Source organism: Schistocerca piceifrons, chromosome 8 (genome assembly GCF_021461385.2).
Source record: "Schistocerca piceifrons isolate TAMUIC-IGC-003096 chromosome 8, iqSchPice1.1, whole genome shotgun sequence".
Lineage (NCBI taxonomy): Eukaryota > Metazoa > Arthropoda > Insecta > Orthoptera > Acrididae > Schistocerca > Schistocerca piceifrons.
The window spans coordinates 188,137,956-188,426,313 of record NC_060145.1 but is presented as its reverse complement, the minus strand read 5'-3'; positions in this window follow the sequence as shown (position 1 = coordinate 188,426,313).

Here is a 288,358-nt window from a genome sequence, read left to right as displayed (position 1 = left end):
ATCGTGCCCCCTCTGTATTGCGGCCGTTTGTCTTTTAATGCTCTGCTCAAACGCATTAATTGCACTCGATAACGAGCACCTGCGATTGTTTCTCTTGGTTTTAACACCTCATTGTACACGACGCCGAGCTGGTCCCACCAAATGCAAAGCATGATCTTGGAGCCGTGAATATTCGGTTTGGCCGTCGACGTGGAAGCATGGCCGGGATATCCCCACGATTTTTTGCGTTTAAGGTTATCGTAATGAACCCATTTTTCGTCCCCGGACACAATGCGATGCAGAAATCCCTTCCGTTTTCGCCTCTGAAGCAACTGTTTACAAACACACAAACGTCTCTTGGTTTTAGCTCACTCGGAACCCAAGTTCCTTCTTTCTGAATCATGCCCATAGCCTTGAGACGTTTTGAAATGGCTTGATGTGTCAGTCCTATTAATCGTGCCAATTCTTCTTGAGTCTGACGTGAGCCTTCACTCAGCAATGTCTTCAATCCCTGAACCTTCGAAAACATTCTCTCTTTCACCACAATGCCGGTCTATGATGTTAAAATCACATTTATTGAAGCGTTAAAACTACTCACGACACGATCTTTCACTAATATCGTCCTTACCATACGTACCTGAGAGCATTCGATGAGACTCAGCCGCTGTTGTTTTCATATTGCAACAAAACAGTAACACCTCCCGCAAATGACGAGAATTAAGTTCGTAAACTGACATTTTCAATCAAGAACAACTTTATGATGCAGACACAAATCGATTAATGATTGAATGAGGTTATGTTGACCGAGGTCCAAGGTAACTGCTTGACGTCAACGATGTTTCTTTCAACCGCTACTTACCGTTGTCGTCACCTATCAGCAAACGGCGAAAGCAAAGTTGTACACCTTGTAAATTTAAAGCTTTTCTAAGACTATTTGTCTGGAGCTACTGAATAGAATTTGGGAGAAAAGAAATTTATGACATAACTTGTGTAAGAGAAAGGTTCGGTTGATAGGACTAGTTTCATTAACTGTTGATGCCTCAGGATCTGTCCTATCAGCCGAACCTGAAGCATCAACGATTAGTCAAACTGGTAATGAAAGGAGATGTGGCAGGGTAAAAATTGATTACGGTTTGTATGATCAAATAAATGTAGCTTGCAGCTGTTATGAAGAGGCTTGGACAAAATAAAAATGGGCGGTATGCTGCATCAAACCATTCTGTGCTGAAGATAACAATAACAACAACAACAACTACTACTACTACTATACTTCTTGTATACAAACAGGGATCGACAGACTCCTTACTGACAAATATGACCAGTTTTTGAAAGGAAAGTTTTTCATTGTGTATGAGTTATTTATCATAAACACAAGCCTCGATGTAACCGATGCTAAATAAGTTAGCATTTAAATTGATGTTAATACGATGATTATTACTCTGCTTGAAATTCCATAGAAACACGCAAATGAAATGCATAGAAATACGTAAATTGAATGAAGTAAGTGAATGGCAAGGACGATTTTGTGGTGTAGGGGGTGTTGCAGCATCTCTGGAGGATGTAGGTCTCCGGTTATCGCGGAACAACTGGGCGAGGGTCTTCGGTCGCATGTTGTTCTCTTCGAGCCGCAGTTGCCTAGACTCCAGAGCAGTGGTACACAAACTGTGGCCGCTGTCGCGTGCGGCCTGAATCAAGTATCCGTGCGGCTCGCGGTTCTCAGCCGTATTTTATAATAACAAGCAGATAGCAACTAACCGCTGAACCCAAGAACGTCAACTGAGGTTAGTAGTTAAAATTTTTTTGGAACACTGTTCCACGAAAACAGCAATCTTTATCATATAAGTTATTTCAGTATTATTTCAGTACACACAGTCGTGATCGCATGTAAGTTGCTTATTTTTATTTTTAGATGACCATATTAGATCTTGTAAGAGATCATCTTCAGCTTTTACATTCCTTGATGACCGCAGAGAACGTTGGCGTGGAGTAGGTCCATCAGTGTAGGCGTGGAGAACACTGCTCCACGCCTGCGTAGATATAATATCTGAAGATGATCTTTTAGAAGATCGAAACTGTTCATCTAAATATAAAAATAAGCAACTTAAACGCAATCACGACTGCGCGTACTGAAATAAGTTACTTTAGTAGCTCCTTAAAGAGTGTAGTTTTTCTGGTCAGTTACACACAAAAATACATATAGAAACAGTAATAGTTCAGGATGTGCTTAATGTCTTGGTGGATTCTGCATGTGCAAAGTGAAACTGGAGCTTACCCGAGGGGTGGACGAGCAAGTAGCGGGGCAACTGCAGGGTCAGGGGGTGAGAGAGGGGGAAGTTTTATTGTTTGTCTTCCAGTTCTGACATACAACATATTTAGAAACAATTTTTGATTGCGTCTCAAATTTCATACTGTAATGCGTTTAGATGCGAGTACAGTTACTATTATTAATCAGCTAGTCACCTGCTCACACAAACAACACTTCGTCAGGCAACTACAGTATCACAACTTTGGGATTGATGAGGGTGGCTGCAGCCTGAAACGGAGAACTGTCGACACGGAGTGTTCCCAATGACGCTGATTTTTGGCGATCATTACTGGGGCGTCTGCGGGCCACGTGTCACGCACTTACTCTAGCTAGCGTGTTGGGAGTTCATAACATATCAGTTTATGCAAGTCAAAAATTAAGAATAAGATCGGTAAATATGCGGCCCGAGATGCCGACCAACAACGTCAGTTATTGGCTCTTGAGCAAAAAAGTTTGACGACCACTGAGGTAAGGCATAATTTACCGCCAGGGAACGACATTGCTAAAGACGGCTAACACTTCAAGTTCTTCAGCAATATTGACGTAATTTTAATTTCATTGAGAACTAAATTACAATATAGTTTCCGAAAAAACTATTAATATCTTTTCGATTGTGACTTCTCAGTGACCTGGAGTTTAAGGACGTTTCCGAAGCACTCCGCAAACAGAGCTGCAGTAGGGTTTCTAATCTTTCACAGCAACATAGGCGTGCGCTTGTCGAAAAACTTATCAAGTTCCAGAAAAGTATTGTAGGAAGAATTGGAAAAACTTCAAACCATCTTATCAATTTTTGGATCCCTTCATTTCTCTGCTTCGACTTTGTCACTTTACACCCTGCCCTGCATTTTCCACCATGTACCTATTAACCTAACATTTTGAACGTAGCACTTATAATAAAAAATTATTAAGGAACTTGCGGAAATGTCTAACAAAATTTCTTCATTCTTAATGGCGTGAAACTTTCCTCCTCCTCCGTCGTCTCATAGTTTCTGTAGCGACTGGTGAAGTCCCCTCGCGGCAGTGGCCCGGGGTCCACGAACTCGTAGGTGGCATCCTAAGCGAGCTGTTGCGACTGCACGAAAATACACTCCTGGAAATTGAAATAAGAACACCGTGAATTCATTGTCCCAGGAAGGGGAAACTTTATTGACACATTCCTGGGGTCAGATACATCACATGATCACACTGACAGAACCACAGGCACACAGACACAGGCAACAGAGCATGCACAATGTCGGCACTAGTACAGTGTATATCCACCTTTCGCAGCAATGCAGGCTGCTATTCTCCCATGGAGACGATCGTAGAGATGCTGGATGTAGTCCTGTGGAACGGCTTGCCATGCCATTTCCACCTGGCGCCTCAGTTGGACCAGCGTTCGTGCTGGACGTGCAGACCGCGTGAGACGACGCTTCATCCAGTCCCAAACATGCTCAATGGGGGACAGATCCGGAGATCTTGCTGGCCAGGGTAGTTGACTTACACCTTCTAGAGCACGTTGGGTGGCACGGGATACATGCGGACGTGCATTGTCCTGTTGGAACAGCAAGTTCCCTTGCCGGTCTAGGAATGGTAGAACGATGGGTTCGATGACGGTTTGGATGTACCGTGCACTATTCAGTGTCCCCTCGACGATCACCAGTGGTGTACGGCCAGTGTAGGAGATCGCTCCCCACACCATGATGCCAGGTGTTGACCCTGTGTGCCTCGGTCGTATGCAGTCCTGATTGTGGCGCTCACCTGCACGGCGCCAAACACGCATACGACCATCATTGGCACCAAGGCAGAAGCGACTCTCATCGCTGAAGACGACACGTCTCCATTCGTCCCTCCATTCACGCCTGTCGCGACACCACTGGAGGCGGGCTGCACGATGTTGGGGCGTGAGCGGAAGACGGCCTAACGGTGTGCGGGACCGTAGCCCAGCTTCATGGAGACGGTTGCGAATGGTCCTCGCCGATACCCCAGGAGCAACAGTGTCCCTAATTTGCTGGGAAGTGGCGGTGCGGTCCCCTACGGCACTGCGTAGGATCCTACGGTCTTGGCGTGCATCCGTGCGTCGCTGCGGTCCGGTCCCTGGTCGACGGGCACGTGCACCTTCCGCCGACCACTGGCGACAACATCGATGTACTGTGGAGACCTCACGCCCCACGTGTTGAGCAATTCGGCGGTACGTCCACCCGGCCTCCCGCATGCCCACTATACGCCCTCGCTCAAAGTCCGTCAACTGCACATACGGTTCACGTCCACGCTGTCGCGGCATGCTACCAGTGTTAAAGACTGCGATGGAGCTCCGTATGCCACGGCAAACTGGCTGACACTGGCGGCGGCGGTGCACAAATGCTGCGCAGCTAGCGCCATTCGACGGCCAACACCGCGGTTCCCGTTGTGTCCGCTGTGCCGTGCGTGTGATCATTGCTTGTACAGCCCTCTCGCAGTGTCCGGAGCAAGTATGGTGGGTCTGACACACCGGTGTCAATGTGTTCTTTTTTCCATTTCCAGGAGTGTAATCAGTGGCCAGCGACGAAATTATTCTGCTTGAACGCAAACTCGCAGAGCATCGTGCAAGCTGACGCCACCAGTTGGTTTGATACTTTCCACAAAGTGAATGGGGTTCCAGTCTGTGGTTCAACTTACAATATCTGAAATTTTGATCAGACCTCTTCAAGAACGTTGAGTATTATGCAACAAGAGAGACTAAATTACGATAAATCTAGTGCGGAATTTAATTTACTGACACTTTTCAGTGGATCATCAGAACATATCTGTGTTAAAAAGAAAAGGAGGAATTACAATGAGAAATGCCACAGAACGATTATATGCACAATGATAGCAGTTGCATCAATACTTACAAAGAAATGACAAGAACAAGCTACACAGCCACACGTCAGAGGGCACTAAGACATTGGAAACAGGTCACATATGAAGCCTTGTGCCAAAATGAACGTACATTGAGACCAGTAGTGGTGAGGAAAGCAACTACCATCACCAGATTGCGTTGGCTGCTAACACAACGCATTAATAAGTATCGAAAAATGGAGATAGTATACTGAAAACCATGGAGGAAGCCTGCAGACATATTATTTTTTTAACGTTTATGTGATTCACAGAATAACAATAATTCAACAAAATATACATATTTCTTGTGGGGTGTTAGCTGCTACAATTACTAAACATAAAGCAAGTATCAATACGTCGTAAATTATAACTAGATGATAGATATAAAATACAGAAATAAAATGATTTACGTTCATAAATTATTACAGCGTGAGCGTGTAATATGTCTTCATACGAATTACCTCGTGGTACTTGCTCTATATTTAGTAACTGTAGCAGGTAACAATCCAGATGAAACTATATTTTGGTATATTACTGATAGTTATTCTGTGCATCAAATATTTAAAAAAATACTATGCGTGCATGATTTTTTCCGGTGCTTTCAAATTGTATAGCGCATAGTCGATCTTCAGTGTATGATCCTATGGGTTACATTTTCTGGTAGTCATTTGTGTGCCATATTAGATGCCGACTCAATTTGATGACGACTGTTGTTTTCGTCACCGCTACTGGTCTCTATGTACTTTGCGTTTGGCACTACGTTTCATGCACAGGTGGCCGACTTAAGCGTAAGTGAATATCTATGGAACAACAACAGATACTGGGAAACAACTTTCACGGATATGAATATAAGACGTCTCATGACAGAAAGTACAGCGAGACATTCTACATCGTAAGCAAATATTATTTTGAATAGAACTTACGTTTTTTTTAAATGGGCACCCCGTATTATTTCTTACGCAATCAGTAACACAAAATATCACAAAAAAGAATGGTTTTGTTTGCATCGCAATACATCAATTACAATCCCGAAAAATTGCAAAGCGAAGTTAATGCTTGCAATAGCCGAAACACATCGCTATTGCACATCCCGAGATCAAAGTGCGAACCCCACGTTACTCGTAATCGATCGATCACATCTGTACCTAATGCTATTTATACTTTTATTAAGTGGAATGGAAACATTTGCCCAGTCACATACAACGAGAAATAAGGAACAGGTTTACTCGTTCTCAGAAATACCAAAATGTTCGCCGGTATGCATCGCATTTCTCACAGCAGTAACGTTACAACATATATTTGAAGAGATCGCCATTTACATGCCTACACCGCTGTGCATGCTCCAACGCAGATGGGCTCACCACTGTCAGTGTTTCTGGTGTTCTTGCAGCACGTGCAGCAGTAATATGGGCTTTCATGTTGTCCACTCTTGTTGGAACCCACTGATACTTCATATTTTTCACATGTTCCCGACAATAATTTCACGGGGATGATGCCCATCGGCCGAGCTGGAAATCTCTGAACAGGTCTTGTTTTGTTTGGTTTTAGGGTACAAAAACAACTGAGGTCATACGCGCCCATGTCAGAACCTTAGAACACTAATACGAAAAAGAAGTTAAAAGCGTCTACACGTTAAGCTCAATGGCGGAAAAGAAAGAGAGTTAAGAACAAGGACTTCCCCTTGGAGAAAGGTCCACAAATTACACCGTAGAGACAACGGAAGTTCCGAATTAAACACTGAATGTCCTTCGCCTTATTGCTACGACAGATAAAAAGTAAAACTCGTTTAACAGCCCGCGCGTCGTTCGCTAAAACGGCCGATAATTCAGACGGGAAGCAGACACTAGAGTGCAAGTGGTTAAAAAAAGGGCATTCGTTCAGGCACTGGTGAACCGCCGATGGTTGACGACCGTGACACACATTGGTGGGGGATCATCAACTAACAAGACTGCCCCGCCCCATCCCTCTGATTTGGGATTAGTTGGTTTATGCATTTCTTACCAACATGGCGTTATGAGCAGAGCATCCATCATGCTGATGCCACCTCCTCTGACGCAGCCCAGGTAACGTATACCTCAATAACCGCCCGTACTATCGCCCGTCAAGAGTGCCATGAATGAAATAGGGGTCCTACGGTACCATACCATACATTGATACTTCACGGACGTTGATGTTCTACATGACGAAGCCAATGTAGGTTTTCCAGTGACCAGTAGTACATATTGTAGAAGTTGACGTTCCAGTAGTTTGTCAACGCGGCTTCACCGGTAAACAGTACCCTGCGCATAAGATTATAGCCTTGCTGCAGAACCCACTTACTGTCTTCCAGGCGAATTTGAAAGTAACTGTCATGAAGCTTTTGATGTAGGGAGGTGTGTACGGGTGGTATTTATGCCCGCGAAGAAAGCGGAGCACTTCACTCTTGTTCGAGGGATTCCCACCACTCTCTCCATTTCACGAGAACTGGTATTAGAGGTTTGCTGCAGCGACTATCAGAACAAATACTACTGCTGCTTCATGTGTTATTCTGCTTCGGATATGCTTTCATGGAGATAAGCATCCGGCCACGCAAAGCCTTCTGACAATTTTGTAAAGGTAAGGTGCGTCGGGTGATATCCATTAGGGTAAAGCTCGGCATACGGTTGTGCCACTTGTGTGCTATTTCGGTGACATCTCCGTAAAGTAATTACATGTCATCCATTTCCTTATTTGTGAAAATCATGTCAAATGCGTAGAACGGATGGGCAGGTAAATTAGTATCATGGTTACATCAGTACCGATTACAGTGTACAGTACACCAGCGCCATTTATCAGTACGCACCTCTACACAGAACAGCATGCTTTGTAGTGAGCTGTTCCCACACCACACAACGCCGACTGCGATCTGTCCCAGTACACAACTGCAGAGGCGAGAGGATGGGCTGGGTAGTGTAACGGGAAGGCGTACATTGACCATGCTGGTCCGTGGAGTGTACCTAGATAAAACACGCAAGAGGGAAACTCTTAAGTACATATCAACGTTTATGGCAGGAAACCCTGTTATTACTTTATGCCCTCGTGATAACAGTGATAGTAAGATTACGTACGTCAATCACAACGCCATTACTAGCAGCATGAGGATTAAGCTTGCATCTCGAGATTTGCAATAGCACCGCGTTTAGTTTATTTCGAGAGTAATCTTCGCTTTGCAGTTTCTCAGGATGTAATTGGCTTATTGCGATGCAACCAACGCCATTCTCTTCGTGATTTTTCATGTTATTGATTGAGTGAGAAAAAATACATGGTATCCATTAGAAAACATAGGCTTCTTTTGTAAACAATATTTGGTTACGTTATAAAATGTCTCATTGTGCTTATTTTCATGAGACCCTGTCTCACATTCATACCCGTGAAAGTCGTCGTTCAGTATCCGTTGTTGTTCCAGAGATATTTGCGCTGAAACCTTTGAGTTGTCCACGCTGTATATATATGAGCTGTCCTCAGTACTTTATTTATCCACTGCTGTGTGGCTATGCGGCTCGTTCTTGTATTTCTTTGTAAGTAGTGATGGAATGACTGACCATTGTGCATATAGTTGTTCAACTGCATTTCATATTGTAAATCTTCCTTGTCTTTTTTAACACAGTGTCAATAAATCAAACTGCTACCAAGACTTTCCTCACTTATGTGCCTATTCTGAATGGTCTTCCAAGTCATAAATAGAAGCACTCATCTATCAAGCGAAGACAAGAGAAATAAAATTTGTGATGATCTTTTAATATCAAATGCGAGGGAGCATCCAAAACTATTGCCACCACAATTAAGTACATATAACACAGTATTATATTAAGGAGAGTATTTTATATTCTTCGCACATAAGTTTACTCAAAATACAATTTAAAATTGCCTCTCACTTGCACGGCTGCTCGTGATGAAGTATTAGCTCTCTTTTGTCATTTGTATTGTGCTGTTTTTGGTATATTTAGGTATATATCCTAGAAAAATGCAACCTCCGCCTCATTTATTGATTCCAGATGATATTGTGTAACAAAGTTACATAGTCTTCAGCTTTTCGCACTATGTATTGCATTATATACACCGGTTTCGAAAGGTTTATGTAAATATCTAAACCTGCATGTTATACAGGATGGATGATACCGTGATAATGTTACATCTTTCGGAGATGATGGAGAAGGGTAAATGTATCAATTTCAAGTAAGAGAACTTGCTCTGGAAACGACTGTGTCGAAAGTTATAAGCGAAAATTGCACTGATACCTCTGACAGTGGATCTTTTCTATTACAAGCTCGTTGCTTTCCATATTTTTGTAGGAGTTAATATGGACCAAAACAAAAAGAACTGTCCAATAAGCAAGGACACTGATTCATATCTTAAGAACTATGGGAACTTGTTCATTTTAACTACAGTGAAACATATCTCTTCTACTAAACAGGTGCTCATAGTTCTTAAGGAATGCGTTTTAGAGACAATTTCTCCTTGTTTTGGTCCATACTACCTCCTCCCAAGACAAAGAATTTGCTGTAGAAAAGATCCACTGTCAGAAGTATCAGACCAAATATCGCTTATAATTTCCAACTCGGTCGTTTCCAGACCAGGGTCCTTTAGCTTAAATTGATACATTTTTCCTTCTCTACCATCCATGAAAGCTCGTAACTTCATCACGGAATCACCCTAAATAACCAAAAGAACATTCCGTCACCATTATTGCTCAAAATAACCGATAGCAGTATCTATCTTGAAAGTATCTAATGAAAAATATTTAATGGTGAGAAATTTCATGAAGTATCTTGTAAAACATAATTACTTAATTTGGATATTTCTAATGAAAGGAACATCGAACATTTATAGTACTAAATGAAACGAACCTTGTCACGGAAATGCTCGCTCAATGTGGCTATGTATTACGTGTTGAGAATGTGCTCATGTCTAATTTACTTCACTGCACGCATCAGGGAGGTAATGTGTTTCTTATCTCGCTTTGGAACACTGTATCTTCGAATTCTGTAACGATCATCGCCTTTCTGGTGGAGTCCCACGTTGCAGTTTGCTGAACATTTTAGTGACACTGTGATGTTAACTGAGGGAAACAGTGGCAACTTGTACAAAACTTCCGCACTTCTATCTTTGACGAGGATCACAAAGGGACGGACGACACTCCCATCTGTTCGAACTGGGATTTTAGTGACTTTTTCATGTGTGAGCTACAATTCCTTAGTATCTTACAATAATCTCAGTCTGACCTCTATCTTCGCCAAGGATAGACTTACGTGGTCGTACCACCCTTAAAGGAATGTTCTGGTCGACAGGCACGAAAAATTAGTGAAGTATAAAATTTTCTCACGCAAGGATCGTTTTTATTACAATGAGGATTTTACTACGTTTCTATCTCATAACAAATTAAAACAGGCGACTGCAGTCCTCGTGAAAGTTGAAACGTCCCCTTAGAAAAATTTATGAATGACAGTCCTGATAAACTTCTTACATTATTTGATCTTCAAACAGCTGAGCAAAACTGAACGTACTCAGACATTTCTCTGTTTACTTATTCAGATCATCAATAAACTGACACACAATATTTTTAGCACAACGCGGTCTGACTTTCCATAATCCCTACAAGAGAATGGCCCTGACCAACAATAACCTATACCTTTCATGAATCGTTTATCTCACAAAAATCTTCGTTACTCGAACTACTGCAATACAGCGAGCGCCACTACTGCCAGCTAATAAAAGATTCAAACTACTGAAGGCACTAACTACTGATAGGCATGGTTAGCAAATGAAAGATTTTGATAGAGAACAAACAATGTATTTACCTTAATAGCGTTCAAAAGTCATTATATATATATATATATATATATATATATATATATATATATATATATATATATCAGTTCATGACATCCAGTCTTACAAATTTACTCTCTCTGATGGACACACGTCCAGATCATCCGGTCTCAAAACTCCGCCATCTCACTCCCCACATCCACCACTGCTAGCGGCTCACCTCCAACTGCGCACCGCTACGCGCTGTTCACATCTAACTGCCCAACACTACAATGGCGAATATTCCAATAATGCCAACCAGCCACAGACTGCACACAGCACAGCCAGTGATTTTCATACAGAGCGCTAGGTGACGTTACCAACATAAAAACCTAAACAGCCTACTTACAAAGTATGTGCCTCGGCGTGCACCTGTTTTGCGCGAAGTGTTTTATAGACTTGTCTCTATTTCTAAAACCCATAAAAAAGAAAATTCTTAAAACAAATTTGGGGAAGGGGCATCACGATGAGGTTTTCAAAAACATCTCGAAAAATGGCATCTGTTTGAAAAACAAGTCAATTCCTCGTTATGTTTTTCTATGTTCAAATATTTAAAACAATATTTAAAATTCTAATAAGAAAAAGCTTTAGCTGAAGCCCTCTAAATTCAAATATCTTTCATTAAAAAACATTCCAGTGAATCGTTAATCTGCTACCTCAGGATTATACAAGCATCCTTCTCATTTCTTCTTATTTATTCTGGACTTGGTCCTATCACATTTACGATTTACGATGGTACACAGAAATTGTCTCGCCTTTTCATACGACGGGCTCTAAGCCGACGCTTCTATGGTAATGAGGCGATTACGGCAAGCTCATAAAACGCCTCCTGAGTATAGATAACTTGACTCTGATGCACTTTTCCATGTTTATTCTAGACTTGGACCTATCACATTTACGATGGTACACAGAAGTTGCCTCGCCTTTTCATACAACAGGGTCTAAGCCGACGTTTCTTTGTACTGAGGCGATTACGGTAAGGGAATGAAACATCTCCTGAGTATAATGAACTTGACACCGATGCACTTTTCCATGTTTATTCTAGACTTGGACCTGTCACATTTACGATGGCACACGGAAATTCCTAGACTTTTCATACAACACACATACAAGCATGCTCTGGTTCTGAATCTGGTGCTATATTTTTTCAATTCGGTCTGTTTTAACATTTCTAACACGTTTCAAGTTCTTCAGAATAGATGAATAAGCTTCGCTGAATATATCTTCCGCAATGTATGCTGCTATTTCAACCGTTTTTGCCCCAACAATGAAAATGTTTCGCTAACAGTTTCCTAATGCATGCATTGAAAGCTCTCATTGCCATTTTGCTTTTTGGCACCGGTCCATCAGAAATTCATATAATGGTTGCACACTTTCCTGAACTAATTCATCGTGCACATACAGCTACCTGTATTTCGGTTGGTGCACAGTTCCAATCAACACGCTTTTGAACTACAGTCACAACCGAAATTTTTTTTGGGGAGGCATAATCTATATGCTTTAGGGATGAAAATTACGTAAAAACATGTATTTCTGCGTCGATCTCGACCAAAACCTTCCATTAAATCGCACCAGGAACTTATTTATTTGGTTTGGTTACCGCGTAGAGAAACAACATTGGATGTAAGACTGCAAATTCTCAGGGCGGTAACATTCCATTAAATGTTATCGGGTTTCCAGCCGCGTCAAGTAGTTAAAATGCCGTGTCTAAGGAGATTTCTTCGAGCTTTTCAACAAACAGGTGTAAAACTGCTGGGGATAACGGGATTCCCCTCCCACTGCCGTCCGTCCCATTAAAGTGTAGTTGTCCCTTCGAATTGTTGATGACATACTCATCATCTAGCCTCACAAATCTTGAATAGCTCCTGTAATATTTCAACAGCATTAACAATAGCATCCTGTCAACTGTTAAAGTATGAAAAGATGACGCTGCCACTTCCCGACGGCCTTAGCTACACCGCTTACAGAGAAAACAACGCACACCGATCTGTAATAGCAAGCTCGCAGCCGTTGTTATCCGGTACAGAAACGCACTGAAAAAATGTTCAAATGTGTGTTAAATCTTATGGGACTTAACTGCTAATGTCATCAGTCCCTAAGCTTACACACTGTTGTTGTTGTTGTAGTTGTGGTATTCAGTCCTGAGACTGGTTTGATGCAGCTCTCCATGCTACTCTATCCTGTGCAAGCTTCTTCATCGCCCAGTGCCTACTGCAGCCTACATCCTTCTGAATCTGCTTAGTAAATTCATCTCTTGGCCTCCCTCTTCAATTTTTACCCTCCACGCTGCCCTCCAGTACTAAATTGGTGATCCCTCGATGTCTCAGAACATGTCCTACCAACCGACCCCTTCTTCTGGTCAAGTTGTGCCACAAGCTCCTCTTCTCTCCAATTCTATTCAATACCTCCTCATTAGTTATGTGATCTACCCATCTAATCTTCAGAATTCTTCTGTAGCACCACATTTCGAAAGCTGCAGGGGTTGTAGCCTATCCCCGATGTTATTAAATCTGTATATTGAGCAAGCAGTAAAGGAAACAAAAGAAAAGTTCGGAGTAGGTATTAAAATCCATGGAGAACAAATAAAAACTTTGAGGTTCGCCGATGACATTGTAATTCTGTCAGAGACAGCAAAGGACTTGGAAGAGCAGTTGAACGGAATGGACAGTATCTTGAAAGGAGGGTATAATATGAACATCAACAAAAGCAAATCGAGGATAATGGAATGTAGTCGAGTTAAGTCGGGTGATGCTGAGGGAATTAGATTAGGAAATGAGACACTTAAAGTAGTAAAGGAGTTCTGCTATTTGGGGAGCAAAATAACTAATGATGGTAGAAGTAGAGAGGATGTAAAATGTAGACTGGCAATGGCAAGGAAAGCGTTTCTGAAGAAGAAAAATTTGTTAACATCGAGTATAGATTTAAGTATTTGTATGGAGCTTACACACTACTTAACCGAAATTATCCTAAGGACAAACACACACACCCATGCCCGAGGGAGGACTCGAACCTCCGCCGGGATCAGCCGCACAGTCCATGACTGCAGCGTCCCAGACCGCTCGGCTAATCCCGCGCGGCAAACGCACTGAGATACCAGCCTTGGTACAGCGTGCAAGAACTACATCAGAGAGCGCAGATTGCTACGACCTATTCCGTCGGTTGATCTGCTTATGCAAAGTTTTCAGGTGCAACAGCTACAGCTGTATCACTGCTTTTCTAAAGGCTTCATGTCGTATAAGATAGGCCGTATACAGAGAGACAAAATTAATGCAATCTCCAGGCCCGCTACTGCGACCTGCCTCAGTATACCTGGGCTTTTCAGAATACGTTGTGAGTGCGGGCAGGATTACGTCGGACAAACGCTGCACACTGGAACATTGCGGGAAGGAGTGTGAGAGGTACTATCGACTACCGTATTTACTCGAATCTAAGCCGCACTCGAATCTAAGCCGCACCTGAAAAATGAGACTCGAAATAAAGGAAAAAAAAATTTCCCGAATCTAAGCCGCACCTGAAATTTGAGACTCGAAATTCAAGGGGAGAGAAAAGTTTTAGGCCGCACCTCCAAATCGAAACAAAGTTGGTCCACTGTAATATGAGACACAATTTAGGTGGAATGAATGACGATTCAACCACAGTAGTTTGGTTCGAGTCGTAAGCTTAGCAGTTTTAAAGCTCTACCAGGTAGCCATTGCTATGCGTCAGGCACTCCGTCCGTATTATTACGGGTACCCTTCCTTTTTCACGTGCTTCGTCTGGTTTGAATCGATTGCTTATTTTGCTTTGATCTGATAAGTATCTTTTTTTTTTTAATAGGTGTTTACGTCACTCTAAGCTGAAAATGCATTGCTGTACTGTGTCATGCATTGTTTGTCGCATTCTGATAGTGCGTATTTACGGCCTGTCGCCGCTCGCGGCATGGCTTGCTTTTGTGCGCGCTGCCGCCGCTTACAATTAAAAAAAAAAAAGAGAGGAATCATCTCATTAGTGAAACAATGGCAAGAGACTGCTATTTGTTGTTACTTACACTGCTGCTTTCTTTGATAATGATCAACAAGAACCAAATACTAGACTGCGTATGATAGAACATGTTCTGAACGAGAGTTATGCGGAAATTTTTCTGCGTTTGAAAATCTTTGCGGCCGCTTCTTTAGTGCATCAAATTCTGCACAGAAATTAGAGTCGTCTTAAATTTAAAATTCTAGTCAGTTGCCGTGCTTCATTTCTGACTGTTCCACTATTAGCGTAAGAATAATACGAATATAAACATGACACGATACCTATATTCTTACGCATTTGCTGTTGTCTCACTCTAGTTTCGTAGTTTATTAGGCAGGCAGGATTTAAATGAGATAGCAGCAAACACGAAAGAATACATGGCAAAATGTTTATATTCGTATTATTCTTATGGTGAAGAGAATACTGCATGTGATTCACATTTCATCAGGTTCCTATTAGCAACCATCTCTTCTCACAGGTAGCAAAAAATTCAGAACGTAGAGTTGGCCATATTGACAAACATCCCAAACAGTCTTGCCAGTCGGATTTTCGTAGTACATTGAAATTCTGCTACATTCGAAGATGAACAATACGGAATTTGTATTTACTTCGTTGGATAATGTATGAAAATACAGTGGTAGAAACTGGGGGCGAAGAAACAAAGCTCGTCTTCCACCTTTTTTTTGTTAAAATTTATTAACTGACGCAGAGGTTTTGGCGCCAGTATTTATCTTTGTGCCTACAAAGCATGCCTGTGTACCGCTACATATATTCGACGGCAGAAGTTACACTCCTGGAAATGGAAAAAAGAACACATTGACACCGGTGTGTCAGACCCACCATACTTGCTCCGGACACTGCGAGAGGGCTGTACAAGCAATGATCACACGCACGGCACAGCGGACACACCAGGAACCGCGGTGTTGGCCGTCGAATGGCGCTAGCTGCGCAGCATTTGTGCACCGCCGCCGTCAGTGTCAGCCAGTTTGCCGTGGCATACGGAGCTCCATCGCAGTCATTAACACTGGTAGCATGCCGCGACAGCGTGGACGTGAACCGTATGTGCAGTTGATGGACTTTGAGCGAGGGCGTATAGTGGGCATGCGGGAGGCCGGGTGGACGTACCGCCGAATTGCTCAACACGTGGGGCGTGAGGTCTCCACAGTACATCGATGTTGTCGCCAGTGGTCGGCGGAAGGTGCACGTGCCCGTCGACCTGGGACCGGACCGCAGCGACGCACGGATGCACGCCAAGACCGTAGGATCCTACGCAGTGCCGTAGGGGACCGCACCGCCACTTCCCAGCAAATTAGGGACACTGTTGCTCCTGGGGTATCGGCGAGGACCATTCGCAACCGTCTCCATGAAGCTGGGCTACGGTCCCGCACACCGTTAGGCCGTCTTCCACTCACGCCCCAACATCGTGCAGCCCACCTCCAGTGGTGTCGCGACAGGCGTGAATGGAGGGACGAATGGAGACGTGTCGTCTTCAGCGATGAGAGTCGCTTCTGCCTTGGTGCCAATGATGGTCGTATGCGTGTTTGGCGCCGTGCAGGTGAGCGCCACAATCAGGACTGCATTCGACCGAGGCACACAGGGCCAACACCCGGCATCATGGTGTGGGGAGCGATCTCCTACACTGGCCGTACACCACTGGTGATCGTCGAGGGGACACTGAATAGTGCACGGTACATCCAAACCGTCATCGAACCCATCGTTCTACCATTCCTAGACCGGCAAGGGAACTTGCTGTTCCAACAGGACAATGCACGTCCGCATGTATCCCGTGCCACTCAACGTGCTCTAGAAGGTGTAAGTCAACTACCCTGGCCAGCAAGATCTCCGGATCTGTCCCCCATTGAGCATGTTTGGGACTAGATGAAGCGTCGTCTCACGCGGTCTGCACGTCCAGCACGAACGCTGGTCCAACTGAGGCGCCAGGTGGAAATGGCATGGCAAGCCGTTCCACAGGACTACATCCAGCATCTCTACGATCGTCTTCATGGGAGAATAGCAGCCTGCATTGCTGCGAAAGGTGGATATACACTGTACTAGTGCCGACATTGTGCATGCTCTGTTGCCTGTGTCTATGTGCCTGTGGTTCTGTCAGTGTGATCATGTGATGTATCTGACCCCAGGAATGTGTCAATAAAGTTTCCCCTTCCTGGGACAATGAATTCACGGTGTTCTTATTTCAATTTCCAGGAGTGTAGTTGTGGCGGCACCTACCATGATTTTTCAGAGCTTCCGCTTGCTTTGCACTCGATTCTAGGTTGCAGGCGGTTTTTTTTATTACAAAAACCGGAAAAAAAGTGCGGCTTAGATTCGAGTAAATACGGTACTCGCATACGCCACCCAGAAAAATCAGCTATTGCTCTGGAGAACAGCCACCTGTCTCATGGCTCACACTAACGGGTTTAGGGAACAGTACAGTTAAAGAAGCCATTAAAATAAAAATGATAGACAACGTCCATATTAGAGATGGCAATCTAATGTTTAGCTTTTGGCGGGATCAAGCGATTGAGATGTTGAAGCGTGTCCATCGAACGCAGAGGCAACTTACTTCCATACGCGACTTAGCAGCAGCCCTCAACAGTCATAAGCAATTATCACAGTCCCTTGCAAATATAACCTCGTCGTCTTCAGTGGCTACTACCCTACTACATGGGAACATGCAGTGGTGATGGCCACACTGAATGAAGGAAAAGATTCTCGCCTGCCAAGAAACTTCCGACCCATCAGTCGCGTACCAGCACTTTCAATGACCTTCAGACTATACTGTGCCCATCTAGCACATCACGTTGAGGCTAAGCATTTACATCCCTACGCCCAGTTCAGAATCAAAACAGGTAACAACAGGTGAACTACTATTGAGACTGATGAGAAAGCTGTGGTCGCCTTAAATTGCTAAAAGTACTTAGGCATAGTGTTCCTGGATATTTGAAAAGCGTTCGACTCAATATATTTAGAGTGCCTCCTGATTAAGCTATTAGAAGAGAGAGTCCCTGTGTGATACGTATTGGTCCTAAAATCCTGCAATGGCAGCACAGCATTCCACCTGACGATCCACAAGGAAATTTCAGCAAGAAGGCACAAACTGCTTAGTGTACCTCAGGGATCAGTTCCTGGCCAGTACTTTACACCCTCTTCACAGCAGATGTTCCTACGAGCGGCAGTGTCCATTAGCACGCTGTGCCGATGACATAGCTTCATTCACCAGGAGCATGAACGCTACTCAACGCCGACTCCCTGCTACCCTGAAAAACTTTTGAAACCTGGGCAACAAAATGAAGATTGCAGTTCAGTGTTGCCACGGGCCAAGCTAAGGCCTTTGCGGCAAGGAAAATCGCAGCCAACCTGACGCCACGATTCAAAACTAGTCACAACGCGTGGTTAGTGACAGCAAGATATCTCGGCGTCACGTTGAACAATAGAGTAACGTGGCAACAGCCAATTCACAGTAATCCCACGTTCAGGAATTGAGCTTAGGGGGGCAGATGCAGGAATCTTGCATCGCTGCTCTAATCCTAGTGAAGGTTGTTTGCGGTTGCCTTCCTCCGAACTTTTATGGAGTGTTAGGTGTGTATTTGCGTCGTGTGGATAACTGTTTGTGTAGTGTAGGATTTGTGTTGTCATGGATGAATCGAAGGGTCTGGGTGAAACCTGATGACAGCACATAGCCTACTTCTCTCTAAAGTAACCTAAAGGGCCGCAGAGCTTAACTCCCTCACCCGATGGATGGATCACTATCAACAGTGTCACATCCCCTAACTTCACGAGACACTGCAGACCGGTTATAAATTTAATTCAGGACATAAACGCAAAGACTGGTGAACCGGGAACTTCACACAACCACCCCCCCCCCCCCCTTACATTGCAGGACAAGTACTGGCAGTGACAGTTATTCACCACCAACATCACTAACTTACATTCGAACTGGTTTACCTCTAATTCGAGCGCCACCGCACAGGAGTGTCACTACAACTTAGATGTGTCCTGCAGATTATTTCCAATGCTGCAGAATGTTGGCGTAGCATGGGGAAATTTGTAGACTTTCATATAGTCAAGCTACAGCCTGTACAGCAACTGCCAAGAGATTTCCCATCAAGGCACTTCGCAGAACGCCACCACTTCGCAAGCGATACGAAAAGACTCCAAAGAAATTCTGTAGGAAAGTGATGCAGCCAGATAATACGAGCGGTGTTCTATCGATAATTCAACACATTTTTTCTCTGCCAATTACGGTTCAAAAATGAGAATTTTTCTGTGGGACATCGTGGAATATTCCCGCTTCAGCCCCTACAATTCCATAAAGTTCCAATAGGTGACAGTGCTGTCTGTAGCAGAGGTACGTTCCAAGCACAGAGCTATCATAGAGTTTCCTTTTTGGCGGAAAACCAGGGCATCTCAGATATTCATAGGATCTTGCAGACTGTCTGCAAAAGCCAGGTAGTGAACAAAAGCATGGTGAGTCGTTGGGCGATGCTCCTGTCGTCATCGCAACGCAACAGGGTCTCACAAACCTATCCGATCTCCCACGTGCCGGCCGGCTTCAGACAGCTGTGACTCCTGCAATGTTGGAACGTGCGGACACTCTCATTCACAATCAAACACCTCGCTGCTCAACTGGACATCTCTATTGGTAGTGATGATACACACGTCTTCCAGGTGGGGTGTGTGCCCAACGGGTTCCTCGCCGCCTAACAGAAGACCATAAAGAGCAATCAAGGACCATCTGTGCGGAACTGCCTGCGCACTACAAGGCTCGTCGAGACAGTTTTCTATCGAACATCGAACCGGAAACAAAACGACAATCCATGTAGTGGCGTCATACCATCTCTTCTCCGAAGAGAAAGTTCAAAGGCGCACCCTCAGCTAGTGAAGGCATGGCGACGGTATTGACATACCCTTAAAGGCTTCTTCCATATAATGTCCTCGCTCATGGTGCAACGATCAAATCTGAAATGTATTGAACTAAGCCCAGGAAATTGAAGAAATAACTTCAACTTGTTCGTCGCCACCAAAATGCAAACGAACTTCTTCTTCTCCTTGACAACGCAAGGCCTCAGACAAGTCCACGCACCCGAGGGGACCTCAAAAAAACGTCCTTGGACTTTTCTTCCTCGTCTATTCTACAGCCCGGATCTCGCACATTCGACTTCCATCTGTTTGGCCCAATGCAGGATGCACCCCCTGAGAAGCAGTGCGGGGATGATGGGGAGGTTTTTGATGCAACAAGACGTTGACTCCAACTCTGACCACTAGAGAGGTACCACGCCGGCATGCGCGCCCTCCTTGTGTGGTGGCCGAAGTGCTTCACACTGAACGGAGATTATGTGGAAAAGTATGGTTTTGTAGCCTAAAGATGAAGATGAGATGGGGGATATGGTATTACGTGAAGAATTTGATAGAAAGCTGAAAGACCTAAGTCAAGACTAGGCCCCAAAAGTAGACAACATTCCGTTAGAATTACTGATAGCCTTGGGAGAGCCAGCCATGCCAAAATTCTTTCATCCGGTGAGCAAAATGTATGAGACAGGCGAAATACCCTCAGACTTCAAGAATAATGTAATAAATCCAATTTCAAAGAAAGCAGGTGCTGGCACATATGTGCAATGTACGGGGGTATAATGTTTAAGAAACACACTTGCTTATTTAGTGCTATCTGACCTTGGCTCTGTTTACCTCAGGCGTACCTCATACATAACAGCTACCGCACTCACTTGTTCCTCACATACTTCAGTTATCCTTCTCACACATTCACTTATCTTAACCCAGAAATTTAACTATGCATGATCACTTATTGCCTGTAGCTGTCCTTAAATTTTGTATTTTGATATGGATTGTGACACGAATTTTATATATGCAAAATTATTAAAATAAAATGCAAAGATGAAGCATGATCTCTCTCTAATATTACAATTTCGTTATCTGCTGTTTCTTTCAAAAATTATTTTGATATGAAAACAATGAAAAAAACGAGGGACGCAGCAGTATCATGATTTATCGCTATATAAATTCTTGTGGCCTGCACGTTTACTGTTAATTTCAAAGACATGAAACTTTACAACTAAACTAGCAGGATCATTTGAGTTAACTTAAAATTGATTCTAAGGTGGTCTGCATACGTTTACGCAGCTCTATTAAATCGTAAAACAAGTAACATCACAAACCGCTCAACTTTAACAACTTTACCTGGAATTTTCTTATGTAATGTGCATTTACATTTTATTGAATGATTGAAAAGGTGTAATGTGGACCGAAGCAGTATCACCAGCAAACATCATAAAAACAGAGCATATTCGAGCTACAAGTGTTCTCCACAAGAATATGGACCTTTCGCGGCCAACATTTAAATCTAACATCTGTATCAAAACATTAAAATAAAAATAGTTTACACGAACTGAACAAAAAATAAAACAGAAGTATAAGGAAATATCAAAATACAGACAACAGACTGCACAACACTTGAAATTATATGAAAATGGCAACATGTGAAACAAATGAAACCTGTGATCAGACATTACGAAATTATGTGAAAATGTTACCATGTAAAACAAAATATGTTTCATAAGACATTACAAATACCAACTTGTGTGAAAACTTGAATGAAATCGTACAAAAATTAAAGCTTAAATCCATTTTGAAAGAAGTTAAATGGAACTTGTACCTCGAAAATCTTTGCTAGAATTGGATTTCCCAAATGTGAATGACTTATCCAAAAGCATGCTTAAAAACATTATGGTAACACATCTGGAAATAACCCCACAACACGTAAAATTAATAGTGAATTTCTGCAATAGCAGCTTGTGCCCAAACTTTATAACAGGGTAATGGCAAATATTGTCCAAAACAGAACAAACTTGTGGAAATATGTAATTAGAATGGTAAACTTAAATACAAAAATTCGTTGTGAGAGGTGCTCACTAATGGGGTCTTTTAGTCATTCAGAGGGGTTTACTAGTATTGTCTGTAGCGGGTGTGTTTGGTGACTGTACCACAGCCTCTATTATCCGTGTAAAGTGCCGTGAGCCGCCACCCTGTGCCAATTGTTCGGCTCCGTCAAAGACCTGGGCCACCCAGCTCAGCTGTGCGCCACGTGAAAGCTCTCGCTTTCATTGCGGATACCATCAAAACAAAATTATTCAGTACACAGTTTTCCTTAACAACAACGATATTTACCAAAATTTCTTCCCTGACATGTTTACTCAAACAAAATTATGACTTGCACAGTTGTACTTACATTTCATATTTACTTAGAATTACATGTACCTTACTACTGAAAAACGAAATAACTAACTTATTAACTGCTACAGATTTATTCTTTTCTTTCTACATATATCGTTAAGTTGGTACACCAAGAGATTTTCTGGACTTTCTCGAGCTCAACAGAATTCGCATTTGCGATCCTGCGTACACGCAAAGAATTTATGACACAGTCTTTTCTGGTGGTTAGACAGACGGTGGGATTTCACGAGGACTTTCTGGCCTATCCGAAATTTCCTGACTGTTGCCTTTTTATCTGTTTGTCCTTTGCGTCTCTGCTCTGCTATTTTTATATTCTGGAGCACTTGACGTACGATTTCCTTGTGCCTAAGTCTGGGTCTTTGTGGGAAGTCTACAATGTCACGTATTAATTCCGGAGGGTGCTTGTTGTTTACCACTGTGACTGGAGGGTAATTGATTACGTCTTGGAACTTTCGCAAGTACACATCCCAGGTCGCGTGTTTCTTAGCACAATATACTCTGCAAAGAGCTCCCAGGTCCTACATAACGCGCTCACTTGGATTGGAACTAGGATGGTACTTGCTGATGTATATCGGCCTGATGTTGTACTGTTGCAATGTGTCATGCCACTTCTGTGAACGGTATTGTGGGCCATTATATGGCAGCATTCGTTCGTTGCGCCCCACTTACTGCAAGAAGTCCCGACGCAATGCTTTGCTGACGGATGTACCTGTTGCGTTTTCTTAGAGGGGTCAGCGTCACAAACTTGGACTTCAACTCAGTTACAACCATAATGTATGTATAGCCTCGTGATGTTCTAGGCAGTGGTCCCATGAGATCTGACACTGCTGTTTCCCCCAATTTAGAGGAAACCATCGGGTACATTGGTGCCTGTATGCGTACTGTAAGTGTTTTGGCTCTTTGGCAATGTTGGTCAAACACCGAGTACTTTGCGTATTCTCCTCTCCATGTTTCGAAAATGACACAGGTTCTTTAACTTTAAGAAGCACTTTTTCGGTCCAAAGTGAAGACTACTGAAGTGCGTGTACTAGATTACTTTCTTTACAATGTCATCTGGCACACACACACTACCCAGACAGTGCTATTCATCTTGTAAGATGGCAAGAACTATGCCCCTTACATGAAGTCATTAAAGATCACCTAACTCACGTTGAGCGAATAGTAGGGCTGACAAGGCACAATGCATCTTGTAGAGGGTATAGTATGGATGTATTGGAATAATTAATGTCGGGTGATGGTTTTAAATTCACACGACATGAAAAACTTTGTGGAAACGCGTCGATTTACTGGAGGCTAGTTTATCCCAGGCAAGTATTCGAGTTGACCACCGTGGCCGGTGGGGGAGCGGCGAAGGGAAGTGACAATAAGCAGCTTAGGGCAGCTCAAGCTCTGAGAAAGCGGTAACGGGGCGCGGCCTCTAGCTGCCTTAAGATGAGTGACAGTGAGTGGGTGGTTGACCCCATGCTGGTGTACCGGGAAGCAGACGCAGAACTTGTACGCCTGTTGATAAATGTCCGTCGTCCCGTTTTCAGTGAAACATGCGAGAAAGCCACGCAAAGCTACGGTGGAGCGGTCAACAGAGGTCAAAATATGTGTGTTCGAGATTATAGCAACTTCACGCAGAATTCATGGTCTGAAGCAAATCAGGTGAAGAGCGACAGAATGAAATACGCCGGCCTCCGATGGGAACGTAGGACCGAGGAATGTGAAGTACTCTCCTGGGAGTCAGATTTCCCGAAAAATTGGTGTTTGTGCAGACGCTAACCTTGATGGGTGGCCTGGGAGGAGCTAAATAGCAGAAGTTGAGAGGAAGGGAAATTTTGTGGGAATTTGTTCACTTCCCAGAGCAGGCATTGGTCTGCGCTGGGAAGCGACGCATAATTAACGCGACTTGCGCTGCAATTGGCGTAAGTGATTTTGCTGGAGGGGAAACCGAGGCGAAGAGCGGGCTGGAGAAGTCTCCGTAGTAGTCTTCCATTCCCAGCTTGCCTAGAGTGCGGATGTGGCGTTCTTTACTCAGCTTGCCTGGGAAAGTGTGAGCATCTCTGCAGTTTAGGACCTAGCAAATGGAGCGATTGAGCTTGGAGATAGGAAGTTTTGGTTCAGCTATGTACTGAGCAAGATAGCTAGGAGTGAATAGACGAGCGCAGCCTTGCAGCACCACGAGGTAGGCCGACGTCTGCACAACGACGCAGCTCCACCACGCTGTATTCGGTGATATTGCGCCCTCTCCGGTCACTGATTAATTTGTTGGATCACGTCGGCAAAGTTTCCACTAGGGTTTCATGGGCTGTGTATTGTAGAATTCTTCTCGCACTTCGCATTACGCCATGGTCAGTCGATAGGAATTACTTTTGAGTTATCGCGCTTTACTCCAAACAAACGCAATTTATTACCACTGCCAGTTAGGAGAGTCATGTAATGTGATGATTGAAGATCGTGAGTTAAAAATAAATCTGTACTAATCGACTGCATCTGTTTTCATTCAAGTAGTTGAAATCCCAATCACTTTCTTAAGTTTATGTTCAACATATGCATCTGGTGTTCAATAGCTGAATATAACATCAATGTGCACCCCTTTTAATTAAAAGGGATCAATTCTGAATCAGTTAATGTCAACACTGCCACCGCAGTTCAATCTGGAGTCACAGGGCCTTATTACTTTCTTTGCGTTGTCCGACATTGCGGCAGTTTTGCACTTTCTATTGATCTGTTAGTCAATTACCTGGGGTGAACACACACCAAAACCAGATAAGTGACGGGTGGGGTGTTACAATCTTACGCCTATAGAAAAGCACTCATTTACTGAGAAGGTAATGATGCCTGAGCTGCGTCTGTGTCCTATCTTTATTTTTTTTTTTCACACTGAGGATGTGTGGGTCCTTACCGTCTTCCGCCTGTATATTCTTCACTGATGTTATTATGAAGTTTTCGGATCCACCTTTTTGATATAGTAAATCGAGAAGGGTTAGTCAGCATCTCTACCCTTTCGACTAGTGACTCCAATGGGAGACCAAGACAATGCATCAGCGATGATGTTTGTGGGGCCTGGGATGCAGATTGGTGTGAAGTCATACTCCCGGAGTACGGAAATCCACTGTCCAGCCTCCCTGTTGTCGACTTTGCTGTCATAAGAAACTCAGATGCCTTATAGTCTGCGTACACTCGGGTATTTCGCCCAAATAAGAAATATTTGTAATTCTGATATTCCCAGACCACCGCCAGATCTTCCAATTCTGTTACAGAATAGTTTCGTTCGCACTTCGAGAGCACTCTGCATCCGAAGGCGATGGTTTTGTGTGTCATTCTACCATTCTCCATGTATTCCTGAAATATGACAACACCGAGACCTTTTTGTGAGCTGTCTGTGGCCATGCAGAAGTCTTCCTTCAGGTTTGGGTGTGACGAGATCGGGGCCGTGACCAAAGCTGCCTTTAAACCGTGAAATTCTCGGTCCGCGATCTCGTCCCACACAAATACCGTTATATTGCCGGTCATGGAACACAGTTTTTGGGTGAATAATTGCTCTACATAAGTGAACTTTTTAAAAAATTGTCAACTCCCAAAAATCCACGGAGCTCTTTTCTAGTCTGGGGTATGTCGAATTCGGCTATCGCCGCCAACTTCTCTGGATCTGGTGATATTCCATCACCTGGAATTATATTTCCCAAGAAAAATACCTGATTGGTCCCTATACAGTCACCGCATGTACTCTCATCTTGTCTAGCAGTGCACCAGGTACTTCGTTGTGCCTACTACAATTGCCTTCTCCTATCAAAATGTCATCCACATAGCGTGTTATCCGTTCACGAAGTTTTTGGTCCAAAATCGTTCCCAGACCGCGAATAAATGCCACAGAGGACATATTTAGGCCGAATGGTAGGCGTTTGGGTTGGAAACATAGACCGAACGCAATGAAGGCTGTGTACTTCGACACACTGGCGCCAACTCAATCTGCCAGAAACTGGACCGAAGATTGATGGATGTGAATACTGAAACGCCATGGGAAAGCTGCAGTAGTTCCTCCAATTTCTCTGGCCGGTCAGTTTCCTTTACAATGATTGTGTTTATCTGGCGTGAGTCGAGGACAAGGCGGATACTCCCATCTCCCTTATCCATGACCCGCATCGGACTATTATATGTTGATGTTCAATTATACCATCATCTGTCATTTTCTGCAATTCCAGCTATACTTTTTCTCGATACGCCAGAGGAATAGCTTAGGGCGGTAACCAAAATGGTTGGTGTTCTTTTACCTGGAACTGGTACTGAAATCCTTTGAGAGACCCAGGTTTCGGTAGAAATACCTTGGCGTTGCATCTGAGTATTTCCTCTAATTCTGCCCTATCTCTCACGCCTGTTTCAGTAAATTTATTTAATTTTTCATCAGTGGCATGATGGAATTCACACATTGATGTATAAGCCGGGGTATTGCTAATTAACCCTCGGTTGTAGCGTGAATGTTTGTCAATATGTTCATTATCCTGATTCTCCAATCTTAAACATTGCTACAGAATTTGACCTTTTGCGATTTCCTCATCAAATGGGATACAGATGTCCTCACCTTTTCCTAATACAGTGGTACCACGACTCATGTCCATTATTGCCTTCTGCTCTGTAAGAAAATCCATTTCTAGTAGGCTCCCTGTAGTCAACTTGGGCATGACAAAAAGATTTGTCACGAGAGGGTTACCCTGGCACATGAACTCTAATCTTATCTGAAGCATTATTTCCGCGCTTCTGCCTGAGATCGCTCCATGAATTCTCGTCCTCTGAATTTTTAGCATGGTGCATTTGTACATTCGCCACATGACTTACATAGCTGCTCTGAGATAGTGGACACGTGACTGCCACTATCCAGAATCGTATTAAGTTTAATGTCCCCAATTATTACGTCTACCATGGGGTATAAATCATGTTTTGTTTGATTTCCGCTTCTTCCATCAGTAGGTCCCCTACATGATCATAATCTAGCATTCGAACTTGACTGTTACAGGTTTGGTATCCGGGAGGAGGAGTAGTCGTATCTGCTTCCGGTCTTTGTCAATTATGCGTGCTGTTCGGTTGCTGCGCTCGCCCTGGGTGTGGCGGGCTTATCTCGACAACCTGTCCTTCAAAAAAATGGTTCAAATGGCTCTGAGCACTATGGGACTTAACATCTATGGTCATCAATCCCCTAGAACTTAGAACTACTTAAACCTAACTAACCTAAGGACATCACACACATCCATGACCGAGGCAGGATTCGAACCTGCGACCGTAGCAGTCGCGCGGCTCCGGACTGAGCGCCTAGAACCGCTAGACCACCGCGGCCGGCAGCAACCTGTCCTTCCTCTTGTGCTTGGTGCGGTATGTAATTGTTCTGGAATTGGTTCCCGTATTCACGTTTACTGCTCCAATTTAAGTCCTGTTAATTTTGGCTATTAAACGTATTATCCCGGTATTGGTTTTTGTCTCTATGGCTACCGTTCCCATTGCCGTTTTGCCCACTGAACATTTGCCCATTATACTGTTGTCGATTATCATTACTGCGCCAATTATTTGGCCACTGCCGATTATTTACCGGATTACCGTTACTACTATTCTGCTGATTGTTACTTCGCGACTGCTCGCCGCTATTCTCTTTCTGTTTAAGCTTTGTCTTTGTTTGCTCTTGCGTTATCACGAATTCTACTTCTCGTACTATCGCTCGAAAACCCTCAATGTCATCTCCGCATTTTCCTACAAGGACATGTTGGTATGCTGGCGGCAGCTTCATAAAACGCAGTCGGATTATTTCACTGTCACCGCAAGGCATATCAAAATAGTGATTTTTCTCAACCATTTGGTCAAAGAATTTTATTTCGCTCTTAATGCCTGACCCTTACATGTCTCTATGCATCATTAGTTCTTGCTTGATCTTGTCCTGTGTTACTCTCGACCAGTACCGATTCAGGAAAGCATTACGGAATTCGTTGTCCGTTTTGCATGACTGTGCTGTCTTTCTCATCATCTCTGCGACCATCCCCTCTAGATGTGCGCACACGAAATCCATTTTTTCCCGTTTCGACCAATACGGAGGTATTGCTTCCGTGAACTGTTCCAGGAAACTACGAGAATGGAGCGCATTTCCTTCCTCTTTGAAATGATGGAATTTTCGAACTGCAAGATACTGCTCATGATGGAATGCCGTCTCCAACTCTATCCGTTCTCGGTCGATCGCGTGTGACGAGCTCACATGAGTGACGTGGGAGTCACAACGTCGTCGTGGTATGCACTTGGAAACTGACTGCATCACTGGCTCTCTATTTCTTTCGGTTGTTTGCCTACTTCCCGTACAAGGTCCGGTGTTTTGCGATGCAGATTCTGTCCAGCGCGGTACCGACGTCTGTCGCGTCCTTCCTTCGCACTGCCTTCCGTCTGTGTGCATGTGTACGGGTTCTTGCGTACTTGCTTTCGGCCACACCGGTATTGACATTTTTCTTGAACTTGTTTCGCCACCTAGCTCCATTATTGCGCGTGTTGACTGTTGACCGCTCTCTCTGTTCAGCGAGTCAACGTTAGCATTAGTGTCGCGCCTGTTCCCACTTTGTTCTTGTGTTTCTGCACTCGAGCTGATCGAAGCGTCTTGCCTTTGTAAGAGAAGGCGCAGCCTTTCCTCTAAACTTCTTTCTGTTTCTTTATACCTTGCTTGTTGATTTTCGGTGACAATTTAGAAGACTGTCACTTTTCCTCTTCTAACTTCCTGATAGGTGAATGTATTCTGTTGAGTACCCTTTTGCCTGCTTTGGCAGTCGTGTGTGTTTCCATCCTAGTTTCTTCTGCAATCTGCTTTGCACTTCGCGCTACTATTTTTGCTTCTTGCGCTCGTTTTTGCTCTTTCGCAACCTCCGTTTTCATTTCTTCACGGTAACTTTTCATTTGACTTTCAATACTAATCATCTTTGTTTCCAAGTCCGAACGTGTTTTGGCTAACTCAGTGCGTGTTTTAGTTATCTCATTTCGTTACTGGATGATTTCAGCTTGCAATTCAGTACGTTTTTTGGCTAATTCACTGTGAGTTTTATCTACTTTGTTCCCTAGTTCCGTTTTCATGTCATTTAGACAGTTTAAAATGCGCGCAACTCACCATTCTGATCCGCGTTGCGGCCATTTCTCGTTCCATCTAAATTAAGATGTGAGAAAAGCACCTCCCGCAGATCCCTTCTATCGTTTTCTGATACAGTGCGTCTGTTCATTCTCTTAGGACTAGTACTTTACGCTCTGTACATTGCAGGTCTACTGAAATATCGTCTCTGTAACGGCGGACTATCGGTCTAAAATTCACGCACTAGTATTTCTGGCTCTAATGGTTCGTCGGTCTCCAACGGACACCCGCCCCCCCGTCCCCCCCCCCCCCCCCGATCTCATCGTATTCTGTACTCGCCTATCTCACGTAGTTCGATCTCAATTTCATCACCCATTTCCTTACGCTCTTCCCGCTCTTCCCTATGAACCGTCATGGTAGCAGTAACAGGGTGCACTGTTCCTACTCCCGTGCTATTCTGGCTCACTTTGCTTCGCATAATCATCTAATTCAAAACAATTACCCTATGAAAAAACACATAAAGTCAACCTTAGTCCTAATCACAGTAATACATCTAACGAAATATCCCGAGTCCGCAGCTCGTGGTCGTGCGGTAGCGTTCTCGCTTCCCGCGCCCGGGTTCCCGGGTTCGATTCCCGGCGGGGTCAGGGATTTTCTCTGCCTCGTGATGACTGGGTGTTGTGTGATGTCCTTAGGTTAGTTAGGTTTAAGTAGTTCTAAGTTCTAGGGGACTGATGACCGTAGAAGTTAAGTCCCATAGTGCTCAGCGCCATTTGAACCAAATATGCTGAACACAACAACAAAACCAACGAGTAAGCACAACGTCGTTATGAGCAACCCATATGAGGGCAGAACTCACATTCACTATAAAAATCCTGAAAGAGAAACACAATATTAATGAATACAGGAGCCACTGCCCTATTATTAGGTTTCTAAAGTAACAAGTTCGGTTTCACTTATTTAAATAAGCTCTCTGAGTTCTGTATTGTCCTTACATTTTCTTTATAGTAAAATCAAAAGATCCTATTGTTGTTCTATACTGACAAGGTCGCCATGTGCAACGTATGGGGGTATAATGTTTGAGAAACATCCTTACTTATTTAGTGCCATTCGACTTTGGCTCTGTTTAACTGTGCGAATAACACTCCCAATACTGTTTGCATTAATTCTGAATAATAATTTCTGTTAATAAAACTCTTATGCTCAATAAGCGGTTTGCTACCTACAGAAATAATAATACATTTAATTACGGTATGTAATCAAATCATAAATTTATTAATTAAAAACAGGATGAGCAATGTTTCTAACACCAATCAAATTAACTTCTTAAACTAACTACTCTACCATTGGCACAATGGAAACTCTATTCCTAATCGCGCCCCTTTCTCGAACTTACTTTGGTTGATACTGGTCACGCAAGTCTTGTTCTACTGAAGCTCCACATAGATTGACACAGAATCAGAGATCTGAAGCAAAGAGCTAGTGGAAAACGTACTGATTTATAGTTACAGTGCCCTACTTTGACAGCTGTTTCCGCTAATATCACCGTAATTCAATGTGAAGATCACGACAGTTGTCCCAGGCACCGGCTTGATATCAACTTTCCCCGGACTTTATCTAAAAACGTGGACGTGATTTATGTCCGGAAAACTCCTGACCTTAAGTTGCTCAATTCCAGAGTCCGTCACGGGTCGATACACAATCTACTTGCACAAATGTCAGGAGTAGTTGGTAGACTCAAGTTGCAACAGTTAATGCTGCATTCGAACGCCACAAGTGAGCACAGATCTGTTTTCTTTTCGCAGAGCAACAGATGATTCTGCTTTTGTGGAGGCGTATGCACTAGCTCTGAACAATTGGAGATGGATCACTGGTCGCAATGCCAGCAATATCTCCAAACCTAACTGTCTAGACCTCCACTCACCGACCAGACACTTTGTGTCTCCCCAGCAAAACACCAGACACCAGAGTCCCCTCTTGTTGCCGCCAAACTTTGCAGTTCCTCTCACGTGTATCCTTGCGCGTTTTCGGCCAATCAGGACTTTGAAATTTCGCACGGTTCTCCCACCTTTCATGGGTGCGTCGTATTTGTGTCCGTTCCACCCGTTGTATAGCTGCAACGGCGATAAGCAGTCTCTCTCTGTTTCGCATGCACGCTCTCGCTCTCTCTGCCTCTCCTTCCACCTCTGTGGTCTCATGTTCGCCCGGTGACCCCTGAGGCCACTGGGTACATAACCTACAAAGCACCCGCCTTGTGAAGCTCCGGCCAGCCGCCGGTCACCTCGCTTGTTCTACAGCTGAAAACTGCTCTTTCCTGTGTCCGTCGAAACCAAACCACCTTCCCAATGGTAAAACGCAAAGTTCTCAAAATCTTACGTAGCAGTATGAACCTTGGTTTTGCTATTAGTATTATTCTGCCTAACGGCTATACCTGTTCGCGTGGTATTTGTCATTTATTTTCTGAATAAATCTCATGTAAGGTGCTAAAAACTGCCACCTTACATATGAAAATTATAGAACTATCAGTTTAATAAGTCACGGCTGCAAAATGCTAATCACAATCTTTATAGAAGAATGGATAAACTGGTAGAAGTCGCCCTCGGTGAAGATCAGTTTGGATTCTAGAGGAGTGCAGGAACACGCGAGGCAATTGTGACCACACGACTTCTCATAGAAGATAGGTTAAGGAAATGCAAATCTACGTTAACGGGATTTGTCCACTTAGAGATAGCTGTTGACAATGTTGACTGGAATACTCTCTTTCTAATTCTGAGGGTAGCGGAGGTAACATATAGGGAGCGAAAGGCTATTTGCAGCTTGTACAGAAACAACATGGCAGTTAACAGAGCCGAGAGACACAAAAGGAAGCAGTGGTTGAGAAGGGAGCGAGAGAGTTCTAGCCTAGCCCCAATGTTATTCAATCTGTACACTGAGTAACCGGTAATGGAAACAAAAGGAAATTTGGATTAAGAGTTGAAGTTCAAGGAGAAGAAATAAAAGCTTTGAGGTTTGCCGATGACACTGTAGTTCTATCAGAGACAACAAAGTACTTCGAGGAGCAGTTGAACAGAATGGATAGTGTCTTGGAATAAGATGGACATCAACAAAAGCAAAACGAGTATAATGGAATGTAGTTGAATTAAATCAGGTGATGCTGAGGGAATTAGATTAGGAAATGAGACAAAGTAGTAGATATGTTTTGCTATTAGGGCAGCAAAATGACAAACGACGGCCAAAGCGGAGAGGGCACAACAATGACGATAAACAATTTAGACCAGAAAAGAATAGACACTTTTGAAATGTGGGGCTGTAGAAGTATGATGGAGATTTGATGGGTATTTCATGTAAGTAATGGGGAGGCACTGGACAGAACTGAGGAGAAAAGAAATTTGTGGCACTAGGAGAAGGGACCGGTTGGTAGGACGCATTCTAGGACATGAAGGGATTCCCAATTTAATACTGGAGGGAAAGGTGGATGGTAAAAATCGTAGAATGAGACCAAGAGATGATACAGTAAGCAGATTGACAAGGATGTAGGTTGCAGTAATTACTCGGAGATGGAGAGGCTTGCACGGGGTTGAGTAACGTGGAGAGCTGCATCAAACCACTCTTTGGATTGAAGACAGCAACAACTAAAACAGGAACAGCTACAAGAGTGAGGAACAATATGGTGCACTGGAATCTAGAATAAAATCAACCGACTTTCAGAAGAAGTGTGTTGCATTACTTATTGAACACCAGTCGTACACTAGTAAAGTAGTTGGGTGGAAAGATTAATCACAACTGCAGAATCAGATGGTCTGAGTTAGGACGCAGAAGGTAACTGCAATGAAAATTAATAAATGAAATAACGCTAAACACGTAAGACAGATCAAAACTGAAGATAAGACATACGCACTTATAGATTTTCGGAGGAGAAACCCAAACTTTGGGATCACACTGAAGAAGGGGTCCCATGATGCAATGGAGCGGCCATCAGCAGTCATTCCACTTGATAATTACCAAGGAGTAGTTGGTCGACAAGTCGTGCCATTTTAACAACTGTCACAGCTGGAAGAGATGATTTTGTTGAAGATTGGTCTTTTCCGCTATGTGGGCGCATTAAATTTGATTCGAATTATTTTTTTCTAAAAACGCTTTTTCAGTGTTGTTGTGTTCTCAGTTTTCTGTTTGCAAGACGACATTGGCCTTTGAAAGACTACAGGTGACGGCAAGTTTACACCCTGACAGCAATCGCTTTAATTTATGAACCTCCACTTGATAACCTGACCATGTATCTGTTTAATTGAATCTACCCTCTGACAATGGTTCTTATTCGTAGTTTGCATTGGAGGTTACTACTTATCTTAGAATATTAAATAAAACTTAACTGCTGAGAAAAATTAATAAAATGTTGGCCCTGTCATTGTTGTCTTTGTTGTGGTCTTCATTCCAGAGACTGGTTCGTGCAGCTCTCCACGCTACTCTATCCTGTGCAAGCTTCTTCATTTCGAAGTATCTTCTGCAACCTATAGCCTTATGAATGTGCTTAATGTATCTTGTGGTCTCCCTCTACGATTTTTACCCTCCACGCTTCCCTCCAATTCTCAATTGGTGATCCCTTGATGCCTCAGAACATGTCCTACAAACCGATCCGTTGTTCTAGTCAAGTTGGACCACAAATTTCTCTTCTCCCCAATTCTATTCAGTACTTCCTCATTAGTTACGTGATCTACCCATTTAATCTTCAGCATTGTTCTGTAGCACCACATATCGAAAGGTTCTATTCTCTTCTTGTGTAAACTGTTTATCGTCCATGTTTCACTTCCATACATGGCTACAATCTATACAAATACTTTCAGAAACGATTTCCTGACACTCAGATCTACACTCGATGTTAATAAATTTCTCTTCTTCAGAAACGCTTTCCTTGCCATTGCCAGCCCACATTTTATATCCTCTCTACTTCGACCATCATCTGTTATTTTGCTCCCCAAATAGCAAAACTCCTTTACTACTTTAAGTGACTCATTTCCTAATCTAATTCCCTCAGCATTACCCACTTAATTCGACTACATTCCATTATCCTCGTTTTGATTTAGTTGATGTTCATCTTATATCGTCCTTTCGAGACACTGTCCATTCCGTTCAGCTGTTCTTCCAGGTCCTTTGCTGTCTCTGACAGAATTACAATGTCATCGGCAAATCTCAAAGTGTTTATTTCTCTCTGTGGATTTTAATACCTACTCCGAGTTTTTCTTTTGTTTCCTTGCTGCTTGCTCAATATACAGATTGAACAACATCTGGGATAGGCTACAACGCTGTCTCACTCTCTTCCCAACCACTGCTTCCCTTTCATGTCCCTCGACTTTTATAACTGCCATCTGGTTTTTGTACAAATTCTAAATAGCCTTTCGCTCCATGTAGTTGACCCTTGCCATCTTCAGAATTTGAAAGAGACCATTCCAGTCAATTTTGTCAAAAGCTTTCTCTAAGACTACAAATGCCATAAACGTAGGTTTACCTTTCCTTAATCTATCTTCTAAGATAAGTCGTAGGGTCAGTATTGCCTCATGTGTTCCAACATTTCTACGGAATCCAAACTGATCTCCCCCCGAGGTCAGCTTCTACCAGTTTTTCCATTCGTCTGTAAAGAATCCGTGTTAGTCTTTGCAGCCGTGACTTATTACTCTGATAGTTCGGTAATTTTCTCACCTGTCAACACCTGCTTTCTTTGGGATCGGAATTATTATATTCTTCTTGGAGGCTGAGGGTATTTCGCCTGTGTCATACACCTTGCTCACCAGGTGGTAGAGTTTTGTCAAGGCTGGCCCTCCCGAGGCTGTCAGTAGTTCTAATGGAATTTTGTCTAATCCCGGGGACTTGTTTCGACTTAGGTCTTTCAGCACTCTGTCAGACTCTTCACGCGGTATCATTCTCTCATTTCATCTTCATCAACGTCCTCTTCCATTTCCACAATATTGTTCTCAAGTACATCGCCCTTGTATAGACTCCTTCAACCTTCCTGCTTTCCCTTCTTTGCTTACAACTGGTTTTACATCTGAGCTCTTGATATTGAGACAAGATGTTCTCTTTTGTCTTTAATTTTCTTGTAGGCAGTATCTATCTTACCCCTAGTGATACATGCCTCTACATCCTTCCTTTTGTCCTCTAGCCATCCCTGATTAGCCATTTTGCAATTCCTGTCGATCTCATTTTTGAGGCTTTTGTATACCATTTTCCCCGATTCATTTACTGCATTTTTGAATTCCCTCCTTTCATCAATTAGATTCAATATTTCTTCTGTTACCCAAGAATTTCTACTTGCCCTCGTCTTTTTACCTACTTGATCCTCTGCTGCCTTCACTATTTCGTCTCTCAAAGCTATCCATTCTATTTCTATCGTATTTCTTTCCCCCGTTCTTGCCAATCGTTTCCTAACGCTCTCCCTGAAGCTCTCTACAACCTCTGGTTCTTTCAGTTTATCCAGGTCCCATCTCCTCATTTTCCCACCTTTTTGCAGTTTCTTCAGTTTTAATCTGCAGTTCATAACCAATAAATTGTGGTCAGAGTCCACATCTGCCCCTGGAAATGTCTTACAATTTAAAACCTGGTTCCTAAATCTCTTTCTTACCATTATATAACCTATCTGAAACCTTCCTGTGCCTCCAGGCCTCTTCCACGTATGCAATCTTCTTTCATGATTCTTGAGCGAAGTGTTAGCTATGATTAAGTTATGCTCTGTGCAAATTTCTACCGGGCGGCTTCCCCTTTCTTTCCTTAACCCCATTCCATATTAACCTACCACTTTTTCTTCTCTTCCTTTTCCTACTATCGAATTACAGTCCCCCATGCTTATTAAATTTTCGTCTCCCTTCACTATCTGAATAATTTCTTTTATCTCATCTTATATTTCATCAATCTATTCATTTGCCGAGTTAGTTGTCATAAAAACTTGTATTACTGTGGTAGGCGTGGGCTTCGTGTCTATCTTGGCTACAATAATGCGTCCACTATGCTGTTCGTAGTAGCTTACCCGCACTCTTATTCTTTTGTTCATTATTAAACCTACTCGTGCATTACCCCTACTTGATTTTGTATTTATAACCCCGTATTCAAATGACCGGAAGTCCTGTTCCTCCTGCCACCGAACTTCATTAACTCACACTATATCTAACTTTAACCTATCCACTTCCCTTTTTAAAATTTCTAACCTACCTGCCCGATTAAGGGATTTGGCGTTCCACGCTCCGATCCGTAGGACGCCAGTTTTCATTTTCCTGGTAACGACGTCTTACTGAGTAGTCCCCGCCCGGAGATCCGAATAGGGGTCTATGTTACCTCCGGAATATGTTACCCAAGAGGACACCATCATTATTTAACCATACAGTAAAACTGCATGCCATCGGGAAAAATTACGGTTGTAGTTTCCCCTTGCTTTAAGCCGTTCTCAGTACCAGCACAGCAAGGCCGTTTTGGTTAATGTTACAAGGCCAGATCAGTCAGTCTTCCAGACTATTGCCCCTGCAACTACTAAAAAGGCTGCTGCCCATCTTCAGGAACCAAACATTTGTCTCGTCTCACAGCAGATACCCCTCCGTTGTGGTTGCACCTATGGTACGGCTATCTGTATCGCTGAGGCACGCAAGCCACCCACCAGCGGCAAAGTCCATGGTTCATGGAGGGGGGGGGGATCATTATTGTACTCAATTAGTGATGGGTGATTAATCTTTTATAAAAATGGTAATAGTTTATTAATCATATAGTAGAACAAACAAAGTAAGTGAGATAACAAATAAATCATGAACTGTTGGCAACACAAATAGGAGCAACAAATAATTAGCACTACACTGGATGACATTTGGTTGGCAAGGGCTAAGGTTCACCTGTTTAATCTATTTATTTAATTATGAAAACTCCCCCTCGATTGCACAAACTACCTGGTGTTTACCTAGGTTTCAGCGTGGGTAACCACGCGTTCTTCAGAACAAATATAAAAACAGCTTGCCTAAATAGGCATAGTCAAAGGCTAAAATCAACACCTACAGCGGCAAGACCCCATAAATTTTTTTTTACAAATACACGGTAATATTATTGACTTGGTACATACGTACCGTGTATTAGCAAAAATTGTGTTGCAATATCTACTATGTATTAGTGGCAGCGCTGTAATGCAGACTTGCAGGTGCAGTTTAACCCTAGCAATACCAAGGCATTTTCCATAACGAAATTCGTTAATTGTTGTTGAATTATATTAACGTCAAACTTTTTAAAGAAGTAATGATGTGTGAGTAGGGTCCAGATACTGAAAACATGTTTCAACAAATTCTTAGCAATACCAAGGCACTTTTAGTAGTGGACAATACCGACTACATGAGCTTCACAGAAAAAGTTAAAAACGTAGGTTTCATTCATTGTTGTTTTTGCTGTCAGCATACATGGTGAAAAAATACAGATGTGAAAGTAAGTCCAAGAGCCTGGAAATACTGAATACGACAGTCACTGGGGAATGATTTACACTACTGGCCATTAAAATTGCTACACCACGAAGATGACGTGCTACAGACCCGAAATTTAACCGACAGGAAGAAGATGCTGTGATATGCAAATGATTAGCTTTTCAGAGCATTTACACAAGGTTGGCGCCGGTGGCGACACCTACAACGTGCTGACATGAGGAAAGTTTCCAACCGATTTCTCATACACAAACAGCAGTTGACCGGCGTTGCCTGGTGAAACGTTGTTGTGATGCTTCGTGGAAGGAGGAGAAATGCGTACCATCACGTTTCCGACTTTGATAAAGGTCGGATTGTAGCCTATCGCGATTGCGGTTTATCGTATCGTGACATTGATGTTCGCGTTGGTCGAGATCCAATGACTGATGGCAGAATATGGAATCAGTGGGTTCAGGAGGGTAATACGGAACGCCTTGCTTGATACCAACGGCCTCGTATCACTAGCAGTCGAGATGACAGGTATCTTATCCGAATGGCTGTAACGGATCATGCAGCCACGTCTCGATCCCTGAGTCAACAGATGGGGACGTTTGCAAGACAATAACCATCTCCAAGAACAGTTCGGCAACGTTTGCAGCAGCATGGGCTATCAGCTCGGAGACCATGGCTGCGGTTACCCTTGACGCTGAACCACAGACAGGAGAGCCTGCGATGTTGTACTCAACGACGAACCTGGGTGCACGAATGGCAAAAACGTAATTTTTTCGGATGAATCCTGGTTCTGTTTACAGCATCATGATGGTCGCATCCGTGTTTGGCGACATCGCGGTAAGCGCACATTGGAAGCGTGTATTCGTCATCGCCATACTGGCGTACAACCCGGCGTAATGGTATGGGGTGCCATTCGCTACACGTCTCGGTCACCTCTTGTTCGCATTGACGGCACTTTGAACAGTGGACGTTACATTTCAGATGTGTTACGACCCGTGACTCTACCCTTCATTTGATCCCTGCGAAACCCTACATTTCAGCAGGATAATGCACGACCGCATGTTGCAGGTCCTGTACGGGCCTATCTGGATACAGAAAATGTTCGACTGCTGCCCTGGCCAGCATATTCTCCAGATCGCTCACCAATTGAAAACTTCTGGTCAATGGTGGCCGAGCAACTGGCTCGTCACAGTACGCCAGTCACTACTCTTGATGAAGTGTGGTATCGTGTTGAAGCTGCATGGGCGGCTGTATCTGTACACGCCATCCAAGCTCTGTTTGACTCAATGCCCAGGCGTATCAAGGCCGTTATTACGGCCAGAGGTGGTTGTTCTGGGTACTGATTTCTCAGGATCTGTGCACCCAAATTGCGTGAAATTGTAATCACATTTCAGTTCTAGTATAATATATTTGTCCAATGAAAACCCGTTTATCACCTGCATTTCTTCTTGGTGTAGCAATTTTAATGGCGAGTAGTGTAAATACGCAGTCTGGTAGAAAAATTCATTAAAAATAATAAATTTATATAAAGTATGTTGTTTTCAGAATGTGGGCATAAAGTAACCACCCCGCCCCCCTCCACCCCATCCTCGCTGGGACTGCAAGTATTGCGAGGGTTAATGAGGTGCACAGGAAGCGCAGTGGTGATGGTGGTGGTAGTGATGGTAGGGTCGTCAGCGTGTGCGGCGTGAGTAAAGCCACGAGAGGGGGCGGGGCTGGGCGGGCAGTCCTAAGAGGATGGCGCATGCATTAGCGTTAGTGTCACCGGCGTGAAACAGCGCCGCGCCGCGCCGGCCGCGACAACTTTGCGGCCCGCCAGCCAGTGGGAAGACGGCGCAGGCGGGGTGCGGGTTTTAAAAATACAGCGGCAGCGACTTTTACTGTGCCGCCTGTAAAGTTTCCGGAGGGCTTGTCTTTTAACATAAGCACTCCACTCGGGGCCCTCCGGCCTCCGGTGAGAGGACGCCCGGTGGAGGAGAGTTGCCGTGGCGGCTGCGGGTCGGCAGGCGCCGAAAGAAAAGCAAAGCGACGCGACAGAGGACGCGTGAGGCCGCTGCGGCACCCGCAAGATGTCGCTCCCTCGTACCGCAGCAGCGTCATCGCCGCCCGCTCCTTTTATCCTTTTTTCCCCCACTTCCTTACAGCGTTCCTATTTCCGCTGTCGGGCCCCTTAACCGCCACGACGTCTGGAGCTACATAATTTCGCGTTAAGATACGCCTCTAAACTGTTTTATCGCCCACGCCTCTCCGCAGAGCTGGTGCCGAGCTGTTAAGTATCCGTCTGGGGGGCCCTGACGGTTAGCCGCCAGTGTTGGGGGATCTATTCTTATAAGCATGCCGGTGAAAAAAAAAGTTATCCCCCAAGAGACATCAATCTAATATCGTGTGAGACAGCCTCTACCTCGATTGTGGTGAGCTAGAGAGCTCACGAGTTTCTTCAGATATGCCATATCCTGCCGAAGCCACTCATTAAAGATTGCGAGGATACTGATTGCTAAGTTTCAACAGCTGTTTCAAACGGTCCAGACATTTTTCACTGGATTAAAATTGGGAAATTTAGCAGGAAAGTCGAGGTGCGACAGACTGACCGAGTCTTCATCAACCCAGGAACGTATGCGTGCTGCGCTGTGAACACAATAATCGACTTCTTGCAAGAAGGGATTGTCCTCGATATACTTATCGCAATGATTGTGATGGTACGCTTATTGCGACATCTCGTAATGAACATGAACACGTGTAGTCAGAGCACCGTTGTTGTGTTTATGTTTGTACCAATACTTTTACATCTGACATGCCGAAGTGTAATGATCTGGATTGTCTACGATAATGATGGAAGCAGAAAAAAATGAAATGAAATTTGTTCCGCAGCAGGGACTCGAACCGGGGTCTTCCTGCTTACTAAGGCAGAAGGGCGCTGGACTTGGTAGCTTCTTCAGCAGAGTTGGTCATAGTGCTGCGGTGGAGTAATGGTTAGCACTGCTGCCTAATCAGGAAAAACACCCGGGTTTGAGTCCCAGCCCAGGCACAAACTGTAATTCATTTCTTCTGCTTCTATCATTATCCTGCATAAAGATGATACTTAAATGTCTCAGGTAAAATTTAATTATAAGAACTGTAAGATCTGCTTTGTACATAAGTAGTGTGAAGAGTCTTGTAACTCTGACGGATAATGTTTTGTAAATATTGGTTCAAATGGTTCTGAGCACTATGGGACTTAACATCTGTGGCCACCAGTCCCCTGGAACTTAGAACTACTTAAACCTAACTAACCTAAGGACATCACACACATCCATGCCCGAGGCAGGATTCGAACCTGCGACCGTAGCAGTCGCGCGATTCCGGACTGCGCGCCTAGAACCGCTAGACCACCGCGGCCGGCTTTGTAAATATTCAAAAGCATACTATACTACATTACAACTCTGTTGAAACCGGTCATCCAATGAAATTCTTTCTCAGCAACCTTGACTTGTAAAGTTTATTCAGTTACCATACATAGCAGATCGCCCCCAGGTTGACAATGTCAGAAATATGTAATTTATTTCGCTAGTCAACCATGTGATCCAATTCCGTGGCGATAGTACATAAAAAATGATGGCTGTGAGTACAACAACCGTCCAGCTTGAAGGATATTCTACATATTTACCAACGGGACGAGAGGTGCCGCTACTCTTACGACCGGTGGAGTGAGGAGCAGACCAGGCAGCAGGCGGCGCAGCTACACCGCGCAACACAATTAAAGGGTTACTTTTTCGAAATCATGTAATTCTCTTCCATTGCGGTACATTAGTTATAAATTCGGCTCAAAGATGCCTGCAACCTTCCTATGTAACGGTGCAAATGCTTGGCGCCCTGTGACGTCACCCACGGCTTCGGCGACGCTTCGAACAGCAAGTTGTCGACACCTGCTAAAACAAAACAGGCCAACACTCAGAAGTTCATACGAGATGTAAGGTCAGTTAACGAGATCACATTGTCACCAACTTTTACCACAATTCTGCCCTCAACGTGGACGTGTCACACAGTGGAAAGGCTGTCACATCCCCTAATTCCCCCATTTCACCCCTTCTTTTGACGCCTCCGCGCTGGAGGTCAGAACCACGACCCCCAGCATTGAATTCACGGGGTTTTCTTATGGGTGACCGAGAAAAACAAAAGGACGACGTTCTTGACAATTTTCGACACTGTTGACACCTTCCAGACGCTTCAAATCTTCTCTAAGGAGACCGTGGGGCGGTAACCACACCCAATGTGATTGCACCCTTTTGGACTGCAGTGCGACCGCAATTTTTACTCTGGTGTACAGGGCAGAGCTACTACGGACAGTTCAGTATCATTCGACGAAATCTGAACGTGATCCGAAGACACAAGGGGTCCTTAAGGTTTTATAGTCCTCCTATTTCGCGCCGTCCTGTGGCGTGATCACGGAGGGGTGCAATGGCAAAGCGTCCCTCTATCAACTCCAAGTTCGGCGATGCACATTGAGCCGTGCGTGGTTCATGTTCGTGTCATCTATTATTTAACATCTTGTTTTTACCGCACGGCTGCTTCGTGATTTTAATTTCAATTACTGGTGTCACTGAATTGCTGTCTTGCCTGCCCGTGAGTGGCAGCAACAGCGCGTATCGATATTAGCCCCGCTGTATTATCTTTGCTGGACGGCTATTACTTCCCGGTCGTCGTGTGTCGTGGAGGGAGTTCGGACCTGTAGCGGTTGGAGTTGGAAGGCTGCAGAAGTGCAGTCGGGACGTAGCAGCAGTCGGGGACGGAGCGCTAGGGAGGCGGGGACGGAGCGCTAGGGAGGCGCGGACAGTCAGTACTCGCTGACCGCTAGCGACACTGGGTGAACTGTCCGACGGACAGAGATGGCAGCGGGATCGACCCTTGGTCGGTCGTTCAGTTGGTCGACTCTTAGGGCGACGTGTGTTCGGTCTTTTGACCATTTCTGGGCCTCGTCACTGGTTCATCTTGCTGGACGTGGCTCGGTTCTTCTTGTGCGGAGTCGTCGTGGCCAATGGGTAAGAGTTGCCTCTGCATGATTGAGTCCGAGCCAGTGTGCCCGTGTCTCCAAGTTCCCGTCGGACATCGGGTTGAGTCGGGTTGGAGCTGCAGTGAGTTGCGGATAGTCAAGACTCCCCCGACCGTTGCGGACATACATGGTTTGAGTGCCAAAGACCTTGGTTGGTTGTTGGTCGGTCGTCTGCTCAGACGACGTGTGTTTCGTCACCGACCGTCCTTCGGTTTTGTGTGTGTGTGTCGGCCTGTGATTAGTTCTAGTTGTTCATCAGTGATTTGTTTTACGAGTGTTCGAGTTTCTTGTGGCAGTGTTTCGTGCAGCACCGTGTACCCTGTGTCAGTTCGACTGAGCAATGCTTTAAACGCTGTAATGCTGTCTGCGTACTGCAGAAGCCAGTTGGTCGGTTGCGACATAGCAGCGAGTGTTTTCTTACCGTGTTGATGCTGTAGTTCCACAACCGTTGCAATGTTGATGTATGTCAGTAGTTATTGTGCCCTGGCTTATTAACACACCAATATTTGAAGACGAGTGTTACTGGTCTCTTCGTCTCGCTGGCATTTTGGTTGTAGTATTTTTGGTCTGGTGACCGAAATCAGGTAGTTGGTTGCTTCGTCGGCTGTCTGTCGGTTGGTTTCCCTTCCAATGATTGTTGATCAGGCTGCCTGTCTCGCCTAAATGGGCGTTAGTGTTACAATTCCGGGCCGACCCATGGAAACATCTGAGCGCCGTTCTTTGTGTGTTACATAGCATTTTCCCTGTTTGGGTTTTAGTTATTTGGTTGAAGTGCGGTCGTCAGCCGAGTTTTAATATCTCTTACATTAATGTTCTTGTCTTGCCCTTTTGCATGAAACATTTTGATTGCAACTTTTCTTATTGCTTAATATGGGGCCTCCAGCCAAGTTTCATTAAAATTAAATTGCCAAGGCCTTTAGCCTGTTTAGATTGAAGATTTAGAAAATATTTTTGGGTAAAACCTCCAGAGGAACCTTGTATTTCAATTTCTTGCTGAGGCCTTGTGTCTTGGATTTTGAGTGTGGCCTACAGCCGATCTAAAGTTAATCAAGGGAGGTCGATTGAAGTTTTGAGTGTTTTGCATCCTTGTTATAATATTGTGTGTTGATAAATAAAGTTTGTATGTTGAGTGCAACTGACAGGAACTCATTTTGGCCCCTTTACACAACCTAATCCGCTCTGTCCTGCTAGCGCATGCGTTTCACACATGGCCTCAGAAATCGTAGTATAGTGAAAATTTATAAATGTGAAAAAAGAACTAGTCAGTCGTCTGTTTTGAGAATTAATCGGGTAACATGCAATATATGATTCAAAACACAGATCGCTATGCAGTTAAATGATATCGGTGGATTTTGCATAACTTCATTCTAACAAACGTTCGCCAAGTGTTGCGCAAGAAAATCAGCGCTATAGGGCGCCATTTAGAGTAATTGATGGGACTTTATCACCAAACAGTATGCGGTAAACACTCAACTGAGAAGCACCAGAGAGCTGTTAAACGTTTGGCGTTTGAGGGGTCAAAGTAACCACGCTCGGCGGTCAAAGCATACTGTAAAAATGAATCAGGAACTTTGTTTGAAGCTCTCGGTGACCAAGTGTTGCCCTTTCTTCTACGTCTTGTGGCAGACTTCCTACATCGGTGAGCTGCCTAACATGTACCATATGCCTCTCCAGAACCTTAGTGCAACACAATTACACCCAAGGATGTAGGCATCTTTGGGCCTAATTTCAAATTTATACGTCACAAGGGGAGACAATTCGGGGTTTCGAATAAGTGGTTCTTTAACTGTGTCGCAGCCGTCCGTGATCACCCCACAGAAGGACGCGAAACAGGAGGGCTGAAAAAGCATAAACACCCTTTTCTGCTTCGGGTAAAGTTCAAATTTTGTCAAATGGTTTTGAACGGTCCCAGGTGGTTCCGTCATGTGCACCACACGCATCATTGCGATCACACTTCACTCCAAAAGGGTGCGATGACATTCAATGGGGTTGATAGCCAATGATGTGCTTAAAGAGGTATTGAAGCCTCCGGAGGTGTCTGCAGTACCAACGATTGTCAAGAAAGTCGTCCTGTTGCTCGTCGCGCTGCAAACTATCGCTTTCGACCGCGAAATGTGTGGGAATTAGCGCCCCAAGGGTAGAGCTGGTTTCATTGACGTCCTTAATGCCATTCCTTACGCCGTTTTCGTATCGATTCTCAACGGCGGTGTGTCTGGAATCTTTTTCTCGGCCACACATAAGAAAACAACGTGATTTCAACGCCGGACGTCGCAGAAGCGTTGAAGGAAAGGGGTGAAACGTGGGTAAAAGATATGTGACGACCTTCGCATCATGTGACATTTCCGCGGTGGCGTTGGGCGGAACTGTGGTTAAATGCTGTGCCAATGCGACGTGACTAACCCGCCTCACACCTCTCATGAACTTCTGAGCTCTGGCCTTTTTTGGCATGTATCGACAGCTTATACGGTTCCGCAGATCGTCCAGAGTGGTTCGTAGAGGCGAGACGTAAACAGCTTCCTTCACACAACCCCATAAGAAATAGTCGCAGCGATGAAGAAGGGAGTCATTCAAAAAGCCTCGTACATCACGGTGCCAATGGGGTGCGGCTTCATCCTGTTGGAAAATGAAGTCCTGGGAATTTTCCATAACTAGAGGGAACAGCCATTGTTCCAACATGCCTAGGTACTTGATTCCCGGTACAGTTCTTTCCGCAAAGAAAAATGTTCCATAAACCTTCGTACGGGATACGGCATATAACACGTTACAATGAAATGAATACCCTTAGCTGCATACAGGCGTTGATGTAAGTCATAGGAGACAATTGAATATGTGTGCCCCGACCGGGACTCTAACCCGGGATCACCTGCTCACATGGCAGACGCTCTATCTATCTGAGCCACCGAGTACACAGACTGCAGAGACTTATCACTGGCACGCCTCGCGTGAGACCCACATTCGCAACTTATTGTCCCGCGCTATATTCATAGTTCCTCTGCCCATCATACTCATTACTCGCGGCTGATTCCCGTAAGAGTCCGGGCGCTGTTTGTGCATCCGCACAGAAGAAGATGGTCAAATGGCCGGTGAGCTTTAACTATATATATATATATATATATATATATATATATATATATATATATATATATATATATATATACACTCCTGGAAATTGAAATAAGAACACCGTGAATTCATTGTCCCAGGAAGGGGAAACTTTATTGACACATTCCTGGGGTCAGACACATCACAGGATCACACTGACAGAACCAACGGCACATAGACACAGGCAACAGAGCATGCAAAAAAAATAGTTCAGATGGCTCTGAGCACTATGGGACCCGACATCTATGGTCATCAGTCCCCTAGAACTTAGAACTACTTAAACCTAACTAACCTAAGGACAGCACACAACACCCAGCCATCACGAAACAGAGCATGCACAATGTCGGCACTAGTACAGTGTATATCCACCTTTCGCTGCAATGCAGGCTGCTATTCTCCCATGGAGACGATCGTAGAGATGCTGGATGTAGTCCTGTGGAACGGCTTGCCATGCCATTTCCACCTGGCGCCTCAGTTGGACCAGCGTTCGTGCTGGACGTGCAGACCGCGTGAGACGACGCTTCATCCAGTCCCAAACATGCTCAATGGGGGACAGATCCGGAGATCTTGCTGGCCAGGGTAGTTGACTTACACCTTCTAGAGCACGTTGGGTGGCACGGGATACATGCGGACGTGCATTGTCCTGTTGGAACAGCAAGTTCCCTTGCCGGTCTAGGAATGGTAGAACGATGGGTTCGATGACGGTTTGGATGTACCGTGCACTATTCAGTGTCCCCTCGACGATCACCAGTGGTGTACGGCCAGTGTAGGAGATCGCTCCCCACACCATGATGCCGGGTGTTGGCCCTGTGTGCCTCGGTCGTATGCAGTCCTGATTGTGGCGCTCACCTGCACGGCGACAAACACGCATACGACCATCATTGGCACCAAGGCAGAAGCGACTCTCATCGCTGAAGACGACACGTCTCCATTCGTACCTCCATTCACACCTGTCGCGACACCACTGGAGGCGGGCTGCACGATGTTGGGGCGTGAGCGGAAGACGGCCTAACGGTGTGCGGGACCGTAGCCCAGCTTCATGGAGACGGTTGCGAATGGTCCTCGCCGATACCCCAGGAGCAACAGTGTCCCTAATTTGCTGGGAAGTGGCGGTGCGGTCCCCTACGGCACTGCGTAGGATCCTACGGTCTTGGCGTGCATCCGTGCGTCGCTGCGGTCCGGTCCCAGGTCGACGGGCACGTGCACCTTCCGCCGACCACTGGCGACAACATCGATGTACTGTGGAGACCTCACGCCCCACGTGTTGAGCAATTCGGCGGTACGTCCACCCGGCCTCCCGCATGCCCACTATACGCCCTCGCTCAAAGTCCGTCAACTGCAGATACGGTTCACGTCCACGCTGTCGCGGCATGCTACCAGTGTTAAAGACTGCGATGGAGCTCCGTATGCCACAGCAAACTGGCTGACACTGACGGCGGCGGTGCACAAATACTGCGCAGCTAGCGCCATTCGACGGCCAACACCGCGGTTCCTGGTGTGTCCGCTGTGCCGTGCGTGTGATCATTGCTTGTACAGCCCTCTCGCAGTGTCCGGAGCAAGTATGGTGGGTCTGACACACCGGTGTCAATGTGTTCTTTTTTCCATTTCCAGGAGTGTATATATATATATATGAAGATGGCATCTGTACTTTCGGGCATACATAACACGTTGATCTTCGGTGAGTCTCTCTCGTGTTGCAATGGTGAATGTGGATTTTCCAAACTCCATATGCGAACATAGTGTCTGTTGACTTTTCCACTGAGGCGGAACGTCGCTTCATTGCTAAAAATCACTCGCTGTAGAAATGCGTCATCCTCCATCTTTGCTACCACAATACACGAAATGCGAGACGCTTCTCTTTGTCGTTGGGGTTGAAAGCCGGCACAAGTTGTAATCGGTAGGGCTTGTACAGCAAACGCCGTCTCAGAACTTTCCATACAGTTGGTTGGGGTATTCCAAGTTCTCGACTGGCTCTGTTGGTAGACTTACGGGGACTGCGCACAAGGCTTTCTTTACTCATGCGGACAACATCCTCTGACACACGCGGTCGGCCTGTGCTTTTTCCTTTGCACACACTCCCTGTCTGTTTAAATTTCTTAAACCAACGGCTAATGCTTTTGCGAGTTGACGGTTGAATACCGAGTTTGGTACGAAATGCCCGCTGCACTGCAATTTGGGACTCACTTTTCGCGAACTCAAGAACGCAGAAAACCTTGTGCTCCACAGTCGCCAGCTCACTCACAACTGATGGTGAAGCGGAATGACTGCCATAAAGCTCTGTATAAGGGAAAATATGGCCATCCTATACCCCAGCGTTTGCCGCCGTCCGCAGTTCAGGATTGACGGAACCCGCTCATGTGTCATTCGCAGCCATTGTGGGCCCAAGCGTTACGTGTGAAGCATAGAAAGTGTTGCGTATTTTCGAAGTTTTAAGTAGAATAATGTCTCAGTGCTATGCTTTTGGCTGTTCGTTTCGAGACTAAAAGGGAGGAAAACTGTACAGAATTCCTTCCTAAGGGAGAGATGCAACATAGAGAATATGGCTGATGAAAATCAGCAGAACCAATTGGCAGCCCACAAGAGAATCTCGTTTGTGTGCGGTAAGTACCGTTTTTATTCATTAGTGCAAATCATCCTAAGACTTAAGATTCGCTGAGTAACAAACTTGCTGTATTTTGAGTCACAGCCACTGTTAGCACATAAAACGAAAATAAAACGTGGTACCGTACAAAGTTATCATGACTGGTAAAAAATTTGACCTGATTGACTGTACAGTATGGTTAGATTTATATTTAGTATGCTCATAATAATGAATTGTTCTTTGTTGCACACAATGGAATATACAAAAAGAAAAAAAAATTTTGCACTATGCAAATACCGAACAGACGACCTTTCATTCAGTAACGATTAACGTTACCAGGAGGCAATTATTACTCTTGCAATCTGACTGCTAATATGCAGTATATTAATACGAATACAGTTGTTACTGTTTCCTACAGCCTACTTTTTATCGTAGGTCTATTTTTATTCGAACACATTGTAAAAATATTGTATTCTCTTCTACTTTCGTAACCATTCTCCTAATGTCATAGAACAATTTGCAGACAAAATTTTATGGGATAGATCTGACAAAAATATAAAGCATGCATAAGCGTATAGGCTCGTTTATAAGATATATTTATGAGGTACCGCGCATATATATTTGAATCCACGCTTTATTTCGTATGACAAGATACATTGATCGAATTTTCGAAGTACCGAGTAGCAGGAACAAGAAGTAAGTCGATATAGAGCTTTTAACTAGCGATGGATTTTTCCTTGCACTTGCGAACTAATGATGTAAGACCTTTACTAGTTGCGAAGAATCTCATTCTTGGTTTCGGCAAAGGATGTGATGATTGGCGGCCATATAAAGGGTGGGCCTTGCTTTTCACGTACCTAGCAGCTATCTAGCGTCTAATTTCAGGAGGGGCTAACCAGCAGAACATTGGATTTTATCTACGGGTGTAGGTCTCAAACAATCCGTGATAATCCGACAGGTATCATTAAGCGCCACATCTACGGTTCTGGCACTGGAGTAAAACAGTGCTAGCGCACCAGTTCTCAAGATGCATGGGTGAGATCGCCATGTGGTATCTGTCAGGTTCCGCGCTATGCGGAGTAACACACTGGAAACACATGGCAGGCTGCTCGTGTAGAAGAAAGGAGGGACAGGTAGATAGAGGAAGATAGAGAGAGTGAGTGAGTGAGTGAGTGAGAGAGAGAGAGAGAGAGAGAGAGAGAATGGGAAAGAAAATATATTATTTTTTGCTAAATATCGAGAGGCTGGAAAAGCATACTTGAACGCATCCCCCGTATCGAGATTGGGAAAAAGTGAAAGAGGAAGAAAAAAAAAAAGGAGGAGCTCAGTGGCCGTTTAAGCTGCTATTAATTCTCCTCTTTTGAAGTCGCCGATGCTCGATATTGCAGCTTAACCGGCAAGAAACCTTCGGAATGAAGGAGCGCGTTCCTGTAAGAAGAATACCCCGAGTCGTGCCGCTCGTAACATTTCACGAGTCGCCGTCCCAGAAAAACCTCTATCCGGTCGGCACCGGAGTTTCCGAAAGAGCTGCGCTGTCGGCTTCGCCTTTCGAGGAACCAAACAGCGGCAGTGGAGTGTGGGTGCTTCGTGGACCAGCGTCTGTCGTTCCTGCACTGAGGTGCGCATGCCCAGAAGTTCTGTCACTGCTACTGTGATATAAATTTGTTGAAAACTCCACTTTTTTTGGCAATGTAAGATCGAGCGCTTCACACTGATGGCTCTTTGTTCACCTTAATCTAACTTTTTCCGTAATAAGAGTTGTTTCTGGAACATAACAGATACTTTTGGCTACAACATAAATGTGCTTGAAATGATTCGTCTCTTTGAATATCAGTCTTTTTGACTATATTATTTCATCAGCTCTGATTGTGTGAGTCAAGTTTTCGTATTTGATATTCAGCTTAAGAATTACCCCAAATATGACTAACATTTATTGGAACACAGAAGATCATCTAATTCGTTGTGACATAACAGGTTTTGTGGCGGGTGCCTTCCATGGAGAAATCATACGGCTCTGATACGAGAGCACTGCTTATTTTTTGATATTTTCTTTCAAAAGCTTTCTGAAGCACTTGGGGGTATCATATTCAAAGTACGAGCTCAACATCTCTTGACTCATGTGATTTGTTTTATTTAATAGTCATCGTTTAAATTACTATTAATCAGTTAAAACATCAAGTGAAAGACATCGATAACTTGCGAATTCTTCCTTTGGACCAAATCCGATTTCACTAGGTGAGACAGTGTAATTCTTCCTCTCCTTCATTAATTGTTTAGCCGTTGTTTGTTCCATATGATTAGCAAAACGAGAAGACGGTATTATTTCATTGACGCAACGAATTTATAAATCAACACTACGTATAATTATTCGTCCGCTACTGGTACAATGGTGCCTGATCGTGGAAAGAAATGTAAGTACGAAGGCTATTCGGAAAGTAAGGTCCGATGGGTCGCGAAATGGAAACCACTATGAAAATTAAAAATGTTACATCTGCAAAAGCTAGCTACACCTCCCAGCTAAGTGCCTACATAGTCGCCGCTCCGACGTAGGCATCTGTCGTAGCATTGTACCAACTTTTCAGTACCCTCGTCATAGAAGGCAGCCGACTATGCTCTCCGCCGATTCTTTACACTGGTCTCCTGCTCGTTGTCTGTGCCACAATGTTGTGTTCATAGTCAGCAGGTCATGTGAGCAGAGACGTAACTCAGGAGGAGCCAGTTACTTCCCATCAAAAACGCTACAGGAGCATCCTCATTGCCCAATGTTTTTTTATTCCAGTCTTTGATCAAAGACTGGAATAAAAAAACATTTGACAGTATTGGATTACTGTTCATATTCGCGACTATGTCGCAGCTGATGAATCCTCATTGCCCCTGCAGGGTGTGACAGAGTTGTCATGAATAAGGAGATGCATGACAGTTATGTTATGTGGGCTGCATGACATCAGGCGAAATCTCTCACCAGGCCCTCATGTTTGGTGGGAGACTATTATCTGTGCTCAGAACCGAAAAGAGCGACGTGACGCGATTGACAAGCATACTAGGGACACTGCCCAACACATCTGTGCAAGTCTTCATCAGATTTTCACTGTGCTTTCCATTTCGCCCCTGATCGTAAATTACTTTCCGAATAGCCCACGTATTTCAACGCATGTATTAGCGTTGTAGAGCAATGTTCCTTTAAATGGATCGGAATTCAAAATCCAAATTCTGGAAAAATTGCAGGTTCTTTTTATTGATCATGAAATATGCATTTAAAGCTCTTGCAATGGCGCCAATCAAAAGCATCGCTCTATAAGCAATACCAACGTCGATGTAGCTTCTCGATCTCATTCTGTAAAATACATTCAAAAACAAGGCTAGGAAGGAAATATTGATAACATTAAAAGAAATTAATTCAGCTTTAGATATTATGTAATTAATCCAAATTGTACAATAGCATCACCTTCCGCTAGCCGTGAAGGCAGATAAGGCGCCAAGAGTTAAGTGAAGCAAAAGGAGACAGCGACAACTGACCCTTGTTTTTGAAAAGAAGAAAGTAGCGAAAATATTTCACAGATGTAACAATTTCCACCTCATTTCAGATATCGGGAATCCACGTATTTGACTACTTTTTATAATGTTACATGAACAGGAAAGGTATGTGCTTTGATGGATAACAGTATCAGTGATTCTGACCAAAAAAGTCATTTGAACTTGTATCTTGTTCTTAACAATTTCCGAGGAAACTAACGAAAACGGTGGGGAACAGGGCGAAAGTAGGCAATAGTAAATAAAACATTGTGATCTAATGCTTTGTTTGTGTTGTTTTCCTCATAAAAGATGTTAAATAAGTTCACTGTCAACTAAAATGCATTTTGCAGCTCGTGTAGACAGCTGCTGTGTTGCTGATCTAGCTCATTCGTCGAGGTGAGCCTACCGTGGATAACATCCTTCTTTACTTGAGCACACGGATATGAAATACGAGCGAGAACTTAATTCTTCGTGTCCACCCTGCACTAGTAAACTTCACTCTTCAGCCAACCCCACAAACAGTAATTTAGTGGAATAAGACCAGGTGACCTCAATGGCCAAGAAATCACTCCACGGACTCGTCGCTAATCCATACTCAAGTGAAATGCACATTTAAATGGTCAGTAACGACAACACTACGTAGTTTAATGTATCTTGGTTGTATTCGCAAGTGAATATCGGTGGAGGGCGGTTGACGGCGCCTGTGTCTTTCAAATTGCTGTATGTTGGATACGGTTCTTCTTCAAAATCACCAAGACTGTCACACCTCAAAGTCTGTACCTTTCCTTCTGACTCTCCTACTAGATTTTTAATCTACTATTTAAAGCATTCTGTTGACATAAACCAAGAACATTTGGTTTAATCTTTATTTTGACAGTTTTGTAGAGAGTTTCGTTTCTGTATGTTCCCATCCTGCAAGTCAGGCAACAAATTATAAGCATAACACGCATGAGCATGGAAGCGGTAATCTGTAAGATATTCTCAGTTCCATTTTGGTCCAGTGGATCAAGCTGAAAATTGGTCCCCAGTGTCATTTCAAATTCAGAAGATGATGATTTGAATTTCACGATGTTTCGTAAATCTGGCACAGGGTTTAGGCGGCTTCATAATAATCACAACATAAGCCATGAAAATAAAAGAATCTGCTACGGCTGATGGTGTGCACCGTTTCAGTGAACTCCAGCAGTTACTAGCAGAGTCGATGCAGCAGTAGGTGGTGGTTTGACAGTTTTCGATGACACTGTATATTTTCGTTTCTGAGTAAATGTATTGCGCCAGAGTACCTCAACATGATGTAAGTGGTCGCAGGGCGCTCCAGCGGCAATTGTCCGCTCATCTGGCGTGAAAAGTCCCAGGCATTGTTTACGAAGTGGACGTGCTCTATTAAAACACACATATCCTCCGTCGTTCATGTGCTAGCCATGTTGTTCTAGTTGTAGTATACATAAATAAAAACTTCAATATCGAACATGTTATACTGCAAGAAGGAAAGTTCCATATCCAGTCAGTAAAGACATAGAGGTAAAAAGGTTCCATTAAAAACTGCCAGATCAAAATTTTCTATAGTTTTTCACGTAAGATAAAAATGATTTCATTACTGTCACTCTTTGGTAAAACAGGTCACTGTCTCTATTCACTATCGTAATCTTTAGAACACAAATACAAGACTTTAAACAAGAATGTGCAAAATACCTTACAACAAGCACTGGGAGCTCTCTTGTAGATAAAGACAATCCAAAAAACAATGCTGAGAGAGAGAGAGCGCAGTTATATTTACATAACATTGAGTATTATAAAATATACTATTAAATTAAAAAGAAAACCTCAGAACCTATTAGAAATCGCGAAGGCAAGGAAGAACAATTTGGACGTAGTGAGACACAAACGAGTTACACATATTTTTGACACTCCGTATCTCTATTATTACCCGTACTGGCCTCCTACAACATACACTAACGGAAAAAAACATCGCAACACCAAAAAATGACTTATGTAGAGTAATGAAATTGCGGAGACACATTTGTTTAGGTAACATATGTAAGAGATTAACACTGCAAGATCACAGTGTAATGTAAGCATGAGATAAGCCATTTCTTGCTGATACGCTAATAACCGGTTTAACGGCCAGAATGTTGAATACAAGCGTGCGGATGTGCATGCGTTGTGTTGTACAGGTGCTGAATATCAGTTTGTGTGATGGAGTTCCATGCCTGTTGCACTTGATCCGTCAATACAGGGACGGATAAGGCTGTTTGTAGATGTTGCTGGAGTTGTCGTCCGATGATGTCCCCTGAGTGCTCGTTTTGAGACAGGTCTGATGATCGAGCAGGCCAAGGCAACATGTCGACACTCTGCAGAGCATGTTGGGTACCAACAGTGGTGGACGCGCGTTATCCTGTTGAAAAACATCGCCTGGAATGCTGTTTATGAATGTCAGCAAAGTAGGTCGAATCACCAAACTGACGTACAACTTCGCAGTCAGGGTGTATGGGATAACACCTGCGCCTGTCATATAAAATCTCACCCCCGATCATAACTCTAGGTGTGGGTCCCGTGTATCTAGCGCACAGGCTGGTTGCAGGCCGTCAATGGGCCTCTTTCTAACCAACTCACGCACTTCACTGGCACCGAAGCAGAACCAGCTTTCATCAGAACACACAATACACCTTCACCCTGCCCTCCAATGAGCTCTCGCTTGTCGCTCTTGAAGTTGCAAATGGTGGTATGGGATCAGTGCAATGCACGCTACAGGGCGTTAGGATCGGAGATGTTCTTGAGTTAACCGATTTGTTACAGATCGTTGTGAAAGAGTGGTGGTAACTGCTGCTCGAATTGCCGCTGTCAGTGCAGTATCTTGCGCCAGAGCCATACGCCGAACACGACGGTCTTTCTTTTCGATAATGCCACATGGACGTCCGGCACACGATCTTCTTGTGTCCGTACATTCTCGTCACCACTGCTGCCATTAATTGTGTTCAGTGGCTACATTTCTGCAGAGTCTCTCTGCAATATGGCAGAAGGAACGTCCAGCTTATCGTACCATTATCACACGACCTCGATCAAACTTAGTGTGATGTCGATAATGTGTCCTTTTCGCCCAAAAGGGCGTTCTTGACTGCCATCAACTCACCCATCAAATCTGAATGGTAACTAACTGTCACGACCGTTACAATGTCTATTTAAAGCAAATGTGATTTGCATTCCTCTTAGTGGCGCTACTAGAGCCACACTTATGTGACTGGCGCGGAATTTGAATAGACATCACCTTTCAGATGTAGAAAAACGCCTACCAAATTTCGTTTATGTCGCACAACATCTTGGTTCTGCAATTTATTTCCGCCAGTGTATGACATACGTTAATGTCTCGTGAAGCCTTATTCGCGGATATGTTATTAAATGACATTCAGTTACAGCAGCTCGTACCAAGAAGTATTTTTAATTGATCTTCAATGTGTCTTTGCATTGAAACAGCATACCTTGCGGACCACGCACGTTACACTTAGAAAATTCTTTAACCTGAAATATGATGATTTCCGTCACTTTATTAGAACAAATCGTACCAATAAACGTTTGGTTTTCGAGAGATCCTCAAGCTTCTGGCGCTTTGAAACAGCATACGTTCAAAGGTCGTAATTTATTATTTGAAACCCGCCAAATATGGCCTTCAACTGAAAGCCAATATAGCGTCTCCCTTTTCTGTACTGAAATTGATGGCGTGCATGTGGGGTACGTGGCGTTCTTCCAGTTCACTAGTCTACGTTTAAATGCACGTTCACAACATGTGTGCTCATGCTGGATATTGCTCATGCGTTCGGAAATACTCACCATCGAGCTTTTCCCATGGTATGACAATAGAAACTCGGCTCTTTCAACAATGAATTTCAAATACACTCTTCGTGTGACGGAAGCTTAAGAAGATAAAAGGAGACGGTTCGCGTCACAGACGGTGCTAGATAGAGAGAGTGCAGTTTCTATCCGACGTTCCATCAACAGCTGCCAGCCAAGACGCGATCTCTCTCCCTGGTTCCCTATTAGCTGTTCAAGGTGATGCATTGTGGCTTGCAGGTCAGCACGTTTTTCTGGAACAAACGTTCTCTGCTGAAAAGCTGATCCTACTCGGCAGGTACTCCGCAAGAAACTGTACTCGAACACTGCAGACGAAAATCTAGAAATAAAAAAAAAATCGTACTACCCGCCAGACTGGATGGGAGATCTGTACAGTATAGTGGCAACACTTATGTAGCCCATATTTAAGGTTCAAATGGTTCAAATGGCTCTAAGCACGATAGGACATAACATCTGAGGCCGTCTCCTAGACTAAGAACTACTTAAACCTAACTAACCTACGGACATCACACACATCCATTCCCGAGGCAGGATTCGAACCTGCGACCTAGCGGTCGCGCGGTTCCAGACTGAAGCGCCTAGAACCGCTAGTGCACAGCGGACGGCCCATATTTAAGGAGAGAAGGAGGTGGCTAACAATAATAATAATAAGCAAACAATACGAAAAGATAGTTTGGTAGTGTAACCACTCAGGTCATCTCAGACACTATACGGGGCCGTGAACCCGTATCCCTCAACAAATCAAAAAGATATGGAAGTTCGTGGAATAGGGGGCCAAAAGCTAAAGGTAGGTATATCTCACTCTCTGAGGCAAGAAAATGTCCTTTAAGGTCAGTTTATTGAAATAAACAAAGAATTTACGAGATTCCGTGGTGATACAGACCGTGAGTTATTCGGAGGCTATCCAGAAAGGAATCTCCAAGATGAAGTAAATTCAAATCACACTTCCAATCAACGATATATATATTACTCTGATAATCACAAGTTCACTGATACAAATCATGGGAATGTGAATCACTTAACTGAAAAGTCGATTGATTAGTCAACTTATGCATTGAAATCAATTTTCGTTTGTCACCTGAAACCACCGATTTGTGGGGATGGAGCGGATTTCATTATCACTCATCAGTTAACTCAGAGAACGCTCAAGATGTTGCAAAATCGGTGGAAGTTAGTGGCTGCTACATTCAAATTCAAGCTGCAGCAAGGCTGAAGCAGGACAATATCTCCTCCCGTATTCGGAGAACTAACGCCATCGCAGTCACCAACACGGGCGCCAAGAGGCTGAGCTGCTCCATCGGAGGAAAGCAGCAGCAACCGACGCTCTCTCGGCCCCAATTCGTTGTAGTTGTTCGTCGACTTCCCTTCGTGACTAGCAGGAGTGCAGTAGTTGCTGCCACTACGCGATATGTGTGTTGGCTTCCATCATCTTGGAAGCAACTAGTTGTAGATTCAGTCGGCCTACACGTTTTACACGACAATGCTTGTGGCGACTTAATCTGGGATTAAGACGCAAATTCGGGATTTGCATCGCATTACCGTTCCACCAGTGTTAGAGAGGTAGGCTTTGACGCACAGCCGCTGTCTGTGTACTCGTATACGTGACTCCAAGTGTTTGACTGCTTTCGTTTGTGATTCTGCATTCCCAAAATACATATCTGTTTTCTCTCTCTAGAGACTGTACGAGCAATCGTTGTTTCTAGTTAGATTCTTTATACTGTTCGTGTACTTTTAGCTTGTCCTGCAGCAACCCGGCAGCTCGCATGTAGCCCAAAATAGTAAATTACATTCTTTGTGACAGGACTATTGCACATTTATGTGTTTCTATCAACAATACATTTCCTTTAATTCCAGTTCACTGCTTGTTTCTGATCTGTGGTTTTCCCCTGGTCCCTTCATTACTGAACTAATTTGTTTAGGGATTAGCATTCCCAGCAATGGGTGACATAGAAATATAAAAATATGGCATTTCAGTCTTTTATCACTATTTTTTATTTTAAATGACCGGTTTCAGGCTAGCTGCCTGTAACTTCTCAGTACAGAACTATCGGTTCCCTGTCGTAGCTTAGTTATGACAGTGAACCAATAGTTCTGTACTGACAAGTTACTCTGTAACTGCAATATATGATCTGAAGATGGGCAGCTAGCCTGAAACCGGTCATTGAAAATAAAAAATAGCGATCAAAGACTGAAATGCCATATTTTTATTTAAAGAACAATCGCGGAAATCCCATTAAGACAATCATTTTTGGTTTTGATAAATATAGAAATATGCCTCCACTGTCCAGCGAACAGAAGATTAGTAGATGAGACTGTTTTATCTCCTGATTGAGAAACAATGACAGGTATTCATGTCATTTACATCTCGTGAAGCAGCCAAAGCTTCTACAATGTGGTGGGAGGAGTCACTACAGTACCTCGTCCAGTGGGTCAGTGTACTTAAAGCTGCGAGGACGTCAAAACGACATTCTTTCTCTTTCGCCTACGGTAGCCGTTTAAAATGCGTGTTGCAGTTGGAAACTGTGCAAACTGAGAAATTGTCTGTAATACGGTGAGAAAAAGGGAAAGCTTCCCTGGAGTGTGAAGTATTAATGCTGGAAACAGCGTCCAAGGCTACGGCTGAGCCATTTTCTGCAGTTTCCTTTCATCCACAAGTGCTCCGAGGTACGCCGATGAACTTGCTTCAAGTTTGATATATTGACCGATATAAAACTTTAGGCGTTGTGTGATCTGAAATGTCCTCACTTTTAAGATAAAAAAATACATAGTCACTAAGAAAACCATGCAAATAATTAATGAAACCAAATAATTATCATAAAAATACAACAAGAAAATTTTGATCAATAAAATTCCTCTGGGTATGCGATCGCATTTGCAATATGTAAAACTTTCGACGTTTTGGCCACTTTTATAGTGGTGTTGCAAATTGCTGAATGAGATTTTTTTCTTTATTATTATTTCAATTCCCGACAAAGGTTTCATGAACTGTATTTAAAATCATATAAAAAGATAAAATATATAAAATATCTAAAAGGATGATATATAAAATATATGAAAAGATGACAATAAGAGATGATTTTGTAAAAAACACATTGTTGAACGATATCAACGATTTCTATATAAAAACAAATCACAATAAACGAGATTTTTGTAAAATACATGTAGATTGAAAATATTGACGGATTAAAACTCGTCTGACGGGTTTATATTATAGTTAAAATATAGTCACTAATGAACGTGAATGATGCTGCGGTGTAATGGTGACGCTAGGTAATACATGAAAAAAATTGAGGATGCACACAAGGGATCACCAATTTAGTATTGGAGGGCAGCGTGGAGGGTAAAAATCGTAGAGGGAGACCAAGAGATGAATACGCTAAGTATGCACAGGATAGAGTAGCATGGAGAGCTGCATCAAACCAGTCTTAGGACTGAAGACTACAACAACAACAACAACATGATGAGAATGAGTATGGAGCTCTGTAGAATCGCAAGTAGCGATTAGTAATCAGGAAGTTGGTTGAATGGGAAGGAGAAAATGGAAGGATAGTGTGAAGTGGAGCATTGTGATTAAGACTGGGAGGAGGGGTATATCTTGGGATGTATTTCATTGTTCGGGAGCGGTTGTTAAAATTCCGGAGGGAAAGGATGGATAAGGCATGAAGTTGTATGGCAGGTGGAAAATGGATGTATCGGCGCAGAAAGTTACCGGGTCTGGTTATTAGTGGGTGGGAAATTGGGTGTAGGGAATGGGTTTTGCGATTAAACTATTTCAGCATTCAAGTTCATTTAGATTCTGATAATTGTGATAACATCTAAGGCAGGCTATCAACAACAAGCTCAGTTAAACGGCAAAATCAATTTAGCAGATGCATGGGGCAAGTAGTCAAGTGGAAGGTTTACTAGCTAAAGTGATTGCTGTCAGGATGGTAACTCAGAGTCGCCTGTCACCTTCTAAAACATATCGCAAGTTTAGTGTAGTCGGATCTGAAGATGCTCTAGGAAGAGAAGGTATAGGAAGTGGATGAAGTTGGCACAAAATGCGAGTGGGGGAAGGTAGGTGGATGTGAAAGGCGAAACGTAGTGTATGTCCTTCCAGGATTACAAATCTGCACGACGGAAACGCCAAAGATGTAGGCTGTTTCTCTAAGGATTTATTTGAAGTTTCCATATATTTAGCCACTCTTCCAGGAGATTCAGGTGTCATTGGAGGGAGGCTTGGAAGAGTGGCAGAGTTGAAGGGTGTGGAGAGTGGCTAGGTAGGCGGCCATCAGCACACTGCAGGAGGTACGCTGAGCCTGGCGGTTTTGGAATATCTGCAGTGAACAGAATGTGAAGGAGGGGTGAAAGCACAGAGCCCTGAGGCTTACATGCAGCGTAATGGAAGATGCAGGAGCAAGCGCGATTGATTGTAACATACACCGATGAGCCGAAGCATCATGAGCATCATGAGATGCCCAACGCGAGTTTTTATGCCACCTGGCGGTGTTGCGGGCATGTGAACAATAAGGGAAGAATGTAAGCGGAAGAGAGGCGAATGGGCAGTGACTGTAGCGAAGGTATGGGCCGCAAATGCGGAACTCCACTGATATAATCGGTTTTGACAAAGGGCAGATTATCGTGGCTCTGCGGCTGGAAATGAGAATTTCTAACGGCGAAGCTGGCCGCCTGTTGGCGTACTACGGTCGTGAGCACCTGTGGAAAGTGGCGGAAGGACGGTGAAACAACGAGTAAGCAGTATGGTGTTGTACGACTACGTCTCACCACAAAACGTAGAGGTCAGAGGAACTCCCACTGTCTACGATAGACAGCGATCTGTGGCAGATCTGACGACAATGTTGGTGCAGACACTAGTGTTTTGGAGTAGCCATTGTTTAACTTGGAGCTCCAAATCACACTACCCCTGTGGATTCCTTTGTTGAACCCAACGACATCGTCAGTTATGATTGTCAGTATCACTGACTTCTCAACGTGAATCAATAGAAACTAGTTGCCTGTCGAATGAATCGCATTTCTTGTTACTGCAGGGCTTGCTCCTTCGACGCCGTCATCCAAGAGAATGGTTGCACGATACAACTGCATTGCTCCATGCTTCAAGCCTGACACTACAGCGATGTCTTCCAGCGGGATAACTGTCCAGGAAATGTGCCTGACCTGTACCAATTGGAACACCTATCGGGCGCTAGCAGCATGCGGTTAAACCACCATCCCGCAATTTGCGAGAATTACTTGAGCTGTGCGTAGACAACTGGTATCACATATTTCTGGAATCTGTCAAGGTCTTCTAGAATCCATTCCAAGCAATACTTAGGGTTGATAGCGGTCCTCTGGTTTGGAGCAAAGTGGAAGGTTTAAACCAGAGGCTCAGACGGCTCTGCGACGGTATCGGATGCTAATTTCTCGGCCTTCGCTATCGGGTGCAGAATTGTGAGGTTCGTCTTAATAGGTCAGGCGTGCACTACACGCACGAAGCGACCTCGGAGAATCTTGGTCCTCGCAATCAGAGATATAAAAGATTAATATGTTTTTAGTAAACTGCAGGAGCATCCAAGGAAAGGCCCCAGAATTAGTATCGCTTATTGAAGGTTATAATGCACAGATAGTATTGGGAACAGAAATCTGGTTGAAGCCAGACGACAATGACAACGAAATTCTAAGTTCAGACTGGAATGTTTGTCGTAAGGATAGGTTAGTCACCAATGGTGGCGGTGTGTTTATTGCAATAAAAAATTCGATAAAATCTAGCGAGGTTATCAAGGATTCCGAATGTGAATTAATCTAGGCGAAATTAAGTATCAAAGAACGGTCAAAAATGATGATCGGATGCTTTCATAGACCACCTGGGTCAGTATCTATAGTTGTAGAGCGCTTCATTAGTAATTTTCCCGATCATGCCGTTTATTACAACTTCAACTTTCCAGGTACAGATCGGGAGTCTTATGCCACCAAAACTGGTGCCAGGGACAGGGAATCGTATGGGATTGCTCTGGATGTCTTGTCCCAAATTTACCTTGAGCAGATACAGAACCAGGTCTTAGACCTCCTAGCAACAAACTGACCTGAACTTATCGAATCAGTTAACGTAGAGGAAGGTATTAGTGATAATAAGGCTGTGACAGCATCTATGAAGACAGGTCCTACAAAGAATGTTAAGAAAGATAGGAAGATATATTTGCTCAGCAAGGCGACAGGACACAAATTTCAGAATATCTCAGCACTCAGCATCAAATATTCGGTGATGAGGACGAGGTGTGAAGAACAAATGGAAAAAATTCAAAGGCATCGTTCAATATGCCCTAGACAAGTTTGTTCCGAGTAAGGTTTTAAGGGATGGGAAAGATCCACCATGGTTTAATAGCCTTGTTAAAAAAGCGCTGCGTAAACAAAGAGCACTTCATCTCAGATTCAAGAGAAGTAAAAACCTAGCTGGCAAACAAAAGCTGAACGAAGCGAAAATAAGCGTAAGGAGAGCAATGAGAGAAGCGTTCAATGATTTCGGAAGTAAGACGTTGTCTACCGATCTGAGTAAAAACCCTAAGAGATTTTGGTCGTATGTAAAATCAGTAAGTGGGTCAAAACCATCAATTCAATCTCTCAGCGGCCACACCGCCACCGAAACGGAAGATAACAGAGAGGAGGCCGAAATACTGAATTCGGTCTACCGAAGTTGTTTCACCGCGGAAGATCGTGATACTGTCCCTCCTTTCAGTCGTCGGGCGAACGACGAAATGGCAGATACTGAGATTACCGATAGCGGAACTGAAAAGCAGCTACAATCGATTAGTAGTGGAAAGGCCTCAGGACCATATGAGATACCTATAAGATTCTATAAAGATTATGCGAAAGAACTTCCTCCCTATCTAGAAGTAATTTATCGTTAGATCGCTTTAGCAACGAAAGGTACCTAAAGACTGGAAAAAAGCACAGGTCATTCACGTTTTTAAGAAAGGCCGTAAGACAGATACACACAATTGTTGACCTATATCGTTGATTTCAATCTGTTGTAGAATTATGGAACATGTTTTATGCTAAAGAATTATGACGTTTTTGGAAAATGAACAGCTCCTCTATAAAATTCAACATGGATTCCGCAAACGGAGATCCTGCGAAACTCATCTCGCTCTGTTCCTCAATGAGAACCACAGCGCAGTGGACAAAGGCACTCAGGCTGATGCCGTGTTCCTTGACCTCAGTAGAGCATTTTACACCGTCCCGCATTGCCGTTTAATGAAAAAAAATGCGAACTTACGGACTATCGGAGCAGACGTGCGATTGGATTCAAGACTTTCTTGCAAATAGAACTCAACACGTCGATCTTAACTGAACTAAATCGACAGAGGTAAAGGTAATATTCGAAGTACCACAGGGAAGCGTGATAGGACCGTTGCTGGATCTAGTAGAAAGCGTCGGACACTTTCTAAAGCTATTCGCAGATGATGCAGTTGTTTGTACCAAAGTAGCAACGCCAGAACATAGTAAGAATTTGCAGAACGACTGGCAAGGAATTGATGAATGGTGCAGACTCTGGTAGTTGACTCTGAACGTAAATAAACGTAACATATTACGCATACATAGGAAAAGAAATCCACTACTGTACAACTACATTATTGATGACAAAGAGCTGGATACAGCGTCTGCCCTAAGATATCTAGGCCTAACCATCCAGAGCGACCTTAAGTGAAATGACCATATAAAACAGATAGCGGGAAAAGCAGACAAAAGAGTCAGATTCATCGGTAGAATCTTAAGGAAATGTAACTCATCTACGAAAGAAGTGGCTTATAAGGCGATTTTTCGCCCGGTTCTTGAGTATTTTTTATCTATCTGGGATCCCTATCAGATAGGACTGATAGAGGAGATAAAGAAGATCCAACAAAGAGCGGCGCGTTTCGTCACGGGATCGTTTAGCTGGCGAGAGAGCGTTACGGGGATGCTAAACAAACTCCACTGGCAGACGTTACAAGAGAGACGTTGTGCATCACAGATAGACATACTATTGAAATTTCGGGACAGCACTTTTCAGAAGGAGTCAAACAACATATTACTTCCCCCCCATATACATCTTGCGTATTGACCACGGGGAGAAAATTCGAGAAATTAGAGCCAATACTAAGGCTTACCGACGATCATTCTTCCCACGCACTATTCGCGAGTGGAACAGGGTTGGAGGAATCAGATAGTGGTACCGAAAGAACCCTCGGCCACACATCATTAGGTGGCTTGCGGAGTATGATGTAGATGTAGATCTCTGTTGCACTGTGTTTGAAAAGTGGAACAACACGGTATTAAACATGTGGTTATAATGTTTTCTTTCATTGGTGTATGCAGGGTATTGGTGAAGGAAAGATGCTACAAGGTGGACATAATTAATAGGGAGTGCATAGGTTTGTAGCTTGAAGAGCAACTCACAATGCCACACTCACTCAAAGGCTTTTTGGACATCAAGGGAGACAAATATGGCGGACTTCGCTTTATTCAGCAGATCGGAGATGAGATGGGTTAGGTAAAGAAGTTGGTAATCGATGGAGTGGTTGGGGTGACAGCCACATTAGATACTGGTAATGGGTAGGTGGGCTGCGAGGTGCTGATGGATTCATTGGGTGATAATGGTTTCAAAGACTTTGCTGAAAATCGGCTTGCGGCTAATATGTCGATACAATGAGGTCAGCGAGGATGGTTCACCAAGTTTCTGGAGGAGAAGGACTTTGGATGTTTTCCACTGCTCTGGGTAATAACCTGTGTAGAAGATGGTATTGTAGAGGATGGCGAAGGGTTTTGTGACAGGCTCTGGGACATTCTTTGAGGTGGCATTAGGTAACTGTATTGTGACTGGATCCACTTTTCTACTTTTTAGCGAGTGTTTGTGTAATGCCATCAGCTGTTATTGGCGTCTTTAGTCCTGTTCGTGGAATGCAGTGTAATTACTGGAAATTTGGTATGAAAGGTGGGGTAGTTGCGTATAAATAAAGGTCCATCGTGTAATCAAACTTGAGATCACTGCAGTGGTGAATGTATCTTCCAGGTGGGACATGAAGTGGTTAGTTTTGGTAGAGTCGTCGGGAAATGGTCTGTTGTGATGTAGGATATGATATGTGGGAGTGGGTTTGTCTGCTGGGTGTGAAGGAATGTTTTCCAACACCTTGTAAAGTTTATAGGTATTCCGTCTAGTTTAGTGCATGTCATGTGCCAGCCCCGATGTCTTTGGCTTGTAAGTAACGGCGAACATTTCACAGCAGCTGAAGGTGACATGTGAGCGTGTCCCACTCACGAGTACAAAGGAATTCTATATATGCATGATGGAGTTCCTGGTGTGGGGCAAGAACGCGTGTAGGAAGAGTAGGACGATTGTAGCAGAGAGTTCGGAGTGGGATATAGTTGGAAATTTCATCCGAGATGGTGTGTTGTAGGAAGTTAGCCTCACTTTGGATGTTGTCAGGACTCTGAAGGCTGGAATCATAGCTTTGATTATGGTACGAATTTGGGCACAGTATGCAGTCCAATCTGCACCGGAAAAATCCTAGATATGTCAGGCTGGATGACTAGGAGTGGGGTGGGTTGTGTTTGGTACACGGTATGAGATCTGGAGAAGGACAGGCAGGTTATCACTCTCAGATGGATCTAGGACTCCTGCTGTGGTGCGCTTCAAGCGGTTGGGAGAAACAACAATAGCATCGGTGACGCTACCTGTGTCAATATGGGTCTGGACAGGGACATGGATATCGTGGCCATGGAAGGTGTTGATACACTGACGCCACCTCCCTTTCGCGGTGGGTGTGTGGGCGAGAAGGTTAAAGTCGGTTGTGATTGTATATGCGGTAAAGTTTCAGACAACTTGGGTCGAGCTATAGTGAGGGATGGTATCCGAATAAGAAAATTTTTGATTCTTATATATTGGCTGAAGGGGCTGTTACCGAACCTTTAATGGTTTTTTCATTATTTCTTTTTATTGCTTTAAACTGGTGGATATAGGTGAATGGGAAACGATTGGCTGCAGTGAGGTAGCGCTGTTCGCTTGCTGCATAGCGCCGGTTGAGGCGTGCCGTTACTCTATGTACCTGCAGCCGCTGGGGTCTCTTTGGCTGTGTGTGTGTGTGTTGCTTCCCGTAAGCTGCCTTTCCATAGAGCTGTTATTGCTGGCAGCCAAGCCGCCAGAAATCGGCACGTCTCTCTATTAATGTCGGCGGAACGCCTGGCGATTAATATCGCCTCTCTAATCTTCCTCCTGAAGATAAGAAGCTGTTCAGACAGTACGCGGGCTTCACGAAATTCTGTCTGCCGCACTCATCCTGGTGTCATGCCACCACTGACTTGGTGTGTTGTCCTAATCGGCTCTATGTTTCATGTTCAGATATCCATGTTCTGATGAGTCACTTCGTCCGCCTACATACCCTAGTCCTCACTCCAAGCTGATTTCGTAAACTTCAGCAGCATGCAGCTTGTCAACTGCATCTTTCCTTGAGGCAAGATAATCCTTTACTCTATTTCTGCCTCCAAAAAGTTCCTTGATAGCTGCTCGGCAGTGCATTTATCCCACACTTTCAGTAACCCTTTGAACATATGGTGATAGGGCGATACATTGTGCTTCCTTTTGCACTTCCCTGTTGCCTTCATCCTTTGCCTCCATAGTTCTGTCTTCTTCATCCCATAACCACTGGCTCCAAAAATGGTCCAGTGGTTCGGTAGTTCAGTCTTAAGATGGTCTTCATCGCTGATCATGTTGGCCCTCTTGGTTAAGGCGTGCGGGGCGGATTTCTCCTGCGTAGGGTGATGGTGGGAAGAGGCATGTAGGTACCTGTCTGTGCTGGTAGGCTTTCTATACAGGACGAAGATAAATTCGCGCACTCGGACTTCGTAGCGCGATTACTTAGATACCAGCAACACAAAAATGTCTGTAATAAACTTTCGTCCTGCACATATTCCGGTCAGTAAATGGACGTAAAAGATTGGCAATCCGGCAATACTGTAATCTTGTGTACAGTCAAAAAGTAGAGCCGTGTTGTGCAGTTGGTGCAGTGGATAGCGTTTTGGATTAGCATACAGGAGGTCGAGGGTTCTATTCTGGGCCGAGCCTTATTTGTTTTTATTTGCTAAAAGTAGTCTGCGTGTTACGGTACCTGGCGTCTTAATCGCCATACAGCGATAGTAGTGGGTATTCTACAAAACATTTACAGTTACATACTACGAACAGAGAAATAGAAGTGTAATTGTTTTCTTTGGTCTATCCATAATTACAAAATTTCTTTAAAAGGAGCTACGTTAGTTAGAACTATGTGGTTTATTGCAAATGGTAGCTTAACTCGTAAAGTATTATGGATGCACCTCCATATAGGGTCCGTCTGTTGCTCGTAGAACTTCTAGGCGATGCTCAGTTTCTCTTCGTGTCTTTGTCACAAAACTGTATCAAACTAGTCATTGTCGGCATCGATTCGTTCCAGCATGTACTTAGGAACTCAACCGCTGCCTGCAAAGCTTGCAGAAGTTGCACTTGGTATGCGTGGAAATGCAACCATTTGCGTAATATCTTCACCACAGTGCTCCGAGATACGCCTGTCTCTCTGGAAACAAGAGGCATCGATTTCCGCGAACTGCGTTGAAATGAAGAGTGGATATATCAAACATTCAAAGTGCCATTTTATCACAAACTACATTTGCCGCGCTATTGTTTACCCGGTTCTTTGTTGTATGTCCCTAGACTTGTTCCAGTTACCATATCATGTAGAAAATGTTTGAAATATTCATTTCTAGTTGGAGCATTGTATATGAAAAGTAAACAAGGCCTTCGTTCCGCAAGATTTACACAAAATTGTTCAGCCAACTAAAGCTATGAACCCGTTCTATGTAATTCCAATGGATACAACTGACTTCTTTGATTTTAAAGATCCTACTGAAACGTTGCTGTGAGTGCAGGCGTGTAAGATCTCCAAATAGGGTATGATCAAAGTGTATCATTCTCACGTGCCTCTAACAGCTATTAGAAGCAGAAGAATAGAAAAATGTCAAGACCGTGTCTGATGTATGCCATGCCGTATTTCATCAGGAAGACCAGCCATGTTTGTCAGTTGCAAAACAAAAAGACCTGTTCACGAAGTTGCCATTCTTCCTCAACAGCACAAGGAGCTCTACAGTGAACTCTGGAACGTCTGATCCCAAGAATGGAGTTGAGTGAGAAAAAGAAGTCAAACCTGAAAGACTTTTTGTTGAATTGAAGTTTGTTATTCTGTTTTAAAATATTTGCAAGGTGCAAGTAATGGTTTTTCCTAACTACAATTCTACCAGTTAAAACATAACTGCTGTATTACTGTGTTTGTATTATCACAAATAAAACATACTGGCATTTAGAAACAGTTAGTTTCCTGGTATAGCGCTTAGAACATTCTTATTAAATGATTGATTTTGTAATTTGTTTCATTATTTGTTGCAGTTACTATACGAACTGCGTTATTCTGTAGTATCATGATACATTCTTAATTTTTTTGGATAAAATAAATTACTTACAAGAAGGGACACATTTGTTGTTGATTCCTCTGACAAATGTGAGATTTAACTTCAGACTCTTTGGCATTCGTATTTTTAAAATGTTGTATGTGCGAAATCAACAGTGTGGTGACGATCAGTCCAGGTATACTACATCTTTGCTTCTCACAAACACTGCTAGTCTCCTTAAACTTTTAACAACATCTTTTGATGCTGATCTCGACCATGCCACTTTTTAGCTGTTGCTGACCTGTAATAGTCGATCGTGTTTCATGAAGCTAAAGAAGATGTTGTGCTTTTTCCTGCAAAGACGTTACTGATACGGCAGCACTCCTAAACAACGCCAGCTGTAACAAGAGAGAAAAAGTAATAGGATGCTGTCAGATGACGCATAGAAGTGTATCCTTAAAAATTTCATGAGTTAAGCTAGGCATGTGGAAGTTTCTCCATAACTAACTAATAAGTTAAACTATCATTTGCAACAAAGAAATGTTCATATGTGTTTGAAATCTTATGGGACTTAACTGCTAAGGTCATCAGTCCCTAAGCTTACATACTACTTAACCTAAATTATCCTAAGGACAAACACACTCACCCATGCCCGAGGGAGGACTCGAACCTCCGCCGGGACCAGCCGCACAGTCCATGACTGCAGCGCCTGAGACCGCTCGGCTAATCCCACGCGGCGCATTTGCAACAAACCACATAAAAGTAGCTAGTATAGTTCCTTAGAAACAATGCCTTGTTATTTTTTAAATTACTAATTGATTTGCCGAACGACCATTTCAGAAGAATCCATTAACTTAATACAAGCAAAACTTAAGCTTATTACACAAACAACAGTAGTCAACAATACCACAACACGGAAGCATCAGAACAAGGAATTTCACGATTAGAGAGTTTTCTTTTGAACAGTTTTTCCTTGCTTCTGTTTCTTCTCACATAACTGTAACGATTAACGTGATAGTGCTACTGTAATTTAAGAGACTCTTCTGCCGATGTTCCTTCCAGGTTGTGTCGATCACATAGTGACAGGCGTGATGGAGAGCACTAGGATGGATTCACTGATCATGGTATGCAGCATGTTTAGAGCTGTAAAGCTACCATAGACCGCCGTAAGTACGCGTAAACTACGGTACTTCCCCTAGTAGCCTTGGTGACTTACGATCGTAGCTGAGTTACCTGTACGTTAGGTGTGTTGCATACCTATCGGACGTTACCTCATTCCGATCGCTTAGTGTATGCGATCGTGGTGATATACGACTGTACTGGGCAGTACACATTGAAGTCTGAATAGTTTGGCTCAAGCCCCCTTGTGCTATGGAACGAACTCACACCTATCGTAAACTCAATTTTTAAGCAGAAATAATATATATATAAAGACAATGCAGGCAGGTATTGCGCTGATATTTAAAATATTGAGTCACTCTTGTTGATTTATAAGTTGAACAAGTAGTTTATTTCTAATTTTCAATATATTCACTAAGCACTTAATACGAAGTCTGAGGGGCTATTACGTAAGGGCGGCCGTTACTAACTGATAACACAACACTTCACTATAAAATTGATACGTCGCGATCACGACACTCGACAGTCTGTTCACAGCTCACAAAGTACACAGTTGTCTGCTGTCCTAATCTACTACATTGCGCTCAACTTCGCCGGGCATTGTGGCCGAGCGGTTCTAGGCGGTTCAGTCCGGAACCGCGCTGCTGCTGGGGTCGCAGGTTCGAAACCTGCCTCAGGCATGGATGTACGTGATGTCCATAGGTTAGTTAGGTTTAAGTAGTTGTAAGTCTAGGGGACTGTTGACCTCAGATGTTAAGTCCCATAGTGCTTAGAGCCATTTGAACCATTTGCTCTCAACTTGATCGTTTTCAGACGTCACTACATACATACCTGTCCCCGAACGTGGCTACCAACCCACTACTACCCCAGGATGCGTGGCACGTCCTGCTCTTAGCCTTGCTCGGAACCAACTCCCACTATCCTCAAAGATGCCCCCCCCCCTTATCTACCCTCGAAGCGCCTTACTCAAAACAAGGTTTGACAAAAATTACGAATATTCTAAAACTAAACACAAAAACATATGTGATATATCCAAAAATATGGAGATGTTCCAGGCAATAACAATCTAAGGTCCAATTTTCTGTACCTGTCAGCGTTTTTTCACCAATAATAGCCGGTCGGAGTGGCCGTGCGGTTCTAGGCGCTACAGTCTGGAAACGAGCAACCGCTTCGTTCACAGGTTCGAATCCTGCCTCGGGCATGGATTTGTGTGATGTCCTTAGGATAGTTAGGTTTAATTCGTTCTACGTTCTAGGCGACTGATGACCTCAGAAGATAAGTCGCATAGAGCTCAGAGCCATTTGAACCATCACCAATAATATTCTTGTGGCATGATATTGCTTTTCCCTGAATATTTATACTAAACATAGAGAAACAAAAATATGTACTTAAATAATCATCTACCCCTTTAAACTTTATAATGCTGCCGCTAGTTTCGTCACTTTACAATTACTTATTACAGAAAACACAGTTTCTCTCAGTCGAATCCCATATTCCGAAGTCTCATTCAAAAATGGTACACACTATGCAAAATCGGCCATGATCGCTCGATCCAGCTCTACTAGCCGCATCCGTAAACACTTTGTTCATATTAATGGATTCCGCAAACAGAGATCCTGCGAAACTCATCTCGCTCTGTTCCTCAATGAGAACCACAGCGCAGTGGACAAAGGCACTCAGGCTGATGCCGTGTTCCTTGACCTCAGTAGAGCATTTTACACCGTCCCGCATTGCCGTTTAATGAAAAAAAATGCGAACTTACGGACTATCGGAGCAGACGTGCGATTGGATTCAAGACTTTCTTGCAAATAGAACTCAACACGTCGATCTTAACCGAACTAAATCGACAGAGGTAAAGGTAATATCCGGAGTACTACAGGGAAGCGTAATAGGACCGTTGCTGGATCTAGTAGAAAGCGTCGGACACTTTCTAAAGCTATTCGCAGATGATGCAGTTGTTTGTACCAAAGTAGCAACGCCAGAACATAGTAAGAATTTGCAGAACGACTGGCAAGGAATTGATGAATGGTGCAGACTCTGGTAGTTGACTCTGAACGTAAATAAACGTAACATATTACGCATACATAGGAAAAGAAATCCAGTACTGTACAGCTACATTATTGATGACAAAGAGCTGGATACAGCGTCTGCCCTAAGATATCTAGGCCTAACTATCCAGAGCGACCTTAAGTGGAATGACCATACAAAACAGATAGTGGGAAAAGCAGACAAAAGAGTCAGATTCAATGGAAGAATCTTAAGGAAATGTAACTCATCTACGAAAGAAATGGCTTATAAGGCGATTTTTCGCTCGGTTCTTGAGTATTTTTTATCTATCTGGTATCCCTGTCAGGTAGGACTGATAGAGGAGATCAAGAAGATGCAACGAAGAGCGGCGCGTTTAGTCGCGGGATCGTTTAGCTGGCGAGAGAGCGTTACGGGGATGCTAAACAAACTCCACTGGCAGACGTTACAAGAGAGACGTTGTGCAACACAAATAGACGTACTATTGAAATTTCGGGACAGCACTTTTCAGAAGGAGTCGAACAACGTATTACTTCCCCCCATATACATCTCGCGTATTGACCACGGGGAGAAAATTCGAGAAATTAGAGCCAATACTAAGGCTTACCGACAATCATTCTTCCCACGCATTATTCGCGAGTGGAACAGGGTTGGAGGGATCAGATAGTGGTACCGAAAGTACCCTCGGCCACACACTATTAGGTGGCTTGCGGAGTATGATGTAGATGTAGATCTCTGTTGCACTGTGTTTGAAAAGTGGAACAACACGGTATTAAACATGTGGTTATAATGTTTTCTTTCATTGGTGTATGCAGGGCATTGGTGAAGGAAAGATGCTACAAGGCGGACATAATTAACAGGGAGTGCATAGGTTTGTAGCTTGAAGAGCAACTCACAATGCCACACTCACTCAAAGGCTTTTTGGACATCAAGGGAGACAAATATGGCGGACTTCGCTTTATTCAGCTGATCGGAGATGAGATGGGTTAGGTAAAGAAGTTGGTAATCGATGGAGTGGTTGGGGTAACAGCCACATTACATACTGGTAATGGGTAGGTGGGCTGCGAGGTGCTGATGGATTCATTGGGTAATAATGGTTTCAAAGACTTTGCTGAAAATCGGCTTGCGGCTGATATGTCGATACAATGAGGTCTGTGAGGATGGTTTTTTTTTGTTTTTTTTTAAAAAAAATTCTTTATTCAAATTATTTCATACATTGTAACCCACCACCTAATACATTAGTGGGTCTTACATCTACATTACATTTTATTGATATTAGCAGTATTGTTAACTTCTGTTTCTAGTGTTAGTGAACTTACTTGCTACAGGAAATGAGGACTTAGCTTCTTATCGGGTAAGATCTAGTTCTACACTTAGCTAACTAATCTAGGGTCTACTTCCTGCAGCGTTACAGGCGTGCCAGTTGTTAAATATAAACCTACTGTGTGGCCGTGCCCACTGAGCTAACCCCAGTGAGCATGCCCCTGGCACTAGGCTTGCCTTAAAGAAAATCGCTGCAGGTTCTGTTAGGGGTCTTCTGTCTACTATCTACTTAATGGTTAAATTATTACTAAGTCACAATCGGTGCGCAGTTGTCAAATTCGGGTGTTGGCGCTCCCTCCCCCTTGTTCCAGGGCGTGGCGGATTTCTACCGTCACAGCGATTGGCCAGTCCACGCCCCGGCGGAATGGGATGGGTCGCCTTCAATTATGTCATGTCTGGTGGTTCATATATTTTCCCTGAGATATTCTTGCAGGACTTTTGCCGATACCTCGCTGGCAAGGCGGTTTAATATGGTGAATGTAGTAGGGTCTCTAATTAACTGGTACGTGTTGTTGTGAGGCAGCTGGTTTTATAAGTCACTGGCTACATCATCAAAGACAGGGCACTCATAGATCACGTGATCCGGAGTGCCCCATTCAGCTCCGCAGTCACACGAGGGGGTAGCCCTTTTCCCGAATCGGCAGAGATATGCCGGATACGGTCCATGCCCTGTGAGGAAGTGCACTAGTCCCTTACTTGGTTGAAAATGCGAGAGTTGGAGGCGTTCTTTGATATTTGGGAGCAGCTGGTAAGTCCTTCGGCCTGTTGTCTCTGCGTCCCAGAGTTCTTGCCATAGTTCTTCTCCTCTCCTCTTAATTGCAAACTTGTCCCCTACCCGCACTCCCAAGATGCTCTTGGTCTTTTCTACTTCTCCCCTTTTCACCCAGTACCAGGCTGCCTGTTCCCGGATTTTGATGTCCAGGGGACACACCCCCATGAGTGTTAGTAGTGCCCCTCCTGGAGATGTTCTGTACGCTCCGATGGAGCGCAGAAGCATGTTACGTTGCACCCTCCTCACAGACATAGCGGGCACGACCCTCGTGAGCCTGTGTGCCCACACTCCGGGTCCATAACCCACGATGGAAACAAGAATGGTGTTGTGGTACAACTTTATGAGTTCTGGTGGAAGATGAAATCTGCTGTGTCCTATCATGATCAAGTTGTTTAGGGCTTCTAGTGATCTTTGTGTAACTGTTTCGATGTGTTTGGCAAAGTTCCACCTTTCATCAATTGTTACTCCTAGGTACCGGGCCTCTCGACGCCGAATCACCGGTGAGCCCTCGATTCTTACCGTTGGATTCCTGGCCAATTGGCCTTTCAGTAACAGGTATGTTGACTTGCTAGGCGCAATAGTCATTTTGGCACCACTGTGTAAGAATTGCTAGTGTCCTATTAATTTTAGGTTCGAGGTCTTCGCGACTTCGGCCGCCAACCAGCAGAAGGAGGTCGTCAGCGTAAGCTATCGCCTCTAGCACATCCACACTATTTTCCAAGCTCTCCGGGAGAGGCTCCATATTTATATCCCAAAAGAGTGGCCCCAGGACAGAGCCCTGTGGACACCCCTTCGTGATTTTCTTGCCAATTCGCTCGCTAGGGGACGATAGCCAGACCTCTCTTTCCATACAATGGCTCCTAAGACAGCCGTATAGCGGCCCTGGACACTCCTTCTCCCGCAAGCAGGAGAAGAGCGAAGGTCACCACAGGTTATCAAAGGCGCCACTGATGTCCACCATGACGCCAACTATGTACTTTTGCGGAGACGACCCACAGACCTCGGATGCGAGGGCAATTGCGTCACACGCAGATCGCCCCTGCCGAAAACAGAATTGTCTGTCGCTCATCCCGCACAGCATTCGGTGTGCTGTCTAGTAACCTCTCCAGCAATTTGCCTAACAGGTCCAACAGACAGATAGGTCTATAGGATTTTGCTTCTTTAGGGTCTTTCTCCCGCCCTTTTTTGATAATTACAACATTGGCCTGTTTCCAGATTTTGGGGAATGTTCTGAGGCGCAGGGCCTCATTGTAAATTCTTGCTAAAGGTGTCACCAGTTGAGGAGCGAGGTATTGCACCACCTCCGCGATGATGCCATCTGGTCCTGGGGCCTTTCCTTTCTTTAGTAATTTTATGTGGGCTGCCACTTCCTCTTCTGAGAAAGGGTACACCATGGTGTTATTCTCGTAGTCTGCCTGCATAGCCTGCCTAATTAGGCGTTGTTCTTCTGTGTCCTCTTCCTCTTCATCATCAGGGAGGAGGGAGTGGAGGAGGACCTCAGCAGTTTCCTGCCAAGATCCAGTCATCCGGTTCCCGTCCCTGATAGTGGAGAGCACCATTGGCGACCTGATTTTTTCTCTTACTATTTTGTAAGGAGTGCCCCAGGGATCCATAGCCAGTTGGCTGTGCACATATTTCTTTCAGCTTTCCAACCTGACTGTTCGCAGTTCCTTCTGAAACTGCTCTTTAGCTTCCCTGTATGTTCGTAGCCATCTTTGTTTTTCTTCCCAGACGACACTTCGCTGGTAATACCTCCTCGCCCTCCTGACAGACTGACGCATCTGCCCCAATTCCGCAGACCATGGTGATGGAGAAGCCGCAACGGCTCTCCTCCTGGTTGGCACAGCAGCCTTGACTGCCCTGGTAAGAGCGCCCACCAGATCTTCGGCGTGTTTGTCGATATCTTCGTCATCATCTGGACATGTCGGAGGGTCAAACTCTCTTGCAAGGCGCTCCCAATTGGTCTTGTTATAGTTTAGTTGTACTTCCCACCCTATGTCCCAGTGGCACTCCCGATCTGAAATTGTAAATGTGATCAAGTTGTGATCGCTGGTTGTTTCTCCATCAGTAACAATCCAGTTTTGTATATTGGCAGCGATGTCGATGTTAGTTCTATCTCCTCCCCCTCCTGTGTAGGTGGGGGGGTTTCCTGGTCTATTGGCAATGAGGAGTCGTAGAGACATGAGTCTCTTCCAGCTTGCCTCCTTTTTCATCTCGAGTGCCACTGTACCATAGGGGGGATTTGGCGTTCACGTCCGCCACCACAACTGCCTTTCTACCCCTCAGCACCGTTGCCACCTGCGTGAGTTGGTCAAGGTACACGTCAATATCTGTACCGTATTGAATGTACATATTTATTAAGTATATGACGCCAATTGGTGACTGAAGTTCGATGACATTGCAGTGATCGTCCGAGAGATGTGAGAGCACCGTTACCCGCAGTGCCTTGTTGGTTATTATGATGGTGGCTTTTGGGTCATCTCCGAAGCTTACCACTTGCCAACTCATGGCAGCAAAGGCTACATTCCCCGCAAGAGAGTATGGCTCCTGCAAACAGAGCACATCAAGGCTCCTCTCCTCCACCACTCTTCGAAGCTCCTGCATGACCAGCCTACTATTATGTGCGTTTAGCTGCCCTATCTGTATTTCTGTAATTATGGGAAATATGTGTGTACATATGATTCTGGGAAGGTTTTCGTCCAGTCGTAGGCTATTCTCCCATTGGATAGGACAGACTGATTATATATTTCATCTAAGTTGAAGGTTTCGTTTCTTCTCTCAAACACCTTCTTTACTAGGTCACGCAGGGCGCCAAAGTCGGTGGGGAGATTCATGGTCTTTAGTTGTACCCTGTCAACAGCCTCCATGACCGAGAAGGAGACCTTACGCCCGTACCTATGTCCTACTCGCACTAGATGTCGCAGTGCAGTGGTCAGGACAGCCGGCTCCTTCAGGCGGGATAATTGTAAAGAATGTTCGAGATTAGGGTATATTCTGAACGGATCAACCGCTGTTCTCACAGCTGTTGGTTGTCTCGAGTCAGTACTAGCATTAGTGTTATTTGTTGTATGTGTATTTGAACTTGTAATTGTGTTGACCTGCACCGGCAATTCCAGTACAGGACTCCCTTGAACGAATGCTGGTCGGCCCATCGCTACAGGACGCCTGTCTCGAGTTGCCTGATTTCCTGGCGTTCGCGATCCCCAGCAGTAGGGAGAGGGAGCTGCCGCTTGTTCTTGTGGGTCCGTTTGGACACACGCATCCTTCATTCTCTTCCTGACATCTCTTCCTTCTGCGAGTGTTGCAAGGAACTGTTTGAACTGGGCTGCTCTTGCCGCATCCCTTCTCCTCTTGCATGGGGATTTTCTTTTAGGCATCCTGGGTGCCGTAGTTAACTCAGCCATAGTCGGTTCTTGATATTAGCCTCTGCTCCAGCATCCTGTAAGTTGGGCAGTTGCGACCAGAGGCATTACAAGTCTTTTTGCCTCTTCTCGTGCAGGGGATGCATATTGCAGATTTTGTGCAGTTTTTCCAAATGTGATTTTCTTCTCCACACCTAGAGCAAGCCGACTTCCTTTCACAATATTTATGCTCATGGTCAAGATCGCCGCAATTATGGCAGTGAGGTACCACCAAAAAGTCCCGCACGTTGATGACGTGAAAGCCAATGTAGATCCTACCCATTGAGGTTAGTCTCTTCCACATCTGGCTAGAGACTTCCGCTACATGATGTACAACGTCTTTGTCTCTTGGCCCCGTTTTGAATTTAAGTTTGAATTCATTTTTAAAGTCATCAGTACTTATATCATCAAAATTCTGATTTCGGATTGTTTCCTGGAGTTCATTATTATCAAATGTGACTGATATGTCATACATAATAACAAGAGGATTTCTCTTTTTTGGGGGTTCACATTTTACTGCTTAACACAGTTTCTGATTGTTAAGTATTTTATTCCGGTCATCTTCCATTGCCACATCGACTATTACTACATTCTTTGTAGCTTTCACTTTATTTATTTTGATTTTGTCTTTTGCAGTATTAATCGTTGTTGTAAAAATTTCCTGTACTTTCTTAGTGTCTTGACTGGGCAGTGGTCTCAAAAAGACAGCAGTGTCCGGTCTTTGTGACACTTTTACAATGGTATCTCTTGTAGTCTGGCTCTTAGGTGCCGTTTGAGCGACTACATTAGCCCATGGTTTTGTTGGCTGCTTGCGCAGCCTTTCATTTTCCTTCTGCAGTTCTTCAACTAGCCTCTCGAGCTTCGCATGGGCGATAGCCCAGGACGCGAGTTCATTTTTTAAGGTCAAGATCGCAGCCTGGCTTATCTTTCCATTTTTTACATTGGCTTCCAGGTATTGTGTAATCCTGGCATGCCTCTCACTAATGCTTTCCTCGATCTGCCCCGTGCCCCCTGATGGGGAGGGAACAGTAAGCAAAGAAGCCCTCGAAGGCACGCATGAATCGCTTGTCTCTGTCTCAGCCATATTGTTGACAAACGAAAAAAGGATTGGGGGCCTGTCTCTTGCCCTGGACCGGCTCCTCTGGCATGGGGGGGGGGGGGGGGGGACTGTTGCAGCTCGCCCACCGGCCTCCCCCCAAGGCCAAGGGCACTCTTTGAACTGCGGGGTTCAGCGCGCCGTTGCCAGCGCACTGGTCCTCTTCGGTGGCTCTGTCATCGTCGATTTCACCCGTCGCTTCTCGGCAAGTGCACCCCGCACTCCGGAGAGGCAGATGCACTTCTCGCCCATCGCCGCTTACCAGCCCGAGCTTCCACCTGTCAGCCAAGGACCCACTCCTACTCAGGTGGTGGGTCGGTCACCCAGTCGTTCAGCGGTCTGGACCCATAACCTAGCCCAGGCGATGTCACCACCTCCTGGGTTTGGCAGAACACGTCCCAGTTACCCAGGGGCGCGGCGAAGCACTCTTGCCGAGTCGCGCCGCGATCCCACACTGACAAACGAGGTCTCCGGCATGCAGAGCACCTGATGGTCTGTACCCTGCGAACAGAAAGGGAATGATGTTCGGTCCCTCGACACAGCTCCCCCTGTGCCACGCACCCTTCGCTTTCGCATCGGGCAGGCGGAATGCCGAGCTTAACATCTGGCACCACGGGAAGGCGGAAAGAGCCACTTGGGAAGGAGAGGCTATAAGAGACGCATCACTTCCCCTGTGAGGACTGCCGCGGCACACCCGACTGGAAAGCGATACGCCCCAGTGCAAGCTTCCGTGCCTTACGGCGCGCCGGCAACGGGCAGGCCTGCGCCGTCAGGCGACTGACCTCACACCAGACTGTGAGGATGGTTTTTCTTTTTTTTTTTTTTTTTGTAAATCTTTATTCAATTCGTTACATTATTCATATAACCCACTACCTAACTACATTAGTGGGTCTTAATGCTGATACAGTATAATGCAGCTTTATTATTCTACACTAGAGGTAATTCTATTATTGTTATTATTATTATTATTATTATTCTAGTCTTACCGCTATGGGGTTCTAAGCTACTTAATCTAAGTCTAAGGAACTACATGCTACCTGCAGCGTTACAGGTGTGCCAGTGCTACTATAAACCTACTAGGTGTTGGCCCGGCCCACTGAGCTAATCCCAGTGGGCGTGCCCCTGGCACTGGGCTGGCCTTAACTTTGTGTCGCTGCAGTCTATTCTAGGTGTTATCCTATCTTCTACATCTAATCTAACTTCATATGTCATAGTCGGTGTGCGTTGAATTCTGGTGTTGGTGTGCCCCCCCTCCCTCCTAGTCCAGGGCAAGGCGGATTCCAGCCGTGAGGCGGCTGGCCAAGTCCCTGCCCGGCGGTACAGGAAAGGGTGCACGAAGTCTAGATCGGTGAAGTATTTACCCATTACTGATGATTGTCCATTAAAAAGTTCTTGAGTACTTTCTTTGATATTTCATCAGCAAGTGTATTTAGGGTATTGAAGGTGTTTTTGTGCCTTAATATGTGGTACGTGTCGTTGTTCGGTAGCCGTTGTCGTAAATCACGGGCTACATCATCGAAGAGGCGGCACTCGTACACCACATGTTCTGGGGTACCTTGCGCAGCACCACAGTCACACGCTGGTGTAGCCTGCTTCCCAAACCGACATAGATATGTCGGGTATGGTCCATGTCCAGTAAGGAAGTGCAGCATTCCTCTCGTGGGTGTGAAAAATGTGAATTTTAACCTTTCCTCAATATCCGGTAGCAGTTCATAAGTTCTGCATCCCGTGTCCTCATTGTTCCATTGATCCTGCCAGAGTTCAATCCCTCTCTTTTTGATAGCATACTTATCCCCAGCGTAAACCCCAAGTATTTCCCTGATTTTGTCCCTGTTTTCCTTCCTCGCCCAGTACCAGGGGGCTTGCTCCCGAATTTTTATGTCCAGTGGACAGATCCCCATTAGCACTAAAAGTGCTCCTCCAGGTGTTGTCCTGTAGGCCCCCGCTGAACGTAAAATCATATTCCGCTGCACTCTTCTTACGGCCATGGCAGGCATGACCCTCGTGAGTCTGTGTGACCAGACTCCTGATCCGTACCCTACTATGGAGGTCAGAATACTATTGTGGTATAATTTGATTAGGTTGGGTGGAAGGTGAAACCGCTTATGACCAATTCCTATGAGATTATTTAGTAAAACCAGTGATTTTTGGGATACGGTATCAATGTGTGATGCAAAGTTCCACCTCTCGTCGATGATTACACCCAGGTATCGAGCCTCCAGGTGCCGAAGAACTGGGATGACGTTGATTCTTACCGTGAGATTTCTGACCAGTTGACCTTTAAGAAGTAAGTATGTTGATTTGTTGGGCGCAATCGTCATTTTACTTTTGTGGCACCGTGATGTTAGTACAGTTACTGCTCTTTCCACTTTCGGCTCTAGATCCTCTCGGCTTCGGCCGCCGACCAGCAAGAGGAAGTCGTCCGCGTATGCTATGACCTCCAGCACATCGTCACAGTTCTTTAGATCTTCAAGTAGTGGCTCCATATTAATGTCCCAAAAGAGAGGTCCCAGGACAGAGCCCTGAGGACATCCATTGGTCACAGTCTTCCTGACCATGCCGCTAGGGGCCGATAGCCAGACCTCCCTGTCTGCACAATAGCTCCTCAGACAGCCATATAGTAGCCCTGGACAGTTCTTCTCCCGCAAGCGGGAAAAGAGTGAGGGCCACCACAGGTTGTCGAAGGCGCCACTGATATCAACCATGATGCTGACGACATACTTGTGCGGGGTGGAGCCACAGACCTCGGCAGCCAGGACGATTGCGTCGGACGCAGAACACCCAGACCGAAAACCGAATTGTCTGTCGCTCATCCCACACAGCATGCGGTGTGCTGTCAGTCTGTTTGCCAGTAGCCTCTCAAAAAGTTTGCCCAGTATGTCTAGCAAGCAAATTGGTCTGTAGGACTTAATTTCTGTGGGATCTTTGTCTGGGCCCTTTTTGATAATGATTACGTTTGCTTTCTTCCAAATTGCTGGGAATTTCCCGAGTTTTAGACACTCGTTATATAACTTAGTGAGAGGAGCTACGAGCTGGGGGGCAAGGAATTGCACCACCTCCGTGGTAATGCCGTGCGGGCCAGGAGCTTTTCCCTTTTTAAGGGCCTTAATCTGGGCAGCAACTTCCTCCTCAGAGAAGGGGTAAGTTCTGATGTTGTTATTGTAGTCCCTTCGGTCTTCTCGTCTTATTATTTTCTGTTCGTCTGTCTCATTTTCCTCCACATCGTCAGGTAACAGGACCCGAAGGAGGGCCTCAGCAATTTCCTGCCACGTGCCCGTCATCCAGTCCCCGTCCCTGACAGTGGATAGCACCATGGGTGATCTTATTTTCTCTCGTACCAGTTTATATGGGACTCTCCAAGGGTCAGTAGCCAATTGGCTTTTCACATAGTTTTCCCAGCTTCTAAGTCTGACTGCCCTGAGCTCCTGTTGAAACTGCTCCTTACTTTCTCTGTAAATCTGTAACCATCTTTGTTTTTCTCCCCAGACGACACTCCGCTGGTAGTACCTCCTCGCCCTCCTTACAGCCTGGCGCATCTGTCCTAATTCAGCCGACCATGGTGTGGGGGTGGCCGCAACGGCTCTCCTCCTGGTTGGTACAGCGGCTCGCACCGCCCTGGTGATCGCTTGTACCAGTTCTTCGGCGTACTCTTCCACGTTTTCGTCACCCTCCAGCAATGTCGGAATGTTGCACTCTTCCACGAGGCGGTCCCAACTGGTCTTGTTGTAATTGAGCTGCAGCTCCCACCCCATGTCCCAGTGGCACTCCCTTTCCCCGATAGTGAATGTAATTAGGTTGTGGTCGCTGGTGGTTGCTCTGTCCCACACTTTCCAGTTGTTAATTTTTGTGGTGAGGTTTGGTGTTACTAATGTAACATCTATATTTGTGCCTTCTCCCCCGCCGCCAGTATAGGTGGGGGGGGGGGTTCCCTTGTTGGTTTGCAACCACCAGTTGTAATGCCATTATTGTCTCTTCAGCTTTTAGCCCCCAATCATCGTGTGTGCCACTGAACCATAGGGGGGACTTTGCATTTATATCTGCAGTCACTATCATCCTGCGCCCCCGCAGTGCCGTGGCAACTTGTGTGAGTGTCTCCAAGAACTCGTCTATTTCTCTTCCATATTGGAAATATATGTTGGAGATGTAGATCACTCCCGTAGGTGTTTGCAGTTCCACGACATCGCAGTGTTCACCAGAAAACTGCGCTAGGACCGTAGCCCAGAGTGATCTATTGATAATTACTATTGCAGCTTTTGGTTCTGCTCCAGAGTGTATTATTTGCCAATTGGCAGCCATGAATGGGATCCGCCCCGCTTGGGAGTACGGTTCCTGTAAACAGAGTACATCTAGACTCTTCTCTTCCACCACCCTCCGAAGTTCCTGCAAGACTAGTTTACTACTGTGTGTGTTTATCTGGCCTACGTTTAGTTGGTTCACGTGGGTAGTAAGTATGAATATGTGATTCTGGCCAGTTTTTGGACCAGTCGTGTGCTATTCTACCATTAGTTATTACTGATTGATGATATAGTTCCTCTATGTCGAACTTTTCGTTTCTTCTTTCAAAGACCTTTTTGACTAGATCTCGCAGGGCTCCGAAGTCGGTGGGGAGATTCATTGTCTTAAGCTGGATTCTATCCACAGCCTCCATTACTGGAAAGGTGACATCTCTGCCATATTCATGGCCGACACGTACCACATGTCTTAATGCCGTAGTGAGGATTGCCGGCTCCTCCAATCTGGAAAGTTGCAGTGCGAGCTCCAGGTTGGGGTATATTCGTTGGGGGTCTATTCCCATTCCTCCCATAGTTGGTGAGTCAGGGGATGACTTTGTGCTGCTGACTTCGTTATACTGAACATGTTCTGTGTTTACTGATTCTTTGCTTTGTGGACGTGAACTCCCAAGTACAGGATGCCTGTGTGGCCGAGAAGGTTCTTGGTTCGACCCAGGTCCCCAGCAAGGAGGAGAGGGAACCTCTTCTCCACATGGATCTGTTTGTATGCATACGTCTTTCATTGTTATGACCATAGATGGTTGTGTAATTTTCTGAATAAATTGTTTGAATTTGTTTGCCCTCAGAGCGTCCCTCAACCTCTTGCTAGGGTATTTCCTTTTTGGCTTCCTGAGTTCAAGTATGGCCTCAGCCATAGTCGATTCGCGAAATTAGTCTTTGCTCCAGCATCCTATACGTTGGGCAGTTCCTTCCTGTGGTGTTGCAGGGTTTCCTTCCCCTTTTTATGCATGGGATGCAGGTTACATTCTTGCTACAATTTTTCCTTGTGTGGTCTTCTGCCCCACACCTGGAGCAGTCCGGCTTCCTTTCACAATGTTTGTAGACATGGTCCAGATCGCCACAGTTGTGGCATCGGGGAACTACGAGGTAGTCTCTGAAATTGATTGCGTGGAAACCTATGTATACCTTTCCCATAGCGGTGCGTTTGCGCCACATCTTGCCGGAGACCTCGGCGAAGTGATGGACAACATCCCGCTCCCGAGGTCCCGTTTTAAAATGCAGCTTGAATTCGTTTCTGAAAGTTTCCCATTCGTTATCGTCAAAATTCTGATTACACAAGGTTTCGTATATATCACTTTCAGTCAGGGCTACAGGTACATCGTACAAAATGACCAGAGGATTTCTCTTTTTTGGTGGTTCGCATTTAATAGCCTTCTTTAATTTGGAATTGTTTAATATTTTATCTCTGTCTTCTTCTGCGGCCAAATCTACGACAACTACATTTTTTGTGGCTTTTACTTTATTAATTTTAATTTTGTCTCTTGCCAGGTCTATTGTAGTTGTAAAAATCTCCTGCACTTTTTTGATGGTCTGACCAGGCAGGGGTCTTAAAAAGACTGCCGTATCCGGTTTCTTGGAGACCTTGGCGATCGTTTCTTTGGTTGTTTGAGCCTTCGTGGCAGCTTGCGCCACCACTCCAGCCCATGTCTTAACTGGCTGTTGTCTCAATCTGGCGTTCTCTTTCTCCAGCTCTTCGAGACGCCCTTCGAGCTTTGCATTTGCAATAGCCCAAGCAGCGAGGTCGTTCTTTATTGGCAGGACCGCAGCCTGGCTAATTTTTCCATTTTTGACACTGGAGTCTAAAATTCGACTTATGCGACAGTGTCTCTCATACACGTTTTCGTCGTCGTGTCCCACTTCCTCCTGTGAGGTAGGGACAGTGGACATACTCGCCCTCGAAATCGCACTCGTATCACTCGTCTCTTGTTCAGCCATATTGATTGAGGAGTGAAAGAAGGTTGGGAGCCCGTCTCTTACCCCGGACCGGCTCCTCTGGCATGGGGGGGGGGGGGGGACTGTTGCAGCTCGCCCACCGACCTTGCCCCTAGGTCAAGGGCACTCCAGAGCTGCAGGGTTCAGCGCGCCGTTGCCAGCGCACTGGTCCCCGTCGAAGGCCTCGTCATCGACGATTTCACACGACGCTCCTCGGCAAGTGCACCCCGCACTCCGGAGCGGCTGATGCACCCCTCGCCCTTCGCCGCCTACTAGCCCGAGCTTCCACCTGAAGGCCAAGGACCCATTCCTACTCAGGTGGTGGGTCGGTCCCCCAGTCGTTCGGCGGTCTGGGCCCATCTAACCTGGCCCAGGCGATGTCACCACCTCCTGGGTTTGGCAGAACATGCCCCGGTTATCCAGGGGCCGGGCGAAGCACCCTTGCCGACTCGCGCCGTGATCCCACGCCGACAAACGAAGTCGCCAGCATGCAGAGCACCTGCTGGTCTGTGCCCTGCGAACAGAAAGGGACTGGTGTTTGGTCCCTTGACACAGCTCCCCCTGTGCCACGCACCCTTCGCTTTCGCATCGGGTTATTTCGCAGCTCTCCCTTTTGTCGCAAGGCAGAATGCCAAGCTTAACGTCTGGCACCACGGGAAGGCGGAAAGAGCCACTTGGGAAGGAGAGGCTATAAGAGACGCTTCACTTCCCCTGTGAGGACTGCTGCGGCACACCCGACTGGGAAGCGATACGCCCCAGTGCGAGCCTCCGTGCCTTACGGCGCGCCGGCAACGGGCGGGCCCGCCCCGAAACGCGCCGTCAAGCGACTGACCTCACGCCAGACTGTGAGGATGGTTTACCAAGTTTCTGGAAGAGAAGGACTTTGGATGTTTTCCACTGCTCTGGGTAATAACCTGTGTAGAAGATGGTATTGTAGAGGATGGCGAAGGGTTTTGTGACAGGCTCTGGGACATTCTTTGAGGTGGCATTAGGTAACTGTATTGTGACTGGATCCACTTTTCTACTTTTTAGCGAGTGTTTGTGTAATGCCATCAGCTGTTATTGGCGTCTTTAGTCCTGTTCGTGGAATGCTGTGTAATTACTGGAAATTTGGTATGAGAGGTGGGGTAGTTGCGTTGGCACGTTCGTATACATAAGGGTCCATCGTGTAATCAAACTGGGGATCACTGCAGTGGTGATTGTACCTTCCAGGTGGTACATGAAGTGGTTAGTTTTGGTAGAGTCGTCGGGAAATGATCTGTTGTGATGTAGGATATGATATGTGGGAGTGGGGTTGCCTGCTGGGTGTGAAGGAATGTTTTCCAACGCCTTGTAGAGTTTATAGGTATTCCGTCTAGTTTAGTGCATGTCATGTGCCAGCCCCGATGTAAGTAACGGCGAACATTTCACTGTAGCTGATGGTGACATGTGAGCGTGTCCCACTCATGACTACAAAGGAATTCTATATATGCATGATGGAGTTCCTGGTGTGGGGCAAGAACGCGTGGAGGAAGAGTAGGTCGATTGTAGTAGAGTGTTCGGAGTGAGATATAGTTGGAAATTTCATCCGAGATGGTGTGTTGTAGGAAGTCAGCCTCACTTTGGATGTTGTCAGGATTCTGAAGGCTGGAATCATAGCTTTTGATTATGGTACGAATTTGGGCACAGTATGCAGTCCAATCTGCACCGGCAAAATCCTAGATATGCCAGGCTGGATGACTAGGAGTGGGGTGGGTTGTGTTTGGTACACGGTATGAGATCTGGAGAAGGACAGGCAGGTTATCACTCTCAGATGGATCTAGGACTCCTACTGTGGTGCGCTTCAAGAGGTTGGGAGAAACAACAATAGCATCAGTGACGCTACCTGAGTCAATATGGGTCTGGACAGGGACATGGATATCGTGGCCATGGAAGGTGTTGATACACTGACGCCACCTCCCTTTTGCGGTGGGTGTGTGGGAGAGAAGGTTAAAGTCGGTTGTGATTGTATATGCGGTAAAGTTTCAGACAACTTGGGTCGAGCCATAGTGAGGGATGGTATCCGAATAAGAAAATTTTTGATTCTTATTTATTGGCTGAAGGGGCTGTTACCGAACCTTTAATGGTTTTTTCATTTTTTTATAGGCGAATGGGAAAAGATTGGCTGCAGTGAGGTAGCGCTGTTCGCTTGCTGCGTAGCGCCGGTTGAGGCGTGTCGTTACTCTATGTACCTGCAGCCGCTGGGGTCTCTTTGGCTGTGTGTGTGTGTTGCTTCCCGTAAGCTGCCTTTCCATAGAGCTGTTATTGCTGGCAGCCAAGCCGCCAGAAGTCGGCACGTCTCTCTATTAATGGCGGCGGAATGCCTGGCGATTAATATCGCTTCTTTAATCTTCCTCCTGAAGATAAGAAGCTGTTCAGACAGTACGCGGGCTTCACGAAATTCTGTCTGCCGCACTCATCCTGGTGTCAAGCCAACGCTGACTCGGTGTGTTGTCCTAATCGGCTCCATCCTTCATGTTCGGATATCCATATGGTGCTGAATCAAAAAATGGCTCTGAGCACTATGGGACTCAACATCTTAGGTCATCAGTCCCCTAGACTTAGAGCTACTTAAACCTGACTAACCTAAGGAAAACACACACATCCGTGCCCCAGGCAGGATTCGAACCTGCGACCGTAGCAGCAGCACGGTTCCGGACTCAAGTGCCTAGAACCGCTCGGCCACAATGGCCGGCAGTAAGCAAGGCCTTTGTTCCGCAAGATTTACACAAAATTGTTCAGCCAACTAAAGCTATGAACCCGTTCTATGTACTTCCAATGGATACAACTGACTTCTTTGATTTTAAAGGCCCTACTGAAATATTGCTGTGAGTGCAGGCGTGTAAGATCTCCAAATAGGGTATGATCAAAGTGTCTCACACTCACGTGCCTCTAACAGTTACTAGAAGCAGAAGAATAGAAAAATGTCAAGACCGTGTCTGATGTATACCATGCCGTTTTTCATCAGGAAGATCAGCCATGTTTGTAAGTTGCAAAACAGAAAGACCTGTTCACGAAGTTGACATTCTTCCTCAACAGCACCAGGAGCTCTACAGTGAACTCTGGAACGTCTGTTCCCAAGAATGGAATTGAGTGAGAAACAGAAGTCAAACCTGAAAGACTTTTTGTTCAATTGAAGTTTGTTATTCTCTTTTAAAATATTTACAAGATACAAGTAATGGTTTTTGTTAACTACAATTCTACCAGTTAGAACATAACTGCTGTATTACTGTGTTTGTATTATCACAAATAAAACTTACTGGCATTTAGAAACAGTTAGTTTCCTGGTATGGCGCGTAGAACATTCTTAATAAGTGATTGATTTTGTAATTTGTTGCAGTTACGATATGAACTGCGTTATTCTGTGGTATAAAATAAGTTACTTACAAAAAGAGACACTTTTGTTTTCGATTCTCCTGACAAATTTTTTGGATAAAATAAGTAACGTTCAAAAAGAGAGACATTTGTTTTTGATTCTACTGACAAATGTGTTAATTAACTTTAGACTCTTTGGCATTCGTATTTTTAAAATGTTGTATGTGCGAAATCAACAGTGTAGTGACGATCAGTCCAGGTATACCACATCTTTGCTTGTCACAAACACTGCTAGTCTCCTTAAACATTTCACAACATCATTTGATGCTGATCTCGACCATGCCACTTTGTAATTGTTGCTGACCTGTAATAGTCGATCGCGTTTCATGAAGCAAAAGAATAAGTTGTGCTTTTTCCGGCATAGACGCCACTGATACGGCAACACTCCTCAACAACGCCAGCCGTAACAAGAGAGAAGAAGTAATCGGATGCTGTTAGAGCACGCAGAGAAGTGTATCCTTAAAAATTTCATGAGTTAAGCTAGGCATGTGGAAGTTTCTCCATAATTAACTAATAAGTTAAACTATCATTTGCAACAAAACGAATAAATGTAGCTAGTATAGTTCCTTAGAAATAATGCCTTGCTACTTTTTAAATTAATAATTGATTTGCCGAAGGACCATTTCAGAAGAATGCATTAGCTTAATACAAGGAAAACATAAGCTTATTACACAAACATCAGTAGTCAACAATACCACAACACGGAAGCACCAGAACAAGGAATTTCACGATTACAGAGGAGTTTTCTTTTGAACAGTTTTTCCTTGATTGCTATCTTCTGTTTCATCTCACACAACTGTATCCTTTAACATGATAGTGCAACTGTAATTTAAGAGACTCTTCTGCCGCTATTCCTTCCACGTTGTGTCCGTCACATAGTGACAGGCGTAACGCAGAGCACTAGGATGGATTCATTGATCATGGTATGCAGCATGTTTAGAGCTGTAAAACTACCGTAGACCGTCGCAAGTACGCGTAAACTACGGTAGTTTTCCTAGTAGCCTTGGTGACTTACGACCGTAGCTGAGTTACCTGTGCGTTAGGTGTACATACCTCACTCCGATCGTTTTGCATATGCGATCGTTGTGACATATGATTGTACTGGGCACTACACATTGAAGTCTGAATAGTTTGGCTCGAGCCCCCACGTGCTATGGAACGAAAAAATATATATTTGTTACATTCAGCTTAATTGAGCGGCCAAGAGATATGTCTGGTCTCAATGTTTGGCTACTTTTTTCGTCATAGAGTGCCAGCTCACACCTATCGTAAACAAAGTTTTTAAGCTGAAAAAAAATATATATATAAAAAACAATGCAGGCAGGTATTGCTCTGAAATTTAAAATATTAAGTCACTCTCGTTGATTTATAAGCTGAACAAGTGGTTTATTTCTAATTTTCAATATATTCACTAAGCACTTAATATAACATTCCATTAGAACTACTGACGGCCTTGGGAGAGCCAGTCCTGACAAAACTCTACCATCTGGTGAGCAAGATATATGAGACAGGCGAAATACCCTCAGACTTCAAGAAGAATATAATAATCCCAATCCCAAAGAAAGCAGGTGTTGACAGATGTGAAAATTACCGAACTATCAGTCTAATACGTCGCGCCTGCAAAATACTAACGCGAATTCCTTACAGACGAATGGAAATACTAGTAGAAGCCGACCTTGGGGAAGATCAGTTTGGATTCCGTAGAAATGTTGGAACACGTGAGGCAATACTGACCCTACGGCTTATCTTAGAAGCTAGATTAAGAAAAGGCAAACCTACGTTTCTAGCATTTGTAGACTTAGAGAAAGCGTTTGACAATGTTGACTGGAATACTCTCTTTCAAATTCTGAATGTGGCAGGGGTAAAATATAGGGAGCGAAAGGCTATTTACAAGTTGTATAGAAACCAAATGGCAGTTATAAGAGTCGAGGGACACGAAAGGGAATCAGTGGTTGGGAAGGGAGTGAGACAGGTTTGTAGCCAATCCCCGATGTTATTCAATCTGTATATTGAGCATGCAGTGAAGGAAACAAAAGAAAAATTCGGAGTAGGTATTAAAATCCATGGAGAAGAAATAAAAACTTTGAGGTTCACCGATGACATTGTAATTCTGTCAGAGACAGCAAAGGACTTGGAAGAGCAGTTAAACGGAATGGATGTTGTCTTGAAGGGAGGATATAAGATGAACATCAACAAAAGCAAAACGAGGATAATGGAATGTAGTCGAATTAAGTCGGGTGATGCTGAGGGAATTAGATTAGGAAATGAGACACTTAAAGTAGGAAAGGAGTTTTGTTATTAGGGGAGCAAAATAACTGATGATGGTCGAAGTAGAGAGGATATAAAATGTAGGCTGGCAATGGCAAGGAAAGCGTTTCTGAAGAAGAGAAATTTGTTAACATCAAGTATTGATTTAAGTGTTAGGAAGTCGTTTCTGAAAGTATTTGTTTGGAGTGTAGCCATGTATGGAAGTGAAACATGGACGATAAATAGTTTAGACAAGAAGAGAATAGACGCTTTCGAAATGTGGTGCTACAGAATAATGCTGAAGATTAGATGGGTAGATCACATAACCAATGAGGAGGTGTTGAATAGGATTGGGGAGAAGAGAAGTTTGTGGCACAACTTGACTAGAAGAAGGGATCGGTTGGTAGGACATGTTCTGAGGCATTAAGGGATCACCTATTTAGTATTGGAGGGCAGCGTGCAGGGTAAAAATCGTTGAGGGAGACAAAGAGATGAATACACCAAGCAGTTTCAGAAGGATGTTGGTTGCAGTAGGTACTGGGAGGTGAAGAAGCTTGCACAGTATAGAGTAGCATGGAGAGCTGCAGTAGCTCGGTACGGGCTTTTGTTAAAGTTTCGAGAACATACCTTCACCGAAGAGTCAAGCAGTATATTGCTCCCTCCTACGTATATCTCGCGAAGAGGCCATGAAGATAAAATTAGAGAGTCTAGAGCCCACACAGAAGCATACCGACAATCCTTCTTCCCACGAACAATACGAGACTGGAATAGAAGGGAGAACCGATAGAGGTACTCAGGGTACCCTCCGCCACACACCGTCAGGTGGCTTGCAGAGTATGGGTGTAGATGTAGATGTAGAAACGAGTATCTGGACTGAAGACCACAACAACAACAACAACAACAACACTTAATATGCAGTCTGAGAGGCTTTTACTTAAGGGCGGCCGTAAATAACTGATGCCACAACACTTCACTATAAAATTGATAAGTCGTGATCACGGCAATCGGCAGTCTGTTCACAGTTGACAAAGTACACAGTTGTCTGCTGTCCTAATCTACAATATTGCGCTCAACTTCGCCGGCCATTGTGGCCGAGCGGTTCTAGGCGCTTCAGTCCGGAACCGCCCTGCTACTACGGTCGCAGATTCGAATCCTGCCTCGGGCATGGATGTGTTTGATGTCCTTAGGTTAGTTAGGTTTAAGTAGTTCTAAGCCTAGGGGACTGGTGACCTCAGATGTTAAGTCCCATAGTGCTTAGAGCCATTTGAACCATTTGCGCTCAACTTGATCGTTTTCAGACCTCGCTACATACATACTTGTCCCCGAATGTGGCTACGAACCCACTACTACCCCAGGATGCGTGGCACGTCCGGTTCTTAGCTTTGCTCAGAACCAGCTCCCACTATCCTCAAAGATGGCCCCCCCTATCTACCCTCGAAGTGACTTACTCAAAACAATGTTTGACAAAAATTACGAATATTCTAAAACTAAACACAAAAACATATATGATATATTAAAAAATATGGGGATTTTCTAGGCAATAACAATTTAAGGTCCAATTTTCTGTACCTGTCAGCGTTTTTTCACCAATAACATTCTTGTGGCATGATATTGCTTTTCCCTGAATTTTTATACCAAACATAGATAAACAAATAAAAATACATACTTCATTACTCATCTTGAAACTTTCCCTTAGAAAATTATTGAATTACTGTGCTGATAAATCTCTTACATTATTTGATTTTCAAACATCTGAGCAAAACTGAATGTACTCAGACATTTCGCTCTTTACCTATTCTGATCAACACTAAACAGACACACAATATTTTTTAGCGCAACGCAATCTGACTTTCAATAATCCCTACAAAAGAATGGCCCTGACTAACATTAACCTATACCTTTCACAAATCACTTACCTCACAAAAATCTTTGTTACTCGAACTACTGCAATACAGCGAGCGCCACTACTGCCAGCTAAATAAAAGATTCAAACTACTAAAGGCACTAACTACTGATAGGCATAGTTAGCAAATGAAAGATTTTGATAGAGACAAACAATGTATTTAACTTAATAATGTTCAAAAGTAATTATATATATATATATATATCAGTTCATGACATCCATTCTTACAAATGTACTGTTTCTGATGTACACACGTCCAGATCATCCGCTCTCAAAAATCCGCCATCTCACTTCCCCACATCCACCACTGCTGGCGGCTCACCTCCAACTGCGCAACGCTACGCGCTGTTAACAGCCAACTGCCCAACACTACAATAGCAAATATTACAACAATGCCACCCAGCCACAGACTGCACACAGCACAGCCAGTGATTTTCATACAGAGCGCTACGTGGCGTTACCAATATAAAAACCTAAACAGCCTACTTACAATCTACCTCTTTAAAATTTATAATGCTGCCTCTAGTTTCGTCTTTTTACATTTATTTATTACAAAAAAAAACAGTTTCTCTCAGTCGAATCCCGTATTCCGAAGTCTCATTCAAAAATGTTACACACTATGCAAAATCGGCCATGATCGCTCGATGCAGCTCTACTAGCCGCATCCATAGACACTTTGTTCACATTAATCGACCAAAGCATTGCCGAGGTATTAGCTTTTGAACTTTCATAAACTTACGATTTTTAAGGCTACAACATTTAAACTATTATGTATATTTGTGGCGCGTCTAGATAATAATAACATAATATTCCGTAGCACCTCCGTGTCACTTTTAGTTTTGTTTTTATCAATTTTTCTCTGGCATATAAATTTCTCCAAGCGCTCAAACACGGTCATATGCGCCCCTGCCTAGCGTCCGCTCGGGTTTTTCCAAGGCCGCGTCAAGCTAGCCGCTCGCCACGGCCTTATAGCAACCGCCAGCCACGTGCTCTGTGGCAGGACGCTGCCGCTCTAATCTCACCCCACAGATTGTACACTCACAGTTATAAGATTCCCCTAGAATCCAGAAGCGGTGAACCGTCTAGAAACTGAGGATATGTAAAGGATGGCATAACTCGTAGAACATTATTGTTCAACATGGTTATCGTCTTGTCTTGTCCGGCTGCGATGTTGACGGTTTTACATTTACATTTCGGCCGCTATACTCACGCTCTATGATGTGTACGCCGAAACGCGGTTGGCTTCGTATTATGAAAGCTCTTTTAAATAATTTTCTTGGTTTGCCATAGTTTTTGTTTCCAATTGCTATTGTAGTTATCCTTGACATTTTATTGTAGGTTTCAGGTCCGTTATGCTTTTATGTGCCTTACGACGATAGGATGATGTTTCTTTACAATTTTTATTTTAATGCTATATGCTAGCATCAAGAGCGGATGTTGACTCTTCACATTAATTGTTACGTAAGTTCACAGCTACTGTTAGTCGCAGAAACGGCTACACAGCCTAGAACTTTGCTTCATACTATCCCCATACCCCCATTTTTAATGTTTCTACGCCATGCAGTGTTATTTTACACCTCTAGCGTAACCTGAAGATAACCACAAGTGCGAAACGCGTCATTCCCAATAACTAGATAAAAACAATCTGTAGCCAAGACTGTCTTATTTCAAGAAATCTAATTATTCCTCTTGCCCTCCCTGATTTTACACGATAGTGGTATTTCACATCGCTTGTTAGTATTAAACCTAGATTTTTGTCCGATGCGACATGCCCAAGATGGTCACCACTAATCTTGTATTCAGATACGAGGGCTATTCGGGAAGAAAGGAATGATAGGTTGCGAAATGGAAACCACAGTGAAAATCAAAACTCTTTTATTTGCAACAGTTAGCTACAGCTTCCAGCTACTTATCTCCATAGTCGCCGATCCGACTTAGGCGTTTGTCGTAGCGTTGTACCAAGTTTCCAATACCCTCATTGTAGAAGGCAGCCGCCAGTGCTTTCCGCTAATCTCTACGCTGGCCTACAGCTCGTTGTCTGTGCCAAAATGTTGCCTTCATAGTCAGCGGTTCATGTGAGCAGAGATGAAACTCAGAGGGAGACAATTACGGGCTGTATTGTGGGTAATGAAACGTTTCCAATTGGAAACGATGCAGGAGCATCTTCATTGCCCCTGCAGAATGAGGCTGAGAATTGTCTTCCAGAAGAAAACGCTCGACAGTTATGTAATGTTGGCTGTATAGCTTCAGGCGAAATTTCTCACCAACACCTCGTACTTGGCGGGAGACACTATTGTTCTAGGCATCTTTATGTGCTCCCTGCTCAGAACTAAAACGAACGACGTAATGCGATCGATGGGCATACTAGAGACACTGCCCAACACACCTGTGCAAAACTTCATAGGATTTTCACTGTGGTTTCCATTACACTACCAATCGTTCCGTACTTTCTGAATAGCCGTCGTAGTATACGGTTCTTTCTCTTTGCTATAGGGAAAAAAGTAAGATTTTTTTAAAGGTGTGTATATACTACTTCCCCCCCCCCCCACCCATGAACCATGGACCTTGCCGTTGGTGGGGAGGCTTTCGTGCCTCAGTGATACAGATGGCCGTACCGTAGGTCCAACCACGATGGAGGGGTATCTGATGAGAGGCCAGAACCATGTGTGGTTCCTAAAGAGGGGCAGCGGCCTTTTCAGTAGTTGCAGGGGCAACAGTCTGGATGATTGACTGATCTGGCCTTGTAACACTAACCAAAACGGCCTTGCTGTGCTGGTACTGTGAACGGCTGAAAGCAAGAGGAAACTACAGCCATAACTTTTCCCGAGGGCATGCAGCTTTACTGTATGGTTAAATGATGATGGCGCCCTCTTGGGTAAAATATTGCGGAGGTAAAATAGTCCCCCATTCGGATCTCCGGGCGGGGACTACTCAAGAGGACGTCGTTATCAGGAGAAAAAAACTGGCGTTCTACGGATCGGAGCGTGGAATGTCAGATCCCTTAATCTGGCAAGTCGGTTAGATAATTGGAAAAGGAAAATGGATAGGTTAAAGTTATATATAGTGGGAATTAGTGACTTTCGGTGGCAGGAGGAACAAGACTTTTAGTCAGGTGCATACAGGGTTATAAATACAAAATCAAATAGGGGTAATGCAGGAGTAGGTTTAATAATGAATAGAAAAATAGGAGTGCGGGTAAACTACTACAAACAGCATCGTGAACGCATTATTGTGGCCAAGATAGACACGAAGCCCATGCCTACTACAATAGTACAGGTTTATATACCAACTAGCTTTGCAGATAATGACGAAATTGATGAAATGTGTGATGACATAAAAGAAATTATTCAGGTAGTCAAGGGAGACGAAAATTTAATAGTCATGGGTGACTGGAATTCGAGAGTAGGAAAAGGGAGAGAAGGAAACATAGTAGGTGAATATGGATTGGGGGTAAGAAATGAAAGAGGAAGCCGTCTGGTAGAATTTTGCACAGAGCATAACTTAATCATAGCTAACACTTGGTCCAAGAATCATAAAACAAGGTTGTATACGTGGAGGAATTTTGGAGATACTAGAAGGTATCAGATATATTATATAATGGTAAGACAAAGATTTAGGAACCAGGTTTTAAATTGTAAGACATTTCCAGGGGCAGATGTGGACTCTGACCACGATCTATTGGGTATGAACTGTAGAGTAAAACTGAAGAAACTGCAAAAAGGTGGGAAATTGAGGAGATGGGATCAGGATAAACTGACTAAACAAGAGGTTGTAGAGAGTTTCAGGGAGATGTTCAAATGTGTGTGAAATCTTATGGGACTTAACTGCTAAGGTCATCAGTCCCTAAGCTTACACACTACTTAACCTAAATTATCCTAAGGACAAACATACACACCCATGCCCGAGGGAGGACTCGAACCTCCGCCGGGATCAGCCGCACAAGTTTCAGGGAGAGCCTAAGGGAACAATTGACAGGAATGGGGAAAGAAATACAGTAGAAGAAGAATGGGTAGCTCTGAGGGATGAAGTAGTGAAGGCAGCAGAGGATCAAGTAGGTAAAAAGGCGAGGGCTAGTAGATATCCTTGGGTAACAGAAGAAATACTGAATTTAATTGATGAAAGGAGAAAATATAAAAATGCAGTAAATGAAGCAGGCAAAAAGGAATACAAACGTCTCAAAAATGAGATCGACAGGAAGTGCACAATGGCTAAGCAGGCATGGCTAGAGGACAAATGTAAGGATGTAGAGGCTTATCTCACTAGGTGTAAGATAGATACTGCCTACAGGAAAATTAAAGAGACGTTTGGAGAAAAGAAAGCCACTTGTATGAATATCAAGAGCTCAGATGGAAACCCACTTCAAAGCAAAGAAGGGAAAGCAGAAAGGTGGAGGGAGTATATAGAGGGTCTGTACAAGCACGATGTACTTGAGGACAATATTATGGAAATGGAAGAGGATGTAGATGAAGATGAAATGGGAGATACGATACTGCGTGAAGAGTTTGACAGAGCACTGAAAGGCCTGAGTCGAAACAAGGCCCTGGGAGTAGACAACATTCCATTAGAACTACTGACGGCCTTGGGAGAGCCAGTCCTGACAAAACTTTACCATCTGGTGAGCAAGATGTATGAGAGAGGCGAAATATCCTCAGACTTCAAGAAGAATATAATAATCCCAATCTCAAAGAAAGCAGGTGTTGACAGATGTGAAAATTAGCCAACTATCAATTTAATAAGTCACAGCTGCAAAATACTGACGCGAATTCTTCATAGACGAATGGGAAAACTGGTAAAAGCCGTCGTCGGGAAAATAAGTTTGGATTCCGTAGAAATGTTGGAACACGTGAGGCAATACTGACCCTACGACGTATCTTAGAAGAAAGATTAAGGAAAGGCAAACCTACTTTTCTAGCATTTGTAGACTTAGAGAAAGCTTTTGACAATGTTGACTGGAATACTCTCTTTCAAATTCTAAAGGAGGCAGGGGTAAAATGCAGGGAGCAGAAGGCTATTTACAATTTGTACAGAAACCAGATGGCAGTTATAAGAGTCGAGGGGCATGAAAGTGAAGCAGTGTTTGGGAAGGGATTGAGAGAGGGTTGTAGCCTCTCCCCGATGTTATTCACTCTGTATATTGAGCAAGCAGCAAAGGAAACAAAAGAAAAATTCGGAGTAAGTATTAAAGTACATGGAGAAGAAATAAAAACTTTGAGGTGCGCCGATGACATTGTAATTCTGTCAGAGACAGTAAAGGACTTGGAAGAGCAGTTGAACGGAATGGACAGCGTCTTGAAAGGAGAATATAAGACGAACGTCAACAAAAGCAAAACGAGGATAACGGAATGTAGTGGAATTGAGTAGGGTGATGCTGAGGGAATTAGATTGGGAAATGAGATACTTAAAGTAGTAAAGGAGTTTTGCTATTTGGGAGCAAAATAACTGATGATGGTCGAAGTAGAGAGGATATAAAATGTAGCCTGGCAATGGCAAGGAAAGCGTTTGTGAAGAAGAGAAATTTGTTAACATCGAGTACAGATTTAAGTGTCTTTAAGTCGTTTCTGGAAGTATTTGTGTGGAGTGTAGCCATGTATGGAAATGAAACATGGACGATAAATAGTTTGGACAAGAAGAGAATAGAAGTTTTCGAAATGTGGTGCTACAGAAGAATGCTGAAGATTAGATGGGTAGATCACATAACTAATGAGGAGGTATTGAGTAGAATTGGGGAGAGAAGAGGAGTTTGTGGCACAATTTGACCAGAAGAAGGGACCGGTTGGTAGGACATGTTCTGAGGCATCAAGGGATTACAAATTTAGCATTGGAGGGCAGCATGGAGGGCAAAAATCGTAGAGGGACACCGAGAGATGAATACACTAAGCAGATTCAGAAGGATGTAGGTTGCAGTAGGTACTGGTAGATGAAGAAGCTTGCACAGGATAGAGTAGCATTGAGAGCTGCATCAAACCAGTCTCTGAACTGAAGACCACAACAACAACAACATACTGCTTAATTCGTCTCCGCAGCTGAGTAGTCAGTGTACGTAGATGGCTGCCATGTGTAGAATCCTCTGGGATTTTTCCTTGGTGGAAGGACTGATACGGGGTGGACTCATCCTTATGAAGTCAACTGAGGAGCTACTTGAATGACAAGTAGTGATTCCACGGTCTGGGAAGCCGTCAAAACGGTTGGGAGAGCTATGTACTGACCACAAGCCCCTCCACATGGCATCCGCGTGACGCTGCAATGCAGAGCGCGTCACGGTGGCCAGTCGACATCCCTTGGTCCTTCAAGGAATGGACGAGGAGCTCATACATACAACACGAGAAGAAGTACCACCACAGCTGTATCTTGAGAATGTCTCTAAATGCAAACCGAAGAGGGATCACTGCTATCAGCTGCAACGGTACATTAAGCGGAATCAGTGGCGACGAACGAAAATATGTACCGGACTGGGATTCGAACCTGTGATCTCCTACCTCCTACGTAGGTGCAGTAACCACTGCGCCATCCGGAACACAACGTTATTGCAACTTCATGGACTGTCTCGGCACGCTTCACGGCCAATCAACACTCCACATCCTGTGGGAATCTCTAAATAGCGGAGTATAATGGACCACGACTGCGGGTAGGCGGTGCTCGATGGGAGCGTGTATCAGCCGTGAGACGTACCGAGACAGTGCATGTGTAACACCAATACCGATTGTAAGTAATTTATACTATGTAATTAATTGTATGTGACTATGAAGTGTTTGGTCTTTACTAATGAAGGTCATTGAATTGTCAGAGAGAAAGTTGAAGTTTGTAATATGTGTATTATGGAAACTAAAATAATGTTTAAAAATAATGATACTTTATAAAATATGTTTGTTCAGAAAGAGAAATTGTACTTTGAATGATGGTTCATGCTTAGGGAACTCGTATAGTATAAAAGATGTAAGGAACCTCCTTCGCTACCGAAGTGGCCTGGCGCGCGTTAAAATGTGGTTTTGGCGGTCGATCTGGGCGGCTACTTGGTGAGTACGTTACGCAATCAGTGGCTAGCCGTTGTACGGTTAACATCGAGGGTGTCAAATGAGGCATTTGAAAGCCAATTTATGTTGAGGTTGCCTCGGATGTGGTTACGGCTGTCGTATGGTGCTCTTGTTGTCAAGGAATGGCTCAAAAACGAGGATATTATGTCGCCAAGAAGAATTTATAAAGAGCTTTCAACAACAAGTGTGTGAGACCAGATAGCCGCCACTTGCTTGCCACCACTATTGTGCCACTGCTCCGCCTGCTTCAGGAACTCAGATATGAATCATAGTATGGACCAGTATGTTTGTGTGAGTGGTTTTCAATAATAAATCCAGAGATATAAACATGTGTGTGAAACTTAAAATTGTCCTGATCAGATCATGAATCCAATCCAGGGTCCCATCCTAAACGTGCAGAAGATCGAGTATCCTGTTTCTGAATAACTATTGATTTGTTTCTGCATTAAACGTGCCAAAGTTCAGTGCCAAAGTGTATAAATGTTGCTAGTTATATTACCTGCTTCACAGTTAGTGAGAAAGGCACACAAATTGAACTTATATGAAAGTAATTTTGCTTTGATTATTACTATGAACTATTTTCTGAAGTTAATTGAACTTAATATTTGAATTACTTGCTTTAAAGTATGAACATATAAATTATTTCATGTGGGGTTAGAAACCAATATTGACAAATTGCAGTTTGTTTCTGAAATAGTCAAAGAATTTGTCTCTAAAGACAGTTTCAGTTTATGGGTCCCCACTACATTCTTTTTTATTATAAGAAAGATAAACGGAATATTACACTTGCTAAAGAAATCTGACACATTTCCATAACCGTCAGAGTATAAAAAGTTTTTATGCAGTGTTATTTAACTTTATTTGTTCCGTTTGTATGTTAGTTAAACCAGGACTCTTGTCATGCCTAATTTTAGTCTCGTGATGTATTGAGTAACATCTTAGTGCTGAATTGAATAATGGTTGAGATAGTAACTATTATTACTATGAGTGAAATATCAATTAAGTCCTATGATTACTGATTTGTGAAAATCGTAAGTACTGCTACCCAATAATCAGTTCGTCCAGTAATCGTGTGTATTGATTGCACTATTCAAAGGAGTATTAATGAAAGTCACTTTAGCCACTCAGATTCATTTTTCTTCAAACTTAATGTTTCAAATTATTATGCCTAATTGGGCTGGCACCGTTTGTTGTTTTATTCGAGTGAACTTCACCACTTTCATTACATCCAAATAAAGCCTTTCAATTTTCTATTAATTGCCGTAGATACGAAATTAATGTTCGATAACCTCTATTCATTAGGCAGACACACGGTCAAACCACTATAAATCCTGACAGAGCGTAACGCTAGCTAGCTATATGGTGTTACACGTGGCTGTCAGAACATAAGGTTCAGTTACAAGGTAACTGCGGCTGGCGTTATAAATGCAGTTGCGATAACGTTCTGTCCCCAAGGGCAGTGGTTACCACACCTGCCTAGCAGGTAGGAAATGGTTCAAATGGCTCTGAGCACTATGGGACTTAACAGCTATGGTCATCAGTCCCCTAGAACTTAGAACCACTTAAACCTAACTAACCTAAGGACAGCACACAACACCCAGCCATCACGAGGCAGAGAAAATCCCTGACCCCGCCGGGAATCGAACCCGGGAACCCGGGCGTGGGAAGCGAGAACGCTACCGCATGACCACGAGATGCGCGCTAGCAGGTAGGAGCTCACGGGTTCGAATCCCGGTCCGGTACACATTTTCGTTCGTCGCTACTGATCCCACTTAATGTCTCGCTGCAGCTGATAGCAGTGATCCTCCTTCAGTTTACATATAGTGGTTCACAGCTGCTGGATCTGCATGGTGCCTGTCCTTCGAAGTAACAGATACTTTGCATTAAAAAAATATTTATTCTATCAAACGACCAGTTTCGGCGACACGTTACCGCCATTCTCAGGCCTCACCATTCCCAAAAGAGTATTTGATTTCCTTGGTGCACTTGCTGTGGGATCTTGTTACTAACACACGTGGGCTAGTGACAAGGTTGCGACAGTAAATGCGCCAAGGAAATCAAAATATTCTTTTGGCAGTGGTGGGGCCTGAGCAGGGCGGTAATGTGTTACCTAAACTAGTGGTGTGATAGAGCAAAGATATTCTCAAGATACAGATGTGGTGGTACTTTCCAAAATGATTCAAATGGCTCTAAGCGTTATGGGACTTAACATCTGAGGTCATCAGTCCCTTCGCTTAGAACTACGTAAACCTAACAAAACTAAGGACATCACACACATCCATGCCCGAGGCAGGATTCGAACCTGCGACCGTAGCAGCCGCGCGGTTCCGGACTGAAGCGCGTAGAACCGCTCGACCACAGAGGTCGGCGCTGGTACTTTGTCTCAAGATATCATCAGCTGAAGTCCTTCGTCCATGCAATAAGATGGGCATCCATAAATTGATCATACATACTACTTAGCAGGGATCCAGCAGTTCGTTAGTGCTACAGGCGCCACGTGACATTTAACCTATCCTGCCTGCCGTAAGGCTGAGCTCACGTGAGTTGAAGATGATATAACGAAGTAAACGATTAGTGGCGAGCTGTTATGTCACATTAACAAACAGCAGTCAGTATTTAGTACAGACATACCTAATACAAAATAGAAGTCAAAATAGAAAGCCAGTGGTTGATTGAAGCGAGGCCTGGGTAACAAATGCCGCTTTCTGAGTCGTAGCTAGTATGTTCGTAAACAGAGAAAGTGATTTTCAGAGTGTAGCCTTAGCAATTAGGATGCCGGGCGCACGGCTAAATATATCTCTTGACGTATAATAATGAACTCTTCCGTCGAGATGGCGTGGGAAGGGAAGAGCGAACCTCACTTGCTAAGCGTGTGTCGGCTAATTGGTTTCTTCCTGCTGCCACGATGAGGTATCGGCTCTCCGGTGACAAATGAGCCTCCCGGAATTGGAGAGATTGCGCGTGTTCTAATGGGGTTGCCAGGGCGGGGCTTGGCGGAGGCCGTTTGTCGATCGCAGAGCGCCAGTCAAGGGGGACCGCGAGCTACTGGGTCCGAGAAAGAGCAGGAAGACAAAGGCTTTTCCTGCAGAGGAGATTAAATCTATTACCGGGACGCCTCCAGCGTCTCACTCGCTGCGAGTTTCTTGCAGCCCGACCAGACGATTACAGTAGATTGAGGGCGGGTGGGGGTGTAATTTACAGAAAAATCTCCGGAAACCAGAGCTTCCTTGTGTTCGAGGGCACGGTTCAGGGTTGGTGTTGTGGGTGGGGTGAGTTTGTAGTTGCGTTCTTTCCTCCCTCCCCAAAATGTACACTGATGTCCAAAACCGAAGCAACAAATGGAAATTTTCCAAGATAGCATTTAATTTGCCACAAGAAGTATAATCAGGTGATAGTACCGTTGAAACAAGGTAAAGAATACAGAGCGTAATCAACTGCAAAATGCATAACGGTAGACAGAAATGTTCCTTGTTTTTTTTCCAACTTAACGGATTTGCGCACACACATTCTGACAACTGATTAATGTGCTCAGTATGGTGTGTGACCACCTCTGGCATCAATACAGGCCTGACAACGACGGGACCTGCTGGGAATGAAGTCATAAATCTCATGTCGAGGCAATAACGCCCATTCTTCCTGACATGATCCAAGCCATCTCCCTAACGTATCGCAAACATGCTCTATGGTATTTAATAGGGAGAGCGAGCAGGCCACACCATTCAACACCTTCTGTTTCCAGAAAAACAGCCGGCCGCTGTGGCCGAGTGGTTCTAGGCGCTTCAGTCCAGAACCGCGCTGCTGCTACGGTCGCAGGTTCGAATCCTGCTTCGGGCATGAATGTGTGTGATGTCCTTCGGTTAGTTAGGTTTAAGTAGTTCTAAGTCTAGGGGACTGATGACCTCAGATGTTAAGTTCCAAAGTGCTTAGAGCCATTTGAACCATTTGAACCAGAAAAACATCAATCACACGTGTTCTATGAGGTCGAGCATGATCGTCCATCGACAAGGAATCTGGGTCCATAGAACCTCGCAACAACGGCGCATGAGAACCCAAGATCTCATCACGACACCCGACAACAGTTAAATCTTGCTAATTCACCCACAGAATTTCATGAGATGTTCGAATGGTCAACATAATCCCTGCCCACAACTTTAGGGATCCTTCTCGGTAACGGTATCTTTCTACAATGCTTGGGTCCCGAAATCGTGCTCCACGTTCCCTCCAGATGCGAATCCGTCGAGAATCACTCTTCAGGCCAAATCGGTTTTCATGTGTGAAAAGAAAACTGGCCCACCGCTTGACCGTCCAGGTGGCATGTTAAGTTTCCAATCTAGACGTTCCATTCTACGAAGACACGCCAGATGTAAACAGACGGCAGGTCTCCAACAATAAAGGCCACTCTGGTGAAGCTTTCTCTACATCGTTTGCCTCGATACAACTACTGTGAGGACAGATTCCAGTTGCAGTGCGGTACTAAGGTGGTACCGTCGTGCCGTTACAGCCAAATATCGGTCCATTCTTCTTGATATTACACGTGGTCGGCCCTGTCCTACTCTCAGGGATACAGTTTCTGTCTCTATAAACTGTCGCCTCACCCGAGAAACAACAGAACGATTCACATTAAGCCATCGGGCTACATCAGTTTGCAACTCTCCTGCTTCTATTCTTTCTATGGCCCTCCACAACAGAAAGTCTGTAGGCGTCCTCTCGTGCCGTACTGCGCCGTCTGTGACTGTATACACAGCGATTATGATTGTGGGACTACCCTGCAAACACTACTGCGCTTCGTAGGTGTCCTGACGTCATTGCTGGCACGGTTGTCCGTTGATTGGAATGCAATCTTCTGTGCAGAACACGATCGTAACGACATCTGTTGACAATTTGCATGGTTATATCGTGAATTAGACACAGGTCAGGAAAATAGCAGTTCGTTGCTTTAATTTAGGACAAGAGTGTGTAATTTGTTACCACACGCATTTCTAAGGTATCATAGATTCCAAGGATTTGGTACTAATAACAATAAAATACAGGGTGATTGTTTTCATTGGAGACAACTAGATATCTAGAAAATGACGCACGACACATCGTACGAAAAAAAAAAAACGTTCGAGGTGAAAAATTAAAAATAGTTAAGGAGGCAAATGTCTGTGCTACATCTGTCCACCTCTTAACCAACTCTCCTGCGTAGGCGATATCAGCTTGGTATTTTCAATCTGTGGCCCTTGATTTTAATGCGTGTTCGGACTCCACGCCAAAAAAATACACACGGTTTACTCAAACCGTTGTGTCTCATTCGTGTTACATTGTACTGTGGTCGACAGATGCAAAGTGTGCCTGTTGGAGCAATTAAGAAATAGCGCATTTGGTTCTACATTTCATTTACGATGTAACTGCAAAACATTGCTCATCTAACGGTTGATATTTATGTTCGATAGTGACATCATTGTTGCTTATTTGGTTGCACAGTGCAATATTGTTACCTATTTCAACGTGTGGTCAGAAAATATGTTTAGCTTCCTCTAGGAACAACGACGTGGATGTAATAGTTTTCTGTTTTTGCCGGGATGCTTTATTTCGGTGAGTCCCCTTGCCTCACACCATTGGAGTTGAAACGTCCCCTTTGAACAATTTATACAGGACTGACCTTAAACTGACACACAATATTTTGTTAGCGCAACGCAATCTGACTTTCAAAATTCCCTACAAAAGAATGGCCCTGACTAGCATTAAACTATACCTTTCACAAATCACTTACCTCACAAAATCTTCGCTGCTCAAGCTACTGCAATACAGCGAGCGCCACTACTGCCAGCTAAATAAAAGATTCAAACTACTGAAGGCACTAACTACTGATAGGGATAGTTAGCAAATGAAAGATATTAATAGAGAACAAACAATGTATTTACCTTGATATCATCATATATAAATATACCAGTTCATGAAAAATTACAAAACTCCGCCATCTCTCTCCACACATCCACCACTGCTGGCGGCTCACCTCCAACTGCGCAACGCTACGTGCTGTTCACAGCCAGCTGCCTAACACTACAATGGCGAGTATTACAACAATGCAAAGCAGCCACAGACTGCACACAGCACAGCCAGTGATTTTCATACAGAGGTGGCGTTACCAATAAGAAATCCTAAACAGCCTACTTACATAAGAACCTCAACAGCCTACTTACATAAAGATAACATAAACAGCCTACTTACATAGCCCCCATGCTCCCCACAAAAATTTTACAAATTTTTTTTTTGGGCAGTGGCCAATAATGATTTGATAAAATTTTTCATAATTACAATAACAAAGATATCAAATGCACACACTTATTGATACAATGTTGGTCAAAAGCTAAACTTTCTCACAGTCCATAAAGACAGTCCTGATTCATCACAGTAAAATAGCAGTGTTTTTCTCAAAGTCTGAGCAGTAACAGAAAATGCACACAGAAGTAGTGGATTTCCATGGAGTCTTGAAGAAGCAGTGTTGTCCTTCCAACGGAAAGACAGTGCTGACTCTTGACATGCTGACAGGTAATGGGCCACAATATAGCAAACCCACAGCAGAGTCATTCGACGTTTTGAAGAACATTGGAGGTAGGTCATCACAGAGCAGACCCACCGTAGTCCTGGTAGAGATTACGATACTGGTGGGCCACCAGAGGTGCAGACCCACTGCAGTCCTTGTAGAAATAATGGTATTGATGGATCATCAAAGATGTAGACCCACTGTAGTCCTTGAAGAGATGGCCAGCAGCCATCTGTTGTGACTGTGCAGGTGCACAATCACCACTGAAGAGTCTTGCGGATAATGTAGCAAGTCCATAAACCACCACTTGTGCACTCACAAAGTTTCTGGAATTGTCCTTAGAACCAGCAATGCTGTTATCCAGTCCCTTGCTGAATTATTAATACACTTGCAAACACTGACAGTCCCTACTTCTCACATATTGTCCATATACTATGACCAACAGAAACGTGTGCAGTGAAATGTAACTTACAAGTTAATAATATCATGAACTGGTGACAATTACAATTTTATAACATAAGAATACAATTACAAAGGTACAAAATACATCATTAAAGAACATAATAATACAGATAACATTTGTAGTACAGGCTTTACAAAAGAATCGAACTAATATATACATCAGTGGAATTATGACATGAGTACATACATAAAAGATCACAATAACTTTTGAAACATCAACTTCACACATGAGCATTAGACAGAATGGAATTAATAATGTCTAACATCTTTACAAAGTAAATAACATATTATTAATGCCAATTATATCTGAGGATAACAGTATTCCTCATCATAGTGAATGTAGCTTAATATTAGAAGAGAAAAAAATTCTATGAAACAGTACACAGAGACAGGAAGAAAACAAATACACAAGGGTACACACACATAGTGGGATAACCCCAATGGGAAAGGACAGGGTTCGTTTTCAGTGTAACATTTGGTACTGCAGTCCAACCCAAAACTTCATATATCTTTCCTCTTATTTCATCCTCTGTTTCCACCAAAAAAAATTCTATCTAAGCATGCTTTCTGTATTTATATGTTCACACATTTCTTACCTCAACATTTATTTCCAAGAAAATCCTACCTAAACCTGTTTTATGTACTTTTTTCGTATAGATTCTCAATGCATTTCTTCCAATTCATCGCAACTCATTCTCTTCTATAGTCTACCCCTCTTAAGCTAACTTAAATCTACTGAGCTCAGATGCTAAACTAAGGGACGAGGCAATGCAGCAGCACAAAACAATTAACACAAACATCAATGACGAAAAAAATTCAAATTTGCAAAGCAAGCAGCATTAAACCTGGCTTAGCAGAGTAACACAAATTAAAATTCAGTAGCACTACGCCTGGCAAACAGCAGCAACTTATACATAGACATGACATAGCTCAAGCAGAAAAAATATTACACTAAAATGGCCATGTCTAAAACCTATGTCACATCTTAACACTAGAGTGATGCATCACAATTTATTCTACAAAAGAAATTACCAAGTACTTGAAAAGAAAATTATGTGTTACTGTTATTAGTTCCTTCTTATTGTTCTTTCCTTTCCAAGTGCTCCTTTTTTTTTAAAGAATGTGGATCATAAAATAATTATTTAATAGATCTGTTGACAGAAAGTGTTCACATTAGCAAATGCATTTCATTTTATAAAAGCAATGCTGCAACACAGCTGAAAAACAGGTATCAAATGAAATAAGCAGTTACGCAAACCAAAGCATAAAAATATCATTCAATAGTCATGTGACATTTCATAAGTTAGTAGAAATTCTCTCAACTCTCGTAGAAAGACGCTTGTCGTAATCAGGTGTGCAGATGTACGAATATTTCCCATCAATTCATAAGCATTTCAATAATTAGCACAAAGTGCGAGTAATCATATGTTTTCAAGTAACGAGGGTGTCGCATTAGCGATGAAAGGCACACCCTAATGGCTTGTTCTCCAGGTGTTTGACACGTCCCACGTCCCCTTTTTTTTCTACCTGTGCCGCTGAAAAGGGCTCGCAATAATGGCTTTTTCTCCAGGCGTCTGACACAGCTGGGTGCCCGCGACGCATTACGTGCAGGTGGTCACTTAACTTTCGTACGGAAATATTTACGACAGCAATTTTCGCTAAAGTGACAGTCTCACATAAAAATACTTCACAGGTCAAGAATTAGCGTTGCAAATCTGTAGAAACAAAATCCTATGAATATAACAGTGTCCAAAAAATGTTCAGTGGCATTGTGATACATTCACACATGATTCACACATGTCATAACTCTTAAAGTACGATTCTTGGTTTCCAACATCCTTTTTCACAAGTCAAGAGTCCCTACCCACTATTCATTACTCCTTACCTTATTACACATATACGTATCCATCGACACTCGTCAATATTTCGTCATTATAAATATGAAGCATAATCAAATAACTCATATAGCCTCAGCCTATTAATCGTAAACATACCTCAGCAGCATAATACACATCGTCGTCGTAAAAATAACATCATAACACCTCGGTCAAATCTCAAAATCGTCGTAGCTTCCTCCAATAATTAAAAAAATTCTCTGCTCATGTCAAAAGTGTCATCTGCCTCAAACGTACTTTAAAAATCATGAATCCATACCATATACATCATTCAAAGCTCTCATAGCATCACAATGGTTCCAAAAACATATGAACAGTTTACAAAGTACAGACAAAATACAGTTTCATAAGTGTGAAGTTATCCAACGGTGTAATTACGTAAACATGTGTCACTGATGTAGTAAAAATAAATGTTTATCTCTCAGTTAAATGATCAGATAGCTGTGTAATTTGTGTGTTAGAGAAATATGGTACCGATGTGTAAAGTTGTATAAGCAAATACCATATTAGCTAGGGTTCCTTGTGGTTGCCAAACACATGGTACACAAAGTAAGCGTGTACCCCCCTGAGGATTAATGTAATTGTACCCTCAGGTGTTACAGATTACACCAATGGAATGAAATATATCACGGAAAACTTTCTTTGTAATTCAAAAATCTTTAAAAATAAATGTTTTAAGTATAAAATTGATCACTCAAATACGTGTACTGTAGCGCTAAACTGTGCGTCTTGTAACATAATCTCTGTGGAAGTGTCGTAGTTATCGTCCTCCGAAAGCTAAGTTCTGCAGAAGTCAATGTACTTACCTCATGATAAACAAAAGTGAAATGCTTTGCGTATAGATATCGTAGTTATTATCCTTATTGGCGTGATGAAGAAAGTACTGTACAGTAACGTAATGTTGTGCCACGAACAAGGCTGTCTCATTGTTGCTATACCACAAAAGTTACTACTAAAACATGTTTTTCTTTCCAGAAGAATTCAGAAAACTGTGCAGATATAAAACAGATACACCGCAAAAGCAACATTGTAAATTGTCACTCATTAGTAGCGTCGTGATAAAAACGTGTAGCTGTCACATAAACTAACCACTGTGCCATCTGGTATCTCACTGAAAGCACTTTAAATTCAGAATGTATTTTCAAATAAATCAAAATGTTGCATTAAAATCTCATTAGCAGTACTGGTAAATGTTCTAAGTATGTAAGCCTTATAGTCGTTCCATAATCGTGCAACAAACAAGCAAGAATGTACACACACAATAACACTGTGACGTCTGTTCACTATAACAATGCATTCGTCATTTCTGTTTAAATAAGTTATCTTGGTTCTTGATTGGACATTTAACTTCAAACATTGTTGTATGTTAACAGATTCTAAGTCTGACAAAGCATATTAGTAATGTGAAGCGAAAAGTTTTATGGCAATGACAAAGTTAAAAAGCAGATTATCTTTCAATAAACGGTTTTACATGTGAAATGTGGTGTAAACCTTTACTCTTCCTAGTACGCAGAGTTTCAACTTCAACGCAATTATCATGTGGTATACGTCGGTAAAGAATACTGGAGTTTTTCTCAAGGTTAGCGTCTATGTTATTTTTCTCTGAGCCAGCCGGCGCACGCGGCTGCCTGCGGTGTGAGTCATTGTCTGTTTCTTTGTTGGCGCGCGTCGTTATTGGGATTAGGAGACCTAACTTCTACAAATTCGCCTTGCCGAGAGGGCCCTGCTCTGTTTGAATCCCGCCAGTTCTGATGCAATTGACGTCTGTCGTTATGATCATATCGTCTGTCGTCATTTCGGTAGAATCCGTAGTTTCTTCCTTGTCGGTCACGTGGTGGAGAATTTCTCCCTGAATCGTAACTCCGCGCTGAACTGTTGCGTCTGAAGTTATTCTGTCTCCCCTGGTAATAATTGTTTTGGTTCCCATATTGTCTGTTTCTGTGGTTATCTCTGTCATAGTCATTGCTGCGGAGAGGTGATCTTTCCCTGTAATTATTACTACTCTGCCAACGGTTGTCATACGGGTGGTGTCTATTTTGGTCACGATTTGTGTTGTGAGAATAGCCTTGTCGTGTAAAGTTATTACTTCTTTCATCGTGGAATTGCGACGGATGTGACCTGTAATTGCTGTGTTCCTGGTTTCGCGTTCCGCGATTGTCAGTGTCAATTTCTAATTCTTGTAAGAGTCCCTGAAATGCTTCAATGTCGTCTTTGCAACGTCCTGCCAAAATAATATGTCGTAAATGTTCAGGCAGTTTGATTAAGCAAATGCGGATGAGTTCTGAGGGGCTGTATGGGTTTGAAAGATACTGATTCTTATGCAACATGTCTTCAAAATATTTCACAAGACTGGAAAATTCAGATTGTTCGAAATGTTTCATCATTATGATACCATGTTTTACCCGGTCTTGTGTGGCTTGAGACCAATATGCTGAGAGGAAGGCATGGTAAAATTCTCCTTCACTGTGGCAATCGTGAATGACCGATCGCATTCTTACAGCTGGTTCATTCTCTAAGTAGCCACACATAAATTCTAATCTGTGTTCCAACGACCAGTTGGGAGGAAAACAATGAGAGAATTGATGGAGCCATGCTTGTGGATGAATGTCGTTGGCAGAATTCTTAAACGTTTTGAATTTACGTGTAGTAATGAACAGCTTATAGTCAAAATCATCGTGTCGGCGAGTAGCATCTCGGTCATAGTTACGTCGTTTCGGCGGTTCCATCTCAAAATTCGGCGTACCTTGCCAACTTCTTTCACAACTTCCGAAATGCCCTGTGTTATTATTTTGCGGCTTTTCCGTGTTTCTAAGTCCCTCTTCCCAAGTTGGGGCACGAGTATCCTTTGAAATACGTAATTCTTGTATTAACTGTGTCAGCTGATCTTGTACTTCCCGGATTTCTCTTTGGTGTTGCGTATTAATCTGATTCTGATTTTGTTTGAATTTCCTAATTTGTTCGCACTCTTCAGTGTCAGTGAAGGCTACAGGTCTTGTGTCATTCAGATCATCATCTACCTTTGTAGATAAGTTAGTGACCTGATCCGAAAGTTCGGCTACTTTCTCCGATAGTGAACACATTTCCTCAGTGTGTTTTTCTGAACCAAGTTTCAGAGTATCTACTGTGTCCTTTAAGTTTTCCTGAGTTTTTGCAAGTTGCGTAACCGAATCGGTAGATGCAACTGAGTCAAATTTAGCTTGCAAGGTCTCATGATTTTCATGAACAATGGCTTGCAGTTCTTTTATGGCTGCTTCGTGATTCTGTAATGCATTTTCATGCCGCGAAAAAATAGGTTGAAAATGCTCACAAATTTGTGTTTTTACGTCATTACAGACTTTTTGACATTTCGATTCAATGTTATGTAACTCAGTGGTTAAATCTTCACGTGTTTGTTCAAGTGTAGTGTCTAACTTTTGAAGATTTTGTTCCATTGTGTCTAACTTTTTGAGATTTTGTTCCACTGTGTCTAACTGTTGCTGTGTTTGTCTCTGGTGTTGTTCCATTGTGTCTAACTTTTTAAGATTTTGTTCCACTGTGTCTAACTTTTGAAGCTTTTGCTGTGTCTGTCCCATTTGTTGTATTAATTGTAATAACAATGCATTGGTGTCTGAAACATGTTCCTCAGTGCTTTTCGGCAGTGAATTTACACCGGAAACATTCACATTTTGACAAGCAGAAAATGTGTCTTGACCTATTTGAGAAAACGGTGAGGATCCAAAACCTGAATCTACAGTATTTGCGAGATCGTGTCGTGTCATTTCGGCTTCCTGAGGCGAGCTATTGCCGACCGGTCGATCGATAATACTTCTCTCTTCACTAATTGTTTCACTGTCCACGCCATTGTTTGACGCCCGCTCCATTTCCCTGTGCACAGTTACCAAATTACTACTTTGAACATTAGTAAATTCATTACTCGGCGGCGCTGATAAGCTACGCTCGTCATCACTATTATTTCTCAGTTTAGTTTGGAGCCTAGTGTTACGTTTTTCACACGCCATTATTGTCACAGTATTTCACACGACAACACAGAAAAACACAATTTGAAGATCAAAAATAAAAGAACACATTAACATAGCACTGAAAATAATATCTAGTTAATTGCAATCGCAGCTGCGAAATACTTGGTGCAAATCTACATGCATGCCACAACTGTTTTACTATACAACAATGAAAGACTGCAACTACAAAGGAAATTCTCTCTACAATTACGCGCTAGCAATAAACAAAAGCTACACTAAATACACAAACTACAAGAAAAAATCAGAAGATTCCAGTGAGGTATCCTAGGCTAAGGGTCGACATATGAAACGTCCCCTTTGAACAATTTATATATGGCTGTGCTTAAACTGACACACAATATTTTGTTAGCGCAACGCAATCTGACTTTCAAAATTCCCTACAAAAGAATGGCCCTGACTAGCATTAAACTATACCTTTCACAAATCACTTACCTCACAAAATCTTCGCTGCTCAAGCTACTGCAATACAGCGAGCGCCACTACTGCCAGCTAAATAAAAGATTCAAACTACTGAAGGCACTAACTACTGATAGGGATAGTTAGCAAATGAAAGATATTAATAGAGAACAAACAATGTATTTACCTTGATATCATCATATATAAATATACCAGTTCATGAAAAATTACAAAACTCCGCCATCTCTCTCCACACATCCACCACTGCTGGCGGCTCACCTCCAACTGCGCAACGCTACGCGCTGTTCACAGCCAGCTGCCTAACACTACAATGGCGAGTATTACAACAATGCAAAGCAGCCACAGACTGCACACAGCACAGCCAGTGATTTTCATACAGAGGTGGCGTTACCAATAAGAAATCCTAAACAGCCTACTTACATAAGAACCTCAACAGCCTACTTACATAAAGATAACATAAACAGCCTACTTACAGAGTGCTTGGTTTGCCGGTCGCGGTGGCCGAGCAGTTCTAGGCGCTTCAGTCCGGAACCGCGCGACTGCTACGGTCGCAGGTTCGAATCCTGCTTCGGGCATGGAAGTGTGTGATGTCCTTAGGTTAGTTAGATTTAAGTAGTTTTAGGTTCTAGGGGACTGATGACCTCAGATGTTAAGTCCCATAGTGCTCAGAGCCATTTGAAGCATTTTTTTGTTAAGTGTTTGGTTTCGGCGAGCGTCCATGGCAGGTGCGCCTGTTAGTACCACTTTATGGGCTTTCAATTATTACAGTGGCTATGGTTTGTATTTGGACGATGATCGCGTAGCAAGCCGTGCGACAGGCACGGCGCTTGCATGGAAACACACAACGAAATGTCACACTGATGGCCACTGGCCACCGAAATCAAGCATTCCGATGGTTTGGGGGATTCACCACAACAGGGAAAAGGCAACATGAAACCACATTCCTATATTGGTAGCTTATTTGTCAGAAATGTCAATGTCAACCATATTATTTGTACTATGGAATCACATTTGCACCACTCAAGCAATGTTTGAAGATGAATGTTAACCGTTAGGACACAAAGGTTTACATTTACATTGTAAATAAATGTAGAAAAAAATGCGTTGATTCTTAGTTGCAAACACAGGCACACTGATATTTATCGATTACAGCGCCATCTGCCACGAATGGAAAAAAATGGTTCAAATGGCTCTGAGCACTATGGGACTTAACTTCTGAGGTCATCAGTCCCCTAGACTTAGAACTACTTAAACCTAACTAACCTAAGGACATTACACACATACATGCCCGAGGCAGGATTCGAACCTGCGACCGTAGCGGTCGCGCGGTGCCAGACTGTAGCGCCTAGAACCGCTCGGCCACCCCGGCCGGCACGAATGGAAAACGACGGTTAGAGTAAACTTTTTGGGCGTGGTGTCCGAATATGCAATAAAGAAAAGGGGCTTCCTTTTTGAAAACACAAGGTTGACACCGCCCATGCAGGAGGGGTGGTTAGGAGGTGGCCAGTTATAGCACAGACAGATATCACCATTCCTAATATTAACTCTTCATCTAGAACATTTGCTTCGATCGATATGTCGGTTTTAAGATATTTAGTTGTCTCACGTCAAAACAAACACCCTGTATACAAAATATTACAATAATATTATCATAATTTGCTTGTACGATTGGACAAAAATATGGAAAGACAGCGAGAAATACATAGTTCAACGTACGTACAGATGCTAGCTAAGCCTGCAGGTTGCGCTGTTGTACTTGACTACGAACGGCACCTCTGCAGTTTTCTCAACAGGTTACAAGCGTCAGTCGGGGTCAGAACAGTATGTTGTGTAACTATGAGTGCATTATGTCGCAGCTAAAAGAATTTGAACGAAGGCGAATTATTGGTGCTATTGTGGTAGATACTTCCATAACCAAGTATTCGGTGTTTCAAGAGGCACCGTTTCAAGACCGATATCACGTACAGGGAAGGCAGAAAAACATAATCTACTATCTCACAACGTGGACTAGAGTGTACGTGTGACAGACGGTCATTGAAGAGGATTGTGACGAAAACTATTGCGACAACAGTTGTAAAATTCACTGTCGTACTCGAGAATTCAATCAGCACCGAATTACTACGAAGGGAGATCCATAAGCAGGGAATTGCAGGGTTTGATGGAATTAGGAAACATATCATCAGTCATCAGTGATGCAAATACCAGTAACAGGAAAACGTTGAGCCGAAGCCACTGGACTGTGGAGCAGTGGAAGAAATTCATTTGGCCGTTTCTCGTTTCATACTGTTTAAAACTCCTGGCCGCGTTAACGTCCTAAGAGTGAAACATGACGGGGGTTCTGTGATAAGTTGGGGAGCCATGTCACAGTATTCCACGGACCCCACGGTTACTCCGCAATGTCCCATTACTGCCAAAGATGATGTGGCCAGTTTGCTCGTCAGATCCATCATATGGTGCTCACCAAGGTGACAGGAGCCCTGTCACATAGCTCGCATCGTCCAGGACTGGTTTTGTGTCCACGAGGATAATGTATTACATCTCGCCTCATCACAACAGTCATCTGAACTCAGTACTATTGAGCCTTTGTGGCCTACTTTGGAGAGAAGGGTGCACGAACGCTATCCACCTCCGTCATCGCTAACTGAATTTGCCAGTATACTGCAGCAACAAGGGTATAAGGTTATCTTGAAAACCGTACAGGGCCTGTATTTATTTATTCCGAGAAGACTGGAAGCTGTTTCGAATGCCAACGGGGTTCCTACACCGTAATGTGCCATGTTTTCGGTGTTTCTACATTTTTATCCAGCTCTTGCATCAGTGCTTTATAAGTTACTTTAGCATAATATAGAGTAATACTTCGCACAATATAAAATCAAAGTAGCCGTTCACTTTTCTCAGTGTTTCATTTAACAGTACAAGTGTGAATGCAGGTCTGCAGACTAAGGCCGTGTCCTACGTGGGCGACAGAAGCGAGCAAACAGCGCGCGACAGTTTCACGCGACAAAACAGAACCGCAGGTGTAGTTACGGAGGTGTCCTACGTGAGCGACATCTGTGTCGCTGCCTGTCTCCCGCTGCAACTGGCGACGTTTGAATTCAAACGTGTTTGAATCTTGTCGCTGCAGCACGCGCGACAGATAAATCGATAACGGTCTGAATTTATTTTCGTTATTCGTCAAAGTTACTGTGCTGCACGAAACTGAGTACATGGCTGCACGAAATTTTTAAGAATTTGCAAGGGTAAAATCACATTGTATAGACTTTCTGTATAGTTCATTAAAGGCCATACATTATTGTGTATGAAATGTAACCAATATATCTAAATTGTATTTGAAGTTGAGACCGGAATGATATCTCTTTTCATTCTTGAGATATTGGTTGTTATATCCGCGGATGGGTCGCTCGCGGCGCGTCCTAACCTTTCTGGCGCTTCGGGAATCAAGTGGTCGTAAAAATTGTCGTATCTCACAACAGGTTCAAGGCATCGAATCGACGAATTTTGGAAATGACAGCACGCAGAAAGGACTATTTTATCATGTGATTAGCACTCGATAAGTTTTTGAAAACGCGTGAGCAGAGCGAAAACAAGACTCGCTATAACTTACACCATGAGGTTTTGTCCAGATTCCATAGCCAAACAAAGGGAGAGAAAAAGGTAAATGGGGTATCAAAGTGACCAGCATGAGGTCTAGTTTGGCATGAAAATATTTAACTCCTTGAAAGTAATCAGTGTAATTAACGAAACTTAATTAATAAGCTGAAGAAAAATTGAAATATTTCACGAAAAGCTGCTGCCAAGCTATGTCAAGGCAGTGTCAAAAATTTCATCAGTTCAAGACCTAGCTATTTTGCACATAAAAAGATACATTGGTGTTGTATTTAAATGTCCAAAAGGCTTCCTTCGAATCAAGTACGTTAGGAAGGCAAATGAGGGGCCAGTAAGTTAATGCTTTCTTAATAAAACTAGAAATTAAAAAATGAAAGAAATCAGTCAAATATTTTATGAAATGATTTGTGTAACAGAAATAAGTAGATCCGAGAAACGCTCTACATGCCTTTGAATGATGCTCGAAACAAAAAATGAGGTGCACCAAACGTTTTCTTAATATTTTTTATTTCATTTTCTTAGACAAATCATTACACAAAACGTTTGACTTCCATTTCAAAACTTTTGTAAGCTTCACTTTTACAGAATACTTAGAGTAATTGAAACGCTTGGTCTTAACATTGACTGCTGATGAATTACGTTTGCAACATCAAATATCTGTAAAATTTCATGGCTCATTGTAATTTATTAGGAATTAAATGTGTGTGATAAGTGGGATAGGTGTGAAGATCAAGTTCTTTGGCAAGACCTTAAAAATATACTTATCGACGCAGTATAAACAGTATACATAAAACTTTGTATACAGAATTGTAACTGAGTCAGTAAAAATATAAAAACGCTGTGGAATCGAACCCCAAATCTTTAATCAACATGCAATGAGGAACCGTACACGCTACCTCTACACCACAGCTAGATTTCGTTCATTAGTATCAATCTGCATACTTATGTTTGTATTTAGCGTAGTTAGTCATGTAGTAGTCATTCCTACGCATTTATTGGCTGTTAAAAGTTTTTGACAATGTAAAAAACATTCGTATTTAATTTATTGATGAGATAGTCGAATGCTCCTCTGCTCATTCACGTGTATTCGAAGAATTTGTCTGGTGATATTCGTTGTTGGTGATATTTATGAAATTATGTGTGTGTGTGAAATATTATGGGACTTAACTGCTAAGGACATCAGTCCCTAAGCTTACACACTACTTAACCTAAATTATCCTAAGGACAAACACACACACCCATGCCCAAGGGAGGACTCGAACCTCCGCCGGGACCAGCCGCACAGTCCATGACTGCAGCGCCTTAGACCGCTCGGCTAATCCCGTATGAAACTCTCCAAGGAGATTCCTCCCTTTATAAATTTCATGCACAGCATTCTTTTTCGCTTTATTTTCTTAAGTAAACCTAATTCTGTGGCCTTACTCTCCAGCTGCAGTTTTCCACAGTTTAGGGACGCCGTTTTATAGAAACAGCTGGTTGGCTCTAAACAGCCATCTTGTAGCGTGACATGGTCGCTCGTACGCAGGACGCCCAACCTTTTCGCCCGATGCTGCTGCCCGTCGCTGGAGTGTCGCGTATCCAGAAGTCGCTCACTGTCGGTCGCTTCTGTCGCTCACGTAGGACACGGCCTACGGCTATGAGGTATCATGGGCCTTGCGACTGGTGACGTCAACGTGGTGTTTCTGACCACAAATATTTTAGCTGTAAGTTTCTGGAAGCCGCAAACGTGGGGGATGCTCTGCCAAGCGTTTTTGTAATAAGAATACCCCTTCACGTTTTATCCCGGCTTAGGACTCTCTGCGGATATAGTACTCAGATATGTTTAACTTATTTTAATTTTTTTATTTTTACCTGTTTCTTTTCTACAATATTACTGCAGGAAATGATAAACCTTCTTGTATCATTTTATGAATTTTAATTTCTCACTCAATTTTTTCTAAGAAAGCCAGAGATTTTAAGCGTGTCAAATGCCCCAAGTCGACATGCGTACTTATAAGGTCTTTTAACATTTTGTCAAGATCTACGTTATTTTATTTTTTTTACTTTTTTGAATAGGCGGGTCAATCGAACGTTTTTTTTTAAATTTTAGATATACCATTTACTGCCGGCCGCGGTGGCCGTGCGGTTCTGGCGCTGCAGTCCGGAACCGCGGGACTGCTACGGTCGCAGGTTCGAATCCTGCCTCGGGCATGGATGTGTGTGATGTCCTTAGGTTAGTTAGGTTTAAGTAGTTCTAAGTTCTAGGGGACTGATGACCTAAGATGTTAAGTCCCATAGTGCTCAGAGCCATTTATACCATTTACTGTTTCCGCCTTCACTTTATTATTTTATAAGCAAGTATACAGTCGGATGTTTTTGATTTACTGAGTTTAGCTTCCTACGCCAAATTTCAACACCACTGATGGTCCTGTACTGCTGGTTAAAATCATTTCGCAGTCCAACACTTTTTCACCACCAGCACCATTACAGGATCTAACCACGAGGGGATTGCATCTGATCAGTAACAATGATTCTGTTTGTTTACTTCTCTTTGCGTATAAAAACTAGCTTTGTCACTGAACAACACCTGTTATATGAAGTTTGGATTCCTGTTATAGTGATTCAGAGCCCATGCTGCAAACTGCACCCGCTGATCATGGTCATCCTCTGAGAGGCGATGTTGCAACTGCAACTTGTACCAGTGCCATTAGTTTCCGCAACACACGTGGATTGAAAGGTGACTGACACCGGATATTGCTTATAACCGGCACTTACTGCATTGTGAACTTTCCACAAACGATGCTGCAGTTACTGTTGCAGTCTTCTCATGGGTGATTATACAGGTACTTGGACGACCACTATATGGCTTGTCCACCACAGAACATGTTGCACGAAATTTGTCCAATAACTTGGATACTGTTATGCTGCAGCCACAGTAGCCCCTGAGGGCTGGCAACCCATATTACACCACAGAGGACAGGGTTGTCTATGTCCAAGGCGTACCAAAAGCACCATGGTAAACACCGGCTATTTACATACAAGATAATGGAAACAGATATTCCGAGCACTACTTCCTGCAGAGGGAGCTCGAGCCACGGCCTGCAGGAAGTATCACTACGCCAAAATCTGACTGGCCAGAGACAGCAATTTAGGGGCTAGAACCAGCCCCGAAGTTCAGTTCACTCCGGATGCCGACGTCGTGGACGTCGACCACGGAAGATTACGTCTTCGTTTCTGAATTGGACTTTTACTAGTGTGTGTGTATTACCACGAACCTTTGTGGGAAATTAGAAGTGAACATTTGTTTGCCTCAATTAGGAGACTTTTACTGGCATCGTTATTGTTACCTTTCTTTTGTTGTTCAGTCATCAACTTTATAAACTTACATAAACAAAAGTTGTGTTTGTGAAAAATTGCAAATATTCAGTCACAACAGACACTGTAATAAGATGTCATTTCTCTCAGGATATTGGGCACTGAAATCAGCAGCAATCACTCTGGTACTTCGCACCACTTATTAAGACAATTTCAATACGTTATTGCTGTGTAAGTGCCTTCTGAATCACGTGCATCAATAAACAGAATCGATGACCTCCTTGGAACTGCAAACTTTAACAGGTCAAAAATGCTACACAAACGATTATATCTTAAATCAGATTTCGCATGTGTGTTCTTGAGAAAGAGGCAGCTCAAAATGACGCACCATGTGACGCCCCTCCCCATCTGAAACACGTAACCCCAAAGATGGCGGATTTCAAGATCCGAGCTCCTGTAAGTTGCGCTCCCACCTACATAGATCGTTTGCCAGACGCTGTGGCGAACAAGCGCTGTATGATTGTGAGAGATACAGAGGCGAGCGAGTGTGCCGGGACTTACCCCAGTTCTCTGCTACTAGCACCATGTCATCATAACGTGCCCATCCGTAGCGTAGAAAGTACTGCGGCCTAATCTAAGAATGAAATTAGTAATTAAAATAACTTTTCCAAACCTTGTCAACGTATGTTTCAGTATGTTAATGTTAAGACTGTTAAATGTCAGAATGATGAGATGAATAAGTTTTGCTAAATATATTATTTTAAGAAGAAAATACCTAGCGCTAAATAATGAAGCTAGAAAGCTAGAAATCGTTCAGAATGCGCAAATGTATGTCATAATCAACAATTACAAGTCTCATATTGGTCAGAGCAATATTTTGGTCAAAATCGACGTTTTTACGAAAATTTGAAGGTGCTAGATATTAAACTCAGAAAGATGAAAATTCGTACGTAATCTCAGTTTGATATAAAAATATTAACTATGTGACACCATTAAGCTACGTCTATTAGTTTTCAAGTTATGTACTAAAAACTAAATTTGGAATTAAAACGTCCTTATTCATAATAGATTAAGTATCACTTGTAATTATTATAGAAAGTTCTAATTACAGTACCTGATTGCATTCATTAAATATTATGTCTGTACCAAGTTTCAAGACTTTACTGTAAATAACAATCATTACAATGAATCTTAAAGAGGCAGTTGAGAGCTCATGTTCTTCTGTCGATTCCGTTCTAGCAGGCCATGTTTGAATGCAGTAGAGCTAAAGCATTTTCAGTAACTAAAGCAAACTTAATTTAAATTACATAAAATTATGAGGATTGTAAATTGTTACACAACAATACGTGTCTGAGATAGGGCCCATTTAGATGCTGCTACGTGTGCCAAGAGCGACCGGTAGCAGGTGTTCCGTTCGGCGCTCAGCTGCGCCCATATATATATATATGTATGTATATATACGGTCAGAGAGGCAGCGAGTACAGACAGTTCGCTCCGAGCTATCAACTGTCTTGGCACCTACCAAACGAGTATTTTCGGTAAAAGTAGGAAGTGATTTAGCAAAGACTGTACACCGACGTGGATCGCTGTTTGTGCGCCGCTCGTAATGTTGACAAAACCGTGGGGCAAATTGTGACGTTATTTTCCACATTTGCGGCGAGCAATTAACTTTGATGATGAAACTTCCTGGCAGATTAAAACTGTGTGCCGGACCGTGACTCGAACTCGGGACCTTTGCCTTTCCTCCTTTGCAGGAGATCTTCTGTGAAATTTGGAAGGTTCGAGAAATGTACTGTCAGAAGTGAAGCTGTGGGGACGGGGCGTGAGTCGTGCTTAGGTAGCTCAGATGGTAGAGCACTTTCCTGCGAAAGGCAAAGGTCCTGAGTTCGAATAATAATGTCCCTATCAGAAATAGCACTATTAGCAGTTCAGAGGCGACCTCTACGGGAAGTTCCAAGTATAACGTTCTACCGCCCTGACTTGTAATGATCAAAGTTTCCAGAATGAGATTTTCATTCCTCTGCGGAGTGTAAGCTCATATCAAACTTCCTGGCAGATTAAAACTGTGTGCCGGACCGAGACTCGAACTGGGGACCTTTGCTTTCCTCCTTTGCAGGAGAGCTTCTGTGAAGTTTGGAAGGTAGGACAAGATGTACTGTCAGAAGTGAAGCTGTGGGGACGGGGCGTGAGTCGTGCTTAGGTAGCAAAGATGGTAGAGAAATTGCCCGCGAAAGGCAAAGGTCCCGAGTTCGACTCGGCCTGGCACACAGTTTTAATCTGTCAGGAAGTTTCACATCAGCGTACACTCCGCTGCAGAGTGAAAATCTCATTCTGGAAACTTTGATGATTACAAGTCAGGGCGATAGAACGCTTTACTTGGAACTTCCCGTAGAGGTCGCCTCTGAACTGTTAATAGTGCTATTTCTGATAGGGACATTATCGTTAATATCAGGAATATGTATGTGAACTTTTACTGAATATTTTAATCAGTTGGAACTCAAAACTTTTATTTGTAGTCATAGTTCCTGACCTTGCTAAGAAAATAGCAAGTAGATACACTTTCTTTCAGCGAGCACAAGAATAAGGTGGACCTGCAGACTGAAAATTACGTTCAGTATGTTCTTCATCGCTTTCTGGTTGACAGCAAAAATAGTTTTCAGACTCTTGTAAAAGGCGACGAATCAGTACCAAAACCCACCCGCCACTCCACAACGCCATTATGATTTCTCACACCGTTCGTCTTTGGGCTTATCCAGACTTCTTGCCTCACCCTGTATACTGAAACGAGGGCTCTCAGCGACGGCATTCCATAAATACACACCTACTGTTGATGAACTACTGGCGTAGATTAGCAGTGGGTGTCCCTCTGGTCGGGAATACTGTTTGGTCGGAAGTCGCACAGTCCCTGTGCCACATACAATAGGGTCGGCAAAATCTCATTCGGATAGCCCACGTGGCTGGCTATGCACACGTGTAAATGAGAGAAATGTTGTTTCTTTCAGTCGTTTTCGCCTATGATGAATAAAGTCAGTGTGCTCATTATAATTTCCCTTTCTTGGTTGCCTGAAGCTTCCTGCAGTTGGGCAGTTTCACCTGTGGACCCAAGAACCGTGTCCACTTTGCTGTTGACAGCAGGCAGTATGGGCAACTTGTTGTTAATGGGTGCTGTCATCCGACTTGAATGCTCTATGTAGCCTATCTGTATGGTATAGCCCTCAAGCGAGCAACAGAAAAGTCGAGTATCAAGACAACTTGTGGTTTTCTAGAATTGTTTGCCATTTAGACTGTTTTTGTGCTAGTCTATTTACTGCAAATTATATAAGAAACTTAGAAATTTATTTATGCAATTTTTTTCCTTTATATGGCTGAAAGATGGACAACAACTGAACAGGACCGCAAAAGAACTGATGCTTTTGAGATGTGGACATACAAAAGGTTGCAGAGAATATCGTGGGTGGACAAGAGAACCAAGAAATCATTCACTCAAGAGGGTGTAGAAGAGGTTTTAAGCGAATTCTGAAGTTCTTTGGTCACACAGTCCGACGACAGGAGGATAAGCAGGAGAAGATGATCATCCAAGGCAAAGCTGACAGGAAAAAGTTGCAGGGGAGACGGGCAGCATGATGAATGGAGATAAAGAAAGCAAACCAAACACTGGGCCAGCTAATTCAAGATGCAGAAGACGGAGAATAACGGATGGAGACTCATGTGATGGGTCACCAACAGAGTTGAGCTCTACGAAAATTAAGATTCGGTAGTTTTGGTAGAGTGCACAAATGATGCAGTAAATGGTAGGATTAACGGTAATGTTGGTAGCAATGGTAGGGAAAGATATATGAATGGAAATGTGAGAGAGGACTGGCAACTGAAACTTCTCATTCTATTTTGTTTGTTTATTTTGCACATAATTAGAACATCAAGCCGTTCAGTGTTAGAACATTGCGTACTTTATAGCCTTACAAAATATAACTTGCTTTTTATAAGTAACAAAAATTTTTTTATCGTGTAACTTCTGTGCTGTTATGTTGCCAAAGCAACTACTTTAGATCCAATTACAGTTTACATCCACGAACATAAAAAAATCTTTGTAATTATTGTCGTTTTTTGTGTTTAATAGAACATATTTCACAATGATGAAAGGCAAGAGTTTCCTGTTATTACTGATAAGTGCGAAAGTTGCTTATGAATAACAGAAATATGTTTATATAAGGTTGACGAAGTACTGAAGCGATGTTTGATACGTTTTTGTTTTGCATTTGTTTTGATTTTACCATTTTTTTTAGAAATTTGTGTTTTCTAGCGCTATATGATACATCTGTATTATTATTTATTGTTACAACACCATCCCTATGTTTCACGTTACAAATCAACAATTTTCGAAGAAAACCTGAATTAAACACTGATAATTTTAATTTTCCTCCAAATAGAGTGCTAGGGAAAGAAACATAAATGAAAGTCTAAGAGGGAAACTGGGAACTGAAGATTTCTCTTTGTTTTTTTTATTTGTTTATTTTGTACGTAATTAGAACAGGAAGATAACTACACTCCTGGAAATTGAAATAAGAACACCGTGAATTCATTGTCCCAGGAAGGGGAAACTTTATTGACACATTCCTGGGGTCAGATACATCACATGATGACACTGACAGAACCACAGGCACATAGACACAGGCAACAGAGCATGCACATTGTCGGCACTAGTACAGTGTATATCCACCTTTCGCAGCAATGCAGGCTGCTATTCTCCCATGGAGACGATCGTAGAGATGCTGGATGTAGTCCTGTGGAACGGCTTGCCATGCCATTTCCACCTGGCGCCTCAGTTGGACCAGCGTTCGTGCTGGACGTGCAGACCGCGTGAGACGACGCTTCATCCAGTCCCAAACATGCTCAATGGGAGACAGATCCGGAGATCTTGCTGGCCAGGGTAGTTGACTTACACCTTCTAGAGCACGTTGGGTGGCACGGGATACATGCGGACGTGCATTGTCCTGTTGGAACAGCAAGTTCCCTTGCCGGTCTAGGAATGGTAGAACGATGGGTTCGATGACGGTTTGGATGTACCGTGCACTATTCAGTGTCCCCTCGACGATCACCAGTGGTGTACGGCCAGTGTAGGAGATCGCTCCCCACACCATGATGCCGGGTGTTGGCCCTGTGTGCCTCGGTCGTATGCAGTCCTGATTGTGGCGCTCACCTGCACGGCGCCAAACACGTATACGACCATCATTGGCACCAAGGCAGAAGCGACTCTCATCGCTGAAGACGACACGTCTCCATTCGTCCCTCCATTCACGCCTGTCGCGACACCACTGGAGGCGGGCTGCACGATGTTGGGGCGTGAGCGGAAGACGGCCTAACGGTGTGCGGGACCGTAGCCCAGCTTCATGGAGACGGTTGCGAATGGTCCTCGCCGATACCCCAGGAGCAACAATGTCCCTAATTTGCTGGGAAGTGGCGGTGCGGTCCCCTACGGCACTGCGTAGGATCCTACGGTCTTGGCGTGCATCCGTGCGTCGCTGCGGTCCGGTCCCAGGTCGACGGGCACGTGCACCTTCCGCCGGCCACTGGCGACAACATCGATGCACTGTGGAGACCTCACGCCCCACGTGTTGAGCAATTCGGCGGTACGTCCACCCGGCCTCCCGCATGCCCACTATACACCCTCGCTCAAAGTCCGTCAACTGCACATACGGTTCACGTCCACGCTGTCGCGGCATGCTACCAGTGTTAAAGACTGCGATGGAGCTCCGTATGCCACGGCAAACTGGCTGACACTGACGGCGGCGGTGCACAAATGCTGCGCAGCTAGCGCCATTCGACGGCCAACACCGCGGTTCCTGGTGTGTCCGCTGTGCCGTGCGTGTGATCATTGCTTGTACAGCCCTCTCGCAGTGTCCGAAGCAAGTATGGTGGGTCTGACACACCGGTGTCAATGTGTTCTTTTTTCCATTTCCAGGACTGTATTTAGAACCAAATTTGATGTACATTATGTAGCTATTTATATATCTGTCGAAAATGGGGGATGTGGACAGCAGCAGAGGCGGGTCCTGGTAAGTATACAACACATCTTCATTAGTTCTCAACTACTTCCTACAGTTCATACATTCTTCTGATTGTGCTCCATTGTCTGGCGAGGTCCGGAGTTCCCTCCCAATTCCGGCATCGTAGCTGCATACGTTGACGTATGGCAAGCGGTGTGCACGCGTTGCTCTGAAGACTGAGCTCTGAGCTGTCGTCTCCGGTATGCGAGGTGAGCTGAGACGGCTGGATGCGGCCGCGCTGCGGCACGGAGGCCATCAAGTCTTCTCTAATGCGGAAGGTCGCGTCATTCCACTGGCACGGCCATGGCGGTGCCCGAAGTCAAGTCTGGACCGACGGTGAGGAGCAGAGGCGGACGGACTGTTGACAGCAGAAGTCCCTCCTTCGCGGACCGGTGGCGGCAGAGTTCACAGCTAGGATTCCGGGCCGACACACGCCAGGCACCGGGTGTGACACTACCGTGCCGAACGTGACGTCCTCGGCTGGGCCAGTGTTTAAATGCTGATTCCCGGCGCTGAATTCGCGGAAGGGCTGCGTTTGTTGGGCACTGAGAACTATCTGGAACAGGGCAATGAACGGGGTCTGGCGTAATCGTTGACGACACGGAAGTCAGTCGAGCCGGAGTGGCTTCTCGAAGGGCGGCTCCAGAGCTCTGATGGTGTCACGGAAGTCTCATTGCCACTGAGGGATGCTGATCAAGCAGGAGCGACGGCAGGCTGCGGCCGATGTCCGTGGCTTGTTGAATGATTTTGGCGTTCGTGGTTCGACTGCACGGGAGTCGATCACGCAGTTCAGAGACCTGCATCTCTTATCTGGCTGCGGCCTCGTTGCAGTTCTGGACTCTGGTTTCTGCTCCGAGTTCTCCTATTGTTTTGTCCCGTTGTATATTCTCATTCAGTTTGTACAGGGCTCATTGCTTCAGGTTTCTACGGTGATCTGTTGAGACACTCATCCCATACACATAAAGGGATCAAGGTGAGGTACCGCTCTATAAGTACGAAACACATCTAACGTACAGGTAATATGGTTACGAACTGACGAAAGCTAGTAGGAAAACTAATGTAGTCTACCACTACTTGTGATAGGAAGGCTATTCAGAAAGTGAGGAGAGATCTGTCGAGAAATGGAAACCACTGTGAAAATCAAAAATGTTTTATTTGCAACAGTTTGCCACACCTTCCAGCTAATTCTCTATATAGTCTCCGCTACGTCATAGACATCTGCCGTTGCGTTGTATCAACTTTCCAATACGTTCGTCATAGGAGGCAGCCACCTGTCATTTTCGCCAATTCTTTATGCTGGTCTACAGCTCGTTGTCTGTGCCAAAATGTTGTCTTCATAGCCAAGCGGTCCATGTGAACAAATATGAAATTACGGGCTATATTGTGTGATCAAACACTTCCCATCGAATACGATACAGGAAACTCTTCACTGCGCCTGTTCAATACGGTCGAGAATTGGCACAACGAAGGAAACGCACGACAGTTGTGTCATGTGGGCTGTATGACATCAGGCGAAATCTCTCACCAGGCTCTCATACTTGGCGGGAGACACTATTTTCCAAGCATCTTTACATGTTCACTGTGCTCAGAACTGAAAAGAGAGACGTGATATAATCGTCGGGCATATTAGAGGCACTGCCCAACACATTTGTGCAAAGCTTAATCGGTTTTTCATTCTGGTTTCCATTTCTCGCTCGATCAGACCTTACTTTACGAGTAGCCCTCGTAATCTATGGTAGCCTTTAGTATTTTCACAACTCCAGTCACCAGCCTTCGCCTAGGAAAGACGGAATGCTGATAATGTTTGGTGGGGAGAGTGGTGGAAATCTCGCTACTATGAGCCTCAACAAAACATACATGGATCCACGCCTGAGTGCTTAATGGACTTCTTAACGTCTGCACAATATCCAACAAGGGAAGAAACGTGTATGTCACAGAGGTACAGAATTACTGGGAGATAAGTCAGTTCTGTGAAAATTAGTCTGTCTTTATTCTGTTAAAGGAAAAGGTAACTAATCACTTGTTGAGGTTAGTAGTGCTCAATACAGTCAACGGGAATTACATTTGGTTCTAAATAAACCCCACCTTCTGCAAAAGACTGTGACTTCCCTTTAGTTATTGTTCAACCATAAATGACTCAACACCTATGTGCCACTTTCTGATGGGCTCTTTTATTTCTGAACAAATATCATAGAAACTTCTGGCGGTTTTTTCGTATGTCAGGTTAAAACTATAACTTACGTCAGTTCTCTCCTGTTTCCTCATCCGAAGCTGCTACATTTAAAACTTGAGTCTAACAGGATGGCTTTCTTTTAAGAATTTAAAGACTTGGCAGAATCTCATCTAAGGAGGTCACTACACAACTACAAGCTTGATAAACATGCACAGTAAGGAATCTTGCACAAACGTGCGTGAATGTTCGCAGGTCATTTCTGCGCAAGGTCTCAGACTCTTCAAGCGGCCTGAGTGTTGATCGATTCTCAGTTATGCAAGCCAAAATGCGCATGCTTGAACGTGTGTACTGGTCATGTGCAGTCTTGTACAGGCAATCGCTAGTCCTCCTGACTCAGTCTTCGTAGGGGAACTATGTTGATTAGAGTGAAGCAAATCAATTGCAAATTGTAGGAGAATTTATTCGAATATATGAGAAGGCCAGTGTTGCTCTAAGAGCGTTAAATCGAAAGCTTGTCTCAGTAAGGCGACATATGCGCCAGAGGTGTGAAGATGTACGAGGTTACAATGACATTCGGCCGTATCTTATGGATGCCCCGGTTCTTTTGTTAGGCAGTGTATATTCCATGAAAGACTATGAATCAGAAAGATTAGAGCTCATACAATCGTTATTCTTGTAGAAGATTCGCGACAACAACAGTAAAGGTGTGAAATGGCTGTGGTACACGGAGATAGCTGTAGTATACGTAAGGTGTTTTTTGCAATTTATAGTTGATGTACTGGGTGTTTCACAATGTTTCGGCGATTTCATATTGAACAATGCGCACTATATAAAAAATACAGCGTCAGTGGCACCGTCTGTTAGTAGCGCCGAGTACCAAGTTTCATCCATTACGCAGGCTGGTTGATTGGTTGCTTGAATTCGGCAAGGGGGCCAAACAGCGAGGTCATTAGTACCGTCGGATTTGGGAAGGATAGGGAAGAAAGTTGGCCGTGCCCTTTCAAACGCACAATTCCGTGATTTGCCTGAAGTGATTTCCTCCCGAATGCGAGACCAGCGTGCCATCCGTAGTACCACCTCACTCGGTCCATATTTTTTTTTCGAGTCATCAGTCTTGCCCTCTACAGCTCCCTCTAGTACCATGGAAGTCATTCCCTCATGACTTAGCAGATGTCCTATCATCCTGTCCCTTGTCCTTATCAGTGTTTTCCACATATTCCTTTCCTCTCTATGCTGCGCAGGATCTCCTCATTCCTTACCTCGTCAGTCCACCTAATTTTCACCATTCGTCTGTAGCACATTCTCTAAAATGTTTCGATCCTCTTCTGTTCCGGTTTTCCCACAGTCCATGTTTCACTACCATACAATGCTGTGCTTCCTCAAATTAAGGGCTATGTTTGATACTAGTACACTTTTCTTGGCCAGGTATGCCCTTTTTGCCGGTGCTAGTCTGCTTTCGATGTCCGTCATTGGTTATTTTGCTTTCTACGTAGCAGTATTACTTAGCTTCATCTACTTCACGATCATCAATCTCGATGTTAAATTATCGCTGTTCTCATTTCTGCTACTTCTCATTACTTTCATCTTTCTTCGACTTACTCTCAATCTATATGTTGTACTCATTTGACTGCTCATTCCATTCAGCATATCACGTAATCCTTCACTTTGACTCAGGATAGCAACGTCATCAGCGAATCGTTTCAATGATACATTTCAGCATGAATCTTAATTCCACTCTTGAACCTTTCTTTTATTTCTGTCATTGCTTTTTAGATGTACAGATTGAACAGTAGGGGCAAAAGACAGCATCCCTGTCTTACACCCTTTTTAATCTGGGCTTTTCGATCTTGATTATCCAGTCTTATCATTGACTTTTGGCTTGGCTCTCCCAATAGCTTATCAAAAATGGTTCAAATGGCTCTGAGCACTATGGGACTCAACTTCTGAGGTCATTAGTCCCCTAGAACTTAGAACTAGTTAAACCTAACTAACCTAAGGACATCCATGCCCGAGGCAGGATTCGAACCTGCGACCGTAGCGGTCTCGCGGTTCCAGACTGCAGCGCCTAGAACCGCACGGCCACTTCGGCCGGCAATAGCTTATCCCTATTTTCCTCATAATTTCGAAAATCTTCCACCATTTGACATTGTCGAACGCTTTTTCCAGGTCGAAAAATCCTATGGCTGTATCCTGACTTTTCTTTAGTCTTGCCTCCTTTATCAATCGCAGCATCAGAATCCCCTCTCTAGTGCTTTTACCTTTCTGAAGGCCAAACTGACCGTCATTTTCGATTAATCTGTATATTATTCTTGTAAGCAGCTTGGATATATGAGCTATGAAGCTAATTGTGCGGTAATTCTCGCACTTGTCAGCTCTTGCAGTTTTCGTAACTGTTTGGATGATATTTTTCCGAAAGTCTGTTGCTATGTCACCAGGCTCATACATACTACACACCAACGTGAATAGTCGATTTGTTGCCACTTTCCCCAATGATTTTAGAAGATCTATCCCTTGTGCCTTATATGATCTTAAGTCCTTCAAAGCTCTCTTATATTCTGATTCTAATACTGGATCCCCTACCTCTTCTAAATCGACAATCTGTGACTGCCGTTTTTAGAGATGTCCATTCCTCTTCAACTGCACTGATTACTGAGCTTTTTTTTTATTGCTGTATCTACAGCCTTAGGGAACTTCAAGCGTATCTCGCCTTCCTTAGTACTTCTCTATCCAACTTCTTAGCGTATTGATTCTTCCTGACTAATCTCTTAAAATTCGTCCCACTCTTCACCACTACTACATTGTGATCCGAGTCTATATCTGATCATGGATATACTTTTCAATCCAGCATGTTATTCCGGAATCACTGCCTGACCATGATGTAATCTAACTGAAATCTTCCCGTAATACCCGGCCTTTTCCAAGCATACCTCCTCCTCTTGTGATTATGCTAGTTGAAATGTATTACAGAACTCAATTACTGTATCTCCTCTCTCATTCCTTGGTCCAATCCCATGTTCTCCTGTTACCGTCTCTTCTTCCCCTACAACGCCATTCCAGTCCTCCATGACTATTCGATTTTCGTCTCCGCCTTTCAATATCCTCGCGTACTTCATTTCCATCTTGCGACGTCGGCGTGTATACCTGAACTATCGTTGTCGGTGTTTTGCTGTTGATTCTGATAAGAACAGCCCTATCATGAACCGTTCACAGTAAGACACTCTCTGCGCTACCTTCCTATTCATCTACATCTAGGTGATTGCTATTCACAATAAAGTGTCTGGCAGAGGGTTCAATGAACCACCTTCAAGCTGACGAAGATAACGAATCGTACTCCCGCTATTCGATTTTCTGCTGCTGCTGATATTGCCGTATACTCATATGACCAGAAATCCTTATCTTCTTCCCATTTACTAACTCCTACTATATATAGATTGAGCCTTTGCATTTCCCTTTACAGATTTTCTAGCTTTCCTGCTACATTCAAGCTTCTGACATTCTACGCCCCGTCTCCTAGAATGTTATCCTTTCCTTGGTTATTCAATCTTTTTCTCATGGTAACCTCCCTCTTGGCAGTCCCCTCCCGGAGATCCGAATGGGGACTATTCCGGAATCTTTTGCTAATGGATAGATCATCGTGACACTTCTTCAATTACAGGCCACATGTCCTGTGGATACACGTTACGTGTCTTTAATGCAGTTGTTTCCATTGCCTTCTGCGTCCTCATGCCGTTGATCATTGCTGATTCTTCCGCAGTTTCCCATCCGAAGGACAGAGAGTGCCATGAACATCTGTCCGCTCGTCCGCCTTCTTTGATACGGCCGCTTGCAGAATGAAGTCTTCGGCTGCCAGTGCCGATTATTAATCAAAATTTAAACTTTGGTGGGTTTCGAACACAAGCCGAAGACGTTTTAATTACTATTCAAAGCCATTATCCCGAAACCACTAGTGTCGTCCTGGTCGAAGCAACATAGTGCGTTCTGCGTGGTGTGCTGTTTTCAATATGGCGAAGCTGTCATGCGCGAGAAATGTGCCTTTCGTAAGCATTTCAAGATTCAGCCGCGATATCCAATTCCTGCTCGTGGAACAATATTGAAGAAACTTCAGTGCAACTTCTAATGCATCGAATCGAAAGTCAACCGGCAGTCAGGAAACCATCCGACCTCTCGAGAACTTCGAACGTGTGCGTAGCAAGTCAGAGGCAAGCCCTCGTTGTTCGTTGCCAAAACGTGGTTTCTGTAAGAAGGGGCGACATGCAGTACATCCAACAAGATCTTGCAAGTTCTGCGCCTAGCGTTTGGTAACCACGTAATATCCAAACGTGTTTGTGTCGAATAGCCGCCTCGCTCGCCTGATTTAACAGTGGCAGACTTTACCTACGAGGTACTCCGACGGGTAGAGAAGCTTGAAACAATTAAAAGATCGAATTCGCGATGGAATTTCCTGAATTCCTCCAGCAGATATATAATGAAGGAAAAAAGTAGCAACACCATGAAGGAAGTTGGTAGGCGTGTTTCTACATCTGAAAGATGATGTCAATTCAAATTTAGCGCCAGTCGCATAAGAGCGGCATTTGTAGCGGCGCTTTTAGCGCCGCTATGAGGACGCAAATCACATTTTTTAAATACAAGCTGTAACGGTCATGACTGTTAGTTACCTTCCAAATTTGAAGAGGTGACTTGATGGTACTCAAGAATGCCATTAAGCCGACAAAGACGCTATTACCAACACCTCTCTGAGTTTGAAGGAAATCGTGAAATAGGGCTACGAGAAGCTGGATGTTTCTTGTCCGATATTGCAGAAACACTTGGCAGGAATGTAGCCACTGTACATGATTGCTGTGAGCGGTGGTCACGATCATGTACGGTTGCAAAGAGACCGGGCTCCGAAATACGTGGCACTACCGAGAGGGAAGACCATTGAGTTTGGCATATAGGTACGGCTCATCGTACTGCGTCTGCAGCAGCAATTTGAGCAGCAGTTGGTACCACTGTGATAGAAATCAGTTACTTCAAGGGCAGCTCCGAGCCAGACGCCCTGTAGCGAGCATTCCGCCTCTTGTGAGCCGGCCGCTGTGGACGAGTAGTTCTAGGCGCTTCAGTCAGGAACCGCGCTGCTGCTGCGGTCGCAGGTTCGAATCCTGCCACGGGCATGGATGTGTGTGATGTACTTAGGTTAGCTAGGTTTAAGTAGTTCTAAGTCTAGGGTACTGATGACCTCAGATGTTAAGTTCCATAGTGCTTGAAGCCATTTTGTGAAACCGCCTCTTGTGACTTCAATGGTGTCAAGCCAGAGCTTATGAAAGCTGGTTCAGCGTCGATACCACTGTGTCGTGTGTTAGTTAGAATGAGGCCAGTTGAGGGCGTGTAACCAACATGCCTGTGTGCTAGACACACTGGACCTACGTCACCCACAACCAGCAATAACCGTCCCTGTACTGATCGACCGAGTGCAATAGGTATGCAACTTCATCCCACAAACTGACACGTGTACAATATAAAGCATGCATATTTGCATACTTGCATTCAACATTCTGGTGGTTACAACGGTTATTAGCGTACCAGTACTTGATATATTCAGCGGTTTATCTCGCTCTTACACTAGCATCTGTCATCTTGAAAACCGAGTGAGGTGGCTCAGTGGTTAGCACACTGGACTCGCATTCGGGAGGACGACGGTTCAAAACCGTCTCCGGTCATCCTGATTTAGGTTTTCCGTGATTTGTGATTTCCCTAAATCGTTTCAGCGGACGGCCGATTTCCTTCCCAATCCTTCCCTAATCCGAGTCTGTGCCCCGTCTCTAATGACCTCGTTGTCGACGCGACGTTAAACACTAATCTCCTCCTCCTCCTCCTCATCTTGCAATACGTTATCTAGACAAATTTTATTACCGTATATTAGTTGTTTTTTTTTTTTTTTGCCTTGTGCGTGTGTTCAAAAATTGGGAGAACCGCTTCGAGTATTGTGTATCCGCGATTGGTCGTCATTTATCTGATGTAGTATTTCATAAGTAAACTTAAATAAAGAGCTTTGTGCAAAATTTCAGCTTTGTTTCGCGATTAGTTTGTGTTATTCGAGTTTGAAATCGTCAAAATATTGTGAAAGACCCTACAGATATCGTTACTGAACTCGTATGCAGCCACCTTACATCATCCACGCAGCTCTACAGGTGTGAATTTAATTTGACTTCGTTTGCTCCATGGTTCAGAAAGCGATTTCGCTCCGTCGTTGGAGTGCTGTCGTAGTCCTGCATGCTGTGCCCGCACCAGAATAATCTGCGCCCACGCCGTCCTCGCAAAGGGGCTGGGTGGGGGTGGAGAGCGGTCGTAATCGGGCTAATGAACTGCCCTCGAGCGCTCGCTTTAAAACGGCTGACGCCGCGTGGGGTGGAGGGCGCAGGGCGGAGGGTGGTTAAGTGGCCGCCGGCTGAGCTGGCCAATATATCGCGCACCTGGGCAGTGGCGGCGGTTCAGCCCCGGTCGAAGGCGGGGGAGGCACGCGATTTATGGCTGGGGCTGCGCCCCCCCCCCCCAACCATATCCCCACACCCACATATGTCGAGCTATGCCGGACATTCGCTGCCTGCTGATTTGGACTCGTCTGGTGGTTGAACCTCACAGCTATTCCCTCTGTATTAATGCACAGTGGGCCATTAACATTGCAATAGCATGGGGGAAGCATACAACCAAAGTCACATTAGCTTGAAGTGTCTACATGCTTGGATATGCAGATGTTTACCATTTCGGTACAACAACATGAAGTTGGTGGGAATGAAGCCATCTGCGTAATATTATCTTATATTAAAAATGTAGACCTATAAATACGTAAGCTTCCGCAGTCGATACCAGTGTCACTAGAAGCCTTGCGGGTGTAATGCCACAACATATTATAAAATCTTTAAAATACTAAATCAAAACTTCAAAACACTACTAGAAAAAGAATGGAAATGACGTGGAAACAACTCCAAAAAGACATATTACAAACAGTAGAAGATACCGGTTAGCCAGTACTACGCAACTTGTACCTGCTAGTGGCAGACCAATTGAACATCACTCGGAAACTCCTCCTAAATCTGAACGGTGCAATTGCACGACCTCTGCCACTATTTAGAGCACTCTTAAACAATATCGTAAATTGTGGACCAATGGATAAGATATAAAAGAAAACAAATTATGCATAAAAATAAAGCTTTTATTACTAATTTCCCATAAAAAATATTTCCTGGAAACCAACACATTTCTTTTATCTTATGTACTTCCTCACGACTGCTTTGAATGAAAAGCGCTTTGTAGATTCTAATTTGCCAATTTCATTATTTATGAGTAAATCACTTTAGGTTCACTAATAGCAGATTGTATATAGAGCATGTCATGAACTTACATGAGGTCTTAGGAATTAGGAAAATCGGCACCTTGAAATATGGGATTAAATTTATAGAATTAGAAGGCTTGTGATTCTGTTGTTGGAAATACATCACTCAACATATTAAAATAGTTAGGGCCAGGTAACGAAACAACAGAAATAATTAAAGCAGTTCCAACCAACACAAAAGTAAAACTTGTGGGGAAACAAACGATGAGACAAAAAGGAGGCTTGTCGCCCCTAACTTTTAATTGCACATTACATAAAGTCGTTAGAGAACGGAGGAAGGCCATATATACAAAGAGTATACATAAAGGAAGAAAGCGAAGCAAGATCATGGTAGATTATCTCGTATTTACAGATGGCATGACACTTTTTAAAGCCTCGCTTCAAAGCCAAGAAAAACAAATAACAGAATTATAACGTCAGGGATTACAAATATTATTTTAAAAAAGACACAGCTCATGACAGATATAAGTATAGTATTTCAAAAGATAAAAATAGGTAACAATTCAATATCTAAAGCAGACTGTTTTAAACAAGAATATCTAGAAGAATGTAAATGAGACAAAAAAGGAAAGGAGAGTAATTGAAACTACGGTACATAAAATGCAGAGAGCCATTCAAATATACAGCCACACTAAAAAAAAGAAATCCTGGAAACCAGAGTTGAAACTCTTTGAAAAAGGGGTCAGACCAAAAATATTCTATGTAGCAGAAACTCTTAAGCAAAGAAAGAAGGAAGTGGTCCAAGTGTTAGAAAAAAATCAAAGACGAATCCTAATAAAGCTTCTAGGACCGAAAAACAGCAGTGAATGAGAATACAGGTTAAGACCTAATACGGAACTGTATCAAACAGTTAGAAAGGTAAAGGACGTAACGAGGAAAAGGTTAAAACTCTATGGATGTATACACTCCTGGAAATGGAAAAAAGAACACATTGACACCGGTGTGTCAGACCCACCATACTTGCTCCGGACACTGCGAGAGGGCTGTACAAGCAATGATCACACGCACGGCACAGCGGACACACCAGGAACCGCGGTGTTGGCCGTCGAATGGCGCTAGCTGCGCAGCATTTGTGCACCGCCGCCGTCAGTGTCAGCCAGTTTGCCGTGGCATACGGAGCTCCATCGCAGTCTTTAACACTGGTAGCGACAGCGTGGACGTGAACCGTATGTGCAGTTGACGGACTTTGAGCGAGGGCGTATAGTGGGCATGCGGGAGGCCGGGTGGACGTACCGCCGAATTGGTCAACACGTGGGGCGTGAGGTCTCCACAGTACATCGATGTTGTCGCCAGTGGTCGGCGGAAGGTGCACGTGCCCGTCGACCTGGGACCGGACCGCAGCGACGCACGGATGCACGCCAAGACCGCAGGATCCTACGCAGTGCCGTAGGGGACCGCACCGCCACTTCCCAGCAAATTAGGGACACTGTTGCTCCTGGGGTATCGGCGAGGACCATTCGCAACCGTCTCCATGAAGCTGGGCTACGGTCCCGCACACCGTTAGGCCGTCTTCCGCTCACGCCCCAACATCGTGCAGCCCGCCTCCAGTGGTGTCGCGACAGACGTGAATGGAGGGACGAATGGAGACGTGTCGTCCTCAGCGATGAGAGTCGCTTCTGCCTTGGTGCCAATGATGGTCGTATGCGTGTTTGGCGCCGTGCAGATGAGCGCCACAGTCAGGACTGTATACGACCGAGGCACACAGGGCCAACACCCGGCATCATGGTGTGGGGAGCGATCTCCTACACTGGCCTACCACTGGTGATCGTCGAGGGGACACTGAATAGTGCACGGTACATCCAAACCGTCATCGAACCCATCGTTCTACCATTCCTAGACCGGCAAGGGAACTTGCTGTTCCAACAGGACAATGCACGTCCGCATGTATCCCGTGCCACCCAACGTGCTCTAGAAGGTGTAAGTCAACTACCCTGGCCAGCAAGATCTCCGGATCTGTCTCCCATTGAGCATGTTTGGGACTGGATGAAGCGTCGTCTCACGCGGTCTGCACGTCCAGCACGAACGCTGGTCCAACTGAGGCGCCAGGTGGAAATGGCATGGCAAGCCGTTCCACAGGACTACATCCAGCATCTCTACGATCGTCTCCATGGGAGAATAGCAGCCTGCATTGCTGCGAAAGGTGGATATACACTGTACTAGTGCCGACATTGTGCATGCTCTGTTGCCTGTGTCTACGTGCCTGTGGTTCTGTCAGTGTGATCATGTGATGTATCTGACCCCAGGAATGTGTCAATAAAGTTTCCCCTTCCTGGGACAATGAATTCACGGTGTTCTTATTTCAATTTCCAGGAGTGTATGAAGGATGAAAAATGTCGGGATAACTAAACAAATCTTTGAGTTACCAGACAATTAAAAATCCAAAATCACGTGTCTGAGAGAAGTAGGAAGAGATATCGAGAAAGTTGGAGTCGAATTTGACACGATAAGAAACAGAACGCTTTTCAAAGAAACAATAGAAACTACAGGCTTTCATGGCAGAAAAACAATAAAGAACTGAAAGTAAGAGGGCACAAGGAGAGAATAAAAGAAGAGTGGGCCCAAAGGAAACTGTACTAGAAAACAAAGAAGCAGAAACAGTGTTAATTTCTCGTACCTTACAAAAGGTTTAATCGAAATCAAAAAATTAAAAATAAATAAAAACAAGAAGGTAAGGGCGTGATTCCCTTCCTGGACATGTAGATCTGCAGAACTCCCAAATGCAAAGTAGGACGAAAGGTCCCCGAAAACCTACCCCCATCAGTTGGTAGCTATACTCCGAATCCCATCTTCATCCGGTTCAGAAGTGTTCTATCCGGGTGTATACGAGATACAATGTGACTGCAATGCCGCATACACTGCTGAAAATGGTAAACCTGTCAGCGTCCACACGTAGCAGATCATGAGCCCTATGTTCGGTTGGGGCAACACAACAGATCGGCAGTAGCGGAGCACCAGCGCGATTACGGGCAGGCTATCAGCCTTCAAGAAAGATGAATATTGGCCAACACAGTCGTGGATACACACTGCGGTAACGACGGTGACTTTGTCGACCGCAGCCGGTGAACCGCGTACCGCACACAGCTTCGCAGGAGACGGCATATTTAAACCTCCCGCCAGTGCGCCATGGACGAGCTCGCTCTTCCATCGCTTGCTGGATGGCGCCACGCGTTCACTCCACCGGAGGACACTCATTTGATATCGCACTGCTGCCATTCTGACTGGCTGGCGAATATTATTAAGCAGCCAAACTCAGAGCTTCGCCCAGTTTCAGTGAACTCACAAACTTATCAACATTAGTACAGAAGACTCCAGGGGGGGAAAAAATACTTCAACGTGGCACGACACCACTAAAAAATTACTACGCGTCAGTGTGTATCAGCATTCAAGACTATTTGTTACCATGAGGAAGATTACTCTCATTGTACATGAAGCACCACAGAAGAACCTGAAGCTACACAAAGCTATGTGTATCTCGGTTGTTAAGAGCACATACTGTAAATAAACTTATCACATGTTACCTTCTTGTATATATAGGACTGTCTTGTGAGACGCGGGTCTAGGGGCGCCGGCACGGTAGTTCAGCGTGTTTCGTTCAGAGAGTTATCTGCCCTCTGTCACAAAAAAACAGAGTGAATGAATTAACGATGTACTTGAACGAGTGTCGTGGGAATCCGCCCCGAACAAATGAAACGAATAACGAACAAAATGTGATAAAAGAAGTGAGTAGCGTCTTCGATTAGTAATCGAAACGTCCTCGAACCCTACCACCGCTTAAATTTTAGATAAAAATCATCAGCATTGGCGGCCGGAGACTTCCGGCATAATGAGTCACTCCTCGTTCACACATTTAGTCAACGGCCTTGCCAAACAGGGCAGAGGCGCGGACAGAGGTTCAGTGCATTCTCTTGCCATTGGGGAGGGAAACTGCTCCTAAAGGCGGAAGAATCAGCAGTGATCAAAGGCTTGAGGATGCAAAAGGCAATGGATACCACTGCAATAACGACACATGATGTGTATCTACAGGACATGTGGCCTGTAATTGAAAAAGCGTCATGATGATCTTTCTATTGGCAAAAGATTCCGGTGTAGTCCCCCATTCGGATCTCCGTAAGGGGACTGCCAAGGGGTAGGTGACCATGAAAAAAAAAAAAAAAAGAAAGACCGAATAATCAACGAAAGGATAACGTAGTACGAGCCGGGATACCAGAAGTTTGAATATGGTAGGAAAGCTAGAAAATCGAAAAAGGGAAATACTAAGGCTCAATCTTGTGAAGGGGGTGTCAGTGAAGTGTAAAGGAAAGTAGGCAAAAATTTCTGTTCAGATGAGCGTAGGGTAATATCAACAGCAGCGGAAAATGGTATACTGGAGATAGGCTTCGTTATGAATAGGAAGGTAGAGCAGTTCAGTGATAGGGTTTTTCTCAACAGAAACGACATTAAAGCAACACCAACAACGATAGTTCAGGTACACATGCGACGCCGCAAGCCGAAGATGTAAAGGGAAATATAATGGGTAGTTTAATACGTAAATTGAGACGAAAATCCAGTAGTCATGGGGGGATTAGAATGTTGTTTTAAGGGAAGGGGAAGAAGAAAGAGTTACGGGAGAAAATGGACTTAGTACTAGGAATGAGAGAGGAGAAAGATTCATTGAGTTCTACAATAAATTTCGGCTAATAATACGTTACTAAGCGCCTTGTTAGAGGTTGCTTCCTATCAGCTGAAGGCTATGCTACTTTACTACTTGACGTCGCGAGCATGAGTGGACGAGAGCTCGCTAGAAACTTGATACCAACCGCGGAGCGGCGCTGGTCGCGACTCGCGGGTCCAACGATACTAATACGGACCGCGGTCGATAACTGCAACCCCTAACAAGTGTGGTATCGAACGTTGATACCACAACAAACATGTCCAGAAAGACAAGTCATTTAGGAATGAAATAAATAGGAAATGCAGAGAAGCTAAGGCGAAATGTTTGCATGAAAAATGTGAAGGAATCGAAAAAGAAATGATCGTCGGAACGACTGACTCAGCACAAGGAAAACTGAAACCAACTTTCGGTGAAACTAAAGGCAGTTGGAGCTGTAGGAAGGTCGTCAGCTAAGCTCATAGTATTTTTATTTAGAGAAATAACACCTTAGTTCTTGCACAAACAGATTATTCCTCATTATCGAGCATTGCAGAAGCGTTCGGTATTTTGCTGTTAAGAGGAATTGCAATTTACTAATAAAATTGCCCTAAGCTTAATCAGAAGGATTTTACACATATCACATATGACAGTGCCCCCTCCCCCCATAGCTGAATGGTATCGTTCACGCTATTACGCCGGGGACACGGGTTCAATTACTGGTGATAGCAACAATTTAAACTGACTCGCTTGTCAGTGAAATGAGGTCAAATGAGCATATTTGAACCAAGTTGCAAGTCACCCGAGATTTGTTACCAATTTAGCTACAAAATTTATAGCAAAATTTTTGTTATTATAAAGAGCAAGTCCCTGATGATATTAAAAACTTGCAGGGAATATGGGAAATGGTAAATGTATCAATCTGCGGTAGAGTACCATTGTCCGGAAACGACCGAGTCGAAAGTTGTAAGCGAGAAACATTACCGTGGATACCTATTACAGTGGATTACACGTACCAGTACTGCTGTTGGTAAGAGTGTGAGGTAGACAATTTTCAGAGGTGGTAATATGGACCAATACAAGGAAAAACATATAGTAAACTCGGTCTGTAAAATGTATACCTTAAGAGCTTGAAAAGCGAGCGTTTTGTTTATCCTTACGTGGTCTCTCTCGGACCTGTCTTTAGCACGTCTAAGACGAGCTCATACCAAAACTCCAATTTAGTTCGTACTGTGTGCTGCCGTCGAGCAGAACGGGCGTAAACTTAATTAAAAGTAACCCCAGAACTACGGAGAATACGAAAAGCATAACCAACACGTATAGAAGATGTCACATTAAATGATCAAAATGGGGGCCAGCAATACTGATATTAGTATACATCTACTTGCTACAGCGATAACTTCTTCAACCATCACCTGACGACCACACAACCGAGGTAGATTCTTCCTGCATGTCGGTCGGTGGGCTGAAGAGGGTGTAGTAAAACGCTGAAACTGGTTGCCAAATAAAATAAGGTTGAAAATTTACGGCTGAAAGGTTTTTAATTTGACATCCTCTATCGAACAGAGGAGTTGCGCAACCATTTCTAAAAAGATGGACATACAGAGACTTTTCACGTATAGTTTCTGTGGGGAAGTTCGAAGAGCGTTAGATCATCGTACAAAACCGAATGACGAAAACATTTTTTTAAGTGTTATGTGGGAGTAATAACACATCCGCACTTGTGATGCAATTGTTTCTTCATCCTTATTTCCGATTGTTTATGCTTATTCTGTGAAATTACAAGTGCACTAGCTGCTTCATCACGAGTCGTGTCTGTTCTGTCGCCCGTGTGCGACAGGATACCGCACCTATCTACACAAATGTCCTCCATAAGTTTGCTACTATCAGCTAACGAAGCGAAAGCAAACAGCGAAACGAACGTTGCTACAATCTCCGGAAAGTCTTTTTATATGTCAGGAATATGTTCTCTCATGTAACAATTTCACGCGTAAACAGTTAAAAAAGATTGTCATCTTCCGAGTTTGAATACAGGAAGTCGCCCAGGCGAAATTTGCAAAGCAATCATTTACAGATATACTTTTATTTTTCTCCGTGGCTCTGATGCTGCTTTTAACTACCGTCTACGTATGTTCTACTGGACGACAACACATAGTACGAACTAAACCGGTGTGCTGGTTGATACTCTATCGACAAACAACTGTTGTTACCGACCTAAGTGTCTGACATCTGGAGATCTGGGTGTGTCTAACAATCCTACCACAACAAAGGTCAAAAATTAATTATGATTGTAGTTGTTACTCACGCTGCTAAATATTGCATTTTAGGGCAACAACAAAGTTATATTATGTGGCAGGTATCTTTAGAGCACAGTTAATAAAGTCATATCTTGAAATAATGGATAAACTAGGCACTCATCTTTTCGTGTTTCCCACGCTGGTCTCGTTGTGAACTCATGGCTCAATCGTCGAAAATCTAGGTAGTGATGATTCCAAGCTCGGATGCAAAGAGGCCTAGGTGTTATTCTGCGATATTCAGAAGTTTTATAGATGTGTTTCATAAACCATTCTTGAAAATTAAACTTTTGCAAGTGAGGACAATGGTGATGTAAAAAAGTAATCAGCACTCCGAATTTAAGTTCTTTTTTATTACTTTTGTTGCACCATCACTTCACAATATAAAACATACTTGAAAATATCTTCCTCACTGTTAAAGTTCACATTTCATAAACTGATTACAATTTGCGTCTTTTCAATATGACGACCTATACTTGACTCTCTAAAAACCGCTTACGCGCCCAAAAATCACAGTTACAAGTGCGTCAAAGATCATAGTGACAAAAGAAAGAATACACATAAGAATGATATCATTGCAATATAAACATATCGATGTATCAAAGTACCTCTACATTAATGAAATCAAATCTGAATGTTGTCACAGAAATATTTTAACTGTTTTACAGAAACACAGTAGAATATTGCTGGTATCGAGACGTTGAGGTGAGGTGCCGTAATGGTTACGTAATTCAATTACAAGTGCAATTCTCGTAAATCATAAATCATAATCGCAGACCGAAATACATTCACATTAATGGTTAAACAAAAGAGTTGGCACATGCACTAAACTGGAACACCGCCACAGTGAAGAAAACAAATTAGGAATGCAAGGGCTGGAACATGGTCACAGTGCAGGAAACAAATGCAGAGTGCAAGGATTTATTTCCATAGTGTTGCCTACACAGTATCAGTCGTAGAACAACAATTTGGCACTGAGATTCAGATCCTCTGAATTTAATAAGTCACTTATTTAAAAATTGGATGTATAAAATGAGCGAATGCCAACAAAATGAGCATAATGTCTCGTAACGTGGACTGAGAAATTGCTCCAACAAAACGAGCACATTCGTCTAAAATACTGAAATACGAAATTCTCTAGAAGCCTAATTTAATCATTATTGTGGCGCTAACATTGTGTGAGGTATGCTACCAGCTTTACTAAACTGTGCAGCACGCAAATGCAAAGTAAACCAGCCCAAGACGCACTAAATAATGCAATTACTCAGGCAACTCAATTTGTGTAGCAAATCTCGCAAATTGAGAGCTGCCCAGAAAGTGGACAGCGCTAAAGCGAAATGCGAAACTTACTGAAAACTCGGCAAACGTGCTCCAGAAAGCGCAAGTCATCACCGGGTAGAGACGGCAGAAAAAGGCTGTCACCGAAGTCCTCTGGACTAGGAGTGCCCCACATGGGTTCTCCACGACAAGTCCTCTAAATTCTCCTATTCTAAACCTAACCATTTTTTTTTTCGAAAAACTCTACGTTCATGGGAGGACACATAGTCATTTTCCCAGTGACAGCTATCGCTTCTGTGAGCTGTATTACCATAGGGACTCTCTTCCCCATTCCGGAACCTCTGTGACTGACCTCCTGGGATCGACACCTCGTTTCTTAACAACTTCGAGCTTTCCTCCACAGTTAGCAAGCCTCATATTCACCTCAAAAATAGCCAAGAAAAGTGCAGAAATGTCGTTCAGCAGTACGTGACAGTCACGTCAAAAGCTATGAGCACCTCTTCGTCTCCACTACTGTGAAACAAATCTCTTCTGCTAGGCAAGGGCCCATGGCTCTTAAGGTTTATCTTGTTTGGTCCCTACTACTTCCCAAAAATATGCAAAATCAAAAAGCTTGCAGTAAGAGAGATGTTTCACAGTATCGAAGATGAAAAAGTGCTCAGAGCTCTTGAAGTATGAATTTTTGAGTCCATGTTTACAAGAAATTATCTTGTTTTGGGCCATTCTACCACCTACAGTCTGTACATACCCTACAATCTTAGCAACAACAGAATCGGAACATGTATTCCACTGTCAGATGTATCAGAACGATTTTTTCTTATAACTTTCGACTTGGTCGGTTTCGGGGTAGTCTCGCTTACCTCAAACCGGTACATTGACCATTCTCCATGACCCCTGGAAGTTTGTAATTCCAATCTGTAAATACAGGGTGGATCTCAATGATTAATAGCGAAAACTAACACGGTGAAAGTATGTGATAACAGAAACAAAATTTGCGTCGAATTAGGCGGGGAACTATCCAAAACTTCTATGTTTCAGATATACTTGACGAACTAGGACACCATCATACGAAGTCAGTATCGGCTTGTAACAACACATTCGCAGCGCATCCGTGTTTACTGGAACATTTTTGATTGTATTATCGTATACTTTCAACTTTGTGAGTTTTCGCCACAAACCATAATGCATCCTGTATAGAAATGTTGCCTTTGGACCCCTATGGCGTCCCTCTTAGGTCGGCTTCCCAAACGGCCTCTTGTGTCTCTTGGACCTTACACCGTCTCGAGCAGATGCTCAAAATGGCTCTGAGCACTATGGGACTCAACATCTGAGGTCATCAGTCCCCTAGAACTTAGAACTACTTAAACCTAACTAACCTAAGGACATCACACACATCCATGCCCGAGGCAGAATTCGAACCTGCGACCGTAGCGGTCGTGCGGTTCCAGACTGAAGCGCCTAGAGCCGCTCGTCCACACCGCCCGGCTCGGGCAGCTGTACTGAAGGCATGTAGACCTCTAGGGAAAAGCGATATGGGCTGACATAAGCTAAGCGTGCTGAAAAGAAATGTCTCCGAATGTTTTACTTGAAAACTCTTAAAGCTTTTTAAATAAAACAAAGTTTATAAACATTCTATGTCTTGAAACTTCCTGGCAGATTAAAACTGTGTGCCGGACCAAGACTCGAACGCGGGGCCTTTGCCTTTCACTTGGGTAGCTCAGTTGGCAGAGCACTTGCTCGCTAAAGGCAAAGGTCCTGATTTCGAATCTCGGTCCGGTACACAGTGTTAATCTGCAGGAAGTTTCATATCAGCGCATACTCCGCTGCAGAATGAAAATCTCATTCTACGTCTTTATTCTTCACGTCTACATACACTCCTGGAAATTGAAATAAGAACACCGTGAATTCACTGTCTCAGGAAGGGGAAACTTTATTGACACATTCCTGGGGTCAGATACATCACATGATCACACTGACAGAACCACAGGCACATAGACACAGGCAACAGAGCATGCACAATGTCGGCACTAGTACAGTGTATATCCACCTCTCGCAGCAATGCAGGCTGCTATTCTCCCATGGAGACGATCGTAGAGATGCTGGATGTAGTCCTGTGGAACGGCTTGCCATGCCATTTCCACCTGGCGCCTCAGTTGGACCAGCGTTTGTGCTGGACGTGCAGACCGCGTGAGACGACGCTTCATCCAGTCCCAAACATGCTCAATGGAGGACAGATCCGGAGATCTTGCTAGCCAGGGTAGTTGACTTACACCTTCTAGAGCACGTTGGGTGGCACGGGATACATGCGGACGTGCATTGTCCTGTTGGAACAGCAAGTTCCCTTGCCGGTCTAGGAATGGTAGAACGATGGGTTCGATGACGGTTTGGATGTACCGTGCACTATTCAGTGTCCCCTCGACGATCACCAGTGGTGTACGGCCAGTGTAGGAGATCGCTCCCCACACCATGATGCCGGGTGTTGGCCCTGTGTGCCTCGGTCGTATGCAGTCCTGATTGTGGCGCTCACCTGCACGGCGCCAAACACGCATACGACCATCATTGGCACCAAGGCAGAAGCGACTCTCATCGCTGAAGACGACACGTCTCCATTCGTCCCTCCATTCACGCCTGTCGCGACACCACTGGAGGCGGGCTGCACGATGTTGGGGCGTGAGCGGAAGACGGCCTAACGGTGTGCGGGACCGTAGCCCAGCTTCATGGAGACGGTTGCGAATGGTCCTCGCCGATACCCCCGGAGCAACAGTGTCCCTAATTTGCTGGGAAGTGGCGGTGCGGTCCCCTACGGCACTGCGTAGGATCCTACGGTCTTGGCGTGCATCCGTGCGTCGCTGCGGTCCGGTCCCAGGTCGACGGGCACGTGCACCTTCCGCCGACCACTGGCGACAACATCGATGTACTGTGGAGACCTCACGCCCCACGTGTTGAGCAATTCGGCGGTACGTCCACCCGGCCTCCCGCATGCCCACTATACACCCTCGCTGAAAGTCCGTCAACTGCACATACGGTTCACGTCCACGCTGTCGCGGCATGCTACCAGTGTTAAAGACTGCGATGGAGCTCCGTATGCCATGGCAAACTGGCTGACACTGACGGCGGCGGTGCACAAATGCTGCGCAGCTAGCGCCATTCGACGGCCAACACCGCGGTTCCTGGTGTGTCCGCTGTGCCGTGCGTGTGATCATTGCTTGTACAGCCCTCTCGCAGTGTCCGGAGCAAGTATGGTGGGTCTGACACACCGGTGTCAATGTGTTCTTTTTTCCATTTCCAGGAGTGTATTTATTTCTCAGTATAGTCACCCTTGCAGAGAACCTAGTTCTCCCAAGGTCACACCAGTTTTTTCATACTGTCATGGCAGAATGTTTTATTTTGTTGACGGAACCACAACTTCACCTCTGCTTGCGCCGATTCATCACTTTTAAAGCCGCGAGCCTTTCGCGGACAAGTGCTCTACTGACACAGCTACCCACGCACTACTCACAACCCCTCCTCAAAGCTTCAATTCTGCTAGTACCTCGTCTCCTACCTTTCAAACTTCACAGAAGCTCTTCTGCGAACCTTCGAGAACTAACAAACCTGGAAGAAAGGAGTCGTGAGCAGTGTTTGGGTAGCTCAGTTGGCAAAGCACTTGCCCGCTAAAGGCAAAGGTCCTGATTTCGAATCTCGGTCCGGCACACAGTGTTATTCTGCCAGGAGGTTTCATATCAGCGCATACTCCGCTGCAGAATGAAAATCTCATTCTACGTCTTTATTCTTCACGTCTACATATTTATTTCTCAGTATAGTCACCCTTGCAGAGAACCTAGTTCTCCCAAGCTCACACCAGTTTTTTCATACTGTCGTGGCAGAATGTTTTATTTTGTTGACGGAACCACAACCTCACCCCTGCTTGCACCGATTCATCAGTTTTAAAGCCTCGAGCCGTAACCGCGCGGTCTTAGGCGCCTTTTCACGGTTCGCGCGGCTCCCTGCGTCTTAGGTTCGAGTCCTCCCGCTGGCAGGGTATGCGTGTTGTCTTTAGCGTAAGTTAGTTTAAATTAGATTAAGTAATGTGTAAGTGACTGATGAACTCAGCAGTTTGGTCCCATAGGAGCTTACCACAAAATCACTATCAAAGTGAAGTCCTCGAAGGCTGTCTTTTAAGTTTTGGAAACAAATGAAAATCGGGTGGGACGAATCCGCGACTGAATGGAGGATGATTGATGACAGTGAAACCTAGGCGTCGGATTATTGCAGATGTCGTAGCGCTTGTGTAGGGTTTGGTATTGTCATGCTGAAACAGAGGATGCTCCATATGTGATTGAACTCTTGGAATTCCAAACTCGATTACAGCACGCATGCACTAAGATAGTTACGTTACACCGCCGCCGTGTTACATTCTACAATTCGGAGTCCTCTAGCGACAGAGTTGCAACTTGGACAGCAAATCGGGAAAATCGACCGAGTGAGATGTATGACATACACTCCTGGAAATGGAAAAAAGAACACATTGACACCGGTGTGTCAGACTCACCATACTTGCTCCGGACACTGCGAGAGGGCTGTACAAGCAATGATCACACGCACGGTACAGCGGACACACCAGGAACCGCGGTGTTGGCCGTCGAATGGCGCTAGCTGCGCAGCATTTGTGCACCGCCGCCGTCAGTGTCAGCCAGTTTGCCGTGGCATACGGAGCTCCATCGCAGTTTTTAACACTGGTAGCATGCCGCGACAGCGTGGACGTGAACCGTATGTGCAGTTGACGGACTTTGAGCGAGGGCGTATAGTGGGCATGCGGGAGGCCGGGTGGACGTACCGCCGAATTGGTCAACACGTGGGGCGTGAGGTCTCCACAGTACATCGATGTTGTCGCCAGTGGTCGGCGGAAGGTGCACGTGCCCGTCGACCTGGGACCTGACCGCAGCGACGCACGGATGCACGCCAAGACCGTAGGATCCTACGCAGTGCCGTAGGGGACCGCACCGCCACTTCCAAGCAAATTAGGGACACTGTTGCTCCTGGGGTATCGGCGAGGACCATTCGCAACCGTCTCCATGAAGCTGGGCTACGGTCCCGCACACCGTTAGGCCGTCTTCCGCTCACGCCCCAACATCGTGCAGCCCGCCTCCAGTGGTGTCGCGACAGGCGTGAATGGAGGGACGAATGGAGACGTGTCGTCTTCAGCGATGAGAGTCGCTTCTGCCTTGGTGCCAATGATGGTCGTATACGTGTTTGGCGCCGTGCAGGTGAGCGCCACAATCAGGACTGCATACGACCGAGGCACACAGGGCCAACACCCGGCATCATGGTGTGGGGAGCGATCTCCTACACTGGCCGTACACCACTGGTGATCGTCGAGGGGACACTGAATAGTGCACGGTACATCCAAACCGTCATCGAACCCATCGTTCTACCATTCCTAGACCGGCAAGGGAACTTGCTGTTCCAACAGGACAATGCACGTCCGCATGTATCCCGTGCCACCCAACGTGCTCTAGAAGGTGTAAGTCAACTACCCTGGCCAGCAAGATCTCCGGATCTGTCCCCCATTGAGCATGTTTGGGACTGGATGAAGCGTCGTCTCACGCGGTCTGCACGTCCAGCACGAACGCTGGTCCAACTGAGGCGCCAGGTGGAAATGGCATGGCAAGCCGTTCCACAGGACTACATCCAGCATCTCTACGATCGTCTCCATGGGAGAATAGCAGCCTGCATTGCTGCGAAAGGTGGATATATACTGTACTAGTGCCGACATTGTGCATGCTCTGTTGCCTTTGTCTATGTGCCTGTGGTTCTGTCAGTGTGATCATGTGATGTATCTGACCCCAGGAATGTGTCAATAAAGTTTCCCCTTCCTGGGACAATGAATTCACGGTGTTCTTATTTCAATTTCCAGGAGTGTATAATACCCCAACCGATATTGAGAATAGAATATAAAGTTCGGAGGCATTAGTTTTCAGAATGTTATCAAGGATGTAGAGAGTTATGGATGCTTGAAGATGTGAAAGTTAGTGCCAAGACAGAACTACTGGATTACTTAACAAAGATTATTGAGGCGTCTGCCACATCCCGTCTATAAAGATTTTTGTGTTCATGACTGAAGACGACAGACAAATTATAGGTAAGGGAAGCAATGGAAATCGAACTGAATAGACGTCGTTTTCTCCTTCATAAAATTCTTGAAGGGCGTATAGGATTTGGGGGGGGGGGGGGAGGAGAGGAGAAGAAAGCACCGTTTCGTCAACTACGTGATATCTTGTGGAACATAAATTCAAATGTGGGCGTCAGTACATATGGTGTTGTATCGGTTATCGGCGAAAACACGAAGAAGTCCAGGAGCTCTACTGTTTCCTCCGACTGGGAACACTGGGACAAGGGACCGCCATTCCGGTGCGTTATATATCGCGGGTCCGTCGGGTTATTTGTCTGGACCCATTGGATTGGGCGTGGCAGAGCGCTGTTTGGCTGATAGCGAGAGCCGGATCTGTCCTTTCCGCCACACAAACAGGTGACACAGTTGTCAGGGAATTAGTTAGCTACAAATTTATAGCCATTGCCGCTGACAAGCTACATGACAGGCGGCGAGGGAGGGATACGACAAATAACACCGGGCCCTTTACTTCCTGAGACGGCAACCGTGGCCAGTAGCCGTGGCGCTATATAGCTCCCTTTTTTTTCGTCCTCTGATTATGCAGCGGCTTAGTAGCCGAGTACGCCAGTTCCTCACATTTTATCGGCGACTGTCAAGTGTCAAACACAACAAAGAAACATTTAACTTCCTTCAAAGTCACATTTCCGATTTAGTAGAAGGTATGATGCTATATTAGCACCAGAAGTTAGTACGCGAAAAAAAAAGCTGTATACAGCAACCAATCATATGTTATTTGATGTAAAAGATTAACAAGTGATCTCTCCAAAATTTTTCATGTCGTATCTTTTTTCTATGATAAAAAGTCTCAATAAGAGTCAAACCCGTATTAAGTTATCAATCACACTAATTACATAGGGTATCCCATAACGATTCATGTTAGGGCCCTACCTTTTTTTTGTGCAAATAGATGGTATCAGTTGTCACTATACCTATGCTAAGTTCGTTTAGTTTGCAGATGATTCAAGTATTGTGAAACATATAAAGTATAGGTTTAGGAAGAGCTGTTCGTGACAAACAGCCAGTCACTGTCACTAAACTTTGAAAGACTTCCAGATACACACACTCACTACATGCAGTTCAGAATCTGCAAGAGATTTCCGCCAAAATCACCCATAAAATATGTGGACAGTGTTAGATCCTTGTGATTACGACTAGATAATAAAAGTAAGATGGAGGTGCATACCACAGGATTGCTTAGAGCTCTAGATATTTTTGTATTTGAAATGCAATCTTGTCACATACAAGTGATGTAAAAATAACTGCATAACGTTGAGTGGTATTATGCTTTGCGGTAACAAACTAAAACGCTTTGGATCCAAAATTATATAGGGTAACTCATTTTTAGTGCGAACTCAAGAATGACTTGCAGAAGCCTTTCAAAAAACTGAATGTAATAAATACTGCTTCTTAGTTTACTTATTCCTTAATGAAGTTTGTCATAAGTAATGTCTCTCTTTCAAACCAGCTGCTCGGTTCACAGAATAAGATAGATGAATAAAGAAAGTCTTCACAAATACATAAAGGTACTCCTCACTTCAATCCACAAATATGTGCGTTATTCAGGGAATTACGTTTTCGATTAGTTGCCCGATACATAAAAGTTAGCCGGCCGAAGTGGCCGTGCGGTTAAAGGCGCTGCAGTCTGGAACCGCGCGACTGCTACGGTGCAGGTTCGAATCCTGCCTCGGGCATGGATGTTTGTGATGTCCTTAGGTTAGTTAGGTTTAACTAGTTCTAAGTTCTAGGGGACTAATGACCTCAGCAGTTGAGTCCCATAGTGCTCAGAGCCATTTGAACCATTTGAACATAAAAGTTTGGCTACTACACTTATGCTCATAAATTAAGGATAACTGCAAAATGTGGTGCCACACAAAGTGGCACTACACAACACTGGCTCTAATAGCATAGGCACATAGGGAACACACACGACTCAGATCTCTAAGTCCACGGTATTGGTGATAAGTTGAGAAAACCGTCCCGAAACACATGTGCTACAAAACGCCGCTGTTTCCTGCGCATGTACCCAGACATCAATAAGGGATATGATGACCAATCGCACGTACACAGGCCGCACAACGGGTTGCCATACTCTTGATCAGGTGGTCGAACAGCTGCTGGGGTATAGCCTCCCATTCTTCCACCAGTGCCTGTCGGAGCTGCTGAAGTGTCGTAGAGGTTTGAAGACGTGCAGCGATACGTCGACCGAGAGCATTCCAGACGTGCTCCATGGGGTTTCGGTCTGGAGAACGAGCAGGTCACTCCATTCGCCTGATATCTTCTGTTTCAAGGTACTCCTCCACGATGGACGCTTGATGGGGCCGTGCGTTATCATCCACTCCTGAAAAGGCGAACATTTGTAAAATTACGTCCCGATACACCTGACCTGTTAAGAGTTCCTCTGTCAAAGGCATGCAGGAGTGTACGTGCAGCAATCATAATCCTACCCCACACCATCAAACCACGACCTCCATACAAGTCCCTTTCAAGGACATTAAGGGGTTGGTATCTGGTTCCTGGTTCACGCCAGATGAAAATCCGGCGAGAATCACTGTTCAGACTATACCTGGACTCGTCAGTGAACATAACCTGAGACCACTGTTCCAATGACCGTGTACTGTGTTCTTGACAGCAGGCGTTACGGACTCTCCTGTGACCAGGGGTCAGTGGAATGCACCTTGCACGTATCCGGGCGAATAAACCATGTCTGTTCAGTCGTCTGTAGACTGTGTGTCTGGAGACAACTGTTACAGTGGCTGCGGTAAGGTCCCGAGCAAGGCTATCTTCAGTACTCTGTGGCTGCCTGCGGGCACTGATGGTGAGCTATCGGTCTTCTTGTGGTGTCGTACTCTGTGAATGTGCAATACTGTAGCGCCTAGACACGTTTCCTGTCTGCTGGAATAGTTGCCATAATCTTGAGATCACACTTTGTGGCACACGAAGTGCCCGTGTTACGACCGGCTGTGTTTGACCAGCCTCCAGTCGCCCTAGTATTCTACCCCTCATAACGTCATCAATATGTGTTCTTTGAGCCATTTTCAACCCACAGTCACCATTAGCACGTCTGAAAGCGTCTGCACACTTACTCGCTGCACCGTACTCTGACATGCACCAACACACCTCTGCGTATGTGGACAGCTGCCAGCGCCGTCGTGCCACAACCGCAGGTCAAATGCACCGCATGGTCATACCCCGAGGTGATTTAAACCGGCAAACCGCCCACCAGGGAGTTGTTTCACCATGTATCAGCATTATCCATAATTTATGAGCATGAGTGTAATAAAGCGTCAAGATCTTAAGGACTTGTCTGTATCCAACATGTTCTACGCCATTCAAGAATTTCTTAGCAGGAAGAATTGTTGCATATGTTATTGAACATCTCACATTATATGAATTCCAAGTAATACCTAATTTATGCTCAGTTTTAGCTCAATAATGAGATCTATGTAAGCGAATCTTTGTAAAATCCCTGCTGTACTCCTAAATGGCTGTCACTATGCAAGTTATAAGGTGGATGCACTACGCATCCTGCGCTGAGACGGATGGAAACAACTTGGCGGTTTCATTATCGTTCTGTCTGTCTCTGTCCCTATATCACGCTCCATCCTCTCCTTGCCCTGGTAACATGAGACGCCGTCGTGAGCACTCTTACGCCATTGTTTCCAGCTCTGAGTCTTCCCAGAAGAACGTACGTGCTTGTAAAACTCTCGCTATCGGTTCGTGTGTGTTTGTTGGTTTACTGATTAAGGCACTCAGTGATGATGTTATTAACTCCCTTACTATAATAGTTTGAGAAGAATGTGGTGAAAATAAATTTCTGTGATATAATTTGAGGAATATAATCTCTTTCTCTCACTTTAACTGCCATACCCAATCAAAGAATGCGAAACTGAAAACGTTGTCAATGTTAAAAGGTGTTATTAAAAAGCCGCGCGGTGTGTCCGCGCAGTTTGAGGCGACATGTCACGGATTGTGCGGCCCCTTCCGCTGGGGTTCGAGTCCTCCCTCGGACATGGGTGTGTGTGTGTTGTTCTTAGCATAAATTAGTTTAAGTAGTGTGTAAGTCTAGGGACCGATGACCTCAGCAGTTTGGTCGCTGAGGAATTTACACACACACACACACACACACACACACACATTTGTTATTAAAATCTTAACTGTCACTTCATAATGTAATACTTGCGATTGCTTTATGCCACACGTATTGAACACACAGTCTTTAAGTGCCCTCAGAATACCTAAGCTAACAAGAAGGCAACACTAAACTTTTATGTAGTCCGCACTCTACATTCAGAGGGCAGAGCGACGCCCCGGCCTTTGTGGCCGAGCGGTTCTAGGCGCTTCAGTACAGAACCGCGCTGCTGCTACGGTCGCAGGTTCGAATCCTGCCTCGGGCATGGATGTGTGTGATGTCATTAGGTTAGTTAGGTTTAAGTAGTTCTAAGTCTAGGGGACTGATGACCTCAGATGTTAAGTCCCATAGTGCTTAGAGCCATTTGAGCAGGCCGGATTGTCATGTTGTACACAGGTCCTTGCCACTGCGCGTCGCCCCACCTTTATATGTGCATACCACTTACGAAGCGAGGCCAGAACGTGTTCTCATCACTAAACGAAACTAATTGTTAATCGTCCCTCCAGTGCATTTTTGATTACACCATAGCAAATGGGCTGAAAGGTGAAGAGGTATGAGAGGAAACCAGGCGAGCGACACACTCTCCGCGGCCCAGTTTCAGGCAAACTGGCGGTCCTATCTGACAGTCTGAGTGCATCCTGGGCCCAACCTGTGCTGCAGTCGACATGCCGTCACCACCGACTACGGTCTAGAACTGATTCCATACGTAGTTCACATCGAGTTTGCACACTCTCTTGGCTACAACATTAATACACAGCTGCATTACATATCGAGTGAGCTGGAAAGTTCTTCAGAGGAAATATCGAGCTTTATAGAAGTCCACAGGAGGACTACATTAAATCGTTTCTTGCAAGAATTCCACTCCTTGACACATTCCGAAGATAGTAAATATGGAAGTACACATATTGTGCACCTAACATATTACTGAATAGTTACACTTCATATTATATCTACACTGCCTTACAAAAGAGGGGCACCCAGAAGGGGAAGAGGACACGAAATGAAGCCTCCTGGTTTTAGAGAGTATCTGATGCTACTTCGGTGGCTACAGTATGGAGTAAAATTAACAAAGAACTTCGAAATATGAGTCTGTTTATCAGTATGATGCTGCATCCCTATTGGTCCAGATGGATGCAGTGATTCGATTACAAAGGGGGTCTATAGCCATTGTATCCTCTCCTGAGGCAATTGTTGTTACTGGTCCTTGATATCTTTTAAAGTGGCACTAGGATGGACTTGATGTTCAAATGGTTAAAATGGCTCTGAGCACTATGGGACTTAACATCTGAGGTCGTCAGTCCCGTAGAACTTAGAACTACTTAAACCTAGCTAACCTAATGACATCACACACATCCATGCCCGAGGCAGGATTCGAACCTGCGACCGTAGCAGCAGTTGGAGTATCTCAGCATCACATATACAGTTCAGAGAGATGTGCAATGTGTAGATGATCATTGTCTTGTTGGGAAATGGTACAAAGATACTCTGTTGTATGAGAGTAACACATGAGGACACAGTATGTTTGTGACATACTGCCGTGCTATCCTCGATCGCTGGCAGCTGTGGTATGAAGTAGCTCCTCATGTCTCACCGTCACGCCAGGAGCATGAGGAGGGGGGATGTCCCAGAACTATCTTAACTTCACTACACACGGTGTCGTTTGCCGCGTGTTACAACTCATCACTTCTTGGCTTCTATTTTCCACTCGAACACTTAGTAACAGATTAGATTAGTCATGCAGTTCCACAGTAGGGAGATTCTAGATGGTACGGCACAAAAATATTTGTGGACAAAAGAAGTAATAAGTTGATCTTCCTTTTACACATCTTAGGTGTGTGGTCCTTAAGGACATGGAAAAATAAATGAATAGACTTCCTTTCATCTACTCTTTGAATAAATATTTTCATTAAACACTGAATATAAATGTACTCAAAACAACAAATGAGGGACTTGTACGCTGTTACTCTTAACAGACTATAGCTTAAAAGTCTTTTACACACAGAATTTGTCTAGATCATATATTTATTATTCCTTACGATGCGTTTCGATGCAACATTTATCGTCAACTACCGTACTGAACACTACAGTTATCATTTTGATTATGAAATGATTACGGTCACGATCAAAATCCAGCGTAAGGAATAAAGATAATGTATTCCTAAGCGTACCTATTCTGTTTACAAATGCTGAGATTGGTAACAGACCTATACAGGGTGGAGAAAAATTGTGTTACGAAATTTTAACCCTGGATAGCTGATGTCAGTAGGAACCAAAACTACTAATGTTGTGTAGGTCGACGACGCACAATTTGTAAACTACGGAAACTTGGCGCCACGCTCTCCTATTGGCCGCGGGATTGCCCTGTTGCCTGAAGCAAGACCTATTCGACACGTGTGCGTATCACGTTGGGGCAGTGACGGGGCCAGGGACGGTTGTATGTGTGAACCGACAACCATAGCGCTGCACGTCAAACGACGAACAGCAACAGGGCAATCCCACGGCCAATCGGAGCGTGTGTGTCAAGTTTCCGTAGTTTGAAAATGGTGCGTTGTCTACCTACACAACATTAGTAATTTTGATTCCTACTGGCATCAGCTATCCAGGTATAAAATTTTGCGACACAGTTTCTCCACCCTGTATAAGGAGTTTCCATCCTATGTAGTGGAAACAGATGTCTCTAACGCTCTGTTCATAAATTACTCGTACTGAGATAGACGGAGGGGAGGGGGCAGGTGACAAATGGTGAGGGATGATGTAGTCCTTTGAAAGTTGTATTTATTTGAAATATGTGGAATATCGATCGTAATTTTTAACTTTAAATTTATACAAATTTATCCAATTAAAACACAAGTTTCTATCATACTAGCAAATATCTTCGGATCATAATATTATCGTTACCGTGCATAAGTTGTCACATGTTGTACATTCAAGTACTGAGTCATTAAAACTATTGTGTGGCCTATGACGCTGCTAGGGGGCTCCACTGTATGCGCAAGTACGTAATTAAATCATAGTATTGAAACAAATACAACACTAGAGAAAGAATGTTGGCAATTTGACACAGATAGCGAAATAGTTCCTCAACTAAAAATAATAAAATATCTGGAGAGGATATGGGAAGATATTTTATTATTATTAGTTGTGGAACTCGTTCACTGTCCTAAGTTTAAAGTGCCAACAATCTTTTTCTCGTGTTTTTTTTTCAAATACAATAATTTAATTATGTAATTGTGCATATGGTGGTGACCTCTAGCAGATGTACGTTTGTCTCTGTCATGAACACCACATCATAGAATAGTTTTAAAGACTCAGTACTTGACTGTACAACATGTGACAAGTTACACACAAAAAATGGCTCTGAGCACTATGGGACTTAACATTTGAGGTCATTAGTTCTCTAGAACATAGAACTACTTAAACCTAACCAACCTAAGGACATCACACACATCCATGCCCGAGGCAGGATTCGAACCTGCGACCGTAGCAGTCGCTCGGTTCCGGACTGAAGCGCCTAGAACCGCTCAGCCATAGCGGCCGGTAGTTATACACAGAAACGATAATTTTTATGGTATGTTCCGTCACGCCGGCCGGAGCGGCCGAGCGGTTATAGGCGCTACAGTCTGGAATCGCGTGACCGCTACGGTCGCAGGTTCGAATCCTGCCTCGGGCATGGATGTGTGTGATGTCCTTAGGTTAGTTAGGTTTAAGTAGTTCTAAGTTCTAGGGGACTGATGACCTCAGAATTTGAGTGCCATAGTGCTGAGAGCCATTTGAATGTTTTTGTTCCGTCACCTTCCGTATTTATTTTAAGCAGGTATATCTTTTTACAGACAATATCTTTTCTTCTATTTTAGATCTGCAGATGATTGGTAGCACAGTCGAAACCGGCCATATCATTTTATAAATTTGCGATCCAGACAAATAAAAAAAAATCATCGTATGATTGGCAATGGCAGAAGCAAGGTTTCAGCCCACTTTAATCACTTTATTAGTAATAAATCGATGTCTTGTGGCACAATGATGTCGAAAAAGCTCTTTCATACATCAAGCTGTTGAAACGGTCATGCAGTCGACATGTTATTCTGGGTGAATAGTGAAATACATGGCGTTTCTAGGATTCGCTAACACCATTCCTCAGTATCCGCTGTTAGACAGAGCCGGTACAAACGGGTACTTTGTTCTGAAACTTTTCCTTCCACGTATGGACCATGTAACGGGTTTGGAGAGAGAAGTTCTTTCCCCTTTGAGAACGTCACAATGTTGGAGATTAGAGTACCCTCAAGAATCCCTTGCTCTGTAACTCTGCGCGTGCGATGATTTCCCTTGTTCTAAACTTAAGTGAGCTACGCTTTTGCCTTCACATGGGACTATTCACTGTGCAAGAGATTCTCGATAAACACAAGTTACGAAAGGGCCTAATTCCATAGAGTATTCAATGCAAAATTTAACTGGAGTTATGTCATGGCCTGGTACCTAGTCTGTTTTATGTAGTTTTAACTGCATTTAGTTTCAATGGCATTTTTTTTGTGGCCTCTGGACATGATCCACTCGCCGGCCGGGAGGCCTTGCGGTTCTAGGCGCTTCAGTCCGTAACCGCGCTGTTGCTGCGGTCGCAGGTTCGAATCCTGCCTCGGGAATGGATGAGTGTGATATCCTTAGGTTAGTTAGCTTTAAGTAGTTCTAAGTCTAGGGGACTGATGACCTCATACGTTAAGTCCCATAGTGGTTAGAGCCATTTGATCCATGATCCGCTAAGCAAGATTCCAATACAAGGCGTACTACAATTTACAGTGAGAAACGTCTGTTTCAGTAAATGGAAGAGTTATTCAATGAAACACACACGCACGCACATACACACACACACACACACACACACACACACACACACACCTGCGACTCGCATTCCAAGTTTATGACAGAATATTTACATTGATTGTAAACATGTTACTTAAATCGTAATGTGTTAAACTGATTAAACAGTTATGCAAATATTTAAATAGCGACGTATCATTCGTTGGAAATATTGTCTTTAATCTGGTGGGAAGTTGTCCCGAAAGCACTAAGCACTTTAGTTCAAATGGTTCAAATGGCTCTGAGCACTATGGGACTTAACTTCTGTGATCATCGGTCCCCTAGGACGTACAACTACTTAAACCTAACTAACCTAAGGACATCACACACATCCATGCTCGAGGCAGGATTCGAACCTGCGACTGTAGCGGTCGCGCGGTTCCAGACTGTAGCTCCTAGAACCGCTCGGCCACCCCGGCCGGGGCACTTTAGTACACTGAGGTGACAAAAGTCATGGGATACCTCCTAATATGTCGGACCTCCTTTTGCCTGGCCTAGTGCAGCAAGTCGACGTGGCATGGATTGTACAAGTAGTTGCATGTCCCCTGCAAAAATGTCACGCCATGCTACCTCTATAGCCGTCGGTAATTGGAAAAGTGTTGTCGGAGCAGAATTTTGCGCCAAACTGAGCAGTTGATTATCTCCCACAAATGTTCGATAGGATTGATGTCGGGCGATCTGGTTGGTCAAATCATCCGCTCGAATTGCCCTGAATGTTCTTCAAACGAGTCGCGAAAATGGACCGACATGGCTCATTGTAATCCATAACATCGTTGTTTGGGAACATGAAGTCCATGAATGGCTGAAATAATCTCCAAGTAACAGGACAGGTTCAGTTGGAACAGTGGAGTCACCGCCACCTTGCAGTGCGTTATTGACAACTTGGGTCCACGTCTTCTTGGGTCTGCGCCACACCATTAGCTCCAACCAACCGAAATCGGGACTCATCCGACCAGGCCACGGTTTCTCAGGGGTCCAGGGAGCAAATGATATGGTCAAGAGCCCAGGAGAAGCGCTGTATGTGATGAAGTGCTGTTACCAAAGGCGCCCACGTCGGTCGTGTATGACCATAGCACTATAAGGCCAAATTTCGCCGCACTGTCTAACCGATACGTTCGTCCTACGTCCCACATTGAATTAGCGGTTTTCACGCAGTATTGCTTGTGTTAGCACTGACAACTCTAAGCAAACGCTTCTCCTTTAAGTGAAGACCTTCGGCCACTGCGTTGTCAGTAGTGAAAGGTAATGACTGAAATTTGGTATTCTCGGCGTACTCTTGACACTGTGGATATCGGAATATTGAATTCCCTTACGATTTACGAAATGGATTGTTTCATGCCTCCAGCTCCTATATCATTCCGCGTTCAAAGTCTGTTAATTCCCTTCTTGCGGCCATAACCGCGTCGGAAACTTTTTCAAATGAATCACCTTAGTACAAATGACAGCTTTGCCACAGCACTGCCCTTTTTTACCTTTTGTACGAGTTACTACCGCCATCCGTATATGTGCATTTCGTTGTCCCATAACTTTTACCACGTTAATGTAAATTGGTTGTGGTGTGGTATCTCAGTGTCAGCCGAAAATGATGTGATCGATGTCAATCTCCGCACCAAATCACATAGGGGGTGGGGGTGGGGGGTGGGAGTCAATCAGTTGTAACCGATAAGGATTGTAAGCTTACTGTGATACTGCTGTCTGCTCCGTAACGGCATCAATAATCACCTCTATGGAGAGCACAGCTCTAATTGTTAGATAGTTGTGCATTAGCTTTTGTGGCAGACGCTACATGGAACGCCGGAGTCGTGGTATGCCAACTGCCGTACTTGATGAAAATGATTAAAGTCTTCACCACGACAGATGTGTCTTCTGAATCAGTTAAAGAAGTTCAGTTTCAGTGAGTTACTATGAAAACTGAAATTTTTGCGTTCGTGTGCCATGTCGTGAGACTAACAGTTAGCCAGGTCGCGATAGTTACTTAATTTGGCATGAATGGAAATCCTTCTTTTGTTGTAATGGATCTATGTGAGTTGTATGCCATTTACAGTTTTGTGATCTTTTCTTCATTCGCTGTCTTCAGTATATTCTCTCCCAGGTATTTAAACCTTTCTACTTGTGTTACCTCTCCACACTTCGTTACCACTGGGTGTCCATCTGTAGATTTTGTGTCCATGTTCTTTGCTTTTCTCACATGAGATTTGTACTTCTGTTTTTGCTGAGAATTCATGTAATGTCCCTAGAGCTCCTTTGAATTCTTTTCTGTTATTTGTTATGATGGCTATATCATCAATAAAGGCCAGACACTACGTTGACGGTTCCATCTTTGAGTCTCCCCATCTTTACCTCACTGACTCCTTTGTACGATATCCTGATTATTTTCTCCAAAGCGAGTTAAATAGAATGGATGACAAGCCATCCTCCTGTCTGACTCCTGTCTTGATTTGGAATGGTTCCGAAATCTCTCTCACGAGGTTCGCTTTGGATGTTGTATTTGCTAATGTTTCCTGGATTAGCTTTCTGTGCATCTTCGTTTCTTCCAATGTGTTGAAGAGTATTTCTCTATCTATGGCGTCGTTGGCCTTCCTGAAGTTGACCAATATTATTATGATGTTCCTGGACGTTCTCGTTGTGTTGTTCTCAGGCACCAGAACTGTTCACTGAAAGATCTTCTCTTTCTAAATTCTCCTTAGTGTGCTGCTATCTATGGATCTAGCTGAGGCTCTAAACGATTTAGCGGGTCTTTGGATACAATTTTGTATGTCACACGCATTAGTGAAATTCCTCTGTACTTTTTAGGGTTTGTTTTCTCTTCTTTCTTGTGGAGGTGGTATATTAGGACTGACTGCCGTTCTTCTGATACCTTACTCCTCTCCCAGATGTTTTTGATGACCTGTGTATTTTCGGTGTAATATGTTCGTTCTGTAATTTCAAGATTTCAGAAATCAATCCACTGTCCCAGGTGCTCTGTTATTTTTCCATCTTTCTATTAATTTCACGATTTGCTCATGTGGTGGGGATTTGGAATCCAGATTGGGTTCTGGCTTGTCGCTTTATCACATCTGAATAGTGTGTCGAAATTTTGCTCCAATATTTCACTGTTATTTGTCGGGTTTGTTTCCAGTGATCTAGTCTTTTGAAACATAAGCTCTGTGTTTGATGCCCTGCCATATTTTCTACTAATGTTCTGTAAAAATTTCGTGTGTTGTTTTTGTTGCAGTCCTCTTCTATCTCTTTTAACCTGTTGTTTTTTCTCTAAGGATTATTGTCGAAAAGGTCTTCCGTGGCTGAGCCGTGAGTGGCTCATGTTCCCGCCATCGTGTATTTTACACCCTATTTTTAACGTACTTCCACCTCACTACGTTAATTTAAATTACTGGAGTCACTGAGTTGCTGCTTTGCTTGACTGTGACCGGCGCTAGCACCGCTTACCAATATATCCCCTGTCCTAGTATCCTCGCCCGACTGCCATTACTTCTCAGTCGTTGTCTGTCGTAAGCTAGTTCGGGTGGCGAGTTCGGGCTACCAGTCAGATGAAACGCTTCTGGAGCGCAGTCCGGACCTGCCAGTCGGGGAGTTGTAATGCGGCACTAGTGCAGTCGGGTTGGAGCAGTGAGGTCTAAGCCGACATGACTCGCCCGATCATTGCCGCCACGCATCACTTGAGCCAGGCCACGGTCTTGGTGGATCGTCGGTCGGTCGTCTTACCGGACGACGCGTTTTGGCTCGCCGATCGTTCATGAGTCGACTGTGTGTGTGTGCATCGACTCCCGATTTGTCTTCGTGCGTGCTTAGTTACTGTTGGGTATCGTTCAGGTCTTTGTCCAAGTGTTTGTCAGGTTGTGTGTGTAGTTGGCGTTATTTCCACCGACCACTATTTTAGATGTTGTCATCATCCTGAGAACAGTCGGTCGGTTGGTGCGGACCAGGGAGGATCTCTGTGCGGTGCAGTCGGCTGGGTCCGCTGGCGGTTCCTGCGCTGTGTTGCAGCGTGTGTGGAGCTGTCCGATCGCTACGAGCTTTGTGGCTCACCGACCCAGGACGTCAAAGTTGAGTGGTTTGTTAAGTACTTAAACCACGTCCGTTCATGTTGTGTCGTTCGTTTCGGTGGTTCTCTGTTGGGGAGCTTTTCCTGTGAGCAACATCGAGTGTTTGTAGTGGTGAAATTGAGCCGCCATGTGGTGGAGTTAACTTTATTGGTTTACTACAGTTCAAGTGCACCAGCGGAATGTTCTGTCTTGTGGCCGTTAGTGTTCTGGTTACCTGCCCTGGCCACTGACGTAAATTCAGGCAGTGTTCCTTTTTGGTGAAGTTAACTTTATTATCTTATTTCAAATTCAAGTGTACCAGTGGAATTTTCTGCCTTGTGGCTGTTGGTGTCCCGGTTACGTGTCCTGGCTACTAACCTGATTTCAGGCAGCGTCCTTTCCTCACCTGTTGTCGCTGTCCAACAGGGTGTGTAGTTTTGACAGCTTAATACATATTTCATTGTGGATAATTACGTCCATAAGAGTTTGGTCTTTGAGTTTTTATGTACCGGTTGGTGGCGAGCAAGTCGTTTTGACTGTCTCTAGGTTGGGTCACCGACGGATCAGGTGTAGTTGGGCCCTCTACCTTTCTCACCTAAGTGAACGTTAATGTTTCGAGGGCAGCCCCCCCCCCCCCCCAGTGGTGTCTGAGTGGCGTTCTCTGTACTGTCCTTTTTATGGGTGTTTAATGGTCTGTTGGTAATCTGTTATAGCCAATGTTTCAAAAGAATTTTTTTTTATTGTGTTTTATGTAAATCAATTGTGGGCCTTCAGCCGCTTAAAACCTTGTTCTTAAATTCTATTCTCTTGAGCATTTCCTTGAACAATTACGCTGGTTCCTATGTTACGTTGTTAACTGCGTTTACGTAAACTTATTGCTTGACTCTTCTTGGGTTCATAAACATTTCATTTTATCTGTTAGTACTTTTATGTTGTAATTTCATGCACTGACACGTTTCATTATCTTGGAGATTTGCTCCTTAATTGGGTCCTACGGAACTAGACATGTAAATAAATAATTAAATAAAAAGGAATATATGGGAAACACTGATAAGATGAGTGAACAGGATGACGGAACATGTGTTAAGATATCAGGGGTATGACCTAGTTGGCACTAGAGGCAACTGCAGAGGATAAAATCTGTAGGGGAAGATGGAGATTGGGATACATCCAGTACATAACTGAGAACGCAGATTGCAAGAGCCTCTCTGAGATAAAGAGGTTGGCGCAGGAGAAGAGTTTGTGGCGAGCCATATCAGCCCAGACTCAAGTCTGATGACAAAAAAAATCTGAGGCTTAGAGTGTTCGTTTAGAACATCACGTGTATTTATGATTTTTACATGAGTAGTACTTTCTCTATAGTCCTTTGGGTGCCACATGGAGTGGAACCACGATATTTTATCAATTATTTCATCCTCAGTGATTTAGGTAACTTAAAGGGGTCTATTTGCGCTTAACACGGTTTTGGAATTCTGAGTTTTTAGATTTTTAGAGGACTTGTAATTGGATCTTAGTTTTAGTCACATTTTCGTGTGATACTGTGAACGATATCTTTTGATTTCGTGGTCGTTCATAAGTTTTCGCACATTCTGTGCTTGTCTAGAACACGGGTGATTTTTCATTAATATGTTATTTTTGTGGCTACGTAGTCGGGTTGCATACTTGGTCTAATTCTGCCACATCTTCACTATATTATGTTGAGGTGCCTCTTGGTATCCACCATTGAATTGCCTTAATTTCCTTCATAAAGTGAATGGCTATTCGTATAGTTACATTTACTCTGTTTTTCTGATTTAATTTCTTTTCGTGATTTTCTTATGTGATTGCCCCTGTGCTCCAATGTGTTCTTCAGATTACGCCAAGACGCGCTATAGTTTGCCGCAATTGGCTGGCCTCCTCCTTTCGATGTAATACGAGTATCTTAATTGTAGTGGGATTTTATTAATTGTTTCTCTCAGTTTTTCTATATTTCGCGATCTTCGTAACTGTTCATTGTGTTGAGTTGCTTGTCTGTCGAGTCTGCAATAGCTTCAGTAGATATGGTGGTGTGGTAATTAATCTTTTGTTAAATCTATTTACGTATGAGTGATCGAGAGTTTGATTCAGTATTTAACCATTATCGTTATAAATCCACTTGTTTCCTTCCATAACCTCACATTTCGATGCAATGATCCTGCCTCTTTTTGAAATGAACGGAAGTACATTCTCCGTAATTGTATGTTTACGTTTAATCCTGTTATGAGGGCAAGTTATCGTCTTTTGTAGAATACTGATGACCTTATGGCGGTTTTGTTTTCTATTGGAATTGAAAATAAATTATTTTCGTGAAGTCATAAACAACCATAGATTTTTCACTTTGCAATCCACGTCCCATCCTGATCCATTCAGATTCTGTTAATATATTAATATAAAATATATATATAAGTATTTTAAACATAGCTGCACAACAGCAACGGTTCCACGTAATAAAATTATAAACAGCCGACCAGTTGCAATGGATAAAGAAATCTTTACCTAGGTTTCAACAAATTTAAATTTGTCTTCTTCAGAAGGTGGCAATTTTACATTAGTATGGACTGATGTATCATCGCCGTTTTTTACAAATGTCTGCATAGATCCATTTGTCAAAATTAAAATGTAGCCCTAAAAATACGGTTTGTCATGTAAATATAAATTAGTACATGGATGTTGCAGAGGAAGTTCTTCTCTAAAGCCGCGGGGTAAATTCTTTACACATCTTAGAACAGAAAGAATAGGAAAAGCTTCAGCCAAGCGTTTCAGAAGAATACATTTATTTTCTCAAGAAAATATATACTTGCAAACATATGAAACAAAATCTACAACGCAGTAAAGAGACCTTTTTACTTTGTCCTTTGTATCTTTTTTTCTTGATAAGTGTCTAATAACGTCGAAAATTAGTTTTCCCCGTGAAGTAATTTAGATTTTTTCACTGTTTAAATACTTTCCATTAAAACACCTTTATCTATTTATGTTTTTATTTATGCATAGCGTTGGCGTTTTCTCTGTAAAATTTAAATACCTCTTTGGTCTCAGATGTTCCGTCTCTCTTGTAGGAGAACACAAATAGGAAAGAATACCAGGGTCTCGTATAACGCTTTATTGTGCCATGAAAACAAAGCAAACAACACAATAAAGATTAAGAAGACACGAATGCACAAAATCCATTTCTATAATAGAGGTGAGCTCGGCCAGAATAGGTTAACATCTGATGTTAGCAGACGCCGCCAAAGACCCTTGTCCGCGCTTGCGCATTGTGCAGCATACTCACAAAACCAGAACTCCATGGTATAGAGGTCGTTGACGTCATAGGCACACTCGCTTTGTGGATGGTTGCCAATTAACACGCAGGCACGAAAGTAGCACATACTGCGAGTAGTCGATTTTCACCAGAGAGCTGCTCGGCTTTAGTCTCCTCTTTGCTCTGTTAGTCTCTTCACCAGTTTATATCTTCTACATCCAGAATTCTACCTGTATGACATGACAGTCTTTCATCCCCTCCAGAATGCCCCCTGTATTGACCGCTAGCATCCCAAATTCACTAGTCTTCGGTTAGTGCATATTGTACAAACTATCTCAGATTATCAGCAATACACATATTTTCCGAAACATGTTTCAACAAAGTTGTGGAGAAGCCAGTAGACGTTTCTTCGTCCACTCTGAAAATAAACTGCTGGCAGTTAAAATCAACAGTATGAAGTCAACGTGCAATGAATTTCAAACTGGTATGAAGCGTAGACCCCTACTTCGTACTTGGATAAGCAAACGCGCGAAGTATGTAGGAGGTAGGAGGAACGCCATCTGCCTCTGTTCTCCCATGTGTGGGACACCGTATATAAAGTTTATTGAACAGTTTTATAATTACAGGAATACTGGTACACGCCCACATGCTGTTAGTATAGACACATCAGTACCAGCACCAGAGGCCATCATTGGCATCCTACTACTGCCATGTGAGTAAGGGGTCTTTGGCTTTAGGAGGTACATGACCAACACCGTGAGGTATGTCAATGGCCGCACGCGATCAACACCCTTCAGGAACAACATATTCGGCGAATAATTCGCAGAACATATTCGGCGAATCATTCGCAGACTGGGGAAGGAAACAAGGGATGTGAAAGTGGTGTACAAAATATCCTCCGTCACACAGGGTACAGTGGATTGTGGAGTATAAAAGTAGATACCGATTGTTCGTCTACTGTGGCCGATCAAACACCCACGTCACTTACCTTGAGCCACGAAATGGGGTTGTTCCTGTTACTGATAGGCTTTCATAATCCTACGATTCAAATTAATGCGGTAGCCTATGTACTACCTGTTCAAAAGTATCTGGACACCCGTATGTAATGCGGAATTGGCCGACAGATGTCATGAGAGGCAGACTCACGAGTAATGAAAAGGGATGCGGGAAGTATTGTGTAGTCAATAGAATCTCTGTAACTACAGAATGAGCTGGACAGAAGAGCTTAGTGAGTTAAAATGTGGACTAATCAATCCATGTCACCTGTTCTACAGATCAAATGGCTCTGAGCACTATGCGACTTAACTTCTGAAGTCTTCAGTCACCTAGAACTTAGAACTAATTAAACCTAACTAACCTAAGGACATCACACACATCCATGCCCGAGGCAGGATTCGAACCTACGACTGTAGCGGTCACGCGGTTCCAGACTGAAGCACCTAGAACCGCACGGCCACACCTGCCGGCTCGACAGATCCATCAGGGACATTTCAACCCTTATAAAGTTGCGCAAATCGACTGTTTGTGACGTGAAGAGCCTTCTTCGTCTTCCAACTTCATTGACTTGAGTAGAATTGTCTTCAGTGGTGAATCTCGCTTCTGAATGAGCCGCAATGATCAGCGAAGACGTGCCTGAAAATGGTTCAAATGACTCTGAGCACTGTGGGACTTAACTTCTGAGGTCAGCAGTCCACTAGAACTTAGAACTACTTAAACCAAACTAACCTAAGGACATCACACACATCCATGCTCGAGGCAGGATTCGAACCTGCGACCGTAGCAGCAGCGCGGTTCTGGACTGAAGCGCCTAGAATCGCTCGGCCATCCCGTCCGGCACGCGTCTGAAGATGTTCCAGACAGTGCAATATGGCTCGACAACGAGGAGTGAAAGTCTGTGGTGCCATTTATTTTCATAGCAGGAGCCGTTTGGCTATCATCCGCAGCACCCTTACAGCACAGTGATGCGTCGACGATATTCTTCGCTCCATTTTGTTGCCATTCTTGGGAAGCCATCGTGGGCTTACATTTCAGTAAGATAACACCCACCCGCATTGACATGCTCAATTTGTGAATCTCTTTTTCTTGAATGGAAAATTTGTAAATTTGTGGTAAAATCCTATGGGACAAACTGCTGAGGTCACCAGTCCCTAGCCTTACAAACTATTAATCTAACTTAAACTAACCGTGGCAAGGCGCATCAAGCCGCGCGGCTACCCCGCGCGGCACCCTGAATGAATCACCCAGTTGTTCTGAATTAATAAACTGTTTGTCTGTACATATACATCATATCTACGTATTGACGCCGGCCGCTGTAGCTGAGCGGTTCTAGGCGCTTCAGTCCGGAACCGCGCTGCTGCTACGGTCGCAGGTTCGAATCCTTCCTCGGGCATGGATGTGAGTGATGTCTATAGGTTAGTTAGGTTTAAGTAGTTACAGGTCTAGGGGACTGATGACCTCAGATGTTAAGTCCCACAGTGCTTAGAGCCGTAACTATTGCCGTATTATTCGGATAATTGCTTCGTGGTGCGCCGTTTGTCCTGCCTTACAGTGTATAAGAAAAAGAGTAAAAAAATACTATCGCCATTCACAGCAGACGCGTAGCGTAACACTACAGTAGTACGATAGCCACGTATGTCACACAGAATTCAGGGCAAATTCAAAACACTAGGGTGCTGTGAATGTTATGAAACAGCGGCTGCGTGATGATGGGCCGGCGCACTCGGGCTGATATGGTGGAGATATGCATCACGTTGCCTCGGCCCGTGGCTGGGACGGCATCAGCCGCGATCTGAGAGCTGTGCGGCTGTCAGCAGAGCGGCCAGCACCTCAGCGCTGCTCTCCTCCAGCAGCGCCGTGTCGCCGTGACACGGGCCACGCCCCTCTCTCCCAGCCACGGGCGGAGGCCGATGCATCGCCGCAGATAAGGCGAGGGGCGTGCTAGGACACGCAGCAGGCACCCACCTAGCACCTGAGGTGGAATGCAAGGCACTCCGTGAGTCTCGGAAGACGGTCAAGGTGCCTCGCGGCATGTACTTCATGGAAGTTTTAAACTGTCTCGGGGAAGGGAGCTGACGGGACACACCCTTCGGAAACTATTTTGAGATGCTTGATACGGACACCTGGCGGTTTTCTCTACGCTTCCGAGAATAATGCTATACAGCTAGCCGGCCGGGGTGGCCGAGCGGTTCTAGGCGCTACAGTCTGGATCCGCGCGACCGCTACGGTCGCAGGTTCGAATCCTGTCGCGGGAATGGGTGTGTGTGATATCCTTAGGTTAGTTAGGTTTAAGTAGTTCTAAGTTCTAGGAGACTGATGACCTCAGATGTTAAGTCCCGTAGTGCTCAGAGCCATTTGAACCACTATACTGGTACATTGTGGTCTTCGTAAAGTTTGTTGTTGTTCTTGTTGTTGTGGTCTTCAGTCCTGAGACTGGTTTGATGCAGCTCTCCATGCTACTCTATCCTGTGCAAGCTGCTTCATCTCCCAGTACCTACTGCAACCTACATCCTCCTGAATCTGCTTAGTGTATTCATCTCTTCGTCTCCCTCTACGATTTTTACCCTCCATGCTGCCCTCCAATACTAAATTGGTGATCCCTTGATGCCTCAGAACATGTCCTACCAACAGATTCCTTCTTCTAATCAAGTTGTGCCACAAACTTCTCCCTAATCCTATTCAATACCTCCTCATTAGCTATGTGACCTACCCATCTAATCTTCGGCATTCTTCTGTAGCACCACGTTTCAAAAGCTTCTATTCTCTTCTTGTCCAAACTATTTATCGTCCACGTTTCACTTCCATACATGGCTACACTCCATACAAATACTTTCAGAAACGACTTAGATCTATACTCGATGTTAACAAATTTCCCTTCTTCAGAAACGCTTTCCTTCCCATTGCCAGTCTACATTTTATATACTCTGTACTTCGACCATCATCAGTTATTTTGCTCCCCAAATAGCAAAACTACTTTACTACTTTAAGTGTCTTATTTCCTAATCTAATTCCGTCAGCATCACCCGATTTAACTCGACTACATCCCATTATCCTCGTTTTGCTTTTGTTGATGTTCATCTTATATTCTCCGTTCAAGACACCGTCCATTCCGTTCAACTGCTCTTCCAAATTCTTTGCTGTCTCTGACACAATTACAATGTCATCGGCGAACCTTAAAGTTTTTATTTCTTCTCCATGGATTTTAATTCCTACTCCGAATTTTTCTTTTGTTTCCTTTACTGCTTGCTCAATATACAGATTGAATAAGATCGGGTAGAGGCTACAACCCTGTCTCACTCCCTTCCCAACCACTGCTTCTCTCTCATGTCCCTCGACTCTTATAATTGCCATTTGGTTTCTGTACAAATTGTAAATAGCCTTTCACTCCCTGTATTTTATTCCTGCCACCTTCAGAGTTTGAAAGAGAGTATTCCAGTCAACATTGTCAAAAGCTTTCTCTAAGTCTACAAATGCTAGAAAGGTAGGTTTACCTTTTCTTAATCTAGCTCCTAAGATAAGCTGTAGGGTCAGTGTTGCCTCACGTGTTCCAACATTTCTACGGAATCCAAACAGATCTTCCCCGAGGTCGGCTTCTACCAGTTTTTCCATTCGTCTGTAGAGAATTCGCGTTAGTATTTTGTAGCCGTGACTTATTAAACTGATAGTTCGGTAATTTTCACATTTTCGTAAAGTTTACTGGCAAGTAATTTTCGTCTACATGAAGGTACCTACTTAGATCGATATACCAGGTGTACTGGTATGAAATGAGCGTTTTTTTGTTAATATGAAACACTAATTTTGAATTGCAAAGTAAAAACATTTTATTCAAAGTACTGACCATTGCTTTCTATACATTTAGACCACCTTTCTGGCAACTTGTGGACACCACTCCAATAGAAATGTTCGTCTTTTGAAGCAAACCGATCAGACATCCAATTTTCGACTTCTTCGTAGGAATCGAAGTGTTCCTCAGCCAATGTGTGTCCCATTGATGAAAACAAATGGTAGTCGGAAGGGGCCAAGATGGTGAATACGGTGGGTGGGGTAGCAGCTCCCAGGCAAGTGTTTGATTTGTGTGCAGCTGCATTGCCGTGTAAAAAAATTACTTTGCCATGTCTTCTGGCCCATTCTTGTCTTTTTTCATCAATGCATAATATAAATTGATCATTTGTTGTCTGTAGCGATTAGTATTCACAGCTTCACCGGGTTTTGGAAGCTCATGATACACCACACCTTTCTGATCCCGCCAAACACAGAGCATTGTCTTCTTGCCGAATCCATCTGGTTTTGCAGTCGATTTTGATGGTTGTCCCGGATTAACCCATGATTTTTCCGTGTAGGATTCTTAAAATAAATCCATTTTTCATTGCCAGTATCAATTCGATGCAAAACTGATTTTCTTTCATGTCTTTGAAGCAAAATTTAACGAACGGTTTTTCGGTTTTCCATCTATCTTTCATTCAATTCATATGGCACCCATTTTCCACACTTTTTGATCTTTCCCACAACTTTCAAACGGTCAGAAATTGTTTATTGTGCAACGTTTAGCATTGCTGCCATTTGCTTCTGACTCAAAGTATCATATTCAACCAATATTTCTTGCAATTCGGCGTCTTCGAACTTTTTTGGTGGTCTTCCACGTTCTTCATTTCTTACATCAAAATCATTATTTCTGAATCATTGAAACCATCTTTTGCATGTTTCTTCTGATAGAGCATGATCACCATATGCCTCGACAAGCATTCTATGCGATTCTGCAGCAATTTTTTTTAATGAAAACAAAAAATCAATGCTTTCCGCAAATCATAACTTTCTGGTACAAAATTCGACATTGTTAACACGATGAAAACATGTGATGTTGTTTGTTCCATGACTTTATGTATTCTAAATGTCTTTGACAGATGTCATACCTACCAACCAAACAAAAATTAAGGCTCCTTCACAACAAATGTTCCCTATCGACTCATTTGTATCTTAACGCTCATTTCATACCGGTACACCTGGTACTGAAGCACCAAAGAAACTGGTATAGGCATTCAAATACAGAGGTATTTAAGCAGGCAGAACACGGCGCTGCTGTCGGCAACGTCTATATAAGACACCAAGTGTCTGGCGCAGTTGTAAGATCGGTTACTGATGCTACAATGACAGGTGAGTTTTTAACGTTGTATTATATTCGGCGCACGAGCGATGGGACACACCATCTCCGAGACAGAGATGAAGTGGGAATTTTCCCATACGACCATTTCACGAGTGTACCGTGAATATCAGGAATCCGGTAAAAAACCAAATTTCCGACACCGCTGCGGCCGGAAAAATATCGTGCGAGAACGGGGCCAACGACGACTGAAGAGAATTGTTGAACGTGAAGTGCAGCCCTTCCGCAAATTGCTGCAGATTTCAATGCAAGTGTCAGCGTGCGATATGGGGTTTCGGAGCTAAAGGCCAACTCGTGTAACCTTGAAGACTGCATGACACAAAGCTTTACGCCTCGCCTGGGCCCTTCAACACCGACATTGGACTGTTGATGGCTAGAAACATGTTGCCTGTTCGGACGGGTCTCGTTTCAGATTGTATAGAGCGGACGGACGTGTAAGGGTATGGAGACAACCTCATGAATTCATGGACCCTTCATGTGAGCAGGGGACTGTTCAAGTTGGTGGAGGCTTTTTAATGGTGTGGGGCGTGTGCAGTTGGAGTGATACGGGACCCTTGATACGTATGACAGGAGACACGTACGTAAGCATCTTGTCTGATCACATGCATCCATTCATGTCCATTGTGCAGTCCGACGAACTTGGGCAATTCCAGCAGGACAATTCGACACCCCACACGTCCAGAATTCCTACAGAGTGGCTCCAGGAACATTCTTCTCGGTTAATCACTTCCGCTGGCCGCCACACTCCCCAGATATGAACATTATTGAGCATATCTGTGTTACCTTGCAACGTGCTGTTCAGAAGAGATCTCCACTCCCTCGTACTATTACGGATTTGTGGACAGCCCTGCAGAATTCAGGGTGTCAATTTCCTCCAGCAGTACTTCAGACATTAGTCGAGTCCATGCCACATTGTTTTGCGGCACTTCTGCGTGCTCGCAGGGGCCCTATCGGTATTAGGCAGGTGTACCAGTTTCTTTGGCTCTTCAATATATACATACCATCAACTGTAATTGTAGACACAACTTGGTTGTTGCAGGTAGTCTGGGAAAACCAGTTGATAGATGTTAACCACTGACGAATCGTGTATACGATTGGAGCGTCAGTTAAGGCCTGAAGGTGATATAATGAAGCACAGAAATTAATAGCCACATAATAAATAACATCATAAGGACGGCTACAGGTGCTCCATTTTATTACATATGAAAATATAATTTTGTAAGCGTCTCAAAAATCTCAAAAAATACCTATTTCTCACATAATTATACAGTGAAATTAGAAAACGATTGTTTTGAAATAGGGTAGACCTACTGTTGTCAAAAATTTTAGGAGCTAGCAATGTCATAGAAAATTCTAAAAACAGTCTTAAAACTATTACGTTGTTCTCATGTAATATTCACTGACATTTCCTCTCAAATGCCCAACCCTTGGTGACCAATCGTATCCTCATGACTAACGCTTGATCCATATTCCAAAAGATGCTCATAAGTTACAAACAGGGAGCTTTAAAGTTAATGACGAGGAAACAGAATTTTTTAACCATTAACACATCAAACTTTATTATGAACCCGTGACGCTACAGGCTGGTGGCTACATTTCAGAAGAACATCGCTTAAGTGGCCTCAGAAATACTCAGTGGACACGTCTGTCTTTTTGTATGAGGTTAACACTTTCAACTCTTAAAGCAACGCATTACTGCTCATTCTTAAAGTGCGTTACTGCCGCTGGTGAATCATTCTATTTATTGTTATGTTCTTTGAACCTTATACTGAAGCATTTTCCTTTCGGACACACCTATTTAATCTTACGATCTTGCCATGTTATTTCGAGTACTACCACTTCTCCCATCCAGTTTACATCCGTGCCATTATGTTTCAATCTTTGCTCCAATTTGCTGTCCGTCCGGAATGTTTGAATAACCTCGCCGCTTTATTTAATGTAAATTGGCGTTGTTATTCAACATGCGTTAGATAAATCACACAACCGGGTAAGAAGTATTTACGAGGTATTGATAAAGATATATATATCTGTTAAACAGTGAATATGAGCACAGACGGAAAGCTTACCCGGTTCCGCATTCCAAGCGAATGTGGCACGTCTTAGGTGGGTAGATTGTCAGAACAGTCGAGGAGAGATGAAAGGAACATCAGAGGCACATCTGATTAAAACAACCAAGCACTCCTTCGAATATAATCATGAAATAAAGTCTGATGAGAGAAGTTTCAAGGTGCAAACACCAAGTTTCTAGGGTAGCATGATTAATCGGTCTATCGGTCTATGTTAGGGAACCTGATGACCTGGAATGGAAGCTCCATTTTAAATGAGCCAGGTCCGGAAGTGTCAAGTTTGAGAACAACCTGAATATACTGATAAAAACAACCCAGTAGGTAAAATTTGGATTTTTATGTGTTTTATTGTTTTTTGGAGTTTTTTCGCATTGACGATTAAATAGTTCAGTCGGAATACGTACGACTGATTTAGTCAAGACACTAATCTATTCATACAGCTACTTTATTAAGTGCTTCATTTCTTTTCCTGCCAGCACTGCATCCATTCAGAGAATTTTCTCCGCCTACGTGTCCGTTTCCTCACAATTAAGAATTTATTTAGAAGAGAAAAGACTCAAGAAATTAATGAATATCTATAAATTTCTTGATTTAAACTAAAGTCTACATTACAGTTATTATGAGTCTAAATAAAGCTTTTTTCCTGGAAGCACAAATGTTATTTAACTGTGTTCCATATACTGCAAGAGAAGTTGAAGCACAATTTTTATAAAATCAATTCTTATGACAGTAATTAGTTGTCTTCAGTAAATGTGTTGGCACTTTTTAACTTGTGTTATGCTCAATGTGTTATATGTTTATGTTAATTAAATTTTCATAAATAAATGCAGTCGAATTTTGAAATTGTGTAAGAACCACAGCAATCTCTCATCGCAAATGTTTGTTGCTTCCATTACCGGTTTCAGTCATAATGATCATCTTCAGACTGATCTTGTCATAGATGACACTTGATTTGTTGCACAGGTCTGTGCGTGAAAGACTGTCACTGCAAACAAGTTCTTGTGACGGACCACGGCCATTATTCTGTGGCACGTAGCTAAATCACTATAGTCCTTACTGCTCTATATCTCCCGCTTCAAGCAGTCGAGTCCGTGCACCCACGGAAAATAAGGTACGTTTCTGAATGAGCTACTCAGGTTGAAATTATCCACGCATTAGCCTCCTGAAATACCGACTGTTTCCCAGAGACAAAACACTAGACAATGACATGTGATGGTATCACACTGACAATAAGAACAAAAGCTATCGATTTTTTGGATATTAAAGGGGTTTTGTATGTAGACGGGAGTTCTAAAGCCTGTAGAACTCTACTAACTTAGGTAAGTGACGTTCTCTCTCAGCTACAGGTTTCCTGCTTTTGCGCGGCAGTGCTCGGCCATACTACGCCCGATAAGTTCAAGAACTGATGCGTCACTTAAGACGGGTTGTTTCTGAGAACCCAGCCTGTAAACTAATATCCATTTCTATATGTTCATGCACATAAAAAAGTTAGTCGGGTCCCAACGCAAAGACTCTGTTTTGGGGTGACTGCGATCTCAAAAAGGGAATTTTTTGAAGAGGAATCTGTCACCATATTAAGAGATATAATGTTTTATTATTTCTTTATTTTTAAGTCTTAGTTGAGTTCACCTTTACGTGAATGATACACTACTGGCCATTAAAATTGCTACACAAAGAAGAAATGCAGATGATAAACGGGTATTCATTGGAAAAATATATTATACTAGAAACTGACATGTGATTACATTTTCACGCAATTTGGGTGCATAGGTCCTGAGAAATCAGTACCCAGAACAACCACCTCTGGCCGTAATAACAGCCTTGATACGCCTCGGCATTGAGTCAAACAGAGCTTGGATGGCGTGTACAGGTACAGCTGCCCACGTAGCTTCAACACGATACCACAGTTCATCAAGAGTAGTGACTGGCGTATTGTGACGAGCCAGTTGCTCGGCCACCATTGACCAGACGTTTTCAATTGGTGAAAGATCTGGAGAATGTGCTGGCCAGGGCAGCAGTCGAACATTTTCTCTATCCAGGAAGGCCCGTACAGGACCTACAACATGCAGTCGTGCATTACCCTGCTGAAACTTAGAGTTTCGCAGGGATCGAATGAAGGGTAGAGCCATGGGTCGTAACACATCTGAAATGTAACGTCCACTGTACAAAGTGCCGTCAACGCGAATGAGAGATGACCGAGACGTGTAACCAATGGCACCCCATACCCTCACGCCGAGTGATACGCCAATATGGCGATGACGAGTACACGACACGTTCACCGCGATGTCGCCAAACACGGCTGTGACCATCATGATGCTGTAAACAGAACCTGGATTCATCCGAAAAGAAGACGTTTTGCCATTCGTGTACCCAGGTTCGTCGTTGAGTACACCATCGCAGGCGCTCCTGTCTGCGATGCAGCGTCAAGGGTAACCGTAGCCATGGTCTCCGAGCTGATAGTCCATGCTGCTGCAAACGTCGTCGAACTGTTCGTGCAGATGGTTCCAGTCTGTTGATTCTGGGATCGAGACGTGGCTGCAAGATCCGTTACAGCCATGCGGATAAGATGCCTGTCATCTCGACTGCTAGTGATACGAGGCCGTTGGAATCCAGCACGGCGTTCCGTATTACCCTCCTGAACCCACCGATTCCATATTCTGCCAACGGTCATTGCAGCTCGACCAAGGCGAGCAGCAATGTCGCGATACAATAAACCGCAATCGCGATAGGCTACAATCCGACCTTTATCAAAGTCGGAAACGTGATGGTACGCATTTCTCGTCCTTACAAGAGGCATCACAGAAACGTTTCACCAGGCAACGCCGGTCAACTGCTGTTTGTGTATGAGAAATCGGTTGGAAACTTTCCTCATGTCAGCACGTTGTAGGTGTCGCCACCGGCGCCAACCTTGTGTGAATGCTCTGAAAAGCTAATCATTTGCATATCACAGAATCATCTTCCTGTCGGTTAAATTTCGCGTCTCTAGCACGTCATCTTCGTTGTGTAGCAATTTTAATGGCCAGTAGTGTATTTTTCTGTCCAAGCTGCGTTGAAAAAATGGTTCACATGGCGGCTCTGAGCGCTATGGAACTTAACTTCTGAGGTCATCAGTCCCCTAGAACTTAGAACTACTTAAACCTAACTTACCTAAGGACATCACACACATCCATGCCCGAGGTAGGATTCGAACCTGCGACCGTAGCGGTCGCGCGGTTTCAGACTGTAGCCCCTAGAACCGCTCGGCCACTCCGGACGGCCTAGCTGCGTTCATATTCGTATTAATGATGAGTAATAACTCAAATATGAACAGTACTAACACAGAAAAGTAAAGAAATAATACGTCTTTGAGGGCATGTGTGACTATTTTATCATTAATAATTACACACTTGTCCTGGTCGCCCAAAACATTTTTCTTTAACTTCTCATAATACTAAGTGACACAATACCGTACATCGAAATAAAGCTCCGATGGTGGGGTAACCCAAAACGGGTAATGAGAAGTCAATAATAAAGAAATTTTTTTGGCACCCAAGACAAGTGTAATCGTTAACGAAATAATATGTTGGAATAGAGTTACTCGTTCTTCTGCCAATTTAATGTTGGAATTTCAAAAATACGTGTCCTATAGGCCCTTGTCTACGTAAGGAGGAATGAACATCTAATTGGACTTGTTCTAGGATGAAGTTCAAGCGAAAGTGTTTATTTTGTGGATTAATGCCGACATACGCTTAGGTAATGGTTTGAAAATGAACGAAGACGTTCGAAAGTAGTAACCATCAACTCAGATGTGAACGCAACTAAAATATGAATAGGTCGAATGAAGTTGCTTATCCTTCTGAAACTGGAATGTTGGAATTCAACTCATGTAAAATTTGCTTAAATCTGATTGACTGTTATGTAAAAATGTAGTACTAAATTACGGCTTAAGTTTTTTTAATCGATATTTTCTAACTATTCCAACATTTTCTTTATAAGCTAACGGAGGTACTTTGTTGACAACCTTCGTTAGAAGCTGTGGTGGAAACGTCGCGGCCAAGAAAGGTAAGTTACGGAAATCCGTTTGCACGTTTCAGCTGAGGGAGAATTTATTTGCTGCCGCCGAAATGGGGAGAATCACTATTACGAGCCTAGATAAGGAACTTTGGCTCTTGTATCATCTTAGTTTCCAGATAAAGAGCGATCGTAACAGTAATACGTGGGGTTGAGACGAAAGAGTTTGATTGCGGGGAGATGGGCATTTCTAGCACCAGTTCATTAAGTCTCAAGCACCGCGATGTGGCATACAGGAGCAGAGGGCGGCTTAGTCTTAATCGGTGCTTTCATCTCCCGCGAGTTGTCTCTTTCTTGCTCGTCTTCCGCTCAGTTTCCCCCGTAACAGCCATTACGCATGGCAATTACCATATCCCGACCCCAGTAGCGAGCGCACCCACTCAGATTGCATTTCCCCCTCTGAATATATATGTCTGTATACTTACATATTCTATCTCCATTGTCCCTGAGGCTCATCCCCCTCTCGTTTGAATCACCTTTACTACTAGTCTCTGGCCCCAACAGTGGTTTCCCTGAACTATGAAAGGGATGCTGCTCGATGAAATGACTTCGTACTAAAACGTACGCTCACATTTTTAAGGTATTTGAATGGAATGTATCGCAAGTAACACAATAGAAGCACTTTATTGACTGATTTTAGTTATTGTTCCTTGAGTCCGTGAGAGAATTCACGTTTGCGTTCATAGAGTGAGTCGAATGTGAAACAGTAGTCACATATCTTACAGAAATGCTTCATCGTAACATTGAAACAGTGTAATACACAAAAGAAGTACTTGACAAAGTATAGCGCCAGTCAGATCACCGCCACCTAAAGGGAAGGCCGCAGAGTCATCGTTGTGACGTCATGCAGAGTGGGCCAGGCTTGGCGAGGCGCTGCACTGACAGAATCGAGGCCCATGCCCTACAGTCTTTCACAAACGAATTTACGGAATCTTTTTGGTAAAAAATATTGATTTTTTAGTTACTTATAGCTTATATCTCAGTTTCATTATGAAATGCCTTTCATTTTCATTAACGGTTATGGTTACTGCGGAATTTTAAACATAAATAACAAATTCGAAAACTTTGCAATGAAAAGTAGGGGTCTCTATGAATTTTTGTTTGTTGCATATTAGATCAATTGTTACTGTATATGAAATGTAGCCAAAATTTGAATTTTTCTTTGCCTCCAGTCCTGAGAAAATGGATTTTATGTAACATGTTCAGTTCGGGTGGCTCATCTGCGGCAATGAAATATTCGTAACTTTCCTCATATATCGTAAACCGATCGAGACCTCGAAATGAGCTTTTGGTAAATAATAGCACGCAAAGAGGATTTTGCTGAGTGTTTAACACGTGGAACTTGTCTGCGACCACATAACAGATGCTACTTTTTTATTTTATTTTATTTTTAATCTTTTTAATTTTTTTTTCAACTCGGTACTGTAATTTCTTAAGAGTCATCGACAGATAGTGGAAAGAGAATCTGTTAGTATGAAAAACGCGAAATTTCTTCTGATATGTTACTGTAAATTGATACATTGAGATTTTCTGTAAGCTATTGACATCTGTTGTTCGCCAGTTGCTTGTTTAATTCTGTTTCACGATTCGGTCGCAATAGCTCTCGCAAGGTGAGTTTGCGCAAATCATGCTATGTCTTGGCAAAAGAAGTAAAATTATATGTCAACGAAGGAAATGTGACCTACACTCATAATTGATGATACTTCTTCAGGTGAGAGAAGTTTAATATTTTAGTAAAAAATAAATCGCCAATTTTGTTGAAGTTTTGGCCGAATTGTGTAACTCGTCGTATATTTAATAGTGAACTGCTGGGACTGAAAGTTAGCAAAGGATTTTCTTTCTAATCTTCATTTCAAAAAAATCAAAATAATTCGCAGCAAATACTGTACCATGTTTACGCTCCTATCCCTTTTCAGAATGAAGTGCTGAACTTTTTCACTTTAATTATCTTTTGATGTGTCAAATAAAAATTGTATATATTTATAATCTGTCATGCGCTGGAGATAAATTGTACGAGTATACATGTACAATATATTTTAACCTTAATGAGCTGTCTCAAGCACTTCATAAAGTAATAACAATAACATTTTTATAATCTTGCCAACCACAGATAAACACGCATCAAATTTGTTATTTCTAATAGAACAATTCTAACTTTTTGCTGGAGATTAGAACTGACCCAATAAAATTTTTTCGTAACTCTGAAGCTGTGAGCAAATTGACGACTTGCAGACTCTTGCCAACTGTTCGTCGAAATCACTTTCACTGATCAGTTAAGAGATATTTGTAGTAAGATGATTCAGTTTCTCACTCTGTGCGGTGATAGTAAAGCCGTCGTTGAGCGTGCCTAGTTCAACGTGCTGCTGAACGCTCAGGAACGATGCGACTTGTGCACACGGTACGTGGACCTCAACGTGTTATGCGCGATCACAACGGACTCCAGCGGCAGTTGCAGGATGTTTCTAGCACGCAAATCACACTGTTTACTAAACGTGCGCGCGTAAAATTCCCACGTTAACTCTATTAAAAGGCACATTTCCTTCGTTGTCCATAGGCTAGTCACGTTGTTCTATATGTAACATACACAAATAAAAACTTCAATATCCATGTACATGTTTTAAGACGAAAAGGAGAGTACCATGTCCAATAAGTAAGGACACAGGCTTATAAAAGTTCTATTACAAATAGTGCGATACAAATTTGCGATAGTTCTCCAGATAAGATAAGCATTTTTCATCATTCCCACATTTTAGTAAAACTCCTAGGTCAATCTTACTTGATCACTGTTTCCACCCAGTAGCAAAATCTTTGCAACATGTGAATTTCGAAACGTAAAAGAAAAAGAAGCAAAATACCGTTATACAAGTAACGCAAGCTGTCCAGTAGATGAAGCCAATCGAAAAAAACCACTCCTGAAAAAAGAGGTGAACTTATATCTACATAATAACATCAAATCCTATAATATATACTTATATTAAACTAATAATAAAGCATCAGAACCTATTATGAGAATGTTATGGAAAAGAAAAAAGTTAGACGTGGCGAGACGGGAACCACCCCGTTTCACGCATTTCGATAGGAATCGATAACGCTACTCAGCACGCTTTTTTTAATCTCACTTGGTGCGTTATTGTTTGTTCTAATTTGCTAGGGGCGGACATACCATGCCGCTTATTCAAGTTCATCTTTGATCCATTAACTCAGTTGTTTTATTACTGAGGGCAACTAACACTCTGACTGAACACGCTGGGCTACCTTGCCGGCGACACTACACCGACAACAAACCTCTGTCAGCCAATCCTACCATGTTGGTACTTGCTAAAAACTTTAATCTTAACTATATTACTAATTGAAATTTAAGTATAACAAATTGTACTAAGAACAATGAGTTTTTGATGGATCCTCAGTGTTTCGTGGCATTCAAATGGCATTTTCTCATAACACGCAACTTACAATAATACTTTTGCCATGAATAAGATGTTTCTCATTATTTCATTGCAACACACAGTTAACACGGGTTTTCGAGTGATTCTCAAATTGCTGGTGCTCAGAAACGGCATATGTACGTATAGGCTTGAAATGAATGCTATTATGGTGCCTCACAACTCTGTGCTGAAGGGAGATGACGTGCGTGTGACGTAGGTGGTGTGTTGTGCCATCTCATTGATCAACGGTCAGACGCACGCTCAGAATATCTGACATGCCCTGCAGGTTCTGAAAGACTCCCGAATGTGCTATTCCACGCTATTCCAGAAACTCAGCACGCTCAACACTCGATGTTCGGATGCACGGCACGTGTGCCAACAGCTTAAAAAGATATTATATGCTATTTGCTGTAAGTTTTCGTATGTCAAATATAACTGAAGTGGAAAAGAAAATCCTTTGGTAAACTTCACTGTGTCGATTTACGGTAACAGTAGAATTTTCATGCTTTTCATACTAGGAAATCCTCCTTTCACTAGCTGTCGATGACACTTAAAACATTACGGTACTGGTTTCAAAAAGGAAATAAAATAAAAAGTGTGGTGTCACCGCCAGACACCACACTTGCTAGGTGGTAGTTTTAAATCGGCCGCGGTCCATTAGTACATGTCGGACCAGCGTGTCGCCACTGTGCGATCGCAGACCGAGCGCCACCACAAGGCAGGTCTCGAGATACGGAAGAGCACTCGCCCCAGTTGTACGGACGACGTAGCTAGCGGCTATACTGACGAAGCCTCGCTCCGTTGCAGAGCAGATAGTTAGAATAGCCTTCAGCTGAGTCAATGGCTACGACCTAGCAAGGCGCCATTAGTAACATTGCATGTATCTAAAGAATCTCACTTGTATCGCCACAATCTCCAGATGTACCACAAGGCTGGATTAAAGTTAAGTATTCCAGCAGCTACGTACTTTTCTTTATAGCATTCATCACGTATCCTGTTTCAGACCTCACGCCATCCTGCTCTAACTTTGCGCGTGCCTTTCGGCTTCCTCTCATTGTGTCTAGGCTGTCTTGTCTAGACAGAACAAAAAGTGTAGCTTCTTCTACATCGTTGTAGAGGAAATTCGACCATACTGCAACATACTCTCCTCATTGTGTGCGAACAATCAAAAGTTAAGGTGCTACATAAATTCCATTTTCTCTAGACTGGAGAAAGATATTGACCCCCTCCCAAGTTTGTAGAAAATTCAAAATGTTAGTTACATTTCACAAACAACAACATATGGTCTAATATGCTCCAAATAAACAACTCATTGCGACCCCTGTTTTCTCGTTGCAACGTTTTCGAATTTTTTTTTACTTATGTGTGAAATAGCACAATAATCGCGACCAGTAACGAAATGATTGGCACTTCACAACTAAGCTGACATATAAAGCTACCAGTAATGCAGAAATGAATTCCTTTTACGGAATGGATTCTATAAAATCATTTGAGAAAGGCTGCAGGGCGTGTACTTCGAATCTGTCACTGCAGTGCTTTGCTAAATCTGGCCCGCTCTTCATGTCGCCACACCGAGTTCTCTGCGACCTTCTCTTTAGGTGGTGGTGGTCAGATTCGACCACCTGGCTGAAAGCCCAGGAAGACGCAAATCATTACAAAGGAAAGTCTGTACCAACCTCCCTCTTGCTAGAAATTACTACTGTAAGGTGGCTATAATTTCGCACCTTACATGTACTCATCCACATACTTTGCCGTGATCTACAACCACATTAGATATTATTTGATAGTAGTACATCGTATATATGAATATTTAAAGGAGACTGACATTGTCACGGACGCCTTGTAAATAACTGTTAACGCTTATTGCATGAAAGGTGACGGGGTGTCTTTGCTATCATGCCGGCTACGGTGGCCAAGCGGTTCTAGGCGCTTCAGCCCGGAACAGCGCGACTGCTACGGTCGCAGGTTGGAATCCTGCCTAGGGCAGGATGTAAGTTCTAGGGGACTCATGACCTCAGATGTTAAGTCCCATAGTGCTCAGAGCCATTTGAACCATTTTTTTACTATCATACTAGTATAGTTCGGAAAGACAGTGGAAATGAAACGGCAGACGGAACTCAAGCCCTATGTGAAAGGCCCACAGTGATGTGTTGGTCCTGCTTAAACACAGGAAACAGCAAGACCTAGCACCTAAGCACTGGAGCACATTAGAGCCGCGACCGGCCGGCGTGGTAGCCGAACCGGAAGGATTATACTTCGGAAACTAAGGAAATCTTGGACGCAGGTGAAAGCAACGAAGAAGCAGCACCTCGGAAACCACGCAGGCTGTGTTATGTCCAAGGATTTTTACTCAAAAGCGTACCATTGTACGCGTATAGGTTTTTCCTCGCAAACTTTCCGCGCTGGACGACAAAAGACTAACATATGGTTGGTCGGCGTTCGGAAGAATCTGTAGAGAGCGAGAATATTCCATGGTTTCGGGAATATGATTCGTTTTCGGAATTACGATGGTGGGGAGCGAAGCCTTGCTGGGAAGTCAGTGCTAGAGAGACGAGGTCTTCTGTTTTGAGCTCCCGTGTGTGACTGTCGTTCAGTATCTGCTTCTTGTTGGTACGGACGGACTTGCTGTCTTTGCTCTCACGAGATTTTAGAGTTAGAACGGTTAGGCGCTGTACTGTTGTGAGCTTATATGATTCTGGACTTCGCCTCCGGGTTGGAAGTCGTCGTTGAGTACGCAGCTTTCAGTGATTGAGAGCACTTCTTCTGCCTATACTTACGCTGAGGCGTTATCTGAAATTCGTCCTGTCGCTCGGAGTTCGCGTTTCTCGTCTGTAGAACACAGAGAGGAGAATATAGTATTGGAGCATATTAGTCTTCTGCCGTCCTAGTGTTTGAAAGAGGTTTTAGTTTTGTGGCTGGAGTTCTTCCATCGCCGCAGACGTGTACGAGAACCAGCACGCCGACGCACCAGACGCAGTACATACGGTGATATCGCAAATTGCTTGGGCTTATTACGGCTATAAAGCTGAACACGTTAGTTTATTTCCACTGAGGTTCCACATCACCGTAGATCATCTTTGAAAGTAGTGTCCTCTAGTCTTTGGTACGTAGATCATGTCAGTCATTTCGCATTATTGATATTAGGTCGGGCAGTCATAATAAGGGGCAGAGTTGGGCAATTGATTAGTAATTTTACTTAGGAAATGTAAACTTTGTAATATAAGTTTTTTAATGTACAGTAACTATATAAGCAGGAACAACGTTTATCATTTAGTAAGATTAGTTGCCTTCATCATTCATTTATGTTTAGATTGTAATTTATATGTTAAAGTCCATTAAGAGATCCTAAGATCTGCTTCAGGGGATAGTCAGACAGGGCCGAATCTTCATTTTAGCGTTTAGTATTTTCCGTTGCGCACATTCATTTTACACGCTCCTGGAGTAACATCTTGGACTACAAACATTTCTTTATTATGGTTGAAAAATCATGAAAACATATACTGAGGTGCAGTAAGGATCTTCTTCAATAACAGCAAAATAGGATTTATTGTTGAACGTTTTTGCTGTTTCGATAAAAAAGCAATACTTATCGTTTACTTTGTTTTTTTTTCAGTTTTTTCGAGTCTTTTGAAGAAGGTGACTATATAAATTAATTCTCTGCTTCCACAACAGCAGTTGACACAAGATAATCCGAAACTGCGTCATTCCTTTAATTGTGATGTCTAAGTGAACACTATAAGCTTTCTGATAAAACTTTTGCAGTTTACAACAATTCTTATGTCGAAGAAAATAGACTAGAGTTCCAGCGACAGAAATAGTTGGAAGGTTGAACAGCAATTCACTTGAGGCTAGTAAGCGAATGAATTCCATATATTACGCATAAGATTTGTTTACGAAACTGTACTGATCTTCATAACGTAGGTAACACAAAATGTAGCTATATTTAGCTAAATGCACCTTTTCTGCCCCTTTCCGACTAGGAGATACCAACACTGAAGCGATTTTCCGGGAAGCCTGTGAAGTACACACATATACCTTACCGTAGCCCATGTGGGTGGTTTGAAAAGTTCTCGGAACGGAATAGAAAAAGAGTATTTACATCACTGAAACGTTTTTCATTTCTCAATGTAGTCTCCTTGTAGATTAACGCACTTGGTCCAACGATGTTCCAGTGCCTCGATCCCATCTCGAAAATGAGTTTCCTCCAGGCCTGCAAAATAATTGTCAACCCCAGCTATCAATTCCTCGTTTGAAGTGAATCATCGTCCACCAAGAAAAATTTTCAGTTTTGGGAAGAGAATAGACTAGAGTTCCAGCGACAGAAATAGTTGGAAGGTTGAACAGCTATATCAGGTGAAAAAGGCAGGTGTGGCAACAGTTCATACCTTAGTTTGTGTAATTTTGCCATGGTGACGGCACACGTATGAAGGCGTGCAAAGAGTCGCGGCACCCATCTTGCAGATAACTTTTTCATTTCTAATTCTTCAGTTAAAATGTGATATACCCTTTCAGATGACATCTGGCAAGCGTGAGCAATTTCATGCACTTTCATTCCGCGATCCTCCATGACCATTTTGTGCGCTTTTGAATTGATTTCTGGAGTAGTGACACATCTTGGTCGACCACTGCGCGGATCATCGTCTAAGCTCTCCCGACCAAATTTAAATTCATTTGTCCACTTGGCAACAGTTGAATATGAAGCAACAGAGTCCTCCAGTGTATTCTGGAAATCGGCATGAGTGTGCTTTGCTTTCATACCTTTCTTTACGAAGTACTTAATCACTGCTCGAATCTCGATTTCTTCCAACTTCGCAAATCGCTACGCGGGAACAACAACAGAACCACGCCACCGTCACAACTCTCTTTCAAGAGCACTGGCGTCGCACGTGTTTACAGGCAACAGCCCAATGAATATCACGTGAACAACTCGTTGCGCTAGCGATGACGTCTTGTGGTGATTCCGAGAACTTTTCAAACCAGCTCGTATTCATTGATATAAAAACATTATTCGGCCAAAACTCATCAGCTATCAGTGCTCGCGGAGGTTTCGCGGTTAACAAGTCAACGCACGAAATCAGTTGGATACTTTTTTGAAACCTTACATGCGTTGCTACGAAAATAATTTTCGAAATTCTGTTCCGTCAACATTAAAGAAATGCGGAAATCATCTGCACAAAGCATTCTTGCACTTAATTACTAACACAGAATGTACACTACTCTTTCCTTGATATGGCGCGTTCTCAAAAAAAGTGTCAGAACTTGAAGCGCTGCTAAAAAGCAGAGAAGCTCCCGTAATACAAGATACAGAAAGCTGATTAAAACCTGAGGTTAATGGTAGCAAGATTTTTGTGGAAAATTGAAGCTCAAAATTAAAGCGATAAAAAGAAACTTTGCACGGTTCGGTTTATTTTGCCAAAAACGACGTAAACAGTTGATAGTAAAGTAGAAACAATATAAAGAACACAGAACATAAACAACTGCAACATGCATAACGGTAGACAAAAATCGTTTTTCCACGTTAAGGGATTTGCAGGCACTTTATGACAACGGATTATGTGCTCACCATGGGGTGTTACCATCTCTGGCAGCAATACAGGCCTGACAACGACGTGGCGAGTAATGTCATCAGTCTCCTCTTGAGGCAGTAACGCCCATTCTTCCTGTAGAGCTGCTCGAAAGTCTTGGAGAGTGGTTGGTTTGATGCTGACGTGATGCAGCCTGTCTCCCCAGACATGCTCCATTGGATTCAAATTGGGAGAGGGAGCAGGATACGCCATGCATGTAGTATCTTCCTTTTCCAAGAAAACATAAACCACCTGTGTTCTATGAGCTAGAGCATTGTCGTCCATCAGTACGGAGTCTGGGTTCACAACACCTCGTAACTAGCGGACATGGTGTTGCGTTACCTGACAGCAGCTCAACGTTGCCGATTCACCCGTTCAGTTTCATGAAGATGTGTTCGAGTGCTTAACGTAATCTCTGCCCACACCATTGTCCTCGATATCGGTCTCCGAAATAGTGTTGTTCGCTCCAGAAGCGAATGTGTCGAGAGTAGCTCTCCAGACCAGGTCGGGACTCCTCTGCGAAAAGAACATTGGCCCACTGTTCGACCATCTAGGTGGCATTCAGTCCGGAACCGCGCTGCTGCTACGGTCGCAGGTTCGAATCCTGCTTCGGGCATGGATGTGTGTGTGATGCCCTCAGGTTAGTTAGGTTTAAGTAGTTCTAAGTCTAGGTCAATGACGATCCCAGATGTTAAGTCCCATAGTGCTTAGAGCCATTTGAACCATTTGAACCAGGTGGCATCTTGATGACTCCACTCTAGCGGTTCTATTCCGTGAAGACGAATCAGAGGTACAAATACAGAAGGTCTTTGACAATAAAGGCTACTCTGACGAAGCCTTCTGTACACCGTTTGTCTCGATACAAGACGTCCAGTGGAAGCTTCGAGGTCAGATGCAGGTTGTCGTGCAGTGCTAAAGGGGTACCGTCGTGTCCTTATGGACAAATAACGGCCCTCTCTTTTTGATATCACACTTGGTCGGCCCTGCTCTGGTCCTCGGGATACTGTTTCGGTCTCTAAAAATTGTCACCACATCCGACGAACAACAGAACGATTCACTTCACGCCTTCGGGTCACATCAGTTTGCGACTGTCCTGCTTCGATTCTTCTCATGGCCCTCCACGGCAGAAAGTCCGGCATGTGTCTTCTTTGTACCATATTGCACCCTCTGTGACTCCTTCCAACGCAGAAAGTCTGAGAGGCGTCCCCTTTGTCTCATATTGCACCATCTGTGACTCTATACACAGCGACTGTGTATGTGAGACTACCCGAGAAACATTACCCCGTTTGAAAGGTGCCCTGACGTCATCGTTAACATGGTTGTCCACTGACCGGAATGCCGTCTTCCGTGCAGAACACGGTTGTAAGGGCATCTGTTGACATTTGGTATGACTGTACCGTGAATTAGACTCAACACGAGGAAATAGCGGTTTCTTGCTTTAATGTTGGCCACTAGTGGATATACCGAGAGAAGAATCCGATGTCTATTTGTCGCAGAAGACGAAAAGCACAGATTTTGTTGTTGTTGTGACCTTCAGTCCTGAGACTGGTTTGATACAGCTCGCCATCCTACTCTATCTTGTGCAAGGTTCTCCATCTCCCAGTACGTACTGCAACTGCTTAGTGTATTCATATCTTGGTCTCCCTCTACGATTTTTACCCTCCACGCTACCTCCAATACTAAATTGGTGATCCCTTGATGCCTCAGAACATGTCCTACCAACCGACCTCTTCTTGTAGCCAAGTTGTGCCACAAACTCCTCCCCAATTCTATTCAATACCTCCTCATTAGTTATGTGACCTACCCATCTTATCTTCGGCTGTCTTCTGTAGCACCACATTCCGAAAACTTCTATTCTCTTCTTGTCCAAACTATTTATCGTCCATGCTTCACTTCCATACATGACCACACTCCATAGAAATACTTTCAGAAACGACTTCCTGACACTTAAATCTATACTCGATGCTAACAAATTTCTCTTCTTCAGAAACGCTTTCCTTGCCATTGCCAGTCTACATTTTATATCCTCTCTACTTCGACCATCATCAGTTATTTTACTCCCTAAATAGCAAAACTCCTTTACTACTTTAAGTGTCTCATTTCCTAATCTAATTCCCTCAGCATCATCCGAGTTAACTCGACTACATTCCATTATCCTCGTTTTACTTTTGTTGATGTTCATCTTATATCCTTCTTTCAAGACACTGTCCATTCTGTTCAACTGCTCTTCCAAGTCCTTTGCTGTCTCTGACAGAATTACAATGTCATCGGCGAACCTTAAAGTTTTTATTTCTTCTCCATGGATTTTAATACCTACTCCGAATTTTTCTTTTGTTTCCTTTACTGCTTGTTCAGTATATAGATTGAATAACATCGGGGAGAGGCTACAACCCTGTCTCACCCCCTTCCCAACCACTGCTTCCCTAAAAACTGAAGTTATATGTGAGATTGTTTGGCCATAACAGTATCAAGGATGGACATAAAATTTTAAGTAGATCCGGCTATTTTTCACTAGACTTACCTCCTGATATAACCTAAAACTTAAGAGAATTTCTCACTTCGCTAGTACGTAAGTTCTATAATCATACTTTAATTCATTGGAGGAGACTTTAATCATCCAACAGTCAGTTGAGATAGTTACAAGTTTGTCAGGGGTGGGAGTGACAAGACATCATGTGAAACATTAATAAATGCCGTCTTTGAAAACTACCTACAACAGGTAGTTCGGAAACTAACTCATGATGAAAATATATTAGATCTAATTCCAACAAATAGATCAGATCTCTTTGAGGATGTCCACATCGAAACTGATATAAGTGACCATGAGACGGTTACAGCAGCAATACGAATGTGCAAGTATATTGTGGTATGTCCAGATATAGTACCAAAATTATATAAAAAACGCCCAAAATCGAAACCCATGACACTACATAATGACATAAATATTACTGGAGTAGCCTTAACAACATGTAGAACGACCAACATACTTGCAATTTAGCTAGGACGTACATCAAATAAGATAAATGCACAGTTCAGATGCGCACACATGGAACTGGCTTCCTGTACAAATACCAATCTTATAACGAAATTACGTCTAAGCACAAACAAAATAACAGAATTTGCCACTTATGGAATATACAGAATCATCTACGCCGATTTAACAATGTCTATATTTGCCAAACCGGATGAAATTTTAACACCAGATTTAAAGAGCACACTAATGGTCTGGAGTTAAAATTCCGTGATAGTAGTCCGTCAAGCTTCTAACTAAATCTGAAAACTCAACACCACAAAGCCGAGAAAATTGAAAATGCATTAGAAATATTACACAGAATAACGAAAGGACTCATTATTAACTTTCTCGAAGAAATGGAAATGAAATGAGCATATGGCATCGTTGGCCGGGAGGCCCCATTCGGGAAAGTTCGGCCGTCAAGTGCAAGTCTATTTTCATTCGGCGCCACAGTGGGCGATTTGCGCTCCGATGACGATCTAAATACATATTCATAGAAGAAAGAATCCAAATAAAATTGTAAATGAACACACAGACTGTGAACATAAATACTGTATCGAGAACATTATTGACATAATAGCATACAAAAACGGACGGTCATATGGAAAACAAAACATACACTGGCCAAAGATAAAATTAAAAAAAAAGAAAAACAACGCAATGTAACATCATCTCTGGTAACCTGTACAACTTTTTTAAAAATAGTATCTTAGTAAAGAACTGTTAAAACATCTGTCAAAACGTATTTTTGCGTTTTCTAACTACGTACACTTACCACGGCTCGACAGAAAAAAAAAATTACAGTACATGAAATATGGTCGTCATTTTCAACTAGACGTATCAATGCAAATGTTAACATCAAACAGCCAAGATTTTTGTGTATATAATCTAACCAATGTTACCTAATGTTGGTAATTAAGCCGAAACAGCCCTGTCGTGTAAAATACTAAATATATTACCGAGTACTAAACATTTTATCTTACTGCAGCTAATTCTGAAGCTTTAATTTTCAGAATGACTTTCGTGCCAACCAGCACGAATTTCGAAAACATCGATCATGTGAAACCCAACTTGTACTTTCTCACGTGACATACTGAAAGCTTCAGCTGTCTTGACTAAAAACTGTTTTTTTGCGATCTTGGCTTTTGAATGGTTTTTAACATACTGAAAGTCACAGAACGAGACAATCAGTTAGATATGCAGTATTTCTCGATTTAAGAAATGCATTCGACTCAGTACGACACGTACACTTACTATTAACAGTACGATCGTATGGGTATCAAGCGAAATTTGTAACAGAGTTGGGAATTTTTTTGGTACGGAGGACGTTACAAGTTACCTTGGAAGGAGAGTCATCGGCAGTCAAAGTAACTTTGGGTGTACCCGAGGGAAGTGTGTTCGGTTCCTTGTTGTGTATGTTGTATCCCAAGGATCTTGCGTACAGTGTTACCAGTAACCTAGGGCTTTTGCCAATGATGCAGTTATATATAATGAAGCTAGTGAAGTACAGTCTGAAAGAAGCTGCACAAATAATCTGTCAGATCTTGATAAGATTTCAGAGTTGTGCGAATATTGGCAACTTACTTTAAATGTTCGGAAACGACAAATTCTACACCACACAACACGAAAATATTGTAGTATACTGTGACTACAATGTCAGTGAGTCACCGTCGGAATGGGTCTGTTCATGCAAATACCTGATTGTAACAGTTTTTAATGATGCGAAATGGAACGATCACACAGACACAGCTATGGGTAAAAAGGTAACAGACTTCGGCTTCTTGGTAGAACACTAGAGAAACGCAATCAGTCTATAAAGGAGATTGCTTAGAAATCACCTGTACGACTCATCCTACAATATTTCTCAAGAGTGTGGGATCCATACCAAAGCAGTAACACGAGATAATGAACGTATACATAGAAGGGCAGCACGAATGTTAAGAGGTTTGAGGGACCGGTGCGAGAGTGTCACAGAGGTGTTGAAAGAAATGAACGAGCAGACTCTTGAAGATAGACGTAAACTATTGCGAGAAAGCCTAGTTACAAAGTTTCAAGAACTCGCTTTAAATGATTACTCTAGTAATGTATGGCTCCCTTATAGATCGCGAGTACAAGAATAGATTAATTACAGCACGCGCAAAGGCTTCATGCGTATATGGAACATGAAAAAGCCCTAATAACTAGTAAAACGGGACGCACCCTCTGCCATCCACTTCACAGTGGTTTGCAGACTATGGATGTAGAGACAGGCGTAGATATGTCTATGGAGTCAACTATTTCAAGCAGGTTAAAAGTCGATTCGCACTGATCGTCCACTTGCCGTCAAGGAACAGAACGGAACGAGAAGTCACCATAAAATGCCCATACATCCCACTGGATGGACCTCCAACATAACTTCACGACGTTAAGCCCTGCAGTGAATGGTGAAAATGAACGTATGAGGGACCGGTCCTCTTACAGAAAGTCATAAGCAAAGTATCAGCAATAAAGAAACAGCGGAGAAAGTACGGTTTATTAATGATCGAAATTTCTCATAGTTAGAAATTACGAGTGTCCTGAAAAAAAAAAAAAACTTTTAATAGCCAAGATCGCATTCAATATTACTTATTCCTGATGACCGGCTTCAACAATTAAGGCTGTCATTCCGATCTCCAAAAAACTTGTTGTCATACAACAGGATACAAAACAAGTTTTTTCAAAATCATAAGATGACAGTCTTTATTGTTGGAAGTGGTCATAGGAAATAAATAGTTCTGAAGACAATCTTGGCTATTAAAAGTTTCTTTAAATTTATTAATGGCCACAGAAAAATCATAACAGATGTTCTTGAGAAAGATCGTCTGATAAATTTCACAAAGCTACTATAAACTGAAATAACAGCAAAAGGGTAGTCCTAACATTTTACACAGGTATTGGAAGCTGAAACAAGAGCAAAGGTTTAGCCGAAACATTGCAAACATCACATGTTAGGATTAAAGCGTTGTCGTTATTTCAGTTTCCAGCAGCTGCGTAAAATGATTTACGACTTTTGTTAACATGTTATGCAATTTGCTGTCGCCATTAATAAACATTACTTTCTTCGTTATTTAGTTTGCTGATTAACTGTTGAAAATGAACAAGTGGACTCATAACAAATATCTCGTCTACTTTTGGTAAGATTTTTCAGACGATAAATTGCCCAAAAGAGAGATTTTTTTTATGACACTGTGGTTCCAGTTTATTCATTGGAACGAAGGATACACAACTCGACTACTAAAAAAAGATTGTATAAATGAGGTTTTTCCTGAGAGATCTGTGATCACTATTTCACTATATGAACCAACATTACATAAACAAAACTTTAATGCCGAATGCTACGCAGAGAATTTTTACTCCTTGCCCTAATACATCGGAATACAGGTCAATAGACGGCCGCTTTCTTCACAAAACTTTGACAGTTTAACTTTCATACTAGCAGTGGATGAGTTTTGACTTTGAGAGAAGACACGACGCGTATCTACGAGAAGCATTAACACAGTCTCCGACTGAGCCATTCATTGACCATATAATCTTCTACATCTTCTTTCCATGTGGAGTTTTGCGGTACTACTTCGGAAGACACATGGGCGATGCTTTTGTAGCTACAAGCTTAATGTGTGCAGCAGCCATTTCGGTGGTCTCCATGCTACTATTCTCTTCATCCATGTTTACATATGCTCTAATTTTAAATAATTTTAGGAGTAGGTACTTTGACGCAGTGCTTCGAGTCTCACTGCCTAATAAAGTAACAAGTCTGCGATATATTTTGAAAATTTAGTCAAGGTTCTTATCTTGGGGACCTCGCCGAATTTTAATGCTTTGAAATTATAATAATAGAACACTGCCCGTACCCAAACTATCAACAAATTAATGTCGGATAGACTGTACTTCACACTGTGTGCACCCTCAACGTCGAATCAGCTGAACCGGCACTCAGCCAAGCTGTTGCCAGGTGTGTACAGCTCACACTTTCGGAAGGCCGTGTCCGTCTCCGAACAACAATTATATTCTCAACATTTTTTATTAATTAGGAAGGGCAACACATTCACAACGCACTGCAACTATCTTAGAATTTCCTCGTTGTCCTTGTAATTTATCGTTATTGTCTTTCATAAATTATAACTGTTAGATGGCGACCAGTTTGGATCTAGGAAAAGTAAAGGCACCAGAGAGGCAGTGCTGATGTTGAGTTAGATAATGGAAGCAGAGATTTATTGATCCTGAAAAAGCGTTCGATAATTTAAGGTAGTGCAATATGTTCGACATTCTGAGAAAAATAGCAGTAAGCTCTACAGCAGACTGGTAAAATACGAGTACAAAAGCTCTGCCTACTAGTCAACAACGCATCTCTAAGCCCTTTAACAAGTCCCTTAAGGAAACAAAACTAAAGCATGAACATTGCCACCACAAACGTCACAAGCTGATGATTTATTCTGACAAGACGACAACGTTCAATTACATCCTGCTCGATTCTTGTTCTAGTTTCTTCAGAAGCACAGAATTCAGCAAAGGGAGCGGCCAGCTCCATCTCTCGGCTAGAATTCCATAGAACGTGCCTAGAAATTTACAGGGGAACGATTTGCTGCGCTCAGTCTTCATATCCATACGCGTGCCTTTATAGGACGTGCTTTGCGTCATTTCCTGTATTGTTCATTAACACCAAACGCGAATTATTGTGATGAATATCTGATCGTGGTATTCACTACCCATATCGGCACTATTTTTGCTTTATTTACCATTTTTACTACTTATCTGAGATAGCTCTTAGCAAAATTTTGTCTGATCTACCATACAATGTTTACAGTTAAAATTACTTTCGTGCGTTCTTTACGGGAACGAGGATTTACTTCAGTGTATAACAATGATAGAGATTAAAGACAGAGAAACAGAATAAGATTTCATCAACAGGTCCTCTATCAGATCTTTTGCCTGACTGCAGAGTTAGTAGTAGCTTTTCTACAAAAGTTTGGTAATGAAGCGTGTAAGAACGTCTTCAGAATTTATTTTAAACTTCATTCGATTGACCTACACAATTGATTACATGGGGGTGCTTTCATACGTATTTGGGAATATGCTTTCCGACAGGGGAAAGCTAATGTAAAAAGCTGATATGCTCTTGTCTCACGACGCTGCACAATAAATATTCTTTGTGCAAGACACAGTTTTTCCTTTATAGATATTCTGTAACCTCCACACCATATGTTTCTGTACGAAATTTAGCCAACTCTACAAAAAATCTATGTGCTACCAAAACTATGTGCCCACAAACTGTTATCATAATTAAACGCGTATGCTGACGTTTGACTAAACGGAACCTGATTTGAATTGAACTGTAACTGGCCTGAATACAATTTGTCTTTATATTAAACGCGCAACTTAAGTAAAACAATTATGATGCCCTAATTAAATTTTCCTCTTACCTCGGGTCATGCCAACATTGTTACTGATTTCTCGAAAGCATAACACCAAACAGCAAGCAGGCACCGGCTAAACTAGGCTTTTATTTTAAAATAAATTTTTAGTCTGTTGCAGAGCACATGGGGCATTGTAGTAGTGCGTAATGATAAACCTTTAAACAGTGGAATGGAGAGAGTATTTATTCCTACGAAATGATTTTCCAAGACAACGATTTTATAATCAAGTATACATTCAAAAAGACAGAGTAAAATTTCGCATAATCTTCACACATAACATTAATCTGAAAAATACTATGTTTAACGAAGTTAACAATGATTTCAAAAGGGTACAGGGTTAACAGAGAAATTCTGTAAAAACCAAACAGCTTAATATGTTGATATCTTAATCAGTTGATATCTTAATGTATGACTCAGGGAAGTGGGGTGGTCTTTCTCTCAGCCCTGAGCAAGTTAATTAGGTGATAATCATTTCGACTAGCTGCGGAGTGCAGCAGTCTTACCTAAACTTCTTCTCTTCAAAAATAATAATAATAATAATAACATTACTGAAAATTTATATTCTTTTTGCCTTCCAATATACACATCATGTTCATCCTTGCTGTCATTAACAATAAATCTTTCTTCATCCAACAGATAAATCACAAGTCATTGCAGCACTTCCGGATACGTCCATCACCTACCACACTTCAATTAAGAATGTATTAGACTGCGCAGAGGCAAAGAGTGTACCACAAGACCAAGGATTGTTAAACAATAACATAACCTGCTGTCTCTCTGACGTGCACGTAGATTACTTACAAAAATCGAAATGACATGCTCACCTTACAATTCTGTTGGTACTGCTGTATGTTACATCGAACTCAAAAACTGGTAGCAGCCGACGAAACAGCAACTTAATAATAGCACTCAGTATCAAGGAAAAGAAGCGAATGGGCAATTGTATCAAACAGTGATTGTTCGCAGATAGCTTTATCTTTATTTCCAAATACTGAAAGTTTGCTGCTCAGAGGCAGGGATCCCTTTGTAGTCGTAACAAATTAAGTTTTTTACAATACATTCATTAAGGTGCTCTGTTTATCATTTGGAGAGAAGTTATAACGATAACACCTGCTACACTCGCGTATCTTTGGTCGAAATTTACCACCAAAGAGAGGTTGTCGTTGAGGTCTTTAGTCCGAAGACTCGTTTGATGCAGCTCTCCAAGGTAGTCTATCCTATGAAAACCACTTCAGTTTCTGGATGACTGTTCAGTACGCATCCTCTCTGATGCGTCACGATGTAGGCTATCAACCCATACTTTCTTTTGATTAAATTTTGCCACAGATTTCTCTCCAGTTCTATTCGGTATCTCTTCATTAATTGTCAGTTGTATCCGTGTAACCTTCAGTATCTTCTGGAGCAACATATTTTTGAATCTTTTTTTCTCTTTTTTATGTCACGCCAAAGGACAAAAGGGATGGAAATTATTCAAAAGGCAAATATGTTCGCACCTTTCTTTATTCACAATTTCGTATAATAAAAAGACAGGCTTTGAAAATTAACCCGAGAAAACAATGTAAGGTAATTGTTCTTTGTGCCGGGAGGGGGGTGGGGGTCGTGGGGAAGGAGGGGGCGAGGGTAATGGGGGCGGCGTTCTGTGGCTCATTCAAGGCGAGTGGCGGCAGAGTTTCTTTGAAAAGGACGTGGATTTTTTTTTGTCCGAGCTTGCCTAATCCCTTGGATATAGTTAAGGTTTTCTGTGGCTACATAAATAACAACCAGTCAAACTGACGCTAATGAAAACTCATGCTTCTTCCCATTTTGCTATCTCTGGCAAGATAAGCCACAATCTTGCCTTTCATTTCTAGGTCCCTCTTTGTTCTAGAAATGCTGCCATCATTTACTTCTTTCTTATAGTAAAATGCTAAGAGCCTGTTGCATGTCTAACCGGGCTGCCCGTTATCTACTTTTAAGTTCATTAGTTGCGGTATCGTTGCAGAATCGGTGCAAAGAGACAAGCGGCCTCTGCCAGCTTGTTTAAATTTGATAACAAACTGTGTAATTCCGACGGTATTTTATGTTTGGTGTTCCGTCCTCGAGCAATTAACGGAACACACTAAAATAAACTAATGTTTCCAAAGTGTTAGTTTGGGTTGGTTTCCTCGTAGCTTAATGATCGATACCACAAGAACAGGTTGTTTGATTTCTGCTTAGTATGAAAAAACTCTGCTTTAATTATTTTTAGTACAAGGGTTAACTGAAGCCCACAAATCAGCTGTTATTTACCACCAGAATTAGGGTGTACCGTTTTTGCACTTACGAAAGGTAACTGGCCACTGGTCTCTACAGTTTATCTCCGAGCAACAAAATCACTCTAAACACGTGTTGTATTTTTTTCTTTTTTCTTCTGTTCACTTTCTAAAGAGACAGTCACTGTTTCGAGATAAGTCGAATGGCCGCAGTCGGTACCGACAGCTATTTTGGCGTAGACGACCTATCGTAGTTAGCAGATGGCGTTGTGACGTATCTTAAACAACAACAGATATATTTTAACGTAAGAATTTTGAGGTCACAGAAGTGTTATGAGCATTTTAATCTGGTAAATTTTATATCCAGACTGAAGATACTATTTGCGACAAAATACGTAGCAGATCCTGCATAAATAAAATATGTTCTTAAAAGTACTTTGCTAGTACTAAAAATACTTACAGTTTTACCTTACACGTTTCGTTTCACTCACTTAAACAGTGACAAGGATAGCATTTTTGTCTGATACTACTTACATTAGGTTGCAAATGCGAATTTAAATACCTTTAATAGCTGTAAAGCAATCAAGAGCGCTGTGGTCAAATGAAATTATATTTCATATTTTATTTTGCACGTTTTGATTCACTCATTTTAAACATTGTCAAGAGTAGCTTACATCTGAAAATATCGTCTATTTGCACATTTGTTAGTACCTGCAAATACGCATTTCAGATACCGGGGCCTTTAAGAATGGTAAAGCAATTACGAACAAAGTGGCCATCTGAAATTAAAATCAGATCTACTTTAGGCCCATGGAAATAAAATTTACAATTTATTATGCTCTTTTTCCATGTTGCAGCTTTCCTCATTCTGCAAGCTTCGCTGCGAGTCACTGCTTTCTTTCCCGGAGCAGGTGTGGAAAGTGTCAACGTCTATGATGCAGCAGCAACAGACTCACTCATTTTGAAGTAATAAATTACATCGCAAATTGCAAGTCACAACACAGCGAAATTAATTTGGAAGTAATATGGCTGCGAGTATATCTGAACTAAGGTTGGTAGCGACCGAAAACAAATGAATATCCTTCCGAAGACACACAAAGTCTTTCGAGTCATATCGAAACAGCGACTGTCGATAGCCGCAACACCGCGCCATCGGTCTATAGAGAGTTAAGAATTGAAACTTTGTACACCGAAAAAAACAAGCTTTCTCACTTATGATGTTAACCGCATCTAAACTGAATTCTACGTACACAGAAATAATCAGTTTATTTTAATTTCAATATCAAAAGAGGAGAGGACGATTTTGGATGGAATTTCTGCACCTCAACCCAACTTTCAAACCTGTGAGGCGGCGGGAATCTGTCGACCGCGTCAAGGCGGCTTCTTCATTCCACGTCTCAAAGTGAACTCTCGACAAACTAAAAACGATCCCACTCCTGCACAACATTAATCGACAATGGGTTATAGTTGCCTGTCTTCCTTTCTTTGTTCACAAGTGGCACATTATACCTCGGGCACAGATTGCATCTCTCTGCTTGATCTTGAACGAACAGTTGTTATGCGTATGGCTCACAAATCGTTCTGTGCACCAAACGCAGATCCACGTACGCTGCAGCCAGTATGCTCCGCTTACTGTTTTTTCTTCTTTTTTTTGCGAAGATATTTACATTTTCATGTATACATATAAATACTCAACGATATGACTTCCACTTCCGAGATCGGTAGTTTCTGCTGTAGGAATATCCGTAAAACTACCGCCACTGTACCGTAGGAGTTCACAAAACTCCGTGAAGGTAGAAATCATAAACGATCGTCACACTGCCTTCGCCTATTCCTCTAACAGATCTACAGCGCTCCCCTAATGTCAGCTTTGGGGCAGATAGCAGATCCCCGTCCCACATTCGACACGCGCATGCAGCTGCAGAGAGGCGCGAGGGAACGGCTCCAGTCGCTGTGACAGATGGTCGCTTTAATTTGGCCCATGTGTGGGGACCGGCAGCTGACTATAGCGACCGTGACCCCGCCTCGCCTGTGGGCAGTTCTTCCCTACCATCCCTCTACCCTCCTACAGTATATGAGATAGAAGCAGGGTCATCTGGGCAACGTAGTTGCTGCTGTAATGGACGTCGCGAAACTATACAGATAGGGGCCATCTCGCCTTCTTACAAAAAAATGGTTCAAAGGGCTCTGAGCACTATGGGACTTAACATCTGTGGTCATCAGTCCCCTAGAACTTAGAACTACTTAAACCTTACTAACCTAAGGACATCCCACACATCCATGCCCGAGGCTGGATTCGAACCTGCGACAGTAGCGGTCACGCGGTTCCAGACTGAAGCGCCTAGAACCGCACGGCCACACCGGCCGGCGCCTTCTTACAATATTTCCAGTTAGTGATAATTTAAAATGTTAGTAAAAATTCCGAAAAAATTGCCTCGTTCACCGGAATCAAGATAGATGCTAACAGTTACATTAATAATTCAGATAATTTCATTGAGAAATTAAAATAAGTGAACGTGGGCACTAGAGATATTCTTGTCAGTTTTGATGTGTCGTTATTTACCATGATTCTGGTGAACGAAGCTATCTCTGCACCAATGATATGTGTCACTTTGGATTGGAAAAGAGTCACTCTTGTGTGGAACGGCTATCTGAAGAGCAGAGAAGGGCAGCACGTTTAGTATTATCGAGAAGTATGGGAGAAGATATCACGGACATCATTCAGTATGTGAGGTGGACAGCATTAAAACAAAGTCATTTCTCGTTGCGACGGGATCTTCTCGCAAAATTTTTATCACCAGCTTTCTCCTACGAATGCGAAAACATTTTGTCAACGTCGACGTACATAGGAAGGAACGATCATCATAATAAAATAAGGGAAATCAGAGCTTGCGCGGAAAGATACAGAGGTGTTCTTTTTTTCCCGCAGGCTGTTAGAGAGTGGAATAATAAGGAATTATTGTGGATGTGGTTCAGTGAACCCTCTGTCAGGCACTTAAGTATGATTTGCAGAGTAGACAGCGGATATTTCTCCAACTGATATAGTGACTTTTTCAGACTTTACTTCACCATAACTTATTTCCACAGACTTTCTGAACAGATTGGTGGGGTGGCTAGGGCAGTCGTAGACAGGTGTGGCCGGTTCGTTTATGGAGCTTTCAGAATGTGGGGTACTGCGGACTGCCAGTAAAAGACTAGCTATGTGGTACCGTTGATGTCGATGATACATTCGTAGTATAGGTACATAGTGCAGACGAGTTGGATGTCTTCTCGGAACATCTTAAAAGTAATAGTACCAACCAAAAAAAACTAATTTACTATTTACTATGCAGACAGAGAGAATGGGGAACTTAAATTAATTTTAATTTTCGATTTCGACTATGCACCCACAGAATAACGACTGGTTACTTTCGATTGAGAATGTTTACAATACCAGATACAGTCTCGTAGCCAGCGTAACTTAATGACTTGTAGTGCCCTCTATACTGCCTATGTATTCGGCGTTTCCTGGAGTTCTGATTGCAGTTCGCCGCTTCGCCTCTGAGGAAGTCTCCCGTGGCCGCAGACGGAACGTTAGGCGATGTTTTACATATTGACCACGGCCTGTCAGCCCGGAAATTTTAAATGAAGTTAATGCCGACCGTGAAAGCCTATACTGTATGATCAGCTGCTCTATATACTTCAGGCTATGCCTGAGAATCCCCATATAGTCGCAGGGGAATGAAAAGACACTTTATCGAAGAATAAGTATTTTTAAAAGAAAATGTGATTTCCTCATCATGTTTACCTTACACGCTTACTAAATAGTCGACATGCACACTGCAGCGCCAAAGAAACTGCTATAGGCGTGCGTATTCAAATACAGAGATATGTATACAGCCAGAACATGGCGCTGCGGTCGGCAACGTCTACACAAGACAAGTGTCTGGCGCAGTTGTTAGATGGGTTGCTGCTACTACAGTCAATATTTAAGAGAGTTTGAACGTGGTGTCGTAGTCGGCGCACGAGCGATGGGACACAGCACCTACAACTATTTCACCTATGTACCGTGAATATCAAGAATCCGGTAAAACATCAAATCTCCGACATCGCTGCGGCAGGAAAAAGATCCTGCAAGAATAGGACCAATGACGGCTGAAGAGAATCGTTCAGTTTGACAGAAGTGCAACCCTTCCGAAAATTGCTACAGATTTCAATGCTGGGCCATCAACAAGTATCAGCGTCCGAACCATTCAACGAAACACCATCGATATGGGCTTTCGGAGCCGAAGGCCCACTCGTGTACCCTTGGTGACTGCACGACACAAAGCTTTACGCCTCGCCTGTGCACGTCAACACCAACATTGGACTGTTGATGATTGGAAACATGTTGCCTGGTCGAGTGAGTCTCGTTGCAAATTGTATCTAGCAGATGGATGTGAACGGGTATGGAAGCAACCTCATGAATCCATGAGCCCTGCATGTCAGCAAGGGACTGTTCAAGTTGGTGTAGGCTCTGTAATGGGTTGTGGCGTGTGCAATTGTAGTTATATGGGACCCCTGATACGTCTAGATACGACTGACTGGTGACATGTACGTAGGAATCCTGTCTGATCACCTGCATCCATTCATGTCCATTGTGCATTCCGACGGGCAATTCCAGCACGACAGTGCGACACCCTACAAGTCCATCATTGCTACAGAGTGGCTTCAGGAACACTCCTCTGCGTTAAAAAACTTCCACTGGCCACCAGACTCCCCAGACATGAAGATTATTGAGCACATCTGAGCTGCCTTGCAACGTGCTGTTCAGAAGAGACCTCCAACCCCTCGTACTCTTATGGGTTTATGGACAGCCCTGCAGGATTCATGGTGTCATTTCCCTCCACCACTACTTCAGAGATTAATCGAGTCCAAGCCACGTCGTGCTGCTGTGCTTCTGCGTGCTCACGGGGGCCTACACGATATTAGGCAGTCGTACCAGTTTCTTTGGCTCTTCAGTGTAGGTTGTACTGTTAAAGTTAATGCAGCAATGCAGTATTAATAATTAAGTTGAAAATAATAAAGTTTTTCGCTAAATAGGTGCTTCCGAACATTATTTTTTGAGATAAAAAATAAATACGATTTTATGCCATTCCGCGATTTTTCAAATGAGGAGGTACTCCTTTCCCTTTTACTACTAAATCATAATCGCGAGAAACTCATTTTCTGTGCAAAGAAATTAAACAAATGGGTAGCGCAGAGAAACAAACTTGAAAAATAAGTGCCTCTCAAAGTGTCACGTTTGATTTTTGAAACAAGTGGTGAAATTTGCAAGTTTTATGTAAAATTTCTCACGCGACAATAAAAAAAGATAATAAATCGTGTTAAAACCGTACTTAAAGGTAGCAGATGCAACAAAAAAAAAATCTACGTATCAAAAACTAAATGAAGAAAAGACTTGACTTGCGATAAATGTATGTTTTAGAGGTAACCAAAACGTTGAAGAGTGTGTAGATTTCTTTATTTATATACAGCTTATTTTTATGTAAGTTACATAATTACAGAAAATGTTGAAGTTGAACGTGGAACGAGTGACAACCTAAACGAGACCGAGACAGACACGAGGCCGGACGCGACCGAAGTGAATGGCGAACGATCATTCGGGGAACTAGACCGACCTTTACCGTACGGACCGTTCTGGGAGCGAGATTCGCTCTGACAATTGGGGGAACGAGGCCGGCCGCTACCGTTCCAGCAACGAGACCGGCCGCGACTGGTGAACGGTGGACGGTGGACGACTGTTCCCTGTAAGTCGTTCCTTGGCCCTTCCATTCACTGTGAAACTTTAGGTTTTTACTTAAACTTGAGTACAACTGAATCTACTGAGTGAAACTTCTAGTCTTTACTACGAGATGAAATTTTTGAGTGAAACAGAACCTAATGTCTCTTTGCTTGTTTTCATCATTACACTGACCTACAGAATTTTCCCTGACAAACACAACTCAAACTTATTCTATTCTTTTATTGCCCACAACATTCAAGCGCAGCGCTATCTGACTGCAAATAATTAACACATAACAATGGCCCTTAATTAGAAGAGAATCTAACAATAACCCATACATTTCATAAGTCACTTACCTCACAGAAAATCTTCATAACACAAACTACAGCAAATACAGCAAGCAGCAACTACAGCCAGCTAAATAAAAAGGTCCTAATTACTATAGGCTCTAACTATTAATAAGTATTTGGTTAGCAATGGAAAGATTTTGTTGGAGAGCAAACAATGTATTTAACAGATCTTACCTTATCCCTTCGCTCCCAGCTTCAGGCAGTGTTGGCTTCGGTCACACAGCTTGAGGCTGTTGCCAATGGGCATCACTGTGGGGGTCCGGATGGGGGTTTGTCGGGGACGGCCAGCTCGTCCCACGCATCCGCCGATCGGACTACGACTGTGGTTGCCCGGGATACTGCCCGCATTGAGGCTGATCCCTCACCTGTGCTAGAGTGGGAGGTCGTCTCAAGGTGTGGCAGGAGGCGAAAGACATTCCGGAGGGCTGAACGGAAGGCCTCTCCAGTTTGTCTGACGAACCGATTTCAGGCTCTGTCTCAGGCTGATACTGATCTTCGGCCTGACATGGCTGCTTGTGCTGTTCCAGAGGTTGCCCCTCAGTCTGCAAGATCCGGGCGGCCGCAGAGGGTGGGCTTACTGGTAGTTGGGAGCTCCAACGTCAGGCGCGTAATGGGGCCCCTTAGGGAAATGGCAGCAAGATAGGGGAAGAAAACCAATGTGCACTCCGTGTGCATACCGGGGGGAGTCATTCCAGATGTGGAAAGGGTCCTTCCGGATGCCGTGAAGGGTACAGGGTGCACCCATCTGCAGGTGGTCGCTCATGTCGGCACCAATGATGTGTGTCGCTATGGATCGGAGGAAATCCTCTCTGGCTTCCGGCGGCTATCTGATTTGGTGAAGACTGCCAGTCTCGCTAGCGGAATGAAAGCAGAGCTCACCATCTGCAGCATCGTCGACAGGACTGACTGCGGACCTTTGGTACAGAGCCGAGTGGAGGGTCTGAATCAGAGGCCGAGACGGTTCTGCGACCGTGTGGGCTGCAGATTCCTCGACTTGCGCCATAGGGTGGTGGGGTTTCGGGTTCCGCTGGATAGGTCAGGAGTCCACTACACGCAACAAGCGGCTACACGGGTAGCAGGGGTTGTGTGGCGTGGGCTGGGCGGTTTTTTTAGGTTAGATGGCCTTGGGCAAGTACAGAAAGGGCAACAGCCTCAACGGGTGCGGGGCAAAGTCAGGACATGCGGGGACCAAGCAGCAATCGGTTTTGTAATTGTCAACTGTCGAAGCTGCGTTGGTAAAGTACCAGAACTTCAAGCGCTGATAGAAAGCACCGAAGCTGAAATCGTTATTGGTACAGAAAGCTGGCTTAAGCCAGAGATAAATTCTGCCGAAATTTTTACAAAGGTACAGACGGTGTTTAGAAAGGATAGATTGCATGCAACCGGTGGTGGAGTGCTCGTCGCTATTAGTAGTAGTTTATCCTGTAGTGAAGTAGAAGTGGATAGTTCCTGTGAATTATTATGGGTGGAAGTTACACTCAACAACCGAGCTAGGTTAATAATTGGCTCCTTTTACCGACCTCCCGACTCAGCAGCATTAGTGGCAGAACAACTGAGAGAAAATTTGGAATACATTTCACATAAATTTTCTCAGCATGTTATAGTCTTAGGTGGAGATTTCAATTTACCAGATATAGACTGGGACACTCAGATGTTTAGGACGGGTGGGACAGAGCATCGAGTGACATTATACTGAGTGCACTATCCGAAAATTACCTCGAGCTATTAAACAAAGAACCGACTCGTGGAGATAACATCTTGGACCTACTGATAACAAACAGACCCGAACTTTTCGACTCTTTAAGTGCAGAGCAGGGAATCAGTGATCATAAGGCCGTTGCAGCATCCCTGAATATGGAAGTTAATAGGAATATAAAAAAAGGGAGGAAGGTTTATCTGTTTAGCAAGAGTAATAGAAGGCAGATTTCAGACTACCTAACAGATCAAAACGAAAATTTCTGTTCCGACACTGACAATGTTGAGTGTTTATGGAAAAAGTTCAAGGCAATCGTAAAATGCGTTTTAAACAGGTACGTGCCGTGTAAAACTGTGAGGGACGGGAAAAACCCACCGTGGTACAACAACAAAGTTAGGAAACTACTGCGAAAGCAAAGAGAGCTTCACTCCAAGTTTAAACGCAGATAAAACCTCTCAGACAAACAGAAGCTAAACGATGTCAAAGTTAGCGTAAGGAGGGCTATGCGTGAAGCGTTCAGTGAATTCGAAAGTAAAATTCTATGTACCGACTTGACAGAAAATCCTAGGAAGTTCTGGTCTTACGTTAAGTCAGTAAGTGGCTCGAAACAGCATATCCAGACACTCCGGGATGATGATGGCATTGAAACAGAGGATGACACGCTTAAAGCTGAAATACTGAACACCTTTTTCCAAAGCTGTTTCACAGAGGAAGACCGCACTGCAGTTCCTTCTCTAAATCCTCGCACAAACGAAAAAATGGCTGACATCGAAATAAGTGTCCAAGGAATAGAAAAGCAGCTGGAATCACTCAATAGAGGAAAGTCCACTGGACCTGACGGGATACCAATTCGATTCTACACAGAGTACGCGAAAGAACTTGCCCCCCTTCTAACAGCCGTGTACCGCAAGTCTCTAGAGGAACGGAGGGTTCCAAATGATTGGAAAAGTGCACAGGTAGTCCCAGTCTTCAAGAAGGGTCGTCGAGCAGATGCGCAAAACTATAGACCTATATCTCTGACGATCTGTTGAAGAATTTTATAACATGTTTTTTGCTCGAGTATCATGTCGTTTTTGGAAACCCAGAATCTACTATGTAGGAATCAACATGGATTCCGGAAACAGCGATCGTGTGAGACCCAACTCGCTTTATTTGTTCATGAGACCCAGAAAATATTAGATACAGGCTCCCAGGTAGATGCTATTTTTCTTGACTTCCGGAAGGCGTTCAATACAGTTCCGCACTGTCGCCTGATAAACAAAGTAACAGCCTACGGAATATCAGACCAGCTGTGTGGCTGGATTGAAGAGTTTTTAGCAAACAGAACACAGCATGTTGTTATCAATGGAGAGACGTCTACAGACGTTAAAGTAACCTCTGGCGTGCCACAGGGGAGTGTTATGGGACCATTACTTTTCACAATATATATAAATGACCTAGTAGATAGTATCGGAAGTTCCATGCGGCTTTTCGCGGATGGTGCTGTAGTATACAGAGAAGTTGCAGCATTAGAAAATTGTAGCGAAATGCGGGAAGATCTGCAGCGGATAGGCACTTGTTGCAGGGAGTGGCAACTGTCCCTTAACATAGACAAATGTAATGTATTGCGAATACATAGAAAGAAGGATCCTTTATTGTATGATTATATGATAGCGGAACAAACACTGGTAGCAGTTACTTCTGTAAAATATCTGGGAGTATGCGTGCGGAACGATTTGAAGTGGAATGATCATATAAAATTAATTGTTGGTAAGGCGGGTACCAGGTTGAGATTCATTGGGAGAGTCCTTAGAAAATGTAGTCCATCAACAAAGGAGGTGGCTTACAAAACACTCGTTCGACCTATACTTGAGTATTGCTCATCAGTGTGGGATCCGTACCAGGTCGGTTTGACGGAGGAGATAGAGAAGATCCAAAGAAGAGCGATGCGTTTCGTCACAGGGTTATTTGGTAACTGTGATAGCGTTACGGAGATGTTTAATAAACTCAAGTGGCAGACTCTGCAAGAGAGGCGCTCTGCATCGCGGTGTAGCTTGCTCGCTAGGTTTCGAGAGGGTGCGTTTCTGGATGAGGTATCGAATATATTGCTTCCCCCTACTTATACCTCCCGAGGAGATCACGAATGTAAAATTAGAGAGATTAGAGCGCGCACGGATGCTTTCAGACAGTCGTTCTTCCCGCGAACCATACGCGACTGGAACAGGAAAGGGAAGTAATGACAGTGGCACGTAAAGTGCCCTCCGCCACACACCGTTGGGTGGCTTGCCTAGTATAAATGTAGAAATGTAGATGTAGATATAGACATATGACATCCAGTTACAAAAATTGTATAACTGACAACAATTCCATTTCACAGACGTTAGCAAATACATCCATTATCAGTTTGCAATCCATGTCCAACCAATATTAAATCTCCATGACGGACACCCGTCCAGTCCGTCCGCTCGCGCCAACACTGCCAAACTTCAGCACTGCTAACTATTAACTGCTAACTGCTAGTCCGTCCAACCACAGAGTCTCTTACAGAGGGCGCACAGTGCTGTCAGCGATATTTATGCAGTTTATAGCACTGCCAACATACAAACATATAAACAGGCTACTTACAACTGTATTGAAAGGTTCCTTTCGAACTGTTCGCTCATCAACGATTCACCTCTAGTCTTTTCTACGGACTCCTGAAATGTACTGCATGTTAATAAAAGTTTGAAAACGGGTTTCACCTTGATGTTAATAAAGATTGTCTGCTACAGCAGCTGAAACATTTGTAATTTATCGCCGGCCTCTGTGACCGAGCGGTTTTAGACGCTCCAGTCTGGAACCAAGCGGCCGCTACGGTCGCAGGTTAGAATCCCGCCTCGGGCATGGATGTGTGTGATGTCCTTCGGTTTAAGTGGTTCTAAGTCTAGAGGACTGATGACCTCATGTTAAGTCCCATGGTGCTTAGAGCCATTTCTTTCGTAATTTATCACATTGCGACACAGTCGACATGCAGAAAGATTTTACCGAAACGTACTCCGGCCACAAAAAGCAGTCACTCAAAGGAAACCATCTGTGATATTTCTTTAATTATAAGAATGCTATCAGGGTTCCACAACATCCATCCAATATGTGAAGACGTCGGCCAATCTTTCTTTGCGGGAGTGTGTTCCATTTTTGTAAATTTGGTGGTTTTCATTGGAGGAGGTAAGAGATGACATTTCCTCCAGGTAATAGTTTCCACCGTTCTAGATTCACGTTGTGCTTCGAGAGTAAAGTGTAGAGTCTTCCTTTACTGGTTATATGGAGCATTGATTCTCAGCTGGCCGCGTTTCCTAGCTTCTTGTTTTTCTGCCAGTGTTCTTGTCTTTCCTAAGATGCTCTTGCATGAATGGACTGAAAGTTTGCCGTCCGGGGTGGCGAGCGGTTCTAGGCACTACAGTCTGGAACCGCTCGATCGCTACGGTCGCAGGTTCGAATCCTGCCTCGGGCATGGATGTGTGTGATGTCCATAGGCTAGTTAGGTTTAAGTAGTTCTAAGTTCTAGGGGGCTGATGACCTCATAAGTTAAGTCCCATAGTGCTCAGAGCCATTTTGACTCAAAGTTTATCTGATTCGACGGTAATAGACTCAGAAGGATATCGGTGTATGGGGAGAAATTGCAGTAAACAATCCAAGGAAGGGAGAGGCTGAGATAAAAGATCTTTGACACTTCAAGCATCCGTGATGGAAAGCAAGTGTGCAAATATATCAGGCAACTGGGAATGTTTCATCTACATCTACGTGATTACTCTGCTATTCACAATGAAGTGCCTGGGAGAGGATTCAGTGAATCATATTCAAGCTGTCTCTCTACCATTCCACTTTTGAACAGCGCGCGGGAAAAACGAGAACTTAAATTTTTCTGTGCGAGCCCTGATTTCTCTTATTTTATCGTGATGATCATATCTCCCTATGTACGCGGGTGCCAACAGAATGTTTTCGCAATTGGAGGAGAAAACTGTTGATTGAAATTTCATGAGAAGATCCCGTCGCAACGAAAAAGTCTTTGTTTTAATGCTTGCCACTCCAATTCACGTATCATGTCCGTGGCACTATCTCCCCTATTTCGCGATAATGCAAAAGGAGCTGCCCTTCTTTGAACTTTTTTGATATTATCCGTCAGTCCCACCTGATGCGGATCCCACACTGCACAGCAATACTCCAGAATAGGGCGGACAAGCGTGGTGTAAGCAGTCTCTTTAGCGGACTTGTTGCACCTTCTAAGTGTTCTGCCAATGAATCGCAGTCTTTGGTTTGGTATACCCACAAAATTATCTGTGATCATTCCAATTGTAATCCCTAAGTATTTGGTTGAATTTACAGACTTCAGATTTCTGTGACTTATCGCATAATCGAAATTTAGCTGATTTATTTTTGTACTTATGTGAATACCTTTAAACCTTTCTTTATCCAGGGTCAACTGCCAGTTTTCGCACCATACAGATAACTTATCTAAATCATTTTGCAATTCGTTTTTGTATCTGATCACTTTACAAGATGGTTAAATAGCAGCATCATCTGCAAACAATCTAAGATGGCTACTCAGATTGTCTAATATGTCCTTAATGTAGATCAGGAACAATTGAGGCCCAGTAACACTTCCTTGGGGAACGCCGGATATTATTTCTGTTTTCTGTTTCCGTATATTACTAAGAACTGTGGCCTTTCTGATAGTATTCACGAATCCAATCGCACAACTGAGGCGAAATCACATATGCACGCAGCTTGGTTAGAAGACGCTTGTGAGGAGTGGTGTCGAAAGCCTTCTGGAAATCTAAAAATATGGAATAAATTTGACATCCCCTTTCGATAGCACTCATTACTTCACTAGTTGTGTTTCACAATAACGATATTTTCTGAATCCGTGCCGACTGTGTGTCCATAAACCGTTTTCTTCGACGTACTTCGTGATGATCGAAAAAAGCATATGTTCAAAAACCCTACTGCAAATTGATGTTGGTGATATGGGCCTGTAAGTCAGCGGATTACTCCTACTTCCGTTTTTGGGTATTGGTGTGACTTGAGCAATATTCCAGTCCTTAGGTACGGATCTTTCTGTGAGTGAGCGGTTGTATATAATTGATAAATATGGAGCTATTGTATCAGTATGTGGTCTCTGTACTAGCGTTTTAGATCCAAACTCAAGACAGTAGTAAGCAGTAGCACCATAATCCAGTAGCCACATTATCCTTCATACAATAAAAGGCACGTCTCTCTGCAAGGGATGCAGGATCATCCGCAAGAAGTGTAGATATACAATGTTTTTGAGGCGTTGTGGAAGGATGAAGACGTACTGATGGTTTGCTGCCACCATAGTATCGGGATTCTTCGTAGAACTCAGGTGGGTGTCTTGATTGACTCGTATTGGTAGCGTTATCTGTGAATAGGATGGATAACAGAAATTACGGCACTGTGGTGGCTTGTACGACGAACCTGCGACAAAACAATACTAGCAGCTGTCGTTGGGAATGTTTCAACTGGTCGTCTGGCTTACCCCATGGTGGCGGGTCACCTGCCAGCTGCTGTCGAAAATCTTTTACCTCCTCTTTCACATGGGTGTATGAACCTTACCGGCCAGGGTGGCCGAGCGGTTCTAGGCACTACAGTCTGGAACCGCGTGACCGCTACGGTCGCGGGTTCGAATCCTGCCTCGGGCATGGATGTGTATGATGTCCTTAGGTTAGTTAGGTTTAGGTAGTTCTAAGTTCTAGGGGACTGATGACCTCAGAAGTGCTCAGAGCCATTTGAACCATTTTTTAAAAACTTCTCATTATTTTCTTGAACTTAAGTACATCGGGGATACGCTACAACCGTATTTCACTCCCTTCTCAACCACTGCTTCGACTCTTATAACTGCCATCTGGTTTCCGTACACGTTGTAAATAGCCTTTCGCTCCCTGTATTTGACCCCTCCCACTTTCAGAATTCGAAAGAGGATATTCCTATCAACATTGTAAAAAGCTTTCTCTAAGTCTACAAACGCTATAGACGTATGTTTGCCTTTCCTTACTCTATCTTCTAATATAAGCCGTTTTAGTTTTATTGTATGAACAGCGAAAATGTAACAATCAAGTTCGTATTTCATCATTTTTTGAGGGATTATCAACGAGAAAAAGTTTCGAAACTATGTTTAACGTTTGCTGGAAGGCGCTAAGTGCAAAAATTCTCAAATACTTGATGAATATATTGTGGGTAATTTGCGTGAAGTGAGCTACGCTGATGTAATACACACACACGGTGATTCAAAATTCCTAATACAGGTGCTAAGGATGATATAGGGGACTCAGAGATGTAGGTTTGATAAAGAACCAATGTCCGGAAAGGTACGGTTTGGATGTAAAATCGGTTTGAGGATCGGATCTCTTTCAACTCTCCCTCTCTGCGGTATGCAGACAGTGAGCTCTGACCCGCGTGCTGTAGAAGCAAGCGGCATGCGGCATGTGTCGAGTACTTGTTCTCGGTTTGTCTTCTACGTGACGAAGGACACCCTTTTCGAAGAGGAGAGCGCAGCGCGTCAATGAAGCGCCACAGACAGCCCTCCTTGTTTGGATCGTACCAACCAATTTCTCGCAGCCGTGGATGTATTATGTGATGTCATAATTACAACAGGGACTGAGACGAGGTCCTCGAGCTTGTGTGCGTACCGTGAAGAGTGTGAGGTAACGGGCGAATTGTGGCGCCCTGAGAATATTTTAAGTTGGCGTGGCCGCGCAGGCCGCTGGCCAAACACGTGGTGGCGAACGTTAGCCGGCCAAGAGGGGTAGCCCCAGCGCATGGTCCAGCCGCGTGGCTGGGAATTCCATTGCGACACTGTGTTGATGAAGGAGACACGCCGGGAGTGTCAAAGATGGCGGACTTTGTGAAATCTTAATGGCAGACATTTCACAGTTCGTATAGAAATTAATAGTAGCCAAATGAACCATGATACCTCAAAAAGAAACATGTACATTACCATTACTTGCACGACGATTCTGATGGTGTAATCAGATTTTCAATATCCTTATTAGTTTAAAGTTTAGTATCTGACAAAATTATACAAGTAACACGCAGAAACGAATTTCCACAACGTAAACGGTTCATCCGATTTCTTTGATCTACGTGTCTTTAGAAAGCAATTAGGGTAAACCTAAATTGGTATGAATTACAGGCATGTAACTTGACTAATACATGAGTTATTGGAGGTCAAAGTGGCCGATTACTATCGATATTGTCAGGCCATAAGTACTCCACAGTTACACGAAAAAACGGTAGCAGCATGCTTATAAATGTATTTATTCATCTACGTCTTTGTTTATATCCGATATATGCTATTCATGAAGAAATTGGTTAAATATTTACTGTGTTTTAGAAAGCGCAGAAACGTTAGGTTACTGGCCTACCTTTTGTTCTATTCCTTTGATACATGTTTATTTAATTTGTTTATCTATCTAATAATGTGTGTTAGAGCGTGTTTATGGCCCAGCCGTAGGAATATTTATTTAATTTCAAGTTATTTGAACGTAACTCCAGTATTTCGTATGCGTTTCATTATGTTTGTGTGGGTGCGTTGGATTGAAGACATGGCGCGAGCGCTCTAGCCAGTCACGGCGCTCGTGAATGAGGAGACTGGATGGAAGCGAGTTCAGAAGGGGAGTTTAGGACAGTACGGCAGAGGACTACGAAAGTGCTGAACGCGACGGCGCGGCGGACGCACGGTCGCGAGAAAGACTTGAAGAGACTGGAGCGGTTTGCGCGTGGTCGCGGCAGATAGAAATACTTAGGGGTGCCGACTTGTGCACTTGTGAGATTTCTGTGGCTTCTACAGTGAAGACGTAGTGTGCGTTTAGAAGTGAATATCTCGCGAGCTGTGTTTTTGTTCTTAACTAATTACGTGCTGTAGGAATCTATTGTTTCCCTGTTACTCAACCTATATTTAATTTAATTGCTGGGCCATAGACACCAATAAGTGTTTTGCAGAAAAATACCACATTCTCAAAACTACTTCTACTATCGTACTTATAATTTAAAGTCGTTAATATAGTACCTGCAGAATTTATTTAATTGCAATCTTTCATTTATAAATTTATATGTTACCATCATAATTCGCAATTGCCGAGTGATAGAAATCTTCGACCATTCGATCCATGTGTGTATTCTTATCGTATACTGTAGACTCAGCAGTATTTGGTCTGTAATGCGGAAACTACGTATCCCAGCCCCTAGACAACGAAACCAGCCAAAACGTTTAATATTGCAACTCTGAGTCGGAGGGTACGTAGTTGAGGGCCACCCCACACCATTCATTTTCTTTTTGAAAGCCCGCAAGCGGGAGATTTGAATCTGATCCGGTCTTCAAACTTATTCTACATCAAAACGTTACATTTGAGGACGTGGTTTCCTTATCAAAACTTAATCTACCAAGTGCCCTCTACAACCACTAGAAGCCTGTAATGGGGATTTTGAATCACCTTGTACACTGTTTGTAACTTGAGTACTTGCCTTATTGTGTTAAACCTTAGACTCTTAAAGAGCAGATTGTGAAAGTATTTTAAACTTCTAAATTCGGCCAATAATTTTGTGAATTAGTGAAAAGCTAATGTTTATTCCCTATGGAACCAGTTGACCGATTTAGCCATTTAATAATACGATTTAGCCATTTAGTAATACAGGTACCGGCTCATCAAACCGTATTACTTCTTTTAGTCTATATTTAGCAAAAGAATTTGTCATGTTATTCATTGAAGAGTACCATGTCCTGTGATGTGTAGATTCAACAGGCCAACCCTGCCCCAACAGATCAGTTTGTACATCTCTGGATCAGAGGTTTTGCTGAGGTGAGTATATGGACTGCGCCAGTTCGATTTCACTCTCTCTGTGAAGCCTAATGGCCTCTCTCAGAAGTTCCTGCCGTCACTATACAACTGACGCGGTCTTGGGTGTATTTTTGTAATCATAATCATCCATGTTATTTCCTCGATGTACAAGAGAAGTGATAATAATAGTCCCTCCACACAAATGGCCACTAACAATCCGTCTTCTTGCTGAGCTTTCCACCCCAAGGATGATAATTGGCCCATCGGATGATTACATAGAGCTCAGTGGTTTCTTGGGTGTTATTCGAGAGACGCAGGCTACGTGCTGGTACCCAGGTTTATGCTCTCATTCCTGTCATCACCATCAACAATAGAAACACGCCGAGCGATGTAGGCTCGCGGTCTGAGGCACCTTAGCACAATTCGCGCGGCTGCCTCGTCGGAGGTTCGAGTTCTCCCTCGGGCAAGGGTGTGTGTGTTGTCCTTTGCGTAAGTTAGCTTAAGTTAGATTAAGTAGTGTGTAAGCCTAGGGACCGATGACATCAGGAGTTTGGTCCCATAGGAACTTGCCACAAATTTCCAAATAGAAACACTTCTGTACGCGTACTCACACTACCAGCACTTACATGAGGGGATTAGATCACGACACACGACATGCAAGCCACTATAGTTCTAACACTAGCCTGAGACAAACATGAGTTCATGAGTAGTCGAGCGAGAGTCTGCATAAATTTTCAACTCCCAATTTAGTTTGACGACGTTTCAGAGCTTCGTTGCAGCACATGGGGACCTCACACCACACCAGAATTTGTGAAACACAAATCTTGCACCGTTCTGTAAGACTAACCGTGTGTGCATTGTCGTCTACATGGTCATTCAGACGCCCCTACCTGTGGGTTTACGCGGCTCACAACACCCCCAAAAATAACGCGCGAGATTTTTCATATTCTCTCACTCACCACATGGAAACTATTAGAGCTACACATAAATGAATAGGACCTTTTAGTAGGAAATTTAATATAGTTAAATTTTGAACCATGATGCGTTTTTGCTAGAGGCCATAGATTTCGAATTATTCAAGGAAAACTTACAAGTGTGACCTTCAATCGCCTCCAGCAAAGGCGTATCGTAGTGTAAAATTTAACCACATTAAATTTCATGAAAAAAGCTTCTGTTAATTTCTTCTGTAGGACTAATAGTTTGCATCTATCGAGCGAGAGAGTATGAAAATGTCGTGCGTGTCGCTTGAAGGCGTTGCAGGTTGTATAAAAACCATAAGTAGGGGCAGCTGAATATAATGTGTGGCATAGAATTCCTCTCTGGCACTTGTACGTCTCTTGATATAGCAATTGTAACAAGTGTTTGTCTATTTGTAGCCGTTACGTTCGACAGCTGTCATTAATAATCATTAAGGAAAACTCCTGCGAACTTAAATATAAATTAACGACTTTGCCATGACTTGCACTAACGATAGGCCAGAGCCCAGGCCATCCCGTACAGGATGACAACAGAATATTAGGCGCACCCCGACGTTAACGGCTACGCGAAAGCTTTGTTCGCCGTTACCCCCTGCCCCGTAATGCGGGCCAGAAATGGGATTTTTTTGTTGATGCCTGTGCTGTAAAAGTGGCTGTAACGCGGTGATAACAATTTTCCCTGGCATTCACCTGCGATTACAGGCAATTTCGCCCCCGGTCGGACTGCGTCCCTACCAGCCCAGGGCACTAGCTTCCGTCCCCTCCGCTTGTGGCGGCTTTCCTGCGGGCTGTATAACAAATAGCCTCCAATATTATAAGCTATTACGGTGGACACACCAGAGCAGCTTACGGGGCAGTCAAATCAGAGATCGCGTTGCTTAATTAAGTTCTTAGGGAGGAAATAGCCAACCCCTGAGGCTTTCATTACGGAATGTTACTTGCCATACGGAAGTTAGGACGTTAATAGTATATCTGAGCAATTTGGAAGTTAACAGACGAAATTACGATCAATTTATACAAAGTAATTCAGCTGCCCCTACCCATGGATTTTATACAACCTTCAAATACCCCGCGAAAATTTTCATACTCTCTCGCTCGCTATGCGAAAACTATTAAACCTACAGAAAGAATGAACAGGAAATTTAATGTATTTAAATCTTATACTGGAATAAGTTTTTACTAGCCGTGGCTTTCGAATTGTTCAAGAAAGAAGTACAAAAATGATCATCAAATTCATTTTTCTTGAAAAACTCTAAAACTGTGGCCTCCAGCGAAAACGAATCCCAGTACAAAGTTTTACATTAAATTTCCGACGAACATATCCTGTCCATTTCTTCAGTGCGACTAACAGATTGCATGCAGCGAGTGAGAGAATATGAAAATCTCGCTAACAGTATTTAAAGGCTTCCTGGGTTGCATAAAAGCATAGATAGGGGCAGTTGATCCTCCCTGCATATCATTCTTTTTCTCTCATACATTTGCTGCAAGTACGGGAGTTTTACACCAGACACATTTTGCTTTTATTGACAAGCATCATCAGCGGTGATCCTGTAAACATAGCACACATAATAAGTTTCTGCATTTTATTATAGATTAAAAACTGTTTTCGCTTATCAATGCAGTAATCTTTTACATACGGCGTGAATTACTTCTTTTTACGTGTTTTAAAGTCCAGTCTAACACGATCTTAAATAGCAATACTCTTAACACAGAAAACAAATATTTGAGAGCTTCTGTGGAAAATGACTAACCAAGCAACCCATATTTCACTTTAACTGGTTATTACTCGATAATTCCAGAGATACAAAAGCTGTGAGAAATGGTACTTAGGTTACATGTAGAAAGCACCAGGAGGGATTACTCTGGCATGAATTGTCACCGGTGTTAGGTACCCTCGAGAGTTCTTTGAATACTGTTATTCACAAAACTTATTTCACCTGATTAATGATACGATAGATATACTCGAAACAATAAATAAGACTTCAACCTGCTGTTATGGTGTTGCAAGTTTTATTTCATGACCAATTTCGAGATTTCACTCCTCATCCCGAAATATACCCTTGCACACATATAATCGAGGGTTACGTGCTAATTTCCCAGTTCATACAGGTTGTCAACCGAAATACCGGGGCCGGACGGAGTGGACGAGCGGTTCTAGGCGGTTCAGTCTTGAACCGCGCGACCGCTACGGTCGCAGATTCGAATTCTGCCTCGGGCATGGATGTATGTGATATCCTTAGGTTAGTTAGGTTTAAGTAGTTGTAAGTTCTAGGGGACTAATGACCTCAGATGTTAAGTCCCATACTGCTCAAAACCATTTGAGCCATTTGAAATACCGGGAACCATACCATACGTCCGCACACTAACTTGTAACACCGTAATAACAGAGTGAGGCTATTTTATTTGTTGTTATTGCTATATAAGCCTGTGTTCCTACAGTCCACTGTGATGGGTAATGGAGTTAGTTGAAACACTTTCGCCGCAATTTGTTTGGTTTGACCTACATTTTTTTTATTATTCTTGTTAGAAGGATTTGCCCTGCCTTTAGCTTGAGTCCCCCGCCTTAGCGTTCAGTGGCAGAACGGTAATAATAGCTCTACTTTTAGATGGTTTCAGTGTGTTGATGTACTGTTCTTTGCACGTTTGTAAACTGTGCTTAACAATACCCGGGAATCTGAAGAAATGGATGAAACTAAGCACACCACAAGAAGACAGCCTTTTTATGTGAACAAAGATGGCCGCAGCACGTGGCAAAGAACTTTAATATCTGTGCGTACTTTCATTAAATCTTTTTGTATTTCAATTGTACCCTGATGAGGCTTGTACCTAGAAATATGTAGCTTTATTGAATGATTTAAGTTAAGCAACAGAAATTTGTGACTGAGAACCCTTTCCACAGAATTACATTACTGCGTAGCGGTCGCGCAGCTCCAGACTGAAGCGCCTATAGCTAGAGCAACAACTGAGTTGCAGATGTTATAAGAAACATCAACAAAGACATGAATAATATTCCACGAAGAGAATATTAAGTGTGACATCCTCACTTAAGGCTTCACTGTAACTGACGATATGGTGACAGATTGGAATTGATTGATTCAATTAGATCACTTCGAACAATAAATGCATGAAACTGCCATGGAAGGAAGGAAACAACATCCTATTGCCGCATCGTCAACACATCAAACACCGCAAAGTCAAGCAAGTCAACGTCTCTCGCGCCAACGCTATTTATTGGGCCCGGTGTGACACTTCAGCTTGATGTCCAGGCTAACTCCACCAGAAGCGGACTCCACGGGCTCTGTGGCAGGCCGATGCGAGGACAACAGCGCCTCCAATATCACCCAGACGCCCAACTGACTCTTTCGGCAGCGCCGCCGAGATTTTGTGGTGAACAATGCCAATAGCATTTTGACAGCTACTTCCTGGTACAAGTATTACATACTAATAAATATCTGTGTACAGCAAATGTATTCGCAGTTGTGAATATGAACTACCTTCAGCTATATATTGGAATGGCAGTAATGAAAATGTGTGTCGGACAGGGACACGAAACTGAATTTCTCGATTTACGCGAGCGGTCACCTTAACCGCTTCGGCCATCGGAACACTAATTGCGGCCAGACCTAAACTTCCACATGTCCATCGTCCACGTGTCACAACCTGCACTCGTACGTTACGTATATTCCCGTCCAGGAAGGACATATTTATTGAGAGTCGAGGGTCTGGTATTGGCGAATAAATACGAAATAGCAGTACCTCCGTAATTAAAAAGTACAATGCAATGTACTTCCTAATAACGCAGTCAGCGCTATTTCGTAAATATTTGTATGTTATGGTCTTTGAAATATATTTCTTATTCAAAACAAACATTTTGTGATCTATCAGGTTATCTCAGCTGATTAATAGTGTAATTCCAAGTCTACAGCAGTGTTGTTGTTTCCGTTTATGTGCAATATGGTTCAAATGGCTCTGAGTACTATGGGACTTAACTTGTGAGGTCATCAGTCCCCTAGAACTTAGAACGAGTTAAACCTAACTAACCTAAGGACATCACACACATCCATGCCCGAGGCAGGATTCGAACCTGCGGCCGTAGCGGTCCCGCGGTTCCAGACTGTAGCTCCTAGAACCGCACGGCCAGCCCGGCCGGCTATGTGCAATATTTCCACAAACGAATCACTCGTCTTCTTCAGCTGTTGCGAGTTGTGCTGTTATGTGAACCCCAACCGGACTATCATCATTACATTTGCGACTTCTGTACATTGTTCTTCTTCAATAGCAAGCAACAATTAGCAACACTCATTATCTTCTGCAACGGGGACCCGGGTAGGCCTGAGTGGAAAGAGGATGGCCAAGCTTATCTAGACGCTGTGAGCAGTTCTGGGTTCATAAATCATAAGTATGACAGTAGGTGTGTAGTCAGCTCAGAAGACAGATGTAGCAGTAAATGACAATGGTGTTTTTTCACTTTCTGTATTTATGTACAACAACAGGATGTATTTACTGCAAATTTTGTAAACCAAAACTAACCGATGCACTTCATATGAATAATCTACTATTTTCTTGCGAATAAGATCTATTAACATCTTAATTATTTCATTTACTACTTAATAACGTGTCACAGGCAATGGAATGGTAATAGAAGATTATATTCAGAAAAATCTCTTTTTCTAAATCTTGCAGGGCGACTGACAATCATCAGTATAGTCGTAAGCCCATCTCCAACTACAATTCTGCGTGACCGTGTAATTTAATTCTGCAGTCATACGATGATAACTGTGTAATATTTCTCTCGTAACATCGGCTGTCGTCCTTAGTTTATTACTTCAACAAATATAAATTAGTTTGACAACGGACCAAGGTAGTGAGCTATAAATAGTAAGAAATTCATTGTGCACCTTTTCGTTTTTGTTATAATGACTTGGCGTTGCGTTTTACGTCAGTATAAACATACTAACGGATAAGAGGCACCCTAACGTAGCATAAAAACCGTGAATGTGCACCTATTTCTTAAAAGACTGACTAAAAAGTGGGGTACCAGCTGCCTTATTCTACCTCCCTTAGCTTCTGTAAAAAATTTCCTACAAATTTTGGCACATGTGAACATATTCGCGCTATTTTTAACATGCAACTCACCTCTCACTCCCACAAACTCCCTCACTGCAAATCTGTCAAGTCCATTAGTCCATCGCTTTAAGCTGCTCATACCCATCCACTCGCACTGGCCCATTCTCACTCACTTATTCGGCCCAACTCATTGACAGTATCTCTTCTTTTCTGCATGTCTCTCAGGTAGTCTCCTTCGTTCTGTCCTATTACTGCTGTGTGCTCTCACTGTCACTGTCTCCCTTTTGCTCTCATGTACTTCTACTATCTCATTCATTCCTTCCCACTGCTGCAGTATCTTCTTACTGCGTCACTACCTATCTCTTCCTCGTTGTCATTTTCATAGATTCTGTCTCTCATCTGCACTGGCGCTCACTCACTTCCACTTTCTCCTTCTCTTTACTGCTCTTCCTCTGTCACTGTCTCCTTTCCGCTTTTAATTGCACTATTCTGTCACTGTCAACTATGTTGCATTGTAACAATGTCCCTCTCTTTCTCACATACTGCATTTTTTGCTTCGCTCTTTCTGTACCACAACCACTGTCTACTGTCTACCAGAATTTATTACTTTTCCGTCTCTTTCTCACTACCACTCTCTGTCTCAGCATAATAAAGCGCGATCGCGTTCGCATGTCAAAATTTCTGAAAAAGTGTAGAAAGGTACTGAGGAAAGCAGTGTAAGACAGATGGTACTCCACTTCTCGACCAGTCTTTTAATAAACAGAAGCATATTCGCCTTTTTTGTGCTCATAAAGTAGAATTTTTTGGTTGCCTTCTTTTCCCTGCTACAGCAGGACATGTCACTCATGTGAAAATAATGATATGGTTCAGTAAAATTTTGGTAGTTTAATCATGTGAAATCGAAATAACTCAAAACTATATAATTTTTACATTTTAGACCGGATTTTATTTGCATAAAAATTTTGCATGTGGATCAGTAACACAGCAATATGTGGTTCCCAGATTCTTCTGATGATAACGGAGACATTTTATCAGCATATTGCTCCTCCGTGCTACGTTACGTTAAAAACTACGCTTTTGCCTGACACCGGATTTTACAGGTGTGATTGATGTGTACAAGGAGGGTGACTTAGAAGCTATGGATCTCGGAAACAGATAAAGATACTAAGAAAATTTTCAAAACTGTTAGAGATCGGGATCTGGAGAATATATCGTTACAATTTCAGCCATTTACTGTGCATAGCCGTCTTGAAATCCGCGGCTCGGTTTTAATACCAAAAAAATCATGTTTTAGTGTTTTCTCGGGAATCGTACGTGAACTAAATGGTGGCTCCATTAGCTCCTTGAGTCGTACCGTGACTACATATAACGCAAAATGGACCAACGGGTTTTCCTAAGGTGGAGGAATATTCAAACTTTGATCCCTGTGCTGTAGGATAGTTATAGTAAGAGGATCCTTTGTTGAGAACACAAATGGTCTTTCTATCTAAAACACTTGACCCTACCTTTCTATTACCAATACAAGCCGAAGTATGCGGCCGTTTCTGTGTGCGGTGTTTCGGAACATATCAGGTAGCACATGTTGTCGCATGGGTACCGATTCAAAGCTGAAGTCTTGAACCTAAAATCCAATCACTACTTAATACAATAAGAGTTGTCACAGGAGGCAGCGGGAATTCGTATCGCCCACTGACCCATCACAACCCAGGAGAATAATGACAAAAGATGGAATAACTCCTAAACAAGAGTTGGGACATGAACTAGCGCCAGCGATATAACCATATACAGACGTTAAAAATTCGTTAATAAAGAAGAAGAATAATTTCTCGATAAAATTAGGATAAATTTAAGCAAACTTGAAATGGATAATACACCTTGCTCTAGCTAAACACTGAAAAAACTCAACTCTGCCCAACAGGCCATGAAGGCCCAACGATACCGACCGGCCGCCGGGTCATCCTAAGACCACAAGTGTCACTGGATGTGGATATGGAGGGGCATGTGGTCAGCTCTGCCAGCTGCCTTTCAGTTTACGTGACCGGGGCCGCTACTTCTGCATCATGTAACTCCTCAATTTGCCTCACAAGGGCTGAGTGCACACCGCTTGCCAACAGCACCCGGCAGACCGGATGCGGCAAACCCGTTGGCTGCCTAAACACTAGGTAATGTACTTAAAGAAGCCGAAACAGGTGTGGAACGAAGACGAGGTATAACTAAGAACACACCAAGTGGAAAACTTGTAAGTGGGCTGTTTAGGTTTTCTTATTGGTAACGCCACGTAGCGCTCTGTATGAAAATCACTGGCTGTGCTGTGTGCAGTCTGTGGCTAGTTTGCATTGTTGTTGGCCATTGTAGTGTTGGGCAGCTGGATGTTAACAGCGGGTAGCGTGGCGCAGTTGGAGGTGAGCCGCCAGCAGTGGTGGATGTGGGGAGAGAAATGGCGGAGTTTTGAAATTTGTAAGACTGGATGTCATGAACTGCTATATATATTATGACTATTAAGGTAAATACGTTGTTTGTTCTCTATTAAAATCTTTCATTTGCTATCTATGCCTATCAGTAGTTAGTGCCTTCCGTAGTTTGAATCTTTTATGTAGCTGGCTGTATTGCAGTAGTTCGAGTAACCAAGATTTTTGTGAGGTAAGTGATTTGTGAAACGTATAGGTTAATGTTAGTCAGGGCCATTCTTTTGTAGGGATTTTTGAAAGTCAGATTGCGTTGCGCCAAAAAATATTGTGTGTCAGTAATTTTTCTCAGGGGGCGTTTTAAACTGCTGTCATCATTCACTAAATTTCGGTGTGCGGCGCCCACTGCGAAAAAGATAGATGCAGCGGTCTTCGAGGCAGCGTGTCTCAAGTACTACAGACCAGTGAGAAACCGAGACTGCTCTGCAGAATTCTCTGAAGCCACAGCGCCAATTTTCTATGTGTATAGCGGACCACTTGAGACGGCGTTCCCAGGAAGGTGGGATAGCGTAACGGCCAGCGTGTCGGCCAGATGATGTGTAGCCGCCTGCTCGGTAGTGTCTCCAGAGTTCTTCCCCTCATTTGAAGTTGGCACGAACCCATTTGTTCCGATTATGATGATTCGGTTCGACACCATCAGCTCCTTCTTCGCAGCTGGCGATTTTTTCAGTACAAATGCAAGCGTTTTGCTACCGAGGAACCACGAAAGGAGAACTGACATTACAGTCATAGGGATCGCTGATCCCTTCTAGTGTGGTGACGATTAATATCTTCACTCATTTCAAAACACACTGCCACAAAAAGAATTAGTACAGTATTTCAAAGGTTTCCTATTCACTCAAGATTTACTGTTGCAGCAGTACATATAGAGCACATGAAATGATTACATTTACAGATCAATAGCACAAAGGTGCCGAAGGAGACAGGCATCGACCCATGCAGAAAGATCCATATTATGAGCGGTGTGCGGATCGCGTTCTTGTCGTTCATAATTTGGCGTCTCGTAATAGCGGTAGTGGCGTCTCGTTTCCTTCTTGTGTAAATGACGCCACTGAGTTTGCTAGTATTGTTTGTCTGCGAGTGGCAGCAGCAGCGGTTATCGATAGCCATTACTGTGGTACTATCTTTGGTGCCACGGCTAGTATTTCCAGGTCGCCCTTGCAATACGACGATCCTGGCGGGCGTCTGTGCTGCCTGGAGGTCCAGAACCTCTTATATGGGTGTGTGGATATTCACATGGTCACTGAGACCAGTATAGTTGTACAACTGACACAGCACGTCCAACTTGTGTGTCCATTAGGAGAACCAGAGAACTGTCCTGGCACAGAAGACCACAGTTTGATCCCTTTCAGTCTCGCCCACTTGGCTGTAGGAAGCACGTGTGAATCTCTGTAAAATGGTTGCTTGCTTATTTCTCACGAATGCACCACACTGAGCCTTCTGGCTGTGAGCATTCCATATTAAAGTGTAGATACAGATGGCGCTCTGTGCTATCTGTTGGCGTACGACACTGGAACTGTTATTAGTACAAATACTATCACCCAGTCGGCATATGCTGTCACTGGATCAAAATCGACGTCGTCTTTCCACATGTACTAATTTTTTTCTGGTGTTTAAGAAACAAATCCAGCGACCCTTTCACATAGAGTACACCAGTTCTCGTCAGAACACCGAAGGTAAGCACTGGCGGGATTGGCTACAGCCCGCATCTCGTGGTCGTGCGGTAGCGTTCTCGCTTCCCACGCCCGGGTTCCCGGGTTCGATTCCCGGCGGGGTCAGGGATTTTCTCTGACTCGTCATGGCTGGGTGTTGTGTGCTGTCCTTAGGTTAGTTAGGTGTAAGTAGTTCTAAGTTCTAGGGAACTTATGACCACAGCAGTTGAGTCCCATAGTGCTCAGAGCCATTTGAACCATTTTTGATTGGCTACCACTTGGACGGGTCACCTTCCTAGTCTGCCGAGTGCTGTTGGCAAGTGGGGTGCACTCAGCCCATATGTGGGCAATTGAGGAGCTACTTGATACAGAAGCAACGGCACCGGTAACGAAAACTGACAACGGCCTGGAGAGCGGCCTGCTGACCACATGCCCTTCTGTGTCCGTATCCGGTGACGCCTGTGGGCTGAGGATGACATGGCGGCCGGTGGGCCCTCTGGACCTTCAAGGTCTGTTCGGTCGATGTTTGTTTATTTAGTGTAAAAAAAAAGTTCTAATGAGTGAGTCTGCGAATATGGCCATATCATTTGATTACATTGACTTAGAAGCTCAAAGTTTTATAATATTATTGCTCAAAAGAAGAAATTACTGTTTTTAAGCTAGTAACATTAAACTCGTTGTTGTTTTACTAGTGTGTGTAGTGTGTCTGTTTGTATGTCTGTCATCACCATCAGTGTTCTGCCTAAAGGCAGGTTTTCACATGGTAGTTCTCCAGGCTCCCCGGTCTTCTGCCATCCTCTTCAGGTCTGCATAATTTCCTCTTCCCTTTATGTCATCTATCAGCTTGTATCTCCTTCTTCCTCTCAGTCTTCTCCCACAAACCAATCCTTCCAAAGCATCTACTAGCAGGCACTCCCTTCTCAATGAATGTCCCAACCAGTTCTTTTTCCTTTCTCTTACAACCTTCAGCAGACATCTCTCACCAATCCTTTACAATTCTCTTTCATTACTCACTCTTTCCATCCAGCTTATTCTCTCCATTCTCCTCCACATCCACATCTCAAATGCTTCTCGTCTCAGTGTCCATGTTTCTGCCCCATATAGTGCCACACTCCAGACAAAACATCTGCCAAGCTGTTTCCTTAGTCCTTTATCTAATTTGCCACATAAGAGTCTCCTCTTTCTGTTGTATGCCTCCTTCGCTATGGCAATTCGAGTTTTCGCCTCCTGGTGACATCTCAAGTCTTGTATGTCTGTGAAGGCCAATATTAATTTTCAGAACGGCGTCGACTCCTCCTACAGCGAACGTAATTTCGTACACGTAAGACAAGTTACTCTCGTGGTGTAGAAGCAGCTGATGATTCCGACGATCGCCTGTAAAATTCTTGAAATGTAACAGAAAGAAACTTCTATAGGATCTTCTCGAATTGGGTTAATGCCATTCGCATTTGGTCATTCAAGGATTGTCTGCGAATGAAATGAGTTCGTTTTAACAGAGAAAACTTTCTGTATGCTTTTGACTGTATTATCGAAGCAGGTTCTAGAGCAAACATCGACCACCAAATGTTCGATGTCCTATACAAGCTTGTCGTACATTACCGTTCATCACAGAATCTTTTGATCAAAAATAAATACGTGAAATTACCTTTGAAATGCGCCAGATTGTTTTATGGCTGTTACTTAACTCCACATTAACATTACATATCGTTTGTAAATCTCAAAAAACACAAATTATACAATACGGCTGCTAAGAATGATTATTTCATTGCACGCACTTCATAAACGTCCTATCGTTGTAGAAGTCCCATAGTGCTCAGAGCCATTTGAACGATTTGAACCTATCGTTATACTGTCCCGCCACAAAGTCAGGTCACATACTGATTTTCTGACATTTCTCCGCTCGATATCGAGCAATGCTAAGTCAAGGAATAAATATTTTGCTCGCGCAGGCGAAAAGCGGCACCTCGCGATATATATTAACTTTTAACCAATAACTACATCGGAACCGTTGTTGTTGTTGTTGTTGTGGTCTTCAGTCCTGAGACTGGTTTGATGCAGCTCTCCATGCTACTCTATCCTGTGCAAGCTTTTTCATCTCCCAGTACCTACTGCAACCTACATCCTTCTGAATCTGCTTAGTGTATTCATCTCTTGGTCTCCCTCTACGATTTTTACCCTCCACGCCGCCCTCCAATACTAAATTGGTGATCCCTTGATGCCTCAGAACATGTCCTACCAACCGATCCCTTCTTCTGGTCAAGTTGTGCCACAAACTTCTCTTCTCCCCAATCCTATTCAATACTTCCTCATTAGTTATGTGATCTACCCATCTAATCTTCAGCATTCTTCTGTAGCACCACATTTCGAAAGCTTCTATTCTCTTCTTGTCCAAACTATTTATCGTCCATGTTTCACTTCCATACATGGCTACACTCCATACGAATACTTTCAGAAATGACTTCCTGACACTTAAATCAATACTGGATGTTAACAAATTTCTCTTCTTCAGAAACGCTTTCCTTGCCATTGCCAGTCTACATTTTATATCCTCTCTACTTCGACCATCATCAGTTATTTTGCTCCCCAAATAGCAAAACTCCTTTACTACTTTAAGTGCCTCATTTCCTAATCTAATTCCCTCAGCATCACCCGACTTAATTAGACTACATTCCATTACCCTTGTTTTGCCTTTGTTGATGTTCATCTTATATCCTCCTTTCAAGACACTGTCCATTCCATTCAACTGCTCTTCCAAGTCCTTTGCTGTCTCTGACAGAATTACAATGTCATCGGCGAACCTCAAAGTTTTTATTTCTTCTCCATGAATTTTAATACCTACTCCGAATTTTTCTTTTGTTTCCTTTACTGCTTGCTCAATATACACATTGAACAACATCGGGGAGAGGCTACAACCCTGTCTTACTCCCTTCCCAACCACTGCTTCCCTTTCATGTCCCTCGACCCTTATAACTGCCATCTGGTTTCTGTACAAATTGTAAATAGCCTTTCGCTCCCTGTATTTTACCCCTGCCACCTTTAGAATTTGAAAGAGAGTATTCCAGTCAACATTGTCAAAAGCTTTCTCTAAGTCTACAAATGCTAGAAACGTAGGTTTGCCTTTCCTTAATCTTTCTTCTAAGATAAGTCGTAAGGTCAGTATTGCTTCACGTGTTCCAGTGTTTCTACGGAATCCAAACTGATCTTCCCCGAGGTTGGCTTCTACTAGTTTTTCCATTCGTCTGTAAAGAATTCGTGTTAGTATTTTGCAGCTGTGACTTATTAAGCTGATAGTTCGGTAATTTTCACATCTGTCAACACCTGCTTTCTTTGGGATTGGAATTATTATATTCTTCTTGAAGTCTGAGGGTATTTCGCCGTAGTATAGTACTTTTATTTCTCGACAAGGGATCGTAGCTCTTAGTACGTGACAAATTTCAGCATATATCGATTATCGATTAGATGGCTAACCGCTAGTAGGGGCGCGGGATATTGCCTGTTCTACGCTGACAGGGGACATGCTACGCCCTGGCAGTCGTAGCGCTCGCTTCGCTCGCCAGTGGCGCAGACGGTTGAGGCAAAGTTGTGTTGGGCGAGGGGGCTCGCCGCTGCCTCACAGCAGACCAGCCGCCGTCGTCGCTGCGGCCGCTGTCGCTGCCACTCGGCGGGGACGCACCGCTGCTGCTTCGCCGGCAGCAGTCCACCGCCGCCGCCTCCGGCGCCGCGCCCTGCGCGCCGCCCTCAAGGAAAAGCAAATTTTCCCTAGGTTTGTCTCTCGCAAGTAGAGATTGCGTCTAGTAATTCCGGACAACTGGAATTTAGGGCTGATTAGTGTTAGGGTAAGCTGTAGAGCCAGGGCCCCCTGCTGCGGCGGGGCCAGCCCGCGTTCTGCCAGGCCAGGCCAGAGATTAGGGTTAGTGTAGAATTTCGCGATCAGGTGTGTCCATCTCCACTGTTAGGATCCACCAAACCACCTAAATGTAATGCCTAAATACATGCCACCACGTGAAATGGAAGAAACGAGAAGCAACCAAATCACTCAGAAACAACCAAACAACACCGCGGAAACACCATCCCCCAGCGGAAACGATTCATCACAGGAAGGGGCCGAAGGCGACTGGCAAAATCCCAGATCACCTAGGCGTAGGCGATCACCCAGATCCTCTCCGGAACCGGTGCCAGAGCGCTTGTCCTTTGAGACTGAAAACCTATACCAGGTCCTTGACCTAATAGAAGAGCTCCCTGGCGCACTGGCCACACAAATTGAGCCCAAAGAGGGAAACGGGTCACCAAAAACTGCACCACAAGAGGAAGTACCACACGATGGTGAAAGCCATAACCAACACCCACGCTTCCCCACGATACCACCGATCATTGTCCACCAGCCGTGTGATTATATCAAACTAAACAAGATCCTAAAAACAGAGCTAAAAGGCACCCTAAAGGCAATCTTCGGTGGGGACAACACCAAGTATCACTTTGACTCTGTCGAAGATTTCCGCGCTGCGGAAAAATTCCTCAGAGAGGAAAATGTTCCTCATTTCACACACCACCTGGCCGCAGACAGGCAAAGGAGATTCGTGATGAAGGGCATCCCCCGGCGGACGCCCGAGGAAGCCGTGAAAACTTCACTTGAGGAAAGAGGCCACGAAATAGTATCAGTGTTTGAGTACAAGAAAAGGAATTATGAAACGAGGTAACTGATTCACGAAGGAACTTATCAAATTAACACACCACCCAGACCCGAAGCCAACCGCCTGTATGATGAGCGCTTCCTCCTGGGGATGAAGATTCGTATCGAATCATACAAGCCCAGAATTGGACCAAGACAGTGCCGGCGCTGCCAAAGGTTCGACCACACGGCCAACTACTGTACTCTTCCCACCAGGTCCTTGATTTGTGCGGGCCTACACGAGGCGAAAGATTGCACTAAGCTGCGTTCAGACAGCCCAGTGTCCGCCAACTGCAATGGAGCGCACCCTGCAAACTAGAAAGGCTGCGAAGTCTATCAAAGCAAGCTGAAACCCTTCCTACCAACTGCACGAACCGAACAACACACACACCCACCAAAGCGGGCTGGCCAGCACCAAAATGCAGTGCAGCGCCAAGGAGCACCTGAAACCAGAGGAACCCAAGAGGCCAGGCAAATTACCACCCAAACACCACAATCAGAAAGCAGGAGGACTCAGCAGCCACTCGATCAAGCAACAGCCCACACATATGCAAGCGCAGCCTCACCGAAGCAACTGACACCAGTGCACACCCAGGTGGAAGGCAGGGATGATACCAAGACGCCAATCCAAGGGCCCTCGAAACCACCGCCTACCCCCAAGCCTAGTGAACAAATACCAATCCCGATGCCAAGGGAGCCAGGGCACAGCCCAAAATCCACCGAAGTCGAGCGAGTGCCAACAACTGAGCCAACACAACTAGAAGCTACACACCTCCAGGAAAGCCACCATCGGAGACCGCAACAGTACCGTGGAGATAACATCTTGGACCTACTGATAACAAACAGACCCGAACTTTTCGACTCTGTATGTACAGAACAGGGAATCAGTGATCATAAGGCCGTTGCAGCATCCCTGAATATGGAAGTTAATAGGAATATGAAAAAAGGGAGGAAGGTTTATCTGTTTAGCAAGAGTAATAGAAGGCAGATTTCAGACTACCTAACAGATCAAAACGAAATTTTCTGTTCCGACACTGACAATGTTGAGTGTTTATGGAAAAAGTTCAAGGCAATCGTAAAATGCGTTTTAGACAGGTACGTGCCGAGTGAAACTGTGAGGGACGGGAAAAACCCACTGTAGTACAACAACAAAGTTAGGAAACTACTGCGAAAGCAAAGAGAGCTTCACTCCAAGTTTAAACGCAGCCAAAACCTCTCAGACAAACAGAAGCTAAACGATGTCAAAGATAGCGTAAGGAGGGCTAAGCGTGAAGCGCTCAGTGAATTCGAAAGTAAAATTCTATGTACCGACTTGACAGAAAATCCTAGGAAGTTCTGGTCTTACGTTAAATCAGTAAGTGGCTCGAAACAGCATACCCAGACACTCCGGGATGATGATGGCATTGAAACGGAGGATGACACGCGTAAAGCTGAAATACTAAACACCTTTTTCCAAAGCTGTTTCACAGAGGAAGACCGCACTGCAGTTCCTTCTCTAAATCCTCGCACAAACGAAAAAATGGCTGACATCGAAATAAGTGTCCAAGGAATAGAAAAGCAACTGGAATCACTCAATAGAGGAAAGTCCACTGGACCTGACGGGATACCAATTCGATTCTACACAGAGTACGCGAAAGAACTTGCCCCCCTTCTAACAGCCGTGTAGCGCAAGTCTCTACAGGAACGGAGGGTTCCAAGTGATTGGAAAAGAGCATAGGTAGTCCCAGTCTTCAAGAAGGGTCGTCGAGCAGATGCGCAAAACTATAGACCTATGTCTCTGACGTCGATCTGTTGTAGAATTTTAGAACATGTTTTTTGCTCGAGTATCATGTCGTTTTTGGAAACCCAGAATCTACTATGTAGGAATCAACATGGATTCCGAAAACAGCGATCATGTGAGACCCAACTCGCTTTATTAGTTCATGAGACCCAGAAAATATTAGATACAGGCTCCCAGGTAGATGCTATTTTTCTTGACTTCCGGAAGGCGTTCGATACAGTTCCGCACTGTCGCCTGATAAACAAAGTAAGAGCCTACGGAATATCAGATCAGCTGTGTGGCTGGATTGAAGAGTTTTTAGCAAACAGAACACAGCATGTTGCTATCAATGGAGAGACGTCTACAGACGTTAAAGTAACCTCTGGCGTGCCACAGGGGAGTGTTATGGAACCATTGCTTTTCACAATACATATAAATGACCTCGTAGATAGTGTCGGAAGTTCCATGCGGCTTTTCGCGGATGATGCTGTAGTATACAGAGAAGTTGCAGCATTAGAAAATTGTAGCGAAATGCAGGAAGATCTACAGCGGATAGGCACTTGGTGCAGGGAGTGGCAACTGTCCCTTAACATAGACAAATGTAATGTATTGCGAATAAATAGAAAGAAGGATCCTTTATTGTATGATTATATGATAGCGGAACAAACACTGGTAGCAGTTACTTCTGTAAAATATCTGGGAGTATGCGTGCGGAACGATTTGAAGTGGAATGATCATATAAAATTAATTGTTGGTAAGGCGGGTACCAGGTTGAGATTCATTGGGAGAGTGCTTAGAAAATGTAGTTCATTAACAAAGGAGGTGGCTTACAAAACACTCGTTCGACCTATACTTGAGTATTGCTCATCAGTGTGGGATCCGTACCAGATCGGTTTCACGGAGGAGATAGAGAAGATCCAAAGAAGAGCGGCGCGTTTGCTCACAGGGTTATTTGGTAACCGTGATAGCGTTACGGAGATGTTTAATAAACTCAAGTGGCAGACTCTGCAAGAGAGGCGCTCTGCATCGCGGTGTAGCTTGCTCGCCAGGTTTCGAGAGGGGGCGTTTCTGGATGAGGTATCGAATATATTGCTTCCCCCTACTTATACCTCCCGAGGAGATCACGAATGTAAAATTAGAGAGATTAGAGCTCGCACGGAGGCTTTCAGAGAGTCGTTCTTCCCGCGAACCATACGCGACTGGGACAGGAAAGGGAGGTAATGACAGTGGCATGTAAAGTGCCCTCCGCCACACACCGTTGGGTGGCTTGCGGAGTATAAATGTAGATATAGATGTAGAATCAGCCAACTGCTCCAGAAACTAAACAACCAACCACTCCAGGAACCGAGCAACTAGCACCACCACAAAATACCGAACAACCAGCACCACTACAAAATACAGAACCAGGCCCAACCTCCTTTCAAACTAAACTGGGAGCAGATATAGGTGAAATACTCAGCACCCTCAAGCTCTTAGACAAGCAGCGACTGCTGAACACAGTCAAACTCACCGCCCAAAAACTCCGAAAAACAAATGACAAAGCCACCAAAGCGCTAATACTGATGGAGGCAGTATTTACCATCATGGAGTAGAGATGGCGGGCCGCAGAACACCCAAACGGAACATGACATTATGCATCTGGAATGCCAATGGCATAAAAAGCAAAAAGACTGAAGTACAAGCCTTTATCACTGAAAACGACATCGATATAATGCTCGTAACTGAAACCCACCTGCGTCCACCTGACATCTTCCGCTTAAGAAACATGGCCACATACAGAACCGATAGACAACACCCGAGAGGCGGTGGCACGGCGATCTTTAACAAAAACAACATTACCCATGACACAGTAGAAACCCTTGCACTGGAAGAAATAGAAGCCACCCTGTTAAAAATAAACACAACCATCGGAGTACTGCTGATTGGGGCAGCATACCTTGCCCCAAACAGAGAACTTCGGGAAAATGAGCTACGGCAGGTATTTGACCTCCATCCAAGGGTACTACTCGGGGGGGGCCTAAATGCAAAACATCCCTTCTGGAACTCCCGAGTAGCAAACCCCAAGGGCAACAGATTAGTAAGCTTAGAAGAAGCACTTCAGATAACAGTCTGGGGCCCTGACGACCCCACCCACGTCCCGCTATTGCCACAACAGAGGCCTGACGTCTTGGACATCGTTGTGACCAAAGCCGGCCGCGGTGGTCTAGCGGTTCTAGGCGCGCAGTCCGGAACCGCGCGACTGCTGCGGTCGCAGGTTCGAATTCTGCCTCGTGCATGGATGTGTGTTCTAGGGGATTGATGACCACAGATGTTAAGTCCCATAGTGCTCAGATCCATTTGAACCATTTTTTTTGTGACCAAGGGAATAGCAAACACATCCACTTGGATGCCCAAGACGACCTATCCTCTGACCACAAGCCTGTGTTGGTTAATTTCCACAGGCTCATGCCACCACCGCCACCACAGCACCAAACATTCAAAACTGACTGGGACTTATACCGAACTTCCCTAACGGCGACCATCCGCCCAGATACCCAGCTCAGAACAATGGACGAGATCGACTCAGCGATCGAATCACTCCAATGGACGAGATCGACTCAGCGATCGAATCACTCACCACACAGATCCAAAAAGTTTCGCGCCAGACAACGACCATAACAAATCAACCTAGCAATGAGTTCGAACTCCCACCCCTCCACCGTGATCTCCGTCACATCTCAAACAAAGCCAAAAGGCGATGGCAACAAACTCGCGACCCAAGAGACCGTACTACTGCAAACAAACTAATGCGCGAGCTAAACAAACGGTTAACGGAGTGGCGTGCGGAAGTATGGGCGGACAAAATGGAGTCATTCAACCTACAAACCACCGACGAATGGAAAGTAGTAAAGAACATAAGAGCCACCCAAGCACCCAAAAGGACCATGACAGGTAATCAGGGCACAATCTACGACGCCTTGACGAAGGCCGAGTTACTTACTGACACATTTTGAAGAGCAAAATACCCTCCCATCCCACGACGTCCAGACACGCGACGACCAAGACCTAGAAGACAGAATTAAACAGACGATACGTTGAGGAGTACGCCACCCTCCACAGCACCGCAGCTAACCACCCCAACTGAGATCAGAAGGGAAATAAGAAAGAGGAAGGGGGTTCTGCACCTGGTCTCGACAAAATAACGCACATGCACCTAAAAAATCTTCCACGCAAACCAATAGTGCTCCTGACCAGGATTTTCAACAAGTGGTTGCAACTGTCGTATTTTCCCTCCTCATGGAAAACAGCAAAACTAATCACCATACCGAAAGCCGGCAAAGATCCAAAAATCCCTTCAAACAATAGACCTATCAGCTCACTACAGACCGTGGTGAAGCTGTTCGAGAGGATTTTACTACAGCGTCTCCAACCATCCCTGAGAGACAATAACACACTAAGAGCCGAGCAATTCGGCTTCCAAAAGAAGGTGTCAGCAGAACTCCAAGTGCTCCGTGTCACTGAACACATCGCAGCAAACATGAACTTGCAGAAGTCTACCGCAGCCGTGTTCCTTGACTGGGAAAAACCTTCGACAAGGTGTGGCATGACAACTTAATCTGGAAGATACTACACCAAACGTCTGTCCTAGACGTCTACGCCAAGCTACTTGACAGTTACTTAAACGAGAGCCATTTCGTGGTCGAGGTGGATGGCAAACGTTCCTCTCGTCGCCAGCTGAAAGCGGGCATCCCCCAAGGGTCTGTCCTCTCGCCAACTCTATTCAACATCTACGTCAATGACATTCCCTAGGAGGCAGGGGTCCACACCGCCCAATTCGCTGACGACACGACGTTCTACACCAGTGAACATCGGCAGCACGTATCCATCGGCAGACTACAACGACAGCTCAATCGCGTGGAAAACTGGTGTAGAGCAAACAAACTTCAGCTAAACGCCGCAAAAACACCCGCCATCTACTTCAACTGAAAGCGACCAATCCTGCAAAACCATCTGCGACTCAACGCCCAGGAACTACCTTGGAGGGATGAGGTCAAGTACCTTGGCGTGACGCTGGACAGAAAACTGTTGTACTACCATCACATCACAGAAAAGAAAACAAAAGCCCTGAACCTAGCCAAGGCCCTTTACCCTCTCTTCAAGAGCAAGAACTTGAAAACAGAAACTAAACGGACACTATGGAAGACAACGGTGCTGCCCACAATGACATATGGCTGCTCATCATGGGCAGTGGCTTGCCCAACAAGGAAATATGAACTGCAGGTAGTGCAGAACATGGTGCTCAGGTGGATCCTAGGAGCACCCTACTGGACTACAATATCCCAATTACATGAACAGCTGGAGATGGATACACTTGATCAAACGATTAGGAAACAGACTACAAAAATTTTCCAAAAGATAGACAACATCAGAAACAGCTGCAGACACCTGACAGACGTAGGCACCCAAAGACCAAAAACCTGGCACAAACAGAGAGTGCCACGCTCCATCACAGAGGATCCCTCAACTCCCAGTCAGAAGCAAAATTCAACTACACCAACCACCTTAAACCAGACCAAGCAGATCGTATTGCGAGAGACAATCTAACGACAAGCAGACGCCGAACCACCATGGACAAAGAAGAAAGCGGCAGCCCAGCCACAACAAACACCAAGGACCAAGAGGAGAGGAAAGAAGAAACAAACACCAAGCCTTCTTGCAAGGCGCAGTACCCCATCAAGGGCGGCGGATTGGTGAACTTTTAAGTTCAAAATCACAATCCTGACCCCCAAAGTTAATAAATGGTGCCCCAACAGCACTACCTAAACACAACTACACCAATACACGGAAAATCGGCGAAGCCGATAAGCCTGTCCAACAACATTGTGACACTAAAAGAAAAAAAAAAAGGGGGACATGCTAGTAAGTGACAAATTTCAGCCCCATACCTCCAGCTGATCGATTCGACTCCTAACCACTAGCACTGGCCAAGGGATATTATATTCTTTATACCTACAAGGGACCGTAGATCTTAGTAGGAATAGTGCATTTTTTACGCCGACAGGGTACCGACAAGGGATCGTAGATCTTAGTAGGAATATTGCATTTTTTACACCGACAGGGGACATCTTAGTATGTGACAAATTTCAGCTTCATACCTCTAGTTGATCGTTTCCATTCCCAACCACTAGCACGGGCCAAGAGATATTATATTTTTTATGCCGACAAGGGACCGTAGTATGTGACAAATTTCAGCTTGATACCTCTAACCTTTTCTGAGGAGAAGATGTAAGTCGGACGGGCTAACAGACAGACGGACAACAAGGGTTCCGCTTCTATCGATTGAGGTTCGGAACCATGAAAAAAGGAGCAATCACAAAACAAAGTGAAGTACACAAAGAATTAGACAGTAGCTACAGTGCAATTGGTTGCTGTGGCCGGCAATGATAGTTCAGGCCCGATCCTTAACGGTATCATACGCAACACTGCTTCAAAAACTGCCACGATATAGTATCCAAATATTACCGTATCTAACACCAATAAAAAAATATACTCTTAATTTCTCCACATAGCCACGTTTCAGCTCCATACACTTCTCCCAGTGAAGTTAAATAACTACGATACCCTGTTTATAGTGTTAACCGTCCCACTCCACAAAATAGGCATCAACGGCAGACTCCATATCTTCGATTTCGGTTTATCTTTTACCACCAAGCCATTTCTTCAGGTCTGAAGACAGAAAATAATCAAAGGGCGCTAAACATGGCGATTAGGTTGCATGAGCAAGCAGTTCGAAATACAACTCGTTGATTTTGGCCATGGCGTCATTGGATGTGCGGACTGGTTTGTTATCGTGTCTTTGTTTCTTTGTCACTAAATACAGCAGTTTTAGCTTGATTTTGTCACTCAAACGCTGCTGACTGCTTTTCCTATTTTGAAGACAATCATTGAGGATTATTCCATGGGCTTCTCAAAAAACTGTCGCCAACAGTGTGCTTGAAAATGGAGCTGTCTTAGCCTTCTGTGGAGCCTATGCTTCCTTTTCAGTCCATTGTTTTGACGGTTCCTTCGTCTCATGGTGTGAAGCGATGGGCCCATGTTTCATCCATGGTTATGAATCGGTGTATAAACTCGGCTTTATTGTGGCGAAATATCGCCAAACACTCGACTGAAGCGTACTCACGACACCGTTTTGTTCCACTATGAGTAAATGCGGCTCCCATCTTGCGCATAACTCTCTCATGTCCAAATTTTCCAGTCAGTACGGAATATACTTCATCTTTTGAAACGCCTACCATGTCCTCTAGCTCGCACGCTTTCTGTCGACGGTCATCCAATACAATTTTGCGGATTTTAGTCATAGTTTCACATGTAAACTACAAAATGTATCACAAAATCCAAGTCGGAAGTGAGAGAACGAGAGAAGAGAAGTAGGTGATCAAGATATCTGTGAAAAGACCATATGACGTACGTACAAGAGATTCGCTTTCAAAAAATGGTTCTAATGGCTCTGAGCACTATGGGACTTAACATCTGTGGTCCTCAGTCCCCTAGAACTTAGAACTACTTAAACCTAACTAACCTAAGGACATCACACACATCCATGCCCGAGGCAGGAGTCGAACCTGCGACCGTAGCAGGCGCGCGGTTCCGGACTGCGCGCTAAGAACCGCTAGACCACTGCGGCCGGCGATTCGCTTTCATCTCAGAAACAGTAATCGTAGCAGAGTGTCGAAGAGGCATTTTGATGACCAACAAAAGGACGGAAAATGGCATCAGAATGACAGGCACAATTTGTCAGAGGCTTCCATGCACATTCAGTTCAGCCACGATAGCTTTTTTGAGGGAAATCCGTCACAGAATGGTCAAGGCTGCCATGGTTACAGAGGCAGATATCGCAGGACTCAAGAAGAGAACTTTATGGATGCGCACTGTCAAGAAAGAGAGAGAATTAGTATAGCTGGAATTGCAGATGTTTGGGGAAAATATCCACCTCCCAAAAAAGACTCTTGATGAAGAGCAGGCAGTCTCTGGAGAAGCGAATAAGAAAGATTCCTCTTCCGTTTCTTCTTCTCCAAAGAAGAAGAACAAACAAAATGAAAGCCAATAATAAAAGAAGAAGAGCAGCCGCACGAAACCGAAGAGTAGACGGGTTCATCAAGTTCTGATGTTCAGGTAAAAATGTAACAGAGGTTTGAAAAAAAAAAAAAAAAGCAGATGTGTGAGGTAGTGATGATGAAGGTGGAATAGTGGCGCTGTACAGAAACAGTATGTGACCCTGCACAGAATGACTATGGTAAAGGCTCGTTACCTGGAGAAGCAGCTGCCATTGCTGCTTATGTTGCTGAAGGCAAACGAATACCTTGTAGAGGAGAAAGTGGTCTGTCTTTTGATCAGATAGCTTCCTTTGAAGCTGTTGATTATGCAATGAGTGGTAGCAGGCAGTCTATATATCTGAGAAAAATATATATATTCAGCAGATGAGATACTTGCCAGACAGACAGAAACGTGGCAACAGAATCTTCAATAAATTTAAAGAAATGGTCAATAACAAGCCAGCCAGGCGTAAAACATGTGGTTGTGCAGTGAAGTGGAGACACAGAATTACATTTTGTTATGGTGAAGTGCTACATAAATTTTTTCTTTCTTTAAGTATTGCACATAAAATTCATGAATTCTCTGATTTTTTGTGCTGTTCCCACTCCATTGTAATTAATTATGGTTGCTGATCACAGCCATGTTCAAAACATTAAGTATGAAGATAATACCACAGTCTAACACATAAAGTCACGATACTCCTGCTCAGTTTTGTTATACACTGCGACACCACCGCTCCAAGCGGACAGAAAGTAACACTTCCGAATACGATTTTGGATGAGCGCATAGTATCGTTTATATTGATTTGTAACACAGTTTGTACAATAACGAGCGTATATAGTGCCATAAAAATCAGCAGTAGATAATGCTTCCTAAGGACCCTGGGGAGGTAAGAAAAGGTAGCGTACTGGACAGTTTATTTACAACTAGCTCACAAACCCAGCATTATCCAAGTGTTCATTTTACCAATTTTCTATTAGTTCTTACTGTTGCCGTGTTGTGCCGTGAGCCGTTCAGTCGTCTGATGTCCGTCGCCGTGGGTAAGAGGGCCGCCAACGATCTTAGGCGCTGCACGCATCTTACAGCTTTTTCACCGAAATAGCAGGAACCACGGTAGCAGTCCATGGAGGAAAACAAGTCTACACCAGCGCCATGGATATAGAAGTCGCCCTTTGTTTTAGACCGTACAAAAATGATAATTTTATTGTGTATTTTAATTTTGACAAGTACATATTTTAACCTTGACATCTATAGATTTTAATTAAATATTTTTAGAGATAAAAGTAAATTACAAAAATCTGCTTAATGCAGTATGTGCATATGTAATGAAACAAATGTATCAGACGCCACCTGCTGGTAATAGTTTTATAAGTAATATAAATGACGTGCATTCTGCTAACCAATTTTATGTGACGCAGTGTGTGAAGGTTGCAGTGTGTGGACGGGTTACTCCTGCAACCGAAACTGCAGGTATGTTGTGCTACATTTGATGTTGATCGGATAGGATGAAAAAGGTTTGCATTTGTGAAACAGTAAATTAGTATCATTATCGTTTCAGATCTGAAGATGGTCCTAGAGGAACCGAAACCGGTCATGTGAATAAACATTTTTGCAATCAAGACGGATTATAACTAACATTGTATAACCAGTGATTGCGGTATCTCACCAGACATTATGTCTGTTTTTGCAAACTCTACTAAACATTCACACCGGAAGGGACTTGGAGGGAGGGAAGGAGGAGATGGACAGAGAGAGGGGAGAGGAGAAGATGTACGGAGTGAGAGGGGGAATGAGATGGGCAGAGTCAGGGGAGGAAAGGAATTAGGATGTATATGCAATTCCCACAGATATTGAGCCATCGCGAAGCACTGCCAGGATCGCTAGTTTACTACAACAGTGGTATAATTACAAGCATGTGTTTCAGTACTTAGAATTTTACGCGCTAGTTGTCGAATGTGTGATATAATTTCCACAACATGTTTAGTGAGTACGGTATACCATTATCAAGTGCTGTAAAATAAGGAAACACAAATCAATACATCGCAATACTATACCTACTCACAATCAAGCAAATATTTATATTGTCCTGTAAGATATCATACATACAGATTTTTAAGTCATTAGGCACCGTCAAAAGTAAAATAACAGCAGCAAACATGCTTTATCAAAATCAAATTTCTGCCTGGAACATCTCATAATGGTGTACAAAACCCTCAAAACTCTAATTTGTAAACTATTGGCAGCTCCTACAAAGACAGTACTACTCTGTAACCTATACATCACAGCCCATAACTATGCTGCTGCTACAGTAAAATCTTTGAACGTTATATGTAAAGTTCTAGCAAATCCTAAAATCCAATAATGCATGTCTGTTGCAACGTGTATATCCAAATGAAAATACCAATAGGAAACATTAAAACGTAACGCCGCTGAAACGTCCCCTTAGAAAAATTGTACATGACTGTGCTTAAACTGACACACAATATTTTTAGCGCAACGCAATTTGACTTTCAAAAATCCCTACAAAAGAATGGCCCTGACTAACATTAACCTATACCTTTCACAAATCACTTACCTCACGAAAATCTTCGTTACTCGAACTACTGCAATACAGCGAGCGCCACTACTGCCAGCTAAATAAAAGATTCAAACTACAGAAGGCACTAACTACTGATAGGCATAGTTAGCAAATGAAAGATTTTAATAGAGAACAAACAATGTATTTACCTTAATAGTCATCAAAAGTCGTAATATATATAGCAGCTCATGACATCCAGTCTTACAAATTTCAAAACTCCGCCATTTCTCTTCCCCACATCCACCACTGCTGGCGGCTCACCTCCAACTGCGCAACGCTACGCGCTGTTAACATCCAGCTGCCCAACACTACAATAGCCAACAACAATGCAAACCAGCCACAGACTGCACACAGCACAGCCAGTGATTTTCATACAGAGCACTACGTAACATTGCCAATAAGAAAACATAAACAGCCTACTTACATAGCCCCTATGCTCCCCACAAAAAATTTTACAAATTTTTTTGGGCAGTGGCCAATAATGATTTGATAAAATTTTTCATAATTACAACAACAAAGATATTAAATGCACACACTTACTGATAAAATGTTGCTCTAAAGCTAAAATTTTCTCACAGTCTATCTAGACAGTCCTGATCGTTCATCACAGTAAAATAGCAGTGTTTTTCTCAAAGTCTGAGCAGTAAAAGCACACGGAAGTAGTGGATTTCCATGCAGTCTTGAAGAAGCAGTGTTGTTCTTCTAACTGAAAGACAGTGCTGACTCTTGACATACTGGCAGGTAATGGGCCACAACAGAGCAAACCCACAGCAGAGTCAGTCGAAGTTGAAGAATATTGGTAGGTAGGTCATCACAGAGTAGACCCACTGTAGTACTGGTAGAGATTACGGTATTGGTGGGCCACCAGAGATGCATACCCACTGCAGTCCTTGTAGAAATAATTGCATTGGTGAGTCATCAAAGGTGTAGACCCCCTGTAGTCATTGTAGAGACGGCCAGCAGCCATCTGTTGCGACTGTGCAGGTGCACAATCACCATCGAAGAGTCTTGCGGACAATATAGCAAGTCCATAAACCAGCACTTGTGCACTCACAAAGTTTTTTCTTTTGCTAATTGTCCTTAGAACCAGCAATTCTGTTAACCAGTCCCTTGCTGAATTATTAACACACGTGCAAACACTATCAGTCCTTACTTCTCACATATTGTCCATATACTATGACCAACAGAAATGTGTGCAGTGAAATGTAACTTACAAGTTACTTAATTTGATGAACTGGTGTCAATTACAATTTTATAACATAAGAATACAATAATAATGGTACAAAATACATCATTAAAAACATAACAGTACAGATAACATTTGTAGTAACACAGACTTTGCAAAAGAATAGAAATAAACATTTACATCAGTGTTACAAGAATTATGACATAAGTAAATAAATAAAATAATGAGAATAGTTTTCGAAACATTAATTTCACACATGAGAATTGAAACAGAACAGAATTAATAATGTGTAAACATCTTTACAAAGAAAATGACATATTATAAATGCAAATTATATTTGAGGATAACAGTATTCCTCGTCATAGTGAATGTAGCTTAGTACCAGAAAAATTCTACAACATAAATCATATTAGCTAAATACATAAAGACAGGATGAACACAAATACACAATGGTACACAAACATATAGCGCAATAATACAAAAGGAAAGGACAGGGTTTGTTTTACTGCAGTATTTTGCAAACAAAACTTTCTTTACTTCTTGGAGATCTCCCTTCATTCATCATTATTCCCAAAAAGTCCTATCTATACCTGCGTGCTGTACTCTTTTCGTATAACTTCTCAATGCATTTCTTCCAATTCATCGCAACTCATTCTCTTACATAGTCTACTCCCTCACAAGCTAACTTAAATCTACTGAGCTCAGATGCTAAACTAAAGGACGAGGCAATGCAGCAGCACAAAACAATTAATACAAACAGCAATGAAAAAAATGCAAACTGGCAAAGCAAGCACCAATATTACAGCTAATATAAGGCAATGAGCAGCAAACAAGAAAAATAAATCAGTAGTAAAACTGGCTTAACAGAGTAATGTAAAGTGAAATTTAGTAGCACTATGCCTGGCAAACAGCAGCAGCAAATGCAATAACCTATATCTAAACATGACAAAGCTCAAGCAGAAAAATAGTACACTAAAATGGCCATGTTTAATACCGATGTCACATCTTAATACTAGAGTGATGCATCACAATTTATTCTACAAAAGAAATTACCAAGGACTTGAAAACAAAATTATGTGTACTGTTACTCTTATTAATCCCTTCTTATTGTTCTTTCCTTTCCAAGTACTCCTTTTTCGAAGAACGTGGATAATAAAAGTATTATTTATTAGATCTGTTGGCAGAAAGTTTTCACATTAGCAAATATATTTAATTTTATTTTATAAAACCAATGCTGCAACACAGCTGGAAAACAGATATCAAATGAAATAAGCAAGTATGTACAAAGCATAAAAATATCATTCAGTAGTCATGTGGCATTTCATAAGTTAGTAGAAATTCTCTCAATTCTCGTGGAAAGACGCTTGTCATAATCAGGTGTGCAGATGTAAGTACCTTTTCAAGTAATGAGCGTGTCGTATTTGTGATGCTTTCTACAAAGGAATGTCAATAGCGAGGATAATGGCCTCCTTTTTTTCCTTCACCTAATGGCTTTCTTTTGTCAGACGACTACCTCTCAGCTGGGCACCCAAAACGCATTACGTCAAGGTCACTTACCTTTCTTACTGAAATATTTACGACAGCAGTTTCTGCTACAGTGGCAGTTTCATATAAAAAATTTCACAGGTCGAGAATTTGCGTTGCAAATGTGTAGAAACAAAATCCTATTGATATAACGGTGTCCAAAAATATTTTCGTCGGCATTGTAATACATTCACGCATTTACGTACATTTCATAATTCTAAAATACGATTCTTGGTTTCCAACATCCTTTTCCACAAAGCAGAGTCCCTAACCACTACTCATTATTCCTTACCTTATTATACATATACATATTCATCGGCACCTCTTCAATATTTCATCATAAGAAATACGTAGCATAATTAAACTCCTCATATACGGTATCATCATCTTATTGATCATAAACATACCTCAACAGCATAATACACATCGTCGTCATAATAATATCATAACATCTCAGTCAATTCTCAAAATCGTTGTAGCTTCCTGCAATAATTTCAAAACCTAAACAAAATTCTCTGCTCATTTCAATAGTGTCATCTACCTCAAACGTACTTTAAAATCATGATCCCATACCAAATACATCATTAGAGCTCTCATAGTATCACAATGGTTCTGAAAAATATGAAGGGTTCACATAGTACAGACAAAATACAATTTCATGAGTGTGAAGTTATCCAACTGTGTAATTGGGTAAATATCTGTCACTGACGTAGTAAAAAAAATGTTTGTTTCTCTGTTAAATAATCAGATAGCTGTGTAATTCTGTGTTAGAGAAATATGGTACCGATGTGTAAATTTGTATAAGCAAATACCATATTAGCTAGGGCTCCTTGCGCTTGCCAAACAAATGGTACACAAAGTAAGCGTGTACCCCTCTGAGGATTAATGTAATTATACCCTCAGGTGTTACAGATTACCGCAATGGAATGAAATGTATCATGGAAAACTTTTTTTGTAATTCAAAAATCTTGAAAAAGAAATGGTTTAAGTACAAAATTAATCATTCAAATGCGTGTCCTGTAGCACTAAATGTGCATCTTGCTGTAAGATAATTCTGTGGAACTGTCGTAGTTATTGTCCTCTGTAAGCAAAGTTCTGCTGACGTCAATGTACTTACCACATCATAAACGAAAGTGAAATGCTTTGCGTATAGATACCGTAGTTATTATGTACCTTACCGTGATCAAGAAAGTACTATAATGTAACGTATTGTTGTGCTACGAAAAAGGCTGTCTCATTGTAGCTATACCACAAAAGTTACTAATAAAACATGTTTTACTTTCCAGAATAATATATAAAACTGTGCAGACATAAAACAGAAACACTGCAAAAGCAACATTGTAAATTGTCACTCATTAGTAGTGTCATGATAAAATCGTGTAGCTGTCACATAAACTAACCACTATGTCATCTGGTATCTCTCAGAAAGTACTTTAAATCCAGAATGTATTTTCAAGTAAACCAAAATGTTGCATTAACATCTCATTAGCCATGCCAGTATATGTTCTAAGTATGTAAGCCTGATAGTCATTACGTAATCGTGCAACTAACAAGCAAGAATGTACACACACAATAACACTGTGTCGTCTGTTCACAATAACAATGCATTCGTAATTTCTGTTTAAATAAGTTCTCCTTGTTCTTGACTGGGTATTTAACTTCAAACATTGTTGCATGTTAACAGTTTCTTAAGTCTGACAAAGCATACTAGAAATGTGAAGTGAAAAATTTTATGGCAAAGACTAAGTTAAAAAGCAGATTATCTTTCAATAAACGGTTTTACATGTGAAATGTGGTGCAATCCTTTACTCTTCATAGTACTCACAGTTTGATTGGAATGCAATTATCATGCGGTATACGTCGGTAAAGAATACTGGAATTTTTCTCAAGGTTAGTGTCTATGTTATTTTTCTCTGAGCCAGCCGGCGCACGTTGCTGCCTGCGGTGCGAGTCATTGTCTGTTTCTTTGTTGGCGCGCGTCGTTATTGGGATTAGGAGACCTAACTTCTACAAATTCACCTTGTCGAGAGTGCCCTGCTCTGTTTGAATCCCGCCAGTTCTGATGGAGTTCAGGTCTGTCGTTTTGTCGGCAGTTTACATAGTTTCTTATTTGTCGGTCATGTGGTGGAGAATTTCTCCCGGAATCGTAACTGCGCTCTGAACTGTTGCGTCTGAAGTTATTCTGTCTCCCTTGATAATAATTGTTTTTGTTCCCATATTATCTGCTTCTATGGTAATCTCTGTCATATTCACTACTACGGAAATGCGATCTTTCTCTGTAACTATTATTACTCTGCCAGTGGTTGTCATATGGGTGGTGTCTGTTTTGGTCACGATTTGCGTTGTAAGAATAGACTTGTCGTGTCCAGTTATTGTTTCTGTCGTCACGGAATTGGGACGGATGTGACCTGTAGTGATTGTTTTCCTGTTTTCGCATCACACGACTGTCTGTGTCAATTTCTAATTCTTGTAAGAGTCCCTGAAAAGCTTCAATGTCGTCTTTGCAACGTCCTGCCAAAATAATATTTCTTAAATGTTCAGGCAATTTCATTAAGCAAATGCGGATTTTGGTCCACGAGAATGTTATCATATTCTTCGGACGACTTGTTATTTTAACAATATGGAAAAGAGAATTCGAAGAGTCTTGTCTATTTGTAAACTTTGTCAAAAGGCGAAAACATCTGCTGTCTCCCATCGTGCTCCGCTGTTTCCTATCATTTCTTCTAAATTAAAAGAATTTGCTGCTGTTGATCTCTTGGGACCGCTTGTCAGAACATCTAATGGATTTTCGTACGTTCTAGTCGCTGTTGAACTTACTTCAAAATTTCTTTCTTTCACTCCGTTACATAAAGGCACTGGACGGTCTGTATCCAACGCCTTTGTTAAAAATTTCTAACGTGAAGTTGGCCACGTCGCTAAAGTCATTTCAGATAACGGTCCGCAATTCAGATCCGCTATTTGGTCACGCATGCTTCGGAATCATAAAATCAAACCTGTTTTTATTTCATTGTACTCAGTACATTGCAAACCCCTCTGAACGGATTATGAAAGAAATCAATAAGCTTTGCAGACTTTATTGCCACAGAAAGCATCAGCATTGGGACAGATATTTACACTTATTTCAAAACGTGCTGAATGAAATGCCTCATGACTCCACTGCTTTACCACCTACTCTTGTACTGAAGAATGAAGAACCACCGAACAGAGTCAGAGTGCTTGTACCTTTCCCGAATACACGTAAACTTCGACACAAAGACATAATTGACTTGGTTCTTAAAAATATGAAACGTCCCCTTAGAAAAATTGTACATGACTGTGCTTAAACGGACACACAACGTTTTTAGCGCAACGCAATCTGACTTTCAAAAAACCCTACAAAAGAATGGCCCTGACTAACATTAACCTATACCTTTCACAAATCACTTACCTCACAAAAATCTTCGTTACTCGAACTACTGCAATACAGCGAGCGCCACTACTGCCAGCTAAATAAAAGATTCAAACTACAGAAGGCACTAACTACTGATAGGCATAGTTAGCAAATGAAAGATTTTAATAGAGAACAAACAATGTATTTACCTTAATAGTCATCAAAAGTCGTAATATATATAGCAGCTCATGACATCCAGTCTTACAAATTTCAAAACTCCGCCATCTCTCTCCCCACATCCACCACTGCTGGAGGATCACCTCCAACTGCGCAACACTACGCGCTGTTAACATCCAACTGCCCAACACTACAATAGCCAACAACAATGCAAATCATCCACAGACTGCACACAGCACAGCCAGTGATTTTCATACAGAGCGCTACGTAACATTACCAATAAGAAAACATAAATAGCCTACTTACACCGCTAAGTAGAGTAAGTTGATGATTGCGTCTCAAGCAGGACATAGGTAAAGTGGGCACAGAAATGGCACTTCAACACTTCTGTTTTCTCATTTAAACGTTGATGCATATCTCTCTTGAAGTACAAAAAAATCTCAGCTTCTTCTAAATTTAAGAGCAACTATACTTTTCCTTGAAAGTGCAATGCATTCATGCTGTCTGTGATGCTACCTAACGAATGCTGCTCATTATTGAGGTGTTTATCCACCGACCATGCACCATTGTCCTGTGTTATTATGCACTTTAAACCAGATTGCAAAGTGTCTTGCGTTTGCCTCACATGCTTCATTTTAGAGACCTGACAGTTAACTTCATAAACTCCAGGTTTGTTCTCACCTGTGCCAATCTTATGCTTCTCCCTCTGCTCTAGCATGCAGACTGTCCAGAATGCAATTCCCTTTCTTTGTTGAATAATCTGGTAGGTCAGTCTATGCTCACATTGCAACTTAGGTGCATTTTAGTTTTTAGGATTTGATAGGCCTTAAAATAAACGTTTAAAGATTTTAATGTATAAAGTAGTAACGTTGGGAGTTTTGATAGGTGCGTTGCAGGATAGTAATACCTGTGGTAGGTGAAGAGAGCTGCCTTCAGTTTAAAATAGTGCTTTGTGAGGGTACTGTGCTCCAACATGGGAAGTAAGAGTTTCATTTGGTATTCCTTAGGGCCTGCAGTGTAGCAGGTATCTTGTAAAGACATTTTATGTGTACTATTCCACAGCGTTTCTATTTTTTAAGCTTTATTCAAGAGTTGTACAGCTAGGCGATAAGCTTATTTCGGCTGCATTGCCATTTTAAAGTCACCAGTAATTATATAGCGCTGTTAGCATATAAAATTTTCACGTTATATATCTGAATGGATTTGTAACAGTGTGTCGAGTACTCACTTCCATACCTCATCGTTGACGCTGTATCTGTCAATTATTTCTGCGTATTGTATTGGTAGCGCAGGCAGATACAAACAGTAGATGTTGCTGTTGAGTAATTTTGGTTAATTCTATACATGTGACATGTTTACTTGAAAGAAGTCAACGGTGTTGTATGGTTACAGATTTGTCTTATCCATAAATGGAATTGTGTGTGAGGTTTCCATACCTTATCGTTGACGGTATATCTGTCAAATATTTCTGCATATTGTATTTGTAGCGCAGGCTGATACCAACAGTAGATGTTGCTGTCGAGTAATGTTGGTTAATTTTATAGATGTGACATGTTTACTTGACAGAAGTCAACGGTGTTGTATGGTTACATATTTGTCTTATTCGTAAATGGAATTGTGTCACCATTTAACTTATGGAGCGACACTAGCGCTCCAAGTGGTGAGGAAGCCGAAACTAACATGCATCGTAAGGTAAATGTTTGTTTTTAATACTTTTCTACTTAATTAAGGAAATACTTGTTAAAATTTTACGTTCCATGCATTAGTGAATCACCAAGAGACATGAATTATCGAGGAATACATTTAAAATCAGCCGAATCACACAGAATCAATGACATGAGCTACAACTTGATCATGAAGAAATAGTTTACGAATATGTGTGTATTTGCAGTTTACCAGTTGAAAGGATATTCATGCATGAGAACCATACATTTCTCTTCTTGTCTGTCGTTATTATCATAGACACTTCCTGTGACAGTTAAAAATTTCGCTGCTACCGCTGTGGGTAACAAAAACGAGACGGAGTGTCGCAGGTTTTATGTTAAACTGATTGTGTGATGATTATAGATTCTTTGTATAGATCTGTATGAATATTTTTCTTTCTTTATGGTGATATCTATTACTGTGTTCTAAAATTTCGAAGAAATTTTCAATAAAATACTTATCCTTAAGTTCGATGTGTTTGTTCAGGATTTTCCTAAGTATTGTAGTTGTTTTTTCTAAAAGGGCACTTATTCGGCCATGTTAGAATCTGTAACAACTTTGGAAGGCCAAATTCAGTATTTCGGCCTTCTCTCTGTTATCTTTCGTTTCGGTGCCAGTATGGTCACTGAGTGAATGAATAGATGTTTTTGACCTCATAGGATTTTTTCCCAGATCGGTTGATCTTTCAAAGTCATTGTGTGCGTGTCCCATTGCTCTCACTACGCTAAATCTGTTAATATCTACATTGTCTAGTAGTAAAACAAACGCTATTTGATCAAAAGTATCCGGGCACCTGGCTGAATATGACTTACAAGTTCGTGGCGCCCTCCATCGGTAATGGTGGAATTCAACATGGTGTTGGCCCACCGTAACTTTGATGACAGCTTCCACTCTCGCAGGCATACGTTCATCTACATCTACATCTACATCTACATCCATATTCCGCAAGCCATCCGACGGTGTGTGGCGGAGAGTACTTTGAGTACCTCTAGTCGGTTCTCCCTTCTATTCCAGTCTCGTATTGTTCGTGGAAAGAAAGATTGTCGGTATGCCTCTGTGTGGGGTCTAATCTCTCTGATTTTATCCTCATGGTCTCTTCGCGAGATATATGTAGAAGGGAGCAATATACTGCTTCATTCCTCGATGAAGGTATTTTCTTGAAACTTCAACAAAAGACCGTACCGAGCTACTGAGCGTCTCTCCTGCGGAGTCTTCCACTGGAGTTTATCTATCATCTCCGTAACGTTTTCACGATTACTAAATGATCCTGTAACGAAGCGCGCTGCTCTCCGTTGGATCTTGTAACCTCTCCACAGAAATATAAAAAATGAAAATGAACCAAGTGTAACCTCCCACGGAAATAATAATTAAATGAATTTTAAATATTGTAACTTGTGAACAAAGTTAGGTTCCCATTTATAATCTCTGTGCAGAAATGCATTCACATTTAATGTACCCACAAAATTCTTTTCTCATTTAATGTTAAGTTCGAAACAGAAAAATTCCTAAACACCAAAATAATAAAAAAATTCAGTAACCTGGTAAATTTTATGATGACAGCAGCGCTGCGCCACGGCCCTGTACTCTGAATAAATAAAGCAAAAATTCTTACCTCAATTAAAACTGCGAATATATCTGCTCTTACCTAAAAAATTTTTCGGCACAGCTCCGTGCAATGCTGGCCTATGCTTTGTGACTCGTGAAAGGAATTAATTATTCATTGGATAAAATCTTTAAATTGAAATGAATGCCTTTTTTTTAATTACTTTATACTATAAAAATTATTATTGGGGCATTTTTTGAAAGAAATTGAATGACAGTAAACATACATTACTAGATGTGCGCAAGGCTGCTTCTTTACCATCTACAATAATACTCATCCTCCAGAGTCCCGACCAGGGCAGACTGCAGACAAGCGCAGACACGCGCCGACTACTGCCGACTCACGCAGACTACTGCAGACTACTGCCCACTAGCACAGACTAGTGCCGACTAGCGACAAGCAACAACTAACTACATACTGCTCTCTGGTCAGAGACTCTCCTAAGTGTTGCCTATTGCAGGCAGCGCATACCGCGCATACCTCTTACAATCTTCTCTATCTCTTCTGTCAATCCTATTTGGTACGGATCCCACACTGGTGAGCAATACTCAATCAGTGGGCGAACAAGTGTACTGTAACCTACTTCCTTTGTTTTCGGATTGCATTTCCTTAGGATTCTTCCAATGAATCTCAGTCTGGCATCTGCTTTACCGACGATCAACTTTATATGATCATTCCATTTTAAATCACTCCTAATGCCTACTTCCAGATAATTTATGGAAGTAACTGCTTCCAGTTGCTGACCTGCTATATTGTAGCTAAATGATAAGGGATCTTTATTTCAATGTATTCGCAGCACATCACACTTGTCTACATTGAGATTCAATTGCCATTCCCTCTACCATACGTCAATTCGTTGCAGGTCCTCCTGCATTTCAGTACAATTTTCCATCATTACAACCTCTCGATATACCACAGCATCATCCGCAAAAAGCCTCAATGTACTTCCGATGTCATCCACAAGGTCATTTATGTATATTGTGAAAAGCAACGGTCCTACGACACTCCCCTGCGGCACACCTGAAATCACTCTTACTTCGGAAGACTTCTCTCCGTTTAGAATGACATGCTGCGTTCTGTTATCTAGGAACTCTTCAATCCAATCACACAATTGGTCTGATAGTCCATATGCTCTTACTTTGTTCATTAAACGACTGTGGGGAACTCTATCGAACGCCTTGCGCAAGTCAAGGAACACGGCATCTACCTCTGAACCCGTGTCTATGGCCCTCTGAGTCTCTTGGACGAATAGCGCGAGCTGGGTTTCACACGACCGTCTTTTTCGAAACCCATGCTGATTCCTACAGAGTAGATTTATAGTCTCCGGAAAAGTCATTATACTCTAACGTAATACGTGTTTCAAAATTCCACAACTGATCGACATTAGAGATATAGGTCTATAGTTCTGCACATCTGTTCGACGTCCCTTCTTGAAAATGGGGATGACCTGTGTCCTTTTCCAATCCTTTGGAGCGATACGCTCTTCTAGAGACCTACGGTACACTTCTGCAAGAAGGGGGGCTAGTTCCTTCGCGTACTCTGTGTAAAATCGAACTGGTATCCCATCAGGTCCAGCGGCCTTTCCTCTTTTGAGCGATTTTAATTGTTTCTCTATCCCTCTGTCGTCTATTTCGATATCTACCAGTTTGTCATCTGTGCGACAATCTAGAGAAGGAACTACAGTGCAGTCTTCCTCTGTGAAACAGCTTTGGAAAAAATTTAATATTTCGCCCTGTAGCCTGTCATCCTCTGTTTCAGTACCGTTTTAGTCACAGAGTGTCTAAACATTTTGTTTTGATCCACCTACCTCTTTGACATAAGACCAAAATTTCTTAGGATTTTCTGCCAAGTCAGTACATATAACTTAACTTTCGAATTCACTGAACGCCTCTCGCATAGCCTTCCTCACACTACATTTCGCTTCGCGTAATTTTTGTTTGTCTGCAGGGCTTTGGCTATGTTTATATTTGCTGTGATGTTCTCTTTGCTTCCGCAGCAGTTTTCTAACTGTTGTACCACGGTGGCTCTTTTCCATCTCTTACAATCTTGCTTGGCACATACTCATCTGATGCATATTGTACGATGGTTTTGAACTTTGTCCACTGATCCTCAACACTATCTGTACTTGAGACAAAACTTTTTTGTTGAGCCGTCAAGTACTCTGAAATCTGCTTTTTGTCACTTTTGCTAAACAGAAAAATCGTCCTACCTTTTTTAATATTTCTATTTACGGATGAAATCATCGATGCAGTAACCGCTTTATGATGGCTGATTCCCTGTTCTGCGTTAACTGTTTCAAATAGTTCGGGTCTGTTTGTCACCAGAAGGTCTAATATGTTATCGCCACGAGTTTAACTGCTCAAGGTAGTTTTCATATAATGAACTTAAAAAAAATTCACTCGATTCTTTGTCCCTGCCACCCGTTATAAACGTTTGAGTCTCCCAGTCTATATCCGGCAAATTGAAATCTCGACCCGGAACTATAACATGGTCGGGAAATCTACTCGAAATATTTTCCAAATTTTTCTTCAGGTGCTCTGCCATAACAGCTGCTGAGCCAGGGGGCCTATAGAGACATCCAATTACCATGTCTGAGCCTGCTTTAACCGTGACTTCACCCAAATTATTTCACAATTCGGATCTCCGTCAATTTCCTTCAATACCTTTTTGTCGCTATAATGCCTCCCCCTCCACTGTCCAGCCTGTCTCTGCGGTATACATTCCAATCTGAGTTTAGAATTTCATTACTGTTTACATCTGGTTTTAGCGAACTTTCTGTCCATAGTACTATGTGGGCATTATGACCGTTTATTAATGAGAGCAGTTCTAGGACCTTTCTTCAGTCAGGTGCTGGAAGGTTTCTTGGAGAATGGGAGCCCATTCTTCACGTAGTGCTGCTATGAGGAGAGGTATCGATGTTGGTCGGTGAGGCCTGGCACGAAGTCAGCGTTCCAAAACATCCCAAAGGTGTTCTATAGGGTTCAGGTCAGGACTACGTGCAGGCCAGTCCATTACAGGGATGTTATTGTCGTGTAACCAATCCGCCACAGGCCGTGCATTATGAACAGGTGCTCGATCGTGTTGAATGATGCAATTGCCATCCTCGAACTGTTCTTCAACAGTAGGCCACTGCTGTGATAGTACCACGCAAAACAACAAGGGGTGCAAGCCCCTTCCACGACCTCAACATAACACGAGCGCCTCCGAATTTTGCTGTTGGTACTACACACGCTGGCAGATGACGTTCACCGGGAATTCGGCATACCCACACCCTGCCATCGGATCGCCATATTGTGTACCGTGATTCGTCGCTCCACACAACGTTTTTCCACTGTTTAATCGTCCAATGTTTACACTCCTTACACCAAGTGAGGCGTCGTTTGGCATTTACCGTCGTGATGTGTGGCTTATGAGCAGCCGCTCGACCACGAAGTCCTAGTTTTCTCACCTTTCGCCTAACTGTCATAGTACTTGCAGTGGATGCTGATTCAGTTTGGAATTCCTGTGTGATGCTCTGGACAAACGTCTGCCTATTACGCATTACGACCTTCTTCAACTGTCGGCGGTCACTGTCAGCCAATAGACGAGGTCAGTCTGTACGCTTTTGTGCTTTACGTATCTCTTCAAGTTCCCACTTCACTATCATATCGGAAACAGTGGAACTTGGGATGTTTAGAAGTGTGGAAATCTCGCGTACAGACGTATGACACAAGTGACACCCAATCACGTGACCACGTTCGAAGTCCGTGAGTTTCGCGGAGCGCTCCATTCTGTTCTCTCACAATGTCTAAAGACTACTGAGGTCGCTGATATGGAGTAACTGGTAGTAAGTGGCAGCACAATGCAACTAATATGATAAATGTACGTTTTTGGGGGTGTCCGGATACTTTTAAGCACATAGTGCACCTCTAAGTTTCTATGCTATTAGGCACCGTTAAAAGTAAAAAGCAAATAACAGACATGCATTGACAAACATAAACTTTTATAAAGGCGTTAAATGTATACTCTACAAGGACGGCGCTTTTCGTTTTTTAAGCTTTATTCAAAGATTGTACAGTTAGGCAATAAGCTTATTTCGGCTACACTGTTTTCAAGTGAACTAAAATTATTTAGTGCTGTTAGTATATATAATTTTTACGTTGTATATCTGACTGATTTCAAAATAGGATGGCGAGTACTTACTTCCGTATCCATCGTTGACGTCATATCTATAAAATATTCCTTAATATTGTATTTGTAGCGCAGACTGTTTTTGCTTTATATATATATATATATATATATATATATATATATATTTCTCAGCAGTAGATGTTGCTGTTGAGTGATTTTTGTAGAAATTCTCGTTTTCTATAAATCTGATATTTATATTTGACAGACTTCATTGATGTTGTATGGATACATATGTACCTTCTTCTGATGCGTTACATGAAAAATTGTTTCAACCAATGTTTTTTAATATTATCAAGTAGTTCCTGCTGAGGGTGTACGTTCAATGTACCTCCACAGATGAAGCAGATAGGGGGTAGGGGTTAAATTTTTTAAATTGCACGATGTACATTTTATTCAAGAGTACACTCATCCTCTCTAAGAGCTATTCAGAAAGTATCACACTGTACTATTTTATCCACAAAACTAGTAGCTAAGGAAACGATAAATAGTACATAACTTCTCCAATATAAATATCACTTCCGTGCATTTCATTAACTAAATCATTTAACCTCTTCAAGTTGCCTTCGAACATTTTACGGATTACTAGTAAATAATGAATACAACACTATTGCACAGTACAGAAACTAGATCTTGTTATTGTATCGTACCGTATTACAATATTTATTACAACGCAGAATTGACATGGCCCTTTGCAGCAACATTTTCTGTGATACTACAACTACAATGACAAACAGTGCGTTTACATCTCATGTTCAAATTGGTCAGCATTGGCATTCATACATAAGGTCACTCTGAGGCTGAAGGACGCCCTACTGGCGTTACTACTCTCTACGATGGCTGTACAAGTACCAACAATGCGGTGCTGCATGTCCCCTGGTATTGCTGGAACACTTTGGTAGACAGCATCGTTGACTGCTCCCCACAGAAAAAAAATCCAGCGGTGTAACGTTCGGAGATATGGCAGGCCACCTATCTGGCCCACCACGTCCAGTCCACCTACGGGGGCATTTATGGTCCTGAATTTGTAGTGCTCGTAAGGCGTTATGTGCAGAGCATACATCATTCTGATACCACAGGACCATCCTCTGATTCAGAGACACGGTGTCCAACAGAAAAGGAAGAGTGTGTCTTAAAAACCGGACATACACTACTGGCCATTAAAATTGCTACACCACGAAGCTGACGTGCTACAGACGCAAAATTTAACCCACAGGAAGAAGACGCTGTGATATGCAAATGATTAGCTTTTCAGAGCATTCACACAAGGTTGGCGCCGGTGGCGACACCTACAACGTGCTGGCATGAGGAAAGTTTCCAACCGATTTCTCATACACGAACAGCAGTTGACCGTCGTTACCTGGTGAAACGTTGTTGTGATGCCTCGTGTAAGGAGGAGAAATGCGTACCATCACGTTTCCGACTTTGATAAAGCTCGGATTCTAGCCTATCGCGATAGCGGTTTATCGTATCGCGACATTGCTGCTCGCGATGGTCGAGATCCAATGACTGTTGGCAGAATATGGAATCGGTGGGTTCAGGAGGGTAATACGGAACGCCTTGCTGGATCCCAACGGCCTCGTATCACTAGCAGTCGAGATGACAGGCATCTTATCCGCATTGCTGTAACGGATCTTGCAGCCACGTCTCGATCCCTGAGTCAACAGATGGGGGCGTTTGCAAGACAACAACCATCTGCACGAACAGTTCGACGACGTTTGCAGCAGCATGGACTACCAGCTCGGAGAACATGGCTGCGGTTACTCTTGACGTTGCATCACAGACAGGATCGCCTGCGATGGTGTACTCAACGACGAACCTGGGTGCACGAATGGCCAAACGTCATTTTTTCGGATGAATCCAGGTTCTGTTTACAGCATCATGATGGTCGCATCCGTGTTTGGCGACATCGCGGTGAACGCACATGGGAAGCGTGTATTCGTCATCGCCATAGTGGCGTATCACCCGGCGTGATGGTATGGGGTGCCACTGGTTACACGTCTCGGTCACCTCTTGTTCGCATTGACGGCACTTTGAACAGTCGACGTTACATTTCAGGTGTGTTACGACCCGTGGATCTACCCTTCATTCGATCCCTGCGAAAACCTATATTTCAGCAGGATAATACACGACCGTATGTTGCAGGTCCTGTACGGGCATTTCTGGATACAGAAAATGTTCGACTGCTACCCTGGTCAGCACATTCTCCAGATCTCTCGCCGATTGAAAACGTGTAGTCAATGGTGGCCGAGCAACTGGCTCGTCAGAATACGCCAGTCACTACTCTTGATGAACTGTGGTATCGTGTTGAAGCTGCATGGGCAGCTGTACCTGTACACGCCATCCAAGCTTTGTTTGACTCAGTGCCCAGGCGTATCAAGGCCTTTATTACGGCCAGGGGTGGTTGATCTGGGTACTGATTTCTCAGGCTCTTGCACCCAAACTGCATGAAAATCCAATCACATATCAGTTCTAGTATAATATATTTGTCCAATGAATACCAGTTTATCATCTGCATTTCTTCTTGGTGTAGCAATTTTAATGGCCAGTAGTGTATTATCCGCCATTTTGGTTGCCGTTTAAGAAGAACGGTCCGGTAATGGCATTACCAGTAATTCTGCACCAAACATGAATGTTCCATTAACGTTGACACTCTGTCCGTCGGAGCCATTGCGATTCGTTGATGGAACAGTAATGCATATTTCTCATACTGACAAATGGAGAATGACGCCTCGTTGGCAAAAGGAACAGCTGAGAAGAAATTAAGATTAGTCAGAATTTGTTGCTGAGAGCAGTGACAAAATTGAACCCTATTGTTGAAGTCATATAGATGAAGCTCTTGGTGTAAATGAATATGGTAAGGATGGACTTCATGACACTGCAGAATGTGATGTGCACTTGTTTTCGCGAAACCGACTTCATGTTGAATTCGTCGTGTGCTGACTTGAGGATTCACGGCTACGGTAGCGAGCACTGCGGCCTCAGGAGCTCTGACTGTTAGTGTTCTACGACGATTTCGAGGTCTTGCATTTAAAGTTCCCGTTTAACGTAGACGAGAAATGAGACGATCAAATATCCAGCGAGAAGGCGATGTCTTATCAGAGAATCTTCTGCTGTACAGTACTTGAACCTGAACACAATTTCGCCCTCCTACTGTAAATTACAGTACAGGTATGAACAGTATGGTACCAGACATACGTAACAAAATAATAACTATAATGTTCTCTAACAGTACTGAACACAAAAATGCGAGGTACTGAAGTATTTCCTGTCAACGTACTTTCTCCGTAGATCAGCAGCAACTTTATCGTCAGTCGCGTTCATCGTACACCTTTACACCAAAAATTGTATTCACAGTGTATACTACCGCCATGCAGTTATTAAGTTACTCTGTACGCTAAAGCAACAACAAGTGAGGTGTGCGGGGGGAAGAGGAGTACCTGTGTTTACATGAGTCGGAAATCATAAACAAAACCTACACCTCTACAATCAAGGCAGTAAACAGTTCGGTTTCTTCAAAAGCTGCGTACTCTTTATCGTTTGCAGATGTGGGTTTTATTGACAAAAATAGTACGGTGTGATACATTTTTGAGTAACTCTTGGAGAGTGAGTATATTCTTGAGTAGAATGTACATGGTTCCGGTCAAAATATTTAAACTCTACCCGTATCTCCTACGTCTGTGGGGATATATAAAACATATACGCGCAACAAGAATTACCCAATGACGTTAAATACATCGGTTGAAACAATTTTTCATTTAACGTAACAGAAAAGAGTTATTTTGAGTGAGCAAGATAAATGAGACACCTGTATATATCTGGGTATGTATACGTTGTTGGTTTTGTTTCACTAGAAAGTTGTTGTGTTTTTTATGTTGTATACAGTATGGCGTGCATATCTCGCTGTAGTACGTTTTAATAGTTAATTTAGTTTGTCTGATATCTTTCTTGTGTATGTTTGTGGTATATATATGATTTTATGTTTTGTTTGTGATTTTCGTGTTAGCTCTATGTCAGCATGAATTTCGTTATGTGTGGGTTTTTAATATTTTTCGTATACTTGTCAGACTACGCTTGGATTAAAACTATTTTGTTGCGCTATGTGTCTAAGGGTTTAATCTGACTATAGTCAGCCGGTGATATGAGAAATATGAAAATCCCACACATACCCAGATTCGTGTTGACAAGAACTAATACGACGAAACACCAAGAAAATGAAAAATCTCATGTATATCTCAAACATAAATAGGTGATATATGATACAAAATAAATTAATTATTAAAAAATACTGCAGTGAGATATCCAGAACGTACCACACATAACATAAGAACACAAATACATTCCAGTAAAACAAAACCACTAACATATACGTATCAACGTATACATACAATCAGTTGTAATGACTGTGAAAAATCTTATACAGGCTAGACAGGACGAAACTTTCTGATCAGATATCGAGAACACACCAGGAAGTGCAACACAAGTCCCTGCACATTTTTCTTCCATTTGAAAACAAAAATCTCTACTTACAATAGCTAGAGGTCCAATAATGACCCTTTTAGAAGAAATGGAAATATAAACACAAACACATGAAAATACTCAAACAAAATCCTGAACGAACAGACAGAAGTTAAGCATTGAAATTTTATTGAAAATTTCCTCGAAATTTTAGAACACAATAATAAATATCACTATAAGCAAAGACCGCTTACACAAACCTATTCAAACGATCTATAACCTCCAAACAATTCCTTTTATGTATAAGATAAATATACAACAACACAACATCGCTGACGTCTGCCAAGTAAACATATCAAATTTATAGAAAACGAAAATTTCAACAAAAGTAACTCAACAGCAACAGCTACTGCTGAGTTAGGCAATAAGCTTATTTCGATTACACTATTTTCAAGCGTACTGAAATTACATTGTGTTATTAGCGTATACACTTTTTACGTTATATATCTTATTGGTTTTGTAATAAGGTGGCGAGCGCTTACTTCCGTATCTCATCGTTGACGTTATATCTGTCAAATATTTCTTAGTATTGTATTATATATAAGCAAAAACAACTGAATGTACACTAGAAATACAATACTAAGAAATATTTGACAGATATAACATCAACGATGAGATACGGAAGTAAGTACTCGCCACCTTATTACAAAACCAATAAGATATAGAACGTAAAGATTGTATACGCTAATAGCACAATGTAATTTCAGTTCGCTTGAAAATAGTGTAACCGAAATAAGCTTATTGCCTCACTGTATTGAATAAAGCTTAAAAAAAAAAGCAACGTCCTTGTAGAGGATACATTAAACGACTTTACAAGAGTTTATGTTTGACAATGCACGTCTAATACTGTTGTTTTACTTTTAACGGTGACTAATGGAATAGAAACTTAGAGGTATATTTTACTACCAGTCAATATATATATTAACAGATATGAGCGTAAGAAAAGCATTGGGAGAAGCGTTCAGTGAGTGAAAGAAAAGCTTTGTTAACCGATATGAGAAAAAATTCCCTACGAGGTTTGGTCGTACGAAAAATCAGTAAGTGGGTCAAAATCATCTATTCATTCACTCAGTGGCCATACTGGTACCGGGACGGAAGATAACAGAGAGAAGGTAGAAATACTGAATTTGGTCTTCCCAAATTATTTCTGATTGCAACACGGTGCCTCCTTTCAATCGTCGTACGAACGTCGAAATAGCAGGTATTGAGATAGAAGAACAACTACAATCGCTTAGTAGCAGAAACGTGTTAGTGCTTAACAATTATGACGTTCTTGGAGAATGAAAATCTCCTCTATAAAAGTCAACATGGATTCCACAAACAGAGCCGGCCGGTCTGGAACCGCGCGACCGCTACGGTCGCAGGTTCGAATCCTACCTCGGGCATGGATGTGTGTGATGTCCTTAGGTTAGTTAGGTTTAAGTAGTTTTAAGTCTAGAGGACTGATGACCTCAGATGTTAAGTCCCATAGTGCTCAGAGCCATTTGAACCAGAGCCGGCCGTCGTGGCCGAACGGTTGTAGGCGCTTCAGTCCGGAACCGCGCTGCTGCTACGGTCGCATATTCGAATCCTGCCTCGGGCATGGATGTGTGTGATGTCCTTAGGTTAGTTAGGTTTAAGTAGTTTTAAGTCTAGAGGACTGATGACCTCAGATGTTAAGTCCCATAGTGCTCAGAGCCATTTGAACCATCCACAAACAGAGGTCCTGCGAAACTCAGCCCGCTGTGTTCCTCCATGAGATCTACAGCACTCTAGACGCGCTCAGTTGCATGCCGTGATGCCGTGTTCCTTGACTTCAGGTAGGCATTTGACACCGTTTCGCGCTGCTGTTCAGTGAAAAACATACGAGCTTATCGAGTACCGGAGCAGATTTGCAACTGGATTCAAGACTTCCTCACAGACACAACTCAACACGTCGTTCATAACGCATCAAAATCGACAGATGCAAGGGTAGTTGCTGGAGTAGCATAAGGAAGTGTGATAGGACCGTTACTATTTTAACTATTTATAAATTACCTAGTAGAAAGCGTCGGACGCTGTCTAAGGCTGTTCGCAGATTGTGCGGTTGTCTATAAAAAGTAGCAACGCCAGAAGATAGTAACGATTTGCAGAATGACCTCGAGAGAATTGATGAATGGTGCATGCTATGGCAGTTGACCCAGAAAACAAATAAATGTGACATATTGCTCATACACAGGAAAAGAAATCCACTACTTTGTAGCTACAATATTGATGACAAACCGCTGGAAACAATATCTGCTGTAAAACATCTAGGAGTAACCATCCAACGCGACCTTAAGTTGAATGACCGTATAAAATAAGTCGTGGGAAACGTAGATTCCAGACTCAGATTCATAGGAAGAATCTTAAGGATATGTAACTCATCCACGAGGGTAATGCCTTATATGGCGCTTGTTCGACCGATTCTTGAGTACTGTCCAGTTGTCTTGAATCCGTGTCAGATAGGACTGATAGAAGAGAAAGAGAAGATCCAACGAAGAGCGGTACGTTTCGCACGGGATCGTTTAGTCGGCCCGAGAGTGTTACGGAGATGGTCAACAAATTTCATTATCAGACGTTACAGGAGAGGAGTTGTACACCAAGGAGAGATTTACTATTGAAATTTAGAGAGAGCACTTTCCGGGAAGAGTAGGACAACATATTACTTCCCCCCACATACGTGTCGCGTAATGCTGATGGGGAGAAAATTCCAGAAACAAGCCAATAGAGAAACTTCCCGGCAATAATTCTTCCTATGTGCAATTCACGAGTGGAGTAGTGTTGTAGGGTTCAGTTAGTGGTACAAAAAGCACCCTCCGCCACACACCATTAGGTGGCTTGCGGAGTATGGTATAGATGTAGATTTAATATGGTTGTCAGTATGTGTAGTACTGCGGTGTACTGATTTGTGTTTCCCCGTTTTATAGCACTTGACAATGGTATGACGTAGTCCAGAAACATGCTGCAAATACATCACACATTCGGCAACTGGCGTGTAACATTCTCAGCACTGACTCATGAGACGGTGGCTTCACAACGGATAAGAATGTGTTTGTTACCTGGTCATTCCCGGTCTATCCGTCTTAAAAGCAGACCATCACCATTAACTGAACAAACCAGTTATCAACAGAAAACGTTATGAAAGGTGTTGCGGTTACTCAGTGGATATTTTCAAGATGGATATTCTCTTGACTTCTACGGTATTTCGGAAAGCCTGCTCTGCATAATATTGCGGCAACCAATTTATAACCAACAGCGATGCGATAAAATAAACGAAAAAATTTCCTCCGAAAGCAGAAACAGTTTCCCCTTTATCGCCTGCCACCATAAATTCCTATTTACCATTACGGCTGTGAAATGTCGCACATTGTAACGGCGGTGGAATTCCAGGGTCTCAGTTTATCTCCGGAATTACAAAAATTTATCTCCGCCCCACCTAATAACTTCCTAGAGCAATTTCTTAATTATTTACGCTATCTCCAACCCCTCAGGAGAAGCCTGTAAAATACCTGGAGGAACATTAAACGCACCAAGGAAGCTGTATATCTAGAGGCGTGAAATTGTGTGCCGTACTGAGAACAGATACTGTGGGGGCCCTTGTTTCCAGAAAACTTCCAGATACTGGAAGATGCTGATTCAAGTAACTGCGATGCCTCTAGTTTCGAATGATGATACTCTTCTTGCTCGCTATACACAAAGAATGTTAGCTATGTTTCTTATCAAAAAGTATTGCAGTTACCGTCTACAATTCGTGATACATTCATAGAGTATAGCCTCTTCTGATATCACGGTATTTTTTGAGGTTTCCTTGGTATGTAGAAAATCCACAAGTTGGTTGTAGTTCTTACTGAAATTTACGCAGGGCATAACACCTGCCGTACTATATAGTACTGTCAAATCATCGTCGGAACACTTTACATTTTGCTGCATAAAGCAGGGACTAAAATCACACTGATTTTCGTAGTTACTGAAGAATAATTAAAATGCCAAATTAATTCACCCCAAAATCAGTCAACAACTATTCATCGCAATGCACGAAGAATGAAGGCGAATTCCAGGGCCACTGTGTAATAACATAGTGTGAATACTAGAATGATTTTTCACTCTGCAGCGGAGTGTGCGCTGATCTGAAACTTATTGGCAGATTAAAACTGTGTCCTGGCCGGGAACATAGTTTTAAATTACCAGGAAGTTTCAAATAGTGCGAACTTCCGTGTTAGTTGTTCGCTTTTAACAATAGGGAAATCAAAACCTACCCCTAACTACTCTCTCCGTATTTGTCTCTTAGCGATATGTGTCGACAGCAGCCTAAGGATAAATAAAAGTTTTTCCATGAATCACTCCACTAAATAACAATAATATTTTCCCTAGAACTGAAGCACAGAAATTATCATTTGAGAAGAATGTACGGCAATGAAGAAATCACAAAAATCATAAGAAAGATGTGTAGCTGTGAGCGGAGATGTAGTCCCTCTCATCACATTAAAAAGTACTGTGCTGATCGACTAAATCCTCAGAGAAATTCAAATCATAATGTTTAAGTATCTTGCAGGGTGATGTAAATAGCAACATCAAGGAACAAGCTGGTCGTAGGTTGTGGTCCAAAAATGAACAGCATAGAGGGAGAAGTGATGACACTTTCTGCAGGATAATGCTCAAGCACGCACAGTGCAAACTGTTACTGATTTGTTTGAGTGGTGGGGCTGCTAAGTGCTATACCACTTACTGCACTCCACTGAATTAAGCCCTCGTGAGTTCAACTCGATTTCTAAGTTGAAGAAAACGCTTCACGCATTCGCTTGAGAACTGCTACAAATTCGTCGGGCAATAGACCGCGCCGCTCGAACTCTCAACACAACTGGCACTGGTAAAAGTATTCTACGACTTCCACATCGTTGGCAAAGGGCTATACACAATGCTGGTGACTACTTTGAAGGCCAGTAAAACTTTGAAAACTTATCTATTTCGCACGAACTGTAAATACATAGTTGCCACTATTAAAGTTCCAAACCTCGTATTAAGAGGAGCGAGAGGTCAACGAGCCGTATTCTCTCGAATTTTAGATGGTAGTTAAATTTGTCGTCACCTCCACGGCTATCTCTCGCTACGCACACAACTCTTGATAGTAAGTAAATGAGAAACTGGTGAACAAGCGATAAAGGGCAGAGTCAGGGTGAACAGAAGATCTGACATCGCCAAAAATCATGAACTATGAGTAGAGAGGGATAAATATAAAGTAAATATGTAGAAGATATGCACAGAGATCCTTTAAGATTTGAAGGACATACATGACAAATTATAGGTAGAGTTTCCCATAAGGATTTCTTTATATACGTTATTTTCTTTTTTAACTTCTTATTTTTATTATTGTTTCGTATTTCATGTGATATATACGCTCAACTCGTCGTCTTACCTACGGCTTTCCTGCAATAGATGCGCTTGGGGACCAACAACAAAGCTTGGGAATATTTGTGGAACAATAAACAGATGTCTAAAAAATAAAACGAGGAAAGAAACAAGATTGAAATATTAGCAGACAGTGTCATTCCCAGACCTTCTTTATGGAAGTGGTTCATAAATAAATGCCAAGAAAGTCATCTACAAGCAACAGAGATGAGGCTTCTATGAGCTGTAAAGGGATGCTGAAGAACAAACAAATTTATAAATTCCGAAATTAGGGAACAACTGAATATTCAATGAAATACAAGAAAAAGGAAAGGAACTAGGATGAACGTTGCAAAATAATGAGTGGAGAAACATTAGGACTCCAAATATGATGATTTAACCCAGCTGGGAGAAGAAGACAAGGAACACTGAGTTAGCGACGAGAACCATAACAGACAACAAAAGAAAATGCCCAGTGCTTGAACTGAAGAAGAAGAAGATGATGATGATTCCTAAAATAACAAACAAAGTATTAGAAATGGTGAAACCTACAGTAACACCTACACAAAATGCAAATTCTGTGAATGTAGTCTGTAATGATATTCGTCTCTCTCTTCACCTGACATTGGCAGGAAACATACAGAAAATGTACCTGGAGATTACTTAGTGACTGAAGGAGAACTCAAGTAAACAACTATTGCTGTTTCAGTATACTTCATTGCCAAAATCATAGACTCCAATGCGTCTAACAACACGAAAAACGTGAGTGGAACAGACATATAACTTATGGAGTTTCTCTCTATTACACTTCATTACTTAAGATTTGACAGATGGGCTCCCATGGTACACTTTTGAAACACTGAAGATTTTGCTACACTGGAGTGACGGCAGAAAGATAGCGATCGTATAATTTTCGTATGAGTCCCCAGTAATTGCCACACATTCGACAAGGAAAAATAAAACTTGGCCTGACAGGTTTTCCACGTGGATTAATAAAAACTAAAGCTCACTGTTGAAACTTACAAACGCTCTCAGTGCATCGTGTCTTGCAGCTTTGACTAAATAAACAATAGCTTTGGTCTGAAAATGTCTTTTCTTCAGCTGCTGAAACTCGCACTCCAGTGGCGTCAATGCAGCTGATGAAAGGGCCTCACTAGCAAGTGACATTCGAAGGTATACAGCATTTTATTGTAAGAACAATTCGTGTCACATTAACGTGAGTTTCTTGGTGCTGAACAGCTGAAAGAGGTCGTTGTTAATATCCTGCAAATACCGGTATCATGGCTTCGTTTCAAAGAGGTCAGGAATATTACCTCAAACAATAAGACTTGTCAGTAGGTAGATAGATACTGAGAGAGATGTAGAGGTTGACGTTGCTCAGAATAGCAAAGACATTATGCGGTCTTGCGTAATTTTCTTGAAAGATAACGACTTGGACATCTCGGAGACAAATCACATCCATCGGTCTTAACAAGTCAGAAGTGCATAGCTTGCTTCCATGTTACCTGTTGCGCTAAGCAGGGGTGAACTCCGTGGCATACCATTATGCCAGCCACTAGTCCCATATGATGAGGGCGAATGCAAACTGGCAATGTTTCTGCTCCTCGGAGCTTCTACACATGGATACAGCCACCGTGGGGATGTACGCGAAGTCGGAACACATACGAAAGGATGGTATAGTTTCATTCTCGTTGTGGGGCCCCGCCCACTCGTTTCTTATAGGGCACCTAATGGGTGCTTCTTTCTCAGATAAAACTAAAAAATCTGAACTCTGTCCGAACAGGCCTTGGAAGGCCCAACGGTAGCGACCGGCCGCCGAGTGATCCTCAGTCCACAGGCGTCGCTGGATGCTGATATTGAGGGGCATGTGGTCAGCACACCGCTCTCCCGGCCGTATTTCAGTCAACGAGACCGGAGCCGCTTCTTCTCAATCAAGTAGCGCCTCAGTTTGCCTCACCAGGTCTGAGTGCACCCCGCTGGCCAATAGCGCTCGGCGACCGGATGGTCACCCATCCAAGTGCTAATCCATCCCGACAGAGCTTAACTTCGGTGATCTAACGGGAACCGGTGTTACCACTGCGGCAAGGCCTTTGGTACGCTTTCTCGGATAGCTATACAACTATTCAAGCAAATTACACTAATAGTTTTTATTACAATAAAGTCGTTGACAATACTTAACATTGGTTTACAAGAATGAGTCGCAAGCGATTGGCGACATGCAAACAATCAATGTCCTTCGCTAATTACAATGTCCATGCAAGTTATTCACACTCGCTCATAAGTCACTGATATCGTTAATATCACTGCTCTTTTAGCCCTCTCTGCTAGTGTTCGTCTTCTACTGCCGAGGCTGGCATGAGCGGCGCTTATATTCTCTTCGGACAGAGGGCGATCCTGCCGCTGTGCGGTCCTAATCAGCAAGCTATCGGCTGACTTCGTCTCACAGCCTTCTGTGGTCTTGGTTCTTCATCTTAGTGCCGGCAATTGTCGCTACGCCGCAACACTGGTGACCATTGTTGTGTGATAGATACCACATGCTTTGCTCCTGTATTCTAACGCATCAAGGGAAGCACAAAAATGTGAAATGGTTATGGTCCAAAGGACATAAAGCCCTTAGCTGTTGTTGGGAACTGAAATGCATCAATGGACGCAGTTGAGAATTTGTACTGGACCGGGACTGGAACCGAATTTTTCCCTTTCTCGCGAACGGTCACTATGAACGCCTCAGCCATCCGGACACAGTCGCTGACCTACTCCCTACTGACGTAGTGCCCTGATCATTACCCTCACTACTGGTACCGACTTACTGACAGCCGCAAGAGATCGAGAGTTTCAAGAACAGGCAGAGTCTGAAAGAACGGACGCCACATATCTATAACTAGGTGCAGATGTTTAAAAACGCACGAATTCTTACGAGATAGAATCGCTGTGAGTAATGACGGAAATGAGCAGGAACACTAGGTCAATATTGTGCGGATAAGTTAGAAATCTGAATCAGTCAGAGACCATGTCCGATAGCCGAGAACATCAAGGTGACTGTTCACGAGAAAGGGGAAAATGTGGATTCGAGTCCCAGTGCGGCACAAATTTTCAGCTTTCCTCATAGATGTATTTCATTGCCAAGTAGCGGATAATGTCATTAAGGCTGTTCTCTGTTAAAGTATAGACAGGACAGAACATCAAACATTAGAGGTAAGCGCATTGTGATGGATTATTTTCGTAGTTAAAGAATAAAATTAAGGTGTACCGTGCACAATAACGTGAAATTTTAAACTCTTTATGTTACTTGTATAAGAATAGAAGATATGCAGTATATGCGTCAACAAACATTGCTGGTTTCTTCCACAAAGATCTGATTTGGCGAGTCTTTCGAAATGTCTGCACATGGGGCCGTTTCATCTTGTACACGTGGGGCTATTTCCACACGATCAAATTATTACTTTAATCGATTTAATTCTAGAAAACATGTTTTCTTGGTTTCGTTTCAGGTGGTCCGTACATACAAAAGGAAAAAGCCCAGCGCATCTTGGTCCGAGCATTAACGACAGAGACGTGAGTGTGAGAGGAGCTGCTGCGTTGTTCAGAATCCCTCATTCGACACTTAAAGATCAGGTAACTATCTTAAAACGCGATTTGACAATGGGAGAAAAGAAACCTCACAGACCACCTGGTCATCCGACTGTATTTAGCCCAGAAGAAGGGGATGACTTAAGTTATGGGTTGAAAGATTTAGCTGGGAGGAGTTTTGGCTGCACTCCTGAACGAATTCGAACAGCAGCATTCATGTATGCAATGATGAATAAGATCAGACACCCCTAGAGCATGGAACACATGACTGCAGGTAAAGGCTGGTTCACTGGAAACTTCCTGGCAGATTAAAACTGTGTTCCCGACCGAGACTCGAACTCGGGACCTTTGCCTTTCGCGGGCAGGTGCTCTACCATCTGAGCTACCGAAGCACGACTCAGGCCCGGTCCTCACAGCTTTACTTCTGCCAGTGTCGTGCTTGGGTAGCTCAATTGGTAGAGCACTTACCCGCGAAAGGCAAAGGTCCCGAGTTCGAGTCTCGGTCGCACACACAGTTTTGATCTGCCAGGAAGTTTTTTATCAGCGCACACTCCGCTGCAGAGTGAAAATCTTATGCTGGTTTACTGGGTTTATAAAGAGGCACAGTGATTTATCACTCGGAAAACCACAAGGCATGTCAAAAGCTAGATCGAAGTGGATGAATAAGCAGGCTGTGACTATATTTTTCGATTTCGATGTGTATCGGAAATTGTCTGAGCTGACTGGAGTTTGTGGTAAACCTCATCTCATCTTCAGTATTGACGAAACGGGTTTACCCCTTAATAATTCCACAACTAAAATAGTGACAGGAAAAGGCACCAGGGGACTAGTGAAGATAACTAACGTGGAGAGGGTGCAAAATATATCTATTACACCTTGCTTTAGTGCTAGTAGGGTTTTTATTCCTCCCTTTGCCATATTCAAAGATGCTCGATTTACAGAGAGTACAAACATTCCCTGCAATTGGGTTCAGAAGACACCATTTCTGATTGAGGGTATGTGAACGAAGATGTTTTGCTAAAGTGACCCGAACACTATCAAAAGTACCGATCACCTTGAAAGTGTCTTCAAATTTTGGATGTCCGCCCCCGGTAGCTGAGTGGTCAGAGCGACAGAATGTCAATCCCACTGGCCCGGGTTCGATTCCCCGCTGGGTCGGAGATTTTCTCTGCTCAGGGATTGGGTGTTGTGTTGTCCTAATCTTTATAATTTCATCCCCATCGATGCGCAAGTGGCCGAAGTGGTGTCAAATCGAAAGATTTGCACCTGACGAACGGTCTACCCGACGGGAGGCCCTAGTCACACGACATTTACATTTTTTATTTTGGATTGGCATACCTCTCATTGTTCTCTCCAGTGTCTAGAGAATTGTCGTCAAAATGACATAGAGATGCTCTGCCTTCCACCTCACACCACACATGCTCTTCGACCTCTGGACAGATCAGTATTCAAATCGCTGAAAGTTTTATACTATCACACTGCATCGAATTACATGCATTCGACACCAGGAGGTGAAATCAACACATTTAACTCCGGAGAACTGTTTTCCATAGTTTAGAATAAAGCTGTCACTGATGGAAATGGTAATAAAGGATTTAAATGCACTGGATTGTTCCCTTTAAATCCGTTAGTTATTCCCGAAGACAAATTACTCCCCTCATCTTATTTCCAGGCAGACATTCCCGATGTGCCATCCTGTCCCCTTCCAAAATTCCTCAGTGGTCCCAGCTGCGACGTGAGTCTCCTTTGCCAGGACACTCTACTTCCGTTCATCACTTCTCCTTTCAATGCAATCATTTCTAGCCCAGGAATAAGAATACCCCAAAAGACGACATGAAAGGTAGGAACAGAACCAAGGCGTTTGACTTCAGACATGAACTACGAAGCGACGAAGGCTAAACCCAGACTAAAAATGGAGAAGGAATGCAAAAGTAAGAACTGTCGTCGTCAGCTGAGTGAGTCGGATGATGACTTGTAGCTAGCTGCAATTGAAGACGATCATGAGAACACTTCTTTTGGCTTTTGCGGTCTGAAGTGTTATTCGTCAGAATCGGTCAAGAAGGGAGAGACTATACAGTGCAATGTGCTACGTGGTTCCACGAAGTGTGTGTAGGTGCAAAAGGACGAAATATCTACTTGTTGTATGCCTTGCTCAGATGCTTTTTTAATGTTTTTGTTCTAGTAAATGAATTTCCGCCTTTTATATTCTGGAATGTATTCACAGTTAAATTGTCATATTGTATCAAATTGAATGATTTTTTTTAAACGTTTCATGTCATATTACATTGGCTTAAAGTTGAAATGAGAGGAATAGCCCCGCTGTACCCTATAAACACAACTGGAAAAATATTAGTTCACCCTTTCAGAGGTTGCCAATTCAGTGAAGATTTATTCTTGGATCAGAGCATATGGAGTACATGAAATTAGTGCATTTACAGATCAATAGCACAAGCGATTGTGAGAAACCAGGTATCGATCCATGTCAAAACCACCGTACTGGTACCTGGTGTAACCTGTCCGGACGGCAATGCAGGCACTGGTTCTGTCATCCTGTTGATCGTACAGATGGCGAATGCTATACTGGAATACGCTATGCGACGCCTGCTCGACCTGTTCGCGTAGCTCGGTTGACGAGTCGCACTAGTCACTTCTCGTCCCATCATATCCCACATGTGTTCGATTGGAGCCACGTCCGGTGATCGTGCTGACCGTGGAAGTTGCTGCACGCCTTGAAAAACACGTTAAGCTTCACAGGCAGTGTGTGGGCAAGCATTATCCTGTTGGAACAACCCCTTATCTTCCTGTTGCAAGAACGGCAAAAGAGCGGGTCTAACAGCATTCTGCGCATAGGTTAGCGTCGCTTCAGAAATGCGACCATCACAGCCCTTGAGGCCTGGGATGCGACCAGTGGGTCTTGGACGAATGCACTCTACCAGACAGCACTCACCAGATCTACGTCATACGCGCAAACGACCATCCCTCCCGTGCAGGCAGAATCTGCTTTCTTCGCTGAAGACCACGGCGCGCCATTCCATCTTCCAGGTGATTACCTAACGGCACTAATCGAGCCGTGCACGTCGATGCTATGGCGTCAGTGGTACACGGGCTAGAGGTTTGTGTGCTCACAGTCTCACTGCTAACAACGGGTTCACAACAGTTCGTGTTGACACATCTGGGCGCACAAGCCCTCTGTCATGTACTGTGATAGCTATACGATCTGTCGCTATTGCCCTTGCAATACGACCACCTTGGAAGGCATCTGTGCTGCGTGGAGGTCCACAACCTCGTTAACGGGCGTGAGAATATTCACGCGACCACTGATACATCGTTGTAAAACTGGCACAGCATGTATACCTTGTATGTCAGTTCTCCGAAAGAACCCTCTCGGCACTCGGAAGGTCACAATTTTGCCCCTTTCAAACTCACTCAGTTGGCTCTAGGAAACACGATTGTGTCTCCGTGGCATCGCTACCTGCTTGTTTCACTTGTTTGCACCACACTGTGGCTGTGGGCTGTGAGTAGTCCCTATTAAAGGGTAGACAGAGAATAGCTGGCAGCTATGCAGTTAGGCTACTTGTTGGTGGACAACGATGGAACCTTTATCAGTACATCAGGTGGCATATGCCGTCATCGGATCAGAATTGACGTCGTTTTTCCAGGTGAACAATTTTTTTTTTTTTTTTTTTTTTTTTTTTTTTTTTTTTTTGCCGGCATTGTATTTGTGAAAGGGGTCCGGGAGAAGACTGCACGTAAAGGAAACTGTACGTCCAAGACGTATTAGCTTATTTAACATTTTTAACAAGTATCACAATTTCAGGAAGAGCTCTATAAGTTATTTATATCTCAAAGAGACATCTGAATTTGATCATCATCAAGAAACATAAATAATGGACATAATTAATTAATGGTTGGTCGCAAGGAACCCTAGCAAGAAGTAACGAAAGGTATTATTTGACATTAGTTCAGCCAGGAACTATGTGGCATGATGCAGTTGCTTCGATCATTTTGTACTATTATGGAGAAGATGAATTAACTACGAGGTAAAAGGTAAAAAAATGGTTCAAATGGCTCTGAGCACTATGGGACTCAACTGCTGAGGTCATAAGTCCCCTAGAACTTAGAACTACTTAAACCTAACTAACCTAAGGACATCACACACATCCATACCCGAGGCAGGATTCGAACCTGCGACGGTAGCGGTCGCGCGGTTCCAGACTGTAGCGCCTATAACCGCTCGGCCACTCCGGCCGGCGTAAAAGGTAAGCAAGCGCGAATCCATCATCCGCTCCTGAGTGAAAGAGATGCGGCAAGTTGTATTAACCGAATGAAGCTAAGTGAAACCCACGCTTCCACTAGTTCTGAGAAGCCTGACAAACTCAGCTCGGGTCTAGCGTCCGATTTAGGAATTCCGCGCCCGCCATCGTTCTGTGGGAACGGCGTCTGCACACACCGGAATCTGGTCCCAGAGACTCTGAGCATGCGCCGCTGGCGATCAACTGCCAGGATTTAACTCCGCCAACGCCAAAGTCTCGAAGACTATTCCTCTCAGGGACTATCTCGGCAGTATACTTCCGCTCTTTGTTTCTCCTAATTCGCATCGCAGTTTCCCTTCGTTTCTCCTAAGAGAAATGCGTAGCTTGCTTCATCCAATCAAAACTCGTACATTCCCAGATGAAATCATGGTCACTAATTCCTGTTGAATTTTTTCATTTCTCAATTCCTGTCTCCATACTAACATTGTCGATAAAGTCAGGGATGTTTATAACTACACAGCCAAAAATGTTTGCATTGAGCGTGAGTTGTCGAACTAGCTGCTCAAGACAGTTCTCGGAGCAATGCACAACTCCAGCGTTCAAGGTATAGTAGGACAGCGAAAAAAAAATACGGTTCAAATGGCTCTGAGCACTATGGGACTTAACATCTACGGTCATCAGTCCCCTAGAACTTAGAACTACTTAAACCTAACTAACCTAAGGACATCACACAACACCCAGTCATCACGAGGCAGAGAAAATCCCTGACCCCGCCGGGAATCGAACCCGGGAATCCGGGCGTGGGAAGCGAGAACGCTACCGCACGACCACGAGCTGCGGACAGCAATTCATTTTTAGATTGTAATGCAAAAAGAGACAGCCAGAGTTGCAAATAAACTGGTTGTTTATTTAGTCGGGGACCGGTTTCGGGCTACGCCCATTCTCAAACCAACCAATGTCTGACAAGTATAATGTCCGTCAAAAAACATAAGTAAACAAATTGCATACTTATGCTTACGTACGCAATTTGTTTACTGCTGTCTTTTGGCGAACATTTTACTCGGCAAACATTGGTTAGTTGGAGAATGGGCGTAGTCCGAAACCGGCCATCAGCCACCGGCCGAAACCGATCATCTATATGGCCTTTCCGAGCCGAACGCCCACTCGTGTTCCCCTGCTGACTTCACGAGACAAAGCTTTATGACTCGCTTGGGCCCGCCAACACCGACGTTTGACTGTTGATGATTGGAATCATGTGGCCTGGTCGGACGAATCTCGTTTCAGATTGTATCGAGCGGACGGACTTGTACTGGTATGGAGACAACTCCATGAATCCATGCACCCTACATATCAGCAGGAGACTGTTCAAGCAGTTGGAGGCTCTGTAATTGTGTGGGGCGTGTGTAGTTGGAGTGATATGGGACCTCTGATATGTCTAGATACGACTCTGACAAGTAACACTGAAACGTCCCCTTAGAAAAATTAATTATGACTGTGCTTAAACTAACACACAATATTTTTAGCGCAACGCAATCTAACTTTCAGAAATCCCTACAAAAGAATGGCCCTGACTAACATTAACCTATACCTTTCACAAATCACTTACCTCACAAAAATCTTCGTTACTCAAGCTACTGCAATACAGCGAGCGCCACTACTGCCAGTAAATAAAAGATTCAAACTACAGAAGGCACTAACTACTGATAGGCATAGTTAGCAATTGAAAGATGTTAATAGAGAACAAGCAATGTATTTACCTTACCAGTCATAATATATATAATAGTTCATGACATTCAGTGTTACAAATTTCAAAACTCCGCCATCTCTCTCCCCACATCCACCACTGCTGGCGGCTCACCTCCAACTGCGCAACGCTACGCGCTGTTCACGTCCAGCTGCCCAACACTACAATGGCAGACAACAATGCAAACTAGCCACAGACTGCACACAGCACAGCCAGTGATTTTCATACAGAGAGCGCTACGTGACGGCGGCGTTACCAATATAAGAACCTAAACAGCCTACTTACAACACGTACGTAAGCATTCTGTATGATCACCTGCATACATTCACGTCCACTGTGCATTCCAACGGAGTTGGGCAACTCCATCAGGACAATGCGACACCTCACTCGTAAAGAATTGCCACAGAGTGGCTCCAGGAACACTTCCGTTGGCCACCAAACTCCCCAGATATGAAAATTATTGATCATGCCTGGGATGCCATGCAACGTGCGGTTCAGAAGAGATCTCCACCCCTAGTACTCTTCCGGATTTATGCACAGCCCTGCAGGATTCATGGTGTCAGTTCCCTCCAGCACTAAGCACTACTTTAGACATTAGTCGAGTCAATGCTACGTCGTGTTGGGGCACTTCTGCGTGCTCACGGGGGCCCTACACGATATTAAGCAGGTGTACCAGTTTCTTTGGCTCTTCAGTGTAGAAACCAAATAAGAAGCGAGCGTAAAACTACTCCGATAACAAATTATGGGGACAAAATAACAGCATCCTAATACACATGGGAGGAATCAATATATGGGTTGCCTCTTCTAGGAACGCACGCTCTCGGAACTTTGACAGTAAACCACCCCAGTGATGCAGGATGCCTCTTCTGCACCGTCTGCCACTGGAGTTGGTTGAGCATCTGCGTGACGCTTTCGCAGTTACTAAATGAACCCATAACGAAATGTACTGCTGTTCTTTAGATTTTTTTCTAGTTGTTTCTCTCTGCCCTACCTGGCACGGATCCGAGACTGAGGAGTAATATAGAAGTACTAGCTTAGCGCCGGCTGCTTCACTCGCGTGGACTGTAGGGCCTACAGAGTTTCTTTGTGTTTTTATTTAATCGCATATTTTTATGTTGTTGACAAATTTCAACACCTTCTAAGTTTTGCACGCTAAGTGAGGCCATACAAGCATGGTCTTTTCCGGATATACTACTGACCAATAAGCGATCCCGATAGAAGTAGTCCAAAGTTTTTGTTACTCATGCCTTTTGAGTTCTTATGCAGATATTTCCATAGCAGCTTTCGTTCCCTAACAAATATTTATTTATACCTGAGAAGTGAAATACCACTTTTCGTACATTTGGCTTTAAATTATTTTTTAACATAATGAAATATTTTCATAAAAATTTCGTTCCCTTATTGTACTCCCTTAGAGGATGAATTTCCAGAAATACTGAAAAACTTTTTTTTAAATTTCCTATCCAGAACAGAAAACCAATTGTCATAGATCGAGCCTTAAAAATTCTTTTGTAGTTCTTTAGCAATTATTTCTTATCAGGAAACTTTCAGCCACTATTTTACCCCCTTAATGACTGAATTTACAAAAATGCTGAAAAGCGTATTTTTATTTCCTAACTGAGAAACCAAATACCAGTTTTCGTAGTTCTAGCCTCAAAATTCCCTTAATAGCGACATACTTTCAAAAAGACTTTGCTCCCCTATTTCGTCCCTTTAGGAGTGGAATTTCGGACAATCCCTTCTTAAACGGAGTATAAGATTCACACACTCTTCAAACCTCAAGTTTCTGTCCATAGCGGTTTTTGCTTGGAGATGATGAGTCAGTGAATCAGTCTGACCCTGTTTCACGCCCTCAGGAGTTGAATTTCCAAAATAAGTGAAACACGTTTCTTTTAGTTTTAACTAAGAACCTAAATTTAAATTATCATAGCTCTAACTTTAAAAATTCTTTAGTAATAAAAGTTTTTCATTCAAGAATCTCATCCCCTATTTCAGTCCCTTAGGAATTCAACGCTGAAATACGTATTTTTTATTTGTAACCGACAAGTCAAATACCAGTGCTCATAGATGTAGCTTTAAAAATACTTTAGTAGTTTTTCAAGAATGATATACACACATCAAAAAAAGTTTTGCATCACTCCGGTTCCCAGATCACCTGAAGACAGACTTTGACTGTGGATATTGTATTACAGACACAGTCCCTTTGACTGTTCAGAGATGCCACTATGTAACTTACTCGTATAAATAAAATAAAAATTTAAAATAATGATTGTAACCTTCCCAAACAGAAAATAAAAATAAAAATAATTAAATATGAATAATTAAATTCTGACATATGAAAACTGATAAATCTTAACTCATGAAAAATTGATAAATTTTGATGTAAGCAGCGCTACTCCATGGCCCTGTGAAATCAATCTGAATCTGTCTGTAAGAAATAAACTGAAAAATTCTTACCTCGTGATGGTGTCGCCGGATAACGCTGTCTATATATCTGCTCGTAAATGGAACAGCTTAGTGCAATGCTGGCCTATCTGCTAATACTGGATAACATTGTCTCATATCTGAATTACAAGAAAAACTGACTTTACTTAGTGATACAGCTGTACAGCTGGTCGTCTGATTACTAAAGAACAAACGACATGATCTGAGAAATGACTGGATGGGGACTGGCAATGACTTAAGGGGAAATTATACTTTTATAGTTGACTGGTAAAAACAATTATAGTCTGAAAATTTTTTACGTTATTGATAAAGATCTACAATCCATTACACAGGAAAACTGAATATATTACAAATCTGGGTCAACTGGTGCTGACGAATCACAAAAGAAAAGATTGAAACAAATACATATTAAGATCTCAGACAAGTGACTTAACTACGCGCATGCCAATAAAAATAATAAAATTTAACTTACAATAAATGGTTGACTTAATTACACTGTTAATTTTTCATTATATTAACAATTATTCATTTGTTTGTCATCATCTCACTCCATGGCATCATTTAGCTCTGCCGATGACCACAATTATTATTCAGCTCCATATAATAAAATTTTACAATTTGTTCTGCACTGTGACTTTGACAACTACTAACTGTAAACTGCGCTGTACCAGCGACAGACTACAACTACACTGTAGCAGCGAGCGACTGCTACTGCGGCAGAGACTGCTCTGACCTGCGACTCTATTGCAGCTCTCTTTTAACATGGGCAAAGATATTTTATGTCTCAGGCAGCGCCTGTGAATGGTCGTTCTAGCAAGTGAGCAATACATCGAGATTACATTTGCTCCAGCAGGGTGGTGAAACCCTTACAACTATACCCGCCCAAAGATATAAACAAGAATGCATGTGCAGCGCGCCTATTAGACGGAGGGGGTCCGACAGCCGATCATTTTCAGTCATTCCACCAGGAAGGAGGTACACGGCTTGTGTTGTCTGTAGTTCAACCATGCCTAGGCGGTCAATAACACGGTTCGATTGCGCCCGCATTGTTACTTTGTGACTGGAAGGACCCTCAAAAAGAAAAGTGTCCAGGCGTCTCGGAGTGAACCAAAGCGATGTTGTTCGGACATGGAGGAGATGCAAAGAGACAAAAACTGTAGTGGATGTCCCCTACCTACGAATTATGGCTCGGAGGAACCCTGCCAGCAACGCCACCGTGTTGAATAATGCTTTTCGTGTAGTCACAGGACGTCGTGTTACGACTTCACTCCCGACGTCCATAGCGAGGTCCATCTTTGCAACGACACCATGCAGCGCGCTATAGATGGTCCCAACAGCATCCCGAATGGAGCGCTCAGGATTGGCATCGCGTTCTCTTCACCGATGAGTGTCGCATATGACTCCAACCAGATAATCATCGCAGACATATTTGGAGGCAACCCGGTCAGGCTGAATTCCTTAGACACACCGTCCAGCGAGTGCAGCAAGGTGGAGGTTTCCTGGTGTTTTTCGGTGGCATTATGTGGGGCGACGTAGACCGCTGGTGGTCATGGAAGGCGCCGTAACGGCTGTACGATATATGAATGCCATCCTCCGACCGATAGTGCAATCGTATCGGCAGTATATTGACGAGGCATTCGGCTTCATGGACTTTAATTCGAGCCCCCATCGTGCACATCTTGTGAATGACATCCTCCAGGATAGCGACATCGCTCGATTAGAGTGTCCAGCATGTTCTCCAGACATGAACCCTATCGAACATGCCTGGAATAGATTGAATAAGGCTGTTTAAGGACGACGTTGAGGAGTGGTACGCCGTGACCCATCAACCACTCTGAGGGGTCTATGCCGAATCGCCGTTGAGGAGTGGGACAATCTGGACCAACAGTGCTTTGATGATCTTGTGGATAATACGCCACGACGAATACAGGCATGCATCAATGCAAAAGAACGTGCTGCTGGGTATTAGAGGTACCGGTGTGTACAGCGATCTTGCCACCACCTGTGAAGGTCTCGCTGTATGATGGTACAACATGCAATGTGTGATTTTCATAAGCAATAAAAAGGGCGGAAATGATGCTTATGTTGATCTCTATTCCAATTTTGTGTACAGGTCCCGGACCTCTCGGGACCGATGTGATAAAATTTTTTTTTTGATGTGTTTATTTTCAAGAAGAGCTTTCACCCACTATTTTCGCCCATAGGATTAAAGTTGCAAAAATGCTGAAACACGTACTTCTTTATTTCTGACCGAGAAACCAATTTTCGCCAGTCTAGCTTCAAAATTGCCTTAGTAACAACATTTTCAAGAAAAAAGAAGAATATTCATCTCTTATTTGACACCCTTTGAGTTGGAATTTCGAAAACTTCTTTCTTAAACGACGTGTACAGTATAAGATCCACACGTTCTTCAAATTTCAAGTTTCTGTTCTGAGCAATTTGGGCTGGCGATGATGAGTCATTCAATCAGTCAGTCAGGACATTGCCTTTATATAAACAAGTATTGGTCGAACGAGGCATAATCTGATCCTCTCACAATCAAACAACATTGAAATGCGATTTCTGAATGAAAAAAAAAAAAAACCCTGCTGATTCCTCATACGCAGAAAGTAGATGGTGTTACTTTTACCTACTTCGTGTGGTTGTACTGAAATATTAATCATTCGCATATTCAGGGATTCATTGAACACTTCAAGCATATCCGACATTTCATGGGGTTATAAATTTAACGGGTAATAGTGCCACTGTTTGCAATGTGGGTAGTTATTGCCTGAAGTAAGATCACTAAACTGTTGCTTTGTGAAGTTTCTTCTTGTTGCGTGGGTGACAGAATGAAAGAAAATGAGTACCGATATCCTGTTGTAAAACGTGTATATTTTAATTGTCTATTGTCAAACCACAATTTATAAAACATGTTTATATTTTATTAATAGGATTAAGTAGGAATAATTAATATTTGGCATGTTGGAAATAATTGTGGTAGCAGGGAATGTCTGCACCAAAATATTGTTGGCAGGAGCGACCGCACATTGATATACTTTTGGAAACGGCGGGAGAGGCCGCACATTGATACATTTTGTAAAGGTAGCAGGGATTGTCTGCACCAGAAAGCATTGTTGGCGGGCGAGACCGCACTTTAGCGTTCGTAGGAAGTCAGTAGTAAGCGAGAAGTGAAGCGAGTCGGTAGCAGGTCTGAAGCGAGAGGTTGAGAGGAGCGGTGTGCCTGCCAGCCACCAGCTATGATTTACAAGAGATTATAAACGGATGTACAGAGACATCAGCTAACTATTATCATAAGAGGAACTAATATTATTGAATTATTTTTTTTGAGAAACTCAAGACTACTGAAGGTATGTTTGCGCTGTGATAGTTGTAAGATTATTGTAAAAAGTAAGTCCCATTTGAACGTTTATAAAATCATTTCAGGCATAATACAATTAATTTTTGCCAGCAATATTTCATTACTGATTATAATCCATCCCAAAAACCATCAACGTAAAACTTTGCAAAATTTTATTGTTGTCAAGAAAAAGTTTAACTATAAATTACGTAACGCCAGTCAAATTAGTTAAAGAATAACGTCAGCTTTGCTATTAAAGAATAACGTCAGCTTTGGTAACAAATACAGCCACATTTATGGCAGCCCACCAGCAGCTAATAAAGTATAGTAAAACAGAGTAAGTATATTCATGTCGCAGTTCGATGTAGTAGTCAGATGGCGGTCCAGTAACAGTAAAAAAGGTAAGGAACAGTTTTGGATTATTGTTGATAACGACTGAGGACCACGACGATGACACATTCTATGTTTCGTCGAAATAATCAGAAAATCGCTTTTAATAAGCAGCAATTAAATTTGTATGCGAAGATAGAGAAAGAGAATAAATTTCAAAGGGAAGATTTCATTTGTTATTATTAAGCAAGAGATAGAAATCCTATGGGAAGGTTTCATAGGTTATGGAAGGGAAGGTTGCGTAACAAAAGATGTATAGAGGAGGCGGGAAGGTTTCACTGTGTTATAGCGTAATTTTGTTATGTCGCACACGCTCCTCGTACTGAAAGCAACGGCCTGCACGGCGTGCCTCCCGTGACGAGACAGGGACTGTACCGCAGCACAGATCCCCGGGACCCCGCGGCAGATCGCGTGGCGGCGATAGACGGGCGATTTGCTGCGGAGGCCGCGACCGGGCAGGGAAGCGGCCCGGCCGCGCGGCGCGGCGTGGCGGCGTGAATCACTCTCTCAACATATACACGCGCGCCACGCGCAGAACGCCCAGGGAGGGGCAGGCAAGTAGGCGGAGGCGCGGCTATTAGCCGCGGCAGATACGGGAAATTAGAAGCTCTCCCGCGGGGTGTGGCGCCTCTCGCGATAGCAGCGCGGCGCTGCGGGCGCGGGCCCCAGGGGTCAATCCGCAGACGCCGGGGGCGCCTCAGATCCCGGCGCTAGATAACCCACCCGACGGGGGCGGCTTGCAGCTGCAGCTCTCTCCAGCCACTGTCTCGTCCCAGAACTCGGCACCTGCTTTCACGTCAATATTGCATCACTCTACCACAGATACCTCAGACAGGCTTCACACGGAAAACAATAATCTGTAAAGACCTTGACTGATGTCAAGTAAGGTGTGGGAAAAAAGTCGCTACCTATCGTAACCTAATTGAATACAAAGTTGAATAGTTGTGTTTGTTGATATGGATCGGTAATTACACTACTGGCCATTAAAATTGCTACACCGCGTAGATGACGTGCTAAAGACGCGAAATTTAACCGACAGGAAGAAGATGCTGTGATTTGCAAATGATTAGCTTTCCAGAGCATTCACACAAAGTTGGCGCCGGTGGCGACACCTACAACGTGCTGACATGAGGAAAGTTTCCAACCGATTTCTCATACACAAACAGCAGTTGACCGGCGTTGCCTGGTGAAACGTTGTTGTGATGCCTCGTGTAAGGAGGAGAAATGCGTACCATCACGTTTCCGATTTTGATAAAGGTCGGATTGTAGCCTATCGCGATTGCGGTTTATCGTATCGCGACATTGCTGCTCGCGTTGGTCGAGATCCAAGATGACTGTTAGCTGAATATGGAATCGGTGGGTTCAGGAGGGTAATACGGAACGCCCGCCGTGCTGGATTCCAATGTCCTCGTATCACTAGCAGTGGAGACGACAGGCATCTTATCCGCATGGCTGTAACGGATCGTGCAGCCACGTCTCGATACCTGAGTCAACCGATGGGGACGTTTGCAAGACAACAACCATCTGCACGAAGACGTTTGCAGCAGCATGGACTATCAGCTCGGAGACCATGGCTGCGGTTACCCTTGGCGCTGCATCACAGACAGGAGCGCCAGGGACAATGTACTCAAGGACGAACCTGGATGCATGAATGGCAAAACGTCATTGTTTCGGGCGAATCCAGGTTCTATTTACAGCATCATGATGGTCGCATCTGTGTTTGGCGACATCGCGGAGAACGCACATCGGATGCGTGTATTCGTCGTCGCCACAGTGGCGTATCACCCGGCGTGATGGTATGGGGTGCCATTGGTTACACGTCTCGGTCACCTCTTGTTCGCTTTGACGGCACTTTGAACAGTGGACGTTACATTTCAGATGTATTACGACCCGTGGCTCTACCCTTAATTCGATCCCTCCGAGACCCTATATTACAGCAGGATAATGCACGACCGCATGTTGCAGGTTCTAACAGCGCGCGTCACCCTGGCGACCCGCCCCAAGCGGGTTGCATCATACAGCCTCGCAGGCGCTCAGCGGCCAACGCGGCACTATGCTTTCGATTTTTTTCCAAACTGTTGCATCCTTGAGCATCCGGTTCACGATGTAAGCTCACCGGTTGATGGCTGACGCTACAGATCACACTTTATTAATAATTATAGTACAGGGTTACATCACCAGTTAGAGTTACATTCTCAGCAAGTACACCAAGCCCTCCCATCCATACATGTATTTTTTCATCATTACTAAGTTTACGACAGAAGCGGGTATCCAATGTAAAAGTCATATTACTATATACATAATTAGGTCTAGATTGGGACTTAGCATCTATTCCACAACGCCATGTCTTGTAAGCGGTGACATCTCGGTCGGCGAATGATTCCAATCCAGGTAGAGAGGCATTCTCACATCGGACCGCGGGAAAAAATCGGTCCATTTAATATGGCACTTTGTTCAAAATGGTTCAAATGGCTCTGAGCACTATGGGACTTAACATCTATGGTCATCAGTCCCCTAGAACTTAGAACTACTTAAACCTAACTAACCCAAGGACATCACACAACACACAGTCATCACGAGGCAGGGAAAATCCCTGACCCCGCCGGGAATCGAACCCGGGAACCCGGGCGCGGGAAGCGAGAATGCTACCGCACGACCACGAGCTGCGGACTATGGCACTTTGTGCTGGATACAGAAAATGTTCGACTGCTGCCCTGGCCAGCACATTCTCCAGATCTCTCACCAACTGAAAACGTCTGGTCAATGGTGGCCGAGCAACTGTCTCGTCACAATACGCCAGTCACTACTCTTGATGAACTGTGGTATCATGTTGAAGCTGCATGGGCAGCTGTACCTGTACACGCCATCCAAGCTCTGTTTGACTCTACGCCCAGGCGTATCAAAGCCGTTATTACGGCCAGAGGCGGTTGTTCTGGGTACTAATTTCTCAGAATCTATGCACCTAAATTGCGTGAAAATGTAATCACATGTCAGTTCTAGTATAATATATTTTTCCAATGAATACCCATTTATCGTCTGCATTTCTTCTTGGTGTAGCGATTTTAATGGCCAGTAGTGTAGAAAGCTGCCTCATCATTCGAAACTATCTTAGAGAAGCAGTCTTTATCATCTTAATTCATTAACACTTACTCGCAAAATTGAAGCCCCCGATCAGAATAGTCTTCCCATAGCCTATTTATGAGATTTGGAATGTAACGTCTGAATGTGGCCTCGTGTAAAATTGTACGCACGCAAGTTCTAGGACTATCCTGTTCGAGAGATATCCTACGAGTAGGTCTTTTAAGGCTCTGAGTAACAGCTTGTGAAGCTCTTGCTAATGACCTACCTTACTTGCGACAATCCGGTGCAGATCAACGTTTCTCAAAATATTTCTGTAAATTTCGGGCAGCCTTCCTTGTAGATGGAAGGGTGATGAAATTACTATTCCACTCATTTCTTATTAAATTAAAAACCACCTTTGTGCCACCCTGTTAAAGCAAAAACTCTTTGTTACAAAACATCTTCGCAGCAAGTTACAATCAACAATGAACACTGTCAGAGATGTTTGGTTTAATAACAATGCACATTGGTGTTTGTATCAGGAACTGCACTTTGCATTATGTTCCTCGTTTCTATTGCAGTGCGGGCAGACTACGCACTGTTGATTTAATTATCAAATTCATCTTTGCCGTGTACATCGAGATCTTTGCGAGCTCGGAACTGTCTCCGGAACGTCTTCGTTCATCATAATCGGCGCCATACTGACATCCCCGTCTACTGGAAGAAATTCATCCAGTGATACTGTAGGACAGTCTAAAACGGTGATATTTTTCCTGATATATCTGCCATTGTTCATAAAAAACGCAGTACCTCATTTTTTGGTCTTTTAAAAAATCTAGGTGACGTCGCCACCGATGAGAGTTAATATATTTCTTCGTCCGAGAAACGAAACATTTTGTATTTAAGCGATGTTTGTTTCGTCTTAACAGTGAAAAAGTGGGATCGCGGTGTTATTTCGTGTCTACCGATTTCAGACTTCTTTCAATGCAGATGTACGGAAGACCATTACCAACAGAACGAGCAGTGGACGATAAAAGTAGTACCGGTTGGCAGAGGCTAGAACACCTAAAAGAGGTCGTGAAGAAAACTGGCTTTAGTAGTAACGTGGGGAGGAAAGGTCTGGAGGACAGCAGCATAATAATCGAAAGATCAGACGGGTTTGGGAACATATCACTGTACCTAAATCCTAACTAGTTTTTAAATATGACACACATACCTCACCGAATCAAATGTATTTGCAAATGGCCACACACTTAAACTGGCCACTAATATAATGCAATAAATAGTAATTATGCTGCAATAAATTTCACCTCTATAATGAATACGAAAGCGTACAGTCAACATTTAAAATGGTCTTAGAATTCAGAAATCGCTTTGAGGTTTAGGACTCATATAGGGAGACACTAATAGCTGAGGATGTTGGATGAAAGTGCAAGCCTGAAAGGAAGAGTTTGGGACAGGGTAGGAAACCGCAGAGGGCCGCATCACACCAGTCAGAAGACTGATGACGCACCAGCCCCCTGCATCTGCCGCCTTCTCTCAAAAAATGTATATGCCCGAATCTATCGCTGTACAGAGTGTTACAAAAAGGTACGGCCAAACTTTCAGGGCCCGCATCTCGTGGTCGTGCGGTAGCGTTCTCGCTTCCCACGCCCGGGTTCCCGGGTTCGATTCCCGGCGGGGTCAGGGATTTTCTCTGCCTCGTGATGGCTGGGTGTTGTGTGCTGTCCTTAGGTTAGTTAGGTTTAAGTCGTTCTAAGTTCTAGGGGACTGATGACCATAGATGTTAAGTCCCATAGTGCTCAGAGCCATTTTTTTGAAACTTTCAGGAAACATTCCTCACACACAAATGAAGAAAAGATGTTATGTGGACATGTGTCCAGAAACGCTTAATTTCCATGTTAGAGCTCATTTTAGTTTCGTCAGTATGTACTGTACTTCCTCGATTCACCGCCATGATTTCATACGGATACTCTACCTGTGCTGCTAGAACATGTGCCTTTACAAGTACGACACAACATGTGGTTCATGCGCGATGGAGCTCCTGCACATTTCAGTCGAAGTGTTCGTACGCTTCTCAACAACAGATTTGGTAACCGATGGATTGGTAGAGGTGGACCAATTCCATGGCCTCCACGCTCTCCTGACCTCAACCCTCTTGACTTTCATTTATGGGGGCATTTGAAAGCTCTTGTCTACGCAACCCCGGTACCAAATGTAGAGACTCTTCGTGCTCGTATTGTGGACGGCTGTGATACAATACACCATTCTCCAGGGCTGCATCAGCGCATCAGGGATTCCATGCGACGGAGGGTGGATGCATGTATCCTCGATAACGGAGGACATTTTGAACATTTCCTGTAACAAAGTGTTTGAAGTCACGCTGGTACGTTCTGTTGCTGTGTGTTTCCATTCCATGATTAATGTGATTTGAAGAGAAGTAATAAAATGAGCTCTAACTTGGAAAGTAAGCGTTTCCGGACACTTGTCCACATGACATATTTTCTTTCTTTGTGTGTGAGGAATGTTTCTTGAAAGTTTGGCCGTACCTTTTTGTAACATCCCTTATGATTGGACCCCTTAAAAAATCTGTGAATATGCAGGGTGAGTCTTTTTAACGCTTAGAAACGTCCGAAACGTAGTAGACGTCGCTGGGTGAAGTAAGACATGGGGTGGGAGAAATCTCAAAGGTGGATGACAAATGTTAAACATGTGACGTTACCAGATGACCTACCTCGCGCCGCGCGTAGTGGCAGCACGTTTCGAGGCGCCATGTCATGGACTGCGCGGCCCCTCCCGCCGGAGGTTCGAGTCCTCCCTCGGGCATGGGTGTGTGTGTTGTTCTTAGCATAACTTAGTTTAATTAGTGTGTAAGTTTACGGAACGATGACCTCAACAGTTTGCAAACAACTTACGGGAATTCAGCCAGGTAATATTCACAGTGACCGCCGATATTTCGGCGGGATTACACCCCGCCATTTTCAAGACAGTCTGTGTCTTGAAAATGGCGGGGTGTACTCCCAGAGAAATATCGGCGGTCGCTGTGAATAGTACCTGGCTGAATTCCCGTATATTGTTTGAAAATTGTATACGCCAGGAGAAACTTAGGTCTCACTTAACAGTTTGGTCCCTTAGTAATTCACACACACATGATCTACCTCGCCGCTTGTGAAGCGGTTGGGCTTGCTGATCCTGCTCAAATACTGCCGCTGAAGAGTGCAAATTTCGAACACCTTCCGTAAATGTGATCTGTTGTAAATGTGGAACTTAAAAAATTACTGTCCTCGCTATAACCAATCGAAAGTTGTTCTTATTATGTGTTTCTTTCCTTCTGTTTCTTCTTTTTTTTATTTTATAGTGAGGAAGTTCGGAAGCATGTCTCATTTACTTGTGACACAATACGGTAGGTTTTGTTGTATTGTACTTTGCAATAAACCAGCGAAGACCGCGAGACCGATAAACAAAAAATCTTACCAAAGTGTAAACACATAATTGTCTAACGCAGTGAAAAAAACTGTGCGTGCTAAACGCAAGGCTAACTCTGAACCCCCAGCGCAGTCGCGAAACGTCGGACCAGAGCCGCACCGACGTGAATACTTGACTGGTGTGGGGATGATCAGGAGCGCAGTTCGATAGGCTCAACCACTGCACGTGTGGCGACGTAAGGCATCAGCCTAACTCTTCACATCTTCAACATTTCTCATCCACTTTCGGGGTATTTCCTGACATTTGTGGTCGCATGTAACTTCAATTATTTTTCTCAGCTTCAAAGTGATTCAAATGTCTCTGAGCACTATGGGACTTAACATTTGAGGTCATCAGTCTCCTAGAACTTACAACTCCTTAAACTCACACACATGCATACCCGAGGCAGGACTCGAACCTGCGACCGTAGTGGTCGCGCGGTTCCAGATTGAAGCGCCTAGAACCGCTCGGTCACAACGGCCGGCTTTCTCAGCTTCATCTAAGTTGATTCGAATATTTTTAAAGGTTAATAACAATCACCCTCTATACTGGCGTCCAACGTGCGTTTTTACTTCAATAGGCTAATTCTATCACTAAACATTCTACTGTAATTCCACATTTGACTTTCCTGAGTATTTTCCGTACATGGTTAATTCCTTTTATTTATTTTGCGACATGGTTACAACTGTCTTTAAAGACTACAGGTTTCGACCGTCTCCAACGGCCGTCTTCAGATCCATTTGCATCAGAGGAGGATCACGTTTCGTCATTTAAATAAAGTTTTGTGTGGTCTGTCTATAACGAACTACTGTGGCGCAAACGGCACTTCTCTAAATTAGTGCGACGTTACGTTAGTGAATAGTGTTCTGAGCTGCTCCTGGCCATTGGACCATGAATCATTGTAATAAACTACCGTTTCACTTTCTTATATATTATTTAGAATCATCTTACCTATTCCTGATTTAATTAGCATTTTTACGTATCTATTGATGTGTATGTGCTATTTAATCTTTCACATGACTCCTGGTCTCTGTTTTCGTACACTAACTTCGTTTCTTTAAATGAGTTTTTCTTTTCTTGAGATGTGGTGATATGATTTTAATGTGAAATTCTAATTTTTTTCTAGTGAGTTCTTCTATCTAGCAGAAACTTTTGAGCTTCGTTGTCGTGATTTTCCTTGTCTGAACCACTTCACCCGCAGCTTCCTTAAATGACCTTCTCTTTATATCATTGTCATCAACATCATCCGTTTTACGTTCGCTTAATGTTAATCTAGTTTGGTAAAGGCACCGCCTAGGAAAGAAGAGCATCCGGATGTGGAAGAGGAAATGGAAATAAACTAAACGGCTTGAGAGAGTATGCGATGTTATTTCGGTGATCAGAAACTCGCGTTACGTTTACAATATGAGCTCACTTTTGAGTACGACATTCCATCCATTCTGGTTTGGATGGATGCGGGAGAGGGTGAAGATCTCTACTGATTTCACACCATGGCATACGGTACACAGCAGTCCATGTAAAAAATCATAACTAAGAGACCGCAGGCAGTTGCATGCAGAGGAACAGCTACCGCTAGAAATGAAAACTGTAGAGGACCCCTAGTAGCACGTAAGTTTTTCTTTATTTTTACATCTTTCATCGAGCACAGCGAGCATCTTCAGAAGCAACGTAGCCAATGGCCCTGTGAAATAAATATCGGGCTGTGAGTAGCACCGCCGTCATGTATGTATGCTGCCGCAGAAACAGTGGTTTATCATCATCATCATCAATTTATCAACAAAACAACATAAATGTCTCTTACATTTTGACTAAAGTTCAGTCTTGATCACACCATTTATGCTTCAATGATATAGGTAACCGGTTTCGGTTATTTTTACATAACCATCATCAGACCTGTGGATTAATTTTAGGAAATACTAGAAACCAATCTTTAAATAAAATGAAAATGTCAAATGACGTCATAATTTAACAAGATAAAATAAAATAAATTATACCCATGGCTCCCTTAGGACGGTAGGCGGAGCTCTCCTCAGCTGCTACGAAGTTAACTGATGGTTATGAGTTATTCAGACATACATAATGCGGGACGTACTCTTGGCTGCTACCCTACTGCCATAAAGAATATTGCTATGAAAACTACAGTTAAAGCAATACGATTCTGCAGCATCCAACAAAGATGCAGTTGTGATGTAGGCGACCCGGTATAATCGATATACACCACAACTCCAAGGACTTTCACATCTTTGATGTAACTGACACTGTAATAGTATTAAGGTTGCCCATAGAGGGCACAACGATAACACATTGTAGTTTACTGTCTTTATGTAAAATATAAATAAGCTGTACACATACTAACTATCTGTTAACGAGACATTTTAAATGAATCAATTTTATTTTATTAGTGTATTTCCTACTTTTATACTTTGACGATGGCGTCATGTTATGAACGCTGAGTGGCAGTTGTGAAGTAGTGTGACAGGAAGTAGGCGGAGCCTCTGCATATTTAAGCTCGTGCTCAGCACTCATAACCATCAGTTAACTTCGTAGCAGCTGA